Below are 240,553 nucleotides of genomic sequence, written 5' to 3' on the forward strand. Positions count from 1 at the left end.
TCCACATTAGATAAAGGTAAAGGACCCCGGGATGGTTAAGTTCAGTCGAATTTGGAAAATGCTAGTTGAATATGGGGTGCAACGCTCATCTCTGCTTTCAGGCCGAGGGAGCCGGCGTTTGTCCACGAACAGTTTTCTGGGTCATGTGGCCAGCATGACTGAACCAGTTCTGGTGCAATGAAACACCGTGACGGAGGTCAGAGTGCATGGAAACACAGTTTACAGTCCTGCTGCAGCGGTACCTATTTATCAACTTGCACTAGTGTGCTTTTGAACTGCTAGGTTGGCAGGAGCTGGGACAGAGCAATGGGAGCTCACCACCATTGTGTGGATTTGAACTGCCGACCTTATGATTAGCAAGCTCGAGAGGCTTGGTCGTTTAGATCACAGCGCCACCCACATCCCCATACCTACATTTTTTTAAAAAAAACCCCACATTAAAAACATATCTCCAAATAGTTATTGATCTATAAATAGTATCTTGAGAGACAAATACGTTTTTAAAACATTTGCATTGATTTAATGCCCACCCCCCATGTATCTTACAATGACTTCCAGAGTTTCAAAGGCTTTGGCAAATGCATACAGATGAGAAATTCCTACACCTCTTGATGGGCAGCATGTCAGGATACACTGGTATACTGGTATGGCATTGTACATCGAAAGACACAAGATGGGGTTCAAAGGTCAAAGGTCCCTTCTTGAGAGGTCTAGAGGGCATCCCTTCCAATAACTGCTAATGCCTGCTGTAAGTCTGTTGCCATTCAATCCCAACATGAGAGTAGCAATAGAGGAATCCCCAAACAGAGAGTGTCGCCCATGGCCAGCCTGTGAATAGAAGAAACGAGAGATTAGGCAGATGCAGAGTACTAGAATCCAGTGAATGAGCCAGAGATGCAAAGCTCACCAGCTCAGCAACTTTTCAGTATTCGGCAGCTCTGGAAAAGGGTGAATGCCATGCAAGGAATCATTTTAGGAAAGGAATTGAAAAGAAAACTGTCAGTGTTGCAATGCTGTTGTGCACAAATCTTCGGTGCTCTCCCAGCTGAAATGCTATGTACTTAGTGTTCTAGTCACCACACCTCAAAAAAGAGATACTGCCGAGCTGGAAAAGGTTCACAAAATGGCAACCCAAATGATAAAGGGAATGGAGGAGCAACAGGTACAACATTTGAGGCTTTTCTTTATGATATATGGTTCATTTACACATCTATACAACCTGAGCTTATGATGGAGGGATTCACAGCATTCACACTGCAAGAGGTTCTGGCTTCTCCACAGCAGCCTTGGACTTAAGTAGACCCCAAACATTGCTCTCAAATGCTGCTCTCTGACTCTCACTCCAGCCTGTGGCTTATTATGTCCATTTTATAACTCCTGCAACCCTAAAACACTTTAAAACCAATTCACATTTGAGGAAAGAAGGGAGGGAACACACTCATTTGCAAATAAGGTTTTCCCTTGATCTTTTGTTGTCCTAATCGCTCCTTATCCCCAGGCTATGGCCTCGTGTAGAAGGCTAGTCTGGATTTAATTTGCTTTTGACAACATTGGAGGCTTTTCAGTTTAGAGAAAAGGCAAGTAAGAGAAGTGTTTAGAACTATACAAGATGTGGAGAAGGTGGAAAGAGGTAAGTTCCACCCCCCCACACACCTCATGACACTAGAACACTAGATGTACAATGAAGCTGAACGCTGAAAGATTCAGGGCAGACGAAGAAGAGTTTGGATTTGATATCCCGCATTATCACTACCTGAAGGAGTCTCAAAGCGGCTAACATTCTCCTTTCCCTTCCTCCCCCACAACAAACACTCTGTGAGGTGAGTGGGGCTGAGAGACTTCAGAGAAGTGTGACTGGCCCAAGGTCACCCAGCAGCTGCATGCGGAGGAGCAGAGACGCGAACCCGGTTCACCAGATTACGAGTCTACCGCTCTTAACCACTACACCACACAAACAAGAAACAACTTTTTCACATAGCCTGGAAACTTGCTCCCACAAGTGGCAGTGATGCCACCAACTTGGACAGATTTATGGAGGAGAAGGCTATCGAGCTGGATATGTTCCACCTCCACTGTTAGAGATGATATGTCTCTGAATGCCATTCACTGTGAATGCGCTACTGTGTCCAGGTTCTGCCTTGGGGCTTCCCTTTGGCATCTGGTTGGCCACTGTGAGAACAGGATGCTGGACCATTGGCCGGATCTAGGAGGGCTCCTCTGATGAATAAGGATGCCTGGAGCAGATCTGATGCTACCTGGCATCATCTCAGCGGATGCTCAAGTTAGCCCTCCAGGCCTATTCATGTAACTGAACTGATATGAGCTCAGTCCAGCAGGCCCTCCTGCCTCATACCTTTGATTCATTTCAAGCTCTCTCTTTTATCTTTTTCTGAATGGAGAACTAAAAAGAAAAAGGAAGGTTAAGCACAGATGACTTTCTTTTCGGTCTTGGCAGAATGCTCCAGGCTTTGGAAGGAAGTGAAGCAAAATAAGGCGTCCTTTCATTTAAACCATCTCTGGAGAGTGGGCATCAGGGTGAGTAGGAAAGAGAGGAAGTCGGAACGAACACAGCTCTCCAGAAATGCTAAGGGGAAATTTCATTCCACTTAGGCTTGATATCAAATGCATCATTACAGGTTTTTGTTGCAGAGATGTGCAAGGACTCTGTGATTTAGGTAAGGCCAAAGCACCCTTGAAATGACTGCTGTAAATGAATGGTTTGTGTGTTCTTATTATTTGATTATAGAGAAGGGTACAGGATGACATGCAGGTCATCACAGAGAAGCTGAATTCTTCGGTGACATCATTGGAGTCTGCTTGTCACATTCTCTCCTCCTCACATTCTCAGCTCTTCTTGAAGCACTTGCCTCTACCTGGATTTCTACAAACATTTCAATTTGCAAAAATAGAACAAGTGTTCAGAAGTTAGGGAAAAGTGTAGAAAAGTAGACTTTTCATTTTTCCTTTTAAAAGTGATGTTAGTTGCCTTGTGTGCTTTGTAAGTGAGCTAGAAAGACAAGTCATCAAATATTGTAAAAAATCAGATGATATTAATGTCCTTGAACAAACAAGAGTTGCTAGCTTAACACTGTGAGTTAAATGAGTGATTGTGGATGTTGACGAAAGATGAGAAACGTTTCTTAACTTGAATATCTGTGCATAGACTTCTGAATGGGCAACAGCGCTTTTTTCAGCCGGAACTTGCTTCCGCAGCGATGCTGGTAGTGGAGCAATCGGGTGGAGAAGCGTTTCCCCCCCTAAAAAGTGTTGCTTGTTTGCCTCCCCCCCAAAAAAAGCCAGGAGTTCCTGCATCTTTCTAGAAAAAAAGCACTATTGGGCAATATACATGCACTGGTGTAGGTCTCAAAAATATGTGCTTTGCTGGACACGTAGGTGAGAAAGAAGAGTTTGGGATGAATAAAGGTTGAACAAATGAGAACCCTTTGAACTTCTAGCTGCAGTTAGCTGAGACTGGAGGCAAAGCCTTGGGGCATGTATGTGCTCTAGTAGCTGTGGGTAAGGAGTGCCTGTTTCCTTCCATTATGCTCTGCTGGTATATTGCAGAAAACAGCACAACTTTCCCCTTCCAAAGGAAACTAACCCTGGGAATGCTGCTCATGGGAATTCCTAATGTTCAGGGAAGCAGGGAATGTAAAACGAGAGGAAAGAAAGCATTTCTGATCACTGCTGCTCAAAGCAAAACCAACAAGATTTTGTACAGCTCCAATTTCCTTTGGAAATCATAAAACTGGAATCCAGGTTCTGCTTTAGAGTTGCAACACCTGCATTACAAGCAGCAAGGAACTGCATGTGGGCCAGTTGCGTGGAGCTGCATGCAGGCAAGTCAGGAGCTGGAGTCAGGAGATGGTCAGCAATAAAAACAGTTAACTCTTCATTCATAGAAACCCAAACAGCTCAGGTGACCACAGAAACTCTTCCCAGCAGGTCTTGCCCCAATGAGCCAGTTGCGAGGACTCAAGGTCCCTGCCTTCCCACAGCTGCCTGTCTCCTCCTCTCCAGAGTTTTCCCCAAACAGCCAGAGACTGTATCTGCATGCAACTAATCTCCCCTCTGTGTGTTCTGGGAGCTCGGGGGGGATGGGAGCTGGTCGCAGCAGCAGGGGGAGACTCTCTGGGTTCTTCTTCTACATATAATTTTTATTAAATTTTCTGTTTTACAATTTAGAATACTCATTTAAACATCCGTAAAATATCAGTGACTTCCCTTCTTCTCTTTCCATGCATCATTTTGCATATCACAAATCCCTGCATATTTTACATAAACTAAACCATTCAGTATTCCATTATTGCATCCATCAAAACTTATTTACACTGTTGAATTTATCTTAATGCTGCCAACGTTTTCAAGAGTACAAAATCCGCCCCCACCATATATTCAATAAACATTTCCCAAACTTCTCTAAACATACAGTGGACACTCGGGTTGCGAACGTGATCTGTGCGGTGCATGGGTTGCGATTTGGCGCTTCTGCGCATGAGCAAAGCGCAATTTAGCACTTTTGCACATGCGCGACCCCCGAAACCCGGAAGTAACCCGTTCCAGTACTTCCGGGTTTCAGTGGGTCTGTAACCCGAAAAAACACAACCTGAAGCATCTTTAACCCAAGGTATGACTGTATGTTCTTCTTGTTCTCTTATTCTATAAGTTAAGTCCGCAAGTTGCACATATCCCATCAGCTTAAGTTGCCATTCTTCTTTTGTTGGGACCTCACTCATTTTCCATAGAGACTCTCTGGATTCTTCAGCAGCCTGCTTCATCTCTGTCTCCTGCCCGCCCCCCTACTCTCCTGCCTCTGAGTCTAGACTGCTCTCTGTCACAGCCTCTTCCTGCTCACTAAACCCTGCTGCCTCTTCATCTTCCAACACCTCCTCCCCCTAGTCTTCTACCTCTCACCATGCATCGTCATCCCGGGGGGGGGGGGTTCCCCAGCTGGGGCCTCTCCCCCCTCCTCTGCATCCAGCCAGTCCATGCCACCACCCCAGAAAACAGTAGGAACATTCTGAGGTTCTTCTTTTCCTTCTAAGGTAAAGGTAAAGGGACCCCTGACCATTAGGTCCCGTCGTGACCGACTCTGGGGTTGCGGTGCCGTTTACCTTCCCGCCGGAGTGGTACCTATTTATCTACTTGCACTTTGACGTGCTTTTGAACTGCTAGGTGGGCAGGAACAGGGACCGAGCAACGGGAGCTCACCCCGTCGCGGGGATTCGAACTGCCAACCTTCTGATCGGCAAGTCCTAGCCTCTGTGGTTTAACCCACAGCGCCACCTGCGCCCCTTCTTTTCCTTCTAGGGGGAAAGAATCTCAAGGAACTTTCTCGGGGAAATGTCTTGAGAAACTTTGGCTCAGCTCAAGGAAGAAGCACTAGCATTGCTGCAAGGGAGAGCCTCAGCTTTCATTAGGATACAGCGGGCAATGGGGAAAAGGACCCGACAGCATTCTAATGAGGGCTCTGAATTTCTCTGCACTGCAGCATCTGTAGAGCAAAACTGAGCAATTGCATGCAACTTCAATTGTTCTGAATAGAACTTTTCCTGCGTTAGAGACTTCTGGGCTATTCAATAAAAGCTGGGAGAAAAATCAAGCTGTGCTCCTTTGGCCCAATAGTAGCAGCACTTGGTAGGATTGTTTTGCAACGTTGTCCCCACCCCCACCCCCCACACAAACAAAAGGCAGAGTGTCCAAATGGTTGGTGCAGCTTGATTCCATTGCAAGCCCCAAAGGAACAAATAGATGTTGGCTCTCTCAGCACCTTCCAGTTATTTATTGCATTGCAATGCTGGAAGATAGGACTCTGCTTTAGGTGAAGGTCAGGCCATTTCTTCATCTAACCCGGCATTGTCTACTCTGACTGGAAGCAGCTCTCTGGGCCAGTAAAAAAAAAAAAAAAGGTTGCAGGTGCTGGGAACACATGGCTCCTTCCAATTTAATTGCTGGATTAAATACCTATAGTGGTATTCAGGACACGGGTGATGCTGTGGTCTAAACCACTGAGCCTCTTGGGCTTGCCGATCAGAAGGTCGGCGGTTCAAATCCCCGCGACGGGGTGAGCTCCCATTGCTCAGTCTCAGCTCCTGCCAACCTAGAAGTTCGAAAGCACACCAAAAAAAGTGCAAGTAGATAAATAGGTACTGCTCCAGCGGGAAGGTAAACGCTGTTTCTGTGTGCTCTGGTTCCTTTACCTTTTTTTTTTTAAAGTGTTATACAACACTAATCCTACTCAGACTAGACCCATTAAAATTAAAGGACACGACTAAGTTATGACCCATTTGAATGGGTCTGTTCTGAGTAGGTCTTATTCCACCCCTACATTTTGAGTTTTATTAATTGGTTGGGGGCCAAATTTATTTACTGGGACCTTAAAAGTCAGGAGACATTTGTTTACATTTTGAAACTATTTTGGTTCTGGTTTGTTACAGCAATAAGACCTGGAAAAACAGGAGAGCCATAGTATGCAGGGGTGCTATTGAAGTCGTATTTGTTTAGAATTCTTCTTTATCTACTGATGTATCCACTGAGTGCTGTGTCCTGCTTATGAATAGATAATGGTTGTCTTTGACCAGGAACAATAAGGGTGGTGTTTTTTTTTGGGGGGGGGGGTACATTAGGAATCACCTTTTCCCCCAACCTGATCCTGCTCTTGGGAGGGGGGAAATCCACCCAGAAAAGTGAGTTTTGGTCAGGATATGCAAAACCTAGCTCAAAATCCTAAACTCTCTGGGTGTGGGTGGGTGTGCATGCATACATGCACATGTGTGTGATGCTACCTTTGTGTGTATGAACAAGAATTTATTCCCTACTCAAAGCAGCATAATTAAATTTAATTTTATAAATGGGTTCAATTTATATTTCACCTTTCCTCCAAGGAGCTCAAGGCCATAGGTGTGGTTCTGCCCACCTCATTTAACCCCCACAGCAACCCTCTAATGCAGGCTAGGTTGAGAGGCCCAAGATCACCTAGTGAACTTCGTGGCTGAGTAGGTATTTGAACCCTGGTCTCCCAGACCCATCACCCTGACCACAACACACTGACTCTCACATATATATATCTGCATGGTGCATAGAAGATGCCTCTTTGCCAAACACCTTCTCCCCAGCATCTATTTATGCTGCCAAGGACTAAAGATGGCATTTGGCTCCCAAGTCCCTTTTCTAATTTGAATCCTCTGCACAATGCAGGCGGCAACTGTGCATCAAACCATACATGTGATCAAAGGGGCGGCTGCCGTTGCCAGAGCTAAAAGTAGCTCAGTAATTGAAAACAACCATTTCCTGCAGTGAATCGATGTTGCAAAACTTGGAGTGGGATATTCTGCCCCCCCCATCCCTCCCCCACCCCCATTCTTTGTGGCAGGCAATAGATCTTCAGCAGTGTATAAAGCAGCAAGCACTTTTTTAAAAAAGCACAAAACCAGGCTGCATGAAATCCAGCACTCAGCTTGCCCCCAAATCGTTTTTGGGCTTTTTTTGTGCTTTGTCAGATGGCTATGCTGCCAGGAGGAGATTTCTTGAAAGAACAATGCCTTGCTGTCATTATTTTCTTTTTCCAGCTCGAGAGGTACGTGCAAATTAATGCAGGGAGGACTGCGGTGCAAGTGAAACGCAGAGTGCAGGGCTCAGAGGTTTCCATTAAATTTTCCACAGCTTTTTGAGAAAGCTCAGCTTTAAACAGCTGCTTCGGTAATTGATTTACGCAGGGAGAGAAGAGCCCAAATCCTAACCAATCTGTGATCAATAATGGTTTTTTCTGCAGGCTGAAAAGGACGCTGGGGGCTGGGGAGTTAACAGTAGGTGGCATGTAGCTGACTTTGACGCCTTATTTTCTCTTTTCTATTTGTACTTGCTGTAATAGTCAATTGAAAACGTAGATCTAACTCTGACCTCCTCTGTCAGCAACACTGATTACCAGCCAGGAGCCTGTTTGTTTTTCAGTTGCCAAAAAAAATGGGGGCGGTGGGGGGCAGAATCAGTAATTTTCATCTGCTCCACTTGCTTCTGACATTTTAAATCTTAATTTGAGTTTAAACATCATCTAAAGCTAGGGCCAGGGTAGATAAGATTTGCAAGACTGCACAGTCAAGAGCCCGCATTGTGTACACCACAGGAAGGCACCGATAAAATTTGAATGTTGCAGATAGAAATAAAAAATTTTGGGGGGGGGGATACAGCCCTGCAGCAATGAGTCAAAAAAAGAAGTACAAACAAAACCAGCCCTTGACCGGTGTAGTTCCAGAATCACGAAGGCTATGGAAACAAGGCAAACTCAAATGCTAAAGAGGAATGTGCCAGCCATGTTTCTGAGAAAATGAACTTTCAAGTCCTCGTTTTATCTTACTTCCTGACAAATGAATTCACAGCAGAAGCGTATTAGCTTCTAGGGCAGTGAATGAAGTGGAAGAAGAGAAAGCTTTTACAGTAAGTACCCAGGAACAAAGCAAGATCGTCGTGGCCCCATCTGCATGACACGTACAGTGGGAGAGCATCTCTTTCGCATACCTAAGTTCCCAGGCTCAATCTTCCTCAACATCTATGTGGCATTTGCCCTCCTAGGTGGGTCATAAGGAAAGGTTTAAATGCATGTGAAGTGATTGGCCAGTGGGAACCCAAGGGGAGGAGTTAGAGTTGGAGTTGTGTGGAAGTCGGTCGAGTGTTAGAGAAGGGAGAGTGAGGATACGTCTGTGTTACAGAAAGGTAGCCGTGTTGGTCTGCCATACTCAAAACAAACAAACAAACAAATTTCTTTCCAGTAGCACCTTGAAGACCAACTAAGTTAGTTCTTGGTATGAGCTTTCGTGTGCATGCACACTTCTTCAGATACGTCTGTGGGTTGGGATAGTTTGATGTGAGGGAGATAGAGAATCTGTTGAGAGGAGTCAGATAGACAGTTGGGATAATCAGCTAGAGGAAATACGAAGGTATAGGCCGGTAAGAACCTAAGATTAAGAAACTGACAAGAAAAAATATCTGAAACCATAAACTTGTTAAGGCTTATAAAATAAACTTGTTTATTTGGTTTAATGTTAACAACTGTCTGGACTCTGTGTGTACCCAAGAGAAACAGGTTGGTGGCAGCGGGAAAGCAATCACAGTGGTGGCACAGGGATCAATAGACCGTCAAATGTCTGGGGACCCTGTGTGATCGCCACAATCTACAACTAGGGGTGGGAGAGACTCCTGCCTGAAGCTCTGGAGAGCCACAACCAATCATTGCAGATGATACTGAACTAAATGGACCAATGGTCTGACGTGGCCTAAGGCAGCTTGCAGGGTGTTCCGAAGACAAGCTCTTCCACACAGCAATGAGAGTTTCAGGAGCCTTGTTCTCTTCTGTATCTGGCCACCCTGATAAATAATCAGTGACAATGTTGTGCTGCTCTACCCCACACTTAGCAGTAATAGTTGGCATGTTTGTTTGGCAGCATGTTCACACTTCTGTCTTGGTGGCATCTATGCTGGCTCTGTCACATGCACAGAATGAAAGATGTCAGGATCCTCAAATAATGTCCTCTGTGGGGAGCTGTCCTCAGGCACCAGGCCTCTGGGCAGACCAAGTCTGAGCCACAAAGATGTCTGTAAACATGACATGAAGGCTGGCAACATCAACTCTGCCATGAGTGCCTGGAGACACCCGACGGTCAGGTCATGTACCCGCAGCAGTGATCAGAGGAGGAACAACTGCTGGGAGAAGTGCAGAGAGAAGAAACACCATCGTGTATCTCAGCAGTGAATCCAGACGGCTTCATCTGCCCCAGCTGCAATAAAACATGTCTCTTTCACATGTGGTTTCTACAGCCACAGCAGGCACTATAACTTGCCAATGGTTTGACTTTACCCCCTCTGGCACGCTCTTCCATTGTCTCCCAAGACAGGCAGATGCCAACAGAAGACTACCTAACACTATACAGTGGTACCTCGGGTTAAGTACTTAATTTGTTCTGGAGGTCCGTTCTTAACCTGAAACTGTTCTTAACCTGAAGCACCACTTTAGCTAATGGGGCCTCCTCCTGCTGCTGCTGCTGCACTGCCGGAGCACGATTTCTGTTCTCATCCCGAAGCAAAGTTCTTAACCTGAGGTACTATTTCTGGGTTAGTGGAGTCTGTAATCTGAAGCGTATGTAACCTGAGGTACCACTGTACATTATTTTGTGTCACACAATCTTTGCAGGAAACGAGGCCAGTGCAAATTGCATTAACCCTCTTCAATGTTGCATTGTTTTGGTGCAGGGCATGCAAGGAATCTTATAAACAAACAATAGCTTTATGAGGGGGACTAATTAGGAGCTGCTACTCCATTTTAAGAACCAGTCTGGATAGCTCTCCAGGAATGCCAGCAGCATGGATCACTGCCCATGGGCAAGGGCTATGTAACAAGGCTTAGGAGCACATCCTACTTAGGAGCGGACCCCATTCTGAGCTTCTTCAGGTGTCCAGGAAATTAACCCGGTCACTCTGGGGTTTCCAGAGTGGATGTGGATTATTTCACCCAGCGCTACATTCAAATGGTCTCTCGTCCAATGCATGTTTGCATGTTAGATATATAAGCAGATAGACCAACTGTGCAACAACCAGAACGTGTAGATATTCTCATTGATTTAGACTGCAAACCTGCAACAGTTTCCTGTCAAATTAATAATTCCATTTACCATCTGCTTCAGTTTTTTTTGTGGGGGTGGGGGTGGCACACACATTATCACTGAGGTAGACTACCTGCTATAAAAATTCAGCACAAAACCCATTTGCATTTTTAAAAGACCCTGAGAACACCTTTTAATCCATTTGGGGTGGGGATAACAGTCCATCCAATTATTTCTTGCAGTGTTTATACTCAAGTGTGGACCAGTGTCGTCCAAGGCACACCATCAATCATTCCTCATAAATTATAATGGCCTTAAATGTAAAATGCTTTGCACCGTTTACCGTGTAAATACAAAATCAATGTAATTTTCCCTGATAATGACAGGATCTCTCTCTTTCTGCAATCAGCATTGTTCATTTGACTGAAGTCCTGATAATTTAATGTACTGTCATGCATGAAACTGGATTGTCACAACAGATTTAGAGAGAATGCCGAGTTTTAGCATTTCATTATGGCGAGTCTGAGCTCCCAGAGTATCTTTCGTGTCTGAAAGGAGATCCTGAGAACAAGCAGGCCTCAAGAATTTTGATCATAACACATTCTGGCAACCAGTAAATATTAAATAAAAACTGCAACTCGCCAATTTTATGACTAGAATGTCAAATTTCTGGGAATGCTTCGTGAAACCAGTTCACATAGATGTTGATGCGGCAGGACTATACTGTGATAAAAGAACAGAAACCGACTCGAACGTATTAGAAGCCTTCCTGTACTAACAGGTGATCTGAGAGGAAGTTCTTTTACTGCACCCAAGTTATAGAAATGCTTGTCTGCTCCCAATGAAAGTGTTTCCGTTATTAATTGCATGCATTTTTGCAACGTAGCAATAAAAGCTGTCAAGCTACTGTTCTGTTCCTCTGCTTCCTGCTTCCCTGAGCACAGCATAAAATTCCAAGCAAGCTTTTACATGATCAACTCCTTTGCATGGACAGGGCTGGCTCAAGGTATTTTGCTGCCTGAAGTAAAACAAGATGGTGCTCCCCTCCCCCCAGTTCCACACCCAGAAGCCAATTGGACGGGCAGTTGAATTTTGCTTTGACACTAACAACAGGACAGTGTCATCCACTGCACCACAGAGGAGCAGGCTAACGCAGGCGCATGACAGGCCATGAGGCACACCGCGCACTATCTTCCATCAGAGAACAACAGCCACCTCATGCCACCTGCCACCTGAGGCAATTGCTCCCCTTTTGTCTGATGGTAGGGTTGGGCCTGTGCATGGAGGAAGGACTGGAGACAAAGGCCACATCCACACCATACAAATAAAGCACTATGATAACACTTTAACAGTTGTGGTTCCCCCCAAGGAATCCTGGGAGCTGCAGTTTATTATACCGAAGATTGTTGGGAAACCTCTATTTCCCTCCCAGAGATACCACTCCCACAGTTCTGTGGAAAGAGGGATTGATGATTAAACTCTGTATTTGCAGCCAGCGTCTTTGAAGATAGTATCCCAGGTACCAACTGATCCTTGGCATGAATACCTGAGACCTAAGGACACACACGGCTAATGCAAAGCAATGACTGCAAAAGCAAACATGGACTACAGCTTGCTCCAAGAACTAAATTTGGAGAAACCTCCTGCATTTCTTAGCTCTTCTCTTCTTGCTTGCTGCCCTGGCATACAAATTGAAATCACCAACATCATCTCCCAACATGTTGTTTATACACTGGGATAAATTCAATAGGTTTTGGTTATGTTGCAAACATATCCAATATGGGGCTGTGCCAGCATAGGAATATACACAGAGAGGCGCCATGGTGGGAATCAGGGAGGCAGCCCTTTGTGTGTGTCATTCTAGAAGCCTTTTAGCCATCCGCAGAATCAGCGACATCAATGCTATTGTATGCTCTTGATAGACCCTTTCTAGTAAGCACAGGTGGTGCTGTGGTATAAACCACTGAGCCTCTTAGGCTTGCCGATCGGAAGGTCAGTAGTTCGAATCCCCGTGATGGGCAGCATTGCTCTGTCCTAGCTCCTGCCAACCTAGCAGTTTGAAAGCACACCAGTGCAAGTAGATAAATAGGTACCACTGTGGCAGGAAGGTGAATGGCATTGTTCTGTGTGCTCTGGTTTCCATCATGGTGTCCCGTGGCACCAGAAGCAGTTTAGTCCTGCTGGCCACATGACCCGGAAAGCTGTCTGTGGACAAACATCAGCTCCCTCGGCCTGAAAGTGAGATGAGTGCCACAACCTCATAGTCACCTTTGAGTGTACTTAACCATCTAGGGGTCCTTTACCTCCCCCCTTTTTTTAGTAAGCAGCTCTAATGAGACTGTAGCTAACAAGCAGGTTGGGCTTACACAAGGGATGGGGCACCAGATGTCACTGGACTTCAACTCCCATCAGCCCCAGCCAGCATGGCCAATGCTGGCAGATGATGGGAATCGTAGTCCAACAACATCAGGAAGGTCACAAGTTCCCCATCCCTGACTTACCCTGTTGGATTTGCACTGGGTGAGACTGTAGCGACAACGGAGCCAAACAACACATGTGTTGTCTCAGCTTTGTGTATCTACTAGGCTGGTGTGCAGACACCATAGCAGCTGGTGAATGTACAAACATTTCCAAAGGCACGGTAATTTGTTTTCAAAAGACCATGTTTCATAATGCAAAGCGTACAGATGCCCTGTGTATCTAGAATACCTGAAGTGCTCAGCGCTGGGAGGGGGGCAGGCGGAATACGCACAAGCACCACATGGAAGACCAGAGAAAATATCTGCTTTGCTTTTCCCCTGTCATATTAATGGTGCTGATTCAAGAGGGTTTTTAATACGTGCGAAACCAAAAAGAAATATCTTATAATTACTTTAATTAGTTTCCTTTCCAAACTACCTATAAAAATGATAAATGAAGTTGATGAAGCTGATTTGCATATATCTGCCTCTTGGTGGCTTCTCTTTCCACTTCCCTTTTTAAATCCATGGCATGAAACAGACAGATTGTGCTCCATAAAACTCTCATCTTTCTATGTCACTGACAGGGATATTATGTTTATGGCAAACTGGCAAGATTAATTAGGGATGGGCTATTTTCATTTTGGCATCTATTGCTCTTGTACACATGCTAATAACTTAATGGGTGGTACGGTAGGAATACTACTTTATTTTTTTACCACGATGGTGAGGTCCCTTGGAAAGTCCCTTTGCAAATAAAGCGGCGGCGTCATTTATATACAGTACAACATCTAGACTGACTTTTATTAAGTTGGTGGCGTTGGAAGTTAAATCAGGCCTAAAGTTATGAGAAAGGCTGGAACGGTTTCTGTCATGTTCATGGGCTTAGGTCTACCGTGTGACAGACATGTGTTTGGTAAAAGTATCCTTAGAAATATTTGTTAGGGTAACAAGCACATATTCCAAAATTAGGGCAACTGCAATTTCTAACTATTTTATTAGAAGCAGTAATGGAAGCAATTGAAATTATTATTGGGCTAAAGCAACCCTTGACCTCATGGTAAGCAATGAAGAGGAAGGGGGCAAGACTCGTTTGCTCAGGTCTGCTTCCTTCCCACCCCACCTTTCAAGCTTGTTAACTAAGATCCTGAACATGGAATGGAGCAATATTCATTTTTTTAAAAAAAGGTTGTTTGACAACTAGGAATGGCCACATATGCAGATTTCTGTTTTTCTTGGCTTCTTAGTTTTTTCAATCTTGACTTCACTTCTCCAATATCTTCAATATCAGTTTGGCATTTCCCCTGCAATGAAAATTCACTAGCATTTTGGGGCAATTTCCCCTCCCAGCCCCCCAGTATAGACATTTTTTGGATGCCATTTTGCCCAATACTTTTGCAAAGCAATTCCCCACTATTGCACTAATATACACATTTGTTGGATAAATGGACTAATATATGCATTTTCCCACACTTTACCCTGGTATGTGCATTTTTGCACACACCACTTGACAGGGGAGCTGCACTGCAAAATTCAGAGAAGTGCAACACGGATTAAAGTTTTTTTTTTTTAAAAAAAAATATTTATTGAAGTTTCCAAAAAATTTAAAGAAAAACAAAACACACACACAAAAAGAAAAAAACCAAAAACAAACATATACCTTTCAATAACATTTTTCCTTGACTTCCCCACATCTCCCCTTCTTGTATTCCAATTCAATTTTTAATTCAACAAGTTCCTATCCCCAAATTTTACCTTATTATATTTAAGTCCTTTTTGTTTAACCAATTTTAACATAAATCTCAATCTTGATACATCAAATCTTATTCTTAATACCTTTTTCTAAAGTCGACCCCACTTCCATTTCACGATTTCCCCATTTTAATCTAGAATAGCAAAACAGATTATTTACAAGAAAGAAAAAAATATATATATTTGTACCGCCTTTGGATACCCAAAACCCCACTCCCCACTTTTCCCGGTTTCAATCTCCAACCAATGTCCATCAATCCATCTGGTATCAGCCTGGTGATCTCACATCCGAGGCCCTTAAGTCTCTCTCCTTTCCTCTCTGCCGGTTTTTGTGATAGTCCTTTATGTTAAACGCCAAATCTCGGAGAAGCTCTGTCCCCATAAAGTCCATACTTCTTCCTGCCAGGCCTCCATATTTAAAATTGTAATCCAAATCTTGTTTTTTACTTCTTTTAAGTCCAAATGTCCCAGAAACTCCTGCTTCCACTTTGATTAGATTTGTCTTTTCCTTTAAATCCATCTTTACAGGCCTTTGGCCTGCCAGGTCTCCATAGTTATGATTGTAATCCAAATCTTGTTTTTTACTTCTTTCTTTAATCCTCTGCTGCATTATAGCTCCTCCTTCCTTTCCCTCTAAATTGTCATGTGTAGCTTCTTCAAATTTCTCAAATTCCTTTTCTTGTTCAGCTGCAAGAGTTTTTAGTTCAAGGGCACAGTCTTTTTGTTCTGGTACAAAGACCTGAGTCAAGTCCCTTCCAATTTCCGCGGGTTTGTTTGCTTTTTCATTCAATATTGTAACATTTTTAGCCAAAACAATGCTTTGTTCATGAAGTTTTCCCAGGCTACGAAAGATCTTCTCAAGTGCCGTCTGTATTTTTCCACTTACAGCCATTCTGTAATGTCCCAGAGCCCCCTCTAGGGGAGTACTGGTTACTTAGTATTCCTTCCAGTTGTAAATCCAAAAGTCCTTTATTTTCCTTGATTTTCGACAATTTGTTACCTAAATGTAACAGATATGACCAGCCGAGGCAATAGAAACAAAGTTCTTTCTCTTTTTTTCCCCCTCTCAGCTTTGACAGCTAGTTTGACAGCTGTCAAAGTCTTTTAAATCTCTCCAACAGGCTCCCTCGCGGATCGCTCCCGGGTCCTGGGGGAGGGGTAACAATCCACTTTCAAAATTAACTCTTATCCTCCAGCACATTCACTTAAACTGCCAAAACGTGAAATTAGTTACTTTTGACTTCTCACGAAGAAGATGTTCTTTTCAACCTTAGTTATCTAGTCCTTGCTTTAAAATGTTTACAAGAGGGGGAGACGGACTTCCTCTTTGCGCCTTCCCCGCTCGTGCCAGATCAAAAAAAAAGGAATTTTTAATATCCAATTTCCGTAATACTCACGGGTTGTTACTTTTAGTCCAAATTTCAAAGGAAGGAGTCAGCGCTCTCCAACCATGGCATGCGGCTTCGCTTCGCGGAGACGGGTAGACAGCTCTCAGCTCCGCGCCGCTCACCCCCGGTATGTTCCGGAGCCTTTAAAAAGGCTCCTTTGCAGCGGGGGGGGGACGCAAATGGAGCCCGCCGAGCCTTCAGTTCACAGGCTTCCCCGCCTGTGATTTTTTTCGGGTCCCCGCTTCGCCGTAGCGGTAAAACCCTGGCTCCACGAAGCAGATTTCCTCCGGAGATCGGAGGAAATCCGCCATTACAGTTGCTGGCGCTGACCGGATTAAAGTTTTTAAATGTTTCAGTTTGCTGCTTGTTGTTTTAGAAAGTGCGTATTTGGTAGATCTGCCTTTAAATCCAGACGGAATAAAATGTCTTCCCTGACAACAGTGCCTGAATGATCCTGAATGCCTCCTCCTTGGTTGTTGGGCTGCCCCCATCCCACTTTGAAAACTGAGCTGGGTGCTGCAAATAATTTGAAAAGACTGGATTGTTCCCATATCTTGTGGCTATGCAACTCAGGAAGGAGACCACCGTTTCCTCAGTAGGATGCGTACTTGTCTGTAGCCAAGCATATAATATCTGCTCCCCCTTATTGCTCCCTAATGAAATGCTTCATCTGGAAAAGATAGCCGGGAAGGAAGCGAGATCCGAGGTGCTCGGCACACACAGCCAGAGGCGCAGAGAGGCTTCCGCAAGCAGCTTTCCTCACAGCCAGCTGCTCAGTGCATCGTGATCCCTGCCAAGGCATCACTCTGGTTCATCAATTGACAGCACCTGCTCCCCTCTCAGCTTATTGGATCAGAAACGTCGGAGAACCTGGCTGAGCAATGGCACCAGTGACTCAGCGTTGCCTCCCACAACCTCAGCCCACAGCAGCCGAGTGCGGGAGCCTGATTCCTCCCTTCTCTTTTTGCAACCAGAGAAGCAGACGCATAAAAGTCAGGCTGCACAGTGGCTCTCGCCGTCACATCCTCAAACTGTACACTGGAGCTGCCATCAGATAGTCTTGTATTTGGGTGAAACCACCCAGGGAAACCAGGGCTGGAGTTTCCAACATGGATTCAGCAGAGGGTGAAGTTTAGAGCAGCCTTTGGCAACATGGTGCCAGCCAGGTGCTTTTAAAAAAAATACAAATCCCAAAAACCTCAACCAGGTGTTTTGGAGTACAGTGGTACCTCAGGTTACAGACGCTTCAGGTTACAGACTCTGCTAACCCAGAAATAGTACCTCGGGTTAAGAACTTTGCTTCAGGATGAGAACAGAAATCGTGTGGCGGCGCAGCAGGAGCAGGAAGCCCCATTAGCTAAAGTGGTACCTCAGGTTAAGAACGGTTCAAGGTTAAGAACGGACCTCCAGAATGAATTAAGTTCTTAACCCGAGGCACCACTGTACTACTCCATGGGTAGGCAAACTAAGGCCTGGGGGCTGGATACGGCCCAAGCCTTCTAAATCCGGCCTGCGGATGGTCCGTGTTTTTACATGAGTAGAACGTGTCCTTTTATTTAAAATGCATCTCTGGGTTATTTGTGGGGCATAGGAATTCGTTCATCCCCCCAAAAAAATAGTCTGGCCCCCCACAAGGTCTGAGGGACAGTGGACCGGCCCCCTGCTGAAAAAGTTTGCTGACCCCAGTACTACTCTCCTTAATGCCCCCCAACCCTAATATCTGGAGGGCACCAAGGTCAAGAAGGCTACTTTACCAAAGCAGGTGGGTACCATTTTTTACAAGCCAAAAACAAGAGGGAAAATATGACAAAGTAGTTTGTCAGATTACCGTGTGCCAGAAGTGAGAAAAGATTCACCCACCAAAATTACCTCTCATCCACAACTATGGAGAGGACATGAGTCAGATCCTCAACTGTATCTCATCACTCCAGTTCAGTGCCTTCTCAGTAGTATCAAATGACCTCTTGTGCCAATATGATGGTTTCTTTTATATAATGTGTAGCCCAGACACTGCAGAACAGAGGGGAAGAAGTCTCTGGTTCCAACTCTCAGCCAAGGGGCTGCTGGTGGGTGGGTGGGTGTGTCCGTGTTCTCAGCAGCAGGGAGAATCTGTCCAGATTGTGATGACTCTGGCATCAGACTCTAAAGGATGAGGTGAGGACTCAGAGTCAGAAAGGGAGCTGCATACAAGGCCAGCCCTGAAGTGTGTCTGCAAGAAAAGCCTGTGGTGCCAATGCCCCTCTGGCAAGAGGATATCACACTGCCATCCGCAGGACTCCTTTGCAGAAGCTCTGGTTCAATCAGAGTCTCCCCCACTGTTTTTTGGGGGGGAAACTGTTGGAGCCCCTTTAACTGAAACAACATCTGTCAGTGAAGGGGGAGCATGCAAGTCGAGAAAACTATTCTCTCTCTCTCTCTAATACAAAAGAATCAATACAATTTATGCACTGCTTGATTGTAAAAAAACAAACAAACTCAAAGCAATTTACAAAAAAGACGAAACCATAAAATCGAGAAAAATTCACGACCCTAATTTAAAACATACAAATGTTAAAATATTAAAACCTATTAACATTACTTCAACTTTCTCAGCATCTGGGTAGGCTTCTATAAACAGGAATGTTTTTAGCAGGTGCCAAAAAGAGTGAAGGGACCTGCTTGATCTCAACAGGCAGGAAGTTCCAAAGTTGCTGCCACACTAAACAAGCAAGTTCTTAAAAATGCGGAACAGGCATTATATAGTACCTGTACTTGTAAACATCTGCTCCTATACAGGGCTCAGCCTAAGGAAGACTGTTGCTGAAGTAACATTACAGCCTTGGTCTCTTACAACAACAGCAAGACCAGCGCTTGCTGGCTACACATAAGCAGTCTTTACACATGCATAGTGCTTCTAAATATGGTTTCTAAATAAAGATGCATATGATAGCAGAAAGAGTATACAAAAATAAATTATACTATAGAAAGTAACTTTGCAAAAATGTGTATATTAAGGAAAATTGCATACGAAGATTTGTATATTTGGAGAAATGCTGCTGAATGTTCATGAGGACTTGTTTTTTTAAAAAAATTGCAAGCTGGCCTGGAAGTCTGGAGAACTGAAGAGCAGAAAAAGAGAAAACAAGAGAAACTTAACTTGTCAGATTCATCCATCCCTAAAACTGAGAGCTGAACAGAAATACCATGGAGCTTACTAAGTTTCCAATAAAAATCTTCCTTCTTTTGCCTTTCACTGTAACTAGTTTCTCAAATTCTACTGCCTCTCTAAGGATATTATGGCTCCCCTTCTGTGTTTACAAAAATAAAAAATCAAAAAATCTTTGGAGGCCAGTTGCAAGATGTATAACGAACCAACTCTCAGTATCAGGGGAAATTTTTGCATGAATGAATCTGATTTTACTTTAATTACTGCTGTGAATAAAGAAACCTCTCTCTATTTAGCAAATGTTATGCACTTGTAATTGTCATGTAAGTGGAAAATCAATGTTCTCTTACTCTCCTTCCCCCCCTCCATCTGTAAACATAGCCATGTATTCTAAAAATCAGTAGAAACAGTCACAACAGGGAAATGGTTCCCTTAATTTATAAAAGTTGAAAACCACTGCTGTAGGATAAGACACTCTCTCACTTTTTGTGCACTTGGATGAACAAGCACCAAGCAGAGATGCTCAGCGACTGTAATGTGCTTAAACACAGCCACAAATTCTCAAGGCCTAGAGCCTGTCCATGGAGAAGGGGGCCGTGGGACTATACTGCTGGTCCTGCCCTGGTGTACTCAATGAAACTTGTGCAGATGTCTCTGTAGAGAGACTGTGCCCTGGATTCTCAAAATATTAGGACCTGGGCCTATCTAATGAAGACGAATGTCAAAAGGACGGACAAAATAAAGTACTTCTTCACACAGCGCATAGTTCAGGGGTCAGCAAACTTATTCAGCAGGGGGCCGGTCCACTGTCCCTCAGACTTTGTGGGGGGCTGGACTATATTTTGAAGGGGGGAAATGAACGAATTCCTTTGCCCGACAAAGAACCCAGAGACGCATTTTAAATAAAAAGACACATTCTACTCGTGTAAAAACACGCTGATTCCTGGACCGTCCATGGGCCGGATTTAGAAGGCGATTGGGCCGGATCCGGCCCCCAGGCCTCAGTTTGCCTACCCATGGCATAGTTCAACTATGGAGTTTCCTCCCACAACAGGTAGTGAGAACTTTAAAAGAGGATTACACCAGTTCTTGGAAAAGAAGGCTATCAACAGATACTAGACACAATCAGGGACACAATGCGGGAGCCAGGCCCTCTCAAAATTATGCAGCGTCCGTGCCAGGGATTGAGCCAGAGTCAATACATGCAAAGACAATCTTCTCCCACTGAAGTGTGGCTCTTCCCCAGTATACTTCTGAAGTTGATGTCACACTCAGATCCCACTTGTGGACTTCATGCAGGCGTCTGTTTGGCCACTTTGAGAACAGGTTGTTGGGGCAGAAGGCCCTTTGGTCTGAGCTAAGCACTCTTAAGTTGGAGGATGGGTGCCGACTAATGGATTGAAGTTGAATCCTGACAAGACAGAAGTACTGTTTTGGGGGGACAGGGGGCGGGCTGGTGTGGAGGACTCCCTGGTCCTGAATAGGGTAACTGTGCCCCTGAAGGACCAGGTGCGCAGCCTGGGAGTCATTTTGGACTCACAGCTGTCCATGGAGGTGCAGGTCAATTCTGTATCCAGGGCAGCTGTCTACCAACTCCACCTGGTACGCAGGCTGAGACCCTACCTGCCCGTGGACTGTCTCGCCAGAGTGGTGCATGCTCTGGTTATCTCCTGCTTGGACTACTGCAAGGTGCTCTACGTGGGGCTACCTTTGAAGGTGACTTGGCAACTACAACTAATCCAGAATGCGGCAGCTAGACTGGTGACTGGGGGCAGCCGCCGAGACCATATAACACCAGTCTTGAAAGACCTACATTGGCTCCCAGTACGTTTCCGAGCACAATTCAAAGTGCTGGTGTTGACCTTTAAAGCCCTAAACGGCCTCGGCCCAGTATACCTGAAGGAGTGTCTCCACCCCCATCGTTTTGCCCAGACGCTGAGGTCCAGCGCCGAGGGCCTTCTGGCGGTTCCCTCATTGCGAGAAGCAAAGCTACAGGGAACCAGGCAGAGGGCCTTCTCGGTAGTGGCGCCCGCCCTGTGGAACGCCCTCCCATCAGATGTCAAAGAGAAGAACAACTACCTGACATTCAGAAGACATCTTAAGGCAGCCCTGTTCAGGGAAGTTTTTAATGTGTCATATTTTAGTGTATTTTTGGTTTCTATGGAAGCCGCCCAGAGTGGCTGGGGAAACCCAGCAAGATGGACGGAGTACAAATAATAAATTATTATTATTATTATTATTATTATTCCTTTGCTCACTTCTCATGAAGAAGAGGACGATCGGTTTGGCAAAGTGGTGAGTTGTGAACAGGCCACGACAAATCCAGCGGCTCTTGTTCTTCCAGATGGCAGCAGAGGCCGGAGTGTGCCTCCCCTTGCTTCTGTGAACCAAGGGCAGCTGTTCATTGTAGCACAGTCCTCTTCCTGGTGGCGAGACAGAACTCCTTGTAGTTACTCCTCCTCTAGCTAATGGATGGGAACAGGTTGGTCCTCCTCCTGCTGTGATGTTCTTCAAGGGTGGGAGTTGTGAACCTCACAGCAACCCTTGGCTGCCTGGCCAGTGGCAGAGGGCAGAGTGTGCCTGCCTTCAGCTCTGCAGTCCCAGAGCAACTGCAGTTGGAGCTGAGAACTTGACATTTACACCAAAACATCCATATACACTCTTGGGCAGAGCTGTTGTTATGCTTCTGTGGGTTTGTTTCACCTTTCCTTGGAGTGTTAGAAAAACTACCCAACCCCGGCTGGTCATGATGGGTATTAAGAACAACAGCCATATACTGTGAGCAACGATGGCTATGCAATGTCTAATCCAAATGGCTAGAAAGCTATTGTCAGGACACAGCCTGTGTTCATCCATCCCTGCTGGTGCTTGAGAGATGGAGGAGCAGAAGGGTGGCAGGTGAGAGGCCACTATGAATAGACAGCTCTTGGCTAAACAGAGATGGCCAGGATACATGCACACTATCTAAAGCATTTAGAGCTTTGCAGAGGAAAGCCAGCAAGTTGGATTTAATATATGGGAGACTACAGGATATTTGCGCTGTGTAGGCGCTGGAAATAAAAGTACAATTACAAGGTGCTGTGACAGCTGCAAAACAGTGTTGGAGGCAGCCTCAAACTGTTATGCAAACACTGCTGTGTGTTTAGCATCATATTTGCCCCACAGAGAGAGAGGAGCCTGAAATAAACAGCATTTGCTGCAGTACTTCTCCCCAGATCATTTCTTGTGATTTATTATATATGCTTATCTTTCTAATTCTAGCATTTTAAAAAACACACCATCATCATCACCACCAGTGTGCACTTGACCTTTTCCTTCAAAGAGCTGCATTACCAGAAGTCGCCTGCGTAATAAATGAAAGTGTCTGTCTGATAAGAAAGTCTGTAGAGGCCAGCCCTCACATTTCCATAAAATGCATTTTATACAGTTGAATTACGCCATCCTCTTAATTTTTTTCTCCTTTGTTTTAAGAGCGGCAGTGTTATTTTTAACTCGCCCTTTCTCCAAACATCTTAGCATGTCTGCAACGCATAAGTAACTTTTTAAGACTAGCCTACTCTATGCTGAGGGGACGCGGGTGGCGCTGTGGGTTAAACCACAGAGCCTAGGACTTGCCAATCAGAAGGTCGGCAGTTCAAATCCCTGCGACGGGGTGAGCTCCCATTGCTCAGTCCCTGCTCCTGCCAACCTAGCAGTTAAAAGCACGTCAAAGTGCAAGTAGATAATAGGAACCGCTCCAACAGGAAGGTAAACGGCGTTTCCGTGCGCTGCTCTGGTTCGCCAGAAGTGGCTTAGTCATGCTGGCCACATGACCCAGAAGCTGTACGCCGGCTCCCTCAGCCAATAAAGCCAGATGAGCGCCACAACCCCAGAGTCGGCCACGACTGGACCTAATGGTCAGGGGTCCCTTTACCTTTTACTCTATGCTGGGGGCAGTTAGGCTTGGCCTCCAAGGCAGAGAGCAGAAGAGTATGCTAGCCCTCCTTTCTGTCCTCCTTTGGAAGAGATCCTGGAGGTCAATATGAGCAGGGGTTGAGACCCCGGAACTTTATTTTGTATAATGAAAACATGCAAAGTAAGAGTTGAAGTCTCCCACATGTGAAATTAGGTGGAAAGGGCATTAGGTTTCCTCAACCTGCTTTCTCATTTCACCTCCACAATGAGAGTCAGGGTCCCACTTCCCTCTCCACAGCTGTTGGATCCAGTGTGGTGTAGTGGTTAAGAGCGGTGGTACCAGTAGGGGTGTCAGATTGACTCTGCTGCTGCATTTGCACTGCACCAAACTCACGGCCTCATTGCCCCTCACCTTTCAGGTAAGGAGCAGTAGCACGTCTACCAGGAGTTTGGGTAAGTTCCTCTGCCCCACCAACTACTTGCTAAAGGAGGAGACAAATGCTGCCTACTTGCCAAGCACCTTTTTATATCCACTTAATGAGCGGGCAAATAATAAATACATGAAATCTAACAAACAACTTGGCCGAAGTAAACATTATGGAACCATAAAGTCAGCCCCAACTACATTGCTAGTTTTTTTGTCTGATCATTTTGGAGGGTGGGGCTGACCCTCTGCCTCCCATTCTAATGGGAGGGGCTTCAGTCCCCCTTCCCCCCTCATTTCCAGGGACCTGTGCTGATCTGTGCTGCTCCCTTTTACAAGGGAGAATTACCAATTCAGCTCATCTTTAGCCTTTTTTCCTCTTTCCACGCATTTGGGCTTAATGTGTCCAAACTGTGATCAGTTTCCTATCCCATTCGAGATGATATTTCAATGCTAATTTTAATTTTGAAAGTAACTGCATACTTCAAACGAAGGTGATTTAGAAAACAGAAAGCCTTTTTAGCAGAGGCTCTGAGCATTTTCCAAGGCCATCGTTCCAGCACCTGGCCACCCAACACTAATCTTATTTAAAACCAGGGAAGAGAGAATGAGAAATATTACCATTTTGTTCCCCAGCACATCACATTTCTTGAAGCTTTTGTAATTAGCCGTGATTTATTTAAATTTGGCCTTGCTTGCATTTACTAAACTGTGATGTTCCCTACCATTCTCCAGTCTAATAGGGATGTCTGGCCTTGAATTAATGAGGGACAGCAGGAATTTCATACAGAAGCCAGCAGGCAAAACTCATGTGTGTATTTGCAGGATTAAGTGGTAAAAATGGTTCCACTTCCCTCTCTTCAATTTGTGTAATTAAAGTGGGGGGAGGGACACCTTATCTGACAATTGCTCCCACTAAAAAGGTCCCCATACCCTGAATTAAGTGTGTTCTGCACTGCCAGCAGAATCCACCCTCACAAACAGCACAGGAGTATATAAAGGAGAGCAACATGTTTTGCTGTATTATTAGAAACTAGCTTCTGGGCATACACCTCCTGTGTCTAGAGAGGACACTTCTCAAGAGGTTGCCAGTAAATGAGAATATTCAAACTGGCAAGCAGTGTCGCGTATTCCACACGGCGCTTTCAGCGAAACACTAAGAGTTCCAGGTTTTTCCAGTGCAGTCTTTTTTAATGTGAGCTATATACAGGCACTTACAAAAGAAACAGTCCATACAGAGTACTTACAAACGAATACTCTCCACCGCAGCACCACCACACTACAGCACAACCACCACACCCACTGTTAAACAGGCTTTCCTTTTAAAACAGGTGATAGCCAATCACACTAATCACACTCCTGCTGAGTCACTCTGACCCAGCAGAGTATTGCATCATCCTGTTGAAGCCTGCAGACTTATCCAGTATCCTGCGAATCCCCAACAAGCAGAGGGAACAGCAGCAAGCACTCGCTCAGTTCTCGTTTTGTAATGTGGCAGACCCACCTGCCCAACAAATATGGCAGCAAAGGCTACAGGATATACAAGCTACAGAAGAGATCAAAGGGGAAGAAAAGGGGAAGCAGGACTTAGTCTTAAAAAAGCAACAGGTAGCCATAAATAATACAGTACTTTCAGATTTGCAAAATTGAGTGGTAAATAAGCTGGCAAAAGCTACTAGTCCTTGCTGTGGGCTGTCCTAGAATGGATGGTGTGATGGCCTGGGATTCGGACTCAGATGCTGAACCTGAGGGATCCCAGCCTGCACAGGAGTCCCCGCCTCCAGAACCAGCTGAGCCGGGGTTGGGGCATGGGCCTGAAGGGTCCTCACCTGTGCTGGATCCTCAGGTGCAGGCACCAGCTGAGTCTGCTCTGGCTCCTGAGGTGATGGAGGACCCATTGCCTGCAGGTGCTCCACTCAGCCCCGTCAGAGGAAGCTGAGGTTGCCTCTGGGTCTGGTAACCCTCCAGCCTCTCCTGAGCTGCAGAGGCTCAGGCCAGAGAGGCGGAGCGAACTAAGTTCTCGCAGGAGGAGTGCTGGCCTCTAGGCCAAGAGAGGCGAGTCACCTGAGGATCGGGGCTGCCCTATGCCTCGGGGCAGATAAAAGCCGGCCAGCTCCAGTCCCAAGTTGTGGGAGCAACATTGTTGGTTGCTAGTTCCTGCCTGAGCTTCTGACCTGCCCTGGCTCCCTGCTTGCTTGCCTGTTCCTGACTTCACCCAACACCCTGCCCTGCACTTCAGCTACTATGGACTGCCTCCACGTTGCACCTTTGACCACAGACTGGACTTGGACCTTGCCTTTCGGGTAACCCACAGGACCAGCACAGATGGAGACCTCTGTCCCTTCCTCCAGAAGCCCACTCCAGCCACCTCATCATGGTTCCTGCACTGCAAAGGGTTGGACTTCAAGACCCTTGGGGTCCCTCTATAATTCTATGGTTTGTTTGTGGGGAGGTTTGATGAGGTCCAATCAAGTGTTATCCCACACTTCCCAATGCAAGCTCCCGGTCACTTTCCTTATCTCAGAAATGCCAACCTTTTGGGGAAGTGGGGAACCCCCCAACCAACTATAACAGCATAACCTGAATTTGCTGTTATGTGACTGAATCCCATCTGAAAACAGAGGTGCAGAAAGCACCCTGCATTCCCACGCTGGATGCTGCAGAAGAGGACATTTTCTTCTTTTGGCTTGCTGTTGATGCTGGACAGAGTGCTCCACTCCTCCTCTGCTAGTCCACTCACCTAGCAGCCTATTGCTCTCTGTTGCCTACGGCTACCAGCTGTGTGCTTAAATACAGCACTGTGCCAATTCACAACAGCCAGCGCTGCATGAATATTTATGTATGCAAAATAAACCAATGAATAAAGCAATAAGCCACCAGAGCTCAAGTATACCCAGATGTGCAGTGCCTGGCTACGTTTACTTAGTCGTGAGTCAAAGCACTGACACACATGTTCCTGAAGTGGTGTGGCATAATGTTCTGGTCTTCAGCTGGTGGGATTTCCAATGGCATAATAAACATCAAAGCCTCCGTTCCTCCCTACGGATTTTAATTTACAAAGGACGTTAAAATCGGCACCAAAAAAACCCCCTTCATCTTACAGTGACTCATCAAGAAGAGGCAAGCTTTTAATCTCCTCTGGACAGCATGGGAAGAATAAGCAACAAGCTCTCGCGCGTCCCATGAATGGACACAAAATGTCATCTGCCACAGGTTGCAATAAGACAGTTGAATCCCTGAACTAAATCCCTGTCCGGGGCAGTGGAAATCCATCCAGGCCTAGGATCTTAATCTGGCCATGCAAAATCCAAAGCAAAAACAGAGACGATGAAAAATATTTCAGCTTTCAACCTTCTCAGGTGCCCCCTCCCACCCCATTTCAGTTCCAACCTCTGTCTAGGGGGCAAGAGAAGGTAGCTGTGCATCAGTTTTAGGCTTGGGAGGACAGAAATCTAGAGAAAGAGGATGGTGGAAATTTGGGTTCCAGAGATAATGACATCCTCAGGCGCCAACATTTCCTTTCATGATCGCCATCACTTTTGAAATCAAGTGTTCTCAAACTCCACCCTCCATGGTTGAAAACTGCTGAGGGTCTTGGCAAACCACTCAGTGATTTTTCAGCCCATCGTAGCAAATGTAATGTGCTGTGCTAGGTGCTGCATTATCTTTAATTGCATTTTTACAGAAAAGCTGTGGTCCACCAGCTTGGGGAGCACTGGTGGTCTGTGAATCACATGTTTGGGAACCCCTGCTCTAATCTCTCGTGGTCCCTTGCACACTGCCAAAACAGATCATGAAAGTGGGCACAGATCTGTGTAAAATTCGCATATGCTAATTGATATGAAAATGCAAATATAACACATACACTTAAACAGAGTCATTGGTCTATCTGGCTCAGTGTTGTCTACACTGACTGGCAGTGGGTCTCCAAGGTGTCAGGCAGGGTTCTCTACCTGGAGTTGCCAGGTATTGAACCTGGGACCTTCTGCATGCAAAGCAGATGCTCTGCCCCTGAGCTATGGACCTTTCCCATAAATATACATGAGGAGATTATCCCAGGAAGCTGAAGTATTATTCAAAGAGGGTTTTCCCTTTGTGTTATTCATAAGTGCCAAGCGTTCCACATATCTAGCATATCTCTAAAGTCAAGATTACAAAATAATATAATCGCTTTTTAATTGGACTATATAATTTAAATAGAAACCCAATCCACCTCACCACCTGCTAATCAAGGTACTAACTGCTGAGGAGCAACTTCTTTTTGTATAATTTTTTATTAAATTTTCTGTTTTACTCATCTAGAATACTCATTTAAACATCCTTAAAATATCAATGACTTCCCTTCTTCTCTTCCCATGCTTCATTTTGCATATCATAAATGCCTGCATATTTTACAAAAAAATTAAACCATTCAGTATTCCATTATTACATCCATCAAAACTTATTTACACTGTTGAATTAATGCTGCCAACGTTTTCATGGGTACACAATTTCCGCCCATATATTCAACAAACGTTTTCCAATCTTCTCTAAATGTATGTTCTCCTTGTTCTCTTATTCTATATATTAAGTCTGCAAGCTGATGGGCAACTTCGAAAGCCCTGCTCTCTCTCCTTTCTTAGGGTTGAAAACCTTGCTTCCACAGGACAGGCCTTGAAATAGAGAAATAGATTACTGTCCACTGTCAAGCAAGATGCATGGCCACCCAACCCTAATCTGAACCCTGTGTAGCTGTGAGTCTTATGTGTCTTCCCCAATATCCTCTCGTTACTAGAGTATCCATTGGGACTGGTAGGCAGAGGGACTAATAGTAGCTGAAGCCAGAGCCAGTGGCAGGAAGAGCCTTCTCATGACTGGTTATAGGTCAAAAGGCAGGCAGCTTGAAGCTGGTCAGCAGTGCCCCCAAATAGACCAGCTCAATGAAGTAGGAAAGAAGTGGACACATTTCAGTCTTGAGGGATCTACTCTGTTTATTACCAGAACCCAAGAGACAGATAGAAAACAGTGGCATGGATACAAACTGGCATCTAAGGAACTGGGAGGTAGCTCTGCCCAGGGATTTTTCAGTATCAGAATTGAACTCTTGGTGCTTTTATAGAAAAATCTACTCCTGATTTCCCCCCAGTCTTTCTTAATTTAGAAAAAAATGGTTTTTTTTAAATGCTGCTTCTAAACAATTATGGGTTTGCTTATCTACTGCAAATCGCCCAGAGATCTACCAGTAGATCTTGATCTTTTTTTCTTTTTTTTGCATAACCCTGGTTTAGAAAACTGCAAGGCAAAGATCATCAACATAGCCAAGAGGAAATTACTTTTGAGGTTGTTTTGAATTTGCTAGCTGTCTTCACTTTTTCCAGAAGAAAAAGAGCCAAAGCTAACATTGATTTTCTGCTTCTCAGTAAACCCCCAAACAGACAGTTGTTCAAAAGAACTGACAGAGATGTTGCTGGTGATCTTCAAGGAAGCTCCCTAGATACGGTGCCCTGGGAGACCTCAACGTCACGTTGACAAGAACTCAGAAATTGGGCCTGATATTTGGGCAGACAGTGGAGAAATCTGTTTGTTACCTATCTCCAGCTAAATATGACCAGAGCATGGATTGTTCCACGCTGAGCTGGTATCTACAATGCAAGCTGCACAAAAAAGAAAAAAAGAAAGAAAGCAAGGAAGTTGAAATACTGAGGAGGGGAAAAACAGTGTGAAGCTCCTCTTTCCTGTCTTGCTTCCCATTTTAATGAAAGCCTATATTAAAACCAAACTCCCTGTTCATAGGTCTGATTATGTTATTTTAGAATCCAATGCTTTGTAAAGGTTGATTATGGAAATTGTTTTCATGTAAATAACTTCTCTTGTAGTGACATGAAACAAGCCTTTTTCAGTGGTGGCCCCCTGTTTATGGAATGCTGTCCCCAGTACTAGCTGTTTTTAGGCACCAGAAAAAAACATTATTTTTCACCCAGGCCTTTGGATCTTAATTTTAGCAGAGTAGGGTAGAGTTGTATCCCGCCTTCTCTCTCTCATTTGTGTATTTTAGGATGCTTTTTATACTTGTTTTCAATGTTAATTTTTTGTAAGTTGCTTCGAGTTTCATTTTTTGTACAGAAGCGGCTAATATGTATGAAATTATTATTATTATTATTTCAACAAATAGCTTCCTATGAGGCACCTCTATTCTCAAATTAGACACTGAAACAAGCATTACCCAAACAACTTTCCTAAGTGTATCTCATGTGGCTTTTTAAACTCAGGTGTACAGGGGCACTCCTCAGGAAAATACGTAAAATGCCCTTGCGTGAATGCACATTTCCCCATGCACATAAGGCCAACATCTATTTCCCCCTCGAGCTGGTCACTCATAATGGCCCAAACTGATTCTGTCAGAAGAAAGACTAACAGATAACTTTTGTTACCATCCTGTCAGGGGTCCCTTTACCTTTTTAAGTACTAATCGTGAATTCATTCACCGTGTGGACGCTTATGAAACCAAAATGGCAACATCCTTTCACAAGGTGAGTGTATCAGTATGCTTGGTGGAACTTCAATATTTGTCGGAGGGGGGTGAGGGATAGAGAATGAGGTGGGGTGGAATGGAGTATCCTGTAGGGATGGCTGTCTAGATTCCCTGAACAGGAACATTCACAATACCTGCTCAGACTAACGGAATAGGACAATTATAATAGTACATACTGTAGATATGATTTCTAAACAAGTATGTGGAAAGGCTGGAACAGGTCAACCTTGAAACAGGCTTGTAAAATTAACCCAAACCCAAAACATATGCATCAAACTTGTTGAAGAGCCAACCTTCACGAAGTGGAGGTGAATGTAAATCATTCATTGACTACAAATGCATTAGTCAAAACTATTTCCCATATCTCTTCCCAGAATCCTGACCGCACCAACGCCTGTGTATTTCCATTTCTTATTCCTTTAGCTTTGCCTTATCATTCAGACAACAAACTTGATGATAAAGCTGAAGACCCTGTATTTTCATTTGGCCTATCAGCAAGGAAAAGAAGGATGAGAATTAAAAACCTTTCCGACAGAGTCAACAGACGCGACTCCACAGCTTCATTTTTATGGAAATTTAGAGAAGCAGAGATGTTATGTCCAAAGCAATAAAACTTCATCCTAAAGTGTGTGGTTTTTTTCTTGCTAAGGCAGGATGCAGGGCCTGAGCTGAGGTGGGGAAAGGCATGATCACATCTTACTCTACCGGAAGCCCACCTCCTCAGTAAATATATTTTCTCAACTATGCCAGAAATTGCCTCTCACTCTTCCTGCATCTAAATAAACTCCAGGCTTCATTTGAATGCATTATTGTCTTGTGAGAATAAAGCAATAATTATTGAGCGCCTGTATAATTTCTATTCTTTTCTGAATGAAACAGAAAGTCAAGGAAACAGTGGTTTGCAATTAAGGAGCTATTTTGGTGTAACAAAATATATCTCCTGGAAGAGGAAAGACCACTTAGGAATAACTGTATGCTACTGCACACATTCTTCTGGCGCTGTGGTCTAAACCACTGCCGATCGGAAGGTCGGTGGTTCGAATCCTCGCGATGGGGTGAGCTCCCGTTACTCTGTCCCAACTCCTGCCAACCTAGCAGTTTGAAAGCACGTCAAAGTGCAAGTAGATAAATAGGTACCACTCCAGCGGGAAGGTAAACGGTGTTTCCGTGCGCTGCTCTGGTTCATCAGAAGCGGCTTAGTCATGCTGGCCACATGACCCGGAAGCTGTCTGCGGACAAACGCCGGCTCCCTTGGCCAATTAAGCGAGATGAGAGCTGAAACCCCAGAGTCGGTCATGACTGGACCTAATGGTCAGGTCCTTACCTTTACCTTTAAGCTACTGAAGGTAATGGGGCCCTTTCACCAGAAGCGGCTTAGTCATGCTGGCCACATGACCCGGGAAAACTGTCTGCAGACAAACGCCAGCTCCCTCGGCCAGTAAAACGAGATGAGCGCCGCAACCCCAGAGTCGTATGCAACTGGACTTAACTGTCAGGGGTCCTTTTTACTGCACATATTCTTCGCCCGCAGTAAGTTCCCATCTGTAATCTACAGTTAAAGCAGTATCATTCCACATTAAACAGTCATGGTTTCCTTCAAAGAATCCCGAGAACTGTTATTTAAGGGTGCTGACATTAGGAGACCCCCATTCCCCTCAAGGAGCTACTTCAATATTGTTATTATTGTCTTGTTGTTCGCTGCCCTGGTCTCCTTCGGAATCAAGGGTGGGATAACAACCCAGCAACTCATCATTATCTTCCTCCTCACCATCTGGCCCTTTGCCCCACACAGAATATGTCTTAGGCTACCCCTGACATTTCCCTTTTGTTATCACAGCGCAAGATTTGGGCAGGCTACCGCTGAGTGTATTTCTTTTCTAAACATTCATTATCTTTGTTGATTGCTTCTGAATCCCTTCATTTTTTTTGACACTCAGTATAGCAATCATCAAGAACGATGCAATGTTGGAAAGATAATGCGTGTTTCTGAATACAGTGCTTTTAAAGCAAATAAAACTGGCACATGGCTAATCACTCCTCTTCTTTGAACATTGGGTGCTAACTATGTTTTGCATAGGAGATACCTGTCGGCTGCGATAAAACATTGCCAATCACATTGGCCTGGAATTAAACCCAAACTGTAGCTCCTTATATCCACTGTGTTTTCTGGTCTTGTGTTTCCTTTCCGCACACAGAAGTTGGTTTCAACAGGGATCACCAGTAGGCATATTTTGAATTTTGAAAGTGTTGGGGAACCAGTAAAAAAAAAAAAAAGACAGCGCACTAATAGCAAAAGCAACCTCAACACGGTTTATGCAGCTATGGAGTTTTCCATTAAAAAATTCCAAACCTTGCCCAACACAAACAAGAAAGAGCTCATATGAATTGCGCATTCATTTCATGACATTAAAGAAGCAAACCTCTTTCCACATTTCCCTCTCCGGCACAATTAGTTTCCAGTCTCTGATATGCCATATTACAATGCATGTCAGGCGAGACACGCCAGGATGTTCAGACCTGTCGTCTCCCAAGTGGTCTCTGGTGCTGCAGGGGGCAGCTGCCACTACAGTGGAGTCAAGCGGTTGTCTTCTCTGTGATGTTTGAAGGCTCCCACTCCCTCCCTCCTTCTTCTCTCATTTGTTCTCATTTACTAAGCTCACAGATCCAAGGACAGCCACTTACATACTTTCTCCAGCTTTGCTATCTTAGTATTAAGTATAGAGTAAGATAACGTGTTTGCATATCACTAAAGTGTATTTGAAAAACAAGTCATTGTGATTTAGTTTACCATACACATGCCTCAACAAGCTTTTTGGCTGATAAAAGTTGTTGTTGTTGTTTAGTCATTTAGTTGTGTCAGACTCTTTGTGACCCCCATCGACCAGAGCACGCCAGGCACTCCTGTCTTCCACTGCCTCCCGCAGTTTGGTCAAACTCATGTTGGTAGCTTCGAGAACACTGTCCAACCATCTCGTCCTCTGTCATCCTCTTCTCCTTGTGCCCTTCATCTTTCCCAACATCAGAGTCTTTTCCAGGGAGTCTTCTCTTCTCATGAGGTGGCCAAAGTATTGGAGTCTCAGCTTCAGGATCTGTCCTTCCAGTGAGCACTCAGGGCTGATTTCCTTAAGAATGGAGAGGTTTGATCTTCTTGCAGTCCATGGGACTCTCAAGTGTCTCCTCCAGCACCATAATTCAAAAGCATCAATTATGATAAAAGTTAGATTGAGCTAAAGTTGTAGATTTTGTCAGCCTAGTTCTATTAATGGGAGCTATCCCACAACCCAATGGCAATTTGTGCTTTTGGCTGGCATCTGTCTGTCGCGGGAGACAATGGAAATGGCTTGACCTTTTTTCTTTTTTTTTGTAATTGGGTGAGGAAAGCCAATCTGTGTTGATTTCAGCCAGACCAACGTGGTTGAAGTCAGCAGAGGCTGACTGCAAAACATGGCTGCTATATAATGCATTGCAAAGAGAAAATGCATCAGCCCCCAAAAAGGGCATATATTTGCATAAAATTTGCATATGCTAGTTTACACGCATACACACACAGAGAGAAATACTTAAGATAGTTTAGACAGAAATGTACTCAATATAGTAGGAAAAACTGTGACCCATGGCTGTTCCAATGGATGGGCAGTTTCCAAAACCCTGGTTCTTTATCCTTCAGCTGGAAGTGGTTTAAACAGCTGATCACACAGAGGACTATTTCAAAAGGAAGACTGCCATCTGCAGATGGACATATTGATGAAGCTACAGGCTGAACACAATGTATAAAACTGCCTTTACTACCCTCCAGAAGTGACGCAAACTTCTTTTCTTGTTAAAGGAGACCAGTGCTGTATTTTCTTGGGTAAGTTCATTTCCGAGACGGTTAACATTTTACAAAATTGTTTTAAACAATGCAGTCACCTCACTTTTAACCTTTAAGGATGTCTTGGATTAAAAGCCTAAATAAACAAGCAGATTGAGCGGCCATAACACCGCTTAAGAATCTGTCCCATTGATCGTGCCTCGAATTACACTTGCTTTATTCTTGCGTGATTTGAAGAAACCTCTCTCGTAGTGTTAAGGAAAATCCTATTTGTGAATAATCTCTCTCACTAGAGACATTGTTTGGAAATCATTCATCCCCTTGTGTGGATTAGCTTGGTAATGCTACCCAAGGTCAGTTTGCCTGCGCTGGCTATCTCAGCCAGCCATGTAGCTTGCCTGCTGCTGCCCAGGAGACTTTAATTTGTACGGTCTGATTTATAAATTCCCTTCCCCCACCCCACCATTTTAATTCTTGCTTCATGCAGGTGAGGGGTATTTATTTTAGCTCAGCACACTGTGTGCAATCAGATCTGTTTTGAACTTTGCGCTCTTCATGGCATCCCAGCTGAGTTTCTCTCTGCCATTGCAGAGAGAATTACTCTTTCAAATTAAGGAACTTAAAAGGGAATAGATTCGCTTCCAGAGGCAATTAATCCTCACGTGAGGGGGCAGCTGCCATGAACAACCCAGGACCCTGTTTTTCTGGCTGCTGACAGCTAGGCCTGAACATAGTGGCTTGCATTCATATTTCAAGAGCTTCCTGCTTAGATTCCCCCCTGCCCCTCCCAAAACAAGGAGTGTTCTTTGACCAGTTGCATCCTGGTAATTTTCAAAAGCCAAAGCCAAATGGTGCCCTCAAGCAGTCTTCTTTTTAAAAGAAAAGAAAACCATAACTTTAATAACAGACAAATCGTTTCCGCTTTATCTGTCCCCTGAGGCAGCTGCCACATTCTGCCTAACGGCAGGGCCAACCCAAGACAGAGTCACTTTCACTATGACAAGCCTTAGAGTGATCTACTCAATCTTCATGGCTGATTGAGAGTTGAAACTGAATTAGCCTGTGCTTTTTAAAAAATAGGTACCAGTGGGGGCGGGGGGACCATGGAGGCTGGACAAACCAGTTCTATTGCTGGGGCAGACACTGCAGACTAGGTCTTATAGATATTAGTAAAATTTTGAAAGCCTGTGTCTCTACTGTAACCAATAAAGGTCATGGCCACTTTAAACTCCATTTCCAGTTGAAGTGTCACTCTTACTCTCTAGTTGGCCACTGCCCCACATTGCAGGTACTGGGAGAAGGGAATGACTAAAGACTGCTACTCCCCCAAAAAGTGTAGCATTAAGATTAGTAGTGAAACTTTTACGTCTGGAAAGAATCCAACTGGAAAGAGTTGCTATGTCCCTTCATCAACCTTATTCTCCACAATAATAATGCTTTCCGTATAAATACTAGAATGGGAGCCATTTTCATCTTCAGAAGAAACAGAAACAGAAACCAATATTATTATTTTTTTGGGGGGGGAGCCATTTTTAACATTTAGAATGTCTTTCAAAATGATTTTTTAAAAATGCTTGATTTCTGCACACCCGGTGGGTTAACATACCCGCATTCTTCTACTCCCCACGAGAGCACAGTTTCCTACCGGAAGGATAATCACTGTTATTTACTGCAGCTGGGAAAGGGCGATAAGTAACAAAAGTAAATATATGTAGAATTTCCATCAAAGTCTAGCTTCCAGAATAATGATGCTTACAGTTAAGGGATGTGTGTTTTTCTTTTTTAAAAAAACAACACCAAAGAGATGTAATTTACAATAAGACAAAAACACTTTTTCCAAATGATTTTTTGTGCAAATATGTAGAAGGCAGACTTTGTAAAGAAATTGCTACATTTTAAACAAGTTTCAGCCTTAGTCTAATAAAATATTTAAGGCGATGGGGATTAGGCTGGAGTGTAGGGGAAGACATCAGGAGTCAGTTTAATATTATTCTGCTGCCTTCGTCAGCACAATGGTGCCCTTGAGGTCTTTCCTTGGTGCTCACAAAGCCTCTGTGCCCCCCACCCCCATTGCTCCCTTGGTCATCAGGTGGGGAGAGCAATTATCTTTCTCTCCACTTAAAAGCACATTATGTGTAGACTACCCTTCATCCGTAGATCTCAGGGCAGTTCGCAGCATAAAAATACAAGATAAAACCACAAAATACATAACAGAAACAAGAACAAACCAGTAACCCCATTCCTCACCCCCATGGAGCAGAAGGAGGAAGATAGAAGAGTGACACTCTTTCCCGCTTTATCTTTCAGCTCTACGGTGCTTTCCAGGGTTCAGATTAAGGGCTTTTCCAGGCTTCCACTTGTCCCACTATTCCCCGCCCCTGGGGAAACCCAACCTTTGCCACTGAACCACAGCAAAAGTGTGTTGGATTTTCCACGGATTGATGTTTGTTCTGATTCAGTGCCAAAGAGCGAGTTTTCCCAGGGAAAGCCATGGGACAAACAGAAAACCACTCAGACCAGCGCTTTCTAGACATGGGACAAGTGGAAGTGTAGACAAGCCCTAATTCTGCTGGGTCCAACTTTTATCCAGATACATTGCGAAAGGGAATTGTGTGCACATGTGCTTTCCTTCTGTCTCTTGGGGGAAGAGAAGTGAGCAAAGGGTTGGAGCCCAGGGCACCTGCTCAAAAATCCAAATTCTAGCAGGAGCAACTCATATAAAATATAATTGTTGTTCACATGCACGTCCAGAATATGTGGGATTACAAATATCAAGAGCATCCTTTTAAACAGTACAAGCATAATTGGGCTGCACATAGTATTGCTTCTCTTTGCCTGAACATCATCGCACCTACTCATCCAGGAATCAAAGCCCATGGCAAGAGGCTACCATGTCTGGATCCCAACTGCATGGGGGAATTGCACACAGAGATGAATGGGAAGAGAATAAAATGTCCTGTATGCTGGATACGCCTTATCCCAAGTGTCTGTGTTTGACAGTAAGACACTGTGGATGGCCACAGCATAAAAATGTTTTAAATAAATAAAGCTTGTTTGGTGGTGACTGGGGTAGCTGGAAATTGCCCCCCTCCAGGTGGAAGATTAACCTTTCAACACTTTTTGTAGTTCAGGAGCTGGTGAATGGAGTGGAGGCCTTGCCACGCATATTTTTTCTCCAGTCTGACCCAATAGCTGGGTTGCATGTATGTACAGGGAAATCTCATAACTTTAAGGCATGGCTGTGGAAATCTCTCAATGTTGGTTTCTCTTAGTTAAATGCAGTTCCCCACATTTCCACATCAGTTTGCAACGGTGATGATGTTGGGGATGATTTTAAGAAGTCCAAATGAAAATTCACCAGCAGATTTTGGTGTGAGTTTCTCCACATATATTTGTATGGAGTCTTCCATACAAAAAGGCTGAAATTGTTCCACTTAGCACCTGAGGAACATCACAGTCTGGAGCCTGTACTAGACCACCCAAAGAAGATCGCGGTTCACCAGATTATGAGTCCACCGCTCTTAACCACTACACCAAAGAGCTGGTTAGTGAAAAGCCAGCTGTGTAAAATAGGACAACACCCAAAGCACAATCCCAATGGTGAACTCTTTCGGATCAGCACTCTGTTTTTAATTTGTGTAAAATAAAAGCACCAACCAATAAATTATTGGAAGTAGGGAGCTAAGTAACATGTGTGTGCAGGGAAAGAAGTGTTTATTGCCTTGCGCTGTTATTTACTTTTTCAATCCGTAATTTGTCTTTTGGCTCAAGCAGGTCCTTAAGGCAGCTGACAATCATTTATCAGAAAACAAACCACAACAGCCCATATAACAAAATAGGGAAAGAACATTAATATCTCAGCAGAACAGAGCAACAGGCCTGGCATCTCAATTATTAAATTTCCTGAGGCACGTCAGCTCACTACCCCAAGCTAACTATTGCTCATTTAATGTTTCTTGAGTCCATACTCAATATTTTATATACAGTTACTTCTCTACAAACATGCTTCTCTCTTATGTTATGTTTCACCTTGCAATATCAAGCAGAATGCTGCAGGCCAGGATGCCAAAGTCCTCTACAAAAAGTAAAGAGGCACACTGAATACTATGAGCTCACGTAAAATAAAGAATGAAGAAAATTTAGAGATCATACGGTAGTTTTGGGGTACCCAGAAACTACAAGCATTTGCAATCACTCTGACCTAAGGTGGCAACTTATGCGCATTACCAAAAATGTGGGCCAAAGAGGGCACAGATTTGCATAGCAGTTGCGTATACCAATTTATGTGTTGTATCCAGCTCTGTTGTCCTGCTCCCACAGGGGACCTCTGCTTGTACAACTGAACTTCCCCCTCCTCTTCCCCACAGGTCTGGAGGACTCTCTGGAGCAAATATGGGGGGCACATGGAGGAGGTGAGGAAAGAGGGGTCCTGTTTCACATGTGGACATCCAGTTGCATAGAACTGGAATACAACCCTACATGTACAGATGTAAGTTCAGAAATAATTACTGCAATTATTAGAAATGCAGTTGTTGCCCCACAAGGGGACAACTGGGACAAGGGGACTTGTGGGCCTGCTCCACCTGCTACCCACATGCCGCTACTGATGGGAAACTTCAAGGACCTTGTTTTCCCATTAGATGGCTCTTTTATCTTTAAACTGTTCTTGGACCCTCCTAACAGAGGATGATCATCTGACAGCCCTTCAAACAGAGGACAGTCCTCTGCAAAGAAGAGAACAGGGCCACCCTAATCTGATCGCAGGTCCAGGGCCTGTGAGAGTAGATTAAGTTGTACACTTACAAGTCCAAGTAGCTTTCTTTGGTTTAAAATTGCAATGTTCCAGTTCATTATTAAATACAATGCCTGCCCAAAGTCATTTGATTCAACAGAACCCTGAGCAGTCAAGACAATCGGGTAATCTGGGAGAAAATCATGCTTTCGTCTCTTGCCTCTAAAAATAGTGTGTACATCTTCTTCTTTTTAAAATGCTGTTTTACCTTCCCTATGACAATGACTGGTTTTTCAGCTCTATGCAAACAGACAGAACAAATACCAGGTTATATTTGGCTACGTGCCAGGTGGCTGAAACAAGAACAGACCTTCATACTATGAGCCTGTTCACCCAGTTCTTCATTCACACATGTAAAGGATCCTGACAGCTGAAGGACAAGACCCTTTCAGACTACTGTAATGTGTGAACTCAGCAATTCTGGATATAGGACCCAACCATTCCTGTGACCAAGCCAGCTTTTGCTATAATGAGAATTATTATTGCCGAGTTTACAAGCTACATTTGCCCTGCATTTTGCTCACAGTGAAATTTCTGAGCCAAGAGGGTTGTGGTTGGTACACGTCAGAAGACATTGGAGGGGACTCAAGGAAGTTTTGATGTAGCTGAAACACTTCTCAAGGAGAGTGATGGTGATGGTTCCATAAACCCTTATCTGGGATGCCCAAATAACATTGATTCTTTCAACTGGGCTATGTACCTACAGAGGTTGGCGCAGAGAGAGTGGTGTTGCTCTCTTGGTTTCACAATGCCATGAATCGCTGCTGGTCACTGAGAGGGGGAGGACAAGGCATAGGGAGCTCAACACGCTGTATGAACAGTGCCGCCCTGCCTGTACCACCCTGCTCAGGCTATCTATGTCATTTGCCTCCCGATGACACTGGATGTCCAGGTGAAGACTGCTATTGATACGGTGTTGGTTCGTATTTGATCTGCTTTGTACATAATCTGTAACAATGCAGCCAGCACCTAATTCATAAAGATGGGCCTGATTACGTAGAAAACAAAACATAAAATGTCTGTTTTGCTGTACTTCAAACTTAAGCTACTGTTGCAAATGGCAAGGCAGATCATCTGAAGACAAAATAAAGAAGTTCCCATCCAAGAGAAAAGTCACCTTCCTTCTGCCAGGTTCAAAGATGCAATTTTACATATTTCAACCACGATCAGAAAGGATCTTACACTTTTCACAAAAACACCAAATTCACATCATTTGTGGACTAAAACACAATGACAATTTTCAGATATTGAGGCACGTGGTTTCTACTTGCAATAACATTTCTACTTGAGCATGATATAACACAAAGTTACGTATCTCTCTAAAAACATGATATGGTCCCAAAGCTATCCTAGTGTGTTCAATCATGCAACTGTATTGTTTAATGTGTTTTATATAATATACACGTGCAAATGCACAAATGGGAGAACTGCGAAAAGTTCAGATCTGGACCTGCACTATAAGAGGCCAGCCGAGGAGTAGCAAATGGATGCTCACACATTTTAACTCAGAATTACAGCATAGTGTGCTGCAATCCCAATGCTCCCTGCTCTCTATTTATAGAGCTGCTTGGCCTTTAATGTTAGGGTTGCCACACGTTGGGAATTTCCTGGACATAGACGGTATTCAGCCCTCGTAAACAGCGTCCAGGCAGAAATTGCTTAAATGTCTGGGACGTATGAAAGCCCATGTATGGCAACCCTATATAATGTGGAAGACAAACAGCAAAGAACAGTGTCCACAGCACTATGGTGCTGCTCTGTGTTTCTGGGATAGGTAAGTACAGAGCTTTTCCTGATGCTAGTGGTGATTCCTTGCTAGTTGAAGCAATGGGTAATTAGGTGGCTGTGAATGAGGGAAGGAACCGCACAATAAAGAATTGTCGGTGGTAGACTGCCTTCTCACAAACTATTATTTGCAAAGTTCTTCTTCCTCTCACATAAATGGAACAGAGGAAAGAGAGAGTCATAGAAAGATTAATTTTAACACTCTGTAATTTAATGTCTCTTACTTCTCAACAAGGAAGATGTAGTACCATTGCCCTGAGCAGTTTTGAAATTGAGTTTTTCACTTTTCAGTACTATGGGTCTGACCAGCAAATTGCTTAAAAGTCATATTTCATATCCTATTTACTGCACAATGGGGGCAGCATAACTTGTACAGAAAAACAATTATTGCTGAGGCACCTAAAAAGTCTGTATGATGCATACAGATGCAGTGAGTGCCTTCGATGAGGAGAGGAAACATTTCGGGCATGCTAGACATTCTCTGCATCTGGTGACATAGTCCCCTGCCTATGAAAGTTCATGCTACAATAAAAGTGCAACAAAGGTGCAAAATGTTGTGTGAAATGAAAATACATGAGAGCTGGTCCAACTGTGATGCCTACTGGTGTAACGGCACCTTTGAGAACTCCTGGCACCGACAGAATCTCTGAGCCACCCCATACACACTCACTGCCCCCTTCATTACAAGGCAGCAAGGCTGGGTACCTTTTTCTCCCTCGAAAAACACAGCGAGCTGAAAGAGGAAGCAGGAAGTGCGACACTCTCTCCCACTTCCTCTTTCATCTCTATATGCTTTTACATAGGAACACTGGAAGCTGCCTTATACTGAGCCAGACCATTGGGTCCATCTAATTCAGTATTACTGGCATTGACTGGCAGTGGCGCCGAACCCTACTTGGAGATGTCACAGGTTGAACATAGGACTTTCTGCATGCAGAGTAGAACTTAGTTGGATGCAACCCAATATTTTTTTTTAATGCTGCTGCTTAGTTTATCCAACTTTGGTTTTAATGCTTGTTGTCTGCTTTTAGGGATTTTATATTATTATTTTTTGTACTGGTCCATTGTGCTAAAGGACACGCCAAGTACCAGCAGGAAATGCTTCTAAAAAGTGCCTGAAATAAAAATAAATAACAAAGGTTCAGGCTGAAAGCCAACAAGCCCTGGGGAAATGCTACAATGACTACTGCTGAGATGATGTCAAGGACAAGGAGGACTAGCGGAACAAAAAGCATATAGTGCAAGACACAGGGAATGGAGTCTGAGAAAGCTGCTCATGTATTTTGCAATGCTGAATCAAATTCCAGGAATGCATGTCTAATAATAATAATAATAATAATAATAATAATAATAATAATAGTAATAATAATTTTAAAAATCAGGTTGCTATAGCTTGCCTTCTATGAAGATCCTGTTCCAGTAGATTCGGCCAACATGATTCCCTCCGAGAAAGATAAGGTTGGAGAAAATCAACCACATGGTAGACACAGATGCCAGAGCTGCATGGAGTCGCCGACAGCCTCTTGGGGACAAAAAATGGTTCTGAAAAGAAGGTAAGTTGCATTTAATATACAAGTTAGGAAGGGATAATTGCTGGGCATGTGGAGAAGTAAAAGCAGATTACAGCCACATTTTCTGGAACTGTCCCCAAATACAGGGGTGTGTTTTTCCTTGGAAATAATATCAGAATTGTTAGGAACACAAATCCCTATGGAACCTAAGACATTTCTGCTTGGATACATAAAAGGTGTTTTCATAGACAGTGATCAAGAGATGGCAATCAATTTGATTACTTTAGCTCCTCTCACTACTTTAAAGAGATTGAAAAGATCTGGACCATGGTGAAAATGGTCAAACTAACCTACTACCGGAGAATACAAGCAAATAAATTCACGGAGAAATGGGTATTTTTCTTGATATATTGGAATAGCAAGTATAATAACGTAGACATTATGTTGCTTTCAGTTTATTGTTAAGTTTTCAGGTGAAAATTTTGTTACTGCGTTGTAACCTTTTTGTTTATTGCAAACCATAAAAATATCAATAAAGTGGTTCTGAAAAGCAAATTTTAAACAGGCAGCTAACAATAAAATCTTAATACTGGAAGGTTAGAAATAAATCATGGTGGTGTTAGGGTGACCGCTATAGGTATAGTGAAGTCATGAGAGTGGGCAGAAGCCCTTGCTCTCCTGTAAATATTAATATTTTTAAAAAAGAGATGGGGAACCTGTGACTCTCCAGCTGTTGCCAGACTACAAATCCCATTACCCTGCTCCTGGCCATGCTGGCAGAGGGTGGTGGGAGTGGGAGTTCAACAAATCTGGAGTGTGGCAAGTTCCCTATCCTTGGTTTACAGCAATAGGGCATCATTCTAGGAAGAATTATCTGCTGCATTGAAAGTAATGCTGGAAAGCACCTTGGCTTAGTGCACCACATTTAAAGGTTACAGATAGGTAGCCGTGTTGGTCTGCCATAGTCAAAACAAAAAATTTTTTTTCTTCCAGTAGCACCTTAAAGACCAACTAAGTTAACTTAGTTGGTCTTTAAGGTGCTACTGGAAGAAAAAAAAAAGTTGTTTTCACATTTAAAGGAAGTGTCCTGGGATTTATATAGGTTTTAAAAAACACACACCCCAACAGAGTCAATAGTTGTCTTCCAGAAAGTTTCATAGCACATACAATTAGAAGCAGCTATATTTCCAGACAACTCACTGGTTTTGCAAACTGTATGGTTATTGTGCGAACCAATTAACAGGGAACTCCAAACCCAAGATCTGCTGAGATGAGAAGGTTTGGATTCAGCAGATCTTGGGCTTTCCCAACTGAGATGTGTACTCAGCCAGGGCTATGGCAGCCTAAGTCGCTCACCCCACTTTAGCTGGGACTCAGCTGACAGAACTTGACTTACACCACAGTTAGTCCCTAAAAGGGGTTGTTCCAGCAGCTGGACAATGAGAGACTTTCATGTATTCCAACCCCGCTCTCAGCTCAGTCATGCAACTGTGCAACCCAGCAGAACATAGCTCATGAAAAGGGTGGCGTAAGTCAAATTCATCCAAGTTCCTTGTGAACAGTTTGGAACGGGGGAACTTACAATGGCGTTAACTTTCACCATTGTAACAGTAATGCACGTGTGTAGTTATCATATAACTATGATAATTATGCATGGTGATAGTGTTACAAGATGTGGAGAAAATGGAAAGGGAGAAGTTTCTCTTTCATAATAGCAGAATTTGGGGTCATCCAGTGAAGCTGAATGCTGAAACATTTAAAGCTTTCAGTGGCTGCTAGCCATGTTGGCGACATTCTTTTTTCCACTGCCAAAGGCTATATGCCTCTGAACACCAGTTGCGGGGAATCACTCAAGTCCTGCTAGCAGGCTTTTGACAGGCATCTGCACTGCAGGGGGTTGGACCTTGGGTCCCTTCCAACTCTACAATGCTATGATCTGGTTGGCCACTGTGAGCCCAGAATCCTGGACAAGATGGATCTTTGGCCTGACCCAGCAGGCCTCGTCTTATGTTCTTGCTTTTTTCATGAGCAGGGAGTCTGGATTGTGCTTTACAGCTTGAATGTTCAATATGCATTTCAAAAACAGCAACACAGAAGTCATTATAGGCTAAGAGACGTGAGTAGGAAAAATTAAATTCACATAGCAAATTAAGCACAGGGAAGTTAACTCAAAATATAAATACCTTTCCTGTCTCCACAATTTAGCTTTATGATTATTCTTCTACCATAATTGCTTTTATTGAAGGATCCAATTAATATTACTATATACACTCTCAGGTAAGCAAGTATAGGTTTGCAGCCATTTAAAATGTGCAAGCAACAGTATTCCTACTTCTATTTGTTTCAAAGATAGCAATCCATAATTTATTACATTTTTTACATACCCTTGGCCATGTTTGTGAAGCTTTCAATGTTATGCATGTATAAAACATTCAGAGCTTTCTTATTACAAGGTTGACACCAACCACAGAGTACATTAATATTAGAGTGAACAGTCTGGAAACACATTTAGCCCTTTGTTGCACTTGCAGTATTTTTATTTGAAATTTTTAAAACTAGCCTTGCAGTGAACTGGGTTAAACTAGCCATAGTTTACTGCTAAATTACATGTTTCAAAAAAGTGAGAAATGCCATTCATTTGATCAGTTTAATTGCTGCTTTGAGTCCTCTTCTCATGTTATCCATTTGAAGGGTTCTCTGTGTGTAGGAGGAGGAATGGGGGCTGACTCTGACCCCAAAGTTGCACAGACCCCAGGTACACCATCCATAAGTTGATGTCTGCATAAGAGAATCCCACATTCACAGAGGAAAACATTGTGATGGGTAACTGAAGCCGTGCTCAAGTGTTACTTTGTGACAGAAATTAATAATAGTGTAGGCAGTGCTATTTTTCTAGAAAAAGAGGTGCCAGAACTCACCATGAACACCTCCCTCGTTCTCTTAGAATGGCAATGGCACCCACCTGAGAGGTGCTAGAATGGAGTTCCAGTGTGTTCCGGCCAAAAAAAGCCCTGAGTTTAAGTCCACCCTTTTACAAAACCAGCTAATTCAGTTCAAGTTCATCCAAATAAACTTTTTCTTTATAAAAAGTTCATCCACAGCCATTTTCTTTCAGCTTTTGGTATGTTGCAAGCCGCTGGGCTGACGTATAGAGTCCGAACCAAATCAGAGTTCATACACAAGTAAAAAGATGCCTGACAGAGAAAATGTCAACAGGTGAAGCTTTCCTTGTAATTGTATTTTTATACAGGAAAAAAAGTTTACCCTTGTTTACTTTGTGCCAGCCACACAGCTGTAAAAGGCACAAGGCACCATTTGCAGTGTTACTGTTATCCTCACTGAAAACAGGTCCTGTTTGAAGAGAGTAAATCTCTTCAGCAGAAAAAGATACAGAAAATGCCTAACATTCATTCCCTGAATCCTGAGTTGTACTCTGGTTCCTACCTACACTCAAGCAAACACAGTAAAAACAACCTTCAGACCTTCTCCAATCAAGCTTGGAGGCTGAGTGACCAAGGCTGGGAACTCTGGAGGTTGGGTCAGCATGTGCTATTTACATGAATTATTTGTTAGTAATATCACACCTTGGGGTGTCATGAGAGTTCAAGCAGGGGTGTTTGAATAGGTGAGAAATCCTGCTCAGCCAAACATCAGTTCAAATCTTGCCAAGCAGAATCAGGGCTTTGTTTCTACTCAAGCCACCTTCCGTTGCCTGAAGGACTCCAAACTTGTCTTGTGGCAAGTCAGTGGGGCAACATGCACTCCAATCCTAATGTATTGTTATAGAAAGTTCATAAAAATACAGTGGATACCAACTTAATTCGTCCCGGGGGTCCGTACTTACCACGAAAAGTCCGTATCCAGAGGCACCGCTTCTGCACACATGCATGGCGCGATAGAGCACTTCTGCGCATGTGCAAAGCGTGCAGAGTGCTTCTGTGCATGTGCATGTGGCAAAACCCAGAAGTATAAACTTCTGGGTTTGCCACGTTCGTAATTCAAAATTTCGTTACCCAAAGGTAATATAATCCTGTAACTGGGATATCAAATGACTTACTTCAAGCACAGTAGAGTAACTATCATGTGTGTGTATAACTTTTAAATATAGATTTGAAAAGCACATTTTTATTATTTCATGGACATTATCATCTTATGTATCAATTTTCTGACTGGCTATGAGAAACAGCACTCATAACAAATATGCATTATATTTTTACAAAGTGACTTATCCTTGTTAGCTCATCTTTACCTATATATATCTATATCTACATCTATACATCACCAGTCAAATACAGCTTCAAAACTGAAGGCAGGAATGACTGATATCTGTACACAGACATTTATTCCGTCAATCCAAAACATTTTCAACATATTTTCTTAATATTTACAGTTGCCAAAGCTCCCGACCTATGAACAATCCATAAACATTCCAAACACGATAGGAAAGAAGCTAAATGTGGTTATTAAATATTCTACCGACAGATGTATAGATACTGATAGGATCAAACAGTGGTTCTGTATGTGGAGACAAATCATTTGTCCATATTCAAACATAAACCAAGATCATCAATCTAGGCCTATCTTCAATGGTTTTCCAGGGTATCATTAATTCATATATGACACGGGTAACTTTGGGATATGCCCAAAGTACTTAAAATGCTACAAGTCGATGTAAGCATAAAAGTTTGGCAGTCTGGAATGTGATGAAAACGGAAGAGTTAAGCTGCCATATGAATGGAAGGCGTGGGTTTAAAAATACCATTATAATTTGCTTTTCTTTGCTTGAAATATGGTGTAAATTGATCGTCTGCCACTCCTGGTACTCAATCTAGAGTGTGTGAGTCAGCACTGTCCAGGCGAGAAGTGTTGGTGAATATTTTGCAGTAGACTCACATCACAAAAACAAACAAGATAATAACAGAAAGCAACATATAATTTCAGCAGTGGCTCTGACTCTGTGGAAGGAAGATATTGCACGCAATTCCCCGCAGGGCCAAAAATCCTATCCCTTGCAAGAGGGGCACCAGGGAGCCATCCTGGAAGGTGCTCTAGGAATTCAAACTCATTTTGCAGATTTCTGTGACAATATAAGCCACAGAAGAAATATCTTACTGCAGAAGTTGTAAATGTGTGTACATGTTATTTTCATGCCGTGATAAAAATGCCATCAGTCAACAGCATTAATCCTAGGGTGAATGTGATCTGCTCATTCAGCAAACAAATAAATCACCCAGTGGAATGTCCTCCAACCTTGAAGGCTCTATGGATTATGATCATTGTCTGCTAGTGGTTCATCTGCAAATGTCCTAATCACCAGCTGCGACTACATGAAGCAGTTTGCCACTGTTGAGAAGTAGTCACTGAAAACTAACCGGGCATGGTTTCATCACACTGCAATGCTGGCCTCCTGAAGGTGATGCCATCAGTTCATGCAAGGACACACAGCAGCAGTCTTTGGTTGGAGATACAAGAGGGATGGACCCATTCATTTACAAGGTTACTGCTGGCTATTAACCAGAAATGGGGATACAGACCAGCTCATGCAAAGCCAGTGTCACCATGCTGCTGCAATTGCCTACTTATCGAGTGATGTCCTCACAAGGCACAAAACTATGGACTTCTGTGGAAGATACGGCATGGGACCGTATCTGCATTGCATGATATGCCCCTTGGTCACCACTTGCCAGATTTTCTTCTTGGCAACCAACTGCAACAAGAGCATTAGAACACAAGAAGAGTGCTGTTGCATCGGGACAAAAGCCCAACTAATCCAGCCTTTTCTACTTGCATTGGTCAGCCAGATGCCCATAGGACAGCCTTTCTCAACCTGTGGGTCCCCAGATGTTGTTGAACTACAACTCCCATCACACCTAGCTAGCAAGGCCAGGGCTCAGGGATGATGGGAGTTGTAGTCCAACAACATCTGGGGACCCACAGGTTGAGAACCACTGCCGTAGGAAGTCCCACAGGCAGTGCCCTCCCCACTTGCCATTAGCAGCAGTTTCCTTAGAAGAGGACAGCAACTCATAGCCAAAGCTGACTGTGGAATTACCCATATAAAATCATCCCACCAATGAGGAACAGGCATGCAGCTCCACCTATGGAATCATGAAAAAGCTGTCCATCCATTAACCCTTTCCATGACCAGATCAGGTAAGGCTTCCTGTGTTCACTGAGTCTCCATTGAGGGACAGAATTTGAAGGCATAAAAATCAAAAGCAGCAATTTAGAAAGTATTAAATCATATGTTTTAGTCAAAAACAACTTAATTGCATAAAAAGTGCATCATCTGTTGATTTCCCCCATCAAAAAAATGGTAAATATCTTAACATCTTTAATAGGACTAATTTTTTAAATGGGTATCCAACATTTTAATGTTACCCCCCATTGAAATAATATCTTTATTGTGCCTTGTGTCATCTAATTTTTATGGACGTTCACATATGACTTCCGCTGGCATCTTTAGCTTCTTATCATGACCTAACTTTCAAATATCCTTCACATGTCAAGCAGAAAAAGAAAATATGGGAGTGCCTGGGCATTTATTCTGCTGGAGCTGGCACAGAGGAAGCAGTAATTTACTGGTGAAAGGAGAAGGGTGGACAATCAAGAGAGAAGGCAAAACTATTTGTGCTTCAAGTGCCTATAAATCAATCTGTTCATTTGATCAGACAGTTGAAATCCTTGCACATTCTTGTCTGCTGGATGATATTTCCTAATGCAGTAAGAACACTACAAAGTACAGACAGCTGCGGAGCATCTTGATAATCCAGTACCACTTAATAAATACTATTAAAGCGTGTTGCGTTGAATTTTCATGAGCTCTGATTGCTGCTGTGAAAGTTGCCCTTTTGGAAAGCATGAATATTTGTGAGAGGGGATGGGTGCGTGGGGTGTAGGGTCAACGTCCATCCATAAATATAAACAAATATGCCAAATAGACTTATCACCTCTTTGCTTGACTCATCTGCCTGACACAGCAATTACAGGCAATGATTTTTGATCAACAAACCTGTGATGAGAAAGCTGTGATGAAACGTGGCCCTAGGACTGAAACACAAGCAAGATCTGCATTTGTGTGTTTGTTAGGGCTGTTGTATAGTCACGTGTAGACGATAAAAGTGTGAGTGTTAATCTACTGCAGTCTCAGGCATTCATTAAACAATAGTGGCAGCCTCAAATTTTACTTTTCAACCATCACATCACTAACCGAACAGATACAGTAATTAATATATTCCTTAGGGTCAGGGATAGGTGATTTTTTTTTTTTTAGCCTGAGGCTGTGCTGCCCCACAGGTAATAATAATAATTAACAACAATAATAATAAATTGTTATTTATACCCCGCCCTTCCCGGTTCAGAAACCCGGGCTCAGGGCAGCTAACAACAAATTTAAAACACTTAATACAACATAAAAGCAGCATAGAATACAGTATAAAAGCATGAATAACAATAAAATTCGAAGTTCAAAAATCAATTTGGGGGAAATCCATCCAATAAACATTAGATAAATTTAGCTGGCTAAATTAGTCCTACTTGGGCCAGCGAGGAGGCCAGGGGAAAATTAGCTGTGGGGTCCCAGAGATGGTAATCTTTATAAAAGGGGGGAGGGGGGAAGAGAAGGGAAATAAAAGATCAGGCTAAATTCAAATTAAAGGCCAGGCAGAACAGCTGTCTTACAGGCCCGGCGGAAGGCGGTTAAATCCTGTAGGGCCCTAGTCTCATGGGACAGAGCATTCCACCAGATTGGAACCATCACTGAAAAGACCCTGGCCCTGGTGGAGGATAGTCTGACTTCCTTAGGGCCTGAGACCTCTAAACTATGGTTATAACCATGCCAGTGGTGGGTGGAACCAAAATGAGCAGTGCCCACACTACACACATGCACGTAAGTGGGGAGTCCATTGCAATGCAAACAGTTTCACGCCCAACAGTTGTTGAGCTTGCTCACACCATTTTAGAGCCCTTGGAATCCGTTTCCCCCCTGGACTTTTGACTCAGTGACAAGGACTTTCCACCACTCTCCCACCATTTCAGGTTAGAATAAGATTATTTATTTATTTTCCCGGCATCACACATATATACGGTCATAAGTGAGTCAATCGCGCCTAAGAGGTGGTGGTGGGGATGCCTGTCTAAAGAGAAAGCCTGGATTTATTTGTATGTTTACAAGGTAAGCTCTCCGTAGCTTTCCCCCAGAACTTATTTTCACTGATTCAGAAATGGGCTAAATAGTTAAGAGGAGAATGACTAACCTTGTTCTCCAAAGACTAAATCATAAAGCTGGCTTTTTGGTTGTTGTTGTGGTGGTTTTTTAAAAAAACTTGAGATGGATTTTTCAGTCACCCCTTAAGATGAGTCATCTGCACGTAGTTTCATTTGATGCTTGCTTTTTGCATCACTCAGTGCAGGAAAGTTACTGCTGTAAAAGTGGTATGTGTCCTGGTTCTTTTTATTTCTGGTCTGCTGGGGATTGCTCTTCCGGCACGAAGATTTATTTAATTATATTTTTACTCATTTAAAATAAATTACAGATTGATTTTCAAACCCATTGCTACCCAGAGTGCTTTATAAAAAGAATAACACACACACACACACACACACACACACACACACACACACACGAAAATATAAAGCACAGCACAGTTTTAAAACAAAGTTAAATGCAGACATTTCAAAACAGTGCAAAATGTTACTAAAGCCAGCATGAACGAACATGATTATAAAATCATAGAATCTTAAGAGTAGGAAGGGAACCAAGGGTCATCTAGTCCAACCCCCAGCAACGCAGGAATCTTAGCTAAAGCATCCGTGACAGATGACCATTTTTCCCCCCATAGGAAAAAACAACCCACAGCCACAACCAGATTAGCGATCGTAAAAAATTGTAAAGGTAAAGGGACCCCTGACCATTAGGTCCAGTCGTGACTGACTCTGGGGTTGCGGCGCTCATCTCGCTTTATTGGCCTAGGGAGCCGGCTTACAGCTTCCGGGTCATGTGGCCAGCATGACTAAGCCGCTTCTGGTGAATCAGAGCAGCGCACGGAAATGCCGTTTACCTTCCCGCTGGAGCGGTACCTATTTATCTACTTGCACTTTGACGTGCTTTCGAACTGCTAGGTTGGCAGGAGCAGGGACCGAGCAACGGGATTCGAACCGGCAACCTTCTGATTGGCTAGTCCTAGGCTCTGTGGTTTAACCCACAGCGCCACCTGCATCCCACTATGGTTGTTAAGAGCTGTTTAAATGCTGTCAAGGGGTGGAGCCTGCTGAACTTCACACAGAATTGAGTTCCAGTCTCCATGACTGAAAGAGCATGTGCAATGTACCTGGGTATCTTCTTAACTCTAGATCATGGCTAGGCAAACTAAGGCCCGAGGGCCGGATCCGGCCCCATCGCCTTCTAAATCTGGCCCGCGGACAGTCCAGGAATCAGCGGGTTTTTACATGAGTAGAACGTGTGCTTTTATTAAAATGCATCTCCTGGTTATTTGTGGGGCATAGGAATTCGTTCTTTCCCCCCAAAAATATAGTCCAGCCCCCCACAAGGTCTGAGGGACAGTGCACTGGCCCCCTGCTGAAAAAGTTTGCTGACCCCTGGTCTAGATGCTTGCATGGAGAATCTAATGTACAGTGGTACCTCGGGTTACATACGCTTCAGGTTACAGACTCCGCTAACCCAGAAATATTACCACGGGTTAAGAACTTTGCTTCAGGATAAGAACAGTAATCGTGCTCTGGCGGCGCGGCAGCAGCAGGAGGCCACATTAGCTAAAGTGGTGCTTCAGGTTAAGAGCAGTTTCAGGTTAAGAACAGACCTCCAGAATGAATTAAGTACTTAACCCGAGGTACTACTGTATATGGAAGTCTCCAAATGGGCTTACTCAGAAGAAAAAAAGTATATGTATTGATACAGACCTTCTAACCAGCAGTGTACACACAAGGGCTGCTGATGTGGTCATGTACCCCTGTGTAAGCAGGGACTGCCCATTTGTTTCATTGTCCAGTTACACTCTGCATGCACCATTATGTTCTCTGAGTGATAAGCCTACTGGATTACACCAAAGTCACATCCAGTCCAGTATTCTATTTCCACAATGGCCAACCAGATAGCTTTGAGAAGCCCACCACCAGGACATAACTGAAATGGCTCTCCCCTACTCATGATCCTCAGTAAGGAACTGGCATGTTCTCTCTGATCCAGGAGGTTAATAATATACAGATATCACGATTAGACAAATCACAGGCACAACTAGAGTGGGCCCTAAAAATATATCTCAAAGCAAAGACCACTTGATCATGTGAAGTTTCTAAGTCGTTTTCAAGGGCAACCCCATGTAGGGTGCACTGCAATAGTCCAATCTGGAAGTTACCAAACATGAAATATCAACGTTTCTGCCCAAAATGGGCTGACAAACCAGTTTTGGCCACCAAGGCCACCTCAGACTCCAGTAACAATGTTAAATCCAGGAGCACTCCCGAGCTATAGACTTGCTCCTTCCAGCATGAGTACAACCCCATCCAAAACAGGCTGTCTCTCTACCTCCCAGACTCGAGAACTCGGTACACGTAACACCTCTGTCTTTTCAGGATTGAGCTTTGATTTATTGGCCCACATGCAAGCCATCACTGCCTTAAAACACCTCAGCCACCTCTCCCAATTCAGATGGAACAGAGAGATAAAGCTGGGTGTTGTCTGCATATTAACAACACCTTGCTCCAAATCCTCTGATGACAGATTCCAGAGGCATCATATAGATGTCAAATAATATGGGGGACAAGATGGAACCCTATGGGACGCCACAGGACAACTTCCATGGTGCTGAACAGTGCTGCCGCCCCCTTCACTACTTGCTGGAAATGGTCCTGAAGGTAGGATTAATAATAATAATAATAATAATAATAATAATAATTATTATTATTATTATTATTTATTTATACCCCGCCCATCTGGCTGGGTTTCCCCGGCCACTCTGGGCGGCTTCCAACACAATATTAAAATACAGTAAACATTGCATTAAAAGCTTCCCTAAACAGGGCTGCCTTCAGATGTTGTCTAAAAGTCTGGTAGTTGTTGTTATCTTTGATATCTGGTGGGAGGGCGTTCCACAGGGCGGGTGCCACTACCGAGATTGAAACCACTGAAGTAGAGAGCCTCCAACCCCCACCTTTTATTTCACGAATTTGTTTCATCCATTTTTCAAAGGTGTTCAAGTTGGCTTTAAAATGGTCTGTGATGACATCAATGTTCAATAATATCTGACTCATAATGCAAATGAGTTTTTGACGCAAGCTCTCTCGTTCCTCTGCAAATGGTTTCTTGCGTATCATTTAAATGGAGCACTTTGAACTTGTGTGCCTATTTTGCGCCTGTACTTTCTGCATTCAGACTAAGTGCTCAAGAAAGGAAGCTGCTGTGCTGGCAGTTGGTTGACACACATTTCGTTGCTTGAATGGACATGAACTTTTCAAAAGGGAATGCAATTTACGGAAGAAAATCCAGGTGCATACCAAGAGAAGAGCATTCGTTATGCAAATGTGACTTTTACAAATGCAAACCATCCTTGTGTGTTGGGGTAGATTGTGTGTGGTAGGGTAGCTTTCGCATCAGCTTCCGGTATGCTGTTCAGTGGGGAAGGTTGGATATTATGCCTTGATGCCTCTCACTTCTACCTGAGACCCAATACCAGGAAGATTCTTGGTTGCCTCATAGTTGAATTGCCTTGCTGGTGCTTTTCTGGAAAGCAGGCAGGCGGACAGATTATATCCTTCCCTAAAATGCCCCAGAACCAGCACAAAACACAACTCTAGGAGGGGTCATGATGCTTATTTGACCTCCCAGCAGCAGAGGAGTCTCAAAGCGGCTAACAATCTCCTTTCCCTTCATCCCCCACAACAAACACTCTGTGAGGTGAGTGGGGCTGAGAGACTTCAGAGAAGTGTGACTAGCCCAAGGTCACCCAGCAGCTGCATGTGGAGGAGCGGAGATGCGAACCCGGTTCACCAGATTATGAGTCCACCGCTCTTAACCACTACACCATGCTGGCTCCAGGAGAAAGAGTGGAAGGGGGCAAGGTGGTGGGGAGGTTAGAACTATGTTCAATACACTGGTGGGAACATGGCTGTACAAATGCACTGGAAAGTGTGCAATAACAAGTTGCTTTGATGCAACTTCACCTAATCTCCCCGCAAACAAATCAAAACGAATGCTCATTAAATAGCTGATGTCATCTAATCTTCTCGCAAACAAATGAGGATGAATATTCAATAAGCAGGCCGCCTAGAAGCACCCAGTGAGAGAAGATGGGATTTGCACAAAAGGATTTGATACTCACACAGCAAGAATATATATTGAATTGCACTTGTGGGGGTGAAGCTTCACTGATGAGGTGGAGCTGTTGAGCATGTGTACACTTCTGTCTCACTAGCAGGGCTTCTAGCACAGATCTCTTTCAACATGCTTGCCTTTTAGGTTCCTCCCTTGAACTTCCCAAGCTATGAGATACAGGTAGACAGGAGACCCAAAGAACTTCCTTTGCACTAAATCAGGGGTAGCCAACATAGTGCCCTTCAGATGTTGTTGTACTACAAAATCCAATATCCGTTACAATTGGCCATGCTAGCTGGGAGTGATGGGAATTGAAGTCTAGCAACTTCAGATATATGAACAAACAGCTGCACTAAATTTCTGATGCCATAAATTATTTAGCAGCAATCTATGATTTTTAAGGGACACAGGTGGCGCTGTGGGTTAAACCACAGAGCCTAGGACTTGCCAATCAGAAGGTCGGTGGTTCGAATCCCCACAACGGGGTGAGCTCCCGTTGCTCGGTCCCTGCTCCTACCAAACTAGCAGTTCGAAAGAACGTTAAAGTGTAAGTAGATAAATAGGTACCGCTCCAGCGGAAAGGTAAATGGCATTTCCGTGCACTGCTCTGGTTCGACAGAAGTGGCTTAGTCATGCTGGCCACATGACCCGGAAGCTGTACGCCAGCTCCCTCGGCCAATAAAACGAGATGAGCGCCACAACCCCAGAGTCAGTCACAACTGGACCTAATGGTCAGGGGTCCCTTTACCTTTACCTTTATGATTTTTAAGCAAAGTAAAATCCCCTATTAGATGACCTTCAGGACTTTTAATTACCTTTTGTTGTCACTGTATTTCACAGCACACCCACTTTCTGTATTATGTAGCTCTAGAAAGTTGCCAATCCCAAAACTCGAGTCCAGCAGGTGGCCGTGTTCTGATAGCACTGAACCACCTGAAGTCTCTAGTAGAGGGAGTCTAGTCCTAAACACAGTTCTGAGCATTACAACATGAAAACCAATGAACTTACAATTAAGTCAAGGACAGCTGGAAGAGAAACCAGCCTCTTCACTCCATTTTCGGCTGCTACTCCAAGCCAATTAATTATCGCCCAGGACCAAAGGTAGCTATAGCCGCCGTGCCAATAGCTTACAAAAACGAACGTGATTGCTGTGGAGAACAGCATCTTCAAGATGCTGCAGCGGGATCCTCCCATCGGGATGTAAATGTACCTGCCAGGGAAATTATAAGCAGAAGTAATTAAGACTTCATTGAAATCACAGCAATACAACTACTGCAATATAAATTTGTTTTCACCAGCAGCTCTAAAGTGCTGCCTTGACTAATTACCTGACATTTTCTTTCTGAAACCTCTATAGTTTCTTAAAGACAGTGGATGAGTTCGTGTGTTGTTTTTTTTAAATAATAATTCATGCTTTTTGGCAAGATGAGGCATCTCCCTCCCCCTGCCCCCACCTGGAAGATGCCAAAACTGAATACACAGGCTATGCCACATTCCCAGTGAGGTTAAACTTAAATAATAATAATAATAATAATAATAATAATAATAATAATAATAATTTATTACTTATACCCCGCCCATCTGGCTGGGCTTCCCCAGCGACTCTGGGTGGCTTCCAACAGAGTATTGAAAACACGATTAAAAAATAGACAGTGAGGTGGAACAGGATATTAACCAGAACCAAGCAGTCATCTACACAGCAAATGAATAATTCCATATTTACTTGCATGGTTTCTTAAACCTTTCCGCAATAGGTTTCGTGAAACACTATTGTTGGATGAAATGCTTTGTTTGAAAAGTTTTGGTAAAATCTTGTTTGGTAATTTTAAGTAAATTTTAGTAATGTCTTTGCCTTCATTCACATTGTTTCTTTTTTACTTTCTGTTTTATTTGCAATAAGTATCTATACAGAAGTATTACACAAAGTTCAGAGCTGCTGTTGAGAATGGAAGCATGCAGTTCTTCCTCTCACTCCCACAATTTACCTGACATCATTGCATCGTATTTGACTATGTCAAACTCAGAGTAGGCACACTGAAATCAACTGACTTAAGTGCATGGATTTCACTGGGTCTCCTCTGAGTTTGATACTGGCTCTTCTCCACATTGGCAGGGATGCTGGTGGAATGGGGAGGATCAGGCCATGTAATGGTACCCGGAGCGAGGGTAAGTTGTAATGCATGTCACACAGAGTGGGGAACCCAACCCAAGACTTCCATATTTGTAATATGGTCCCAACTTAGGTTTTCCTTTTGAGGTAGGAAATGCAATCAGTCATTTGATCCATAATGTTTACATTTATAATTATTATTACAGCTCCACTGGTTCTGAGGGGAAATGAAGTCCCCTTCCCAAGCGATATTTCAAAGAAATAGAAACAAATTGTACAGGATTAAGGAGATATAGATCTAACTGAAGAATGCAATTAGAAGTAGCAACATTTAATTCTCAAATGCTTACGGCATTTCAGAATCACTATTCATCTCTCTGTATGATGGTCAACACCAGCCTTTGAGGTCTTTCTGTTCCATAAATCAGGCTTCAATCCTCAGCATACATCTTCTTAGTGAATAAACCTCATTGTATGAGGTGGCATCTACTTCTGAGTAAACCGGCACAGGGATGCATTGTTAATTAGTGCCATTTCCCCCAGGGAATATTTGATTATTAGATCCTGGTCTCAAACACACAACAAAACTAGGGAATTGGGGAATGGGAAGTGTAGTAAGAGCACTCTACTCTTCGTGTAGTGGCTCTGCAAGTGTTATCGTAGCTGGAGGTTATGCAAGCAGCCCAGAAGTGCTTTCTAAGTGCTATCCGTCCTTGCAATTTAGACATCCCAATTGAGAGACTGCCAGGCTTTCTTCAGTAGTTCTGCACTGGCAGAAAACTCCTTCTGGGGAAACAAACCAGGACTCCTTTGAAGAACTGGACATGATCTATCCTGTGTGGTTTAGATTCTCTCATGTTGTTCTTGCATACCTTCAGTATGGAATACATACAAGCCCTCATGTAAAAATCAGTTCTAATGATAGCTAAAACATGGGACATAAAAATTTACAATAGACAGTTCAACAGGGTGCATCTTGGGTTCTTTTAAAAGGATAGGTCTCCCTTCCTCAACCTGCAGTTCCTATTGGGCCCAGCAAACACAGTCAATGGCCAAGGATTATGGTAGTTGTGGTCTAAAACATCTGGATTGCGCCAGGTTAAGGAAGGAAGCTCTGTCTGGCCATATATCTGTCAGAATCAGGGTTTGGAAATCAGAAAAAGCAGCGCACTGTGTGTTTCCGCATCAGTAATATGCTGTTGTGTTTGTTAAGCTCATCTGAAGTTTTTTTAACAGCCCTAGCCAGCAAGGTGAACATCGCAGGACACAAGCTGGTCCCTGAAAGGATAATTCAAGAATGTTTTCCAGGAAAGCATCCTCTAACTATAGCAGATTCACCTGCTTCTCATCAGGAAACTCCTCCATTTGTGCAAATGATCTCAATTGGCACCAATGTGACCATCACTAGGAACAGCCTTAGAAATGACAACTTTAATTTAAAAGCGTCCTTTCAATTACAGTTCAGTTTACACGGTGTCAATTGGCTCTCCTTAGGTGACTGCTCAGGCAGCTGTACAGGAGGGAAAGAGATTCAATTATCTGACTTTTACAATCTAGTGCCAGCAGCTGGTTAATTGAGCATTAATTCCTTTTTGCTTATGAAAAGTCTTGGATGTGAATCCTTGAGGGGGGTGGGTATAGTTTTAGTGTAGACAGTGGAACCATTAAGAGCTAGATGGTAACACATTGCACAAGCGGTGGTGTCCAGCTGTGACTTAAAACTGATGAAAGATTGGACTCAAGCTATACTACCAGGTTAAGTTCAAGGTGCTGGTTTTGGTGTATACAGACCTATACAGCTGGAGACCTGGAGACCTGAAATGTCCCTGGGGAAACTGGATACCTGATGGATACCTCATCAATCCCTGCACTCTGCAGGTGAGGGCCTCTAGCAGACAGCATCTTTTCAGGAGGTCTATTCCACCCAATGTAGGAACTGGGCTTTTAAAGTTGTGACATCCACACTTCGGAATTCACTCAGCTTGAATATTAGCCAGGCACTCTCTCCAGCACCCGCTGAAGATCTTCCTTTTCCAACAAGCCTTGTATATAAAGGTCTTTCCCAGTCTGCATTGGACTTGTTTCTAAATGTTTCATATGTTTTATTGTTTGTGTGTTTGAGGTCCTGAACTTCTTTGGGGAAGAAGGGCAGGATATAAATTTAATAAATAATAATGATAGTGGCAGTTAGTCCCCAATGAAATCATAGGAGACTTAATTCACAGCTGATTTGTCCCACCAGCTTCACGGGAAACTGTGTAATTATAGTCCTGGTCTATCCTTCCAATCACATTTATGTAGATGATGAAGTATTTGAGTAGTATATTGCCTTGAGTAATAAAATCTGGAGAACTCAACCGTTTGCCATAAATGTGTGACATTTTGTTTGGTTCTAACAAAGGTATTGCCCAGTCATGGATTGTGATGTCTTTTCTCTAAGTTATAGAATTTTTACCTACCTAATGAAAAAAGCCTGACAATTTAAAGTACAATAAAAAATTGTCTAGTAAGCTTTCATGTGCATGCACACCTCTTCAGATACGTTGTGTATCTGAAGAAATGGGCATGCACATGAAAGCGTATACCAGAACAAACTTAGTTGGTCTATAACATGGGTCAGCAAACTTCTTCAGCAGGGGGCCAGTCCACTGTCCCTCAGACCTTGTGGAGGGCCAGACTATTTTTTTGGGGGGGGGTGAATGAATGAATTCCTATGCCCCACAAATAACCCAGAGATGCATTTTAAATAAAAGCACACATTCTACTCATGTAAAAACACACTGATCCGTGGGCTGGATTTAGAAGGTGATTGGGCCAGATCGGGCCCCCAGACCTTAGTTTGCCTACCCCTGGTCTACAAGGTGCTACTAGACAATTTATTTTCATTTTCATTTCGACTGCATCAGACCAACACGGCTACCTACCTGAATTTAAAGTATTTCTTACTGAAAAGTAGCCCACCTTGTATTGGTGGTGATTGTGCAAAGCACTCCTCCTACAACTGCACAGCATCCTTTTTCAAGTAACTGGGCAGCTTCTTAAAGTCAGCTTATCTCTTGCAGGCAAGCTGTTCCATTTAAGCAGCACATCATAATTTTAACTCACAAGATGCCCATTAGTGAATTGGACAGATTATGTAAATACTACCCTTCAAATCCCTATTGCATCACAAACATAATTACTGAAATATTTAAGAATGACATTTCTTGAAGACGTAAAACTTTCAAACCCAATTACCACTTCCTTAGTTTCTTACAACTGTTAGCTGCAGCATAGTGAGACAGCCTTTTGCAAGCATTTGTTTGCGCTTGCAAACTTTGCTGCTTAATAGCTTCAGTATTAGACTTCCCAAATCCATCATGCTTTCAATGAATCTGCTTACAAGCTGCCCCTGGATGAATAAGCACTCTGAATTCCTGCAAGATCTGCATTTCTGTGGCATTTTCACCTTATTTGCATCAAGCCATCTGGTTTTGGGTTGCTGTTTTTTTTACAATATTTTAACACTTTCACACCAAATCTTATTTCTTATTAATTAAACTTGTATGTGCCAGAGAACTGCAATGTGCAATATGAAAACATCATACATATGAAGGTGCAGTGGGCCCATGCTCCAGCTACATGCAAGATGAGAGAGAAAGGTGGGTGTATGAGCAAAATGCTGCAAGAATCGGGGTGGGGATGTAGAAGCAAATTAACATGCCTACGCCCATCTCAAATGTTACATTGCATGTGCATTGTGACTGTATGAGTAGTCTCTCTGTTCAATCGTGCACATAGGATTTTCAGTTTGGAGACTGCAAGGATACTACGAAGTCAATGATGCAGGGCGACCGCAAGGAACACTTTCACACACAAAAATTGAGGGCTTTTAATTACAAGGAGAACCAGGGCTACAAAAATATGACTATGCAAATTTGTTTCCCCCCAGAGAGGTCTTGATCAGGGTCAAGAAAACAGAATTAAAAGTGGAATTCCACCTGAGCTTTGCATGCACTTTATGGAAATCAGAGAAGGTATTTATGACTCTTAATATGATTATCTACTTAAAGTCATCCAACAGTGATTTAAAGGACACACTGTCCATTATGGAACTGTAAAAATCTATGACAGCCCTCTCTACCATCCATGATTGCTTTTCCTTGGTTGACATTTGTGTCTTTGAGACATGCTACATGGATGTATTTCAAACGAAGGTAGGAATGGCTGAAATGGCTTTTGGAGAACAAGAAGCTACAAAATGGCTATACCCAAGTTTCAGAGAAGGACAACTAATTTTTTGAGGCAGAGGAACAACTGCTCCTAAGTGCATTACAATCTATCCAGTATTTAAATTCTTAAACACCTTCCTTACTAATTTAACAAGCTTGCCTAAGTGCTTGCTAGATTTTAATATTTTAATGGGCAAGAAGATGGAGAGACTAAAGCCATGAACCGTAGAAACTTTGCTAATGACCAAATGGAAGAAGACCAGAAGTTGGAAGAAGACGAGGGAAAATAACTAATGAGCATCTCCCCCCCCCCCCAGGAGTCACATTCTACTTTGCACTTCATTTGAAATAATACACCAAAAATCTCAGGGGTCATCATAATAATATACGGGGCTTCAATTTCTTTCACTCTTCTGTGGCCAAAGTAGGAATGGACAAATTTGTCCTTCTATTTCTTTCTCTATCTAAATGTTTTCAATCCCTCATTTTTTAATCAGTTTGCAATGTTTTTTTAAAAAATCAAATCTTCACGATTAATAATAATTATACTTCATTGTGAAGTAATTAATACTGATCTACAGCTGATTACTACACTGCAAACAACGGCAAAACAGTGTATTACAAGAATAAAGACAACCCCCCTACAACTAATTGGTTGAGGAAATCTTGTCTGATTATCTTAATGATAAAACATACAGATGAGATAAAAACAATACATGATAATCAGGAGAACAAAGTTGTTGAGAGGTGGGCTTTGTTTTTACATTTTTGAAATGGCAATCTAAATGGTGATATTTATCCTTTTAATCTATTCACCCCGCATTTTAAAGTTTTTTTGTGGGCTGGGCTTATGTTTTTTTAATCTGCTCCCCTTTTTCTCTTCACATGTCATTTTTATTTTATTTTCTTCTTTCCCTCACTACTTGTTTTCTTTCTTCCTGACAAGCAAGCTTGTTTGATGTGTAACGATCTTGGCTACAAAGTGTAATGATACAATATTAATAAAATTATTATTTTTTAAAGAAGAATATAAAAATTCAATGATATATTCAACTAAAGGCAATGGCATAGAAAACTTAAATTTATTAAATAATAACATCCTTTCTAAAACCATGACAACCATATTTCTCTAGAAAACATAGGGGGAGATACCTGTAAATCTGAAACCAAGCTATATGAAATATAATCCCACCATACTGAATAAAAATTATCAGGATCTTCCTGTCCCTTAGAAATCTCTAACTTATGTGTTATTCTTTTCTGAAATAACTGAATTCCAGACAAGAATTCCATCATGCAGGCTCCATGATGCCCACACTGGTGCCCTTAGGCAGGTGCCCCAGACTCTGAGTTATGCGGCAAAATGTGCAAGTATTTTCTAGGCAATTTCTGTGAAATGAGAGTGAGTGCCGTGTGGCCATCTTGTATATTTTTCCTGGTACTTAGGAATGCTCCCTGTTGCCATTAGATGCAGTGTGTGGATGTGGGTGTGTATATAAAATCATTATTGTGTGATCCCCACAACCGGGAACAGCAGGCCATAAATGACCTCCTATGGTAAGTGTGAAATTGCTGTCTCTCTGATTTTGAGTAATACCACACTCCCCATGGCAGCCATCTTGTGTTCTACATAGCAGCTATTTTGCCACTGGAACCCCCAGCACTCTTGAAAATTTGCAATGTGTCCACAAGTCCAAAAAAGTTGGCGACCCCCGCTCTTAATACTCTTGTGCATGCGTGGTGCTGTTTTGGCTCTGTAGGCAATGGGTCTCACGGCCTGAACATCAGAAAGATAACATCAGAAATCCTTGTCTAACATTCTGAAGCGGCAGAAAAGGCCCTGCCCAACATTTTACAGTCTAAACACAGAAGTATTCTGTTTAGACTGCAAAATGGTGGGCAGGGCCTTTTCTGCCCCTTCAGAATGTTAGACAAGGATTTGAAAACACTTTCTTCAGTGCTTTCTCAGAGTTTCTTCTGACACCAGTTAGACACATTTAATCAACGAAGCGCAATTTAATTAAGGGTGTGGAGGGAAAGAAAGCCCAATAATGTGGCACTGATTACAAAAATAGATATCTTCAAAGTAATACACTTCAAAGATGATTGCTGTGTGTGTGTGTGTGTGTGTGAGTGAGAGAGAGAGAGAGAGAGAGGGGGGGGGGAGGGAGGGAGGGAGAGAGAGAGAGAGAGAGAGAGAGAGAAGAAACTGGAACTAAGTAATGCATGCTTCCTAATGAGCAGCTGCTCTTCCATGCAATAAAATGGGTTAGAATCCACCCCCCAGTGTTGGGATCCACTCTGGAATCCATCAGGTGATGTGCAAACGTTCCCCACGTTTCAAATGCACAGATGGTTTTGCATTAAGTTGGATGTTCATTTTTATGACCTGTGTTTGATGCTTTTAAAAACCCAACTACTGTGAAGATGGTACTGGCCTCAAGCCAAGTTCTTCTAAGTCTAAGCACATAGCTCCATTGTTTCAAAGTCCTTTTAAAAAATAAAAAAAGGAAGAAGCTTTAAAAAAATTGTGGCTTATAGTAGATTTGTGCTGCAGGAAGGGGTGATAAAGTTGACACCTTTTTGCTCAATGTCCTTTGTATGAATTCAGAGCCACGTCTACTTTTTTCCGTGACAAAAATAAGGTTGTTTTCGGCTGCTTTCTTTTCCTGTGTGCTCTACAGAGAAATCACAGCTGCTTAAATGAAATGGATTTTTTTCCCCCTTCAGCCCATCAAGTGAATTGGTTTAAACCTGTGTAAACCCTTGCAAGATGCTTTGCAAAGATGTAAGGAATAATTTGAAGGCAATAAGACAGCAAAGTGTTTTATCTCTTGTGATCAAGCATAAGGGGAAATCTCACATTATTGTATCCGGGCTGTGCCTGTTAGTTCATCCTTCTTTCCTTCTTTTGACCTCAATATCTGACATCCATATTAATCCACTAAGAAATCTGCTATCATGAGACAGGATTACTTAATTGTAACTAAACTTAATGCTTTTTTAAGCTGACTCCCTATGTGTACATGCATTTGTGTCTATACTGGTTCTCACATAAGGCATGCATTTGCAAAAATCACTTGGGAAATGAAAACTTTTATATGTAATTTTCAAGGCACAACTCTGTGTTCCTTCACCTTCAAAGAAAACTGTTTGGGACCAGGCGACTGAAAGGGTCACCTTCATCCTCAAAAGCCTGTCTGCCCACTGTGCCTCATCGAAGGCCATGCTCTGTGTCCTGCCTGTGATCAGAGGTTCAGCTAGCTGGGATGTATGACAGAGCCTTTTTCGTTATGGCACCCATGCTTAGAAGCTCACCTGGGCCTCTCTTTATTGGCTCACCAGCATCTAGTAATTTCTGTTCCAGCAAGCTTTTGGGTTGCCCTGAGCTTATATATGTACCTTGCTGTTGTAGAACTGGCATCCTATTCCCAGATCACTGACACATGGCTTAGACAACTACCAGTGCACCAGAGTCCATAGATACCTGCCTTGGGGACCACAAGGTCCTCTCCCTAATGCTGCTGAAATGATACTTGAAAGAAGCATTATACTGTAGCCAATGGAATAAGTTGCAGTGTGTGTGTTGTGTCGACAGCAGTTTGCAACTGTGCCTGAGGCTCCAAAAAGGTTGGTCATCCCAGGCTTGGTTCAATCCCCAGCTTTTCCAGGTAAGGCCATGAAGGACCAGCCACGAAGTGCAAGTAGATAAATAGGTAAACGGAAAGGTAAACGGTGTTTCCATGCGCTGCTCTGGTTCGCCAGAAGCGGCTTAGTCATGCTGGCCACATGACCTGGAAGCTGTATACCGGCTCCCTCGGCCAGTAAAGCGAGATGAGCACCACAACCCCAGAGTCATCCGCGACTGGACCTAATGGTCAGGGGTCCCTTTACCTTTTACCATCAGCCCTAACCACTGGCTATGCTTTCTGTGACTGATGTGAGTTGGAGTTGCAGTTAACCATCACTGCTGAAGAAAGAAGGAACTATCTGGGTCAGCGATCTGACTCAGTGCAAGGAAGTTTCATATCTTCATTTGCACCCTGGCAGAGTACAGCAGGGTTTTGCCAGATGGTTCAGTGCCTCCTTCATTTTGGTCTTCAGGGGGATGTGAGCAAACCCTCTGGGGTGGACTGAGATTTGTCTGCAAGGTATTTGAGTATTTAAAAAGATTGTTTGCACCTGCAGTGATCTTGGCCATACTAGTTCTGCACTTCAGTTTAGGAATGTATTTGGACCTCAACTTTCATTCACTTTTCTTTGTTCCAAAGCTCTGTCACCATTATCGTCAGTGATACTAGCTGCAAAAGTGGAGAGGGAAACATTTGGAGCCACCATGTTGAAGTATACCTGAAGGAGAGTCTCCACCCCCATCGTTCTGCCTGGACACTGAGGTCCAGTGCCGAGGCCCTCTGGCGTTTCCCTCACTGTGAGAAGTGAGGTTACAGGAAACCAGGCAGAGGGCCTTCTCGGTAGTGGCACCCGCCCTGTGGAACACCCTCCTATCAGAGGTCAAGGAAATAAACAACTATCTGACTTTTAGAAGACATCTGAAGGCAGCCCTGTTTAGGGAAGTTTTTAATGTTTGAAGTTTCATTCTGTTTTTAGTGTTCTGTTGGGAGCCGCCCAGAGTGGCTGTGGAATAAATAAAATAGTAATAGTAATAATAATAATAATAATAATAATAATAATAATAATAATAATGACCGGCATCATGCAATCAGACCATGTGGTAAATCCAATAACATTGTTGAGCAATGTGGGAACCCATAAAACATGGCATGGAAAAAAGCAGCCCTGGTGTAATTTCTGAACACAGCTTCTGTGCTTCCCCTGTATGAAATCCATCCTGCAACTACAGAACACAGAAACTAGACAAACTTTTGTTAAGTGTTTGCATAGTCCCGTCCCCCCCCCCACCTACTTTCCTTCAAAAAAGCTTTTTGCTGCAAAAAGCAGGAAAAGAAATTATTGGTGAGAAATAAAATGCAGCGATAGAACATTTAATTAAGATAGTGCCTTTTTTTCTGCCTCAGCAAAGTTATAAAGAAGCTATTGAATAATTCAACATGCAGGGATCCTATTGCGCCTACCCAAGTCACTGGAATGTGTCCAACAAACTGAAGTCAATGGCCCAGAGACCAGACCGACAGACGAAATGGAGCGTCCTTAAAGATGGGCAATGTTGAGAAGCAGAGGGAAACACCATAACGCTAGGCTTAAGTATTACCTCCGTTTACATTTACCAACAGAGTTTTAAAGTTTACAGAAACCTCAACCATTTCCAGATAAAGTCAATGAATGAAATCTACATAGGGATCGTAGAGCAGGGATTCTAGGCCAGCCTTTTCGAGAGCAGACACACACACTGGGATCATTCCTTGAGTGTACTCTGACTGAACTGGAGATGCCAGGGCTTGGATCTGGGACCCTCCACACACTAAGCATGTTGTCCACCACTGAATTATGCCCCATATGGACCCTCCAAATAACTTTAAGCCATAAAAGGAAGATGTCTGCTGGAATCTGCTCAGGGTTTCTAATGTTTGAACCACAAGCTTTTTCCACCAGGTCTGGGAGGGCAGGGCCCTGACTGACTCCAGCTACAAAAGCTGAAGCTGCAGAGGAGATTCTTGGGCTGAAGTGCTGTTTGGGTTGTTGTTGTTGTTGTTGTTGTGAAAGTGTTATTGATTTTTGCATCTTTATTTTAGCACTTATAATGATTGGTGTGGAAGTTGTCCAAATTGGCTGTGTATATTTTGATGTTTTGTTTACTCCTTATGACGACTTTTGGGACAAACATGGTTCAAACTATGGAAAGGTGGCATACAAATAAAATTATCTATGTATGCAAACCTCGGAGTCTTGGGCTGGGCTTAAGCAGCTGAGCAGCCACGGAGCATGTAGGCAAAAGCTTCAAATTTTTGTTTGCGAATCAAAAGAGACAGGAACATGCATCATGAGCAGGCTGTTATTTATATGGCAAGTATCAGGAGCTTCATGTTTGCACAAGGAATCCAAACAGAGTGTTAAGTGTAGGGGTAATGTCTGAGATTGATTTTAATGAAGAGTGATTTGTAAGTTACCCGAATAAATAAACCACTGGAACTTAACAAAGATATTTCTGATTCAGTCACCCTATTTGTACTGTACAGGAAACTCAGGGTTTAAGGTTCTGAACGAAGCTGCTAGTTATGTTATATGCTGCTGTGCTGTTTTTCCATAGTTTAAAATGAGATTTAATTGTTGATTAAATCAATTGTTGAGTTATTTGGTTTAAAAATTCATGTTTATATATATATATATATATATATATATATATATATATATATATATATATATATAAAGACAGACAGAAAAACTCTTTTATAAACACTGAGATGAGTCTCCAACCAGACTGAAAAATGTTCTCCTGTGGACCTATATCCTCTTAATCTTCATTTCTAGGGGCTCAGGCTAATGGATACAGGGAAAGGAAATGCAGGCCATTTCAAGGAGTAAAAAGGAATCATGACATCCTAAAGGGCAAAACAAAAAAAACCTTATATTGAAAACACAAGGGAGATGATCTTTTAAGGTGGAAGAGTAAAAGCTTTGAAGATTTACAAGTAATACCGCAGATAGACTGGAAGGTTAGATGGTAAAATAGAAAACAGGAAAGGGGGGAGTGGCATTTTAACTTCGAAAATTGTTCAACGCTGGGGCAGATATCAACAGAAACATTTATACTGGTATTGATGTTTCGAGCGAGTAATTCCACACATTTTTACCCCACCTGCAAATATGACAAAGCATGTTTTCTATGCCTTGTCCAATGAAAATGTCGAGCAAAACTGGGTTATAGGTACCACCTCCTTTACGTGGGCAGTTCCCAAATACATTTCCATCCAACTTTACAAGGTAACCATCTTGTAATCTTCATTTCTTTTGTTAACTGATGAAAATATTGCACATGACTCAAGTCAAGGCATTTGCCTTTAGTTGCCAAAAGAATTTCTTCAAAAGCAAAGTGAGCAGATTGGGTTAGGGCATTTCTCAGACAAGCCAGGGGGTCTGCTTGGGAAAGCAGAAGGCAGCTTTGAAAAACCACTGTCTTTCTCTCCCTGCAACCACCAGAAAACTTCTCCAGAGGATTAGGGCCCCACTTCTGATTGGTGTGCACCATGTTGAATGAGCTGCAATTTGGAGCATTGCCCCAAACCAGACAGAGGGACCCTCCATGCAACAGTGCTTGGCTGGTGCACCCATTGAGTATTTGCTCCCATGCACTACAGTGGTACTTAATTCGTTCCAGAAGTCCGTACTTAACCTGAAACTGTTCTTAACCTGAAGCACCACTTTAGCTAATGGGGCCTCCTGCTGCTGCCACACCACTGGAGCACAATTTCTGTTCTCATCCTGAAGCAAAGTTCTTAACCTGAAGCAATACTTCTAGGTTGGCGGAGTCTGTAACCTGAAGTGTATGTAACCTGAAGCGTATGTAACCTGAGGTACCACTGTACTGTCCTGTGTAACATAAATCATGCTGGTTGAAAGGGCCTTCTAACCCTCTGGAGAAGCCATATTGAAGATTAAAAAGGTAAAGGTAAAGGGACCCCTGACCATTAGGTCCAGTCGTGGCTGACTCTGGGGTTGCGGCGCTCATCTCGCTTTATTGGCCGAGGGAGCCGGCATACAGCTTCTGGGTCATGTGGCCAGCATGACTAAGCTGCTTCTGGCGAACCAGAGCAGTGCACGGAAACGCCGTTTACCTTCCTGCCGGAGTGGTAGCTATTTATTTACTTGCACTTTGACGTAATTTCGAACTGCTAGGTTGGCAGGAGCAGGGACCGAGCAACGGGAGCTTACCCCATCGCAGGGATCTGAACTGCTGACCTTCTGATTGGCAAGTCCTAGGCTCTGTGGTTCAACCCACAGCGCCACCCGCGTCCCATATTGAAGGTTATAGGTGACTAAAACAGAAAGAGAAGAGAAAGGCTGGTTGTGCAAGTGGCTTTTGCTTGTACCGCCACTAAATTCAGCCCATAGTGTCAATATGAGCAGCAATCTCCCCACATTCTCACAATACACAGCCTAAACTTTAAGCGAGGCAGTGGTGGACTTTCAAATTTCAGTGGCGCCCTGTGCAGCAACAAAATTTAGTGTACATCATTGTTGTGGCCCCCCCCTCAGCTCAGCACCCAGTACTGGTGAACTGGTAGGGCTCTCCTAAATCCGCCACTGGACCAGGTTTTACTTCAGAGACAGTTCACTGGAACTAGCTATCAGGTGGTGGCGTTTTTGACCCAGAATAGTTGCTCCCTGGGAAACAGCTAAGAAGAAGAAGAAGAAGAAGAAGAAGAGTTTGGATTTGATATCCCGCCTTTCACTCCCTTTAAGGAGTCTCAAAGCGGCTAACATTCTCCTTTCCCTTCCTCCCCCACAACAAACACTCTGTGAGGTGAGTGGGGCTGAGAGACTTCAGAGAAGTGTGACTGGCCCAAGGTCACCCAGCAGCTGCATGTGGAGGAGTGGAGATGCGAACCCGGTTCCCCAGATTACGAAACTACCGCTCTTAACCACTACACCACACTGGCTCTCCCAAAGAGGAATAAGCTGGGTGTGCTATGTAGCTTTAAGTACCCCTTTGGTAATATATGACAGACTGATATACCTAGCCAGTGTGACTGTGGGCCAAGCACAGCACATCTTGCAGTGACAACCATGTACCGTAAATATCCCTTTTATTAGCTAAGAAGATTAGGGGTTGTATCTGACTAAGTCAAACTCAGAGCAGATAAATAGACATGAGTAACTTAAGTGCACTGATTTCAATGGATCTATTTTGAGTATTTCTGACACATACTATACTATGCTTGAGCTTAGACACAAATGTAAGATAGGACAGGGCACCCAATAAGGAACTTACAGGAGTCATCTACAAGCAACCACAATAAATAGCCATTAAATGTTGAAAGAGCCACCATCAACTAGGAGGGAAGCATTTAGAGGTTTTTAACCTCTATTTGCCTGACAGGCCTCTGATGTAGGAACGGCAATAAGATTCCATTTGTGGAATAAGCATTTCAGCTGAAAAGGCTCTTCCCTGTCAGAAACAGGTCAAAAGAGTGAAGGAAAGATCTTTATATCTAATCATATAAAGTGCTATTTTTCTAGAAAAAAGAGGTGCCGGAACTCACTATGAATGCCTCCTTTGTTCTCTTATACCTTGCTTGTCAAACATAATCCGTTCTGGAAGACCGTTCGACTTTTGAAACGAGGCACAAAGAGTGGTTGGCAAAGTCAATGGAGAAAAAAGAAAAAAACTCCTTGGAAGCCATTCGACACCTGAAAAGCGTCTGAAAACAGATGCAATTACTCCCATGTTTTCGGTGTTCGAAAACCGAAATATTCGGCTTCTGAGACGCTCGAAAACCAAGGTTCCACTGTAATGGCAATGGTGCCCACCTGAGAGGTGCCGGAACTGAGTGCCGGTGAGTTCTGTCTGTAGAAAAGCCCTGATCATAGAATTGTAGAGTCAGAAGGGACACTGAGGGTCTTTTAGTCCAACCCTTTGCAATGCAGAAATCCTGCCCACACCCATCCTTGGGTGGGCTCAAATCACCAACCTTCTGATTAACAGCTAAATGCACTGACCCATGGTGCCACTGGTTATAACAGCTACCCTTTGTGCACAAGTTAACAAAAATTACAGAATATGCAAGGATTATCACTAGTACAATAGGATTTTCCCTCCTCCACTCCCAAATCTGCTTTGGAAGACTGGAGGAAGCCCTAGAATATATTTAGGAGGCACAGGGAGAAGGGGGGGGGGAATGCCATCACACTAGCAGTGTTTTATGCTGTTTTAATCTTATTGGTTAATTTTTTTGGTTTGGATTGTGAATAGATTTATCCTGGGGCCTTTTGGTGAAGAGTGGATTGTTGTTGTTGATGATGTTATTTTACAAACAATTGTGAGAGTCTATAGTTTGCAGTGTTTAGCAAAATGAGAACATATACGCAATGAAATTAAAATGGTCAGAAGGAGGCGGCGCAAAACCGTGATGGCGGACCTCTTCGAGCTCTGAAGAGGGGCACCGCAGAAAAGGGTTGCTCGCGACGGCGCAGCGGCAACCCATCAAGACAAACCACGGGCAGAGTGAGTCCGTGGCCGTGGGACCCGGCGGGCACCTGGAGCGACCCCGAAATCACAAAAGGAACCCCGTAAGGGGCTCCGGAGTGAAGGAGGGGGAGCGGTGCTGTGGGTTCATCGCTCTTTCTGCGGAGGCGAAGCCGCGCGGCTGTCACGGATGAGCGCTGACCTTTCTTCCAAGAAACATCGGGCTGAAACATCAAACCCGTGAGTAAGGACCTAAGACTTTACAAATTAAATCGGAAAATTTGGCTAAAAACGGGAGACGAGAAAGAGGAAGTCCGTCTTCCGACACTGCTTTCAAGATCAAAGCACACGGTCTAAAGAGCGGAAAGCGCTGTGAACAGGGAAGCTTTGAAGCTTTAAATCGGGACTTTCGTGCACATTTGAATTTCACTTTTAAAGAATAAATACAGCATAAAATTGACCTGGAGCGGACACCCCATGGGCAAGGGAAGACTCTAACCCCAAATTCCCGGGTGGCCGGGTAAAGTTCTTTAAACTGCGGAACTGTTGCAAGCTTCCAGATACTTTTGTAACTTTTGAGCTCATCTAGCTGAAGTGGATACAATTGCAGGCACCTTGCTGGAACTTTGTTATATGTTGAAAAGGGCTCTGCAGGACTTTTTTCTTTTTAGCGTGCTGGAACTAATTTGCTTTTAAGGTTGTTTTTAAAGTTGGAACAAAGAGACTTTAATTGTGGAAAGTTACCTTCTTCTTACTAAAACTTTGGTGGCACTCCCCCTAGAGGACATTGGGAATACAGAGGCCTGGGAAAGTTTTTTTTGTTTACCTTCTCTCAATAGACTGTTTTTAATTCTGGACTTGCCTTTCCCATGGGATTACAACACTTGACCTTGAACGTTGACTGATGAGTGGCACAGGAAAGACAAGAGCAGCCAAAGCTAAGGAAGCTAAGGAGAAAGAGAAAGCAAAAAAGCAAGCACAGCTTTTGCAAACAACTTTAACTCAGGGACGTAGATTATCAGTTCCAGCTGTGCTTGCGACACAAAAAGTAGAAACCGAAAAGCCTGAAAAATCTGAAGAGGAAGATATGGCAGCAGGAGGAGCTGAGGCAGTACTGAAACAAGTTTTGGAACAACTGTCAGCAATAAATCAAAAAATTGATAACCAATCAACAAAAATTGACCAAGCAACATCCTCGATTCAGAAATTGACAGATCAGGTTTCCCAACATACTCAAGCAATTGAAAAATTGCAAGGAGCAACAGAAGAGAATCGTAAACTGGCAGGGGAAGCCGTTCAAATTGCAACATCAGCTAAAAAAGAAGTCGAGGAAGTTAAAGCGGAAGTCAAGCCTCTTCATAAACAGATAGGGGACCAACAAACCTATCTCTCGTTGGTGGAATTGAAAAATCGCGAGACCAACCTTAGACTAAGGGCAGTCCCAGAAATTGAACAAGAAGATTTGAAAGGACTTTTGACAACAGAGTTTACAAAGTTCTGGGACTTAAAAGAAGAAATTGATTTTAAAATTGTATCGGCTTTTCGGTTGGGAAGATTAGTAAGAAAAGATAGATCCAGAGACTGCTTAATAGCTTTGAGATCAAGGGAGGAGAGAGACAAAATACTAGGCCTACACTTCAAAAACTCAATTGTGATACAAGAGAAAAGGGTGGAAATTTATCGAGATATTCCTAAACAGTTATTGGACTTGAGAGCCACCTACTCAGATTTGGCTAAGTTACTGAGACTCAACACAATTCCTTATAGGTGGGAGTTCCCACAAGGGCTATCATTCACTTACAAACAGAAGAAGGTTAAAATAAGATCACCAGAGGACTTACAAAAGTTCCAGCACGACCACGGAGAAGACCTCCAAAAAGAAGCAGCAGCTAATTGGCCTATACCCAACCCAGGTGGAGCAATACCTGCACCTTCGGAACCAGAGGAGAAAGAAGATACACCGCTCTAGGTGTAGCAGAATAGTTCAGGATGTCTCTGCGGCTACTCAGTTGGAATATAAATGGCGGAAATTCCCCGGAGAAAAGAAGGAGGTTATTTCACATATTGAAGAAAGAACAATTGGACATTATTTGCCTACAAGAAACCCATGTGACCAGGCTCCACAGGAAGGTTTTGGTAAATAAAAGATTAGGCCAAGAATTTATTTCGTCTGACAAAGTAAAGAAAAGAGGAGTGGTGATCTATGCTAAGGAGAGCCTGATACCTAAATTTCTATTTAAGGATGAACAAGGAAGAATTTTGGCAATTGAAATTCAAACCCAAGGAGAAAAAATATTGATATTAGGAATTTATGCCCCAAATGACGGGAAATCAGAATTTTTCAAGAAGCTGCATGAGACGTTGCTGGACTATCTGGACTATGCTAACATCATAATGATGGGAGATATGAATGGAGTGGTGTCTACACATATGGATAAGTCTTACAACCAAAACTTAACATCTGATGGCAGACTGCCCAAAACTTTTTTTGAACTGACTGACAATCTGGATTTGATCGACATATGGAGGACAAAGAACCCCCTAGGTAAAGAAGGAACTTTTTTCTCTGAGGCCCACCTGTCTTGGTCAAGGATCGACCAAATCTGGACCTCCAGGGGGCTGGCACCCAAGACTAAAAAGGTGGAAATCTGCCCAAAAACATGCTCCGACCACAACGCCTTGAAAATAGAACTTAGATTAACTCAACCCGGTTCCTTCAGATGGAGAATGAATGACACACTACTAAGAGATCAAGAGATTGTGAAAAAGGCCCAAAAAACATTAAAGGACTATTTTGAGATAAATCTGAATACTACAGTTGAAAAAAGAACGATCTGGGACGCAAGTAAAGCTGTTATGAGAGGGTTTCTGATACAACAGAATTCAATCAAGAAAAAACTCTGGAATGGAAAGAAGGACAAAATATTGGAGAAAATACACCAAGGAGAAAAAAAACTGAGAACCAAACCAAAGTCCAAGGAGGTGCTGAGAGAAATTAAATTCCACCAAGCAGAATACTCAAAATTGATCAATCAGGAGATTGAATGGAAAATAAAACAGATGAAGCAAAGATCTTTTGAATCAGCAAATAAATGTGGAAAGCTGCTAGCTTGGCAGCTGAAAAAAAGACAAAAGCTAAACACGATAACAAATCTAGAGATTGATGGAAGGACCGTACAGAAACCAGAAGAAATTAGGAGGTGCTTCCACAGATACTTCAAAGAACTGTATGCACAGGGGCCCCAGAAAGAATCAGAGATAGATCAATTTTTAAAGATAAATGGACTATCAAAAATAACTCAAGATAAAAGATCAATCTTGAACTCTATAATAACCACACAGGAAATTGAAGGTGCCATTCAGAATATGCAACTAGGCAAATCTCCAGGCCCGGATGGACTTACCTCCAAATATTACAAGGTTCTGAAGGACTATTTGATACAACCTTTGTTGGAGGTATGTAACCAGATTATGGATGGGAAGAGGGCACCAGAAACGTGGAAAGAAGCCTTCATCACAATGATACCTAAGTCAGAATCTGAAAAGACTCAGCTTAAAAACTACCGTCCCATCTCACTCCTAAATGTGGATTACAAAATATTTGCAGACATTTTGGCAAATAGACTTAAAAAAGTCTTAAATGAAGTAATTCATAAAGACCAAGCTGGCTTTCTCCCTGGTAGACATTTATATGAGAACACTAGAAACATCATTGACATTTTAGAACTCTTGCAGACTAACAGGAACACAAGGGCGGTGTTAATCTTTATTGATGCGGAGAAAGCATTTGACAATATATCTTGGATGTTTATGAAGAAGAACTTGGAGGGGATGGGAGTGGGACGGGGGTTTGAGAATGGATTACATGCAATTTATTCAGAACAAAAAGCTAAATTAATAGTGAACAATGTGGTGACGGAGGAATTTAAAATTGAAAAAGGGACACGACAAGGGTGCCCTCTATCCCCTCTGTTATTTATTTCAGTCCTGGAGGTGCTATTGAACATGATCAGAGAGGACCGGTTGGTACAAGGGATAGAGGTCGGAGTGAAACAATATAAACTGAAAGCTTTTGCAGATGACCTAGTTTTGACACTGCAGGAGCCAGAATCCAGTACAAAAAGAGTTCTCGAACTTATATCTGAATTTGGTCGGGTGGCGGGATTTAGGTTGAATAAACAAAAAACTAAGGTTCTGACCAAAAATTTAACAATTACAGAAACAGAGGGGTTTCAGAGAGAAACAGAACTGAATGTGGTTAAAAAAGTGAAATACCTTGGGATCTATTTGTCCTCCAAGAATTTGAATTTATTTAAGGATAATTATGAGAAATGTTGGTTGGAAGTTAAAAAGGATTTAGAAATTTGGTCAAGATTGAAACTTTCCTTGTTGGGAAGAATTGCAGCTATAAAAATGAATGTGTTGCCGAAAATGTTATTTTTGTTTCAAACCTTACAGATCGTGGACAGAGTGGATTGCTTTGGAAAATGGCAGAAGGATATATCTAGATTTATCTGGCAGGGCAAAAAGCCCCGAATAAAGTTTAAAATATTAACAGATTCGAAAGAAAGAGGGGGGTTTGCCCTGCCGGACTTGAGGTTGTATTATGAAGCTGCAGCCTTCTGCTGGCTGAAAGATTGGTTTTTGTTGGAAAACACCGATGTCCTAGATCTGGAAGGTTTTAATAATGCTTTTGGATGGCACGCATACCTATGGTACGACAAGGTTAAAGCACATAAATTGTTTAAAAGCCACATTGTCAGAAAAGCAATTTTTGCAGTCTGGATGAAATATAAAGACTTACTAGAGAGTAAAACTCCGAGGTGGCTATCACCAGTGGAGGCCAAGGCCCGAAAAAGACCCAATATGGAGGCCTATTGGCCGAAATATTGGGAATTGACTGAAAAAATTGGAGACAATTGGAAGTTGCAGAGCCAGGACAAACTAAAAAATAAGGTGCGAGATTGGCTACATTATGCTCAAATTCAAGAGGTTTTCAAAATGGACAAAAAAGTTGGTTTCCAGGTGGAAAAGTCGAAACTAGAGACAGAATTGTTAGAACCAAAGACAAAGCTGTTATCTAGAATGTATAACTTGCTGCTTATGTGGAATTTACAGGATGAGACAGTTAAATCTGCTATGATTAAATGGGCACAGGAAGTTGGACACAACATTATGTTTGAAGACTGGGAAAGGTTATGGAACACCGGAATGAAATTCACGGCCAGTACGGCCTTGAAGGAAAACATTATGAAAATGATATACCGGTGGTACATGACCCCAGTCAAGTTAGCTAAGATACATCACCTGTCTGACAATAAATGTTGGAAGTGTAAGGAAGCAGAGGGGACTTTCTTTCACCTCTGGTGGACATGCCCAAAGGTTAAGGCTTTCTGGGAAATGATTTACAATGAGTTGAAAAAGGTATTTAGGTATACCTTTCCCAAGAAACCAGAGGCCTTCCTGTTGGGCATGGTAGACCAGAAAGTGTTAAAGAAGGACAGAACTTTGTTTATGTATGCTAGTACAGCAGCAAGAATACTCATCGCAAAGAACTGGAAGACACAAGATTTACCCACGCTGGAGGAATGGCAGATGCAGTTGATGGACTACATGGAGATAGCTGAACTGACCGGCAGAATCCGAGATTTGGATGTAGAAACAATTGAGGTGGACTGGAAAAAGTTTAAAGACTACTTGCAAAAGTATTACAAACTGTATGAATCTTAAGACGGTGCATGATTTGGAAATGATACGCTTTAGCAATTATGATTAAGTAAATAGTAAACTAAGTGATAAAAGAGAAAAGGAGATAATATGAAATTGAACATGTTACGTTTATTTTAAAGGTATAAAAATTGTGACATAATACATTGAATATAGATACATAACATGTAAAAGTTACAATAAGGTATGACATAAGGTAACAAATTGCTGACATTGTTAATATAAAGAACGCAGAATCGGAAGGGGTGGGGAAGTCCAATTTGGGATTTTTGTTAAAAAAAAAAAAAAAAAAGGTTTCTTGTAAACTCCTTGTTAGTAATGTATAAAATTTGGAAAGAAACGTAATAAAAAATATTATAAAAAAAAAAAAAGAAACCTGGAGCAAAGTAGGGGGTCAAGGTCCTCTTAATTGCACACTACAGTGGTACCTCAGGTTAAGAACTTAATTCATTCTGTAGGTCCGTTCTTAACCTGAAACTGTTCTTAACCTGAAGCAGCACTTTAGCTAATGGGGCCTCCCGCTGCCACTGCGCTGCCACTGCACAATTTCTCTTCTCATCCTGAAGCAAAATTCTTAACCCAAGGTATTATTTCTGGGTTAGCGGAGTCTTTAACCTGAAGTGTCTGTAACCCGAGGTACCACTGTACTTGTTTCACTACATTCTAGAAAGTGATGAAACTGCAGCTCTGGAGACCTTTGACTGCAGATCAAATAACAGACTTGCCTTTTGTCAAATGACTTGTTTTAAAAAGTAACTTATTAGCATTCTCTCTAGGATCCACCTCTGGTCACCAAAGTCATATCCACGTTTTATTTAAACTTGAAGCATGTACATTACGATAAACAAATTACCTACTAAATAAGAAAATCTCTTCTACTACATTTTCTGTTATTGATTTAAAGCTAACCACATAATATAGTAGATGAGTGAGCTTGAAGTTAAGTTGACAAGACAGTAATGTGATGATGGAAACAAATGTCCGCACACATTTGAGAGACTCTCTGTCTCCATCCCTTGCTGAAGTGGTGCTTTTAGTAAGAAGCAAGATGAACGACTGCCGTCGAGGAGGATTTACTGCTTAAGATCTGACCATCTGGATGGAATGCAGACTACTCACATCCAGGATTTGCTCCAGTGTAAGAACACCTTAGACTGTTTGTAAAATAATACCTATTAATTATATTGATGTCAGATCCAGCTCCTGTGCTATTGAGAGAAAGGCATCAAAACAAAGAGAGAGACTTCGAGTGCTGAGAAAGTAAGAGAAGCCTGCTGGGTCGGGCCAACAAAGCATTTAGTCCAGTATCCTTTCAGTAACCAGCCAGGTGCCTGTGGGAAACCTGCAAGCAGGACCTGAGGGCAACAGCATTCTGCCCACCTGTGATTCCCAGTAACTGCCCCAGTGACTAGTAGCTCCTGGTAGCCTTGTATTCCATGAATTTGTCTTTGCATCATATAATTTTAGAGTTGAAAAGGACCACAAGTGTCCAACCCCCTGCAACGCAGGAATCTCTTTGCCCAATGTGGGGCTCGAACCCACAACCCTGAGGTTAAGAGTCATGCTTTTACTGACTGAGCTATCCTATCTATTCCTCTTTTAAAGTCACCCACCTCTGCCTCCTATAGGGGTGAGCTCCATAGTTCAACTATGTCCACAAGTTCCAGTGTTATTTGAGGGGAGGGACTTTCTGTTAGAATTCCTGCTCCATGATTGCAGTCATGGGATTGTTGTCTTTCACATGACGGTATATGTTTTGACTCCACAGAGTGGGAAGTGACAAAGACAGGATGTTTGTGTTACTGTGTTCTGTGAAGTGGGACTATTGTCCTTTGTCCTTTTTCCCTTTGCTGTCTGATGCTAGAGAGGGAGCATGTTGCAGTACTCCATGTGTGTTTATATGTAAATAAAGTAGATTAGCCAAAATGCTGAGTTGCTGAGGTCTGTCATGCAATATGCACAAACTCTGCGGATCCCTAAGTGTGTTAATATCTGTTGGCATCAATCGCTGTGATGTTCGGGCAGAAGAAAGCTTTTGAAGCTCCCGAATGAACGGCCAGGAGGGAGGGAGGGAACATGCCAGTCGGGCATGTGTCTCTACCAGGGTCCTACTCGAGTGTAGGCTGAACTCCTGACACTTTTGCCCATCCATTTCCTCTATGCTATGCATAGTTATGAACTTCTAACATGTCACCTCGTCCTAACCTTTTCTATAAACTAAGAAGTGTCATTTGCAGTAACTTTTCTTGACTGGGGTGGTGTGTGTGTGTGTGTGCGCGTGCGCGCTCTAGCCCCTTTATTATTTTGGTTGCACTTTTCTGAAACTTTTCCAATGCTACAATATCCTTTTTGAGGTGAGGCAACCTGGATTACACACTAAAATAATGTGATAGAAGATGTAGATAAATATATATGATTGTCTAATCAATTTCACTATGTAAACTCATTTGGCTTTAAATTAAGCATAGCAGAACCTTTTCCTTGAATGTATCTTTATTGGCATCTGGATGGATTTGTGAATTTGGGATATGTCTCTGCTCATTTCTCATGTGAATGACACCTTTGCCTTTTCCATACAAAAAAAGAAAGCTGTAACTTCCAGTTGTGCATGGCTGGTGCTGCTGCACACTGTAAAGGGGACACAAAAGTCCTGTGATCCTGAGACTTTCACCCCACTCCAGTTTACTCTGACCTCAATAGCAGCATTTTGATGCATTAGATAAGACTGCACTCCTACCTAGGAATAAACCTTGTTGAACACAGTGGCTTACATTTAACCAAGAACTGAGAACTTTTAGAAAATACCATTCTGTTCTGGAAGCCAACAGAGCAAGGTGTCAAGGCAGGTTAGGAGTTTCAGGACCATGGAGAGCTCCAAGTGAGCAACTTGCTCCAACAAAGGCTAGAGATTTACTGTGACCTTTTGGGTCTCCTGTCCACCTCTCCTGGGCTCCAACTCCTTTGTGAGAACCGAGGTCCTTAAAAGGCCACTCCTCTTGCCTGCTGATGAGCACTCCTCTTGAAGGGAAGCTGCCTACAAGGGTTCAAACTCCATGGGTTTGGTGCTGTGGAATCTTGTCCCAGGAGCTCCTGCCCACCAGCCTTGGATTTAGCGGTGCCCTGGTCACTAGCATCAGGCTCAAAGTTGGATACTTGGTCAGACTCCTTAGTCAATGCTAATGCAGCCTTTGACTTTGTGTCCTGATCGCTGCTGAACTCTGGGGTCATGACAACTTCGCCTTATTTTTCTTACGCTAATGATGAACAAGTGCAACCGAGGAATGAACCTTATCCTATGTATCTTTAACAATTTGCCGTATTAATTCCTTCTGGAATTACCTTCATGAATATGCCCTTAAGGCTCTGCACAAAAAACTCATCTTGCTAACTGATTGTGTAAAAAAGAAGAAGAAGATAGCCTTGGCTCAATATTGGATATGTAAGTGTAATTGGACAGGAGCTTAGTTGTGGCTTTTGTTCTGCTGAATAGGTGAAAGCTCAGCCTATGCAAGTGCAAACTCTGCTCTTTTCAAAACCTCATTGCATTCTCTCACCCCACACTCTGTCTCCTAGATCTGCAGTGTTTTTGCCAGAGAAATGACAGCTATTACTGTTTCTCAAATGCGAATCTAAAAGGGGGGGGACCCCTTAGATTTAGATGCTGATTTCAAGGACCTCCAAACTGTCCAGCAAGCACTAGTGCATGTGAGTAACCCAGAACCTGCCAGATGCATGCACCCCTCAAAGGCCTGTAGTGAGGCCCACAAGAGTGCCCAAGCCACCCCACCCCACTCTCCAGTTCCTGTCTACCAAATTTTGCTTCCTTCTCCTCCAGGCTCCCCCCCCCATCCTGCCCATGAAAATAATGCTTCCACCAGTAAGCCAAACAGTTGTTTTACATCAAGGTGGAGAAGGCTTTTCAGCATGAGCGACATTGTCCCTTCTGGAGCACGCAAGCCAGTGGGCAGAAGTGAATAGAGTAATCAATAAAAATAAAAATACTTCTGTACTATAGACTAGTTTCTTCACTCTCATACACCCCTCTCTATCTTCCACCTAGGCTACCATTGTCAGGATTCAAGGGCAAAGATTCCCAAAGAGGGTACAAAGTCAGACTGTGAGGGATGTGGCTTGTGAAGATTGTGGGCTGGGGAAGATTGGTGGGATTTGATTTTCTAGGTGGTTAGTAGTTTTACTGACATGTTACATGTTTTGAATGGCTCTTACATATGTGTTACTGTTTTAACTGTTGGTGCACTGTGGGTCAGTAATTTCTTATTGTGTTTTTTGTAAATAATAATAATAATAATAATAATAATAATAATAATAATTGTAAGCTATGCTGCCCTTAAAGGATTTTATTGAAAGGTGTGGTTAAAATTAATTTAAATGACTGTTGCACAGCTGGTACAATCTGCTTTTAGAGCAGGTTGTGATTTCACTGCCACTCCCTTTTGCTACCTTGGCATCTTGAGACATTTGGATTGTAGAGCAAAAAGTATTTGATGATTCAAAGCAGTGACAAATCCTGGCTAATAAATTATGCCCAAACTCGGCAAACACCCACTTTCCTGTCACCTTTCATGTTTTTCAAAGTCCAAAATAGAACGTATAATAAATGTAAAATATAAAAGGGCAAGAAATATGAGCAAAATGATAGGAAAATGACACGCAGGTGAGTTCTTTGTTTTCAACAGGTATCACCTTCTGCAAAACTGACACAACATCAAAACAGCAGAGACAGCAACTGGAAAGAACGGGAACACAGAGGGAGACAGACAGACAGACAGATTAGTTGCACAAATTAGCTATGCCATTTGACAGATAAGCCCAACTGGATCCAGCAGTTGATGGTAATTAAGGCTCCAGAGTTTAGAAGTGAAAAGTTTGTTGATGGCTCTGCGTGCAACAGAACAAATGTGTTATGTCAATTAAGGCACGCAAATGAAGGCAAGGGAGAGCTAATTGACAGAGGTCTATGCAATTACTGGCGATATGAGCCATTATTACAAGATTAGTATTGTAAAGAATGGTAATGGTAAGACCTTCTCGGTGGCTGCTCCTAAAGTTTGGAACTTCCTCCCCAGAGGAATCTGACTGGCTCCCTCCTTGTTGTCGTTTTGCCAGCAGGTGAAGACTTTTTTTGCTCCCACATAGGATTTTGGGGACTGCTTTGAATGAAAGGGCTGGTGCCATGCTATTCTTATTGTGATTATTTCTATGGTTTTAATAGATTTTATATATGTACATAGTTGTTAGCTCTGACAACGTTTAATGATTTTTAATTATAGTTCTTTTTCTATGTTTTTAGCAGTTCTCATGTTTACATGTAAGCCGCCTTGAGTCTCAACAGGGAAAAAGGGAAATAAAACGATGATGATGATGGTTAGAAATTTAAAGAAGGCAGATTTATAGTTAAATGCCAGATGAGTGAATGTCTAATAGCAAGCACGGCTCAGGAGTGGAACAAAACTGCTAAAAGAGGATATGGAATTTCCACCCTTGGAGGTTTTCTTCAAGCAAAATCTGTATGGGGATCTGTTAGAAACACTTTGAGGTATATATATCTTGCCTCGGGGCATCAGCTTTATAATTCCATTCCACTTCTCAGATTCTGTAAATATGATGATCCCGAAGACTAAAAGCAAATATTGCTTCCCTGGCTGGCTTTGGAAAGCCAAAGCACTGTAAACCCAGGCTTGAGAGCCTTTCTACAGCTGACAAGAGTGAGAATGCAAGCAGAGGTGCTTGAAACATGTAAAAATTAGACAGATGATTCCCCCCCCCAACTGCTTTATCTTTTGGGGAGGAAAAGCTACAGCTGTGAAATTTTGGTATGTCAGCCTGATGTTAAAGTACAGGAACAGTGTCAATTAAGGAGCTGGCAACACGAGTTACAAGCAGTGACCTTCTGGATCACAGAACACTGACAGCTTATCTCATCTCTAAGAATTACATGGAGACAATATCCTCCTTGATATTAACTTGGCAAGGGTTATAGTTCTACACTAGTCTCTGGTGGACTGTAGATTGTAAAGTCCACTTTGATCTATTTAAGAGAGGGGAGGAAAGAAGTTCAAGAAGGCACCATGGCAATTAATCTGTATATTGATTTATTAATTGGGACTTGATTATTGGTGACACAACACATTCTGCCTCTCATTTTGTTCTTAGGCTGATGCATTGTTTTAGAGGGCATGTGGGTGGTGCTGTGGTCTGAACAACTGAGCCTCTTGGGCTTGCCGATCGGAAGGTTGATGGTTCAAATCCGCCCAATGGAGTGAGCTGCTGTTGCTCTGTCCCAGCTTCTGCCAACGTAGCAGTTCAAAAGCACACCAGTGCAAGTAGATAAATAGGTACCACTGTATATAAATTCAAACAACAACAACAACTGGCGTTTCTGTGTGCTCTGGCTTCCGTCATGGTGTCCCGTTGCACCAGAAGCAGTTTAGTCATGCTGGCCACATGACCTGGAAAGCTGTCTGTGGAAAAATGCTGGCTCCCTTGGCCTGAAAAGCGAGATGAGCACCACACCCCAGTGTTGCCTTTGACTGGACTTAACCGTCCAGGGGTCCTTTCCTTTATCCTGAGAGTACCTGCTTCTCTTGGCTACAATTATCACAGTGTGCTCTGCATTCAAACCATCCCTATTACCCCCAGAACATGCCTTGCTGCAAAGCAAACCTAGTGGGAATCCATTACCTCCAAAGATCAGGGAAGGTCTGGAGTTGAACATTGGTGTGATAGCCTGGGAATTGGATTCAGAGGCTGAACCTGAGGAATCCCAGCCTGCACAGGAGTCCCCGCCTCCAGGGCCGGCTGGGGCTTGAACCTGAAGGGCCCTCACCTGTGCCGGATCCTCAGGAGCAGACACCAGCTGAATCCGCTCTGGCTCCAGAGGTGATCGAGGACCCATTGCCTGCAGGTGCTACTCTCCCAGCCCTGTCAGGGGAAGGTGAGGTTGCCTCTGGGTCCAGTAACCCTCCAGCCTCTCCTGAGCTGCAGAGGCTCAGGGCAGAGAGACGGAGGGAACTAAGTTCTCTCAGGAGGAGTGCTCGCCTTAAGGCCAGGAGAGGTGAGTCACCTGTGGGCCGGGACCGCCCTAGGCCTCAGAGGAGATAAAGGCCGGTCAGCCCAGTTCCAGGTTGCAGGAGAAACATTGTTGGTTACCTGTTTCCTGCCGGCACCCTGACCTGCTCTCCTGAGTTCCTGGCCACGCCCGACTCCTCGCTTTGGACCTCGCTTCACCCCTGACGGCCAGCCTCCTTACCCTTGACCTAGGACTGGACTTAGACCACGCCGCACGGTAACCCCCCCCCCCCGGGACCAGCACAATTGCCAACACACCGGGGAATAAAATACTTTATTTTGGCAGGTGCTTATAAATAGAAGTATTTGATGGCTGAAGCTGCTGCCGGGGTCAATTATTGCTGTTTGAGAGGGTGAGTGCAAATGCTACCAGAGTAAAGAGTTTTGAAACATTAGAATTCAAACTTTGCTTTGGGGCCATCATAGTACAAAACAAAAATGGGCCTTATCCCAGAGATGGGTAGGTTTTTAGGGCAACCACTGGCAATGTGGTACCTGGCATTAACGGAGAAAGTGGGGAGGAAGTTAAGAGAAAGTGCACCAATCCCAAGAAGAAAAAAAGATGCAACTCTCTCTCTCCATATACAGCTGCCCACAGATAAATACAGCTATTTCACAGAATCATAGCGTTGGAAGGGACCACATGGATCACATTATATTATAGGTCAAAGCTTTAATTGAGTTTCTTCTCTGGGAATTTAGCCTACAAAATCTACAGGTTAACATCAAAGGAATAATCTTATGCTTCATTTGGGAGAGCTTAGGGTGAGAGCCAACATCAGTTACACACAGAGCAGACCCACTGAAATCAATGTGTATTACTGACATTGGGTATCACCCAGAATCTTTTCTTTATACAGGGAGAGTATTAGGAAAGTTCTCCAAAAAACATCCCCCACAGGAATGAAGTGGTACAATGTGCCTCCCTCTGGGCTTCAGATAACCTAAGAAATTATTTGGACATTTGGATAGAGTGTTCCATGTGCTTCCTTTTTATTTCCCTCTTGCTTTCTTAATATTGGCCGTTGACCATAACAATAAAGATGTGACTTGATGCTAAGAAATTGTAAAATTGCAACATCTTAATAAGAAGCTGGTTTTCCACGAACAAAAGTTGCTCCAATAATAAAATATAGCCCCTAACTCAAGTTCATTTTATTTTTTTTGGTCCCCCTTCCTTTATCCTGCCTTGGCCTTCTCATCGACAGCAAGAGAACTGAGGAACTGATGAGATCTGCCCTTTTGAGCACTCTGTTCGTCAGGAGGTCTTTGCAATCACTCAGAGAGGAGCCCTACACTCAAACATATTGTATGTCCTGGAGGCCAACGATAAGAAAATATAATGGAGAGGTTTGCAATAAAAGAGCACAAGCTGAATAGCAATATCGAAGGCCTTTATTTCAAAGTAGCTGCTGCCTGACTCCTGGGTGCACATGCTTTCTGCTCTAAAATGGGTTGGCCTTGAAAATTACCTGGACTGAGCTGTAGAAACGGATCTTTGGCCTAGCCACATGGTCAGCTAACTCTATTAAGGAGCAAGAAGGCTGCCCGAGGCAACGTGTGGGGGGATAGTGGCAGGTGCCAGGAGTGACGACTGCCTCATTTGCGGGGGGTGAAGAGATACCTAAAAATTGATAGGGAAACTCTTCCTCTCAAGGAAGATAGAGGACCTACTTCTTGACAACCCAACTAGATTCTGCAGCTCTCCTGTGCCACATTTCATCCTGTTCTCAGGACCACGCGGGGGAACTGAAGTGGGGTGGAATGTGAGGCAAGAATCAGGTGCCCCACCTTGTGTGAGCTTTCCGCTAGCTCAAATCCACCCCTGAATACAATTCATGAATCAAGGAATTGACTAAAACTACAATTCTGAACACACTTTCAAGGGAATAAGGTCCACTGAACACAACGGGAATTGCTTCCACGTGAAGAAATGTGTAGAGGATTGTGTTGCAAAACTCTTATGTGTTGTAAAACTAATAATGACTAACTGAAAAAAAGGATTCTTAAATTGAATCTCAGCCCTATTCATCATTCCTCTCCATGAATCCTCGCACTTTTGAAACTGTTATAATATACACAGCATTTTACAGAGGTTATTTGCTTTGTTCTCAGAAAACCATGTGAAGTTGTTCGCAATCATACACATTCTACGGATGAGAAACTGAGGCTGTAACTCTCAGTGTAAGTCACCCACCAAGCCCATGTCAGGAGACTGCTGTGAACCCCAAATACCAAGTCAAACCCAAAAGTTTTATTTACTGGATCCCACTGGGTTTCAAAAAGTTATCCGAGTATTATCAGGCAACACCCAGAGTCCACTACGGGCAAAACATTTACTTTACCAGTAAGAATCTTACACAATCCAACCACAGCTAATTACAGATGGGCAAAGATATGTCAATAATATCCATGCCTTATGTTAAAATGAAATATACACTGAAAATGATCTTTCAGTCATAAAAAATTGCTATAGCAAACAGAAGACAGCTATAAAAATGTTTCCTTGTTATGTTCTGATGCTACCAAAGGGACCAAAATCTGCTTGACTAGGACTAAAAAATTAACAGTAGCTTTGTCAACAGAAAGTTTTCAGCAGAACTGCTGACACCTCACTCCTTTTGTTACAGGGGGAATTCAAGGTCAAGGAAGTAGGGGAGAAAATCTGGCGAATGTCCACAAGTAAGATTGGCATGGAACTGCAAGACACAGAAGACACTTGGGAGATGTTCCTGTCCTAGGCTTCATTTGAACTATTGACCTCAAGATGAAAAGCCATGCATCCTCTTACCAGCAGCTGCATCCCATTATTAATTTGTGGGGAATGCCAAGGCACACTTCTCTATAATGGGATTTCATTAATTTCCACAGAGGTCATCATCTTTAGGTTATTACCAACCAAGCTAATAAGAATGTTTGACAGCTAAAAGAGAGAGAGAGCATGCACTTTATTTATGTTCTCATTACACTATAATAGCTCAGAGCATTGCTAACTGCATAAAGCTCACAAGGTGAGAAATGGAAGCCCAGGGGGGGCCACTAGGGGCGCATTGGAAGATGGCCGACAATACCATCTCTCCGACCCACACGGGGTAATTAAGAGGCTGTTATGGGAGTAGGCAGCCTCCCTTGTTGCCCCAAGGAAATGGGGAACACTGCCCTTGCCTGCTGTGCCCATAAATCACCCCCTAATTCGAAAGAAGGGGGTGAGGGCCCTAGGCAGAATGCCCCCGTGTGGATCTCGGTTCTCCAGGACGCTGTCTCTGATCATGCACTAGCTGCAGCAATTTGGAATAATTAATTACAAAAGAAGCAAATGCACATATTTCAAGTGAAGAAGGGGAGTGAAGTCTGCTAATTTAAGTGACCTCTGCGAAAGAAGACGACGGGTTGGAGAAACAGGAATATTTTACGATGAAGATACACCAAAGGCTGGGTATGTTTGACAATGGGACTGAATGGGGGGGGGAACCTTTTTTACTTTCCTTCTATGTGATTTACAAGAAACCCCCCCCTCATTAGAATCGTCGGTTGAACTGACCCAAGCAGGATGATTAAGGTCTGTGTGGAGATAAACTTTAACCAAAAGTATGCTTTATGGAGATCGAGAAGCAATAAGAGCTTTTGGAATGGCGCAATTAATTCGGAGCCGCCATCTTGCCAAAGGATTTATAGCCGGGAGGACAGAACGGACTTGTTTTCAGACTGCATTCCTGGTGAATCTCCTCAGAGGTTTTGAGAAAGGAGGCAGATTGGTGAAGATTAATGACGCTAAGACTGTTTTGATGTATGGAAGTGATGTTATATGGAAAACGTCGGGATATGGCTACTGGATAAAAAAAATAATATCCACGCAGGATTACAAACTGTTCTAACCAGCTTGCGGAGACTATCAGAGGTCACAAAGAGAAAGGAAAAATATATGAAAATAACAACAAGAGATGTGAAAAAACAATAAGAAAGGACTGGATAGTACTGTGAACATCATAAGGTTAGATTTGTGGACATTAAAACAGCAGTAAGAAGTAAGAAGTTGATTGGATCCCCTTCGGAATTTGAAATATGGGTACCCCCAACAAAAATTTAAAATTAGGCTGTGTAATTTGGAATTTATGTAATTTGGTTTGATTTGATGTGATTGGTTGGTTAATTAAAAATTATTCTTAAAAAAAAGAGAGAAATGGAAGCCCATGTCATGATATCAGTCTGATAAACCATGACTTATCTGTCGGAGAACAAGTTATGCGGCTATGGACTCCCTTCCCACTTTTCTACTCGCATGTCCTACTTTGATCTTCATTGTGGTTTCTTGCGTCGCAGTTTCCTGTGATGCTCAAAGCAAGAAACTGTGGTTTAATCAGTTACATGGCTGCCATAGGAATTTCATCCAGGTGATCAGATCTGAGTAAGCAGGTGATCAGAAAACGTTTGGTGCTCTTGGCCCCTCTCTAGTAGCCCATTGTGTTTCTACATCCTGTCAGAGGGAAGTGGAAGCTCCTCCTCCCTGCCTGGTGTAAGAACCAAGCAGGCTTCCAGCAGAGGCATAACAAGCTTTATCTCTCCTCCAGTAACCTACTGCAGGTTCATACCCAACCCCAGGGGATGAAGCTTCTTCCCACACTGCAGCATAGAAACTAAGGATGTGTTCACACTCCTGCTTACTGTGCAATCACTGCATTTCCAGTGCTGGGTTTTTGATCCGTGTTCACATAGTGTTATCCAAAATGCACGTGTACCCTATACTTCATTATAAGATATGAGATAAGAGAGCCAGCGTTGTGTAGTGGTTAAGAGCGGTGGACTTGTAATCCGGTGAACCGGGTTCGCGTCTCCGCTCCTCCACATGCAGCTGCTGGGTGACCTTGGGCTAGTCACATTTCTCTGAAGTCTCTCAGCCTCACTCAGCTCACAGAGAGTTTGTTGTGGGGGAGGAAGGGAAAGGAGATTGTTGGTCACTTTGAGACTCCTTAAGGGGAGTCAAAGGTGGGATATCAAGTCCAAACTCCTCCTCCGCCTCCTCCTCCTCCTCCTCCTCCTCCTCCTCTTCTTCTTCTGTTTTATGCCGGTTGGAGTCCTTAAGCGATTCCTAAATCGTCTCTCGCCAAGGTGTGAATACCTTTGCATAGAGTAATGAGATTCCCCACCCTGCTGATGATCCCCTGTCCATCCATCAGCAGAAACCTTGAAATGGGGGAAGAGAAGGGTTGAGCTGGCCCAGGATTATGAACTGGTCCCACTGCCTGCACATACATTCATTCATTCATTCATTCATTCATTCATTTAAATATACACTGCTTGGTTGTTGTTTTTTAAAAAAAACCCCTCAAAGCAGTTTACAAAGTGAATTAAGCAACAAAATTGTCTGTAAAAACAACTTTAAAAAAAAAATTAAAACCAGCAATGAACTAAAACAGATAAAGCACACATCAAATTTCTACATATCTGGGTGGGTTTGCCTAACCAAAAAGATTTCTAGCAGGCATCAAAAAGGGTACAGTCCAAAGTGTAGTTGCTACAACACTAAAATACTGGTTTCTTACAAATGTGAAATGGGTATTATGAGGCACCTGTAATAGGGCCAGTGTCAACACACACCCAGCCAAGGAGGACAAACAGACAAAATCCTTTATTGACAAAAGCAAGCACTTACAGCAGCTTCTAAGTTGCACAGAATACACACACAGAGAGAGACTTCTAGCAACTACGTAGCATGTTCTGCAGGCACAGATGTCAACATTTTAAATAAAAAACTGGGAAGACACAAGGATGTGTATGTTCAAAAGCGTGAAACATTTTAAGACAACAATCTGGCCCTAGAACGCCCATTGTTCCACCTATTCTTTCCATTCCTCATTTACAAGCCAATAGCTTATACTTGCTGCCAAATCCCACGGAAGCCAAAGCCAAACTGAAGTGAGGGCCAAAGCTAACCAGGGGCAAAAGCCAAGCAATAGCTCTCTGGGCCTGTCAAATTAAACACTTTCTAAACTAAAAATGATTGCAAGGACATCAGAATTACCTTGCTGGATCAGACCAAGGCCCACCCAGTCCAAAAAGAGTGATCAGATGATGAATAAGTAAACCAAACCAGGGGGGATTTTTCAGCTGAATTATGGAACCTCATAGGTGGGCACCATTGTCATTATAAAAGAACAAGGGAGGTGTTCATGGTGAGTTTTGGCACCTCTTTTTCTAGAAAAAAAAGCACTGAACCAAACTGAATTTCTCTCCCATTCCCAGCTTAGTCAAAACAGAGGCTGTGGTGAAAAAACCAGGGGATTATCACCATGCTTTGACATCATTTTGAAAATCTTTATTTTTAAACAATGTTTAATATTTCAAGGTCAGTTTTTAGTGCTCCAAGTTCAGAGCACTGGAAGCATCTCCCACCTCCTCAAAGATGTCCATAACATACAAAATTAATCTGCTTCTTCTATGAGACAAACATGCATTCTTTCTTTCCCTTCCTTTTCTTGAACCGATAAAATAATATTGTCATTTCGAGAAAGAAAACTCTGAAGCGCTTTAGAATTACAACCGAACCTGGAAATACAAAACATTGCTTCAGGAAAGTGTCATCTCTGCAACCACACAAGGAACGGCCTAACCCACCCAACGTCCTCAAAAACCTGCTTCCTAAAAATAACCTTTTTGTGTGGAGCATTTTCTCAACATTCTCATCCCTGTCCCCAACATGCATATTTTAACTTTGACATTTCAGTGCCATCTGCCACTTAAAAAGTCCAATCTGCTAAACTGTCAACATTTCCCCAAATCCCATGTAGATCAGCCAAGTCACTTGATTATCCAGCCATGAATAGGGGCTCTAATTTCTCCTCTGCCTCAGACCCCATGTAATAGCTTACACCTGTCTGATATGGGTGTGAAAGTCAGCTAATGGGAATGGCAGTCGTTTACACCCACATTGTTCACACGCTAATGATTGCAAATGGCAAAAGCCACACACAAAAAAAGCTGGCGCGTCGGACACATGAGGATTGGCACATGAGGATTGGCACATTCCACTCTTTTACAAGTCCGCATCCAGTCAAGAATGTGCAATGGAACTCAGCAAACCCATTCACACTTTCCACCAAGGGCAAGGGAAACAGGTGACCTTCCAGATGTGGTTGGAATTATGATTTCCATCAGCCCCAGTCAGCATGGACCAAATGCTGGGGGTGATGGAGCTGTAGTCCCAAACATCTGGTGGGCCACAGGTTCCCCACTTCTGCTTTACACAATGAGAACATTTGCTTACATACACTCTGGAAGAACAAATACCATAAAGTGTGAAGCAGAAAGTGGCATTTGGCCACAGCTCCCCACCATACGTCAGCTTATGGGTTTGCAACCAGGGCTTCTCAGTCTGCATCTACAGAGCTTTGTTCCTGCACCACAGTTCACAGAACAGATCTGTCACAAGCATATGAATCAGCCCCACCTATGACTTCCCCCTCAACAGCCCTTCAAATTGAGATTTCCCCCCCTAATTGGTATCTTCATTGGGCATAAATGAATTTTATGTATGTGCTGTATGGTGGTGATGTTTTAAACAGGTTTCTTTTTTCATTATTTTTTTAAAAATGTTTTTATATATGAAATTTTAAAACTGTTTTTATATATACCGGTAGTTTTCAGATAAAGTAACCCCTCAGTTTATGTGCATTTGATTTGCACAATTTCAACCATACACAGCTGAAGAACAGTAGACTGAAATTGGGTAAGTCAAGTCTAGCTTGGGATGCTCTCGCAAGATATTGTGGGGCAATTCGTGTTCCTGTGAGATCTCGCTGAGAGCCAGTGTGGTGTAGTGGTTAAGAGCGGTAGACTCGTAATCTGGGGAACCGGGTTCGTGTCTCCGTTCCTCCACATGCAGCTGCTGGGTGACCTTGGGCCAGTCACACTTCTTTGAAGTCTCTCAGCCTCACTCACCTCACAGAGTGTTTGTTGTGGGGGAGGAAGGGAAAGGAGAATGTTAGCCGCTTTGAGACTCCTTCGGGTAGTGATAAAGCGGGATATCAAATCCAAACTCCTCTTCTTCTTCTCACTTGAGCATCTCTAGACTTCTGGAGTCTGTGCTCTCTTTTCACACCAGGTAACCCCAAGCAGACTTGATGCAAAAAGAGCTTTCAAGATCTTGGTCTTGCTTCGAGGGCAAGGCCCACTCAGCCCAACAGCTCTGGAAGAGTTGGTGATGCTCTCTCTCCACCCAACCCTCTCACCTGCTAGCCATAGGCTGGTTCAAGGGTTTGGGTGTATGAGATTTTTGTGTATATGCAGAACCCTTGGAACCAAACCCCCATGCAAGATTTCTGTATAATAAATTACTTTGGAGTCCCTCATGGGAAGCGATTAATAAACGAAACAACAATACAAACAGAGTTAAAACACCAAGAGGAAACTGCTCCTGATGAATTGGAAAGAAAACCTGAGGAAGGTATAACTTTGAACTTATTTTAGGCCAATCTAACATACTTATACCGCAAAGCAATGTTAGCACTTGACACTTAATTTATCACAGGGCACCACACATTTATAAATGCACACTGACAAACGTTATCTTAAGCATTGTCGCCAATTCTGAAGGTGAACAGCACTCTGAATTAAACGACTCTTGCATTTCTGCGTACTAGGACAAGCTAATTAAACCCTCGGTGTTCGGAGCAGACACCTGGAAATTAAGATCAGAACCACAGACAACCTTCATGCTCAAGAACACAGAGTTGGTAACAGCAAAGGGCTGGCGCACATGCTGGCTTTCCACAATTCACTGTTTTTAGGTGCATTCGTGGGCAGGTAGGACTAAGGGAGGCCTGTAATGGCCACTTCTATTATCAAAAGGGCCCAGGGCAGGTATTTAACAAATTGTTCCACGTCTAGCTTAAAGTAATTCCAGCTCATCTTATTTCATTTCATTGGGGGGTGGGGCACGTAATACAGGTAGCAATAGCCTAGGATAGCCTTGAACATACAAGCCATAGAAAAATGGTTGTTAGAAGCTTTCCCCCAGGTGGAAAGCCAAAGGGTGGCATGTAACTAACCCATTCTGTCAGCAAAAGGATTTCCACATGCACAATGGAACTTCCTCCCTCTCTTCTCCTCCCACCAAACCTGCTCCTTCTAGGTGAGTACAACCTCACTCAGAACAGGCCGTCTCCTCTCCTCCTGGAATTAAGAACTTTGAACATATAACATCTCTGCCTTGTCTTATCATGATTCTGCTTCAGGTTTTTTTTTGGGGGGTGGGTGCTTCTTGAGGAGGTTGTTGCTGCTGGTGGTGTTTTTGTATCTTTAGTTTAGATCTTGTTATTTTTATGAAAATTGTTCCATTTGGTTGTGGGGTTTTTTTTAAAAGAAAGTGTTTTATTTATTGTTTAGGATTCCTTTTGTTATGTTGCAGTTAGGTGCTTTTCCATGTTGTAAGCCACATCGAAGCATGATTTGAACATTAGAAAGGCAGCAAACAAGAAAATTATTTATGTATGTAGGTATGTATGTACTGCCACACACCCAGGTCATCTCTGCCTCCAAGGACCAGTCTACCATTTCAGCCTCCTCTCCTGATTCAGATGGAACAGAGAAATAGAGCTTGGCGTTCATCTGTATATTGATGGCACCTCACTCCAAATCTCTTGATGAGAGCTCTTAGCTGTGTTGTTCAACAGCACGAGGAAGAAGATAAAACCCTGCAGGACACCACAGGACAATTCCCATGGCACTCAACTGTACCACATAACTACTTTCTGGAAACAATTCTGGAGGTAGGAGCAAGAACCACTTAAGTACAATGCCTACAACCTCCCTGGGCTGCCTTCAGAAGAATACCATGGTCAATAGTATCAGAAGCCACCAAGAGCAAAAGGGGAATGAGCAGGACTATATTCTTTCTATCTTCCGCAACAAGTATCATCAACTAGGGTGACCCAGGTGGTTTCAATGCCATGTTTGGACATGAAGTCATACTGAAGATCCAGATTGTTCTTGTTTAGTCATTTAGTTGTGTCCGACTCTTCGTGACCCCATGGACCAGAGCATGCCAGGCACTCCTGTCTTCCATTGCCTCCCCCAGTTTGGTCAAACTCATGCTGGTAGCTTCGAGAACACTGTCCAACCATCTTGTCCTCTGCCGTCCCCTTCTCCTTGTGCCCTCAATCTTTCCCAATATCAGGGTCTTTTCCAGGGAGTCTTCTCTTCTCATGAGGTGGCCAAAGTATTGGAGCCTCAGCTTCAGGATAGGTATAATTAGGTAATCAGGTAAATTATGATTATTTGACACAGGCAGTATTAACTGAAGGACTTGAAAAATATGTGTCTCTGATACTTGAAAAGTATGTGTCCAGTAAAACAGAAGTGCACTGTAATGAGCAAGAAGTGATGGTTAAAACATGCACTGTCCTGTTGTGTGTTTCTCCAAATGATTTAACTTGGTCAGCCTTCTTATTTGCAATCAAATAAGTAATGTTAATGAGATTGCTTGTTGAGTCAGCACTTCATTTAATTATACATATTAGATCTCGTTGTGTTAGACCTTCCAAAGGAAGTAGGATTAATTTCTATTGATGTGTCTCCTTTTTAGAGCCTTGATAATATTATTGGCACGTCATAGCAGCTAGAGGAAATTAAGCCTTTCCGGCTTTACATTCTAAGGTCCAGTACCTTCCATAGATTTTCATCCTAATCATATATATCTTGGGTAGGTAGCCTGTTTTCTTTTGAGGGCTGTGTGCATTGGGGGAAATTTGCTGTGAGGGCTGAAACCAGCAGTGGGCGGGGCCTGTTCTAAAGGTGGGCCAAACCACACCTTTTTCCCTTTCCAGAGACTGCTGTCTTGTGGTACCAGAATGAGAAAGCTGGATACCACCCAGCGATTACACATGTAGCACATTAATGGCAAGTTTAACACATAATTTTAAAAGCCGGAAATCCCATACATTTTGCACAAAAAAATGTATTTCTTCATCTGCATTTCTTTCTGATGTGAAACTCATTTTTCATGTGCTTTGAAATTCAAATAATGTATTATTTTCTATAAAACATTTTTAAAAAAACAAACAAAACCCTAACACTATAAAGCATTAAGTGCATTGTCTTGTGTAAAAATGCAATTTGTGACTCATATATACATCTGTAGAGGATTCTTAAATGAGATTATTCTTATTTTGAAACTGAAAAATAATTTGCCTTTAAGATGCAATCTCTCCCATTTTTGAAAGAAAGTATAATGAAGTTGCCTCCAATTTTAGTAATTTTTTAAGCCTTTCTAAATCATTCTCAAAGCGCTGTGATTTTTAACGCATTCATTTTCTTCATGAGATTTCTGGAGTGTCTTTATTCCTTAATAATGGGGATGTGAAAATCAGGCCAGTTGATTGGCGTAAGGTCACACCTGGAGTTCTCAGGTGCCAAGGAACAACCTGAATAACACAACAATTATGACTGGTTTGGATCAGGACAATCATTAACTATTGTTAAGGAAGCATCTCCATTGTCCGCATAGAAGTGCACAGCTGACACAGGAAAAGAGCTGCCTCTTATGTTTACCCGCCCCCCAAAAACCCCATCATCTACAATTTTTATCAAACCATATGATTTTGGGGGAACTGTCTTGATTATTGCCACACATTTTCCTGCCTTGAGCCTTTAAACAAATGAATGGGGACAGGAAATAGAGCTGTAGAGAAGGTGTTGCATCCTTGCATTCATTTTTTTTAAAAAATGATTGCAGTCTTGTGTGTATCATCTCTCTCTCTCTCTCCTTCCTTCCTACATAAAACATTTATTTATAATTGAGTTTCAGTTCATTCCATCTGCGCCTTTTTGGGCTATTGCTGCAAAACAAAAAGGTACCAATTAAATATTTATACACAGGCACCTGGCATTTTGGAACTGTGCACTTGTGGGAAGCCATGCCAACTTTTGGAGTGGGCTCACACTTTTTGCAGCTGGAGCTAACGGCAGGCAGCTAGTGGGCAGGCAGCCTCCTTGCCCTGTTGGGAATGAATAATGTTGGTTGTCGTTCAATGCTGTTAATGGAGGGGGACGTTATTTTCATAGGGGTTTAATAGTTAGGGGGAACGGTAGATTGAGGACACTTTCCCTCTCCTACATCAAAGAGGTGGGACAGCTCAATCTTTTCCAGCAAGCTATTTCTGTGTTTTCACTGACAAGTGACCTAAATGATCAAATTTGCCATTGAAATGCACATTATTTAGATGCTGCTTAAGTATTTGGCATTGTGACATGCACATGGTGAATGCTGAAGCTCTCCTAAAATGCTAAAAATAAAAGTATTGTATATTTATTTGAAACAGAAAAGAGCAATGGAAAAATAGGCCACTGCAATCCCAACGAGAAGTCATATAAAATGGGTGTAGGAGACAATTAACACAACCAATTAATATTAATGTTGAAAGAGCAAAACATTTTTCATTAGGAGGAGACATAATTAATTTACATGGTTCTAGTTACAGGTAGGTAGCCGTGTTGGTCTGCCGTAGTCGAAACAAAATAAAAAAGTTCCTTCCAGTAGCACCTTAGAGACCAACTAAGTTTGTCATTGGCATGAGCTTTCGTGTGCATGCATGTGTGTGTATCTGAAGAAGTGTGCGTGCACATGAATGCTCATACCAATAACAAACTTAGTTGGTCTCTAATGTGCTACTGGAAGGGACTTTTTAATTTACAGTGGTACCTCGGGTTACAAACACTTCAGGTTACAGACGCTTCAGGTTACAGACTCCGCTAACCCAAAAATAGTACCTCGGGTGTCAGGGAACTGCCATCAGGGCCAGAGGGAGAGAGCGGGCTCCAGAGGGATTCCAGAGAGTGACCCGGGATGGGGAGAGGCAGCCCATCTTCTGGGGAAGAGAATCAGCGTAGCACCAGTGGAGAAGGGGGGCAGATGGGGGAATTGGCGAGGCGGTCCCATGACTCCTTGCCGGGGACCAGCGGGGAGAGTAAGGGTCCTCCGCTGCCCACACCCTTCTTGCGCAGAAGGCTTCCGCGCAGGGAGAGTAGGAGGAGACTAGGCGTCAAAGAGCTTCTTTGCTGGAAGAAGTTCAAGAAACGCCCACTGACGGATTCTGCCAGCGATTGAGACAGCCACGGGTGAGTGGCTGTCCTGACATTAAAGGTTCACTCAGGCAACCCAGCCAGGTGTTTGCACCGGCTTACGCACGAGCAACCCCTAGAACCAATACATCGGGTTAAGAACTTTGCTTCAGGATGAGAACAGAAATCGTGCTCCGGCGGCACGGCGGCAGCGGGAGACCCCATTAGCTAAAGTGGTGCCTCAGGTTAAGAACAGTTTCAGGTTAAGAACAGATCTCCACAACGAATTAAGTTCTTAACCCGAGGTACCACTGTACATGTTTATTTGTACAAGAAGGCATCATGCTAACTTTTTCATATGTCCAGGAGGGACTGAAACAAGTTAATAATTCCTATGAAAACTCTTAGACTTGCCTGACTGATCTTCATAAATGTGGGATGGGAGTACAATCTAAAATATCAGATACAGAAAGGTAGCCGTGTTGGTCTGCCATAGTCAAAACAAAAAAATTTTTTTCCTTCTAGTAGCACCTTAAAGACCAACTAAGTTAGTTCTTGGTATGAGCTTTCGTGTGCATGCACACTTCTTCAGATACACTGAAACAGAAGTTGCCAGATCCCTCTATATAGTGAGAAGGTGGGGAGGGGTATTACTCAGAAGGGTGGTGGGAATGGGTGATTGGCAGATAGCTGTGATGAGCCTGTTGACGACTCTTAACGACTGCAATAGGTCTTACAGGAAAAAGCAAGGGGTGAGAAGGTGAAAAATGGCTTTGTCATGTATAATGAGATCAGAATCCAATGTCTTTGTTCAGACCAGGTCTCTCCATGGTTTTAAGTTTGGTAATGAGTTGCAATTCAGCAGCTTCTCTTTCCAGTCTATTTCTGAAATTCCTTTGTAGTAAAACAGCTACTTTGAGATCTTGTATAGAATGTCCTGGGAGATTGAAGTGTTCTCCTACTGGTTTCTCTGTCTTGTGATTCTTGATGTCCGCAATGAAAGGTCTTTCTCCCAGAGCTTGAGAAAGAGAACTATCATTGTCCAGGAGAGGTTGTAGATCTCTGATGATGCGTTGTACTGTTTTAACATTTAAAACAGTACAACATTTAAAACAGTACAAATGTTAAATGTTTTAACATTTAAATGTTAAAACGTTGTACTGTTTTAACATTTTTTGGATACTACTATAAAAATACAGGATGGGCGCATAGACACCACCTTATACCGTAAACCAACTGACCGACAAACATATCTACATGCCTCTAGCTACCATCCCAAACATACCAAACAGTCCATTGTATATAGCCAGGCACTACGTTACAGCCGTATCTGTTCCAATTCTACAGACAGAGACTCTCACCTAAGAGATCTACAGCAAACCTTTTTAGAACTAAAATACCCAGCAGATGAAGTTAGACAACAGATCAACAGAGCCAGACAGATACCCAGAGAGAACTTGCTGCAAGACAGACCCAAAAAAGAAAATAACAGAACACCTCTAGTCATCACATACAGCTCCCAAGTTAAAACAGTACAACGCATCATCAGAGATCTACAACCTCTCCTGGACAATGATAGTTCTCTTTCTCAAGCTCTGGGAGGAAGACCTTTCATTGCCTACAGACAGCCACCCAATCTTAAACAACTCCTAACCCACAATAATACTACAACCAGACGTAACACGGACACTGGCACCAGAGCCTGCAATAAACCCAGATGCCAACTTTGCTGCCACATACACCCGGACAACACCATTACTGGCCCCAACAACATCACACATACTGTGATGGGATGGTGAGCTGCTTGTGCGTAAAATCCTAGTCCCTCAGAGTTTGGCTAAGTCCACAAACCTCTGTCTCTGACGGAGCTCCTTAAGCATGGCTCCATCAGTCGCTCGTTGAATCGGACAGTGGGCGTTTGCGGAACTTCTTCCAGCATAAAAGCTCCTTAACGGAAACGCGTCTTCTGGACTCTCGGCGTGACAGTTTCCGGCGAGGAGTGGGTGTCCCTACAGGAGGTCCTGAAACCTCCCCACTGTTCTCGCTTGAAGTGTCTCTGAGCCCTCCCTCCGACTCACTTTCCCTTGGAACTCCACTTCTCCCCCTGCTGGTCCCCTCCTCAGCTGAATGGTCTCTCTCACCCTCCGTGAGCCCTTTCACCTCCTGCGTCTCAGATGGCAGTTCCCTGACATCCACCTCCCCTCCAGGGCCCCCTTCACCCCCTTCCCTCCCCTCCTCTGCGGGAGGCGAGGGAGCAAAACCCCTGAAGGAACCTCCCTCATCTTCCGAAGTTTCGAACACTTCCCTCCACCTCTTGCTGTTTCCGGTTTCCAAGTACTCCTCCTCATCGGAGTCTGTTCCTCCTTCCAACTCCGATTCCCTGAAACCTTCCAGTTCCTCCTCATCGTCGGTGGTGCCAAAGTACTCCCTCCGGAACCTCGCTACTGGCTGAGGTTTCCTGGGGAACCTTTGGTGGAACGTTTCGATCAAGATCTCGTCACGGACCTCCTCTGCCGTCACCCAGGTGTTTTCCGACTCCGGTTCCCCTTCCCACGCGACCAAATACTCCACCTGATTACCCTTCCACCTGGAGTCGATGATTTCCGCCACATGGTTGCTGCTTTCCCTTTCTTCTATGGCTGGCCCCCGTGTGGATACCCCTTCACCTTCCCCCCTATATGGTGACAGTAATGACCTGTGGAATACTGGGTGCAGTTTCATGTGGTTCGGTAACCGGAGTCTGAAAGCCACTGGGTTGACCTGTTGGATGACCTCAAATGGTCCCAATCTTTTGGGTCTCAATTTCTTGCAACCCCCCTTGAACGGCAACCCTTGGGTTGATAGCCAGACCTGACTCCCCACCCTAATGGTTTCACCTTCCCTTCTGCTCTTGTCTGCCTGCCTCTTATATTCTTCTTTGGCCCTTTCTAAGTTGAGTTGGAGTTGACGATGGATCGCTTCCATTTCTTCTACAAAATGTTCAGCGGCCGGGACACTCCATCTCTCCCCTCCTCCCCCTGGAAACGCCCTGGGGTGGCACCCATAATTAGCCAAAAAGGGGCTCATCCCGGTGGACACATTCTCTGCATTATTGTAAGCAAATTCCGCTAGCGCCAACTTTTCGACCCAATCGTTCTCTCTGTCATTGACATAACACCTCAGGTATTGTTGGAGGATACCGTTTGCCCTCTCCGCCTGCCCATTGGTCTCAGGGTGCCTGGCAGTCGAAAAGTTGACCTCTACGTGCAACAAGCTCATAAGTTTCCTCCAGAATCTGGACGTGAACTGTTTCCCTCTGTCGGAGACCACCCTCAAGGGGGCGCCATGCAGCCTAAAAATATGTTCTACAAACAATTTCGCTGTCTCTTCCGCCGTGACTGCATGTGAGCAAGCTACAAAGTGACCCATCTTAGTTAACAGGTCTACTACGACTAGTATGGCGGTTTTCCCCTGGGATTTAGGCAGATCAGTCATAAAATCTATCGATACCGCCTCCCACGGTCGTTCTGGTGTGGGTAACGGTTCTAATAACCCCGCTGGTGCCCGCCTTTCTCCTTTGGCTCTCTGGCATTGGTCACACCTTCTCACATACTCCCGTACATCCTCCCTCACCTTGGGCCACCAAAACTCCCTGGTCACCAACCACATGGTCTTGTGTTGCCCAAAATGCCCCGCTGTGGGATTGTCGTGCAGCTGTTTGAGTACTCTCCCCCTCAATTCCCCTTCGGGTATATATAGTGCCCCTTTGTAATACAATGCCCCGTTTCTTTCTTCAAAACCTCCGGGGTCTTCTCCCTCTCTCCTTAAACCTCTGAGCTTATCCTGGGCGTATTCATCATTTACCGTTCCCTCTACCAGTTCTCTTTGCCCCACCCAGGCCGCCCCACACACCCAGTGGTCCTCTGGGATAATATGTCTCTCTTCAGGCGCTCCCTCCCCCTCCAAATATTCAGGTTTGCGAGAGAGAGCGTCCGCTCTGATGTTTTCTGGACCTGGCACATAGCAGATTTCAAAATGGAATTTGGAGAACTCCTGGGCCCATCTCACTTGTCGTTGGTTGAGCACTCGTGCCGTTCTCCAATACTCCAAATTCTTGTGGTCCGTACACACTTGCACCTTATGCTGTGCGCCAATTAGTAAGTGTCTCCATCTCCGGAACGCTTCGTGAATGGCGAGTAGTTCTCGGTCATATACGGTGTAGTTCCTCTCGGATTTGTTCAGCTTACGCGAAAAGAAGGCACACGGTCTCCATTCCGACTTATTGCTCCCTGGCTGAAGCAGCACCGCCCCCACCGCCCGGTCTGAGGCATCAGTTTCCACTCTCATGGGTTTTTGTAAATCCACATGCAGGAGCTGTTCTTCCGAAGCGAATGCCCTTTTCAATTCCTCAAATGCTTGCTCCGCCTCCGCCGTCCAAACGAATTTCTTCTTGCTGCTTAGACAGTCCGTGATGGGAGCCGTTAAGTGGGCAAAGTTCTTGATGAATTTACGGTAAAAGTTCCCAAACCCTAAGAACCTTTGCACATCCTTTTTCGTTTTCGGTGTCTTCCATTCCAGCACCGCCTGGACCTTGCCTGGATCCATGGCTAATCCCTTGTCTGATAAGCGGTACCCCAGGAATTCCACCTCCTTGGTGTGAAACTGACACTTCTCCAATTTCACCCACAGCTGGTTTGCTTGCAGCTGGCTCAGCACTTCCCTGACATCCTTTACATGCTGCTCCTCATTCTCTGAATATATCAGCACGTCATCGAGGAAGGCCACGCAATTCTTGTAGAGCAAAGGTCCCAGGACATGGTTCATGAGCGATTGAAAACAGGCGGAGCCTGATTGCAATCCGAATGGCATAACGAGATATTCAAAAGCCCCCAAAGGGGTGAACATGGTGGTTTTCCATTCATCCCCTTTCTTTATTCGTATCAGGTTGTATGCCCCTCTCAGGTCCAGTTTCTTGAATATCTTTCCCTTCCTCACCCTGGTCAAAATGTCATCAATCCTGGGCATGGGGAAAGTCACTGGTTCTGACACGGCATTTAGCCGCCGGTAGTCCACTACAAGCCTGGGTTTATCCGTGTTTTTTTTGTCCACAAAAAACACTGGGCTCCCCCCCCCCACCGCTCTGGACTCTCTGATGAAGCCCCTCTTCAGGTTTTTATCAATAAACTCCCTTAACTCCTGCATTTCCCTGTCTGACATGGCGTACAGCTTGCCCACGGGAAGCTGGGCCCCAGGGACCAGGTTAATTTGGCAGTCAAAGTCTCTATGCGGTGGTAGTTTATCTGCTTCCCTTTCGCTGAAGACCTTGCTCAGGTCAGCGTATTGTTTGGGCACCTTCCCTTTGTCTGCCACTTCCGTCCCTGCTAGAAAGGCTTTTGCCCCTTCTGGCACCTTTCCCTCTCTGCAGTGTTCCAGGCAATGTGCTGACCCAAAGGAGACCACTCTCTGATGCCAGCCCACGAGCGGGTCATGCAACGCTAGCCAGCTCATTCCCAAAATGACGGGAGCCCCTCCCAGGGTGGCCACATTGAACGCTATCCTTTCGGTGTGCCTGGCCACCCTCATAACCATTGGGACGGTCTGTAGGCTAACTTCTCCTCCCAACAGCTCCCTCCCATCGATCGTGGTCACCTGCAGGGGGTTGCTTAAAGGGAGTGTCTGTATCTGGTGTTCAGCTGCAAACTCCTTACTCATAAAATTACAGGAGCTGCCTGAGTCCAACAGCGCCTGTGTCTTTAGTGGGTATCCGTTTGCCAGCTCTAGCAACACCTCTATTACTAGGGCTGGTCTTGGAGGTTCCGGAGTGGGCACTTTTACTGCTCCTTGGCCTGGCTGCAGTGCCCTGACGGTGGCAGCCAGGCGTTGGCTTTTACTGACTCCTGGACTCCCTCCTCCTTCCCCCCAACAGCTCCCGCCATCCCTTGCCATTCCTTTCTTTGCGGGCAGACTCTGGCAAAGTGACCTGGCTGCTGGCAGAGATAACATTTCTTGGCGCTCTTTCCCTCCTTCTTCCTCCCTTCACTGGGATTTGAAACTGCGCGCGCGCGCTGTTCCAACTTCCATCGGCTCTCCTGGCGGGAAACTTGGCTCTGGAATCTCTGGAATGCGGAAATCCCTCCAACGCTCTCCTTTCCCTTCCCGCTTCTCCAAGGCTCTTGCCTCCTGGCGCGCTCCAATGGTCAGCGCTGATTTGGTCAGCTGGTCCATAGACTCCGCCCTGGGCGCCCGGGAAAGTTCGTCTTTCACCGCCGAAGAAAGCCCTTCTTCAAAGAGCATTTGAATGGGTTCCGCCGATAGGTCCCATCCCAATTTATGTATCAACATTGTAAACTCAGTCCAGTACTCACGAACCGATCGGCTCCCCTGTTTGCAAGCCATCAATTGTCTGCGCACCAGTCCCTGTTCAATCTCGCTGGAAAACATCAAATCCATGGCGCGAAAAAACTTCCTCGTGTCCTTCAGCATTTCACTATTCCCTGCCATCAGGGGTCTAACCCAGTCTCTCGCCCCCCCTTCGAGATGGCCAATCACAAACGCCACTCGCGATGCCTCATCGGGAAAGTCGTTAAACTGCAGCTCGAGAGCATACTGCATCTCTGTCCTAAAGGCTTGATAGTTCCTGGGGTCCCCCCCAAACTTCTGCACCAATCCTGGCATCTTTCTTGCTAGTGGGGCGCCTTTTGTCTTTTCTGCATCCTGCGCCCTCCTTTCCTCTAGCCTCGCCGTTTGCAGCGCTAGCTGGAGCTCCAACACCCTGTACCTTTCTTCCAGGCTTGGACCCTCTCCAGCTCCTCCTGCTCCCCCGGCTCCGGCTGGGTCGCTCATGATGCCTCTCTGCACAAGCTGCTTTCAGGGACTGTCCGATTGCTGTGATGGGATGGTGAGCTGCTTGTGCGTAAAATCCTAGTCCCTCAGAGTTTGGCTAAGTCCACAAACCTCTGTCTCTGACGGAGCTCCTTAAGCATAGCTCCATCAGTCGCTCGTTGAATCGGACAGTGGGCGTTTGCGGAACTTCTTCCAGCATAAAAGCTCCTTAACGGAAACGCGTCTTCTGGACTCTCGGCGTGACAGTTTCCGGCGAGGAGTGGGTGTCCCTACAGGAGTTCCTGAAACCTCCCCACTGTTCTCGCTTGAAGTGTCTCTGAGCCCTCCCTCCGACTCACTTTCCCTTGGAACTCCACTTCTCCCCCTGCTGGTCCCCTCCTCAGCTGAATGGTCTCTCTCACCCTCCGTGAGCCCTTTCACCTCCTGCGTCTCAGATGGCAGTTCCCTGACACATACCATCTCGGGACTATTTAATTGCTCATCGTCTAACATTGTATATGCCATCAAATGCCAACAGTGTCCTTCAGCTCTCTATATTGGACAAACAGGCCAAACCTTACGCCAAAGAATAAACGGACATAAATCGGACATCAAGAATCACAAGACAGAGAAACCAGTAGGAGAACACTTCAATCTCCCAGGACATTCTATACAAGATCTCAAAGTAGCTGTTTTACTACAAAGGAATTTCAGAAATAGACTGGAAAGAGAAGCTGCTGAATTGCAACTCATTACCAAACTTAAAACCATGGAGAGACCTGGTCTGAACAAAGACATTGGATTCTGATCTCATTATACATGACAAAGCCATTTTTCACCTTCTCACCCCTTGCTTTTTCCTGTAAGACCTATTGCAGTCGTTAAGAGTCGTCAACAGGCTCATCACAGCTATCTGCCAATCACCCATTCCCACCACCCTTCTGAGTAATACCCCTCCCCACCTTCTCACTATATAGAGGGATCTGGCAACTTCTGTTTCAGTGTATCTGAAGAAGTGTGCATGCACACGAAAGCTCATACCAAGAACTAACTTAGTTGGTCTTTAAGGTGCTACTGGAAGGAAAAAAAATTTTGTTTAAAATATCAGAGTTCTCTGAACAGTATGGGCTTAAAAAGTGCATGTATTTAGAGTAGAACTAAGGAATGGAAAAAAGTTCATGTTGCATTCCCTTAAGGGGAATCTTAGAAGCTACAGAATGAAAACTGTCAGGATATCTCTGCATTAATTCACAACAGAGTGCTTTTCATTTTAAATCAATTCATGGTAGCTTCTCGTCTAAGGGATCAATAATATTTGATCAGATCCAGACCTGCTTGGTATCTGCTTTAGATATTCCTACATCCATTTGCTGCCCTCTCAAATACAACTGCCCATCAGACCGAGACCCTTTCTTCCAACACTGAGATACTGTTGTGCACTATATCAGATGGTAGCAGGCTAGTTTAGGGGGTGCAGGACAGGCTACATGGAACTCACAACACTGTCTCCCTGTCCACTGTTTCTTTGCCACTTTCTGCTCCCACCCCAGCATGACCCATCTGAAGAAGCCCCCACACTCTGCCTAATGGCATGGCCAGCCCTGCCTAGATTAGATCCCTATTGAATACTCTAAACCAGTATTTCCCAAACTTGGGTCTCCAGCTGTTTTTGGACTACAATTTCCACCATCCCTGACCACTGGTCTTGATAGCTAGGGATGATGGGAGTTGTAGTCCAAAAACAACTGGAGACCCAAGTTTGAAAAACACTACTCTGAATTAAAAGACTGAGTTGTATGCAGCTAACTCATTCCATCAGTGGAAGGATTTTCACTTGCACAACAGAAGTTCCCCCGCTCTCCTCTCTCTGTGCGTGTCCCATGCCCTCCCACGGATTGGCTCATGGGCAGGAGGCTCCCCAGATAATAAGATGGACCACTGGGCTGACATTCGTTGTGGCATAAAGCAATTTCCTGTGTTCCTATACCGAGGGAGAAACAACAGAGCTAAGGCACAAAAACTCCTACTCCATTTCTACAAGTCTCTAAAAACACAAGAGCAGAATCTTGATTTACTTTTAGATGTTTATTTGAAAACTAGGGTTTGGATTATCAGAAAACCAAATTTAGCCTCAGGTTCACACTGCATAGGCCGGGAACTAACACACTGACTGTCCACCCGCTTGAAATACGGCTGCTATGGAACCATAAGAAAAGGCAAAGTGACCCAGATAGTAGATGTACATGTAAATAATGTCAGGAGTAACTATATTTGGACATGACAGCATGCTTTTAAATAACATACTTGGAACGCAATGTGCCAAAACGTTGCACTAGAAGTAAAGGAAGGTGACACAAATGGGTTTTTTTTAATAAGGGCACTCGTCTTCCACAATTAGTTGTTCTAGTCATTTAAATGATAAAAGCTAAAAGGGACAATGTCTCCTATGCATGTTATATAACCCATGACACCCAGAGATATACAGTACTTAAATTAAGGAATTAATAGAATGGGGAAAGAGGAAGCCCCACATAAATAGTAGAGATTTTGAGTTGCTTATGTATTCTTTTTTATTCTTTCCATGCTTATTACATACAAAAAAAGGGAACAATACTGAAAAGGGGGTGCAACTTAAGAGGGGAGGGAAAAGGAAAGAAAATGAAGTTTACACGATCTGTTATTAAGATAAAAATTATGACAAAAATTTGTGATTACAATTTCATGTTACAATAAAAGTAAAAAATCTCATTATATTTTATACCCGACTTCCCATTTATTCCTTAATTCTTTTTACATAAATTTACTGCCATTATTTATTCATTCAACCAGCCACCTGAATTCTTTCCTGATGTTGTCTATTAACTACTTAATAAAAGGTAAAGGTACCCCTGCCCGTACGGGCCAGTCTTGACAGACTCTGGGGTTGTGCGCACATCTCACTCAAGAGGCCGGGGGCCAGCGCTGTCCTCAGACACTTCCGGGTCACGTGGCCAGCGTGACAAGCTGCATCTGGCGAGCCAGCGCAGCACACAGAAACGCCATTTACCTTCCCGCCAGTAAGCGGTCCCTATTTATCTACTTGCACCTGGGGGTGCTTTCGAACTGCTAGGTTGGCAGGCGCTGGGACCGAACGACGGGAGCGCACCCCGCCGCGGGGATTCGAACCGCCGACCTTTCGATCGGCAAGTCCTAGGAGCTGAGGCTTTAACCCACAGCGCCACCCGCATCCCTTATTAACTACTTAATAGTTAATTGTTAATAGTAAAAAGTGCCCTAAGATACTTTGGACTGTAACCATGATCCAGGCAAGGCAGTACAGGAGTTGTAGTCAGGAGCATCTGTAGCAGAGGTTCCCAAACTGTGGTCCACAAGCTTCATTCAGGTTATCCAAGGCATGTCCACATTAAATATTCTCATTGGTTTTAATTGTATTTTTATTGCTTCTTTTCTTTCTTATATTGTATTTTATTTTATTGTATTGAGAACTGAATTCTATGGAAAGCAAACCTAAACATAACAAAATACTATTAAAATTAATACAGCCTCCAGCACAATGCAATATAATTGCTACAATAGGCAGAAAAATCATTACGTGACCCACCAAGACCATCCACAATTCTCAAGCAGTCAATGGTTGGGGGAGGGGGGTTGTAGAGTGTACCAGTTGGTGAAGGCTGAGAGAGACCATGTCACATTTCTGTAACAGCAGCATTTTTGGAACAACAGAACTTCTGGAACAATTTGGCTAATGGCCTGTGGTAAACTAATGAAATAAAACTTGTTTAAGGTCATAGGAATTTAACCATATTAACTACCATGAAGCCATTTTGTTGCTATTTTCTACTTCTCCCATCCAGGAGCTCATTCACATTGGAGTTTAATGTGGATTAGAAGCTGCCCATGTCTCTTTTTTATTACTTTTCCCCCCCAGCATCCATCCGGTGGGGGGAGGGGAATGTATGAATTCCTGTGACTCACGTGTGTGAGGTAAAGGACAAAAGAACTGGCTTGGTGCCTGGATTCACAATGTGCGGCTTTGCACACTCCCCAGCAAGAGAGAGCCCCCAATAGCAGAGTTGAAACTCACAAAAGTAGAAGAGAAGAAGAAGAGTTTGGACTTGATATCCCGCTTTATCACTACCCGAAGGAGTCTCAAAGCGGCTAACATTCTCCTTTCCCTTCCTCCCCCACAACAAACACTCCTTGAGGTGAGTGGGGCTGAGAGACTTCAGAGAAGTCTGACTGGCCCAAGGTCACCCAGCAGCTGCATGTGGAGGAGCGGAGACACGAACCCGGTTCACCAGATTACGAGTCTACCACTCATAACCACTATACCACACTGGTACTTTGAGGTTGTTGTTGTTGTTTTACAATCAAGCCATGCATAAATTTTATGAGTGAAAGCAGTCTTGCTGAACTTGATGCATTTTTGTATTTTATTTTTTATTCCACGCTGGATGTGATTATGGCCACTTTATGGTACTTTCTGGATGAGACCTGAGTTGACCTTTGCATAGAGCGCTCCAGCTACATGGAGTATACTTGAATATTTGTTTTATTTGCCCACATGCAGATCCTCCCCCAGCACGCTAAAGGCTGCTTGAGAAAAATGACTTGGAAAGAGTCATTTCAACTTGCTACCCTATCAAGTTTTGATTTGCTTATCCAGTGGAACTGATTGGCAGTAGGTACAGGACAAACAAAACGACACAATCCATCTCAGAAGGCAATAATTAGCTTATGAAACCCATCACCCCAAGATGTTGCAATGGGCACTGGCACAGATGGATTTTTTAAAACAGATTAGACAGGTGTGCCAATGGCTATTAGTTACCATCAAGAAGATTGGAAACATATGTTCGGAGGAACTACTGCTCTAATTATCAGATACTGGGGGATAAGCAACACAAAATTCATCCTTCATGCCACATTTGTGAATATCCCAAGTCCATATGGCTGGTCCCACTGAAGACAAAGTGCTGAACTAGTTGGACCTGATCCAGCAGAACAAGTCTTCAATTCTTATATTTGGCAGAACAGAAAAGTTGATGGGCTACAACTCTCATGATCCCCCAAGGCTTGGCTGTACTGGGGAATCCAACTAGAACTTGAGTGTCTCTCCATAGAAACAAACATGGCAGGTCAGACTCAACTAACTGGTCCTGCTAGCGGATGTCCGCTCAAGGACTTTCACTAGTAGAACAGGCATTTACCCCTCTCCTTGCCCTTGCTCCTCTAAATTGGTTGGTGGGAGGTCAGGAGAAACACCTCCCCATCCCACACAAAAACCTACCATGTGGTGACAGAGGAGGGAAGATCATTCCAACAGGCAAACAAAATGCTTGCACACCTGAAGCAATCTCCTTAGTCCTATGCTGAATCCCTCCCATTAGGCTGTATTCAAGTACAGTGGTACCTCTAGTTGCGAACACCTCTGGATATGTATCCTTCGGGTTACGCACGCGGCAAATCCGGAAGTAACAGAAAGGTTTCCGCCCTGTGCATGCGCAGAAGCAGCGCCTCTGGATGCGAATGTTTCAGGGTAAGAACGGACCCCTGGAATGAATTAAATTCATTTCCAGAGGTAAGTCCAACTCGAAGTAGACCCACTGGAATGACTGCACCTAAATGAGTCGTGGTGATTAACTTCAAGGGGGTCTACTCTGAACAGGGCCAGCATTAAATACAGTGGTACCTTAGTTGCTGAACTTAATCTGCTCCGGGAGTCTGTTTGACTCCCGGAACCGTTCGAAAACCAAGGCGTGGCTTCTGATTGGCTGCAGAAGCTTCCTGCACTCAATCGGAAGCTGCAGAAGCTGTGTCGGACGTTCGGCTTCCAAAAAACGTTCGCAAACCAGAACACTTATTTCCGGGTTTGTGGCTTTCGGGAGCTGATTTGTTTGAGAACCAAGGTACCACTGTACTACCCAATGGGCTGTATCCAACTTAGTTCCACTCAGAGCCAACCCCTTGAAAGCTAGCCATGCACATTTATTTTAATGGGTCTACTTTGAGTAAGTGGATAGAACTCCATTTTTTCCTTCATGCCACCAAAGAATCCCCCCACCCCACTTGACTGGCCCATGTTCTCTTCAAGAAGAGCCCCATTCTTTTATTTATCAGTGCTGTCTTCCACAGCCCTTTTGCTCTTCACCCTTTGATACCTCAGGCAAAAATGATATTGTGAAGATATTGTGGTTGAAGGGCCAACCTATGATTGTGTAGGACCTCAAACCTAAGCATCCCTGTTATAACATTCTAGCCTAGCTAATATTTATTATGAAAAGTTATATAATCATCAAGCTATAGAACAATTTTTGATATTCAGTAGGTTTTCAGTCTATTACCGACATAGCTGTCATGCAGACAAATACTGATTATGACATAATCACCAAATGGTGACAAATAACGTTTAGCAATATACCACGTAAAAATAGTTATGGGAGGGTATTCATGATGTTGTAAATGAAGTATATAAATACTTCAAGAATTTAAAGTTCATTCTTGCATTATAATAAACTACATTAAAAAGAAATAGCTTTGGAGGAAAGATAAGTATAATTGAAATATCTATGTTTTACATGCAATATATTTATATTACTGCTGTATCTTTAACATTTATACTATCTTATTTTTCTGTTAATATTTATATGGGTATTCCATAATTATAAACCAGTCTTTGTACACCCATTTACCATGCAATCCCTCACACCCAAGAGACTCACTAAAACACAGTAAGAATTGAGGCAACAATTTTACCACATCATATATTTCTCTTCATTTTCAAAAAGACTACTATGACTCAGCACCCGCAGCAAACAGAGAAGGGCAGATGCCTGGCCTACTGAATTGCTACAGCACAGAAAACTGGACCAGCTGAGCTTCTGCCTGCCACATGCTACAAATTATCTTGTCTGAATTCACAAAGGGGAGGGGGATTCTGTTCCTATCACGGTCCTGTAATCTCATGCAAGCTCACATAATCAAGTGAAGACTCTTACTTGTACAGAGTGGAGTGAAAGTACAGGTTCATTTAAGATGCTCAGTTGATATCTACATCTGGTAAGTTTTCTCACCATCCAGTTCCAGAGAACTTAGAAGAAACTGTTATGGTGCAAATCAAAGCCAACTCTGATTTATGTCAGAGTACTAGGAAATGGGGCGGCAGGAGGGGGGGAAATAAGGCTTTGAGTTAGGGAGGTTTCCCTGTTGTCTCCAGGGCAACTGAGAGTGTTGTTTGACACCACCAAGCACCAGGCCCAGTGTTATGTACTGAGTTGAATAGGATCCAAACTGCAGCAGTCTGATTGGTCCTAGAACAATAGGATCCAAAAGGCAGCAGTCTGATTGATCCTAGAACAATAGGATTCAGAATGCCGCAGTCTGATTCGTCCTAGAACAATAGGATCCGAAAGGCAGCAGTCTGATTGGTCCTAGAACAATAGGATTCAGAATGCAGCAGTCTGATTGGTCCTAGAACAATGCAGCAGTATGATTGGTTGGCAGGAACCACCCAATCATGCTCCAGATAGAAGTGAATCCACAACCTGATTGGCTTACAGTAGAATTCCGGAATTAGCCAATCATGTGCAGCCCATTGTGTAAATAATGTATATAAAGCAGATACTTTGAGGGGACTTTCATTCATTCCTCCTCACCACTATGAGCTGAATAAAGAGCATGAAATCACTTTGCGACTCTGAGTATATTTCACCCAGGATTAAGTAGGTCCCTAAAATATTAATGCAAGGTTTCCCTCTAGTGGCAGCAATACTTGTAATAGCAAGTCAAAGTTACCTCACACATACTGCATGAAGATAATATGGCAGCCTGCCAAATTTACCAAGCTCTTGTACACAACTTTCAAAATTCACTATTGCTGCCCAAAGCAGAGACATCTATTGATTGTGATGCACAGTAATATCTGCCCAGGACCTCCATCTTTCGGTTTAGGAAGAGGGTTGGAGTAGTTAGTTACTTCACAGATTCTGAAAGGATGATAGACTCTTGACCTCAGTTGACCATATGTGTTTGGTGACTGAAAAGCTTAACTGTACCCCATTAACCTTTCAGAAACTTTCAATGCTGTTGATAGCAGCAGTTAAGAGAAGACATGGAGGCTGACAGACACCTGCACTGGACATTTGAAGCACTGTGATAACACTTTAACAGACCCCTTATTCCCCTCACAGAGCTTGTCAAACCACTCTGGAAGTTTTGCTCTGTGAGGGGGTCTCCTGACAACTCTTTGTACCCTTAACAAGCTACATCTCCCAGGATTCTTTGAAGGAAGCCATGACTGTTAAAGTGGTACTATGGCATTTTAAACATACAGTGTGGATGCATTCATAGAAGATATGTTTGCCCTCTACGGGCCACAAATCTGGTAGTCCCAGGTTTCTAGTCTCCTGTGGTTTTCTGAGCACATTCCATAAACCAGTTTTGTTCTGCAGAACTGAAATCTTTATGTGAAGACCTCAGCTTAACACTGGAAGGAAGCTATAGCAGAAAGTTCTTCCTCTAAAGAGTCAGAAACAAGCAATGTATTGCCAAAGGGGGATGATTCTGCAGTCAAACGTGATCCGACCTTTGAGTAAATACCTTCACATTTGGATAGTGCAGCTGGTCAGAGTTTTGTGCCAACAATGCCATTTACCTTATTGACCCCTGGGAGGAGCACAGAGAGAAGAAATGCAGCAACACAACTGGATGCCTTCATCTGCCCCAGCTACAACAAAATATGTCTCTCCCGCATCGGTCTCTACAGCCACAGCAGGCGCTGCAAACGTCCAACAGTTTGAACTCACCAGAGGGGCGGGGTATAAATAATAAATTATTATAATATTTTTATTATTCACCCCCAAAGGCGCACTCCATTGTCTCCCGAGACAGATAACCAAAACAGAAAACCAATAACCAAAGGTCATAAATAAAACATGGAAGTGGGGATTGATGGTTAGATAAGAAAACCTCAATGCAGCTGTTAATTAAGAGCTGATAAGGGGGTGGGGAATACCAATTTTATCATCATCATATTCTCAATATCCCTTATTTCAAAGTAAATTTACCTAAACCGCTATCAGTGCAAAGGTCCAAATATACAATACAAGCCTCATTTGCCAGAACTAGCGAGATGCATGTAACTCTTGTTTTTCCCCCTCTTCCTGCACAATTTTCTTTCTGCTCATGTCCACGTCCAACCCTCACCAACAGATGATTGCACAAGTCTGACAAGCTGCTTTTTAAAGCCTGCTGAAAATGTACAAGTCCACGCTTATGAAATAATTGTGAAACCAATTGGCTGGCTTGACAGCATAGTAATGAGCTCTACGTCAATTGAATCCTAATCACCTGGAAGCATAAGCTGTCTTCCCGTCTGCCAAAGTCCAAATGAGAGACAAAGAGCATGAAACTAAAATGAGAGAGACAAAAGGCACTTTACAGACAACCAATTGAAAATAACTTATTTGGGAACCGATATCACTTTTAGACAGCACACAGCAAACTACATGCAAAACAGGAGCCAGAAAGCAGCAAAAGAAAAAACTCTACACTTCACTAGCATAAAATACAGGGAACTTTTATTGACACAGATTGCATGCTAATAAATATCAAATTCTGCAACCCATGTTTGCTATAATATATAACATAAATCAGACACATTTCTATATTATTTAGTTTGGGGTTTTGTTTTGTTTTGTTACACTCAATGCAACATTTTGGTTGGGTTGTTTTTCAAAATATTTTAAAAATGAGAGTTCGGGAGAAATGTATGGACCATATGTATGTAAAGATGCTGACAGCAACCAGAGGCCACATGTGAAGATTTTAAAGGGAGTTTTCTCCCGTCTTTAAAAGGGATTAGAAATTCCTATAAGAAAACAAAAACCAAGGCATTCAGGAATCTGAATAAACGACCAAATTACAAAAGAAATGTTTTCAAGACCAGATACACACAGAACATAATTTCATCACAACCACAGGGCATCTTTAGAAAATTCACACATATAGAGTAACAGCCATGTTTTTCAGATTTCAAGTCTTCTGTGGAAACTCCTCTTCTTCACTTGAATAGCTTGCATGATGTAATGATGTGCCATATTATAGTAATTTATTTAATATTTCACAAATATGGCACAATAAAAAAGCAGCCATCTGGTTTGCAGTTGTCCCTTGGTACTTGCCTGCAATGCTTTTGAATTATGGTGCTGGAGGAGACTCTTGAGAGTCCCATGGACTGCAAGAAGATCAAACCTATCCATTCTGAAGGAAATCAGCCCTGAGTGCTCACTGGAAGGACAGATCCTGAAGCTGAGGCTCCAAGACTTTGGCCACCTCATGAGAAGAGAAGACTCCCTGGAAAAGACCCTGATGTTGGGAAAGATGGAGGGCACAAGGAGAAGGGGACAACAGAGGACGAGATGGTTGGACAGTGTTCTTGAAGCTACTAGCATGAGTTTGACCAAACTGTGGGAGGTAGTGGAAGACAGGAGTGCCTGGCATGCTCTGGTCCATGGGGTCACGAAGAGTCGGACACGACTAAACGACTAAACAACAACACTTGCCTGCAAATGGCTAGGTAATTCCCCCCCCCCTTGGAACATTCCTACATTCAAACTAGAAATTCATTCATGCAGATTGGACACCCTGCACTGCTCTAGTATGAGAATCAATGAGACATTAGGGGTGACAGGGAATAGTGCGGGTTAAAGTGTCTCAAATATCTAGACTATGGAAGTACTGGAAGTATCCTTCTCATTTCGCCAGTTAGGACCAGCAGATGCGACTAAAGAACAATTTTGCTAGCAGGGTTTGGCTCACCTACACTAACAGCTTTGCCTCAGGTGGTGCAACAGGAAGTGTCGTGGATTTGCAAGCCTTTCCCTAACCATGTAGCCCACCACTCCAGGAGCATCAATGATACATTGCCATGCAGTCTATGGTGGCACCAGATTGCCCACGCCCTGCTTTGCGGAAGTTCTTCCTTAGAACAAAGTGTCCAGTGATAAGAGAAATAAAGATTCATGTAGGTAGCCATGTTGGTCGGACGCAGTCAAAATAAAAAAATAAAGTAAATTCCAGTAGCACCTTAGAGACCAACTAAGTTTGTTCTGGCAAGTGGGAGCTGGACCATAAAGAAGGCTGATCGCCGAAGAATTGATGCTTTTGAATTATGGTGCTGGAGGAGACTCTGGAGAGTCCCATGGACTGCAAGAAGATCAAACCTATCCATTCTGAAGGAAACCAGCCCTGAGTGCTCACTGGAAGGACAGGCTCCAATACTTTGGCCACCTCATGAGAAGAGAAGACTCCCTGGAAAAGACCCTGATGTTGGGAAAGATGGAGGGCACAAGGAGAAGGGGACGACAGAGGATGAGATGGTTGGACAGTGTTCTCGAAGCTACCAGCATGAGTTTGACCAAACTGCAGGAGGCAGTGGAAGACTGAAGTGCCTGGTGTGCTCTGGTCCATGGGGTCACGAAGAGTCAGACATGACTAAATGACTAAACAACAACAACAAAAGTTTGTTCTGGGTATAAGCTTCCGTGTGCATGCACACTTCTTCAGATATAGAAGTGTATCTGAAGAAGTGTGCATGCACACAAAAGCTTATAACCAGAACAAACTTAGTTGGTCTCTAAGGTGCTACTGGGCAATTTTTTAATTTATATGAGAAATAAAGATCCACATGGAGTTAGTTGGAAGTCAACTTTTTCTTTCTTTCTTTCTATTTTTTTCTATTATTATTTTTTTAGGAGAATATAATGTTTATATTTTTGATTGAATTTACATTACTATGTTGGTATTTTTGTATTTTTGCTTTTGTATTTTTTTAGTTTCGGTAATGTTTGTTTGTTTTATTTGGTGTTTGTTTGTATGATGCATAAGTATAAATAAAATATTTTTTAAAAAGAAGAACAAAGTGTCCTGGGTAAAGCCTCAGAGATCATATGGCCCACTGCTGCATTGCCATAGCAAACACTACTTAAAGTTTAGCATTAAACTTCAAACACTATTTGCTCCCACTGTGGCGAAACCACAGCAGCCCAGGCATTCTTCAGGGCTGCCTCATCCACAATGCCTCACTCTAGAAGGACATTCCATAGGGGCATTTATAAGAACAATGCTTTGGATGGGAGGCCCTGGAGAGCCTTGACATACCCAAGCAGCTGTCAAAACAAAGAAAAGGATGGAGGTCAGCGTGCAGGGTAGTGATGTGGCTCTGTCTCTGTGGCAGAATGTCTTATGGCAGATCTGTTTGCTGGGATGCAAGTTCCCATAAACTCCTGCAGGCCATCAGAGTTCCCCTGATTTCCATTTCAGCTCCAGTGTTGAACTGCAAAAATTCCAATAGATGCACATGGCCCTTTGGATTTCAGCCACTATTATTACAAAATTACCAGGAATGCTTCAAGCTGCATACATTCTCTTATTAATAACAGGGGGCGATTGGATCTCTTAAAGCACCTTTAATTCACAAGCCAAGGAGATGACACAAGCATGACTATATCTACAGCTTTCTTAATCTTGACTTTGCCACTCCATCAGTTTTCAAAAGTTAAAATGTTGCATTTACATAAATATGTGCTTATGTTGATGCAAGAACGTTTATTTTCGCAACATGCTCATCAGCTAATTCACTATATAGCAAACAGATTGCAGTTGGTTTTTCTAAAATTGTGGCTTAGATTTCATTCTCTTGAGGCTATAAAGGGAAACTATAACAGAAGGAGTTTTTATGGTGTCCTTTTGTTGTTTCCTAGATAACAAAAAAATCATTTCTATTTAAACTCAACATTCCTGCAGTATGTGGAAATTTCACTTTAGGATATTTGTAATAATGTGATACTTATAGAGCAGGAAGGACCAAATATCTTCCAGTCCAATTTTCTATAATCAGAATGATCTCAGATGATGCATTCTAACACAGTAGAACTATTCCGCTTATCTATGATCATTCACAGATATAGGAAGAGTAAAACATAATTGCACTGCTAGTAATTCAAATATTTCTCAGTATCATTTATATTTTTATTTCACTTCCACCCCACTCTTTATTTTTCAGATAACTCAGAGCAACTCCTAGTGGGTCTCTCATCCGGGTTCTGATCAAGTTTACATTGACTTTGCTTTCACATTCACTTTGCTTCAAGAATGCCACAACAGAACTTTCACTGAGCAAATCTCCGCTACTGTTATTGAACACAGACACAGTGCCAAATCATAGTTTAGTACCACATAAACCAGCCATCAACGAGTCTTGGGTCACACACTCAGTCTTCCCAATATACACAGAGGTCCCCTTCTTTTCCTGGATCTAAAGTAAACTGAATGCTTTGTGTTTGCCCTTCAGACCAGGACTGGAAACAAGAATCAAGCTGTGGCTGTCAATCAAGTTTGCTTTATGTCTGAAATTGGCAAAGGTAAAGGAGGGGTGTGATCCCATCCAGGACAGGTTGACTGCCCAATTCCTGGACTCCAGAACCACTCACCTGCAGCCCAAACACTACTTCCTCCTCCTGTCTTGATTTCCTCTTTTAATCAAACCACAGTTTGCCATTACTTCTGAACCATGGTTTGAGCAAGTCCTCCAAACCAGGGTTTCAAACCAAGAAGTAACTATGCATGGGAAGAGAAGAAGAAAGGAGAGCAAAGAGAGATGAAGCCTGTGACTCATTTCCAATTGTCTCAAATCAGCCAATTCAATTCAGAGTCTATAGAGAAGCCTTCTACATATTGAAGGAAGAGAGAAATCATGTACACGTTCTCCTTAAAATCAAGCAGAAATAAATATACTGTACACTATACTCACTGACTATGCTGCACAATGCCACTTTTCTGATGCAATGGGGGTAGACAGTGTTGAGTAACCAGCAGTTTCCTCCCCCTTACCTTTGCCAATTTCAGGCACAAAGCACTTAGCAAACCAACAGATGGTTCATTATCCAAATTCTGTTAGTCTTTGGGCAGCACTGGAAGAGGCTGGACCCTGTGGGAGTGCCAATCCCAAACACAAAGAATGACAACAAAGGATAACTAGACTGGAACACACTTCCCTTTGTATCTTCTGGCCTTAGTGCGGTTGCGGGGAGGAGAAGGAGAAAATGCACCTAAAACTCTACACAGACTCTTTTTTGCAGGACAAATTCTGCTTTTACACACAGGTGCTGCATTCGAATGGAACAAACAGAGGATGGTGCTGCATTGAAACAGTTTTCCATAATTTTTTCTTTTCTTTTGATTTTGAAAGAGATAACAAGAAGAAAATAGACATGAAAGCTCACTCTTTTCTATGCCATGATCCTTAAACTAAAAGTAAACTAGTAACAAGTAGGAACTGGGTCCAGAGAATGGCCTGGGATCACCAGATACTATATCAGAAGCTAAGTGGATGTGGACCTCATAAGGAACTGGAATGGTTACAGCACGATCAAACAATCCACTAAAATATTACTAAATACCATCTCAAAAGCGGTATGTGCTGTCAGTCCTGATCAGTGGGACTTATGAATCGCATGTGAGAGCATGGTAGTATTAACTGCAAAATGTCTTCAAGTTGGCTCGTCTGAAACAAACCATAATTAACACTAACCCGTTTGTACGTCTGGAAAATAACAAACTGAAGTTGAGCAAAAAGAGGAAATGACTCCTCCTGAACTCTTTCTCCCAGCCATAAGGCAGGAATACAGGGAAGGAAAATGTGAGCACTGAAGGCTCCCTGTGGTGTATCCCTGGTTATTCACATAGCACTTAACTATGGTTCACTGTGATACGAAAACATGGCTGCAGGTTTGTGGAAGAGCATGTGTATTGTATCCACCACCATCGTTTTGCCCAGACACTGAGGTCTAGCTCTGAGGGCCTTCTGGTGGTTCCCTCACTGAGAGTAGTGAAGCTACAGGGAACCAGGCAGAGGGCCTTCTCGGAAGTGGCACCTACCCTATGGAACACCCTTCAGATGTCAAGGAAATAAACTACTATCTGGCTTTTAGAAGACATCTGAAGGCAACCCTGTTTAGGGAAGTTTTTAATGTTTGATGTTTTATGGCTTTATTATTAATAATAATATTCGGTTGGGAGCTGCCCAGAGTGCCTGGGGAAACCCAGCCAGATGGGTGGGATATAAATAATGTAGTAGTAGTAGTAGCAGTAGTAGTAGAAGGCTTCAGGTTTAATCCCAGGCATCTCCAAGTAGAGCAGGGAAAGATTCCTCGTTTGACATTCTGAAGGGCTGCTGCCAGTCAGTTTAGAAAAATCCTGAGCTAGATGGACCAATAGTTTGATTCAGTACAAGGCAGTTTCCTATGTTCCTATTGCCATTGTGTTTAGAGTTAGAAGTCATAAGCAGGTTTGCCTGAGTAAGAAAGAGCATGTCATCCACTTCAAACCAAAGAGAAAGCTACCCACTGGTACTTCTTCTGTTGTCTGTGAAAGGTCTCAGTAAATAGCCCACCAAAAGCATTATATTTATTGTTATTTTAATTTCATATCAATCTCTTGATAGATGATAGATTGATTTTCAGTGCATGAGGCTATTTTCTCTTGCTGCTTAGTTTCCACTGCCTTGGTGTCTCCTACACACACCATTAAATATGGCCACATTTTACTGGATACCAGGATCAGACACCCACCACACCTCCCTTTCTGAACAGATAAAAATACTACCTGTCACCCCAAACACATAACATCCCCTGGCACTAGTTGTTTTTTTCTTCCTCAGCCATAGCACACTGAAACCTCCGAGGAGGGAGACTTTTGCATCACAGGAGCAAATAATCTCACATATTCAAGAACTCATTTCTAGTGGATTTATAAAAAAAAGACGCAGAAGCTTATGAATTTCCAAAAAAGCACAGCAGTCACACTGACATCATAAACTGGCTTTGCAAAACCTGGAAAGAATGAAGTAGCTTCTCTTTTCTGATGAAAATATTCCCACAAATCCCATTATCATGCATGTCTAATCTTAATAAAGCACAGAGAAGCAAGACTGCAAATCACCTATCTATTTTTCCATTAGCAGAAAGCAAAAATATATACCCTCTTCACCTCAGTCAAGTGAGGATCCTAAATAGTTGCAGAACAAAAAATAGCAGAGTAACAGCCTGTGATATCTTTCTGCCAGGTACCTGCCACAGGTACACACACACACACATACACACACATTTTTGTTAACTTTTTTTTCAGCTGGATGGGATTCTTTTTCTTTTGGGTATCTGCATTCATCCATATTGTTTTCAAAATGTATCTTTTGTTGTTTTCTGTATTTTTGGTTGTAGGGTGAGAAAGGCAATTCATTAAATGACTGAATGAATGAATGAATAAACTTACTGTATTATAATAATAAAAATTATTTCCATTATTCCAAAATTTGATAAACTATGGTGAGTCTTTGGTCATGGTTGTAGGATTTTTCTGCCTACTTTTTGAAAAACTAACAAGATATTTCACTGTTGGTTTTCCAAATTTTATTTAAACATTCTGCCTCTGAAAGGAAATCATTCTCTCTGCCAAGATCTTCAAATAAATAAACAAACCTTACTGTGAGAATCATTAGGAGACCTTTCAATTTAATTTGCTCTCTGGTAGTCAAAGTTTTAGGTTATAATCAGGTCCTGTTTTCAAACAGCACTGAGAAATCACCTGCATGTTTCTTGATGTGATGTCCTAATTTGTTAAGGGAGGAAACTGACAAACACACACACACACACACACACACACACACACACATTGTTGGATCACCTTAGAATGCTTAACTATTAACAATAAACCATCAGAGGTGGTATGATGAAGCCATACCACCAATGGCAGCTGGTTGTTTAAAGTCACATAATCTAAGGTGATCCAACAGTGTATAACTGTTGTCAGTGGGCGGACTTCCTCAGAAGGTTTGCCAACACAGAGTTTGGAAAATTATCTTGAAATGACTTTGATATACAACAGAATCCAGAGGCAAATAATAAATATTGACTTACCTGACAAGAAATGTGTGCAGTCCAACATCAAAACTTCTGTAAAAAAAGAAGAAAGAAATATTTTAATATGCAAGTGTACTATATTAGAAAGCGGAATCAAAAGCTTGTTAGGGAATAAGCAAGGGGGGGGGGCTAATAAATGCAGAAGACCACAGAAGCAATATTTTCAGAGGAGAGGTGGGTGGGCACTTTCTGAGAAGAGTCCTACGAGTTCCACTTCCATCAACAAGAGGCATTGCAGGTCTAATCAAGCACACAATACTGTATCCACTTCTGTACACTTCTGTGCAGAAAGAAGGATGGAGTCAAATCAGGGGAAAGTGCAAAAAAGAACAATGGCAATGATTGCAATAAAGCAAATATTACAAGAGGAAGCTGAAAAAACCCTATTTTTGTACCCTACAGATGTGAAAGGCCCTACAATAGGATCCTGCCAGTGGGAGGGGTTTTTATCTCCCCTATATGCTGTGGGTCAAGTTTGACAGACGATCGGGGCAATCACCTGACGTCACAGTGACAACAGGTGACCTGTTTTGACGTACACAGCTTGAAATCCAACTGAGCTCTGGGCCTTCTACCAGGAAGAAGAAGAAGAGTTTGGATTTGATATCCCACTTTATCACTACCCGAAGGAGTCTCAAAGCGGCTAACAATCTCCTTTCCCTTCCTCCCTCACAACTCCCCCTCTGTGAGGTGAGTGAGGCTGAGAGACTTCAGAGAAGTGTGACTGGCCCAAGGTCACTCAGCAGCTGCATGTGGAGAAGCAGGGAATAGAAGCCTCAGCATTGCTGCCTCCTCTCCATATCTCAAACACTGGGCTGCATCTTTTCGCCTTCAAAGAGGCCATCCTCTGGGTGAAACCCTTTGGATTAGGGAGCAGGGCCTTCCAGCAGTAATTTAAAACTATCCATCAGGGATTCTTTACCTGTGATTCCTGCACTGAAGGGGTGGCCCTTGGGGTATGGTTACCAGATGTCCCCGTTTCCCGGGGACAGTCCCCGGATTTACAAATCTGTCCCCGGAATGTCCCCGGATTTCATTTAATGTCCCTGGAATTATATTTTAAGTGTTGTAGATTTATTAGTAGGGTATGAATGTTGCGTGATTGGTTCAATGGCACAAGATACATCATATGGGGACTTCCGGCAAGGCAAAATGGCGGGCTCCTGAAGCCAGCCAGAGCTAACTGCACTACCAGGCTGGCTCTGGACTGCTGAGACTGCCGCTGCCGAGGGGGAACTGGGGATGCCCGGCACGTCAACTGGGGGAACCGCTGACACACACACACACCCATGACCCAAATTGAGCCAGTAGCGGGAGCGCCTGGCTACCTGGCAGACTGCCCAGTGGCACTCCAGGGCCAGTAAAAACCCTGGAGCCAACGCAGGGAGAAAGAGGAAAGGAGAGAGAGAAGGAAGAGAGAGAAAGAGGAAGGAGAAAAAAGAGGAGAGCCCCAACCTTGCCACGCTGCTGAGGAAGAGAGGTAGGAGAGCACCGGGAGGGCAAGGACACGTGGCCGAGCCCAGGCCCGACCCAAGCCTACTCCATGGTAGATAGCGCGCCAAGAGATCAGGCTGGGGCCCAGAGGAAGGCCGCATGATAGAGGAGACCCAGAAGAAAAGATATTACTTCTTAATTTTTTTTATTAAAAAATGCTTTTTTAAAATAATTTTTTTTCTCTTTTCAAAAAAAAAAGTGTCCCCGGATTCTTTGAAAAAAATCTGGTAACCTTACCTTGGGGGTCCCTTTATGATTCTATGATTTTATGATCTAGTGCCCTGTTTTGGACTACAGGTCCCATCAGCCTGAGCCAACACAGCTGCAGTCCAAAAGATCTGGAGGGCACCAGATTGGCGAAGCCTGCCCGAGAGGATACTTCACTCTTCTTGAGGGCTGTTGGCAGTTATTTCAAAAGCCTGCTGTTTCTCCTTAGCGTGCCACTTCCGCATTGGTATTCAGCACACAGTCGTACACAAATCCCCACATACAAAAATAAACCCAAAACCTGGGGGAGACTCAAAGGCCCTCATGCAAAATGTCCACGCTCTACTGGTAGCAATAACCCATTTGATTAAAAAAATAAAAAATAAATATTGCCAAACAGCAAATAAAAAAATACAGCCCTCTCCACCCTACTCTGAAATAGCAATAACATACACATCTGAAAGTCAAAGCATGTGCAAAACTGTGATTAGTTTGCATTTATGAGATGGCCGTAGGAAATGATGAGTCAGCTCCAACTGTGTCGCAGATGCCCTCAAGCCATTTCCCAACAGTTGCATTTCATCCATGCAATTCCTTATCATCACAGCCCCTTTGAAAGTAGGCTTGGCAGCATAATTGCGGTATTGTGCAGCTCGTTAAGTGTAAGATATAAACTATATTATGTTTATGATAGGCCAAGTTGTTAACTGGGAAACAAAACTGGCTTAGCCTCCACCAGGTCAAATGTGCCCTTCTTCAAATTTTGCGATGCAGTTCTCCACTCAGAAAATGTATACAAAAATGCATTAATTAGGAGGGAAGTCTGTATAAAAATGAACATGAAAAAGCATGCAAGAATGCATTATACCAGGGTAAGTTGCTTGCAGAAATGTGTATGTTAAAACTGCATATTAAAAAAATGTGTTTCTTAGGATAAATTCACCCTTAAATAACAACTTTTCATAAGGACGGAAATTTTAAAAATCCACATTGCTGCAGAAATGTGGCGATCTGAATTTAAGATTAGAAATTGAGAAACAGAGAGAAATAAGATGGCTAGATCTAGGTAGCACACAAAACATCACCATGTTGCAGAAGATGCCACTGTCACACACAAAAACCAAACACACTAGTCTTTCAGCTAGGCATATTCCTAAAATTGAAGAGTTGTGCACCACCACATAAGCCAAGTGAGGTGACCTGAAATTTATGCCCTGTCTTTCCTTCAAGCAGTTCAAGGTAGTATATATGGTCCTGCCCTTTTTATCCTCAGAACAATTCTGTGAGATATGTTAGTCTGAGAGATACAGTGACTGGGCTAAAGCCCAGTGAGCTTCACAGTTGACTGGGGATTTTAATGTAAGTCCTTCAAATCCCATTCCAACACTTTAACCAGTAAAACACACTGGCACTATTTGTAAAAGAAGAAAAAATCTGCCCTGAATGGAATAAAGATTGAGAAACCTCATTCAGCCAAACACTTCCCATTACGAGACTTGCAAGGTCTCCATAATGCCACTTTAATGGGTAAGTAATCAAGTGTTACAGACTAGCCATGAAATTCTGGCATAAGTGAAGTCTGCGGGATCCTTGCCCATTCATTCCAACGGGGCCAGAAACTCACGCCGTGGTTTTATTTGTTTTGGAAGGAAGGCGCAGTCCGTCCTAATACCACTCAAGTAGTACTAATGCAGATGGAATTCAACTGCTGGAACTTCAAAGAGGCCAACAGTACTCAGTCAATCAATCAGTGAGCAGTGTTGGCCAACAATATTTTTAAAAAGTTAAGCATAATCCCAGATACCGTACAAGAAAAGCGGTAAGAAACAAAACACAAAAGTGGTAACAAAAAACAACAATGCACCAGTTATCCACACACATGCACCTCAGGTAAATAAGAAGAGCTCAAAGCCATTAGCACAGCAGGCAACAGCGCAAGCTATTAGCCACCAGCAGAAGCTGACATTAAAATGCCATATTTTTAGGAGCAGCCAGAAAGCAACTCCTTCTTCTATCAGTAGGGCATCCCAGGAAACTGATGCCGCAACTCTGCAACTCCCCGTTTGGCATGGCCACCAGTTGAACTTCAGTTGGCAGGGGAACGTGGAGTAAAAGGGTACAGAATGGATGAGGAACATCAGGTATGGGGGTCAGATTCGGTTCTCCAGGCCTCACTACCTGATCCTCGAAACTCTGCCCAGGTCACACCCCTTTTTCCAGGTTGTGCCCACTAAGTGGTCCTGCTTCACCCCCTGTGTGCTTTTGAGTGGCTGAAGTGTGTCCCTGAACTCTAATAAATGCCTGCGGGGAAACCAGTAAGCAGGATTCGCACACAAGAGCCTTCTCTCCTGCTGTGGTTTCCAGAAACTGGTATTCAGAAGCCTTGCTGCCTCAAAGCCATCATGGCTAGTAGCTCTCAACAGCCTTCTCCTTCATGAATTTGTCTAATCCTCTTGTACAACCATCCAAGTTGGTGACCATCACTGCCTCCTGCGGGAGCAAGTGCCATAGTTATGCACTACATAAAAAAGTACAGTGGTACCTCAGAAGTCGAACAGAATCTGTTCCAGATGGCCGTCCGACTTCCAAAATGTTCGGAAACCAAAGCTCCTGCAGCCAATCGGAAGCCACGGACATTGCGGCAGATGTTCAGATTCCAAAGAACATTCACAAACAGGAACACTCACTTCCGGGTTTGCGGCATTCGGGAGCCAAAACATTCGACTCTCAAGGCATTCAGGATCCAAGATACAACTGTACTTTCTTTTATCGGTCCCGAATCTCCCAACTTTCAGCTGCACTGGACGTTCCCAAATTCTAGTGTTATGAGAGACACGATAAAAGCTTTTCTCTAACCATTTTTGACATGCCATGCATAATTTTATAAACTCTTATCATGTCACTTTTACTCGCATTTTCAGTGGATTTCCAAGGAAGTTTGCCTTAGTTCACAGTCAGACCTTTGGTTCATGTACTTCAGTGCTGAATATATTGACTAACAGTTGTTCTGTGGGGATTTCAGGCACAGAAAATACACAGCCCTACCTAGAGAAGCCAAAGGCTCAACATGGAACATTCTGCAGGCAAAGCAGATATGCTACCACTGAGCTACAGCCCTTCCATCTATTTATCTACTTGCACTGGTATGCTTTCAAACTGCTAGGTTGGCAGAAGCTGGGGGTTCCTTTACCTTACCTTTAGCTACTTTCCATCACTAGATCCCATACCATAATCAGGTAGTCACTCAGTCCACTTACTGTTGATGAGCAAAGGCCCACCTTTCCCCTTCTTCTGACACTTTTATCATTGAACTGAACTTAGAAAATATTGAATCACAGAATGGCGGAGCGAGAAGGGACCCAGACTTAGGGACTTCCCCTGCATTTGAAGAAAGGCTCCAGCAGATTGAGTGGACAAGACCAGAAGTGGGTCTAACGGTCAAGGAGGAGGTTTCTGCATGTGCTGTAGAGGGAAGTGAGGAGCAGAGGGGGCTTGTCAACCTGGGAAGAAGGAAAACTCCGATCCAAAACATCAGCTGCCTTGCGGGATATTGTTGCGACAAGAAAAGACTAAGGAGTAAGCCTGTGATGGCATGGGACTTGGGCTCGGAACCGAAGGAGTCTCAGTCCGCACCGGATCCTTTGCCTCAGGCGGCATCTGAACCAAGTCTGGGGCCTGATTCTGAAGAGCCCCAGTCTGCACAGGTTCCCCTGCAACAAGCACCACCTGGGCCGAGTCAGGGGCCTGAGCCTGCCCTGGCTCCAGATGCGGGGATTACCTCATTGCCCTTTGCTGGGCAATCACGTACAGCTGCTCCACTACCAGTTGTGTCAGGAGAGGCTGAGGCGGCCTCTGGGTCTAGTAACCCACCGACATCTCCCAAGCTGCAGAGACTCAGGTCTGAGAGAAGGAGAGACCTGAGTACTCGCAGGAGGAGTGCTTGCCTTTGGGCGAGACAGGGAGGTGAGTCACCGGGGGATCAGGACCGGCCATTACCCTGTCAGAGATAAAAGGCTGCCAGACCCTGCCCCTGGTTGCGGTAGCAACGTTGCTGCTTGCTGGAACCTGCCTGACACCTTGTGCCCGACCTAGCCCAGTTTCCTGCCTTGGCCCTGTTGGACTGACTCCTCGTGGAATCCTTGGAATTGGGACTGGATCTGGACCGTGTGGCTCGGGTTAACCCCCAGACCCAGCACAAAGCCCTACACAAATCCGGAGTGGAGTCCCTAAGGCGGCTGGGTGTTGCAACTCCTGCAACCAAGTTGGTGTCAAACGTATTGCCCTGTTTTCCTTTGGACCACACCAGTGAGGCCAAGAAGGAGAGTCTTGTCATCTGGGCAACGGAGAGGTCACTTCGGCTGCTAATGCTGTGGTTTGACTTCATCCCTGGAGGTGCACCCTATTGTCTCTCGAAACAGAGGGATGCTAACAACAACAGAACTTGGACTAGACAGCCCTTTAAACAGAGGACACGTGACTATTGTACATATAAGGAGTTTGGGAGACTGGATTTGGACCACAAGGATAGGCACATGAGATGCAGATGCACCATCAGAACTAGGCAGCAAAGCCAAAACATGTGAGAGAATCTGCTTAGCGAGGACTGATAGATGTTTTATGTAGGGTTGCAAGAATATGCATGCCATTTCCGAGGCTGTTTAAACTGATAGTTCATTCAGTTCCCCCAAGTAGGGACCATCTAGGCTTTTAAGTTTGGATTTCAAAAGCAGCCACTTACTCACTGATGGACTGAGCCCCTGAAACTAGAATATCTCAGCACCACGGGTGTCTCTTTCAAACCCAGGCCTGCTTGACAAAAGGAACCTTCAGGGACCATCCATTCTTTGAAGAGGAACGGGATGTGGAACAGCTAGGTTTGGAAGAGCTTTGCAACATTAAAACTGGCTTTAATGAAAAGCCTGCTCCTATGGGGAGGAGTCAGCAGGATTCTAATGCCCTCAATTAGTTTGAAATATTTACTTGATTCAGCTGCTTGGATTCCTTCCTTTAATTTAAAGACAGTGCGAGGGGTGGGGGGGTGGAATATTCCCATCACACAGAAAATCAAAAGACGGGGAAACGTCACAGTGGTGCCTTTCTGAAACCGGCACACAGAGGAAGGGAGAAGGAAGTGTCAGCTTGTCTTTGCCCTTCCTTTCCTTTCAAGCTTCAGCTGCTGAATAACTCCCAGGGGGGTAAAGAAATGGCTGTTTGGTTAGCTATCAGGGAACGAAGAGGGCTGCAGATGGGATGCAAGTCAGAATTAGGTGTGCTGCGCAAAGCAAATTGTGCCAGGCACTGCAACCCTCACATTAGCAGAACGTTAGAAGGGTTAAGGTGCTTATTTTCCTCCTTTTGCAAAGCATTCTTAAAATAGGTCTACAGCAATACAGCCCCAATGCTGATGCAGCAAAACAAAATCCTCTGCTACTTTCCACAGGATTAGCAATTACTCCTTTACTATGGGGTGGTGGGATCATTTGCCATGGTATGGGGACGCTGAGGCCTGTCTGCACTCAGCTAGACAGCTGCACATATTACGTTTTAAGTGCGATTGAAGCACATTATACAAACGTGTCACTAGGTGGTGATGGTGAGCTTATGGCAAATTCAATATATTTTTTCAAAACTTTTCTTTTTTTTTAAAAAAAGCGTTTTTTTAAATATGTGTCTACATTCCACTTCTATCTGGTTTTTGGAAATACACCTTCAATGTTGCTACCTAAATCATGGTTCAGTCAGTTGTGCATAAGACTTAATCTTAGGGTCGTGGGTTTGTGACCCTCATTGGGCAAAAGATTCCTGCATTGCAGAGGGTTGGACTAGATAGCCGTTGTGGTCCCTTCCAACTCTACAATTTTATGATATTACGCAGTGCTTTTTTTCTAGAAAAATAGGTGCCAGTACTCACCATGAAGTTCTCACAGTAAGTGCCACACTTTTTAACAACAACAAAAAAGAGGTGCTGTTGGTACTGTGTACCCTACAGTGCCCCTTGGGGGGGGGGAACCACTGATTCTTTGAATGTCCCTGCTTTGTACCACCAGAGTGAAGCAGCAGCTGGAACAGGTAAATTTTTTGCCATCTCTTCTTGCTTTGTATTTCCTGCTGCTATATCTGCAAGAGAGAAGAGTTCTCAGACCATCTGACTTACAGCACAGCTGGCCTTGATGCTGGACTTCTTGGAGGAGAGGGTGAAGAGACGGAAAGAGTTAAATTGTTTTGTTAAGTTATCTTGAAGAGAAACTGCTAAAGTTAAAGGTAAAGGACCCCTGACAGTTAAGTCCAGTCGCAAGCGACTCTGGGGTTGCGGCGCTCATCTCGGTTTACTGGCAGAGGGAGCCAACGTTTGTCCGCTGACAGTTTTTCCAGGTCATGTGGCCAGCATGACTAAGCCGCTTCTGGCGAAACCAGAGCAGTGCACGGAAACACTGTTTACCTTCCCGCCGGGGTGGTACCTATTTATCTACTTGCACTTTGACGTGCTTTTGAACTGCTAGGTTGGCAGGAGCTGGGACTGAACAATGGGAGCTCACCCCGTCGCGGGGATTCGAACCGCCGACCTTCTGATCAACAAGCCCAAGGCTCAGTGGTTTACACCACAGTGCCACCCGTGTCCCAGAAACTGCTAGGTGGGAAGAAAACAACACCATGTTTGATATGACTGAAAGGGAGCAAGCAAGCTATGTTACTGATAAGAGAACATTGGGAGACATTGGGAGAAGGAGAAGGCAACAAGTCACGCTGTAGGGTCTGCAGATTAACCACTTTGTGCATAGCTGATGCCTGAAAATAAGGTAGCAACACAGGGGATTGACTGTGCATGTGAAAAAGTGTAAACTGCTAATTGGTTAGTGGCTGAAATGAGGCTTTACGGCTATGTAACAAAGGGGTGAGTTTGATAAAGTTTACACTGCTGTAAATGCTTGCATTGCCTTTGTATCCTTTGTGGTGACTTCCGCATTGGGGTTGCCACTTTGCACATGCAAAATAAATGTTTACTGATATATTGCCATGTTGTTACTGACCTCCAGCAAGGGAACCACTACAGAGGAAGCTACAAACAAAAACTGGGTTGATGTGGCTGACGTTTTTGGGTTAAGGATTTCTGAGCTGAGGGGTGTGTGTTGGTGCTCAAGTTCTTATTTTTCTCCACTGGCTAGAGGGTGGGGGTATAGGTTTTTGTTGTTGTTACTGTGCTGCCAATATTGTTATTGCTGTTGGCAGGGTGCAGTTTTACACACACACACACACACACACACACACACACACACGAGTATGCTAGGTTAACATTTCTACTACTTTCCTTTTCTATTCTATTCTATAATGCATGTATGTATGTATGTATGTATGTATGTATATGTTCCTCAGTGTAAGTCACATGAAGACCTACGACTAATAAGATAGATGATAGATAGATAGATGATAGATAGATAGATAAATGTATGTTTTTGCCTAGCTTGAGTGTACCACTGAAATCTGAAATTGCCTGTCAAGATGTGTTTGACGGAGAGAGAGGGAGGAGAAACTAGACTACTGTACAGACTTTTGCCACTGGTTCTGTCCACCACTGACACGTGGCCCTTGGAAGATTGCCCAGAGGGGAATATGGCTCTCAGGCCATTGCACTAGATATACTCTACCTGCTTCAGTTCAAACCCAAGCACCACCACAACTACCACCTTCCATCAGTTCCCCTTTTGTTTGTATTCAGAATCAGTGACAAAGGTCCCCACATACCTGCTAGAATTTCAATCCCAACATGCTCTCCACTCCCGTGAAGAGGATCCCTGTCCAAACTGACTGCAGTCGAGTAGCGAAATGTGAAGCTACTCAGAGCCAAAACAGCAATGCAAACGCTTCAAATTTATTAAACACTTCTGCCTCTAGCCGGATAATCTCTTAATCGCCATGAGCCTGGAGGGAGCTGTCTTTAGGGATTTCGAAAACTTCAACAATGCCAGTTTTCGCGCTATATAGGATTAACAACTTTGATGTTCTAATACACTTGTGAGTACTTCAGAACAGAATAAAAAATTATATTCTCCAAGTAAAAGGTTGTGTGTATTTTGGGGTGAGAGGAACAAGACTCATTAGGTCAGCTCAGGCTCAGACTACAAGGAACTCCATATTAGTGATTTGTTCATGGTGTTTCTGGAAATCCGCCCAAGCAGACTAAAAGCCAGAACAGAGGAAGGGTGGGTGGAGAGAGGAGGCTTATTTATTTCCCTCTGTCCCCCCCACCTCTGAGTTGCTTTCTCTCCCATGGGGAAAACCACAGAAAAAAATATAAGGATCTCATATATCATTTCTCCCATAAGTGGAAAAGGATGCTTGAGGAAAGAGAGTTTGACTCAGAAAACGCCCAGAGGCAAAAGTGTTAAATAGCACTTCTCCTGCTGTGCTTCTTTTCCCCTGATTTACAGCTAAAGATGGGTGAATTTGTCAATTTTGTTTTCTATCAGTTTCTCTTTCCCCCCCCTAGAAACTCCCTTCAGGTCTTTGCAACAGACACACACAGGTAACAGAAGCAGGTGGGTTGTCCAATGTACAGTACAGGAGCTGGTGGAGCTGGTGTGTGTGTGCGTGCATGGATGCATGGATACATGGATGTATAGATGCATGCCTGGCCTTCATGCATGTTTAGCATCCCACCCCCAATCAGGCTGAATGCCCAAACAGGACTATTGTCCTCTGTTTGTGGCCTTCCAGTTTGAATCCCAGGCAGTGCAATCCCTTGCCACCTCCAAAGCTTTCTGATATTGAAGTAAGTTCCATTTCAAACTGAAGTAAGTTCCACTGAGCAATGTTTGACCTGCACCTGCAATAGCCCAGACTACGCTCTCATTGTGAAATCTCCGTTTCTGCCTTCCATCACTGACGACCAAATTCCTATAAAAGGCAGCGGACAAATAAAATATCTCTCTACCCTGTGGGTAGCCGTGATCCATTATTTTAACTGTAAGGGCATGAAGGAGTCATAATTCAAGAGAAGCAGAGGGCAAGCTGGGTAGGTTTTCTTAGATAATTGAAATTGACCCATAATTCACCGGTAGCCATGGGAGATGTTGCTCCTCGCGTAACTCTTCATAACACCGTTCGGCATGAACTGATTTTCAAACACACACAGACACACACAAAATCCCATCTGTGAAAAGATCACATTTAATTTTTTTGGACAGGCGTTGCTTGCTATGCATAACGGGACAAAACAGCAATAAAAAAATATGTCTGCTGAATGAAAAATAAGGACAGAAGAGGCTGCTGGATCAGGACAATGGCCAATCTAGTCCAGAATCCTGTTCTCATAGTGGCTAACCAGATGTGTGTGAGAATCCCACAAGCACCTGAGAACAAACGTACTCTCCCTTCCTGTGGCTTTTAGCCTCCAACTATGGAGGCAGAACATACCCATCATGGGTGGTAGCCACTAATAGCCTTTGAACAATCCCTTTTAAACCCACCCTTTGGTGGTCCAACAGTCAATCTCTCTTCCCAAGTAACTCTGGGACTTGCAACTCTGTGAGGGGACGAGAGGTCTTCTCAACACACTTAAACTACAGTTCCTGAGATTCTCTGTGGGGAGCCATGACTGATTAAAGTGGTATGACACTGCTTTAAACGTATTGTTCCTTCCTGTGATTATTTTTTTCTGGGCACTCCTGTGGTTTAGGGTTAACATTTGAACTAGCTACCTCAACATTTATGCTAGAACATACATAATTTCAAGATGCTTGTTCAGACATTTCATCCCCTTCACACCAACATGGCAACACCTGAAAGTTTCTTCAAAACCAAAGAATTCCCCACAGAATGCAACTGTGGTGTACATATGGAGGTGGTTGCAAAATTCAACCAGTTCAAAGATTGAAGATTGGCAAGTGATGGAGTCATCAGGAGGAAGGTTGTCAAAAAATTCCTTTCAGTTGGAATAATTAAACAAGAGCAATTGAGGAGTCTCAAAACAGCAAATTTAATTCAAATGGGTCCATTGTTAGCCACTCTAATGATTCTCTTTCTTCCAGAATTCATTACTTTCTTTCTTTCCTTAAAACCACAGAAGGCAAACACAGAAGCGCTTCGGTAAAGAGTTTTTACCCTTTATTAGTCTTTCCTACAATATCTCATCAAAATCAATGGAGACAACACTGCATTGTTTGAGGTTATTGCTATTTAAACACTAAGAACCAGAGAACGTTGTTTCTCTTTTACAAGGAGGGGTGCATAGAGTCTCATGGAAGGAGACTGACTAATGCCCCTTAAGACATAATAACTATAACCTGTTTATTGGAGAAGCACAGGCAGTTTGCTTTCTAATAAGGGGATTTACTGAAATAGAAGTCATAATTCCCAAATTTCCATAGCTAGAATTGTACTAAGCACAGTTAAAAACAATTTTCAAGATGAATACCTTAAGGCCAAATTAGACTTTATATGCAAGGTGTGTGTGAGAGAGAGACACTTTCAATTATTTTTGTTTTTAAAAATAATAATAATCTGGTTTGAGAGATTGCAAGCAAGAGCAGAAATGTTACTTTCATCACACATTTTTCTCAATCAAAACACACACAAACAAACACACACACAGAGACAGAGACTTTTATTCCTGCTATGAAATATTTTCACCCATGGAGGGTGAAAACAGCCTGAAAGAGTTGGGTTTGATCAGCAGCCGAAACGAAATCCTTTGCAGAAATAACAGCTCCTATCACCACACACACATAACACAGATTCATATACAAATTTAATAACTAATTAAGAATAAGAACCTAGGCAGCATTTCTGATCTACAGAGATTGTAATCCCATCCCTCTCAGGTAAACCTTGCTTCAAAAGCTGCCAAGGACCATTAGATTTCTAATAAAAACCCAACTGGAGGTGCAAAACCAGATAAAGGCCTATGGAAATCAGCAAAATTTTGAGGCATCTCTAAAAGTTACTTTTTTTCTGAAGCAAACCCATTACCTTCCAAAAAGCACAGTGAAAATGATCATCCTCAACACTTTTGCTGCAGGGTCACCTAATCAAATATTACTTATCCTTCCCTGCATGAATTTTCCACACAAAGTGTCTTTTTCAGGGGGGGACAATAATGAAAAATGAATCGTATTTCATAAAGATGTGGGGAGAAAATAATTATCCGATCAGTGGAGCTAAGCGGTTTAGATCCAATTCTAATCATTAAGATGAACATCCCAAAGGCAGCCTTCTCTTCACCTCTGTGGCAGGAGAAAAGTAATTATTAGACGGAAGGGCGTTTTTCAAAAGATTAGAAAGAGAAGCAGTTAGGAATGGAAACGCAATGCTGCTTATCAATTTGCAAGTTCTCTTGTAGGTGCAATGTGTCATGTGGCACACAGGTGGAAGGCCACACAGCCCATACATGCCAGGCAGCCATTTTGTGAAAATTCAATCTGCAATAAACCTTTGCAATAAAAAGCAAAACTAACCTCCACATTCCGGAAAAACTGTACATGGTGCTCACACAGCGTGGCAAGTCGGGAGACTTCAGCCCATCCATTTGGATAAGAAGTGCAGGAACACCGAAAAGGACGAGGTATTTCACATAAAAGAAGAGGACCTGAGCCAACGCCAGCCCACCTGAGAAGAATGCAAGGTGGGAATATTCAAGTCATTTTTTTAATACTCATCGTCCTTCCCTCTCCCCATAAATAAGGTCATATCGTCCAAATATACATCATTAAGGTGGTCAGTGTCTATTATCTCTTTCTGCCTCAATCAGTTGCGGATGTGCGTACTGCTGGGGTCGGCCTAGTTGACACTCTGAGTCCCTTCCAACTCTACAATTCTATGATTCTGATGCATGGAACATGTACACCATGTGCCTATTAAACAGGTCAAAGCAAAAGTTTTCCTTTGGCACTCCTTTCTTGTGACTTGAAGCCATTGGTTCAAGTCGTACCCTCCAGAGCAGGAGAAAACAAGCTTGCTCCATCTTCCATGTGGCAGCCTTGTAGATATTTGAAGATGGCTGCCATATCTCCTCAGATTCTCCTAATAATTATTATATTATATTATATTATATTATATTATATTATATTATATTATATTATATTATATTATATATTATTTATACCCCAGCCACCCCAACAAAATATTAAAATACAGTAATCCATCAAACATTAAAAACTTCCCTAAACAGAGTTGCCTTCAGATGTCTTCTAAAACTCTGGTAGTTGTTGTTCTCTTTGACATCTGGTGGGAGGGCGCTCCACAGGGCGGGTGCCACTACCAAGAAGGCCCTCTGCCTGGTTCCCTGTAACTTGGCTTCTCGCAGTGAGGGAACCGCCAGAAGGCCCTTGGTGCTGGACCTCAGTGTCCGGGCAGAACGATGGGGGTGGAGACGCTCCTTCAGATATACTGGACTGAGGCCGTTTAGGGCTTTAAAGGTCAGCACCAACACTTTGATTTGTGCTCAGAAATGTACTAGGAGCCAATGTAGGTCTTTAAAGACCGGTGTTATGTGATGTTATGTGTTATGTTCCCAGTCACCAGTCTAGCTGCTGCATTCTGGATTAGTTGTAGTTTCCGGGTCACCTTTGATCATCTTGTGTGCAGTTTTATGCAATGAAGTTGTCCCATTCAAGCAAGGAAGTCTGCTTGCATAACAGAACTTCCCTTCCCTCTCCTCCACCCTATGCTTCCCAAATAGATACCTTCCAGATCAAATGGGACAGGCATGAGGAGAGAGGAAAGGGGCCGGGGAGTTCCATTGTACAAGCAGAAGTTCTTGTGCAAATAGGACAAACTTCGTTGGATACAATGCAATGTTTTCAGAACTCTGTCTTAAGGATTCCATCATTTTCTGGATGGATGTTCCGGCCCTCCGTGATTCCGCAGCTAAACCACTCCCTGATCTCTTGAAGAACTGTTTTAGGAAAAGCTAAGTGCAGAACAGAACAAACTGTTTCAGTGATTCTGATCACAAGCCCATCCTGGGTGGAATCTACACACATACAAAAAACGTTGTGAAAATGCTTTTTTTAAAAAAAAACGATGGAAAAAAATATTGAATTTGCCATAGCTCACCACCTCCATCTAGTGTCACATTTGTATAATGCACTTTACAACACACTTAAAACGTTTTATTTGCAGCTGTACAGCTGAGTCCCCAGTGGCCACAGTGCTTAACATAGACCTTAAGATGATTTTGTCAAGAGTCAGCTGGAAAGAAAAATTTCTTCATTAGCATAACTGGCAGTCATCTCTGGACCTGCAGTAAGCCACCCAGGACAGGATCCCTGACACATTCCCACATAGAAAGATTGATTGCAATCACAGTGGAGTCTGCTTAACGTAAATCAATGTTCCCTTTTCAAGTCGTGTTCTTCAAGGAGTAAAACATGCACCTGAAATCTCAGGTGCATCTCATATACACATAGAGCATCAATATGTTAAAACCTCTTCCTTCATTCATTCTAGTTTACGAACCACAGCAGGTGTAAGAAAACATCCGAAATGTCACACTTCCTTCCAGAATATCAGCTGGGACCTCCAGGTTTGGATTGGTATAATAAGCAAATATTGATTTTCAGCTCAGCGGAAATCAAGACCTATTGATCTGGGAGATAAATATTTACCCTCAAAGGGCTATAAATCTTCATGTGCCCTAAATATAAAGTCAATAGCTGGTGTGTTCAGTGTTATTACAGACATTGCTCTACTTGTCCGCCCAGAATTCTCTTGGTTTTTTATAGCGTGTGTTCCAAAAAATGTGCTTTAAGCTGCCCACACCCCACCACCCTAGAAAAAAAGAACCAAGGTAACAGCCTGCCAACTGGCTTTCATAGAATCATAGAATCATAGAATCATAGAGTTGGAAGAGACCACAAGGGCCATCGAGTCCAACCCCCTGCCAAGCAGGAAACACCATCAGAGCACTCCTGACATATGGTTGTCAAGCCTCTGCTTAAAGACCTCCAAAGAAGGAGACTCCACCACACTCCTTGGCAGCAAATTCCACTGTCGAACAGCTCTTACTGTCAGGAAGTTCTTCCTAATGTTTAGGTGGAATCTTCTTTCTTGTAGCTTGGATCCATTGCTCCGTGTCCGCTTCTCTGGAGCAGCAGAAAACAACCTTTCTCCCTCCTCTATGTGACATCCTTTTATATATTTGAACATGGCTATCATATCACCCCTTAACCTCCTCTTCTCCAGGCTAAACATGCCCAGCTCCCTTAGCCGTTCCTCATAAGGCATCGTTTCCAGGCCTTTGACCATTTTGGTTGCCCTCCTCTGGACACGTTCCAGTTTGTCAATGTCCTTCTTGAACTGTGGTGCCCAGAACTGGACACAGTACTCCAGGTGAGGTCTGACCAGAGCAGAATACAGTGGCACTATTACTTCCCTTGATCTAGATGCTATACTCCTATTGATGCAGCCCAGAATTGCATTGGCTTTTTTAGCTGCCGCGTCACACTGTTGGCTCATGTCAAGTTTGTGGTCAACCAAGACTCCTAGATCCTTTTCACATGTAGTGCTCTCAAGCCAGGTGTCACCCATCTTGTATTTGTGCCTCTCATTTTTTTTGCCCAAGTGCAATACTTTACATTTCTCCCTGTTAAAATTCATCTTGTTTGTTTTGGCCCAGTTCTCTAATCTGTCAAGGTCGTTTTGAAGTGTGATCCTGTCCTCTGGGGTGTTAGCCACCCCTCCCAGTTTGGTGTCATCTGCAAATTTGATCAGGATGCCCTTGAGTCCATCATCCAAGTCGTTGATAAAGATGTTGAATAAGACCGGGCCCAAGACAGAACCCTGTGGCACCCCACTAGTCACTCTTCTCCAGGATGAAGAGGAACCATTGATGAGCACCCTTTGGGTTCGGTCAGTCAGCCAGTTACAAATCCACTGAGTGGTAGCATAGTCAAGACCGCATTTTACCAGCTTCTTTACAAGAATATCATGGGGCACCTTGTCAAATGCCTTGCTGAAATCAAGGTAGGCTACATCCACTGCATTCCCTTCATCTACCAGGCTTGTAATTCTGTCAAAAAACGAGATCAGGTTAGTCTGACATGACTTATTTTTCAGAAATCCATGCTGACTATTGGTGATCACAGCATTCCTTTCTAGGTGCTCACAGACTGTTTGCTTAATGATCTGCTCCAGAATCTTCCCTGGTATTGATGTCAGACTGACTGGGCGGTAATTATTTGGGTCCTCTCTTTTCCCCTTTTTGAAAATAGGGACAACATTTTGTGGAAATTTCTGAGCTCCTAAGGACAATCTTCCCAACATTCAGTTCTGAACATTTGCTTTTCTGTGAATTCCTACAGTTCCCAGAGCAGTTTAAAAACCAATTGCCCTTCCCAGGGAACTCTGGGGACTGTACCTCTGTGAGGGAAATGGAGGGGGGCTCTTCTGGCAAACTACAGCTCCCAGGATCCCTTGTGACTGTTTAAAGGGGTATCATAGTATTTTCAATGTATTGGATAATGTGGTGGGTTTGGGACAGAGAGGGAGAAACACACTTTGCACATTTCAAAGGCACTAAATAAATATTATTGTTGGTTTTGAAAAGTATCACGCAGTTAGAAATATTTTCGCATGCAATCCTGAGCATACACACTCACTGACCTTGGTGAGCTTTACTTGAGGAACGGTGGTAGCCTAGTGGTACCTGCTTAGCATGGAAATGATTCCAAATTCTCCAGTAGGGGGTGGAAATGTCCCCAGTCTGAGACACTGGAGAGTCACTGCCAGCCAGCATTGACAGTACTAAATTTGATGTGCCAACGGTCTGACCTCGCATACGCCAGCTTCCCACATCCCTACGTTCTTCACAAATGAGGCTTCTGCATGCACGTTGGCACCCATGAAGGCCACCAAAAAGAAGCGGGAAAATTGTGACTCTTAACTCTGCCCGCTTTGCCTCACACAAAATATTGCTGTAGTGGTTGCTGGGCAACACCACTCACTACAGGAACTGCAGGCTTGCTTTTTCAGCAATGGTGGTGGCTAAGCCAAATAGTCGAGTCACCAACCCATCACCACCACCGCTGTCTCCCGAGGCAAAGGCCAGAAGGAACACGCACAGTTGGATGCTCCTTTCCAAAGATGCAGAGTGCACCCAAGTAGCAATAGCCAATGCTTCTCCCTCACCCAACTGTTGTGCTCTGGGATAGGAAAGGGCAGCATGGCTAAGGGTCTTGGGGTGTTTTTTCCACTCTGCTATCAAAGAACCCCCTGGCCTTTCTCCCAAATCTGGAGCTGTGGAGCACCAAACAACTGCTTACCCTTTCCTCCACACATCTCACTCGCTGGAGGGTGATGCTGTCAGTTTGCATTTCTTAGTGCGCAAAGTATTGATCTGATGTGTAGAGATCTTTCCTATTCTAATTAATTCAAGAGGGTTCTGGAAGCTTCTCTGTGTGAAAGCAGAAGGTTCATGATATTTGGGTTACTCCTTCAGAGAAACTGAGTACAGCTGGTTTAAACTGGTTCTGTTCTCTCTTCTGTGGAGGTCATGCTGACTATAAAAGTAGGGCCAGAAGGAGCCTGGGTTTCACTTTCTCTATCTCTTTTCCTTCTGGTGTGGTGTTCCGTACATAGTATGCTTAGTGTTAAGGTTTAGACTTATGATATGTTTAAGTTAAGTCTGCTGTAACTGGACTTCGTATGGACAGGGCCAATCCTGAATGTATTGGATTTGTGACCATTACACTAATTTGCCTTCAGTAGCAGTAAAGCTCTGCTGGATGAAATACAATTGCCTCTGGTCTAATTTTGGGGAATCCTGCAACGTGTTTAAGTTTTTACTCTGCTAACCATACGTTGGAATCTACTCTGGATCAATCTTGAGTAGAATTCCATGACAGGTTCCACACCAGCTGTGGCAAGCACACTTGTTCAAGCCTGTTCTCCCCTTCAGATGCAGATCCTGGGTGGTAGTCAACCGAGAAGAGACCTATTGAAATGAATGGACCTCTCTTACTCATGTTCCTTAAACTCAGTGGGCCTACTCTGATTAAAACTTAGTTGAATACCGCCCACACAGTGCAGCACAGAATGTCTGCATGCAGTTTCCTGATCTCAGCGGGATTTGCAGTCAGTGCCAGTCAACTGACAGGTGCCGAGTGCAAGTTCCTTTCAGTAGAGATCTTCCATTCAACCTGGCTTGAGGTCCGACCAAAGAAAGAAAGGGAAGAATTGGGAGCGTTTTCAGAGTGCACTCCTGATTATTTCCTTTGAAGTTGGATCAGCTGGTGTTAATGATGTCAGGTGATTGACTGGTCTAAGTGGCCTGAGTATTTTGCCCACCAGTCAGATCCTGTCATCGTCGTCATCGTCCCCGCCCCACCTCCCTGGCCGTAGCATATTCTAAAGGGTTAGATATATGTGAAAGACTCCAAATATATTTTGTAATCCATGAACTGGGGCTGTCACTGTACTTGGCTAGAAGATTCTACTATGACAAGCCTGTCCTGTTCATTTCTCAAAAGCATGCGCACACTGATAAAAATGAAAGTTATTGTGCTAACTGTTTCCCATCGTTCACTTTCTGGGTACGGAAAGGTCACTAAAAAAATTCAAACCACAATTCTAGTTTATCCAGGGCTGGTCCTGGACTTAGGCAAAGTGAGCTCATGACCTTGGGCAGGAAATCTGTGGCATGAAATAGTTAATCGTTAATTATTTACCAAATGATCCTATTTTTTTACTTTGAGGTCATCCCTTTGGATTTTCTGCCTCAAGCACCAAACTGCCTTGGGCAAGTTCTGCATTTAGCATCAAGGCCAATAACCAAACTACCTTGGAAAACATACATCTCCTTATGTGTAGGTATGCATAGATAGCTATTTTGAAGGTTTCCATGTTAATGTTTTCTCTCCAGAGAGTTCTCCTGCAATACATGCAGCAGCAGCAGCCACCATAACAAGCACTGTTAAAAACAAGAGCGTTGGCCCTTAAATAATTTACTTACAATTCCAACCATCCTTATTTAGCAAGTGGCTGTTGGCACACCTGCTTGAGTCATCTTTGTGTTAGTACCAGAGATGCTCCTCTCAAAAGAGAATATTCTATGCGCTGCTTCAATCGATCGGCAGAAGCAAGTAAAAGATTATGAGCCAGGGCTTAACAAGCTGCTTCGTTTCCAATATAACGGGGTGTCTGGAAACCATATCCTTTTTGATGTAGCTAGGCTAGCCCTGCAAAACTGCCAGCTGAAAACAGCTGCTTCTGCCCCTAAAACAGTACAGATATGTCCAGGAAAAGATACGGGGCAGATGTTTACTGTGAACAAAACTTTGCCGTATTTCCCTTCCCTGGACAAATCCAATCCCTCTCACCGCAAGGTATCTTTTTATTTGTTCATTTGAAAGAGCGTTTCCCCCCTTTTTGCAGGAAAGCCAAGATGGCTAATGTCACTTTTGAAAGATGCAATTGAACAATTATGAAAAGAAATGAAAGCCTAAAGAGCAAAATAATCACGAAGCACCGCACTTTAATACAGTCAAACGAGTAAACTTGCAGAGAAGCTCCACTGTGTTCAGCGAAGCTTATCCCAGGTGCAGAGGATGGAGACCTAAATAGAGTAGTGTTTCCAGTTCCTTCCAGAGGTTGGTAACTGTCAAGCTCAGGCAGGTTTCCTGGGGAAGGAATTTCACTGACTGATTTCACACAATTGATAGATGGTATCTGAAAGCAGGGCCTCCTCAGGGGAGCTAAATGGATGGGAAGCGTTTGTATAGTGAAAGACGCATCCTCAGATATCCTTTCAACTTTAAACAGCCTTGATAAGCGTTATCTAGATACCCCTGGTAAGAAAAGCGACCTGACATTAGAAAGAGGCTTACTGAGATGAAAACTGCTGTTGAGAGTTCTCCTCTTGCAACTGGGAAAGAAAGAAAGGGAGCTCCACGGCCAAGTGCATGAGGTAGAATTGGGCCTGCTTCAAGCAACCAGTCATGAGGCACTCTGGGCTCCAGCAGGAAGGGAACTAACCAGCCTAGCTCAGGCTGTTAAAATGCTGTAGCTGGATTAGGATTCAAATCCCCACACAGCCCTTAAGCTCACTGGGTAACCTTGATCTAGTCTCAGCCTCACCTGTCTCACAGGGCTGTTTGCGGGAGTTGTATGGCGAACAGGGTGTACATCACCTTGAGCTCCTTGGATAAGTAGGATAGAAATGCAATAAATAAGTAAATAAATAAATAAGATAAGTGAGCTCCCATTGTGTTCACAAGCAACCTGCAGAAAAATGCATTCACTAGTCAAAGTGTGCACATATGAGTGGAAATTGTTACGAAAAAGGAGCAATGCAAAAGCCAGCCCCAGGTGGCTGGAATGGTAAACAGGAAACTGATGTTATTGGAATGTACCGTGGGAACAAGAGACAGTGTACTGAGCACCGGATGTTAGCTCAGAGTGACACATGACCCTGTACTGGAAGTACATGGGTGGGGTTTATTCTCTCTCTGCAGTTGGGAATCAGAGGGTACAGACGTGTTTTCTCTGTACTGCTGAAAGACAGGAATAAAGACATGTAAATATATTTCTGTCTGTCTCTTCCCCCCCCCCTGGGAATGGAGGAGGGGGAGGAGTGGTGTGTTCTTTTCACGTCTGAAAAGGATCGCCGAAGAGACCTCCCTTGATCTTGCCGGGAGTCGCAGACAGGAGGTCATAAGGATTCAAGCCGGGCACCTGGAGGGTGGCCAAATTCCTCTGGACTAAGCTGGTTCTGCTGGCTTGAAAGTCCGACATCTGGTAGCATGAGGTTACATCTGGTAGCAATTGCCGATGGATAAAAGATCCATGAGAATCTGCATGAGAGGTGAGAGGTCGATGAATCGTTGCCATCCTCTGCACCTAAGGAGATAAAGAAAGCGTCTGCCTGCAGCCAGAGAGCTGAACAGACAGCTGGACACCGAAAGGCAACGGAGCTAAAAAGGTAGGCTGCATTTTGGGCAAAAGAGAGTGAACACAGAAAGGATTATTCTCTGTTCACGAAAGAGCTGCATTTTAAGAAAAACAAGCTCTGAGGGCAAGCTTGCATACCAGGAATTCCTGTGGTGAGATAAGGATTCCCGTCTTGAGCAGGTTGCTAGGCAACGGCCGCACAGTACTTGTAAAGTTACTGAATGGCTCAAAAAGAGCCTGGGAAGTCGAATTGTTTTGATATCTGCGCAGCTGTGCAAAGGTTTTGAAAATAAGCCCAAAGGTTTGCCTGCCAGTGAAAGCAGTAAACAAGCCGAGAGACTTTTGGAGTTTACTGGCTTGAGAGAGAAAGTACAGACTTGAGTTCAGCATGGATTCCAAGAAGGCGGGAGGGTTGCCCTATCCCCCTCCCCTGACTAATGACAATTATTCATCTTGGTCTATAAAGATGAAGGCCCTGCTGCAGAATCAGAGGGTCTTTGACGTGATTGAGAACCCCATCCCAGCAGCACCAACCCGAGGTTGGGAGTCACAGAATCTGAAAGCCAGAACGGCTATAATTCTGTGTGTGTCAGATGACCAATTGGTGCATATTCAGGGTTTGGAATATGCACGGGAAATTTGGGAAATGCTGCGTAGAACACATCAGAGGGATGCTGGTTCTTCAGCGTTGCTGTATTTTGAGAAGCTGACCAATCTGAGGCTTGCGCCTGATGGAGATGTTCAAGCGCACCTGACGGAGATGAAATATCTGCGCCAGCAGATGGTGGAACGCAATTTCCGTCTGCAGGAGGAAGTGTTTTGCTTCATGATGATCAACAGCCTAAATCGGACTTACAAAACGGTTGCCAGTCAGCTTGGTTCCCTCCCGGCTCAAGATTTGACCGCGGAAAGGGTGTCTGCCGTCGTGTTGAATGAACATGACAGACTTGCTGCACTGGAAGAAAAGGACAGGGGGAGGGAGGAACGGAGTTCTAATTCCCCCGCAGATGAAGCTACTGGAGAGAAAGCTCTAGCTTTGAACGCTGTCCGATGTTACAATTGTGGACAGGCTGGGCATCTTCAGCGAAACTGCAAGAAGCCACGTCAGCCAAAAGGAGCGAAGGGCCGCTCAGCAAAGCCTGAGGCGTCAGGCAGAGGTCATACCAAGACTTTGGTGAAGCCTGGAAAGGCTTTGATGGCGAAAGGAACCACGCCAGATGTTGGGAACTCGTTTGTAATTGACACTGGATGTACTTTTCATATGTCCCCACACAGAGAACTCTTTTCAACGTTTAAGAAGCAAAGCTTCACTGTGACACAGGCCAACGGTCAGGAGCTGGAAGCGACCGGAAAAGGAACTGTCTATCTTAAGAGTCTGAACTTGACAATAAACAATGTTTACTTGGTTCCTGAATTGAAGTTTAATCTGCTGAGTGTTTCGCAGATTGCAAAGAAAGGACTGAGATTGTCCTACGATGCTGAGAGCTGCAAGATCTACAAAGATGGAGAGTTATATCTTTCGGCCAGAGAGAAAGATGGACTATATTTGTTGACTTTTGCACAAAGTGATTACATGGAATGTAATTCATCTGTGTCTAACCAAGTTTCTCTTGCAGGTGTGAGCAAGAAGGTGACCGGGGTCAACAGAGCATTTCAGCGGGTGTATGCTGATGTGATTGGTCCTCTAGAGCCATCTAGAGGCAATGCAAGATATAATAATAATAATAATAATAATAATAATAATAATAATAATAATATCTTTATGTTAGGATATTTCCGTTCCACCTTAAAAGGGAGCAGGATGTTTGTATAACAGCCTGCGTAAGTTCCTGTCTCACAGGATGTTTATGTTGTAAGTTCCTTTCGTTTCTGCTGTTTTGCCTGAGCAGTCGGAGCAGACGGTCATGCTTTTCTTTGTTCTGACCAACGCCTAATAAACTGTAAATATGCATGTTCTGCTCTCATGCTGTGCAACTTCTGTTGTGTGAATTCTGCTGATAGAGTGTGCACAAGTCCAAGAATGTGGCTATCTTTTCTTGAGGCTTCGTGTCGCTATAATTGCTAGATACTGCGTGACTAAGGGAGGTCGATGGATCGTCCGGCACCGAGCTTGGGGCTCAGATGGACTTTATCTCCCTGGCAGTATCCCAACAACAGGTTTCGGGCCCAGATTCACGGCACTTGCAGAAGAGTAAGACAGCGACAGACTGCTGAAAGGTATGTTGGAAAAGCGAAAGCAGAGGCTTTTCTGTTTGCCGCGGAAGAAGTCTTTGATGTCCGGCAAAACTAATTGGCCTGGGAGCCGAGCCAGAGGCATCGTGATTTATGAGCTGCCGAGATAAGAAGTCTTTGGACGCATAAAGGCTCACGGCTAAAGTAAAAAGCTGGAATGGAGTTTTTCCAAGCTTCAGAAGCTGCTGAGTGCCCAAAATTAAATCGGGACAATTATCAGACCTGGGCAAAATGGTGTGAGAGTTTGCTGCGTCAGTTTGGAGTCTGGCATACTGTATTTGAGGCCACTCCAGTTCCTCGGACAGAGAAATGGCAGGGCCAGGATTCGAAGGCCATGGATATTATTGTCTTATCCGTCTCTCTGGAGGAAATAAAGACGCTTGCTGGAAATCTCACGGCACGTGACATGTGGGATGCTTTGAAAAAGGCCCACCAGCCAATAATCCCAGCCCAGTGTTTGAATGCATCGGAGGTCCTGGCTGTTTCCCAGAATGCTAGTGAATGCAGGGATGCTAAGGGCACCGGTTGCAAGCTGCAGGGGGAGAAGACTGCCACGTCATCCCAGGCAGCATTCCAGCCTCCAGGGGGAGCCAAGGAGTCGGCGGCTGAGAGCTCTGTTTCTCGTGAGAACCAAGGTCAGAGCCTTTGCAGAGGCCGGAAGACCAGATGTAAACAGAGCAAGATGCTTGCAGGTGGCCAGGAGCGGGGGGGCAAGTTGCAAAAGCCCACGCCAGTGGAAAACAAGGCTATGTTTGCTGGCACAGCTCCACCAAAGGCTAAAGGCACGTCTGATGGCCAGGAGCAGGGGGGCAAGTTGCAAAAGCCCACGCCAGTGGAAAACAAGGCTATGGTTGCTGGCACAGCTCCACCAAAGGCTAAAGGCACGTCTGATGGCCAGGAGCAGGGGGGCAAGTTGCAAAAGCCCTCGCCAGTGGAAAACAAGGCTATGTTTGCTGGCACAGCTTCACCAAAGGCTAAAGGCAAGCTGCAAAAGCCCACGCCGGTGGGAAACAAGGCCAAGGCCAGGTTTGTTATTGACTCTGGGGCCACGAGCCATCTCACCAAAGACCGCCATCTGTTTATCTCCTTCACACCTCAAGATGGAGAGGTCCAGCTGGCTGATGGAAGGACTTTGCAAGCTACAGGAGTTGGAACTGTGAAACTTGCAAGTCTGAATACTACCATCAAAGATGTACTTTTTGTTCCAGGAGCTGCGGGCAATTTGATTAGTGTACCACAGCTGACTGGGCGTGGTTTTGAGGTTTCCTTCAAGAGGACTGTCTGTGTCATCAGAAAAGGCAAAGAGGACATTTTGCATGCAAAGTTGATGGATGGTTTGTTCTGTCTAACTTATGATGACAATGCTGTTATATCTAATGCTGATTCTTGTTGTGTTGCACAAACTAACAAGGTTCTTCATGCAGGATGCATTCACGATGCACATCGCAGATTTTGTCACCTCTCTTGGCAAGCGCTAGCCAAGATGCCTGAGTTGGTTGAAGGTTTGGACATCAAACCTTGCAAATTTCACATGAAATGTGTATCTTGTGCAGAGAACAAGGTGAAGGTTGCTCCAAAAGGCAAGGAGTCTAGCAGGCAGGCTTCCAAACCCTACCAGCTAGTTCATGCAGACCTGGTAGGTCCTCTAGCGCCCTCTTTGGGTAGAGCAAGGTACTTCATGGTTCTAATTGATTCTTTTTCCAGGTACATTCATGTGTTTATGCTCGAGCAGAAATCGCAAGCATTTCCTAGGTTCAAGGCATTCTGTGCTTGGTTGGAGAATGCTCATGGTAAACGTATTGGTTGTCTGTTTACTGATCGGGGCGGGGAGTTCACTTCTCAGCAGTTTGAAGCTTTCCTGACTGAGAAGGGAATCCAGCATGATTTGTCAACGCCTAGATCGCCATGGATGAATGGGCTTGCGGAGAGAGCAAATCAAACGTTGCTGCAAGGGATAAAAACCTTGTTGCATGATGCCAACCTCCCTGAGAAGTTTTGGGGGGAGGCTCTCTCGAATTTTGTTTACACTTTTAATCGCAGACTGTCATCACCTATTGGATGCACTCCCTATGAGAAAATGTTTGGTAAGCAACCTAATGTCAAACACATGAGAATCTTTGGTTCTGACATGTGGGTACACACCCCACAAAGCAACAAGCTTGGGAAGCGTGGGGCACATGGTTTGTTCATGGGGTACGAAAAAGGTGCATACAGGGTATGGATGACTAACTCTAAATCCATAAAGTTCACAAGGAGTGTTGAGTACAATCCTAAGTGGGGGAAAAATGTGGGAATTTTCCAGAGTTACCCAGAGGAGGATGAAGGTGATGTGAAGAAAGCAGATCATGCTGAGAAAGCTGAGGAAACTGAGGATGATGATGATGATGATGATGATGATGATGATGATCAGAGTTCGAATTCCAGTTCAGTGGGCGGCGCTGCTGCTGCTGTCAGTGACAGTGATGACACAGCAGACTACAAGAGCGCAAAGGCCTCAGTCAGACCATCTGATGAGTCTGACAATGAACTGGAAGAACCACTGTTCACCATTGGTCACTATTCTCCTAAGAAGGAGGAGATGAGTCCAGAAGACTTGCGTCTGGTTCGCAGGTCTGAAAGGGCGACCAAAGGCAAACCTCCAAAGAGATTTGCTGATGAGTTTGCTAAGATGGCAACTGCTGTTCTTAGTAGCTCAGAGAAGGTGTGGGAACCTTCAAGCTTCGAAGAGGTCCAGGAGTTAACCTCTAAAGATGCTGAGCCTTGGCTTAATGCCATGAAGGCTGAAGTTGATTCCTTAAACAGGAACCAGACTTGGGAACTGGTACCGGTAGTCCCAGGAATGAGACTGGTTGGCAGCAAATGGGTCTTCAAGGCCAAGACAGACCAGAATGGCAAGGTTGTCAGACACAAAGCCAGATTGGTTGCCAGAGGTTTTTCACAGGTACCAGGGCAGGATTACCACGAGACCTACTCACCCACGGTCAAATATGAGAGCATTCGGCTGATGCTCAAGATCGCTGCGGAGGAGAAACTGCATGTTTCCCATCATGACATTAATACAGCTTTTTTGTACGGGATTTTGGACGAGCAGCTGTACATGCTTCCACCTGATGGGATGCAGATACAGAAGGGAATGGTCTGTAAACTGCGGAAATCCTTATATGGTCTCAAGCAGAGTGCCAGGTGTTGGAACACAAAACTCACTGAAACGTTGCTTTCTCTAGGTTTTCACCAGGGCAAAGCTGATCCGTGTGTGTTTGTCAAGGAGGAGGGGCAAAACAAACTGTATTGTTTATGTTTTGTTGATGATCTTCTGATGTTTTGGAAGAATCAGGCTTTTTACCAAAGCACCCTAGCTCAGCTGAAGGAGCACTTTGACATGAAGGATCTTGGTGAGGTATCCAACTATCTTTCTCTGCAGGTGGAGAGGGACCAAGCAGGTAATTTTCTGATACACCAAACACAGAAAATTACTGATGTATTAACCAGGTTGAATTTGGTTGATGCAAACCCAGCAGACACACCGATGGTGACAGGTTACCAGGTAGATAGTACTGCTGAAGCGTTTTCTGACACAACGCTGTACAGATGCATTCTAGGCAAGTTAAATTTCATTGCTAGATATTCAAGACCTGACATTGCTGTAAGCACTAACCTGCTTAGCAGACATGCAAACAATCCTACTGTTCAGGATTGGAAAGCTCTGAAGCGCATAGCCCGGTATTTGAAAGGGACTATGCACTACAGGCTGAGGTTCACCAGTCAGAAGACTGGAGGTCTTGAAATCTTTGCAGATGCAAGTTTTGGAAGTGACACCACGGATGGTACAAGCACTTCTGGAGTATGCTACATGTACAACCACTGCCTGTTTGACTGGTTGTGCAAAAAGCAGACAACAGTTAGCCTAAGTTCCTGTGAAGCAGAGCTCAATGCTCTGTCATTTTCACTCATGGATTGTGAATGGTTGATGCAACTGTTTAAGGACATTGGGGTTTCTGTGAAATGTCCTATACAAGTGTATCAAGACAATAGATCTTGTTTGGCTTTGCTGAACTCGGAGAGTTGCAAGCAAAGAACCAAGTACTTGCAGATTAAGCTACATCGTGCAAGAGAGTGTATTCAGAAAGGACTCATTCAGGTGTCCTACATGCCAGGAAATGAAATTCCTGCTGATCTGTTGTCTAAGGTTGTTAACAGAGAACAACTGAAGGTTTACGCACAAAGGTTGCAATTGGGTTGAACCACAGGTACTACAGGTTACACGGAAAGGGGGAGGATGTTAGGATATTTCCGTTCCACCTTAAAAGGGAGCAGGATGTTTGTATAACAGCCTGCGTAAGTTCCTGTCTCACAGGATGTTTATGTTGTAAGTTCCTTTCGTTTCTGCTGTTTTGCCTGAGCAGTCGGAGCAGACGGTCATGCTTTTCTTTGTTCTGACCAACGCCTAATAAACTGTAAATATGCATGTTCTGCTCTCATGCTGTGCAACTTCTGTTGTGTGAATTCTGCTGATAGAGTGTGCACAAGTCCAAGAATGTGGCTATCTTTTCTTGAGGCTTCGTGTCGCTATAATTGCTAGATACTGCGTGACTAAGGGAGGTCGATGGATCGTCCGGCACCGAGCTTGGGGCTCAGATGGACTTTATCTCCCTGGCAGTATCCCAACACTTTATTGTCATTGCCCCCTCTCAGGGACAACGAAATTACTCGACTGCTCCATAAAAACACTAATTAAAACAATACAGTATAGTACAGCAAGGAAGATTAGATGACTTTCAAAGTCCAGGCTTCCCATTCAGGGCTGAGATCGCTCTGGAGAAGAAGCTGTTCTTAAGACGGCTCGTTCTTGTCTTCATCGTCCTGTATCTCCGTCCCGACGGCAGGAGCTCGAAGAGACAGTGACCAGGATGCGATGGATCTTTTACTATGTCCAGTGCCTTCCTATGGCACCTTGTGGCATAAATCTGCTCTAAGGTGGAGAGTGGGCAGCCAACAATGCTCTCTGCTGCCTTAACAACTCTGCACAACCCCATTATCTTGTGTGTGTGGATCATTTCTCTAACTATGTGTGGGTTTATGTGTTGAGAAAGCCACAGGAAGCCTTAGAAAGGTTTCAGGAGTTTTGTGACAAGGTTAAGAGTATGCATGATGCTAACATTGATTGTCTATTCACAGATGAGAAGCAGATTTTTCTTTTACAGGATTTCCAGAGGTTCCTGCAGAAGAAGGGGATAAGACACAAGATTGCTGTTTCAGCGGAAGCGTGGAACAGGGGTGTCTGTGTACGGGTGAACAGAGAATTGCAAAAGGGGATGGAAGCGCAATTGCTTAGTTCACATCTGCCACATGAGTACTGGGCCGAGTCTCTAATGTCGTTCTGTTATACGAAGATGAGAAAGGTTTCAAAAGAGTTGGGAAGTTCTCCTTTAGAGAAACTGTTCCACAGAAAACCTTCTGTTGCCCATTTCAAGGTTTTTGGGTCTCATGTGAGAACAGAAGCTCCAGGTGGAGTAAAGAATGCCAGAGGCATTTTTGTGGGGTATGAAAAGGGTCTCTACAGAGTAATTTTGTCTGAATCTGGTCAGGTGATTCTCACAAAATTTCTAGAGAGTGCTCCTGAACAGGAGAGACTGATAGTACACACATTTCCCACTGAGGACGATTCAGATGATGATGATTTTACTGATTACAGTGGTGCTGAGAGTGATGACACTGATAGCTCGGAGAGCTCAGTTGTCACAGTCATTGAGAGGAAGTCTCACACAATGGATAGGCCTTCACAGGTGAAGGATGAACCACTGTTTACCATTGGAACTGGTTCTCCAAAGAGTCCTGAGACTGGACCAGTGAGCAGAGAGGATCAGCACCTCATACGTAGGTCTGAGAGAGTTACAAAGGGTCAACCACCCAAGAGGTACTCAAAAGAGTTTGCTAACTTAGCTGTTGCATGTGTTGCTGTTGTAAACAACCAAGGACAGGTTGGAGCTGTGTCTAAGTCAGAGACAAAGACACAACAGAGAGTTGCTAGCCAAGGTAATGCAGGAGCACTCATTCCTTGGAAACCAGACAACCAGAGAGGTACACTGGGGAAACCAGTGGCGGGGAGTTCCAAGGGTGGAACTGAAACAACAGGGGAGTGTTATGTGTATAACAACTGTTTGTTTTCTTCTCTGGATCATGCTTTGCTTGCTGCAACACACATTGATTCTTTTGGGGGAGGATGTTACGAAAAAGGAGCAATGCAAAAGCCAGCCCCAGGTGGCTGGAATGGTAAACAGGAAACTGATGTTATTGGAATGTACCGTGGGAACAAGAGACAGTGTACTGAGCACCGGATGTTAGCTCAGAGTGACACATGACCCTGTACTGGAAGTACATGGGTGGGGTTTATTCTCTCTCTGCAGTTGGGAATCAGAGGGTACAGACGTGTTTTCTCTGTACTGCTGAAAGACAGGAATAAAGACATGTAAATATATTTCTGTCTGTCTCTTCCCCCCCCCCCTGGGAATGGAGGAGGGGGAGGAGTGGTGTGTTCTTTTCACGTCTGAAAAGGATCGCCGAAGAGACCTCCCTTGATCTTGCCGGGAGTCGCAGACAGGAGGTCATAAGGATTCAAGCCGGGCACCTGGAGGGTGGCCAAATTCCTCTGGACTAAGCTGGTTCTGCTGGCTTGAAAGTCCGACAGAAATATCATACAAAAATACACTGTATTAAGGGAATTTGCTTGCAGGAATGTGTGAGGAAAATTTTGCACTAAAACGATGACAGATTTTCATGAGGAAGAATGAATTTGCATGATTATTTGTTTATTAATAAAATCTATACACACACACACTCCTCACAAAAGACCACAGGGTAGCAATGTAAAAAGTGTCAAGCTGAACTTAAGCCTGAAAAAATGAGTAACTGAGAAAAACTGGAATCGACTGATTCACCCCCTCCCTAGTTTATAGTGCTGTAAGCCTCTTTGTCATGTATCTTCTTTTGAAAAGTGGGTATAGACTTGAGATTTTATGACTGAGTTTTCCTTATCACTATGGGTTGCTCTTCCAAATCCAACCTTGAAAGAAAAAAGGAAGGAGTAATTTTTGCTGTGTGTCTTTCAAAGCTAATTTTCTCCTTTCAAAAAACACATACTGGAAGCTCCTTCAAATTTCCCTCAAATGCAGGAGGAGAGAGGGAAACACATTTTGATAAACAATGAAAAGCAAAGTTGTTTAAAAGTAAGTAAATTATCTTTAAATCATGGGTCAGTGTTTGGGGTGGGCTCCAATGTTTCCTTTTGCGATTACCTCACAAAAGAAGATGGAAGGCACCAAGCCCTATTCGCGGTAGAAGAATCTAGAAATTGCATGGAAAAATATATCAAGCCCAACACGCTTCAGGCTAGAGCCCTTTTTCAAGGGGGAAACTAAATGCAAGTACATAAAAAAAACCAACCCCAGTTTACAGTGCCTAATTGTCTGAAAGTCAGGGAAAGTTTTCTGCCCACAGCATCCCAGGAGGATGTTGCCAGATCCAACTATTAAAGGCAGAATGGGTTATGAGGTTTTTGAATCCCTGAACATATATCCTACATAATAAACCACCAATCTGAATCGGCTTCAAAGAGTGAGGAAAGTCTTGAAAAAAGTATCATCAAGATATGCAATTTTCTTTCCTACTGCCTCTGCAGTGCTAGTACTCCTTCGCATCATGACAAATGCACCCTCAGCAACCTTCCACTTATTTAGAGGATACAGACTAGACAAAAGATGAGAAACATAGCTTGTAGCAGCATTCTTTATATGGATCTTCAGGCTTGAAATCTGTTGCATCAGAAACAGAATGCAACATAGCTAAAGACAGTTTATTGATGCCTCCCCTTGATCTATCCTCTGGGCTTCAGCTGCTTAGTATTGATATTATTACATCTTTGTAATAATGGGCATTCCGGATATCCTTTGAACGCTTCGTGGAAATTTAATCTGGTTGTAGTGGAATTTGGCATAGAAAAAACAACAACACTTTTTGTAGTTATTTCAGGAAAACAACTTTGTTCACAAACCCATTCCTGAATTGAGTCCAAGGATGAGAGTTGTCTGCCAGTAATGAGCAGCTTAAACCAAGAGCACAGAAAACACTGCAGTTTTTTCTCTCCAGTCAAGATAATCTCAAAAGGCTTGAGAAAAACAAGCACCAAGCCGTGGACTATTCAACAGTTAGTTGTTACAGACTTTAAAATGCTCTGCATGGATAGCTACTTTTCACCTGCTGGAGGGCTTTCTTAATATATATATATATATATATATATATATATATATATATATATATATATTCCTATTAATACTTTTTATGAAATCCTCACTTGTCCCTTGTTTGGGGAGGAACATCTCATTAAGCACCCTAAATTATATTTTGTATTGTCTGTTTTCAAATGCAAGATGCCAAATATTTCGCTTCCTCCTCCTTATCTTGTAGAATAATAATACCACACCAAAAAGCCCCAAACAGCAGCGAAACAGATTCCTTTGTTGACTTTCCATTAGTATGTAGATGAATGCACAGACACTAATATGTTCAAAAACTAAACACTGGAAGCTTTAAACCTGAACTCACCCAATTCTCACTTTATCTTCTGGATTATTAGACAACAAATGAAAAGACACCAGCTACAGATAGTATTCTTAGACACAGTCAGAATCAAGCTCCACTTTTAATTTGACAATAATAAATTAAACAGCAATAAAATTTAGCAATTATAGAGCACATGACAGTGTGCAAAGCAGTTCACATACATCAGCTCAATTATTCCTTAACACAATGCTGTGTGCCCGCCCCTGTATTATTAAACACTATGCTGAAAAGGCTGAGGACCACACAAGATGGAATGTAAAATGAGTCTTTTAATGTTATGTGAAGGTATTTTAAAATGCAAATAGCATCAACTGGGCATGTTCATCAATATCAGGATTGCAGCAGGCAGAGTGGCCTATCCTGAATAATCACAATGGCTTCCAGGAGTCCTGTAAATTGAAGGGATTTAACGCATTGCTTCTGTGGTCCTGAGGAAACTTCCACCTCTGAAGGTGCTCCCTGCATTAAAAGGAGACCCATCAGCGGTGCAAATGAAAATAACAGATCAGAGGAAGTACCTTCCTCAAGACCACAGCACAGAAAGAAAGGGTTAAGTTTCCCCTTCCCTCCAGTTCCAATCCCAATAGTAATCACACACCCTTGATTGATGCCATTTGCATTTTTAAAATATTAGGATGACCCTCGGGATCACTTCCAATTCTAAGATTCTATGAAACTGATGAACACACAGGCTTCACATGAAAAATAGATACTGCTCTCACCACAAAGAAACCCTCTAGATTCCACGTGGTTGCTTTCAATTTATTATCTTTTGAAGAAGAAAAAAGGACCCCTGAACAATTAAGTCCAGTCAAAGGCAACTATGGGGTTGTGGCGCTCAGACAGCTTTCCAGGTCATGTGGCCAGCATGACTAAACTACATCTGGCGCAATGGGACACCGTGACGAGTGCACAGAAACGCTGTTTACCTTCCCGTCACAGCACTGCTGTGCTTTCAAACTGCTAGGTTGGCAGGAGCTGGGGCACAGCAATGGGGGCTCACCCCGTGATGTGGATTTGAACAGCCGACTTTCCAATCAGCAAGACCAAGAGGCTCAGTGGTTTAGACCACAGTGCCACCAACTCCCATCTCGTAAAAGACCTAGTTTTAACATATGCAGTTTCAGTCCTCCAAAAATAACAGATTAAGCAGAGGTCTGAACCATTTCAAAAGTATACAACCCTCCTTAATCCTCAATTGCCTCACAGATTGGGGTTTTTTTATATTTATTTTTGTGTTTTCTTACTAATGATGTTATCTATCTCCACTGCCTTCAGGTTTACATTGCTAATTGGCCATTGCTTCTTTTCATACTAGATGAGGCTGAGTAGTCTCCCGCTTCATCCTGCCTAAAGAAGGTTCCATACATTTCAAACCTTCCCAGAATCCAGGGGCACCAACTATAGGGGGCAGAAGGGGCTTCAGCCTCCTCAATATTTATGGGCAGGGGGCCAAGCCCCCACAATATTGAGGGGGCCACCATTCCCCACCACCAACAGGTGGGGCAGGAGGCATGGAGGACGATTTTCACCCTCTGCACCCCCCACTGCCGATGGGCGAGTGCTGGCCTGCCGGGTGAGGAGGGACAGGTCACATGACGCCAGGCCCCCTCAATGTGGGGGGCAAGTTGGCACCCCTGCCAGAATCTCAGTAAGAATCACATTTAGCGTTAGGGACCCCCTGAGCTAGAACCAGGGATCACTGACTCTGTGTACAGGTGCAAGTCCTCATGATCAACTGAACGTCGGCATGGACAAAATATGGGTCACCTGACATCTTTGTGACATCAGGTTATTGACAAGTGGGTGGCTCTGCCCAAATGTCAAACTTTGCCCATGGGGATGAGATGATGAGGAAGGAAAGGATCCAGCCCAGCAGCTAGAACCAGTTTCTCACACCTGGTCTATATAAAGAGCTTTGTGTAAGTTGGGTATGACCAACAACAGCATTCCTTGTTCTGTTCTGTTATTTGCAGTTTGAGGCTCAGGGAAAGCCTGGGCAGAAAGGTAAGCATTCACAGTTGTGCATTTCTACCACATTTAATTAACATTAGACTTGTTTTAGAATGCCCTACTTTCCCTTACCCTTTCTTTCTTTCTTTCTTTCTTTCTTTCTTTCTTTCTAAGCGCCAGAAACAAACAAAAAAGCAAGCTCAAGCTTACATTATCAAATGATCACCTGACTGATCACCTGATTCACCATCAATTTCAAAAATCCACCATATGACCATGCATCTCATTTCCAATCACCTGGTCAAGATTAACTTGCGGTTATTGAGATCTGAGACCGATTGCATTAAACGAACTTGGCGGCAATCGATTTCACAACGCTGCTTGTTCCACGTCATATCAATTTCTTCTTTATTGTATTGAGCCCAGATGTGTGGAACTCACAAGAGAACGGGTTCCCTATATTTGGTCTCTTAATTTACCAGTAAAAGGATAAGGCTGAGGAATATGTTCCATCAGTTATTAATTTTCTGTCATTTAAACATGAAATGTGCCAGCAACTAGACCTTATTTCGCTTACTGAATGGTATCCTTATTTGAACATTAATCATCAGTTCGGAATTTCCATGAACTACTAATAAAGCTGTAGAGAAAAACATGTCTCTTTGTGTGGGCGACATTCTAGGACTTGTTATTCCTGCCTGAGGTGCAAGATGAACTGGAGCTTCCTCGGCTTATGTATGTCACAGTGTTGGTAGAGTTGCCAGCAAAACCCTCCAAACCAGCAAATTCTCTCCTTTCGGGTATTTTCAAAAGGATTAAAACTGCCCAAATAGCGTAAAGAGCTATTTCAAAAAACACAGCGTCCCCATGCCATTTGTGACTGTTTCGCCTGCCAGCACCCAAGACCATGGGTCAGGCTGGCCAAAATGGATATAACACACTGGCAGGGGGAGAGCAGGTTTGGGCCAAAGTTATTATCAAATGGCTGTAAGCCACAGTTCCATGCTGCTCCAATCTGCACATGGCGCAATAAAAGGCCAGCTTTTCCCCAGGACTGAAGATAATAAGGTAGCCCCGCGCACCAAGAAAGCTCCATGGGCCTACAACAGCCTCAAATCATTCATTTATTATTATTTAAGTCATCGTTTCCCACCCAAATATCTTGAAGCAGAATGAAATTCAACACTAAAATGTTAATATGACATATATATGTGTGTGTGAGGGCAGCCAATAGATCTCAAGCCATTGGTGAATTATGGACAGATTGAGCGAATGAGACCAACAGTGGGTCTAATGGTGAAGAGGGCAGGTTCTGCATGTGCTGTAGAAGGAAGTGAGGGGCAGATGGGGCTTGTCAACCAGGGAAGGTAGCCCATCTAGGAGAAGGGAAACTCTGATCCTAAGACGGTTGGATGGTGCCTTCTATGCCTCCTTCCAGCAGGTCTTGCAGCCAAGCTGGTGCCAAACATATTGCTCTGCTAATAATAATAATAATAATAATAATAATAATAATAATAATAATAATAATTTATTTATACCCCGCCCATCTGGCTGGGCTTCCCCAGCCACTCTGGGCGGCTTCCAAAAAATATTAAAATACTGTAATACATCCAACATTAAAAGCTTCCCTAAACAGGGCTGCCTTCAGATGTCTTCTAGAAGTCTGGTAGTTGTTGTTCTCTTTGACATCTGGTAGGATGGTGTTCCCTTTGGACCACATCTGCAAGGCTGAGAGGGAGGCTTTATCATCTGGGTGGGAAGCCCAAGACCTCCCTACACACTGACCAGGCTTGGGCCCTGGGAGGTCACTTCAGTGCTGCAGCAGTTTGGCATCACCCTTGGAGGCACAACCCCATGTTTCTTGAGACAGATGGATGCCGTCAACAACTGTGTGTGTGCGTGTGTGTGTGTGTCTACATGTATGTATGATATGTATTAAAATATACATAAAACCTAAATAAATTCAGCAACAACCAATGAACATTGTCACAATATCTAAAATGGGCTAATAACCAAGCTAGGGAAAGCCTGAGCAAACAGGTTTTGTTTTTAACAGCCTTTGGAAGCACCCGTACATTAAAAACAAAACAAGAGTCCTGCTGGATCAGGCCAAAGGACATTTGCTGAACCTTTGCTGCTTACAGGCTGCCTGTAGGCATCTGGTTGGCCAGCAGCAACCTTAAACAGATGCACTTCTCTTAGGAGGAACAATACACTGCAGATCTCACTGGTTTACTGCATAAAACCAATAGACAGGCACTAACCTAAGGTCCAGTAGGTCACTGCTTCCAGATGAGAAGGACTGCTGCAGATGGCATGTATATACATAAAGTGAATCATCGACTCTGCCAGCCACCACCAAAGCAAAATACGAACGGAGCCCCTGATGAAAACCCAGAGGCTGAACTTCAAACTGCAGGTTTCTTGTTTATTCATCTGTATTAGAAACAATAACGACAACGATGATGATGATGATGATAATGAATGGTGATGATAACAATACTGTATAGAAAAGATGGGACACTTAGGCTGCAATCCTATATACACACTTACCCGGGAGTGAGTCCTACTGAACTCAGTGGGACTTACAGTGGTACCTCAGGTTAAGAACTTAATTCGTTCTGGAGGTCCATTCTTAACCTGAAACTGTTCTTAACCTGAGGTACCACTTTAGCTAATGGGGCCTCCCACTGCCGCCGCGCGATTTCTGTTCTCATCCTGAAGCAAAGTTCTTAACCTGAGGTACTATTTCTGGGTTAGTGGAGTGTGTAACCTGAAGCGTCTGTAACCTGAGGTACCACTGTACTTCTGAGCAGACATGCAAAGGATTGCCCTGTTAATTATGACAAGCAGTCTCATTTTAAAATATTTTTAAATATTTTAAATAGTAAAGTACTGAATGTATTCGGTTAGCCAGTGCTCATGGAGTCTTGTACAGTAGTCTGTTTGGCTGACAAATTTTATTACAGTGGTACCTCGGTTCTCGAATTTAATCCATTCCAGGAGTCCATTCGACTCCCAAAATGGTTTGAAAACCAAGGTGTGGCTTCTGATGGAGTGCAGGAGCTTCCTGCACTCTATCGGAAGCCACGGAAACCGCATTGGACGTTCGGCTTCCGAAAAACATTCACAAACCGGAACACTCACTTCCAGATTTGCAGCATTCGGGAGCCGATTTGTTCGGGAGCCAAGCTGTTTGACTACCAAGGTACCACTGTATATGTATTTGAAGTGTAATATTAAGGCCATTATTGAAGTGTGGAGTAATTGAAACCTGAGATGTGTGGATAGCACTTCTGTAAATAAATGGGCACAAAGACCAGACTTTCCCAACCTGGTGCCCTTTTGATGCTTTGAACTACAACTTCCATCAGCCCCTGCTGTAGTATAAAGTACCTGGAGAACACCAGGTTGGGTGTAGACCAAACGTGGGGAACCTAGATGTTTCAAACTACAACTCCCAGCAGCCCCACCAAGCATGGCCAATGATTGGAAGTGTAGTTCAGCAACAACTGGAAGGTTAAAGGTTCCCCACACCTGATATAAATCATGGTGTGTGATGGGGGACTCACACATGGCGTTTTGCTGTTTATGACACACTGTGGGCTCTACTTCTTGTAACCAATTTCCAAACAGAAGAAGCAGGAATCCATCACATTTGAAGTGCTTCTGACATGCTCCTGATCCTAAAACATAAATACTTCAAAGTAAACCAATTTCAACTAAATTTTCTTATGGACAGAAGCCATCCTTACCAGCCCTTTCTTGTGTGAAGTCTTCTGCAGGAATGCAGTTTTTAAAGTCTCTTTTCCAGTGCTTTTTTCTAGAAAACGAGGTGCCAGAACTCACTACGAATGCATCCTTTGTTCTCTTATAATGGCAATGGTGCCCAACGGAGAGACGCTGGAACTGATTTCCTGTAAGTTCCGACTGAAAAGAAGCCCTGCCCTTTCCTGATCTTGCACACCAGGTTTCCTCAGAGAATCCAATCATATATCGAAGGAGGACCAACCAAGATATTTGTCTAACATTATCAAATCCCCACTTTAAACTCTCAATGTTTTTTTTGTAAGTGCCTCATTGACTCACACTAACTCTGGATCACGTACGTCAACCAACGCACTTGTTCTGTTAGCGAAAGGATTTCTGTTTCCACACCTTGTGCCCTGCTCCACAGAGTTGGGGGAAGCCCTGGATCAGCTTCAGGGGGGATATGGGGAGAGGAGAAGTTCTCTGGCATGGCACAAAGTCATCGCACTGATTGAATGAGTGTGCTCTCTTTACATTGTCAGATTTTCTAGCATTTTGTTCATTAAGTCTATCAGGATTCCCACGCTTCAAACTTTATGACGATCTTTGTTGGGTAGTTATGAGTCTGGTTGCGTGGATATGACTTTATTAAAAAAAAAAAACCTGACCAAATTTTTATTCCTTAGTAAATTACTAACACATAACAAAAGCTTAAAAAATTTAGGCTTTCATCCCCCTTCACTTTTATCCATCTCGCTAATGTCTGCTCACATTATGCAGAGCTGACTCATTTCTCTGAGCATCATGCTTAATCATTCTGCAAAGTTCCCTTCAACCCTTAATGGCCGGTAGAATTCATCCCCCCACCCCCAAAAGGCATGTGGGATTAGAATAGTCTCAACATCTAGTCTTTATCACCTGTTGGGATAATTGTTTCTGAAAAAGCATTTTGTTCCCTGACCTCTCAGGAAAGAGATTCTGAATGAATAAAGGCAATTAACCGAAGAGAAATGTGCTTATTTCCCTTTACACCCAGGATTTCAAGCAGGAATAATTAAAATGTTGTTTTGAAATATTAAATTTGGAAAAAGTTGCCTTTATAGGAAGATATTCAGGCAACCCAATAAAGCAGGAAAATGATTCATTCAGAAGTATACTCATGTGTTAACTCATTTTTTGTTCAATGTGTGAATACCACTTTCTATATTATTATTATTATTATTATTATTATTATTATTATTATTATTATTATTTAGCACGCCCTCAGTTAACACTGGCCAGCTTACACAAAATATTTTTAAAACACAGTAATAATTAACACCCCCCCCAAAAAAAAAACCCACCTTCCTTGCATAGAGGCAGCATAAAATAATTTTCAGCCCAGATGTAGGACATAGTTAGAACACCTGGATTAACGAAAAAATGCATTTGAAAGGCCTTAATTTGTTTTAACTGATTTTAACAGTGTATTTTTAAATCTACGCTGGGACCTCATGGTGAGGAGCAGGTACGTAATCTAATTACAATGACTAATAACAGAAAAGGAACAGAAAGGGAGCTTCTTTGGGGAGGCTATTTCCCACGACACAATGAACTATGTATTTTTGCACTCAAGACAATTTTGTCCTCCACAACAAACTCATTTGATGAGCCCTGATGTGAAGATAGCCAGACCCTACTTAGAGAGCATACACTTAATGGGGGTGGCCCACTTTCAAACTACGGTAGGCCAGAAGGTCAAAAACAAGAACCTCAGGCTGGACACCTTTCTCTTTCTTGCCCCCCATCCCTGACTTCTGGATGTTATATTCTCTTTTCAGAACTTTGTTGCTGAGAATGGCTTCTCAGGGGTTTGACAGACTGCAAAATGCTTCTCATAGGGATGCTTTCTCCTCAACTATGAGACCTAACCTTTAATGCAGCGTGCTCTCTCGCTCTCTCTTCACAGATTCATGGAAGGTACATACTCTTTTAAGGAAGCATTACATGCAGAACAGAAATATAAAACATAAATGGAGTTGCCAGAATAGTTCAGAAGCACCTAACTGATATACATCTACACAGTGGATTTAGCCCAGGCATAGGCAAGCTCGACCCTCCAGATGTTTTGGGACTACAACTCCCATCATCCCTTACCACTGGTCCTGTTAGCTAAGGGTGATGGGAATTGTAGTCCCAAAACATCTGGAGGGCCGAGCTTGCCTATGAATGATTCAGCCTAAATCTCAAATCATCTGAAATTCCGCTATTCATCTCAAAGTTTCCAAGATCTTTCAGGTTTCCTGGTTTTCTTTCTTTCCTTTGGGAAAAAAATCCAAAATGTCCCTCATCCAAAGATATCAGGAGTGGGAACAATAATGAAAAGCCATAAAAGCAAAATGTAGCCCACCATAAAAGTATAAAAACCGAAAGACAAGGTAAAATCAAACCAATGCAGCTCTTTTAAAATGCCTGAGCAAACAAGGAAGTCTTGCAGCACAATCCAAGCCCAGCATCTGTTGTTTGGATTCAACAGATTTTGGGCTCCCTCAGCTGAGCCAGGGATCAGCCATAGCTACTACAGCAGTGATGGCCAGACTTGGCCCTCCAGCTGTTTGGGGACTACAACTCCCAACATCCCTAACTAACAGGACCAGTGGTCAGGGATGATGGGAATTGTAGTCTCAAAACAGCTGGAGGGCCAAGTTTGGCCATCACTGCTCTACAGCATCAAATGTTGCTACACTGGCATAACTCTTTCACCTCAGCTCAACTGGCACAATTTACGCCAGCTTCCTACAGTTAGGACTGTTCTGTTAACCCGGCACTGAAAAGTTAGTAATGTTGACACCCACTGAGCTTCTCTAGAAAGGGCAATTGTAAGTTGTGGCACCACCACAGAAAAGTTCCTCTCCTATATGCAAGCATTAACACACTCCAGAAAGTGACAACACCTGTAGAAGGCCCTCAGAGTGATTCTGAATACACGGGGGAAATGCTATAAATAAGTCAGAAATTAAATTGTTATAACAAAACGTTTAAAAAGCTATGTATAAATCGCTTAGAATTTTTTTTGTTTGCTCACTGGCACCATCTAGTGTTGCATGTTTATAATGAATTCAAAACAGTTTTTGAGTAATGTAGCTGAGTTAACATTGTTAATTCACAGATAAAATGATATAGGAAGAGGCATTCTTCCCAGTGTTTAGGTCCCAAGCCATTTAAGGCTTGAAAGGTAAGCATCTTCACAGTGAATTGGGCTGTGCAGTGAATATGATGCCACCTTCTTGCATCTCCCTTTTGCAGGAAATTCTGGACTATGATTATGAGATGACATGGATATTTAGAACCTAACAAAATAGATTATTTCCTGATAAAGCACATCAGTTCAGGCAGTTAATTTTTGTGGTCCTTCTCTACCACAACAGCTGTAAATCCTTATCACCTTTCATGCAATAATCCATAAACAACCTTGGAAGTTAATGCAATTTTCTGGAAGCTTCCCATACCACTAACACAGCCCCCTAAAGTTGCAAAATAAATTCTACAACATCGCACATGCTTAATATTCAGCACATAATTTTGCTTAATTAAAAAGAAACTAAGATAATGCTGTTCAGCTAAAGAAAATGAAATCACATTTGCTCATCTTTCAGCTTTCAGCTTTGGGTAAGGCCTCTTAAATCTTTACTTAATTATGGATTATTAGACTATTGTGAAGAAACCCAAAAGAAAGAATTTGACTTTGTATTATTTATGATGGATAATTGATAGTTTTCATTGTTCATTTATATTACAAATCTTTAAATCATGTTATATGTATATTTGTACATGAAACGTGGTGGTGGTGGTGGGGTGTGTGTGTGTATTGCTTTTCTCCCAAGTTAGATTCAGGGCAGCTTCTAACATTTAAAATGAACATTATAAAATACAAAATAATAAAAAGAAACGAGTTAAAAACAGCAACTAAATTACACAGAATTATAGAATCACAGAACCGTAGAGTTGAAAGTGACCCTTGTCCAACCCCCTGCAATGAAGGAGTCTCAACGAGATCATACATGACAGATGTGTTAGAATTCCTGCTCCATGATTGCAGTCATGGGATTCTTGTCTTTCACATGACGGTATATGTTTTGACTCCACAGAGTGGGAAGTGACAGAGACAGGATGTTTGTGTTACTGTGTTCCGTGAAGTGGGACTATTGTCCTTTGTTCTTTTCCTCTTTGCTGTCTGATGCTAGAGAGAGAGGGAGCCATGTTGCAGTGCTCCGTGTGTGTTTATATGTAAAGACAGTAGATTAGCCAAAATGTTCAGTTGCTGAAGTCTGTAACGCAAGGTGCACAAACTCTGCGGATCCCTGAGTGTGCCCGTGTCGGTTGGAATCAGTCGCTGTGATGTTCGGGCTGAAGAAAGCTTATGAAGCTCCCGAACGATCGACCAGGAGGGAGGGAACATGCCAGTTGGGCATGTGTCTCTGCCAGGGTCCTACTCGAGTGTAGGCTGAATTCCTGACAAGATGACCATCCAACCTCTGGTCAAAAACCTCCAAGGAAGGAGAGTCCACTACCTCTTGTGTCTGTTCCACTGTTAAACAGCTCTGAAGGTCAGAAAGTACTTCCTGGTGTTCCGTCAGAATCTCCTTTCTTCTAACTTGAAGCCATTGATATGGGCCCTACACTCCAGAACAGAAGAAAACAAGCTAGCTCCATCTTCCCTGTGATAATCCTTTAGATAGTTGAAGATTGCTTTCATATCTCCTCTCAGTCTCTAGGTTAAACATATCCAACTCCATTAATCCCTCCTACCAGATGTCAAAGAGAACAACAACTACCAGACTTTTAGAAGACATCTGAAGGCAGCCCTGTTTAGGGAAGCTTTTAATGTTTGATGGATTACTGTACAGTGGTACCTCAGGTTAAGAACTTAATTCATTCCGGAGGTCCGTTCTTAACCCGAAACTGTTCTTAACCTGAGACACCACTTTACCTAATGGGGCCTGCCGCTGCACCACCGCCGCACGATTTCTGTTCTTATCCTGAAGCAAAGTTCTTAACCCAAGGTACTATTTCTGGGTTAGCAGAGTCTGTAACCTGAAGCGTCTGTAAACCGAGGTACCACTATATTTCAATATTTTGTTGGAAGCCACCCAGAGTGGCTGGGGAAGCCCAGCAGGATGGGCAGGGTATAAATAATAAATTATTATTATTATTCATTGTTCCACATAAGATTTTCCAGAACCAGCAATTAAAATACAGTTTGTCCAGTGATCAGCGTCAACAACTTTTCTAAGATTTGGGTTCAACAAAACAGGGGTCTTCTTATACAAGGGGGCATCTTATACACGGAAAAATGTGGTAAATTTCCCACATTCGCCATTGACAATCAGGCAGGAAGGCTTATGCACCAAGGGCACAGAGTCCACAAAGGAGCCTTTCTGGAAGACCAAGTCAGCCTCCAGCACAGCCACGTCATTCACCTGGCAAAACTCAGCAGCAGCCTCCTCAAGACTGTCGGTGATCTATGATTCTGATTATTTAGTAAGAAACTGTAAACACAGCACATATTAGACTATAATGTTCAACATGTCACTTGTATAATATGTTTGTTTGCCTGCATGTTTGTTATATAAAAATTAAGCATTTACCTTCATTCATGCCAGGACACCTAGAATGCCCAAATATCTTTTAGCTGGTGTGTGTGTGTGTGTGTGTGTGTGTGTGTGTGTGTGTGTGGTGGTGGTGGTGGTTTATACTTCTGAAGTAAATTAAGTATCTGTGGGGAAATAGGGGGGAAAATCCTCAGTTGTTAAGGGTAAGGGAACGAGGAAACACCTCATTCAGCTAACTTCCCATTTCTTTATTTTATTCTTTCCCCCTTTCTTTCCTTGCGCTCTTCATCGCTGGGAAATGATTACACAGATGATTGGCTTATTCTCCATAAAGAATGGAAGATTACTTAATAACTCTTATTACATCTTTCAGGGAGCTTGCCGGATGCTTTCACTATTCTGACTCATCTTTAATGACATCTCACTAGCAGCGAATACTTTGAAGAAACTACCATTCTTCAGAGTGCTTGGTGGGGGAGACTGGAAATTTCTGGGCTGCTGCCAATTCAGTGGTGATGCATGCCAATCAGACTTCTATAGGCATGTTGACACATCTGCTTCCTGTTTGAGCACCAAATCATAAAATAAAATATTCATTTAGGCACATCAGCAGAGATCTATCGAGGCCGTAGAGTGTTTCCTTTTAGTGGGAACCGGGTATCGACATTCCTTCAGCAGCTTTGAAAATCTTTAGTTTGGAGGTAATTTTCCTTTCGTTTTATGGAACTGGTAGAAAGGTGCTTACAGCAGCTGATGTTACTGCTATAGACTTGCCGATACAGCAGCTGCAAATTCAAGATGAAATGGAATCTCACTAATGCAAGCACACAGGTCTCCACCTTCTCTTGTTTATTTCCTGAGCTGCCGGTTCCTTATTCTATATTGCAGAGATGGAAACCTCAGGCCTGGGGGAACCAAATGAAGGTCTCGCTCTCGCTCTCTGGCCCTCAGGCCTCTTCCTAGGCTACACACCCTTTAGAGACACATCCCTCAGCAGCCCTTGTCTTTCACCCTCTTGGAGTGCTTTTGCCTGGCTGGAATACTACTACTACTAATAATAATTTATTATTTGTACCCCGCCCATCTGGCTGGGTTTCCCCAGCCACTCTGGGCGGCTTCCAACAAAGATTAAAAATACATCAAAATGTTGCACATTAAAAACTTCCCTGAAGCAGCCTTCAGATCTTTTCTAAATGTCAGGTAGTTGTTTATATCTTTGACATCTGATGGGAGGGTGTTTCACAGGGCGGGCACCACTACCAAGAAGGCCCTCTGCCTGGTTCCCTGTAGCTTTGCTTCTCGCAGTGAGGGAACCGCCAGAAGGCCCTCAGAGCTGGACCTCAGTGTCCAGGCTGAGCAATGTGGGTGGAGAAACTCCTTCAGGTATACTGGGCCGAGGCCGTTTAGGGCTTTAAAGGTCAACACCAACACTTTGAATTGTGCTTGGAAATGTACCAATTTGGTCTTTCAAGACCGGTGTTATGTGGTCTCGGCTGCCACTCCCAGTCACCAGTCTAGCTGAACTCTGTGTCACTGAACTCTGATAATGCTTCCTGTTGGCTTGGACGGAGCATAGAGAGATTGAAGACTCTAGCCTACCATAGAATGGTAACACTGGCATTCATTGCTCCCCACAACGGACCCGAATGGCAAGTGAGCCACAGAATGTTGCCCAGAAGGGATTATGGCCTGTTGACTCATGTGGTCTACTAAGACAAGAGATTGCTTTTAATTGCTTAATAGATAGAAATGTAATTGTCTCCAAATTTAATCCTCAATATCTCCAGGCAGGGCTGAGGAAAGCTTTGTCTGAAACCCTCAAGAGCTGCACAAACAGCCTATTAGCAACACCTGTTAGCACCTAATAACAACAAATATTATCAGTGAAGCACATAAATTTTAATGCCCCTTCCCCCAAAATTCAAGATTTGTCTACACCTGTTGCAGAAAAAAGACTGCCAGGCTGTGTCCCACTCTCCCCAGCTTCCATCCTGTAGAGAGCACTGTCATGTAAAATTATGTAAATACGCCAATGCTTAAAACATTTATCCACTTAAAATCTCATCAGCGAGAATTTTTGAAGTAAGGAAACATGCATTTTTAAGGAGATAATGAGAACAGGAGTTCAGCACGATCTGAAAAGAGCTTTCTGGCTTTGCTTCCCAAAAGGCTAAAAAATCCTTATGATTAAATGACAATCTCTTTCAAGGCATGCTAGAAAATCTTATCGCCTCCTATTTGGAACACACGCAACCAGCTCCCACGACCCCTCCAACACGTCCCCAAAATTCAAAGCTATATTCCATCGAAATTGGCCTAGATCTGATGGCCAAGAAAAGAGGTAAGCTTTCCTGGATCTGATGGACCATTCTAAAAATCAGCATGATGAATTCTCACAGTTGAACTAACTTAGTAATTTGCGACCTGCACACTTAGGGAGGAATTCAACGTTGCACCGTGCAAAAATTTCAGTTTGCCAGACAGAACAATCCCCACCCCCTGCATGCTGTTCTGGGGGTTCTCTCAACCCCCCAAGCCAATTTCAGGGGGTGCACAGGGGGAAGAGGGAAAGTCCCATTGTATAAGCAGAAGCCCTTGCACAGAGCTTCCCCTGACCAGACACATTGGGTGAATCCTGCCCTTAGGGGTTGGGGACCTGACATTTTGCCTGTAGACTTTTCCTAATTATAGAGCTGGACGGGATCTTGTAGGTCACCCAATCCACCCGCTGCTCAGTGCAGGGAATCAAGAGCTACAGCAGGGATGGGGAACCCTTTTGGCCGGGCAGGACAGATCGTTATCTCCCCTCCCCCCCCCATCTCACAGGCCAACTCTGACAAGTGGGTGGGGCCCATCAATCATCCCGTGCCATGAGGGCTCCATCCTGCTCTCTGCAGGGGTCTGCTTCGTGACAGAGAATGTGCTGGTGAGCAAAATAAATAAATAAATAAATGTGAATTGAATACAGTTGTACTTCGGGTTAAGAACTTAATTCACTCTGGAGGTCCATTCTTAACCTGAAACTGTTCTTAACCTGAGGTACCACTTTAGCTAATGGGGCCTCCCACTGCTGCTGCGCCGCCAGCGTGCAATTTCTGTTCTCATCCTGAGGTAAAGTTCTTAACCCAAGGTACTATTTCTAGGTTAGCGGAGTCTGTAACCTGAAGCATCTGTAACCTGAGGTACCACTGTATAAGGAATGCCATGTGAATCAGAGAAAAATATGTAATATCAAGCAGCAATGGGAGGAAGTAGGGAAGCATTTAATATGAAGAGCAGGAAGTCAACTTTTTTTAGAAAATTGTATTAAATTTGATGTAGTTTGACACTGATTTGTTAAAAATTTTGAAAACTAATAAATATTTATTGGGGGGGTGCTGGAGAAGCAGCACCCAGCAGGAACAAACTCTTCACTCATCAGCTGAGGAGCAGAGGGTTCAATCCTGCTCTCTGCAGGGGTCACCCACAGTTGATTGGCAGGTGCGAGGGATTTTGAGGAAATGGCCCCCTGGGCCAAACCTCCACTCCGTGGGTCATCCACATCCAGCCCCCTGCTCCATGCGTGTAAGGTCTACAACCATCCGTTTTACACGCAGAAGGTCCTAGGTTCAACGCTGGCGTCTCCAGGTAGGGTTGGTAAAGATTCCCTGTCTGAAATCCTGGAGAGCTGCTGTCCATCATTTCGAACAATAATGAGCTAGATGGACCAACAGCCTGACTCGGCATAAGGCAGCTTCCTATGTTCCTAACCCAGGACAAGAGCATCTCCAACAGATTGCTGTCCAACCTGTTCTTGAGAACTTGCAGTGAGGGGGAAGCCACCAACCCGCTAGATAGCTGGTTCCTTTGTCAAACTGCTCTTACGGTTAAAATATTTCTCCTAATACTCAACTGAAATTTCTACTGTAGCTCTGAAGCCCATTAGATGTAGTCCTGCAGCAGTAAACAAGTCTTTGTCCTCTTTCCATGTGGCATCCCTTCCACACCACTCGCCATCTTTGCTGCCACCTCTCAAAATTTGATAAGGATTCCCCAAACCCTTCACCTAAGTCCCAGAACAGAGTCTATTGAGTGCCACACTAAAACAAACACCCTCGCTCTAGCTGCTGAGGAACCACCGATGATCACTCTGTTGAGTATTTCTTCCCAACCGGCTGTTAATCAACACTTAAGCAGTTTGTTAACCAGATTATCCTGGGGAGCTTTGTCAATGCTTTGCTGAAATCAAGATGAATTGCATCCACCGTATTCCCACAACCCATTAAGCTAGTAAAGGGGGGGGAGAGAGATGAGTCTGGATTTATTCTTGTGGCTGCCTTCAGCTCCTTTTGCACCTTGATATTGCAAAGACAATTTTGAATCATAGGATTCTTTGATCCAGCCAGCAGGCCCTGCCAGTGGCTACACTGGTCTGAGGCCATGCCAAAGCTCCTACTTGCATGGACCCAGTGTCAGTGTGTTTAGCATGCCACAAAAGCAACGCAACTCCCAAGAGGCTGGGCATCACGTGTGGTAAGATCAATGCGGTGTCAGAAAACCATGTGGCCAGAGGCCTTCTGGTAAGTCCTGACTGGCATAGGCATGAGAGAAAGCTATGGCAACAAAGCAGGTACATATGTTGTTATGAAGTAGGGTTTTGCCAAAATTGGGTCCCCAGCTATTGCTGGACTACAACTCCCCGTCAACATGCAGAGGGCCGGGAGGCCAGCTGGCTAGCCCCAGCTGGGCCGCCTCCTTCCAGTCGTCCCGCTGTGAAGACCACTGGCCTCTGCTCCGACGTAAATCAGCGACCCGGGCTTCAATGCCAGGGCACACTATCAGCAGATCGAACTGTGCACACAGAATAGGCGTGAGGCTTGTGAAAGCATACTACTATAGATTTATTAATCATAAATCAGGACAAAGAAACATGTCGTCTCATTCTCTCTCTCTCTTTGTCTTCTCAGAGATAACAGGAAAAACAAAAACTATACACACAACGGAAGTTCCCAGCAAGCTGTGCTGGAATGTGAACAGACATGTGACACACAACAGTTCCACACGTCAGCTCCTTAAGGTGGAATGGAAATCTCAACACTCCCATCATCCCTAGCTAGCAGGACCAGTGGTCAGGGATGATGGGAATTGTAGTCCAAAAAGAGTTGGAGACCCAAGTCTGGGAAACCCTGTTATAAAGGGACTTAAGAACCAGCAGCTATGAGCAGTACAGAAATCGCTATTCTGCCAGGATCAAATAATAATTATTATTATTATCATCATCACCATTATATCAATCCCCTTCTAAACCACTGTCTCAAGCCCATTTGCATATAAGATACCAAAAAGTGCTGTCACCTGTTTATAAAATCCATCAAAGGTAATAATGGGTCCGTTGTGAAAGACAGGATAATAGAACACATACGCCAGCATCCAAAGGAATGGGTGATGAGTCATTTCGGCAGACCTGTACCAGCAGCACTCTAGACCAAAGCTTGTGTAAGAGAGGCAGCGGACAGTCAGGGTGAAAAGAAGCAAGTAGTATTCACTTTCACTGGCATACCAGCCTCTCTGTAGAATAAAAGCAGATCAAAACTTATGTGAAATATCACCCACACATATAAGGAGATAAAGAACATTGTGGATTCAATGCCAAACAACCACAAACTAATCATTTTTACAATACTCGGTGTTTATATAACTTTGGCTCTAGTGCTCAGTGTATCAGGTACCACTATCTAAAATGCTACTTTGCTACTTTATTGAATATACCAAACACTGGTGTCATCTGGGTGCCCACCCGTTGCCTTACTGCTTTCTGGTGCCCTGGTGGCAACTAGACCAGGGCCTTCGTCTCCGCCACAGAGCCTCTGTTGGGGCCTTTCTGTGGTTGCAACGGGCCTCGCTGGGCTTCCCCATGGCCACAGCAGGCCCTGTTGGACCGCCTTCTGCCACGTGATATCACACCCGGGCACCCACAAAGTTGGGCAGAACCCAGCGTGTATGATACCAAAAACTACATGGTATATAGCAAAATCCATATGAATCACCAGAGTAGATACTGCCTCAGGCAGATTTGAGCTATCATTAAATGTTGGCAATGTCTTGAGATGGCCTGCTCTTGGAGAGACTGGCAGCTTCCGGAGTGCTGCTATGCCTCCCCATCTGAACAGAGCAGAGCACAAGCTAATATACCGTATTTTTCACTCCGTAAGACACACTTTTTGCCTCCTAAAAAGTAAGGGGAAATGTGTGTGCGTCTTAAGGAGAGAATGCAGGGGGGAGGCAGGCAGGAAAAGCTCCGTGCAGCTCTTGCAGGCTTTTCCCCAGGAGGGAGAAGGGACTGACGTGGCCAGTCAGTCCCTCCTCCCTCCTCGTAGAAAAGCCCACAGGAGCCATGCACTCCTTAAAGGGTGTGCGGCTCCTGTGGGCTTTTGTGGGAGGTGGGGGAATTGCCATAGTCGAGCACAGCCTCTCCCTGCCGGACAGGCTGCGCGTGGCTATGGCAGAAGCCAAGACAGCCAGCGGGATGGATCCCACTCGCTGTCTTGGCTTCTTTGATCTTTGGGGCTGGGGGGGGAGAAATAATTTCCCCCCCTTTATTTCCCCCTCTAAAAACTAGGTGCGCCTTATGGTCTGGTGCGCCTTATGGAGCGAAAAACACGGTACTATATGTATAAAGTTATATAGGAGCCGTTGCATGCTCTGTAACAGCAGCAAAAATCATTCTCTATTCAGGGAGAGAAATCAATATTGAGATAAGGCCTGAGGAGGATGAAAATTAAGGCAGAAATAATAAACCCAGCGGCACAAGACCCACATGCACAAAGGTCTATAACATTATTCAGACACTGTCTGTATCTTGCTATGGGCTGTATACCTCTGGGGAAAGAATCCACAAAAAAGCAAAAGGAGAGCTGCATTATCGTGCACCTTTGACCTAAAACTCCTGTCTGCCTGTTTTAAAAAAAGAAAAACCCAAAAACCCTCCAGTCTGCTGAGCAATTAAGAACAACTCTGCCCGGGACTGTAAAGGGAAGATCTGAGATCTGATGCTGTTGGAGATAAGAGCTTTAACAAGGGAAGTGAAAATTTCAATGGCACAGAAAGGGCTCATTTGGGCAAATTGCATAACCACTTCCATCTGTGTGGGGGTTCCGTTCCCAGCCCCCGCATGTGTCCACAGAGCATGCATAAACCTGCTCTGCCCCGTTATTCCCCTGCTATACCCCATTCTGCCTCCCATTCTGCCCCCGTTCTTCCCCCTCCTGGCTCCAAAAGGACCTGCGCATCAGCGGTCACACGTCAATTGGATGCACGCAAAACCGTCGCTGCCTGTAGTTTCACGGGTACAGCTTCCAGAAGGGTTTGTACCAGAAATCGAGCATAACATTTTATAAGAACATAAAGTGAAAGTTTGGACTTCCTCCTCAAGGCAGACTTTCTCAGGCAAAGAACACAACATAAAGAATTGATTTCATTATGACCAACTTGACCTACTATTAGACCTGGCCAAGATTTGCTCACAGACTACTGGTTACCCACCCCTGTGATAAAGGGTACCAGACGAATGGTATCTGCACAGAAGAGAAGAGAACAAGTCGAAGAGCATGGAAATGCTCTTTGGATGACCCCAGAGGTTGATAACGCACATTGGTGTTGGCCCCGGGCAAGGTAATACAAAACAACTCTTGGTGTCTATAGAGAGACAGATTTCATATTATGGTGGAAAAGCTGGAGGCACAGGTCATTGAAAGCAGTGTTAACAGCATAAATTAGTCCCAGTGGGTTGCATGGGAAACACTCCACCAGTACAGTACTAACGTTAAAATAGCAAAAAGCACTGCTTCATTATGAGAAACCCTCATTTCCTCGCCCATTTTCAAACGTGGGATAGGTAGGTAACAGAAACAAAGGCATGAGCCAGCAGCTGTAAGCTTAAAGTCAGAGGGGATTTCATTGGTACAATGAAAGTTCTGAGTCAGAGAAAACCAAAAAACTTATCTAGAAAAAGTATCAGGTTGGCAATGGGAGTCACGACAGATTGACATTTCCTTAATTGTTTCCCGTTGAAACTTAAGAAAAATGATCCCAATAAGACTAGAAAGCAGTTTTTGACTCTGCGTCCACCAACCACAGACCATCGCTGACGACATTGAAAGGAGCAGGAGAATGCAGAGACCTCATAAAAAGAGAGTGGTACTAGGTTTGTGGGGCCGATTACTGGATGAGAGAACACTCAGGCACTTATTATCTCCATTATCCTGCTGATTCGAAAGGTCAGCACGACCACAGAATATGGAACCTTGCAGAAATATAAAAAGGAGACATGGATCTGCAACTGAATACTTCTACAAGTCTTGTCTTCATTTTATGAAATCATGAATCATACTATGAAAGGCCCAGCTTGACAAAGAAAATGATGATTAGGGTATTTAAAAGAAAAGACTACTAACAGAGCTAATATGTGAACCATAAAAAAACAAAACCAAGGTTTGGAAGCCAACGAACCATGCCTTCAAACTGTGGTTTGTTGTCAGTAAGTAAATCAGAGTTAAGCCATTAGGCAGAATTCAGGCAGTAGAGTTTGCTTGTCCAGGGTGGAGTCCATCCCTAGCATGAATTACTGTTCTAGACATAAGCGTCACCCTCTCCACACTGCTATAAAACCCCTCAAAGAAGTCCTGCTCTTTTTGGAGATAGCAGCAGCTTCATCATAAATTTATTGTTCAGTTTGTTGTGCTGCTGGTTGTTTGGGACACTGGTTTTTGTTTTATTGGATGCTGTTTTCAGTCATTTTTGAAATCCCCAAGAGATTTTATGGACAGCATTATAGAAAGCTGAATAAATAACAGCAACAATGCTGATAACACTTCTTCCTAAAATTCACCTGATGCAGAGAAACAGGAGGACTGCACAAAACAGCAGCAGAGGCAAAGCCAGAACAGTACATCATGCAGAGAGACAGTGGCTAACCCCTCCACCGAGGATAGGTACTTTGCGCTAGTTCGCCCTAGCACATGTTGGAAATTCCTGAAGCGAGAGGGGTAACTATTCTTTAAACCTTAAGCTTTCTTATAAAAGAAGATTCCTCAAAATGCACATTTTCAGAACCAAATTGAAAAGTGGCAATTTCAACAATAAAGCACTCAGTATGGATGAATTTAGGGACGCGGGTGGCGCTGTGGGTAAAAGCCTCAGCGCCTAGGGCTTGCCGATCGAAAGGTCGGCGGTTCGAATCCCCGTGGCGGGGTGCGCTCCCGTTGCTCGGTCCCAGCGCCTGCCAACCTAGCAGTTCGAAAGCACCCCCAGGTGCAAGTAGATAAATAGGGACCGCTTACTGGCGGGAAGGTAAACGGCGTTCCGTGTGCTGCGCTGGCTCGCCAGATGCAGCTTTGTCACGCTGGCCACGTGACCCGGAAGTGTCTGCGGACAGCGCTGGCCCCTGGCCTCTTAAGTGAGATGGGCGCACAACCCCAGAGTCTGTCAAGACTGGCCCGTATGGGCAGGGGTACCTTTACCTTTTTATGGATGAATTTAAACAAATAAATCACAGTATTATTTTTATTTTATTTTTTTAAAAAGTTACCTTTATTTCTTCCAGGGCAGACACGCGCAAAGTTGACAACAGAAGCAATGAGCTCAGCCACATCAGAAAGGGGTTCTTAAATTGAGCCACTCCGTACGAGAAAGTTACATGTAGAAAAATCACTGCCAAACCATTGGTACCAAGCAGAAACCAACAGGCTGCCATGCCATACACCATCAGAAACCAAGGTTTGTACTAAAAAGACAGGGAAGACAATAATGAACAAAAACAATCGCTTTTGGTTCAATGCATGACTCAAGACTCAGCTCCAGATTCAACTCAGTTTTGCATCAGTTTGTACAAAGAATGGGATAGGAGTACAATTTGATCCCCTACTAAATTTGCCCATTTGCCCTCTGACAAAGAAATGACCAGTCCATAAGTTTAATGGTAGGTTTATTGTAGCTGTGAGAGACAGAATAACAACAGGAAAAACCCCAGAAACCCAGAAGACCAAAGTCAGAGATTGATGTGCATTATAATGAGTGAAATAAGTGTTTGATCCCCATCAACCAGCCAGATGTCAGGTTACCTGGTATCTTCACTGTATGTAACAAGCTGAGATTAGAAGCACCTGCTGTAAGGGAGAGGTCTTACCTGTAATCCCAGCTCGTTAACAGTACCTGTACAAAAGACACCTGTCAACAGAAGCAATCAATCCAGCAGATTCCAAAGTAGCCACCATGACCAAGACCAAGACCAAAGAGCTGTCCAAGGATGTCAGGGACAAGATTGTAGACCTACACAAGGCTGGACTGGGCAAATTTAGCAGGGGATCAAATACCTTTTTTCCCTCACTGTAGATTTGGAACCAACCCATTAGTCACACTTAGGTTGCGGCGCTTGGAAAAATGTCAGCGCCTGCCTTTATTACAAAAACACAGTGTCGACCTGTAGCACATAACAGAGACATCTGTGGAAAGTGTGTGAGATTTAATTTCAAGCTACTGTACAACCACTCCCCCTCAAATATTTAAAATAGGAAGAATCCTTGAAGGAATAATTGAAAATAAAAGTGGCACCCTTCTAATGAATTCCATGCTGAGCAGTGTTGCAGGCTCTCTGTTCCATAAGATTATTAAAACTAGAGGAGAGAGAAGGGAAGAACCCACTGAACTGTGGCACTGAAAGAGGCGAGCAAAGGGAAAACCGTGCATTTCTACAAGGACTGGGGAAGAAATGGGTTCATGTGGCCCAAGGGGGAACTAATTTCCCCACCTACATAAATAAGAGAGCTTTTCTTCTTCTTTTCTCTGCCTTTGCAAATGTGGTTGTTTCTGAAAGACTAAGGGCTTCTTCTTCTTTTTTGGTTAATCTTTCAAACATGCATCCAATAAAGATATATTTATGCCTCTTCTCTGCTTAGATTTTGAAGCCCTTACAAAAATTGGCGGTTGCAGAGGATGGTTTTCTTTGCAGTTGGAATTGCTACAGTGGTTCTTTCTTAGCTTCAAAGAGTGGCTAAGAAACCAGCAGACACCTAGACAGGCCTCTTGAAGACTTCCAAAGAACAGCTGAAAAACACTGAATATTATCTGAAATGCTGTTCCCCTCTGCTGGGTCACACAATGTCCCTCAACTCTACTTAGAGCAGCACTGGAACATTATGTGCAGTTAGTCTTTCGACTAACTGAGTTGTAATTTTTGATTTTTGATTAAAAAAAAAACCATTTCACATTTCAGAATGTGTGGTTGATGTAGCACTTGCTATCCATCCCCCGCCATGCTTTGTTCTAGACCAGGCATAGGCAGACTCGGCCCTCCAGATGTTTTGGGACAACAATTCCCATCATCCCTGACCACTGGTCCTGTTAGCTAGGGGTGATGGGAGTTGTAGTCCCAAAACATCTGGAGGGCCGAGTTTGCCTATGCCTGTTCTAGACCCATGAGAAATGGGAGAGGCCTGTGCAGAAGTGAGACAGCTGGGTACACTTACTCCAGGCCTCCGAGGGCTAAATTGGTGGGGGCAACCCGCTAGGAACCGGCAGCATTTTAGTTTGAGTTTATAACTTTATTCTCCCACCTCCAACATCAGACAAACTCTACCCAGGACTGGAAAGGGCACCACATATTTAAAGGGTACTACAGCTGTGCCCCTTGATCCAGCCTCCGATGTTGAGTGAAGCTCTGTACTCCTAGAGGTCACAGGAGATCCCATTGGGCAGGCATATATCCCACCTTTTAGGGTTGCTACCAGGATTGAATGGCACTTTGTGCTACCTGTGGGAAGGGAGGCCACAGAGGCAACAAAACACGTCTACGCTACTAGTACTGTAAAACTAGAGCTTTCTTATTCTTCTTAGAGATAATGGTCAATTTATTTGTTGATCCAAAGCAATTTCCAAATTAGAGCAGGTCAGCTCAAAGTCGCCTACCTTCTCCATGTAAAGGCTGGACAGTTGTGACACTGTGAGGTGACCGAAAAGAAGCCACAGGATAGATCCTTTACCCCATTCCATCCAAAAATTCCATTCAAAATCCATGGGATCCTAGGCATAAATTGAATCCATCATAAAACGGGTTTAAAGCATGAGGAGGAGACCGGAAGTACATGGTCACTGCTTGCATTTCGATTTAGGTCACAAACCAGGAGAAACCATGGCTGAAGACATTCTGCACAGGTATCCAACTTAACACACGAGGGCTTTTTCTATCACTGTCCATTGAGTTGTAACTCTTTACAGTGGTACCTCGGGTTACATACGCTTCAGGTTACATATACTTCAGGTTACAGACTCCGCTAACCCAGAAATAGTACCTCAGGTTAAGAACTTTGCTTCAGGATGAGAACAGAAATCGGGCTCTGGCGGCGCGGCGGCAGCAGGAGGCCCCATTAGCTAAAGTGGTCTTCAGGTTAAGTACAGTTTCAGGTTAAGAACAGACCTCCGGAACGAATTAAGTACTTAACCCGAGGTACCACTGTATTTTTAAATTGTAAACCACCTTTGAGTACATTGGAAGAAAGACAGTATATAAAATTAAGTACTATACTTCCTCTCTGCTCTCTCCCTCTCTCCCTCTCTCTCTTCTTCCCCTGGCAATGTATCCATCACAATCTGTATGGCCACATTCACTTTCTGAAGATATTCCCAGGACGCCTGCCAAGAACAATGCCATCCTTTGCACAATGTTGATCAAAAGGAATTTCCAAATTAGAACAGAAAGCAGACGGCAATCACTGTCTGGGTGTCTGTATGAATTCATGCTGTTAAAAGCGTGGCACAGTTTTCAAGTAGGTGCTGAAGGAATTTTTCCTCCCCTTTGCTTTAGCTTGAAGCCTATGAAACGACCACAAAATCTTTAGCGCCAACAAACATTTCGCTGTCTGCGGTCCTCGTGAGAGGACAATAGAAAAGGTGTGTGCGGCTAAATTAATACGTTATGCACCATATCCTTCTCTTACAAATATATATGCACACACAATAGGCATACTTAACACACACCGTTATATATAGGGGCATACACATACGAACACATCCGTATAAATTAACCCAGTAATATGCTAAGGGATTTGGGTGTCACAGTAGCAATGATGCCTTCAGGAGTGGCTGGCTAAGCTGCCCGTCATGAGGGTGGGAAGACTAGGTAGTCACAAAGGTCACAGGCAGTGCTTTTTTTCTATTAAAAAAAATTGTTTAGGGGTACTCTCACTTTCCTACTCATATTGAAATACTGCTCCTCAATGAGGCCAAACTCAGATTCACAAAATGTTTAGGGGTATGCGTACCCCTATGCGTACCCCTGCAAAGGTAAAGGTAAAGAGCCAGTGTGGTGTAGTGGTTAAGAGCAGTGGACTCGTAATCTGGTGAACCGGGTTCGCTTCCCTGCTCCTCCACATGCAGCTGCTGGGTGACCTTGGGCTAGTTACACTTCTTTGAAGTCTCTCAGCCCCACTCACCTCACAGAGTGTTTGTTGTGGGGGAGGAAGGGAAAGGAGAATGTTAGCCGCTTTGAGACTCCTTAAAGGGAGTGAAAGGCGGGATATCAAATCCAAACTCCTCTTCCTCTTCTTCTTCTTCTTCTTCTTCTTCTTCTTCTTCTTCTTCAGGGACCCCGGACCATTAGGTCCAGTCACAGACGACTTGGGGGTTGCGGCGCTCATCTCACTTTATTGGTCGACGGTGTACAGCTTCCAGGTCATGTGGCCAGCACGACTAAGCCACTTCTGGCGAACCAGAGCAGCGCACAGAAACGCCGTTTACCTTCCCACCGGAGCAGTACCTATTTATTTACTTGCACTTTGCACTTTTGAACTGCTAGGTTGGCAGGAGCAGGGACCGAGCAACGGGAGCTCACCCCATCGCGGGGATTCGAACCGCCAACCTTCTGATTGGCAAGCCCTAGGCTCTGTGGTTTAACCCACAGCACCACCTGCGTCCCACTGCATACCTCCCCCCAAAAAAAACCACTGGTCGTAGGCTTAGCTGCTATGCTGCTAAGGTTCATTGCTTGCAATTTGCTGAGCTACTCTAATCCTTAAGAATCTCTATCGCCAACTGCTGAGCTCCTTAGAAGCTAGGCGGGGCAGGCACTGTTGCCAAAGCATGAGGAACAGACCAAGTCTAGGAAAAGAGCAAGCGGGGGCCGGGTCAGCACCAAACCATGGGGAAAAAGGAGGCCTAGGAAGAGAGACTGGGGGGGGGGGTCGGATGGGGTGGAGAGAGAGAATGGTCAAAAAAAAAAAAATGCTGGGAGGAATAGAAGGCCGATCTGAAAGGGGAAGGAATACTGGGTGGTCACGGAGGCAATCCAGTTGGTGGGGAGATTGGTGGGGCTCACCTGACCTCCTCCTGCTGCCTGTGTCACTTTTTCTTCCTGGGAGTAAGAGGGGGAGGCGAGGCAGCGCCAAAGTCAGTGCAGTGGAAGCACCGGATTAGTTCTGCTGCTATGTTTGGCCCACTAGCCTTACCCCTCCCTCTGTACTTCCCAGTAAGCCGCAGGGATGAGGAACGAAGCTCCCATATTGATTTAAAGGAAGCAGTATGGGGAGGGACCGTGGCTCAGTGGTAGAGAAGAAATACACAGAGGTCCCAGATTCAATCCCTGGCATCTCCAAGCAGAGCTTCCTGTCTGAAACCCTGGTGATATGCTGCCAGTTAGAGTAGGCAATACTGACCTAGATGGGCCATAACATAAAGGCTACTTCCATGTTTTCAAACCTTTGGCCTAAGTGAAATGCCACCAGTTCCTGCGATTACTGTATTTTTCGCTCTCTAAGATGCACCTGACCATAAGACGCACCTAGTTTTAGAGGAGGAGAACAAGGAAAAAAAATGTTCTCTCCCTCTCTGCTCAGCGCCTCTCCAGCACCAAAGAGGCGCTGCACAGCTCTCCCTCTTTGCGCAGTGCCCCTTCAGTGAAGCGGCAGGAGAAGTGGAGCCCCTGAATGGGTTCTGAACAGAGAGGGAAAGCTGCGCAGCGGCTCTCCAGTGAAGCGAAGCCAGGAGAGCAAGAGGGATGCTCTCCTGGCTTCAGCGAAAGCAATGCAAAGCCTCCAGAGCACAGCGGGAGGAGTGCTCCTGCTGCGCTCAGGAGGCTTCGGGCGGCTATCCCTGAAGCCAGGAGAGCAAGAGGGATCGATCCCTCTTGCTCTCCTGGCTTCAGCAAAAGCTGCACAGCCTGCATTCACTCCATAAGATGCACACACATTTCCCCTTACTTTTTAGGAAGGGGAAAGTATGTCTTATAGAGCAAAAAATACGGTATTTATGAACAGACACGGCATATAAGAGGCAAGTAAAAGAAGCCAACTAGTTAAAGCATTCCCTCTCAGAGTATCTGAGCATACTGTCACAGCTCTTTACATTTCCAGGTGCAACAGACCCAAGATAGATGGATACCTCGTTAGAATAGGCTTACAAAATACGTAATCAAGCCAGTCCCATCCCTTATTGCTATTCCTGCAGAAGCTGAGAAGGAATACAGTCAACAGCAGCAATATATTGCAGCAGCCTTCTGCAACCTGGTGCCCTTCAGATGTTTTGGACTACAACTCCCATCGGCTCCAGCTAGCAAGGCCAATGGTCAGGGATTCTGGTAGTTGTAGTCCAACAAAATCTGGAGGGCACCAAGTTGGCAAAGCCTGCATTAAGGCTGGAGATGGGGCAGACCCTTTGTGAAACACTGTTTTGTTTGAGGAGGAATTTCCAGATTTGCTTCAAATTTCACCAGAGGTAGAAATCTAGAGATAACTAAACCCCATCCCCATGGATTTTCATTATAGAATACAGACAACGCAGCAATCCAATCTTATGCATGTTTACTCAGAAGAACGCTTCACTGAATTCAATGGCAAGTCTGCGTAAAACTGCAGACTAATTCTCTTTTGTCTCCTCTTAAAATTCTGCAGATGTTTCAGCTCTAGAAAAAAACTACCCAAATTTGTTTCATGTTTTTGCTTTAGGCTGAACATAGGTGGCATAACTAGTTAAGGCGAATTGTCAACAATATCTTCATCGTCATGCCAAAAGCTTTGGGTAGGCTGGCCTAAATAATAAGTTTTATTGTAATAGCAGACATCAAAAACAGGAAAACAAAGATGCCTGACTAGTATTAATAATGATTGTATATACTGAATAATGCTGCGTGGTTTTTTAACTGTTGAGTTTTTAGTGTTTGTTCCACTAAATATGAAAAAAGGGAGAGGAAATCTTGTTGTTGCTTTTCCTAATAGTTTTATTTAGCTCATATGATGATAGTAGTAACAGGTGCTTGCGACATTGACTCCTGAAAGACGAGTGTGCAAGCAAATCTGAATTTGTTTGCACACTAAAGTCCACACAGCTGCACAGATCAGATCTGCAAAGTTTAATGCAGCACTTAGTTCAATTTCTCCGCCAAGCAACACAGGCCATATTAATTGGCAAGCCTAACCATGCCAACCTGACAAGCCATATGGCACAGGATAGCATTGGGGCTCCATCATAATTTGTGCCAAACTGTTCCTTCTTCATCCAGAGCGCAATTTAACACACCAGTCATCAAAGCCAATTACAGTTCACTGAAAGGCAATTCAAACTGCTTATTCCCATGCTTATTCAAATTAAAAGTAATATCTCAGCAATATTCATTGACCTTACCTTTCTAAATCCTCCAAACAGTGAATCAGTTTCCAGCTCAAATTCTCTATCAAGTTCCTCTTCATACTCTGTCAGGAATAACAGATCATTAAATAAGAAGTTATTATGAGGAAGTAACAGAAGTTGGTTGTTTCTTATAAACAGTTCAACATGTACATCAGTTTCTGTTACACAACAACTGCAACCTAACCCAAATTATTAAACATGAAATCCCACTAAGCCTAGTAGGGCTTATTTCCAAGTAAGCATGTATCCTTTCCTAGCAAAAAAAAACCCCAAACAAAGCCATGGCTGACTTAGGAGGACAAAAATCCATCAAGCTGTTTTGAAATAGAATGAAAGAAATGGACTGGGTTTCATCAGGGCTTAAATGCCTGAAGGTGAGAAGTTAAGAGCAGGTCTTTCAGGACCCTGGACAGAGTCTAGGAAACATAGGACTTATTTCAATGAATGCATCTTCCCAACTGAGTCAAGTGCTCCTTGAAACTGTCTACTCAGGCTTCACCCCTTTGCTGAGAATTGTGGAGCCTTAAAGGAGTAGCCTTTAAGCACGTTCTAGCACGTTCCAGGCATTCATGCAAGGCACCTGTGCTCAAAGGATGGAGCCTTTGATCCAGTCTCAGGGGGTCTCAGGATCAGTGGGAGTGTTCAGGCCCAATGGCCCGCTCCGCAAACAGCCACCCTGGCACCTCAGCCTCTGTGTCATCGATGGGTTCCAGGAGCACGGCAACATGCTTAGGCTGAAAATGGAGTAATTACAGATTGCGTTTCTGTGTCAGAGGGGGCCAGCTGTCAGATTCAGTCATCACCAGCAACTCCACCTTAGTCACCCACAGCCCTACCAAATTTTAAAGCAAGGTGTGGTGTAGAAAAGCCTTGTGTTGACTTTCCTAGAGGTGAGGATGGGCACAACATTTCATATCCCTGCCACAACCTGACGACTTCCACTTGCTGAAATACTTAGTGCTATTTAAAAGAGTCAAGGAGTCAAAATGCTAACAGGCCAATGATGCCAAGCCTTCATTCTATAGACATTTCCCCTTACTAAATAGTGAAAAGGTGCAAAATGAAACCAAGATCTTTCACCACAAGTGGTCACTCACTGTGTGACCATTAGACTCAGAAAGGAGTAACAATCAGTTTGATCAGGGCTTAAAATTCACTGCACATCTTTTAAAAATAAATAAATGCTATTTTAGTTCTACTGCATAGCATCACAGAAAACACATGTTTAAAAGCATTGAAGTAAGTGGTTCCTTTCTAACGATGCATATCTATTTTGGTTTATTGCATTATCACTTAAATTTACACATAAAAGCCTGAATAATTAGATTTTTGTAATATTCAGCAGCATTCATATTCCATCCTTCTACTGTAAAACCAATGTTCAGGGTAGCCCACAGTATACTTTGTTGTTGTTGTTGTTATTGTTGTTGTTGTTTAGTCGTTTAGTCATGTCCGACTCTTCGTGACCCCATGGACCAGAGCACGCCAGGCACTTCTGTCTTCCACTGCCTCCCACAGTTTAGTCAAACACAGATTACTTGTTGTTGTTTAGTCGTTTAGTCATGTCCGACTCTTCGTGACCCCATGGACCAGAGCACGCCAGGCACTCCTGTCTTCCACTGCCTCCCGCAGTTTGGTCAGACTCATGTTTGTAGCTTCGAGAACACTGTCCAACCATCTCGTCCTCTGTCGTCCGCTTCTCCTTGTGCCCTCAATCTATATACTAGCAATAGCCAAAAAAGCATGTGAGTGCTGTGCTAGACAGTCACTGTCTTTAATTTCACAGATTGTGTAACAGTGACCTTCTGAATTGATCAGATAGCTTATTCACAGACAAAGTGACAAATATAGGCAAAAGGAGCATCAATAATAAATACGAGTGGTAGGTAGCAGTGAAGCAATAGTTGAGAGTTCAGTCTGTAAGGTTATCAAAAGCAGAATTCCCTTCCAACTTGTCCACCCACGGGCTTTCCAATTAATTTTCTCTCTCCCTTGCATACCCAGCAACTTCTGTTACAGCTCCACATCCATTTCCTGGGCTTCCTTCACAGCTTGCTGGTGTTTCAAATAAATGCAAATTTAACCTGAATTTAATCAGTCAATTAATTAATCTGTTAAAAGCCAGATCTGCTAACAATTAACAACAGCCTTAAGACGTGTGTGTGTGTGTGTATACGTTGGTATTGCCCTTGCACAGCTATTGGCCACTCAGAGCAAAATTTTAAACATGAATAATCCACTGAATATCAAATGCATTCTTGCCCACAATTTATCCCCAACAAAAGCCTGTCAAGTCCTATTTTGGAGTCACACGGAAGAGAGACTGCCTCAGAGGTTCAAACAGTTAACTTTGCTTAGCTGAAGGGGGAAGAAAAAAGCTCTTCGAGTGAGGAGCCAAACGCTTGATTTATTACCTTTGCTTTTCTGAGGGGGATTCTTAATTTCTACCTGAAGAAATTCATCTCTCAACAGAATGAGTTTTTGCTCTCACTTTGTGACACCCAAGATAAATCTCAAGGGAAAGCGTCATCTTCTCTGAGGGATTTTTGCTGCTTCTTTTCCCTTTTTTTCCTGGTCAACCTGCAGACCCTCTTAATCCGGCACCACTGACCTTGCAGAGAGCAACCCAAAAAATGTAGACTAAGAAGTATTTTATTCAATAGAGGCAGAACTTTAATGAGTTACTTTGGAGATTATTTAATGGCATGGCACGTGAGGCTTTATCCCTGGCTGCCTCCAAAGCATGATTAAAAGGTGCTTCTGCTAGACACAGATAGGGCAGCGCAGGCAGAAATCAAAGGTTTAAAAGAAGAGTGAGGAACCTTTGGCGCTTCAGATATTACTCAACTACAACTCCCATCAGCCCTAGCGCTAATGTGAACATGCCCATAATTCACTTTCAAAGCATCACTTCTCCAACATTATGCTATCAACTGCTAGGGTCAGAACAGCCTGCAGATTAGTGGCAGAAATGAGTGTGCACAAATGCTTACTGACAAAGATGGTGCCATGATTGAACTGTACAACAGACATAGATAACTGTATCGACTATTTGTGGGCAGAAGGCGGGGGGGAGCGGGGGGAACAAACTCACAATCAGAGTTATTTGGAGTTCCCAGGTCCATCCTCAGCCTATGGGACAGTTAGGGCAGGCAAAAGAAAGAAACATCAGGGAAATATCAGGCGGATTAGCCATTCTTCTCCCAACTCCTTCTGGGTTTCAAAGCGAGTATTAATAACAACAACAGCAGCAACATGTGTTTACCACCCTTATACCCACAGGTCTCAGGGTGGCTCACAAGAGAAAATCACAATATAAGAATGTAAAATACACAATAAAAACAAAAACAAGAAGAACCCAACTATCCCCCACCCGCCTCAGAATCTCCTGTTCTCAGGATAACCAGCAAATGTCTGCTCACACTGTCCTTCATGAACGGTGTGTGCTTTATCCCATCTTATTTTACATCCCCTGCATGACATTTTCTTCCTGCTTTACTCTGGCAGATTCTACTGCATGCTCATCCACTTAAATATGGCTATTTGCTGATTCTAAACCTGCCTATTAAGTACAGTTATCAAGTCTGCTGCTCAAGAATGCCCTAGAGCAGACACACTCTTCAACCCTCTACCTGGTCTAACCTTCCTGCAAATGCCCAATCAGCATCCTCCAATCTCTGGGACCAAAGTGACAAAATGCTGCCACAGCACTGGAGGACTTGGATCAGCCAAGGGAGGATGTGGCAGTGCCCGAACAAGAGCCTGAGGGTGCAGTCTTGCCACCTAGAGCCAGGTGCCACCTTTGCAGATGGGAGCAGCAGACTGACGTGGCCAGAGAGAGCACACATTTGCAATCCCATCATTCCTGCAAGGTGAGCAAGTGTCATGAGTGAACATGCCACACCTTGTCTTTAAAAGCTCGGCAGGTGCGGCAAGGAAGCCTGTTGGGACATCTTCCTTACTTCTATCCAGTTGCAATCTTAACCTGCTCATGAACCATGACTTGTGAGCCTTGTGTCTGCTGCTGAGTCTGTACCATTACATACTTTACTTCCAAGTAAGAATCTCTCTCCGCATGTGTCGGGCAGAAACCTGGACACAATGAATGTTTTTTATATAAGCATGTACCTTAAGCAAACCTTGCTTTATTTTTATAGTCATTTTCGGTATATAATGACAGAATGCAGCACAGGGAAAAAATGAGTGCAGAAGTTGAAGAATCTATGTCTGCTTGCCCTAATCACAACATGCAAGATAGGGATTGCATTTCCAACATTTGCAAAGACTGTTTTGCTATCTCCCCCTAGTGGGGAAAAAATAAGCATGGCAATTTACTTCGAGTCAAAGTAAAAATGTTTCGCCACAAACAAAGGTTGCGTATTCTTTATATACATACATTAAGATATCCAAGGCACATCTGAATTAAGCCATCAAATTGCCAGATTCAGAAAGCTCAACAAGGAAGCGGAACACTTAATATATTGAGCATATACATGAATGATTCACACGCGGAATGCTCATATCTCATGTGCATGTGTGCGAGGGGAGAGGTCTCCTGCACCACACAAAGAGGATATCTGGACAAGAGAAATGCCCACTGAAACCCACTGAAACTGATAGGAACGTAGGTACAGTATATGCGTTTATGGAAAAGCAGCCGCTATGCACTGCTAGGCTCATTGGAAATAAAAGGAGAATTATGTTGTTAGTGACTTCTTCCCAATAATGGGAACTGCCTCTAAAAAGAGATCAGTCACCCAACAGAGCTCTTCCTTGGCATCCATCTGCCTCAAGAGACAATGGAGTGCGCCTCCGGGGGTGAAGTCAAACTACTGCATTAGCAGCACCCCAGGATGCAAGTCTAGGCAGTGTGGCTGGGCTGCCCAGACAAGACCACCACCCTCCATCAGCCTCACTGATGTGGTCCAAAGGAAAGCAGAGTGATATGTTTGGCACCAGCTTGGCTGCAGGAGTTGCCAGAAGGAGGCGCCATCCAACTATCTTAGGGACTCTACTCCCAATTTGTGTAGGGTTTTACTCCTTAGACTTTTCTTCTCCCGAAGATGTCCCACAAGGAAGTGGAGGTTTAGGATCAGAGTTTTCCTTCTCCTTCCCAAATTGACAAGCCCAGTCTGCCCCTCACTTCCCTCCACAGCACATGCAGAAACTGCATTCTTGACCATTGGACCCACTATGGGTCTCGTCCGCTCAATCCACCAGAGCCTGTCTTCTGATGCAGGGGAAGTCCCTAAGTTACTAAGGGCTTGAAGCCCATCGGCTACCCTCACCTGGTTTAGCCGGTCAGGTGAAGCCATTTCCCAGGGTGTGGCCACTATTGCATGATGACAGCTTCTAGGAGCAACCCACAAGTCAGAACGGACAACACACAAAAAGGCCTGTGGCACACTTGAGAACCATGGACGCAGCAGCAAGACATGTTCAACAGGAACAGAAACACCACAAGACAAACACCTGTGTCTTCCCCCTAAGTACATACTGATGGGTAGGAACTCCACACCCAACTGATAAATTGAGACTGCAAAGCATCCTTTCTTCTGTTCTTAAGCAACATATCCCATTGAGAGGAAGAACCTCCAATAAAAAGTGCTATCAAAGCATTCTCCGACAACTGTGACTTTCAACAGGTATGCATTTTAATGCTATGAGAGAATCAGGAAAAACTGATGTACTTATGCCAGAAGCACGAGGAGGAGAAAGGACTTGTTGGCTGCATTAATTTCAAAGGCGATATCCAATTGCAGCAGTCCACAGCCATTCTGCAAGCGGGGGACCTTGTTCTTAACATAATGCAATAGCCAAATTCAAAAGCTGTGTTGCCCTTGGGAAAGGTGCCGAGCAGCACTGAGCGCAACTGCTGTTATTGCACTCAGCAACACTCTTGTTCTGCAGCTGCCCGCGCAACAGCTATTGTTATGCCTGTGCAACGTCAGCTCTCAAAATTATTGTGCTGAATTATGTTCAATCTCACCCCAAAGCACCAAGTCTGCTTTGAAGACTATTCTTAAAATATATTTATAGAAACCTAACATTCAACAGATATTAGCAAGGTGGGTTCTATGCTAAAGGTGTAAACATTAACATAGATAAAGCACATAGACTGTGCAACTGAGGCACACAGAGTACACAAGACCAACCTTTTCACCGTGTGTGCAATTTACCAGTAGAATTCACTGGCACACAATGAGTATAACTATGGATAACTGTGCTGAAGCAAGGGCTGCAAAATTAATGGGAAACCAGACATCAAACTTGAAATTGACAAAAACAGAAATGATCAACAAGGGCTGGGGCAGTCTACTGGTGTCACATGCTGTTAAATACTCTTGCTGAAGTAGCAGGAACAGACAACTTCCTCTGAAAACGGAAATGGCCACACACCCATCAGAAACGCATCACTCTGAGTTCCTAATAATCCAATCGCTTTACAGCTAGGAGACCCCCAACCTCAGATGCACAAGCTGATACCAATGTGGCCCCTAAGGAATGGCCTTCATCTTTTACTTCTTCCTTGGATGGCTCCCTCCTTCCTCAAGACCTTCACTTTCCATTAAAGGAGTTGTCATCCTGAGAGTGGGGTGCATACCCAAATCCCTCAATACACAGAACTCTCTTAAACTCTTAGCTTCTGCAGGTAAGCTACCTTGGCCAGAAGATGCTCAACATGCCTGTCTGCTTAACTATTTACCTGAGCCCTTGTGAAAATACAGTGGTACCTTGGTTCTCAAACTTAATCCATTCCGAAACCATTCAAAAACCAAGGCGTGGCTTCTGATTGGCTGCAGGAGGTTCCTGCAGTCAAGTGGAAGCCACGTCTGACATTCGGCTTCCGAAAAACGTTTGCAAACTTACTTCTGGGTTTAGGGCATTCGGAGCAGAAATGTACAAGTATGACGGCGTTCGAAAACCAAGGTATGACTGTACAAATCAACCAAGTGGTAAAGTATGTGATAGACAATAAAAAAAGGACTTAACCAGACCAGAAACTATACGCAGTGGCATATTATGATCCAAGTAAACAGTTTCGTACAAAATGTTAGTGCCACTTCTCAAGAGTTAAGCAAATGAATTTAAGTCACAAACATCCAGAGCTCTCCATCACGCAAGAAAAATACTCTTGTTAGGAAAATGAAAACAAATTTCCATTGTTACCCATTTGAAAACACATTAGTAGGCTAACCTTCAGATTTACGTCGTCTTTCCTTTTACAAAGTAAATGTCAACTGACTGCTTCTAGTGGTCCCTGACTAGCTGAAGTACAAACCTTGAATTACACTTTCATTAAAAGGAGATGCACAGCTTGTGTACCTTCCACCTGGCTCCGCTGCCGCTCTCGGCTCACACAAAGGAAGGGTACCCGCAAGCTCTGGGCAAAAAGCCTTTGTAGGGGGCCCTGCTGGGAGCTGTTACAAAGTACTCCATTAAGACATACTATTTAAGTCAATACATTGTGAACTACAAAAGCAAAAAATAATAATAATAAGTACCTAACGAGAATGAGCCTGAAATAGAGCCTTACCTCGAGAGGCTTGGAAGACTTCATAAAAGGAATAAAAATGAAAGCCGAAGGAAATGAACAGGTAAAGAGACAGCTCCCATACCGGCAGCAGTCCGAATTGTAACGGCATTTTTCAGGGTTCCCGAAACCTAGGAGGACAACATCCTGGTAGATAGGGCCTGCAAAACAAGAAGATAATTTTATGAATTTTTAAAAGTAGATCCAGAGGAGTCTCCAGGATAGGGTGGGACAACAGTTCTATGTGGAAGATAATATTCATCTGAACTGTCAATCATGAGCAATGGCGACTGCATTATTATAGAAAAGTCCAGTTCAGGACCAAATGCACATAGAACATGACTTGCCAGTGTGGCACTCACAGCTGTGCATGTTGCCCTCAGAGGCCTTTCCAGGCACCCCCAGTCCCATCCACCTACCCCTCCCGCTGCTGAAAGAAGCCTTCTTCAGCCTAGTTGAAGCATGGAGAATGATTTCGAGGGGAGCATGGTGTTACCAGCACACGATGGCCCTTCCCCTAAAGGAGAGAAGCCTGTTAGCATCTCTGCTGCTGTTTCCACCAGGGAAGATGGGGTTAGTGGGTTCTTTGCTTGTGTCTCAGGGCTTGCAAAGGAGCAAGGTCAGCATGGCAGGCAGGCAGGCAGGCACTTCAGCCATTGTTCACCATGAATAGAATCCTGCACTGAAAATTATTTCCAGGTCAGTGTTCTGTAGAACGAAATAATGAACGGACAAGCAGAAAAATGTATCATTCTCAGTGCTGTTTTTCTAGGGGAAAGGTGCCAGAACTCACCGTGAACACCTCCCTCTTGCAATACCAGCACGTTCTGGCTAAAAAAGGGCCCTGATTCATTCCCATTTTATACCATCCCCACCCCCCTGGCAGGACACAAAGCTGAATGGATATGTTCCCATAAGGCTGTAGCTCAGTGGGAGAGCACCTGCCTTGAATGCAAAAGGTCCCAGGTTCAATCCCCAGTATCTCCAGGTAAGGCTGGAGGGAAAGTCCCTTGCCTAAAACCCTGGAAAGCCACTGCCAGTCAGTATAGACCAGGAATGGCCAGGGATGATAGGAGTTGCAGTGCAGCAACATCTGGAGTAGACACTACTGAGCTAGATGAACCACCTATGTTATCCCTATGAGTAGTTTCTCTTCCAGGCACGGACCACCTCCAGGCCCAGCTAACTTCACCAAAGTTGCTACATGATACACCTTGAAACTATGCCATTGGAGTCAGGCCAACCATGACAAATTCCATCTGCTATTCTTAAAATCCATGGCTGCTTGGTTTACTACAGCTCTTGCGGGAGCAAGGAGGGGGCAGGTGATGTTCTTTCACCACACTGCTGCCCTGTGGCATTTTTGGGAAATGATGCAATGGGAAGGGAAAAGGCCATGGGGAGAGACTTTTTGTTGCTGTCCCAGCCTCCCCGTTTTCCTACAGGATTAGTTCACCTCCTCAGATATTCCCCAGAATGTTTCTGACCCATACAGATTGTTAGTTGTGGGACTGAGAAGTTAAACTGGACACCGACCGAAAATACTAATTTTATTTTATTTTTATATGTCATCCCGGAAAGGTTTGCCAACTTTTCTGTTCAAACCATTCTGGAACCTCAAGTTGAGTAGCTCTGAGCATGTGCAGAGTGTCCTCCATCTATGGAAGGTATCTTCAACCATTACGGAACCAGGACCCACTTTTAACCTAAACATGCATGTGGGGAACCATCTGTTAATCTTTTGCCTTCTATTTGCCAGGTGACATTGCATCTTGGAGCAGCCTGCAATCCACTAGCGGGAGCTGACCCAACAGATAAAAAAAGCTACAAAAAGCTTTCTAAAAAGTGTACGTAACATCTTCAAACAGAAGGAAGTGCTCCTCCTAAAAACAAAACAAAACATGGTGTTTTCGAAACCACACTGTAGAGGAATAGCTAAAAACACCAACCGCATGAATTCCTTTGGGATTGTTATCATTTTCTGACAACTAGGAATGAGAGTGAAATTCTGGCCAGTTGATAAACCTAATCTCAGATCCGTAAGACTGGAAGCCACTCAGCAGGCACTCAGGAGCCTTATCAAACTTTTGCAAAGTACTGTACTACAGGAAAGTCCACTGTTTTTGGTTGCACAACAACCATACAGCGCAAACTTAAGCCTCACTTGAGTTCAACGCTACTTATTCCCAGGTGAGTATGTAATATAATTGCGGCCCATAGCTGTCAACTTTTCCCTTTTCTTACGAGGGAAACGTTGACAGCTATGTTGCGACCCCACACGTTTATTTTAGTCGGGACTTTTGAGGCTCGCGCGCGCCTGCTCGGACCTCTAGGCGCTGAACTGTGCTTACAGGACTCCTCTGCCCATGCCCAGAGGCAACATGTCCTTGCGCATCTTTGCGCGCGCAACCCTCCTGCGACCGTCAAGCGGAGCTCCGGGGCATGACGCTTTCAGAGTCCCCTCCCGCTCCCAGGGTCCTCAGACAAAGTTTTCCGCGACAGGAATTTCCTTCCCGCTTGGAACGAGCATGCATTGGTCCTTCCTGCGCCCGGAGCGAGACGCTCCTCGACTTGCTCGGCTCCTCGGCGCCTCCCTCCCGCCCAGCTCCCGGCGCAGGAGGCGGACCTCCACTCCCCGCCTTGACGGTTGGTAGCAACGAGTGGCTCGCGGAGCTGCGCGGAACAAATCATAAGCACCGACCTGCGGCGGAGCGCGGCTCCATGCGCGGCCCGGGCGTCCCTCCCCGTTTCCGGCTCCGGCCCCGGCGAGGCGCGCACTCGCTCCGCCCCTTCTGCGGAGAGCGGCGGGGCGCGCGCGGTCTGGGCCCGGCGCGGGTGGCTTGCAACATTCAGGACCAGCTGGCGAGACCGTGGGGCTGTTTACTCGAGTGTAAGCCTGGCGGAGCGCAATAGGGTTGTTTGGTTTCCTTCCTTCCCTGCGCACAGATCAACTTTGGAATGGCGAAGCAAGCTGACCTTTTTGCGAGCGTTTCTTTAGCAGGCTGGTGTTTTTTTTAATGAAACGGGGAAGAAGCTAAAAGCTGGCCGCAGCAAATTTATATTTTAAAAAAGAATCCTCCGAGATGCCCCTACAAGGCCTACAAGGCCAACATTCCGGCGTTTTCCAGTGCCACCGTGGCACGAAAATAGGGATCTACAGCTTGCACAGTTTTTGCATGGGAGGCTCCTAAAATGAGTGTCAAAACACACTTCTCATCTAGCCCGGTGGACTGGATCTTACAAATATGGATCTGAATCTGATTTGATGGTGGTTTGGGTGGTGCCCTATGTAAACATGCACTTTCCGTAAGATCTCGTTTTATTTGCTGGAACCAGCTTTTGCCCATGTCCCTAAAAGCTTGTTTTCTCTCTCTTCCATCCTTCCACTAAAAAATCCCACATGCAGACGTCGCTCATCATCTAGCCCAATATTTTTTTCGGTATATAAATGTCTTAAATAAAATCAATACATCAATTCTGAGAGAGGGGTGGTTTTGGTTTAAGAAGGACCACATTAAAATGTGAGGTGCATCTGTCCCCATCATTATTAACTTTCATGAGCAATTTTAAAACGTTCCTGTTTACCCAGTTATTTGATGACTGAAGAGCACTGTACCTGACAACCGTAAGATCACTGGATGAGAAAATGGTTTTGAAATGTTTTAACTCTTGGGAAAGCTTTTTTAAAAAATAAAATAATAATCATTTTGTTGTGGAAATGTTTGCTACCCTGGGTTCTTTCGGGAGGCAGGATGGGATATTAATTAAATAAATATAAAAAAGTAAAGGGACCCCTGACCATTAGGTCCAGTCATGACCGACTTTGGAGTTGCGGCGCTCATCTCGCTTTATTGGCCGAGGGAGCCGGCGTACAGCTTCCGGGTCATGTGGCCAGCATGACTAAGCCACTTCTGTCGAACCAGAGCAGCGCACGGAAACGCCATTTACCTTCCCGCCGGAGCGGTACCTATTTATCTACTTGCACTTTGACGTGCTTTCGAACTGCTAGGTTGGCAGGAGCAGGGACCGAGCAACAGGAGCTCACCCCATCACGGGGATTCGAACCACCGACCTTCTGATCGGCAAGTCCTAGGCTCTGTGGTTTAACCCACAGCACCACCCGTGTCCCTCTTAAATAAATATAACATGCAATAAAAACAAAATTCTTCCCCATTCCTAGTGACCCAGCAGCTCAGGGTGTCTGAATCGGGGGGGGGGGGGGAGATGCAAGAGTTTCTTCCCTTCTTCTCTAACCCCACTGTGGGGACACCAGAACCTTAGCTGGGACAAACAAGCATACACTAACAAACATGAGGTACCAATAGTTACCCTGGTATTTGTTTTAGTAAAATAGTACAACTCCTACAGCAGGGGTCAGCAAACTTCTTCAGCAGGGGGCTGGTCCACTGTCCCTCAGACCTTGTGGGGGGGCAGACTATATTGGGGGGCAAGATGAACGAATTCCTATGACCACAAATAACCCAGAGATGCATTTTAAATAAAAGGGCACATTGTACTCATGTAAAAACACACTGATTCCCAGACCATCTGCGGGCCGGATTGAGAAGGCGATTGGGCTGGATCCGGCCCCCGGGCATTAGTTTGCCTACCCATGTGCTACAGAGTCAGAACAGCCACCAAATGATATACAGTGGTACCTCGGGTTAAGTACTTGATTCGTTCCGGAGGTCTGTTCTTAACCTGAAACTGTTCTTAACCTGAAGCACCACTTTAGCTAATGGGGCCTCCTGCTGCCGCCGCACCACTGGAGCACAATTTCTGTTCTTAACCTGAAGCACTATTTCTGGGTTAGCGGAGTCTGTAACCTGAAGCGTATGTAACCTGAAGTGTATGTAACTCAAGGTACCACTGTATACAGTACAGTGGTACCTTGGGTTACATATGCTTCAGGTTACATACGCTTCAGGTTACAGACTCCGCTAACCCAGAAATATTACCTTGGGTTAAGAACTTTGCTTCAGGATGAGAACAGAAATTGTGCTCCGGCGGCGTGGCAGCAGCAGGAGGCCCCATTAAGTAAAGTGGTGCTTCAGGTTAAGAACAGTTTCAGGTTAAGAACAGACCTCCAGAACGAATTAAGTTCTTAACCTGAGGTACGTATGTAACCCGAGGTACCACTGTACTGTATACAGTGGTACCTTGAGTTACATATGCTTCAGGTTACATACGCTTCAGGTTACAGACTCCGCTAACCCAGAAATAGTGCTTCAGGATAAGAACAGAAATCGTGCTCCGGTGGTACGGCGGCAGCAGGAGGCCCCATTAGCTAAAGTGGTGCTTCAGGTTAAGAACAGTTTCAGGTTAAGAACGGACCTCTGGAACGAATTAAGTTCTTAACCCGGGGTACCACTGTAACTTCTATTGTGCTGCATTTTCCTTTACTTAGAAGAGGACTGCAGTTATTGAACAAGGAGCCCACTGGATGGCAGCAGACTACAACAAGTGTTATGTGCAGAAGTCCTGTTCTTTCCCAGATTAAGCAGCGCTGCTGTAATAACAGGGACACGCCGTCAGCTGATATGTTTGGGAAGGAATCGCTGGGAGGGAAAACCATGCATATTTATTATACTGATGTCAGCCACCATTCTGCTATAGGTAAAAAGGCACTGTCAAGTTAAGTAGGTCAGTACATTGATCAACCCTGACAGTGATCGCATCTGGAAGAGCTTACTGTCTTGGTCTCTCAAGGTGGAATACGTCTTCCGTCTCTGCTCAGCCTGGGTTCGCCCCCCCCCCCACCTCTGGAAGAAAGAGAAAACAAGTGACAAGTTTCCTGGAGCCTTCGTTTATTAGGCTACCTCTAAGTCAGTTTGCATACATCATGCCATGTCTGACACACACACACACACACACACACACACACACACATTTTTCCATGCATCCAAGCTGCAGCATTTTCAATTTGGGCAAATGCAGTGCTTCTCCCACAGGGATGCTTTGAGGATTTGTTCTTTGCAAATTGTGATTATGAACTGACCTGACCCGAATCTCCCAGGCTAAGGTGTGAACCGGAATACCATTGTCCTTCAGATTTCACACTTGGGATGTGGTTCCTGACTCAAAAAAACAACAACACAAAAGGTACAAATATGTTCACAAGCACGCATATTTTAGGACAAGTATGTTCAGCAATGCAAATTGAGAAAATACTTTCTCGAGAATACATATTTAAATCTGAATTCTAATACAAGCAATTTTTTATTATTAAAAAATGCAGATTAATGGAGAAACAAGATGGAACAGATTTCTGACTGGACAGACGTGAAACTGACTGGACCAGAAATAAACAGAGTCACTGCTTTTTTCAGGAGGTACTCGGATACGCAGTAACTGCACCTCTTTTTGGTTGTTGTTAAAAAGTACGGCACTTACTGTAACAACTCCATGCTGAGTGCCAATTTTTCTAGGGAAAAAAAGCCCTGAACAGAGCCATCCATCTCCTATACCCGGAGACTGCATGTATTGCCGTTAGAGGCTTGTAGTCCAAGATATGTCTGACTATTTCAAATCAATATGCAACAGGAGCCTTTTATTATGTCCAAAATTATTGATTATGTACAGGCTTTTCTGTACTTACTATCTCTTTTAGCTACTTTTGATTCATTTGGCTTCCTCCTCCCTCCCTAGGTCTTCGCCTTTTCCGCCTGCTATCTGTAGGTCAGGGCCGAGGCTTTTCCTGGACTACAACTTTAAGAACTGTATGAAATGCAGGAATTCAACACAAGAAGTTTTTCTGGGCACAGAAACACAGCAATAGGGAACGCCTCAAGGGATGGTTTTTCTGCCTCTTGTTAATGCTTCAAAGGTGTAGAGCCCTGCAAGTGCGGTGGGTGGGAATCCGACAAATCCAAAACATACCTGCACATAGGCGAATATTGCAGAGAAACTAGAAAAACTAGTTCTGTCTATATCTGTAAGCGAATTATGTTGTGTATTTTTAGTAACTTATAGGGTAAGAGCATTGTTGTTACTCGTGAGAAACTAGGCTAGGGGGAATGAAATGGGGAAGGGCGTTGCTCTCCCCCCCCCCCAGTTTAAACTCTGCTCAGAATCTTGAAAATCGCTAAAGAACAAGTTAAAGGTGGGAGAAAAGAACATTAAAAAAGGTGTGGTATTTGCCGAAAGAGCCAAGTGAGCGATTTCAACAGCCAAGTTAAATATGATGCAGTCAAGGCTGACATGCACTTCCTTTCAGTGCTCCCAAGTGTAGGGCTGTGAATTCCGAGAGGAAAATACGCAACCTTATCCCACTCTGCGCCTCCCAGCCAACTGTTCCTTGTTTGCCTTGGCCGAGTCTGGGGCTAGCCTTTCACTCACTGGTCTGGTTTCGAGGACAATTGCCTCTCTGCAACGGATATCATTCTCCAGCTCTCAGCTTGGTTGCCTGTGAATGGAGCATTTATTTTCATTGACTCACAGGACTGAACGGATGCCGAGAATATATTTGAGGACTTCTACAAACGAGTGGAAAAGCACACAGCCTTTACCGGGCACAGAACCCACTGGCCTGCGTTCTCTTTCAAGCCAGCAGTGTTCCTCCTCTTTTACAGCTAATGCAGAGCTCGGGGATGGGTGGGTAATGTAAGCTGGGTAAGGGTCTTATTACGTGCAGGGCTCCCGAGGATTTAGAAAATGAGCTGAAGACAAAAGTGAAACATCTGGTTAATATCATTGTGTAGCTGAGCAGCTGATTTGGGGAGGCTTGCTAGAAACCGTGGCTGTTTCATCTTACACATGCCATGTAATCAGGCTGCACAAAGGACTCTGAAAATATATGGATCTGAACATCTGGGGCTGTTTTCCTTGTGCTGCTCCCTTCCCTAGCAAAAACCCATTTTGTCTTTCATTAAAGGGGAGCTGGCTGTTCACGAGACATAGGAACCTACCTTTTACCAGGCTAGACTATAATTGCCCATCCAGTCCAGTATGGTCAGGGGTCAGCAAACTTACCGCGCCTCGGGCCGGTGTCTCCAGCGCCAATCACGCAGTGGGCCGGAGGGCGGGGGAGCGCATGCCCATACGTGTGTGCACACGCTATTTCCAGCGCACTTCCGGGTCGGAGGAGCACCGAAAATAGCTTGTGTGCATGTGCACAGGCCTCTTCCAACCCGGATGTGCACTGGAAATAACGCTTGCGCATGCGCAAATAACGCTTGCGCATGCGCAAATAATGCTTGCGCATGCGCAAATAATGCTTGCGCATGCGCAAATAATGCTTGTGCATGCGCACAAGCTATTTCCAGTGCTCCTCCGACCTGGGAATGGGCAGCCAAGCAGTGCAGTACCGGTACGAGTGGGCGGCGGCAGCAGGTGGCGGGGGTCACCACGGGCCGGATAAATGAGTCCCTCGGGCCTTATACAGCCCGCGGGCCTTAGTTTGGGGACCGCTGGTCTATCCTGACTGGCAGTGGCTCGCTCTCCTGGGTCTCAGGCAGTCCTGGGATAGCTCAGTCAGTAGAGCAAGAGACTCTTAATCTCAGGGTTGTGGGTTCAAGCCCCACATTGAGCGAAAGAGTCCTGCATTGCAGGGGGTTGGAGTAGATGACCCCTGTGGTCCCTTCCAACTCTACAATTCTATGACTTTCCCATCTCCTGCTACCCAGTCCTATTGTTTAACTGGAGATGTCCAGTCTGAATCCAGGGCCTTCTGCAAAGCATGTCCTCTGCTTCTGAGCTATGGTCCTTTCTTCTTTAGTTGCAGCAAAAAGTAAAGATGTGTCATAAATTAAATAGCTCCAATAGACAGACAGACAGACAGACAGACACACACACACACACACACACACACACACACGTATTCTCTCTGTCTCTGAATATTCCACCCTATTGTGGTTTCTAATGAAGTGCAATGTGCACAGGGTAGATGGAGGGTGGAGGGAGGATGTTTGGTGATGTCAGGAGCTGCTGGAATGTGTGTGTGTGTGTGTGTGTGTGTGTGTGTGTGTGTTGCAGTCTTCTTGGGACTTCACCCACCCAGGCTCTCCTAATCTTTCTAGGGAGGGAGGAGAGAGGTATCAAAGACTTCCTTTGCCAGCTACGCCTTGCTTGAGCAACATGGTCTCCTTGAGCTCTTGCATGTTTTGAGTTTCTGGTGTTCCTCCTTGGGCCTGACTCCTGGCCTGTTCTTCTCTGGTCCTGCCCCCCTTTGGTCCTGATTGTTCATTGGTTCTTTTTCAGAGTTCAGAGCTCATCTACACCCAGTGCTGAGTGGTCTGCTAGGGTTCCTGGGACACAGCCCTCCCAAGGAGAAGGCCATGCAATTCTTTAAAAAAAAAATATCTCGGAGTGGGACACTTTCTGTCCCCACACATTTTATACTTCTACTTGAACTCAGAGAAGTTCTGCAAACATTTCTGTTCTCTGATGGATCAGGTCTCTGCAACACTTAAAAGGAAAAGGTACCCCTGACCGTTAGGTCCAGTCACGGACGACTCTGGGGTTGCGGTGCTCATCTCGCTCTATAGGCCAAGGGAGTTGGCATTTGTCCGCAGACAGTTTTTCCGGGTCATGTGGCCAGCATGACTAAGCCACTTCTGGCAAACCAGAGCAGCGCACGGAAACATCATTTACCTTCCTGCCAGAGTGGTACCTATTTATCTACTTGCACTTTGACGTGCTTTCGAACTGCTAGGTTGGCAGGAGCAGGGACCGAGCAACAGGAACTCACCCTGTCACAGGGATTCGAACCGCCGACCTTCTGATCAGCAAGGCCTAGGCTCTGTGGTTTAGACCACAGCGCCACCCGCGTCACTTAGCTCATCCTAATCCAGGCATAGGCAAACTCGGCCCTCCAGATGTTTGGGGACTACAACTCCCATCATCCCTGACCACTGGTCCTGTTAGCTAGGGATAGTCCCAAAACATCTGGAAGGCCGAGTTTGCCTATGCCTGTCTTAATCCAAACTCACTGAGGGTTTGAGAGCCATTGGTTACCCTCACCTGGTTTAGCTGCCCAGTTGAAGCTACTTCCCGGGGCCCAGCCCCTGTCATATGCTGACAGTCTCTAGGAGCCACAGGTGAGTGCTAAGTGCAGGGTAGGGACCAAAGATGGACAACCTACCCCAGAAGAAACACAGTGTGGCCCCCACCAGAGGTCCGACCCCTTCTCTAACACCCCACACACCCAATGGGAGTTGCAGCTTAACAACATCTGGAGGGGGGCACAGATTCCCCACTCTTATAGGATCCAGTTTTTTGTTTAAAGGTCCTGAAGGACCTCAGTGTCCACACAGCAGGGACCAGTCACTCGATAAGTAACTCCAATATTTGCCAAAAGAACAAATTCAAAACTAGATTTGGACCAAGTTCTAGTATATATATAAAAAAAACACGTATAGACAGAAAGGACAGCATGTTGCACACATGCTTCCAGAGAAGCTTGTACGTGATTTGGAGGAAACCTCTCATTGCTATGTGGAGCAGCGAAACAGAAGGGTGGGAGGGAATGCACAGCACATCAAAGCTGTCCTGATGGGAATGATTCCAGACAAAACAAAAAGGCTGCCATTTTACACACACGCAGAGGTCTCCACTCTGTGGGACGGGGATAGATGCATGATGAGTGGGCACTTTCGGTTCCTTAGCGCATTGCTTAGAAACTGGATGGTCTAATAGCTAGATCAAGGATTTTGAGTTGGGTTATATATCCTGCCCGAACCACAAGTCTTACAGGGCGAGTCTCAGCCTCTCAACTTGACAAAACACCGCATTCAGCTGGCCGGCTACCTTAGGGGAGTGAAGCAAAATGAATGCCTCCTTCATTTAGCACACAGTGAGTGCCAGACTCAAGAACAGGGAAACGGAGAATTTAAAAAAGTTGCACTGCTCTATTCATATGAGAGGCGGCATATTAGAATCATAGAACCATAGAACTGCAGAGCTGGAAGAGACCCCAAGGGTCATTGAGTCCAACCCCCTGGGATGCAAGAATCTCAAGCAGATCATACATGACAGATGGCTATCCAACCTCTGCTCAAAAACCTCCAAGGAAGGAGAGTCCACCACTTCCCAAGGGAGTCCATTCCACTGTCAAACAACTTTGACTGGTTTTTTATTTTTAAGAAGTCCTCATGGAAATTCACCATCATTTTAGGGCAAATTTCTCCACTTCGTGGAGTACAATTTTTCATTGTTGCAAAGCAATTTCCCCCAACACAATACATTTTTGCATATTTCCTCTCCCACTAATAAATGCATTTATATGCACAAATTGCCCTAGTATATGCATTTGCTTGGTTGGAGAACTCAGAGGAGTGTGTATTTTGAAGGAGGGTTGCGTTCTGGTTTGCACGTTATTTCGGAATGTGCAAATTAGGCACACGTCTAACTGCAAACTTGAATCACATTTCTCTGCAGCCCATAACAGCGTATACAGGACTGTGAAGGTGCAAGGTTGCTTCTGACTACTTTTCCCTCTAGAAAGATGTAACGGAGAATAAAACACTGGAAATGAAACATGATAATCAGTATGAAAGTGTGTGTGTGTGATCCAGGTGTTCCTCCCTGTACAAAGCCAACTGCATGAGAGGCCAGACTGGAAGAATAATCCCTGACCTCATCCTCTCTGTTGTGTCACCACCTCTGACTTTGTGTCTTTGAATAGAACAGAGATGCCCAACCCCCCCCCCCAATGCAGCAAGAGCGCAGAGAGCTAGTGTTTATTTTAAATCAGATTATCGATTTGTCATGGGATATGCTTTTTATCTTAGGGTCTTTGAATTTCTAAGCACTTGCATATAGTGACAAAATAAAAGTCAACAATGCTCCAGTGCGATCAATCAATGGTCCCTGGAAGAGTGTCCCTGGGGACACAGGCAGCAGCATCAGATCTCCTTCTCTAAGGATAGAGAGGGAAGACTGACCTTGGAGAGGAAGGTCTGGTGCCAGATTCCCTTTCTCCATGACCACAGAGGCTTCCACTTCCCTTGCCTTACCCGCAACAGAACAGCCCAGATGGGTAGACCAGGGACCATGTCACCAGCCTAAAACACAGCTAGGTTAGAGACTTCTCCTGCATGTGAAGAAAGGCTCTGGCAGATTGAGCAGATGAGACTGATAGTGGGTCCAACAGTCAAGAAAGCAGTTACAGTGGTACCTCTGGTTGAGAACTTAATTCGTTCTGGAGGTCCGTTCTTAACCTGAAACTGTTTTTAACCTGAGGTACCACTTTAGCTAATGGGGCCTCCCACTGCCACCGCACAATTTCTGTTCTCATCCTGAAGTAAAGTTCTTAACTCAAGGTACTACTTCCGGGTTAGCGGAGTCTGTGACCTGAAGCGTTTGTAACCCGAGATACCACTGTACTGCATGTGTTATAGAGGGAAGTGAGGGGCAGTTGGGGCTCATCTTCCTGGGAAGGTAGCCCATCTAGGAAAAGGAAATCTTTGGTCCTAAACTCCCACTGCCTTGTGGGATATCTTTGGGAGTAGAAAAGGCTAGGGAGTCAAACCCTACACAAATTGGGAGTAGAGTCCCTAAGACAGTTGGATGGCGCCTCCTTCCAGCAACTCCTGCAGCCAAGCTGGTGCCAAACGTATGGCTCTGCTTTCCTTTGGACCACATCAGTTAGGCCGAGAGAGGGGTCTTGTTGTCTGGGCAGCCCAGTATCTCCATACACACTTCCCAGGCTTGCGCCCCAGGCAGTGGCGTAGCGTGGGGGGTGCCAGGGGTGCCGGCCGCACCGGGCGCAACATCTGGGGGGGCGCGAGTCCAGAGGGCCCAGCCGCGTCGTGCCCTCGGCCCGCCCCTATTGTCAGAGGCTCAGCGCGGAAGTGTTAGCAAAGTTTCAGAGGGGGGAGCGAGTGGGGGGGACGCGGGGAGGGGGTCCCCGCTTCTCCGGCCGCCTTGCTCGCTGGCCTGCCTGGGGGCTCCCTCGGCTCCAGTGCTGAGCTGGCGGCCCCGATCCCGGGAGCGGCTAGGCCTGCGCCAGGGCCCTGACCCGACAGCTTCTCCGGCTCCCCAAGCCGAGGACAGCTTCGGCTGTGAAGCTGCGCCTTCTGGGCTGGCCCCTTCTCGGCTTATCACGCTGGGCCTCGCCTCTCCAGCTCCCGGTATGTGTGCTCCGCGGTGGTCCCCGCTCCTTCCAGACCCTTCCACCGCCCCCTGCCAAACTGGCTGTAGATACAAGAAGGGCAGCTGGGGTGGGCGATAGAGGACCCTGCCTCCCCCTGCGGGGCTCATCTCTGGCAATTGTCTTAAACTGCCGCAAGTGTCTCTGCTCAAGGAGCCCCCTGAGTTTTGGCATTGTCTCTCTGCGCCCCCCCGCCTCTCTCCAGGAGCTTTATGGAGCCGCCTGGATCGGGTCTGCTTTGGAGGAGGGGAGCCTTCCTTGACCGGCATGTGGGGCGCCCTTTGCGGCCTTTCCCTCTGGAGAGATAGTCACGCTCCCTCTAGCGCAGTTCCTAATCGCCAGTCGCCCTTCTGTGGCGAGGATTCCTCCGAGCCGGGTTCTTCCGGGGCCCTCCGGCTGCTTCTCTTTCGGGCGGCGGCGACCCTCCAGCTAAATACCCCTCGGGGGTTTGTGGCAGCCTCACTTATTGTTCTCGGGACTCTGGTTTTACCTCGCCACGCAATTACGCACAATTGCAGCGCCTTCACCAGCAGTGGCGTAGCGTGGGGGTGCAGGGGGGCCCGGCCGCACCTGGCGCAACATCTGGGGGTTAGGGGGCGCAAATCCACGGGTTAGGGGGCGCAAATCCACAGGTTAGGGGGCACAAATTTCTTGCCTTGCCCCGGGTGCTGACAACCCACGCTACGCCACTGGCCCCAGGGAGATCACTTCGGTGCTGCTAATACAGAGGTTTGACTTCACTGACCTGGAGGTGCACCCCATTGTCTCTCGAGACAGATGGATGCCAACATCAACTCTCATCATCCCTGACCACTGGAAATGCTGGCTGAGGCTAATGGGAGTTGGAGTTCTACATCATCTGGAACAGAACACAGGTTCCGTTCTCCTGCTACAGTGTTTTGGAATCATGGCACACGTTATGCTAAACCATGGCTTGCAGTGAGCCTGAACAAAACCTCAGGTTTGTGTTCTCCCTCCTCTCCGCCCACAGGGCCAGGAGACCCGCCCTATTTTTTGGTTGTAGATTGTTTTAACCTTGTATTTTTATATCGCTGCAACCTGCCCCCGGGACATTGCTGTGAAGGTCAGGTCAGATATCCGACAATATTAACAATACTCCTCACACCTTGTTCCCACTGAGTTACTGTGCTTTAACACACAGCGTTCCTAATGCGATGCATGCCTTCTTCTTGAATCTTAATATCTATGCAAGTAAAGAAATTCTTGGGAGTATTATTTTGCATAACAATAGCATTTTATTACCCTTCCCATCTAAAATAATGCAGGGTAATAAGTACTGGGAATTTGAGGCATTATCCCTTGAAAATAAGTGCTTCAGGCATTTGATCTTTAGACATGATTACATAATACGATGCAGAATGAGTGTTCGGAACAACTATTAATATTAATCTTAGCGCCTACACAGTGTTTTTCTCACATCTTCAAAGTGCTTTCCTTCCATTAGCTATAAGCCTTACAATACTTTGGGGACAGTCCCTGGTAAATAAGTAAATATTATTGCCATTATATTGATGAGACAACAGAGCCAGTAAGGCTGCACGATGTGCCCAAAGCCAGCAAACAGAGACACCACTAACTTGAAGCGAGGTTGGTAGGGTGGGGTGGGTTAGGGGGAGAAATTGGGCTCAAAACAATATTAAGGAAAGAGCCATAAAGAGACTTGGTAGCAAGTGGGGATGCTCCACATTGTGTACCATACAATATGCTGGAAATGTTTTGCATCTCAGGAACCCATGAGAACAGAGTAGGTGCATCACAAAAAAATGCACATGTGCTTTAGCTAATTGATATGTGTATATGCAAATTTGGAAGTAGTGGTTGTTCTATAAATAGAAATACACTACACTTCACTGCCATAGGGAAGACTGTGTCCAGGTTACCTGTTGACCTGCTCAGTCTACTGTCGAGAAGCTAACTGCACGCCCTCCAACATGCTCCAGAATAAAACCAGGATGCGTGTCTTTGGGGGCCATGCTTCTGTGTGAGTTCACATGACTCACACAAGAGAACGGCCCCCGCAAATGTGCATCTTTCAGGGCCATGATCTTGTGGGAGCCAGGTGACTCGCGAGAGAGCATGCCCTCCGCAAAACAGGAGGTCCCATTTAAATCGGGACAGTTGAGGGCATATGTAACTGTTGATGGGCAACTCCTTCCACTGGTTCTTTAGCCTTAAACTGGACTCAGACCACACAGTCCTTCAAATAAGGGAATATCCTTTGCTATAAAGTGACAGATGGCCACCCAGCAATGGATGTGCCCCTGAAGTCAACAGATACTGTTTTTGACCATTCCTACATGGGGGAGGGGGGAACTCTCTGCAAAGAGAAAACTTAGCACATCTGGAAGAGATGTTCAAGGGGAGCACTGCATTGCTGGCTTTCTGTTTGCATGGCGTTTGAAACCTAGGAGACTTCCCTCACCCACAGTCTGAAGTGGTGCAGTCCGCGTTAGGACTTTGGTGTGTTACCATCTCATTCCATTGCATTTGGATGCCAAGTCCCACAAGACTGTGCCCCAGTTCCATTCCCTTCAAGGTTTTGTTTTGTTTTTTTCTCCCTCCCATCCAGGTCAATAGATGTCATTTACATTGGGGGTGGGGCAGGGGAGAGTAATCAAAGGGCTGCAGTCAAAGGCATCTCTGAGGAAAAACCAAAAGCTGACCTGCAGCCCCCAACCTGGTATTGACGCTGCAGGGGCTTTGCAATTCAAAACCCCAAAGTTTTCTTGCGAGCTTATTTTTAAAAATGTGAGCCAAGAGCCAGGGAAACCAGAGAAATCATAACTCAGGAGTTGCTATGTGGATGCAGATTTAGGTCAGTTAAGTGGCTTCATGCAGAGAAGCCTCAGGTCTCACATGAAAGCAAGGGTGTGTGTGTGTGTAAAATTGTCATTTTTCAAAGGCTCATAGAAACATGACAGCCCATGCATATGTTGCATATAGAGGGGCGATCGCTTGCTTATTTATTTTATTTCCAGGATTGCTAGACTGTGTCCTCCACTGCCAGAAGGAAGACAGTGGAGAGCCTTGAAGTTGCCCCTTCACAGGGAACACCTGGGCAGCAGACTGAGCAGGCTTGGCCTTGGCCTTCCCTGCTATGGTGAGACATTTGAGGTATCCTTTTAAAGTATAGCCATTATAAATTTATATAAATATACACTATATATGTAAATGTTATGCAAATGTATCTCCTGTTTTTGTCTCTTGGAAACGCACTTCCTCATTTTTGGCGATTTGTAAGTGACCACCTCCTCAGCATTAGTTACCCAACTCTCCTTCTGGCACAACCAGGCTCCGTTGACAAAAATAAGGCCAATCAACAGAAAATAAAGAAACAATTCACAATTTTTTGGGTGGGAGTTGCGGGGAGGGATGGAAAGAGAGAGCTGGAGGGAGAGAGAAAGGGAGAGGAGAAAAACTTACCATAACTTGAAAGTGGGTAATTTTAAGTGGCGGGGTTTTTTTCCTCCCCAAAGAAAGCAAGTGAAATAGACACAAAAATGAAACATTACTGTAAAAATTGCCTTAAAAGGGGGTACTTATGCACATTTGGAAGAGAAACTAGTAACATAGTGCACATTAACAATTTGGGGCTTAAAGAGATTCAGCACCACTTCAGGAAAATTCTCAAATTTTATGAGGAATTTCACAAGTGGAAAATACATTATAGTCGGTGAAAATACTTTACTAGAATAGCTTTGCAAAAGATCTGAGCTATTCAAGGCATTTATTTTCTGCCACATCTTAAAAGAGCAGCCAACCTTTCCAACTGGAGCATACAGATATTCCTATACAAGACAAAAAAACTGCAAGGGATTTCCTGGGCAACCTTATATCAACAAGGCCCGTTCATGTGAACCTCTCAGGAATTGGACAACTTAGCAAATCTGGTCATCTTTTTCGTTGATTTATTTAAAATGTTTATATCCTGCCTTTCCCAAAGAGTTTGAGGCAGCTAAAAAAGCAGAACAAAAAATAAAAATAAAACAAACATATCCCCCTCAATATTTTTTTTACAAATTATAATTAAAAAGAAAGAAGCAGGGGATCACCAGGTAAAACAAGAAGAACAGCTGAAACTAGATAAGCAGGTTTAAATGAAGCCACTAAAAGCCCAAAGCGCACATTAGCAACGGAAGATGATCAAGGAAGGGGTAAGGCAGGCCTCCTTGGGCAGGGAATTGCAAGCCTGGGCCTAGCCACCAAAAAGGCCCTCTCGCTTGTCCCAATCAGCCATAACTTTGGGATGCCGATCATAGCCCTACTGTGATCCACAACCCACATAAAGCAAGAAATTCTCACTAGAATCGGTTTAGTGCCTGAAAACCAATGGCAGTAATAGCCGAAACTCACAGGTCTGTTTTAAAACAGTGGTGTACTTGGATTAAAGAAGGTGATGATTACTACTGCAATTATCATTAGTTGCCTCTAATGTTTTGAAACGGCCAGTGAAGTCTGCCCCACTGGTGAAGGAAGAGGAGTGCGGGGGGAGCGCACCGCCCCTGGCAGCACGATCCTGGTGGGGTGCCATCATGCATGAAGCTCCGCCACTGGTCTGCCCTGGATCCAATGGTTCCCAGTTGCTTAAAAAACAACAACCCCTTTTGGGTGAAGGTGATCAAATTTATTTTATTTATTTGGGAGTTGAGAGAGGGTGTAACTGCTTGCACTCTTGGCATATCTGGTCACTCTGTTAGGTGATATGTGGACCGCAACATTGCTGTTAAACCTAAACCATAATATACTTCTGCAGGCATAGGCAAACTGGGCCCTCCAGATGTTTTGGGACTACAGCTCCCATCATCCCTAGCTAACAGGACCAGTGGTCAGGGATGATGGGAATTGTAGTCTCAAAACAGCTGGAGGGCCCAGTTTGCCTATGCCTGTACTAATGGCTTGGCTCTCAGAGCAGGGAGCCCTCTGAGGCCCTTCTTCATGTGCCTCCTACACAAGAGGTCTGGAAGGTGACAACATGAGAACGGGTCTTTTTTGCTGTGGCTCCCTGTTTGAGGAATGCTGTCCCCAGGGAGGTTTGCTTGGCACCTTCATCTTTAGCTACCAGGTGAAAACATCCCTCTTCAACCAGGTCTTTGGCTGATTAAACAATCCTAAGTCCTTTTCAATGTGTTTGTGGGAGGAGGCTATTTTATTATGTACTTTGTGGTTGTATTCTGTATTTGTATGCCGTGAACCACCCTGAGATCCTCAGTTGAAGGGCAGTATGCAAATTGAATAAATAATAATACCTACAGGGAAGATTCCAGATAGTCGCAATGGATGGTTGTTTGGGGTCTCCTGGGAGCTGTCCTGCCTAGTGCCACAGGACAATATATTGTTCCCAGTACTATTCAGCATGTATATAAGGCCCCTGGGTTCGGTCATTCGAAGCTCATTGTCTCCTTACCCATGTCTGCATGCTGCTCAGCCGTCCCAATTTAAGCAGGACATCCTAGAATTAAAGAAGCCATCCCAACTTCTGATCGGATCCCGGAATGTCCCATTTTTTGGTCCAATGCTATGGTGTGAGTCAGCGGGGTCGCTCCAGAGCAGCAGACAAAAATACGTTGGGGTTTTTTTTATCTCACATTCTCACACAAGTCAGTGGGCTCCTATGAGAGCTAAGGTCCCCCCCAAAAAATGAGTGTTCCGATTTGGATCAGCTGGATGTTGGAGGGTATGTTTCTGTCTGTCTGTCTGCATATCACCTGTGGATATCACCTTGCTCCATGCAACTGAGCAAGTGAGCTCTAGTCCATTAAAGTTTATGCCACAAAGGATGTACATGTGCACATATGCTGCATTAGATATCACTTCTTTGTCATGGCTGAATCCATGGGAAACCTGAGGCAACTCCCCGTTGAAGAAGCAGCAAAACCTCCAAACCAGAACTTAGGCAATGGCAATCTTGCCTGGTGTGTTTGCAGAGAAATTTTGGCCACTTGTTCCCATCCCAGCAACATGTTTTATATTCCACAGAAGCAGATTCTTTAGGTGTGCATGGCAAAATAATAATAATAATGCAACATCTGTTGGCAAGAAGGGAAATGAGTATTTATTTATCCAAGACATCCAACATGAACATGTCCGGGCTCATTAAAGTGTGAGAATTAGGCAGATTTTGTTAGTTCCTTTTCTTTGAACTGGCATAGCCCATCATTATTAGGCATTTAGAATATATAAAAGAGCAGATTAAATTACTTGTAAAATGTGATTGCATGAATAAAACTATTGTGACAGACCTCCCGAGGAATGGGTGTTTCTCCACCCCCACTCTTTATTTGTGTAGGTCTGTAAAGGATTTTTGGCAGAATAATAAAATGCCGATTGAGGGGTTTATTCATCATCAAGCATCTGACAGGGAAGCTAGGTGCAAATCAAATGGCTAAATGAAAAAAGGGAAGAACCACCCCCCTCTGGCTCTGTCTCGGAGGCCTGTCAGCACTCTGCCTTTACTGCCTACTTCTCTTGAAGTCATGTGAATGTAATATATCTGACCTGCAAAATCTGCACAATGCGAAAGCGCCGAGCCCAAATCAATGCAAGCCTTTCAGGTATTTATAGCTGTCTTTCCATTTAACCCCCACATCCCCCCACCCCAAATAAACTGAAAGGTAGTTTCCAAAGGATGAAAACACAGCGGAATGTAAGAGAGGAAAACAATAAACCATTATTGCAAAAACAGGGTGGGGAGAAGGAAGCTGCATAAAACCAAGGTGAAGCAACAATGAAACTCTGCTACTGCATAACTCTTTGGCGGTAGCAATAAAAAATATTACCATCCCTGTCCAATTAAAAAGCTCAGGTAAAAAGAATCGTTTTTGACCTGGTGGCCGGAGGATGTGGTTAAGGAGACGGATGAATCTATCAGTTTTGGGTTCTCTCTCTTTCTCATTTTGCTGTTCTTAAGTTCAGTTGTCTACATTTCCACATCAGTTTGTGACTTCTTTAAAAGTCACATGAAAATTCCGTATCATCTTAGTGCAATTTTCTCCTGATATATATATGTTTGTATGCAATTTCCCCTAATATAATATTTTTTGCTAAGTAATTTCCTTTAATATAATATATATATTGGTTCTGGAGAGGAACAATCCTGAAGTTGTTGGGAACTGTCACCAGGACATTTGCAGGCTGCCACTTGCCTTTATTACTCATTTAACTGGTTGTCCTATTTTTGATGTTGCATTGGAGGGGGGAAACTCTCAGTGATGCATCCCAGTGTTGCCTCTGCTTTCTCCTAGACAATGGTGGCCTGGGTGCGGGGAGGACAATGGCATTCCTGCACGCTACAAAGAGGATGAGGAGGGGGTGCAAGTGACTTGGGGGGCATCAGCGGCAAGGTGGCTGATTGCCCAGACTATGCTGAGGACCCCTGAATATGTTGTTTGCAGAGGACGCAGCCTTGACAGCACACTCCGAGGACGCTCTACAGAGACTAATCAACCGTTTTGCCCAAGCCTGTGGGGAATTTGGCCTTTACCATCAGCCTGACGAAGACCAATGTCACCAGCACTCCATGCATCAGCATTGGTCTACCTGGGTTCCACCATAACCAGCAACCTCTCCATTGACGCTGAGCTGGACAAGTGTTGGCAAGGCATCAGCATTGGTCTACCTGGGTTCCACCATAACCAGCAACCTCTCCATTGACGCTGAGCTGGACAAGTGTTGGCAAGGCGGCTACGGCAATGGCCCGTCTCTCCAAAAGTGTATGGGAGAATGTGATCCTAACTCCCAAGACCAAGATGGAGGTCTACCAGGCTTGTGTGTTGAGCATGCTGGTTTGTGGAAGTGGTTCATGAGCAACGTCAGAAGGATCTGAGGCACTGCGTCAGAAGGATTTGGGGTGTCACATGACAGGACAGAATTCCAAACAAAGATGTGATCTCTCAACCCCCACATTCCCAGCATAAGCGACCTGTATACTGGTTTGGTCATGTCCACAGAATGAAAGATGGCAGGATCCCCAAGGATATGCTCTATGGGGAGGTGGCTTCAGGGGCCAGGACCATTGGCAGACCAGTTCTGTGCAACAAAGATACCTGCAAACGTCATGCGAAGGCTGACAACATCAGCCCTGCTCTGTGGGAATCCCTTGCAGACAACCGCAGTGCCTGGAGAGAGGCAGTCAAGTCATGTATCCATAGCAGTGACCAGAGGAGAAATGAGGCCACAGGGCAGAGCAGAGACAGAAGAAACCCCATGACACATCTGCAGCAGCGCTGTGAGTTAACCCACAGAGCCTAGGACTTGCCGATCAGAAGGTCTGGGTTTGAATCCCTGCAACGGGGTGAGCTCCTGTTGCCCCATCCCTGCTCCTGCCAACCTAGCAGTTCGAAAGCACGTCAAAGTGCAAGTAGATAAATAGGTACCGCTCTGGCGGGAAGGTAAACGGCATTTCCATGTGCTGCTCTGGTTCGCTAGAAGCAGCTTAGTCATGCTGGCCACATGACCTGGAAGCTGTACGCCGGCTCCCTCGGCCAATAAAGCTAGATGAACGCCGCAACCCCAGAGTCAGTCACGACTGGACCTAATGGTCAGGGGTCCCTTTACCTTTAACCTTCATCTGCCCCAGTGCAACAAAACATGTGTCTCCCATATCACTCTCTACAGCAGGTGCTACAATCTCCAACAGTTTGATCTCACCCCCCCCCCACAAAGGCATGCTCCTCCATTGTCTCTCAAGACAGACAGATGCCAGCCACAGGTTTGTTCAAAACAAGTCATGAGGGCCTGAAAGCGGCAAATTCCGGAATCCTCCTCGTGGTGATGTTGGATGAGGAGTGGGGAACCAGAAGTATGGGGCTCATGGCAACTCATCCTCGTAGTTCTGAATAGTGACTTCAACATGACATCAGAACTAGGCCAGAAAGAGCAGAGAGCAATTCTAATGGTCGGTCTGTTAATTCAAGGGTCAGTCATAAACATTTGAAAAGCACCTCTTCTCATTTCACCCCTCTATATTTATGACTGCCCAGATTTATTCCCCCCCCCCCCGCGCCTGTTAATATGGAGATTTCTGGTGAGAACACTTTTCTGTGAAACTCTCCAGAGAGAGTTCCCTTTGGAAATAAGGCTTTTTGCTCTTTTCCTTGAGCTGCTGAAAAGTTATTCATAGCACAAAGATTGTTCCCCCTCCCCACCCCTGTTGCCTGCATAATGGCTTTTGTCTCCAAGATGGGAAGAGAGGGCAGCGTTTTATTTGATTGCTCAAATGAATAGCCAAACAGACATGGAAACATTTAAACTTTTGTGTGTGTGCTTTGTGCCTGAATATTCAACGTAATGGAATAACATAAAATTATTAGTAGTAAGTGAGCAGGCTGCTATATTAGCATGCCCTTATATTCTCTCCTGGCTAAAACTCTGAAAACATTATACATTCTATCTACCAAATAAAACATCTTCCAGTCTTTAACTTTTCACTACAAATGTTCAAAGGGGGAGGGGTGGAGGAGGAGGAGGGAGATGTAAAACAGATGCATGGTGCTGGCACACTTTTCAAGACATCTTGACTTGAACAGATCCCGTGCATTAATAATGTGCAGTTGTGATAGGTAACATGGTTTTAATTCCTGGAAAAAAACCCATAAAATTCCACAACTTCCTTTCATGGTACCCATTTCTTTCGAAATGTTAAATTGGTATTAGAGTAGCCCGCAACAGGGATAACGATTTGGCAAGCACAGGAACAACAGAGCTGCCTTATGCCAAATTTATTTAATAAATAAAAATAATATGTGTTTGTCAGAGGAGGGTTATTGGCTTGTTTATCTTTTGCTTTTGTTGGGTATTTTGTGTTCTCATTTTGTATTTTTATGTGATGAACCACCCTGTGATTTTCAGACGAAAGGCGGTATTCAAATTTAATAAATACGTAATATTTTTTTAAAGTCATACCACTAAGCTTTCTTACTCAGTATTATCTATATTGACTAGCAGTGACTCAGTTTTAAATCCCTTCTCCTTTAGTGTATCTTAGCTCAAGAAAATATTGTTTTGTCACTGAATAGGAAATAATTATGCATTATTTGATCATGTTTTCCTTGGGATTTTTGTTGTACTGTTTTTTTAAACCTTCATACAGTTTGACCAGTAGTGATGTATGGAAGTGAGAGCTGGACCATAAAGAAGGCTGATCGCCGAATAATTGATGCTTTTAAATTATGGTGCTGGAGGAGACTCTTGAGAGTCCCATGGACTGCAAGAAGATCAAACCTCTCCATTCTGAAGGAAATCAGCCCCGAGTGCTCACTGGGAGGACAGATCCTGAAGCTGAGGCTCCAATACTTTGGCCACCTCATGAGAAGAGAAGACTCCCTGGAAAAGACCCTGATGTTGGGAAAGATGGAGGGCACAAGGAGAAGGGGACGACAGAGGACGAAATGGTTGGACAGTTTTCTCGAAGCTACCAGCATGAGTTTGACCAAACTGCGGGAGGCAGTGGAAGACAGGAGTGCCTGGCGTGCTCTGGTCCAGGGGGTCACGAAGAGCCGGACACGACTAAACGACTAAACAACAACACAGTTTGACCAATATATACTATGGATATTTATCAACGGTGGCCTGTCTAGCAGCCTCAACCATAGTATTTCCTTTGCGCAACTCCAAAATCTCTTCTCAGTTGCCTGTCACTTAGGTAAGCAAAGTTGGCAGGTATTAAGTTTTTTTTCTGTGGTGGCCCCATAACTCTAGCACTCATTAGCACCTGACTTCCAAAGGCTACTACACTCCAGTCCTTTTGAAAGGCCTTGAACAGCTCCCTCTTTCAGGTCACCTTTGCATGGCCAATACCAATGAAGGCCGAGAGGTGCTTCGTTTAATTGTTGTGGTGTGGCATTCTGTCTTGTATCTTGGGCTGGGTGTGTGTTTTCATTACTACTGGCTTAGTAATTTAAGGGATATTGTAGGGTTATATTGTGTTTTCATAGCTTGTATTACAAATATTGAATTTGGGTGAGTTCTACTGCAAATATTTGAAAATGAAAATAAAAAATAAAGGTTGCTCTTTTTCGTCTCAAAGTCACATTTATCTTTAGCACCTTGAAGTACTCTCCACAAAGATCAGGTTGTTCTTTCCGAGTTCATTTCCTAATTTCTAGATACTGTTATACTGATAACCAATTCTTCATATTCTCAATGTCCATATCCACTTCTTTATCCCATATTTGAACATTGCCATAAATAGTATGTTTTGTCACCAATGATTTTTTATTTGTTCTTTCTCATTGATCACAAAATCCTGTTTGTTTATCAATAAGTTGAAGCTCTCCTTGGACCACAAAACTTGCACGCCTACAAGAATTGAGATAGACTGAGATAAATCGCTTTCGTTGCAGTCAGATCTATAGCATATCTTTACCATTTGATCAAAACTGAAAGCCATTGTTCCCAATATTTAGCATATGTCAATAATGCTTTCACCAAAAAGGATTGCAATATTGGCTGAAATCCCACTAAGTCAGAGTTGGAAGGGACCACAAGAGTCACCTAGTCTATCCCCTGCAATGCAGAAATCATTTTGCCCAATGTGGACAAACAAAAGTTTATTGCTCTACTGACTGAGCTATAGGCCCATTGAAATCAACAGGTTTATATTCATTGTTATGGGCTTCTTATTAAGTTCTTTATTTCAGTGGGCTTTCTCAGAGTATGACTAATGTTGTATATCACCCATTGTTCCAAGACATCATATTTTATCTATTTTTTTTAAAAAAAGATTTGAAGATGGCAAACTGATTTCATTAATATTAATATGCCTAAATCTGTAATATGATATTCTAAACAGTTCCGTTGGCCCAACTGGAATTGTTTAATATATAATCAGAAAGATTATTTATCTCTGATCTAATGATTCAGTATTTTGTTCTCAGTTTAACAGACGAGGTTCTTTTAAAAATAAAAAAAATCTAGACTATAGTATAGCCACTAAATAAATCTGGGTAATTGATCTCTAGAGGGAGTTTATTAAAAGCCTAAGCCACAATGCTTTCCAGAGCATAGTTGTAGTAATCATGAACTTAAACAAATGTTCAGTGTGCTATCTGTATTTCATCACTTGATACTTTCTGACAACTGGCTTGATAATGGCTTTAATCCAGGAGGAGCAAAATACATCCTGGTGGATTACTAAAATAGCTGCAAAGAATTCGCTGCACTGTTTTACGTAGTTATAGCTCTTTGCCAAAAGAAGACAGAGAGATTTTACCTGTCACGGAGCATAAACAGAATACTGGGAGTTTTTCAACTACTACAGAATGAGCACATATTTTTCGAAAGCTTCTCCCTCACACAAGGCATGCCTACATTCCTTACTCCACCAGCAAACTACACCAGTGTTTATGTCTGAATTCAACAGGTTTTAATAAATATGCAATCCAGTTAAGTCCTTGGGTTTATTCAGACTTAGCTTCGTTTTCATTCTGCAGTGCTTTGTTTGCCTGCAATAATAATAATAAAATTTTATTTATATCCCGCCCTCCCCAGCCGAAGCTGGACTCAGAGCGGCCAACAACAAAAAAAGTTACACAGGATCTGCTCACATATTAAGTCGCCCTGTGCCTGATTATATTGGGCTTGTTTTCAGTGTGCCGTTAGAGGAAGGAATATGACAGTCTCATGAAGGAAGTTATCATGTGAAGGAAAACATTCAAATGGATGAGGATGATCTGCTATGGCGATGGCTTTGGATTCACACACATAAATACCCCTTTTCGGAGATCACTTCTCTTCTTTTCTGACAAGGACAGGGGACATGACCTGTTGGAGCAGTCTTTCCACACCATTTGGTAAAGCATGAGCTATATGGATAGCTATATTTTTTTATAATCTGCTTTATATTTGTTATGGTTATTTTCATATTCATTGTCATTTTGCTACGGACTTGTGATTTGTTTTTGTGAATCGCCTTGGTATCTCTTCTGAAAATGAAAGGTGGCATACACATTATTTTATAATTAATAATAATATAAATAAAGACAAGAACATTTAGGTAACAGAATGCAGAGTAATAAGATTATACAAACAAGACCAACAAAATAGTTATTTCTGATACCGTGGTTATTTTTGTCCTTCAGCCTATCTATCACCAGGCCAACTCACTCGCATGAGAGACTAGGTACACAATTGAGGCTTAAAACACAGTGATTTTGTTCTCCCCTCCCCCACCCTTGTATTTTAAGTCACATTTGTACATCACTGTACCCACCAGAGATGGTGCAGGGAAGTCTTCGCCTGATGTGCATTAGCTGTTTGGTTTCCCTATGCCTGAGCACTGTCATCTGAAGACCTGAGGGAGCGTCCTCACCCCCATTGTTCTGCCCGGACACTGAGGTCCAGCGCCGAGGGCCTTCTGGCGGTTCCCTCACTGCGAGAAGCCAGGTTACAAGGAACCAGGCAGTGGGCCTTCTCGATAGTGGTGACCAGATGTCAAAGAGAACAACAACTACCAGACTTTTAGAAGACATCTGAAGGCAGCCCTGTTTAGGGAAGCTTTTCATGTTTAACAGACCACTGTATTTTAATACTTTGTTGGAAGCTGCCCAGAGTGGCTGGGGAAACCCAGCCAGATGGGTGGGGTATAAATAATAAAATTATTATTATTATCATTATTATTATTATTATTATTATTATTATTATTATTATTATTATCTGCACGGGTGCCAACTTACATAAAATATGGGGGGGGCAGGTAAACCCAGCCCTGCATAATTGGTCACATGTACCTCAGGTTAAGTACTTAATTCGTTCCGGAGGTCTGTTCTTAACCTGAAGCTGTTCTTAACCTGAAGCACCACTTTAGCTAATGGGGCCTCCTGCTGCCACTGCACCGCCAAAGCACAATTTCTGTTCTCATCCTGAAGCAAAGTTCTTAACCTGAAGCACTAATTCTGGGTTAGCGGAGTCTGTAACCTGAAGCGTATGTAACCTGAAGCGTATGTAACCCGAGATACCACTGTATTGTAGTTCTGTACTGCCCAGCCATGGCAGAGCTCAGTGGCAGGAGAGGCCGGCCGGCCAGCAAAGTCTCAGAGGCGTACTTGCCTGGAGGCAGAATCCTTATGCAAGGTTCAGTCCAGTCCTAAGGTCAAGAGTATCTCCGTTCATGTAGTCAATCATGTAGACAATCTAGAGGTCAAGAAAGCCAAGAGTCCAGGGTCATGAGAAGCAAGAAGCAGTTGTTTCCAGCAACTGACTGAGGCCGGAATCCCTGGTTACGAAAGCTGAAGCCAGCTGGGTCACATCAGGAGCAAGAAGGCTGACCAGCAGCAGCTGGAGTCACTCTGCCTTCTGCTGCTTCAGGTTGCTGCTCAGCAAGTGAAGCCAATTTCCTGACCCATGAGAACATGATGCAGGGCGCGCACACCATTTGAATGGCAATGCCCAACAAACTGGGGGGAGGCAGCCCCTTCAAATATTTTATTTGGGGGGCCAAAGCCCCCTTGGCCCCTAGGAGTTAGCTCCTATGACTTGTGCAATGGCTTTCTTGAATGCACACAGCTCAGCTTAACTGCAAAGTGAACGTCTTAGGGTTTTTTAATTAGATGGCAGCTGGTTTCAGGGGAAATGCATCCAACAGTAGTATTTCTCAGAAAATTACAGGATACGTATAGGTAAAGGTAAAGGAATCCCTGACCATTAGGTCTAGTCGCGGACGTCTCTGGGGTTGCGGCACTCATCTCACTTTATTGGCCAAGGGAGTCAGCGTACAGCTTCTGGGTCATGTGGCCACCATGACTAAGCCACTTCTGGTGAACCAGAGCAATGCACAGAAACGCCGTTTACCTTCCCACCAGAGTGGTACCTATTTATCTACTTGCACTGCGTGCTTTCGAACTGCTAGGTTGGCAGCAGCAGGGTCTGAGCAACGGGAGCTCACCCCGTCGCGGGGATTTGAACCGCCAACCTTCTGATCAGCAAGCCCTAGGCTCTGTGGTTTAACCCACAGTGCCACCCGCGTACCACAGGATATGTATAGATAGTGGCTAATGTTATGTGTACACAGCTTCAAACACCAGTGGTGGGAGTGCACTGGAACAAGAGTAAATGGTAGCGTGTACACAGCCTACTTCTCTTCTACTCTATGCATCCTGAGCTGATTTTATATGGAACAGCAAACAGCAGGTGCAAGAAATGGTGTCCTCTGTTGACGGATAATATGGGAAGTTGATTGTACCCAATAAACGTTTGACTAACTTTTTGTTATTCCTTTAATAATTTGTCTTCACCTTGAAAAATTACTTTCCAAAACAGAAAGGACAGTTTTGAGATTATCAGGGTTTTCTGCCCTACTATAGGTGTTTAACTTAGCAAAGCAAAACTATTGTGCTGTTGCCATTTGTGAATGATACCTTTGAATCGTTCACGCATATGGTTTTACAGGTCCTAGTCTAAAAACATGTATGCCACAGTACATTCTTCAACATGCAAACAATTTTCCTGTATGGTATTAGCTGAAAGTGTGTCAGCTGCATTAACTCTTCCTAGTATCTAGGCTGTAAGCAAGACCAAGTTTGTAGATTTATCATAACTTTTCCCAAACTGATTCATAATTATTTTTAAACAAAGCTGGACTATTAGTTGTCCTAATCCCAAGCACCTTGTTGTTTGATTCATCCAGGTGAAATTCACATAAAAGCCTTAATGGATTGTTTTTAAGAGACTCTCGGCCACAGAGGTTGCAATGAAGAGGCCTCCATTGAAAAAGCTCTCACACCAACATTTACTCTTCTGTGGAAGGGGACTCTTGATCTCCACTTGATCTTTACTGATTGCAGAACTCATGTAGAAAACTCATGTATCTTCTTCTTCTTTGTCAATCACTCGTAGCCGAGTAAGATTGTCTTCCATGAATATGGTCTTAACAGTTAGTCCATAAGTGACTGTGAAGGCCAATTCTGGATCCATGCATCCTTCCACTGTGGAGACATAGGTTTCCGGATTGGAGTTGATCACGGTGAAGATTTGCCAAACATGCCTTCCTCTTTGCTCGTTTCTCCCTTTCGTCCTGAGTTCCTACTACTTCAAAGTCCATGGTGCCTTTGGTAGAGGCTATTCTCCAATTGGAGTGCTCACAGGCCAGTCATTCCCAGTTGTCAGTGTTTATGCTACATTTTTAAAGACTTGCCTTGAGAGCATTTTTAAACCCTTTTTGTCGCCCACCAGCATTACGCTTTCGATTCTTAAGTTGGGAATAGAGTCGTTGCTTTGGAAGACAATAATCAGGCATCCTAACAACACAACCAGTCCAACGAAGTTGATGTTGAAGAATCATCACTTCGACACTGATGATCTTTGCTTCTTCCAATACACTGACATTAGTTTGCCTGTCTTCTCAAGTGATATGTAAACATTTTTCAGTGACACTCTGACCACGCTGGGCTCCATAGTCCCAAATCTGCACATAACCTGCCTTTTAATGCAGATAGTGCAGTTGACACATAGGAAAACCTGTAGCCATTTGTCTCTTTACATATACATTTATTTGTTCCTGTGTTTCAGACCAGGCTTGTTTATCTATTCACTACATTTCTTTCACAGGTCTCCTCCAAGGAGCTCAAGGCAGCTTATATGGATCTTCCCCCATTTTATCCTCACAATACCTTTATGAGATGGTCAAGACTGAAAGCTGTGTGATTGGCTGGTCCAAGGTCATCCTTGGGGATGGCTGAGTGGGGATTTGAATCTTGGTCACCCCAATCCTACTCCAACCCCCGAACTGTTTCACTACTCTGGCTTTCTTAGAAACTCAAGAAATAAGTAGGCCAAAGTTGAGGCAAGATTTGGAAGAAATTCTGTTCCTTTTTGCATTTCGCTGAAGAAATCTTAGAACTGCATTAGGAGCTTTGTACATTTGGGGATCATAGAATATGACCCTTTGCTGTCTGCATACATATTTGATTATTTGTTCGGCAGAAAGCGGGCTTTAAAATTTAATATCTTCCTAAGAGTTTTCTTTCTGGAGACAGGTTGATCACTTTAAATTTTAAATATCCTCTCTCTTACCAGTGGATCCTCAAAAGCCTGTCCAAATAGAAATTACTTGTGCTGCCTTAGAAACGTGTTCAGAGAAGCTGGTGTTCTAGTGGATTTCCAGAAGGCAAGTCCATGTCTTTGCTGCATTTTTAAGGTGGAACTTTTGCTCATCTTTCAGATTGCAACGGAATTTTTTTTTAAGAAGCTGAAACAAAGGTTTATTGAACACATGACAACAAAGGACTTGCTTTCCAACCCTGAGAGGACACTGCCATCTCCACAAGTGGCCTTTGACAGCTGAGGTATGTGTTTTCAGGACACACCCTATTCCTATGACAACAATTTGTTTTAAATGTTTTAAATAATGAATTTTAAATTGCTGTAACCCTCCCTGGGACCTCCTGGTAAAGGGCATGTAGTAATATATAAAATATAAAATATAAAAGTACAACAGCATTTAATACCATTTCCAAAGAATGACATTGAGACAAAATGCAACTATGTTTTATGAATAAAACAGAGCAGTGTGCAAAATAAAACAAAATTTAAATTAAGAACCAGAATCTAGGAAAACCTGGGTAAACGTGAATTTTTATGAGGTCATTACAGCCTCTGCCTCACAAATTACCCAAGGGAGGGTGTTCCAGGCAGTGGGTGATATTACCAAGAATAACCACTTCCACATTATCACCAGCTGACAAGCTGCTGACCACCTGAGACTCTGTTGACAGTGATGGCTTTAGGAGAAGCCCCAAACTATGTACTTGTTCCTTCAGAGAGTGCCCTCCCTCCAGAGCTAGCACACAACTAAATTCCTGGACCTAGGAACTGATCTTTCTTGGAGGCCTCCATCTTGTCAACATGAAGACAAAGCCTTCTTCCAGCCCATGACTGCACCCAGGCATCACTTTTCGATGTGCATGGCCTCTCCTCATTTGGCCGTTATAGGTTGCTGGGTAGCATCAGCATCCTGGTGACATGTGTACCAAATCTCCAGTGGCTTCATTTTTGTATTAAATTACACTGGGGACAAAATCATGCCCTGTGAAACCCACAATTCAACTGCAAGGGGCCTAGGAATTGTCACCCAGTACTACTTTCTGGAGCTGACTTTGTAAATTGGGTTGAAACAGGTGTAAATACTGGCCACAATCCACAACTCATGGGAATGGTGTAGAGGATAACATGGTCAATAGTATTAAAGCTGCTGAGAGAGCCAGGAGAAGCAACAGAGTTGCGCTCTTCTTGTTCCTCTCCAAACGAAGGTCATCCATCTGTCCTGATCTGTCCCCAAACCCAAGCTAGATTTCTGTATGCTCGGGGGGGATTTTCCAGTAGCCCCTGCTGGGAATTCTGTTAAGGCCCTAGTCTTTTATGGAATGGTGAGGCACAGTGGGACAACACCACAATTGCCCCTAAGTGCCTTCTAAGTGGAGATTCCATATAGCTCTGCACAATGAAACAGGTCAAGAGAGAGCCGGAACGCAAGGGGCACAAGTGTTCTTCTTCTTTCTTCTTTGGCGATCACTCGTGGCCGAGTAAAATTGTCTTCCATGAAAACACGGTCTTAACAGTGAGTCCGTAAGTGACTGTGGAGGCCAGTTCTGGATCCACACGTCCTTCCACAGTGTGGAGATAGGTTTCCGGGTGAGAGTTGGTCACAGTGAGGGTTTGCCAAACACGCCTTCCTCTTTGCACATTTCTCCCTTCTGTCCTGAGTTCGAGCATCTTCAAAGTCCATGACACCTTTAGTAAAGGCTGTTCTCCAGTTGGAGCGCTTGCAAGCCAGTGGACAAGCAAACACACATGAGAGCACATAATCACGATGTGTTTGGAGACAACAGATGACAAGTAGCTGATTATGTCACACGTGGAAAACTGGCGAAAGAAAGCTACCCTGCCTAGCAAAGGACTGCATTCAACTAAATTGTTGCACTAGTGGAAGCTAGTTGAAGAATTCCATTTATCACAATGGAAATTTTCCTCCCTCACCTCTCCTTGCACAGTCCACAACTCTGGAGACCAAGAGTGTGTGCAGAGGGGGGAGAAGGCTCTGTCACAAAAGGAAAATCCTTGCACTGACTGAACCTTATCCTTAGCGCTACATTGAAAGCAACTTATGTACTTTGGCTCACAAAGTTCACTCCACCTTCCTCTGATGTCTGGCAGAGAAGTGTGCGCAAGGCCCGAATGATTAGCGCATGAAAAGCATTACTGAAAATGCGAGGGAGCCTGCCGAACGCTCCTCGCTACACACTGTGTTTACAGAATGAGGCTTAAATGTAAAACAGGCAGCTTGCTATTCAAAGCAACACAAATGTAATCTAAGATCAGATAGTGTTGTTAGATAAATGTCTGAAAGGGCCGAGCCCGGTAAAGAATAAGCTCTTGACATCGTTCTTAATGAACTGTGACATCTAAAATAAAAACTGCCTATTTACTATTCCAGCACTTGCCAGAATAAGCTATCGCAGTGCAACATCGTGTTATGCACGAGGAGGCAGGGAGAGCAGGGTACATATGTGCATCGCAATGTAAAACCAAGAGACGGGAAAGGAAAACAAGCACTGCTAGGCTTGAGGATGTGGTTCTTAATAAGGCAGCGCATTGCTCTCCCATCTGCTGTGCTCTTCTGCAGCTCACAGTCATTTCAAGGCGGCTGTGCAGATCAGCCCCTCGACATCGGCTTCTACTGGCACAAGAAAAACATTGCTAGTACTACTGAAATGTTCATTTAGCACTAAAGGAAAATGACTAAATTGGTGGTACATATGATGTCAAGCCCGAATGGATCCTCACACAACCTTTAGAAGGAAGGAGTGGCAGGTGTAGGTGTAGGTGTGGAGCTCACAATCTGTATCTGTACTGTGTTTTGGTTCTCATCTCATTTTGGAAAGTGCCAGTATTATAAATCCATCTCTAAATGTGAATTTCCAACTAACCCTACTTGAAGCTGGCCTAATAAAGGTACTGCCCTAATGTGACAGTGGGTGATGCTGTGGTCTAAACCACTGAGCCTCTTGGGCTTGCTGATCAGAAAGTTGGCGGTTCGAATCCCTGTGACGGGGTGAGCTCCCATTGCTCTGTCCCAGCTCCTGCCAACCTAGCAATTCGAAAGCACACCAGTGCAAGTAGATAAATAGGTACCATCACGGCGGGAAGGTAAACGGCGTTTTCGTGCGCTCTGGTTACTGCCATGCTGTTCCGTTGCACCAGAAGTGATTTAGTCATTCTGGCCACATGACCCAGACACCTGTCTGTGGACAAACACCAGCTCCCTCAGCCTGAAAAGCAAGATGAGCGCCGCACCCCATAGTTGCCTTAACTGTCCAGGGGTCCTTTACCTTTACTGCCCTAATATGGGTTTTGGAATCTGTCTCAAGGGACAACCTTTGCTGCCACAGATGCATGATGTCTGCAGCCAGTGCAGGAAATGCACACAGGGGATTGGTATTGGGTTGAACTAGACCACAACTTTATTGATTACAGGTAAGAATAGGTTTGGCTGATGCACTGGGCATGCATGCAGCACCAGGCAGCTTGCATGCTCCCCAATAGCAACCAAGTGGAGTCAACCGTGTGCTGCGGAGTCACCCCCAACACTGATCAGGTGCTGTGATCCTGCACAGGCCACCATTTGGAGAGGTGTTTTGGCCCATCGGTCCCTGTGTGGACTCCCACACAGAGTCACCTCTCCTGGGCTAAAGATCCAGTCCAATCCCTTATCCACCAATGTTGCCATTAGGTAGGCGGAAACCTGCAAGCTGGCCAATTAGCTTGCAGGAGAAAATTAATCCCTGGCCCCAAATATGGTGACCGAGTACACCATAGCAAGGTCCTTACATCAACTTGCCCACTTCCCCAATGAGAGGGCCCCAAACAGACTGGGTGGGTGGGTGAAAAGTCCCATAACAGTCAGCAAATGGATGGCCTGCACATGACCACCCTCTTAAGCATAGCAGGAGCAGGCAGCACCCACCCCCCTTGCCCCTGCCCTGAGTGGCCTTGCAGGCAAGGCCCACCCCAGAGAGGAGGTCTGGCACAGCCAAAGGAGGTTGCTTCCAAGTGACCATCCTTTTGGCCATCTGTGCAGGCAGATAGCAGCCCTCTGGAACCAGCCATTTTTGGGTAGGAGAACCGCATTGCAAAATTCGGAGAACTGTCCCATTTGATGTATAGCTGTCTTTCAGTTTCTTTCTTTTTCAGGAAGTGCAAAAATTCAGAAATTCTGTGTGAAGGGCAATGGTGGGGAGAGAGAGGAAGGGAAAGGTTTCTTCAAGCTCCTTTGTGTAGCATCTTGTGTGCTATTTTGATTCCTAACAGCATAAGAACTGCTTTGCTAGCTCAGACTAAAGTTTCAAACTACCCCAACCTTCTGTTCTTTCAACACTAACCAACCAGACGCCCCCTGGGAGATTGCACTCTTAGAAGCAGAGTGTGGGAGGCTGGCACAAACAGGACCGGACCATTATTTAATAGCATTAAGGTAAATTTATTGGCAATCAGAAGGGAAAAAATTCACTGACTCTGCCTGCCTTGCTGACTGGAAAAGGCTCAGGTTTAACATTCAGGCATGCAAATCTCTGCATACTTCTGCAACTGATTCCTAGGACCAGATTGCCCAATGCCCTTTATAAAAGCGCTCTCTCTCTCTCTCTCTCTCTCTCTCTCTCTCTCTCTCTCTCTCTGTGTGTGTGTGTGTGTGTACCACTCCACAAGTGCAATATGATACACTCGCTATGCCTCAACTTAAACAGAATGCGATACTCATTGTTAATATTATACAGCTCGATGGTTCCTCTACTTTCACGCCACCTTTTCAAGCCATTTGAAACCCAGCTTCTGTTTTACTAGACTTTTTGCAAAGTATTTGCACTTGGGGAAATTTCTGTTTTGCTAAATGGTATGTAATTCCAGCATGTTTGCACCAAGATAAATTAACTCAAAATCCCCAAATCCCTGGTATTTTCACACCAAGTTGCAGGAGGGGAACCACCCCAGCAGGCATTTCTGAAGGTTTTGTTGTGTCTGTTGCTTGCATAACTGGCAGTGGCAGGTGAGGAGGGTCTGTGGAGAACAATAAAAAAGTAATTTGTAAAAACTTGAATTCTACTGCTGCCAGTTATAACAACATATCTGAGTGCATTCCAGCCCTCTAAAGAATTTCCCCCACTTCTGCAAAAACAAAACCCCTGCAAATTTATGAAAGTAAGCATATTAAGCCCTTACAAAATATATTCACATGGTAGGAAAGTGGTAATCATAGAGAAAATTAAAATACTTAGTAGACTACCTCTTACCACTCATCTAGATAACAGTAAGAACACAATTCTTTCTTACTTGGACCACACAAATTACTTTAAAGTCATTGGAAATTCTGGCTCTGGCCAAAAACATTTACTTCATGCCAGGAAAAATATAATAAAACAGCAGACAGGGAATCACTGAGCAGGAAAAAATAAAGATCTGGCAAATGCTCAGGGAAACAATGTTTTTAACTGCCAGCGAAAGCAAACTACTGAGGATGCTTGACAGATGCCTGGGGAGGGAGACTGTTCCATTACACAGGTGCCACCACTGAGAATGTTTCTCATAGTTGCCTGGTGGACTAAAACAGACCATAACTCCATCCAAAGATCTTAGTGAACAGGCAGCTTCATATTGAAGAAGATGCTCTCTTTCAGGTAAGCAGGTCCCAAGTTGTTTAGCGCCTTATCAGTCAAAAATAAAATCTTAAAGTGGGCTCCAAAGAAATCAAGAATCAGCACAGCTCCTGCGGGAGAAGTGTCACATTCATGCAGCAACCTAGCTATCAGGCATAGTGATAGTTTACTATATAAACTTTAGAGGTATTCCTTAATTTGGCACCCCAGTCACCCTATTATTGAAAGCTGGCAATTTGTGGATGTGCCCTAATGTCACATGGGGCCAAGGAAAACCATGGACTGACTCAGAACAGTAAAATTCTCTTTTGTGCTTGTTGTGCTTGTTTTGGTGCTGACCTTAAAGCCTTAAACAGCCACAGTCCAGTATACCTGAAGGAGTGTCTCCAGCCGCATCGTTCTGCCCAGACACCGAGGTCCAGCGCTGAGGGTCTTCTGCTAGTTCCCTCACTGTGAGAAGTGAGGTTACAGGTTACAGAGAACCAGGCAGAGGGCCTTCTCAGTAGTGGTGCCTGCCCTGTGGAACGCCCTCCCATCAGATGTCAAGGAAATAAACAACTATCTGCCATTTAGAAGACATCTGAAGGCAGCCCTGTTTAGGGAAGTTTTTAATATTTGATGTTTTATTGTGTTTTTAATATTCTGCTGGGAGCTGCCCCGAGTGGCTGGGGAAACCCACCCAGATGGGCGGGGTATAAATAATAATAAGTTGTTGTTGCTGCTGCTGCTGCTGTTATAAACTTTTGTAGGCCCAAAACCTGACAGCCCACAGTTAACAAATGCGTGCAAATTATGGACCTCCAGGATGTCTCCTCCAGAGGCCAAAATTAATCTACAATAAGCATGATATTGTTACTGAGTTACTGCTATTAATTGTTGTTTTCCCTCAGAATAATTTTATGGGTGAACACATTAACCCTGTGTCTTTCATGGCCCCTAATTTGTTGCTTGTGGCTCTCTTTTGTCACTCTCCTTTGCACCCCTTTTTCTGCCGTGCATTATTTGAGAGGAGTGAAACAGTTAACCAGGGCCATGCTAATCTAAAGAACTGGCATCTGAGTTAGCATGCATTAAAATTAATGGGACAATTCACACCTCAGAGGCAGTGCCTCAGGGTCTCTGCCAATTCAGGCAGCCACTTCCTTCCACATCACTTCATTTGGATAATATTGTGGTAGTTTCCTTTCCTGCAACCCCAACAGCTAGTACAGTGGAAAACTATGCCTGCAATAGCACCTGCTAGGTGTTACCTCCATCCCAGGCCTCCACTGGCAAGGGCCGATGACCAATTGCAGAAGGAACTGGGCAGCACCATCAAAAATCATGTGACGTCATATTATCTGTGAGCAGTGAGACATGTCCTGAACAAGGGAAGTAATAGCACAGCTCTGCTCTGCCTTGGTCAGACCACACCTGGAATACTGTGTCCAATTCTGGGTGCCACAAATTAAGAGGGATGTTGACAAGCTGGAACTTGTGCGGAGGAGGGCAACCAAGGTGATCGAGGGACTGGAAACCTAGCCTTATGAGGAACGGTTGAGGGAGCTAGGTATGTTTAGCTTGGAAAAGAGGAGACTGAGAGGAGATATGATAGCCATCTTCAAATATCTGTCAAAGGGCTGTCACATGGAGGAGGGAGCAGGCTTGTTTTATCCTGCCCTGGAGGGTCGGACTCAAACCAATGGCTTCAAGTTGCAAGAAAGGAGATTCCATCAGGAACAACGTTCTGACAGTAAAAGCTGTTTGACAGTAGAACGGTCTCCCTTGGGAGGTTGGGAGGTTTTTAAGCAGAGGTTGGATGGTCATCTGTCATAGATGCTTTAGCTGAGATTCCTGCATTTCAGGGGGTTGGGCTAGATGACTCTTGGGGTCCCTTCCAACTCTACAATTCTATGATTGTTCTCCTCACAGAAGCCCACTATTACACAAACACACACACACACTTCTGTTCATAAGATTAAATTACGGCTCCCATCATCACCAGTCCAAAACATCTGGAGGGCACCAGGTTGGGGAAGACTGGCTTAAGCAAAGGCCCATAGTAAATAACTGATTCCTGTTCCTTAAAATACCACTTCAGTTTTAGAAATGGGGCAGGAGAGACAAAAAATGTGTGGTACAATATACTTTTTACCTGTATTATTGTATTGGTTTTGTTGTATCTATAACTGTTACCAAGCTTGGGAATAGAAGTGTGATTTCTTCTTCTTCTAAACCTTCTTTACTAATGTAAAATTAAATGTTCCTGAACTGTATGGCAACATCACAGACCATGAACATTCCATGAACAGAACAGAGCCTCTTCTGTTTGTTGTTTCTTTTTGCTCACAAGTCACTTTTGGAAATCAAAACATTGACAGCAAAAGTACAGCCCTATGCCCGTTTACCTGGAAGCAAGTCCCGTATAGTTCAATGGGGCTTGCACTTAGGAAAACATGCCTAGGACTGCAGACTAAGTTTACTAGTCCTTTGTTCCATTTGTACGGTTCGTACCGCCCTTTTAGCATCTTGGATTTCACATTAATAGATTTAACATGCTGCTTAACAGAGCAGTCAGTGAAGCAAGCAACATAGTTTCTGTTCTTTTCATCTGCCTCAGTAATTAAAATGTGTCTTTTAAAATACAAAGGAGGAAGGGAAAAAGCAATTTCTGCAAACATATTGAGGTGTGTTGTGCTTAGCACATTTATTCTTTTGTAGCATTTGATCTTACAGTGTTACAGCAAAAAAGGAGAAAAAAGAAAAAAAGGTAACTGAAGTCTAGCCTGGGATTTCCCAAGCCGAAAGAGCCAAAATGGAATCCTGAGCATTCTGTAAATTGCTGAGGATATTAAACGCTAAGTATAAGGTTACCGGAAAACAATAGCAGCCATTTTGAGCTGCGCTTTCCCACAGCTTAAAGTTCTGTTAGAGGTCCAGATAATTTTGGCTTCAGACACTAACTCAGGGGCTGGAAAGTTGGATATCACGGATAAAGAAGCAATTAGGCAAGCAGTAGAGAACACATTAACCTTCTTGCTTACTACAAGTGTGAGTCCTAACGGGGGGTTGAACTGGCCTCCGTTAAAGGTGTTTTTAATATCACTTCCATTCTTCTGGGAAAGTTCCCTGCTGTTGTGTCCCATACCTTCATATATAGTGGCATTTTCCCAAAATGTTTGCCATGGGGAGGGTCGGAGAAGGAGAAGGACCCTACACAGAAAGCATGAGGCAGTGATCCTCACTGAGAGAGAGTGTGGAGAGAGAGAGAGAGAGAGAGAGAGAGAGAGAGAGAGAGAGTGGCCAGAGTTTCTGTTCTGTTATTATAGCATGCCATCCTGAATCATCTGACAAAAGACTGAAGACGCTTCTGAGACTGGTAGGCCAGTTGCTTCTTGATTTGAACAGAGGATCTCCCAGACCCTGAGAGATATATTTAAATGTGTGCATTTAAATATTTAATTGGAGGCAAGACCATGTGCAGAGTTTTTAAACCCTAGATAACTGTCTAAAATGCAACAGATGTTCATCTGTAGCAAGTTCAGTACCTGAATACGTATGCATTGTCCAGGCAAACAAGCTTGCAATCCCCCTTCAGACGTTGCAAAGTTGGAGATGGAGGAGGCAGGGGTTGGTGGGTACGATCTTCTATAACACCTGAAGAGAGACTTGAGGATGGTTCAGATTTTAATGTGCCCATTGTGCAATGGGGTAAATCCTTGCACAGAGGGGATGGTTACTGAGCACTACGTTGGATACAGGCCTGAGCGTATCAAGAAGAATGCATGCTAAAATGCTGGTGTGGAAATGTGGCTAACTGAATTTAAGATTGGGAAAATGAGAAACCGAAAGAAATAGAGACTGATATCATGTCCCTCCAACATTTCTCCAATAGGGACGTCCTATTCCGTCATCACCATTTTATTATTTATGCCCCGCCCATCTGACTGCATTACTCTGGGCGGTTTCCAACATATATAAAAGCATAATAACACATCCAGCATTTTAAAAAACTTCCCTCTACAGGGGTGCCTTCAGGTGTCTTCTAAAGGTTGCATAGTTACTTATCTCCTTGGTTCAGGGGCTGCATAACTCCATACCCTCCAACATTTTTCTGAGGAGAATAGGGACATCCTAAGGAAAAGTGGGACATTCAGGGATCAAATGAAACCGGGATAGTTTCTGTAAATCCGGGACTGTCCCTGGAAAATAGGGGTTCTTGGAGGGTCTGTGGTATGTGTGCCTATCCTCCCTCTAGCTCTTAGCCCCCTTTCCTTTCAAAAACAATTCTAAGCATAGACAGAATTGTGAAAGTTACGAGAAAAATCAAATGTAAATGAGTTCGGTTTACAAACACCCTTCCTATCTCCACCGTTCTGTCCCACTCCCTATCTCTAAGAGTGGTTCTTTTCCTGTCACGGAACAGTTATTTCAGTTTAGCAAACCCCTTAATAGGCCTTTAATCTACAAGTCAGCACTAAATGTGGGCAAAAGCTTATGTTGTGGAGGCTACTTTAAATCACTCCACGCTGCAGCTGTCCAAACACGCTCGCGTGCAGCAGCTCACCACATGGATCGGGCAATTTCCTCCCTACCACCACAATTGGTGCCCTCCATAATAAAATAAAAAAGTGGCTTGGAGAGAATTTCATCTAGACTTCATCCACATGGTCAATCTCTGGGTGTGCACACACGCACACACATACAACCTGCTCACCATGTGGTCACAGTCCCCACATACAGCAATTTAATTTGGTTTCTATGTGGTGGATTTAAAGTGTGCCCCAGCCCTGAGGCTGCATTTACCCAGACAACAGCAAACAGCATCGGGACCTTTGCTGGAGTTGATTCCAGAAGTCTCATTCTACTTCCATGCTGCTCATCCCAGCTGGTGCCATAGGATGCTATCTGCTGAGGCCTATTTCTGAGGTCCATCATCAGAGCTCCTGTCCCTCCTTGCTGCTGCTGCTGCTCTTCCTCATCGTCATCACTCACCCTCACTCTTCCTCCAAGAGCTCATCAACTGCTGATCTCAAAGCATATTTAAACCTCTTTTAAAAATATTTGCACAGAGTGATGCAACCACCTCAGGAGGTAGTAGGGGTGAGAGAATATTGGCAACAGAGAATATTGCCTTCAGAGGGTAGGCTACAGAACACGTAGTCAGCCTTCATGAGGTAGTTTTCCTTACAAATAGCTGGTGGTAACTTCTAATTAGACTTCTAATGGATTTTTAAAAGGAGAGACTATTACCAACAATTTGTTAAATAGCAGAAAACTGGATTTGTCCTTAAGACCTTTGGTTGTAGATTTCTACTACTTTATGCACTTTTAAATTATGGTGATCATGATAATAATATAAATTTTATTGTTGTTATTCATAGTAGTAGTATATAAAAATGGCTGCAGAAAAGATCTTTATTTCTTTCCTAACTATTCTCCTAACGCTGTTCTACTGAAAATCATACGGCTCTGGCTTACTTTGCCTTCGCTGTCATTATACACTGCTAATATTTCATGTTTCAAACATAGCTTATCTATTTTCCACAGCTAAAATATTATGGGCAGCCAGTTAGGGGCAGCCTCAACAGTGTTGTTTGCACTAAATCCACTCATAATCATTTCCCCATATTGTGAGGTGCTTGAAATTTCTGGCGCTCCCCACTCAGAAGTTAGTGAATACTGACAGCTATTATCAACACATTTTAAAAGAGAATAATATTCTGTCTCCAGGCCCTCTTTCCTTCTTCCTTTCTTTCTTTCTTTTGCACTGTCAAGCATTCTGCACTAGACAGCCAAAGATGAAGAAAGCCAAGTAGGGGGAAAGAAGGAACACTTCCAAGTATAACATTAAAAGGTCTTGCCTTAAGACCATGGATTTCCTTTTTGGTACTTTCAAAGAATGTCTCTTTAGTTCTCTTTGGCTGTGTGACCAGCAGTTGTGGGGTGTGTCTGTGGTTTTTCTCCTCTTCACAGTGACTCTATTGTTCAGAAACTGGAGCCAATTTATGGAAAGAAATGGAATGTTTATGTAACTTACTGTGCTTTAGACACGAAATGAAAAAAAGACTGATGGAGGAAGGCCAGTAAAAACAGGATTTTTCTTCCTTTCTGGACACAGATGTTGGAAAAACACAGCTCCATCTTCATATTAAATCAAACAGCATTTCCATTTTTAGAAACTGCTTTTTTAATTAAGTAGGTCAGTGAAACAAAACCATCCACTATTTAATCAGCGTTCCAACTTGTTTGTTTGTTGGTCTTTATAAAAAAATAATGTGCCAGTGGTTGAGTGCTACTCTGTTGTCAGACTTACAACTCTGGAGACTGGGGAAATGGGCACATTGTGATTGGGCGGCGCTGGGCTTCATCTGGATGTACATTGCCAGGCCCCAAATACACAGTTGGCAGACCTCTGCTAGGCTGCAGATGTCAAGCATCCCATTAACCAAAATGTAGTTTCCTGGAAGAAGCTGTTTTCAGATTAACTGGGCCATGTGGAAGACTCTTAAAATTAAAGTCACAAGGAGAAATTCCTCACATAATCACACCTTTTGGTTCATGCGCAAGGGAACAAAGGAACACAACGGCTGTTGAAGCAAATGGAATGTAGGAAGCTGCCGTATACCAAGTGAGACCAATGTACCATACTGGTTCTCAGTTTGGAGAAAAGCTATTGATGGCTACTCACCATGATGGCTAAGCTGTGCCTCCACAGTTGGGGGCAGTAATGCTTCTGAATGGCAGCTGCTGGAAACCAGAGGAGGCAAGAATGCTATTGCACCTGGGTCCTGCTTGCCAGCTTCCCACTGGCATCTGGTTGTCTGCTGTGAGAACAGGATGATGGGTTCAATGGTCCATTCAGATGGGCACTTTCCTAAGAAAGAACGTCTAGGATTGCAGCCTAAATAATAGGCACTATAGGTTATATGCATGGCAAGTAAGAATATGAGAGACTAGCACTGAATGAATCAGACTGTTTCCATTCAGGCATCTCTGGGGTACAATGGGTTAGTGTGTCTGGTGTTAACCAGAAAGCTGGTGGTTTGAGTCCACATAGGGCAGGATTCCATTTCTACAGTTCTCTGATTCTAAGCCGATGTCAGTTTGGCAGGTGTTTGTTCAAAAGTCTCTTCCAACTAATTCCCACACTAATCTTTAAAAATTCAAATTTAAGTACGTATTTTGGATCTCAAAATACCAACATTGAATACATATCTTTCCCCCCCCCCCTCAGTTTTTCTTAGAATTCCATCACAAAATCCAGAGAAGTGAAATATCCGACAAACGATTACACTCCCATCTATTTGTGGAAAGTTCTCCCCAGGAAGCTTCGGCTGGTACCTTCGTTATACACCTTTAAGTGTCAAGCAAAAACCTTTGTCTTCAACCAGGCCTTGGGCTGATTAACATCCAATGCCCTTTTAAATGTGTTGTGGGAAGGTGGATTATTGTTTTATTGTTATGATTTTTATTATGTATTTTGTGCTTTTTATATTGTGTTTTTATGTTATGAACCGCCCTGAGACCTGCAGATGGAGGGCAGTATACAAATTTAATAAATCAATAAGTGTTTGGGTCCTTCAACCCACCTTTAACCCAGCTTGCAAGAAAGGGGCCACCTTTTAATTGCAATTCCTATTTAACAGATATGAAACCAAAGCTGAGAAAAAGCAACTTGTTGGATCCTTTCAGTGGGGCCGTGCTGGATCGGAGATCTTAACCGAAGCCTGCTAGGTCAAAGTCCAGCCTTGGAAGAAAATCTGGTTCCAGGGCAAATACTTCAGCTTGGTAACAGAATCTGGCTTAATAAAGCATTGATTTGCCACATGGGCCATCAGTCAGACATCTGCTGGGCTTTTGAAAAGCCTCCCTCTTTGTTTTGAGTGTGCGCAGCCCTCACTTCTACAGCCCTCTATTCCGCAGAGACGCTCTTTGCAGAGGGAGAGCAGCGCAGCGCTATGTGGGGCTTGGGTTTCTTGGCCTTTGCAAGCAAAACCTGAAAGCAATTAAAGCCCAGTGCCATGCCAAATCAGTTATGCAGTCAGTGCTGGATTTTCCCATGGAATTATTACACAAGGATCAGGCTGCATTCGAGGCAAACGAGAACACACAAGGCATAGCACTGCTCCAGAAGAGGCTGGGGCAGCTTGCGGGCAGATTTCATGAGATTTATTTTAAACTAAAAATGCTTTCATACTAATCAAATATGAGCAGCACATAGCTGGCACTGAGGCAATGGTTTGTTCGGTAAAGAATCTATCACAGGCCGCAAAGCACCATTTCTTAAAATGTGAGGTTGTGGGACTCAAGCTTGCTTGGAAATGGCTACCCTGAAATCCTCCTGTAATTTCAGATGTGCAGGGACTGGCCATTATTATTCAGGTCTAAGGGAAAGGCACTCTGCACATATGAACATTGGCACTCTGTCATACCCGCCAACATTTCTCCAAAGAAAATATGAGTGACCTATTCAATTATTATTATTATTATTATTATTATTATTATTATTATTATTATACCCCACCCATCTGACTGGGTTGCCCCAGCCGCTCTGGGCACCTTCCAACATATATAAAAACATAATAAAACATTAAACATTAAAAATAAACTTCCCTATATCTCAGGTACCTCGGGTTAAGAACTTAATTCGTTCTGGAGGTCCGTTCTAAACCTGAAACTGTTCTTAACCTGAAGCACCACTTTAGCTAATGGGGCCTCCTGCTGCCGCCACCGCGCAATTTCTGTTCTCATCCTGAAGCAAAGTTCTTAACCCAAGGTACTATTTTTGGGTTAGCGGAGTTTGTAACCTGAAGCGTCTGTAACCTGAAGCGTATGTAACCCGAGATACCACTGTACAGAGCTGCCTTCAGATGTCTTCTAAAGGTTGTATAGTTACTTATCTCTGTGGCAGCTGGGGGTGTGTGTGCCACACAACAAATATAATTAAAATGAATGTGCCACCCCAAACCAATAAAGCAGCAGCAGCAACACATATAAACAGGAATCCTGTAGCATTTGTAAAACAGGCATAGATTCAACTGGTAAAGCTTTTCCCAGAATGGAGCTAACGTGATATGGAAAGTTTCAGCTGCTAAATTTCTACTTGTCTTAAAGACACAGAAGCCCTGCCGCTGGGGGTGGGCTGAGAGACTGAGGTATCCTCCAAAAATTTAGGAAATGACATATGAAAGCAATTAAAAGCAAACTCTTTGGGATTAATTATGGGAATACAGTGGTACCTCAGGTTAAGAACTTAATTCGTTCTGGAGGTCTGTTCTTAAGCTGAAACTGTTCTTAACCTGAGGTACCACTTCAGGTAATGGGGCCTCCCGCTGCTGCCGTGTGATTCTGTTCTCATCCTGAAGCAAAGTTCTTAATCCAAGGTACTATTTCTAGGTTAGTGGAGTCTGTAACGTGAAGCGTCTGTAACCCGAGGTACTACTGTAACTCTGCTCTCCTATAGCCATCCATTCAGAAGTCCCTTTAAGTATCATAGGAAGTTACTCCCAGGTGAGCGGGGATCGGCAAGAAGGTGCTTTGCTCCCCCATTTTCCAAGAGAGCTGCTGGAGCTTCTAAGCTCTACTGGAGTTAAAACAGCAGCCTTGCCAACTCTGCAACTCCAGGAGGACTCAGGCTCTTTCATAAATCCCGAAGCCTGTAAATCTGAAAGGGCCCACACCCTACACATTCCTATGCCACAGACTAACAGCCTCTCTAATTACGAGGTGTGGCGTTTCTGGACAAGAGACAACTAATCCTCCAGACATGTGTGTTATTTTACATTTACCCTACATTTCTTGCTCTGCTTTGGATCTGAAGTTGCCAAAAAAAAAAAAAAAAACCTAAACAAAAGCACACACCAAATACAAAGCCCAACAACAATATTTAGCTTGTAGTGAGGCCTGGTGGGGTTGTTATGGGTCATTAACAGTAAAGTTAAGTTGTCACTGAGAAAAGCAACACTCGAAGTGCAGAGTTCAAATCCTGCTTCGATTGCTGCACCTACATTTGTTAAATTTCACTTATTTTTTTACAAATGGGTCGCTTGCAGCCTGGATCACATTAACTGGTCGTTTCACATACCCCCCCCCCCATTAACACATTATCTTCTTCAATAAAATTTGCCATGTGGAATCAGTCTTGTCAGTGCTATTACTAATTTGAGAGACTTGACTCACCAAAGGCTGGTTGAATTTAGTATCCAAGTTGCAGCCCAGTTTTAATTGCCAAAGACCAGTGTATATGTTTAACAGAATACAGTAATAAAGATTTTTTTCCCCCTCCTGGTCAAAACCATTTCAGATTGCAGTGTAACAGGATCTCTGAAAAAGTCATTTTCATACAGTTTTAAAACAGTTGTGATGTGAATTTTTCTAATGGCAGAATATGGCCTGGGTCTCTTTCAGAGAAGAATGTAAAAATTCTGGCATATTTCATTCATTCATCAAACTTCCACGTATAAAAGCATCTCTTAAGATCAAGAAGAGAGAAACTGGGAGGTGCTCCAAGGTGGGTGCAAATCAAGAATAAGACAGCGCAGATTTACTTCAGAGGCGCTCACAGTGGTTTCGGCATTGTTCAGAAACACCCAGCCTTTTGTTTTTTGTTGTTGAATGTTCAGATCCTCTCATGAGACAAAGATTTAACAAATGTTTTGGCCACAGGAGAAATTATCTCATTCCCTCAGAGCAAGGATTTCACAGGTGATGATTAACTGCGAGATCACAGAGATTAAAGTTAGAAAAGAGCTATTAGGTCAGGTCGTCCCTCCCTGAGGGCAGGTGCGGAAGTGTTCGTTAGAGTAGATTTCTCCACTTTCTTGTCCAGTCTCGTTTAAATGGCTCAAACAAAACAGCTTTCACAAATTCCATCAAACTGCCACTCTTCTGCAGTCTTGAGGTGTGTGGGGTTTTGTTTTGAAAATCCATGAGTTGACTCAGGTTATTGTTGCTGAATAGTGGCTAGCCTTGATGCTTGGAATTCTTCACTCGGGCCACCTGTCAGACGCAGCTCCTGCCTGAGTTAGGGGGGATTATGTGGAGAGGCCCAACATGAAGGAAAGCATGGATAGGTGAGAGACAGAACACTTCAAGTATTGACAATGGCTGGGTAGGGTCAAGCACAAGAGAGCAATTGTTTGCAAGGCTATATACAGGTGAAACTCGGAAAATTAGAATATCATGGAAAAGTTCGTTTATTACAGTAATTCAACTTAAAAGGTGAAACTAATATATGAGATAGACTCATGACATGCAAAGCGAGATATGTCAAGCCTTTATTTGTTATAACTGTGATGATCATGGCGTACAGCTGGTGCAAACCCCAAATTAACAATCTCAGAAAATTAGAATATTAAATGAAATCAGCAAAACAAGGATTGCAAATAGAGCAATATTGGACCTCTGAGAAGTAGAAGCATGCATATGTACTCAGTACTTGGTTTGGGCCCCTTTTTCATCAATTACTGCCTCAATGCAGCGTGACATGGATGCTATTAGCCTGTGGCACTGCTGAGGTGTCATGGAAGACCAGGATGCTTCAATAGCAGCCTTCAGCTCTTCTGCATTGCTTGGTCTCATGTCTCTCACCTGTCTCTTGGCAATGCCCCATAGATTCTCTATGGGGGTTCAGGTCAGGCGAGTTTGTTGGCCAATCAAGCACAGTAATCCCATGGGCATTGAACCAGGTTTTGGTACTTTTGGCAGTGTGGGCAGATGCCAAAGTCTTGCTGGAAAATGAAGTCAGCATCCCCATAAAGCTCGTCTGCGGAAGGAAGCATGAAGTGCTCCAAAATCTCCTGGTAGACGGCTGTGTTGACCCTGGACTTAATGAAGCACAGTGGACCAACACCAGCTGATGACATGGCTCCCCAAATCTCTTTTCTGATGAGAGCAGCTTTTGCATCTCTTTTGGAAACCAAGGACCCAGAGTCTGGAGGAAGAATGGGGAGGCACACAATGCCAGATGCTTGAAGTCCAGTGTGAAGTTTCCACAGTCTGTGTTGATTTGGGGAGCCATGTCATCATAATAATCAGCCTTCACAAATGCGCGTTGTGCACATCTTCTATTATTTCTGTGTATGTAGCTGGAAGATTACAGATGAACCAACTTGGCGCAGCTGCCCTTGGGTACAAACTCACGTCCTGAGAATATATAGTTTCCCCCATTTTAATTTTGATTGGATATAACTGGGGACCTGCAACAAAAGCTTGCAGTGTGGAGTGCTCCTGTTCAGGCTTCGTACCCTTTCCCAGGATACTCCATTCCATTGCTCCCACCTCCCCAACAACAGTCAGCCAGCATTCTGTGGCTACTAAGCTCAGGCGTCAGTGGGCTGTTTAAGGGTTACACCCCGCTTAGCTTTCTTTTTTTAAAAAAAAAGTGTTCTGCAAACCTTGGGATTCCCCTAAGCTTGCTATTAGCTACCTCTCATGTGTTTTGGCTACACAAGGATCACCTATCAGTCAGAGAATGTGTGTGTAAGTGTGTCCTCAGGATTTTTTTACTCTGCTTTTCTAACATGTAAACAAAGGGGCACCCAAAAACATCTGGGGGGGGATGAAATACATCAAATTACACCAATGAGAAAGTAAAATCAGATCAATAACCAAAATTGCATTTTACTGTCTTCAGCACAGAAACTGACTAACAGAATCGGAGCTTCGAAGATGACTGAATATGTGGGTGGCTTTCTCGGGAACGACTGACGATGAGGATGCAGCTCATTGGTCCGCTTTTATCCAATGAGCTAACAGATATGGTGGGCAAGGGATTCCACCATCAGCACATGGGACTTCTGCTGGAATTAATAAAAGACATTACTTTTCTACTCAGGAAATGGAGCTAAGATTGTTCTCCACCTACATGTGCATTATGAAAATGATGTGCCACGTATTCCGTTTTTTAAAAATATATAGATATAAATGAATGGTGGGTGTTTATGTATAGGGACAACCTGATTGCTTAGGCTCCACCTCAGTTGCTGACATCCCCTGATATGGCTCTGATATGGTGCCATATTTGACATGGTGGCTCTGATATGGTGGCTCCCCATTGGCTTGGCTTTGGTTGTTTGTCCTTCAACAGAGACTTCAGTGTGTCCTTCTGTGTGGCAGGCCCTGCCCTGTGAGACTCCCTAGGAGTAGAGGTTCATCAAGAAGGATCCCTCCCTTATGCCAGGCATCTTTTGAAAACTATATTGTTTAGGCAGGCCTTTGCAATGTGAATTTTCTCTTTTTAACCGATCAGTATTCATTGATGTTTTTAACAACGTGTTAATGGATCTTCTGTTGATGCAGCACTCTGCCGTGCTATAATTTTATGAAAGTGTGGATTATAAATTCAGGAATAAATTAATAAGGTATGTATATATGTGTGTGTGTGTTTTGCAAAGGGGAGGTTGTGCTTCTTGCGCTACGAACTCAAGCATGCCTGCATGTTGCCCTTCCGCGGGGACCATTTTGGCTAGGCGTCTTTCAGCTTGACAAGAATAACTAATATGAGGGGGTGACAAGGCTGAGGCAGCCTCCTTCCCCCGCCCCCGCCCCCCCGCTGCCACACGCGCATCCTAGGGGGGCTGACAGAACTTGTCGCCTAATCTGGGATTTACTTTTTTCCTGCCCTGTCAGGGACTCTTGATCTGGGGCAGGAGAGAAAAGTCTCCGACGAGGGTTTAACTTTTAAATCCCTCATTCTGAAAGCATGAAGCATCTGTGTGCAGCAAACATATCTGACAGGCGTTGGACCCAGGGGAGGATCAGCTTCGCGAAGCTGTGCCATTGATCGCTCTGCTTCTCTCACTTCATTTCCTGCAGCGTCTCTAAATCCTGGTAGATGTAATTTCCCTTAGCAGCTGTCTTGACAGAGAATAACCTAGATTCCCATTACCTAGCAATTCCCATAGGCAAGTCTGATAGGTAGCCTCATGCACTGCCAGGCCTTCGACGGTACCTGGGCTTGGCTCCATGCCCAACTTTGGCTGATAGGGGTGGGTAAATCCGTCAGTCTGGGTTTCTCATTTCTCCACTCTTAGGTTCGGTTCTCCACATTTCCACGTGCTGGTTTGTGAGTTTTTACGGGGGCGAAATCCTCATGAAAATTAGGAGACCGTTTTGGTGCGAATTTCTCCTACTGTGCTCACCTTGTACACAGTTCTACCAAATATAAACATTTTTGCAAGAAATTTGACCCTGTATATGGTGCATTTTCATATGCTATGTGCACTAATATATGCATGTATCCTGCACACTTTGCTATATGCATTTGGAGAAAGCAGTATAGGCAAGATTTGGAGAAGTGCAACATTCAAATGCTGACTATTGTTTTGTACAAATTGGGCGAACTGAATCAAATGTGAACTGAATCAAATTTCTTTCCTATACCTAATAGCCAAGTACCAAAGCAGAGGCCTGCATCACCCTAGCCACCAACCGGGCTTTGTTTCATGATGCTCTGTGTTTGCTGTTGCTGAGGTTTTCTTCCTGGCAGTGCTTTTGTGCATCAAAAAGCTTCATGACTGGCAAAAGCATAGCAAGTGCAGCTTTTTCTCTCTTTTCCTATCACTGCCTCTCTGTGTTGAGAAAAGGCACTCATGGTGTCAGCTCAGGATTTTGTGGACACACACACACTGACCTGAGAACATAAAGGTGTTCCTCCATCAGAACTTCTGGACCATATGTTAACCCATAGGTAGGCAAACTAAGGCCCGGGGGCCAGATCCGGCCCAATTGTCTTCTCAATCCAGCCCGGATTGTGTTTTTACATGAGTAGAATGTGTGCTTTTATTTAAAATGCATCTCTGGGTTATTTGTGGGGCATAGGAATTCATTCATTTTTTCCCCAAAGTATAGTCTGCCTCCCCCCCAACGTCTGAGGACGGTGGACCAGACCCCTGCTGAAAAAGTTTGCTGATCCCTGTGTTAACAAGGGAGGCCCTGCTCATAGTGCCAACAGTAGGTGAAGATGGTGGCCTGGTGGCATGAGGCAGGGACATCTCAGGGGCAACTTACAATCTTATAACTTTATGAAGCCTAAAATTAGGAACTCCCTCCAACAACCATCCAGCAGGTATCTCAATAGGACCACAGGATAATCCGTAAGGAGTTCAGAAATGGCTACACATTTCTGCAAGTATTTCAACTTCCCTTGATTGTGGTGGAAAGCATAGCCATAACGCTGGTGAAAATGGTGACTCAGATTGTCACACTCCTGCTAAAACTTACACATATATGAAACTTAACGTAGATTTGAGGTCTCCTTTCCAGGAAGTTTTCTGAACATCTGAAAGTAATATTTGCCTGTGGGTAGGGGAGCTTGCTCAAGATGAGCTTACAATCATGCAAATAGATTATCCGGATTCACTCTTTGAGCTTGGCTGAATTTAAACCAGGTTCAACCTTCAAAACTGCTCTGAATGTCTGGCCTGAGCCTCAAAATGTGTAAATAGACACACACACACACACACACACACACACACCAGGCAGGAGTTCCAAATCTGAGTGTGTAACTCTTAGGTTTCAGTGCCAGCACCGATACTTCCTTTTAGAACAGTAAAGAAGTATTGAAATTTGACCTATGGAGAAAGTATCTGTTCAGATGCATATGTCACTCATGTGTGTGTGTGTAACAATGGTCTGCAGATATGTGCAGAAGAATCTCTCACTGCCAGACTGTGGCAATCTGGCAAAGCTATAATTTTTATTCCACGAATGTCCAAAAGCGCACTTTAACTTTGCCCAGTTCTAAATGGAACTCAACTGTGTGTAAAAACGCACACATCAGATTCAAGATATTTTGAAAGCTTGCAAGTGCATAGAACAATGCTGTTATACAGTTCTTTGTTATGCTAATAATCGCTTGCCAGCTGCTTCAAGCTGCCCTGCAATCATAGCCAAGAGCCAGCCAGCCCATTAAAAAGGAGCGAAGCGGGTTGGGAGGAGGGGAAGAGGGCAGCCTTCTTCACCTTCTCTGAAAGATTCTGCTACTTCTAAAATTGCAGGTCCTCCGACTGGATTCAAACAAGTAATTTCCCACATGTGCAGTGATTTTTGCAATCCGAAAGTGGCATGGATCCAGTGGAACCAGATTGATTAAAGGGGACCAAAGCATGATGGACTGTGCAGCTGCTGCTACTAGGAGGGAGAGAGGCCATCCCTGAAAGTGAAAGCAGTAGCAAATTTGCATCTGTTTGCATTTACATCCATTGCTTTGCTCAAAATTCCTTCTGGCCCCACCTACCACTGTCACGTGCCCCAGCTGTCTGTGCAGAAGGGCTTATGTGGTCCTTAGTCTGAGAAAGACCCAGTGTGGTGTAATGGTTAGAGTGTTGGACTCAGACTGGGAGAGCAGGGTTCGAATCCCTGCTCAGTCATGAAGCTCACTGGGTGACCTTGGAGCAGTCACCGTCTCTCAGCCTAACCTACCCTACAGGGTTGCTGTGGGGTTGAAATGG

The 240,553-nt window shown here is 44.0% G+C and overlaps 1 protein-coding gene across 6 annotated transcripts; it reads right to left on the reverse strand.

The window, feature by feature from the left end:
- Positions 1–495: 495 nt before the first annotated feature.
- On the reverse strand, positions 496–191,162 carry HHAT (hedgehog acyltransferase). Of its 6 annotated transcripts, none has more exons than XM_053383271.1 (12): positions 191,074–191,162; positions 188,376–188,533; positions 180,833–180,900; positions 176,129–176,242; positions 173,754–173,948; positions 169,523–169,735; positions 157,112–157,283; positions 133,616–133,766; positions 120,462–120,497; positions 55,401–55,602; positions 41,951–42,095; positions 496–828 (listed from the first exon to the last, which is right to left on the reverse strand). In XM_053383271.1, the coding sequence occupies exons 2-12, from the start codon at positions 188,482–188,484 to the stop codon at positions 737–739; spliced, it is 1,497 nt and encodes a 498-aa protein (XP_053239246.1). In that variant the 5' UTR covers positions 188,485–188,533; positions 191,074–191,162; the 3' UTR covers positions 496–736. The 6 variants fall into 6 exon arrangements, with proteins under 6 accessions (XP_053239246.1, XP_053239247.1, XP_053239248.1 ...); XM_053383272.1 differs by lacking the exon at positions 191,074–191,162 and adding an exon at positions 190,359–190,449; XM_053383273.1 differs by lacking the exon at positions 176,129–176,242.
- Positions 191,163–240,553: the final 49,391 nt, after the last annotated feature.

The sequence above is a fragment of the Podarcis raffonei genome, chromosome 3, assembly GCF_027172205.1.
Source record: "Podarcis raffonei isolate rPodRaf1 chromosome 3, rPodRaf1.pri, whole genome shotgun sequence".
Classification (NCBI taxonomy): domain Eukaryota; kingdom Metazoa; phylum Chordata; class Lepidosauria; order Squamata; family Lacertidae; genus Podarcis; species Podarcis raffonei.

Coding starts and splice junctions, on each gene's coding strand:
- HHAT (XM_053383271.1), bottom strand. CDS start 188,484: ATGCCGTTACAATTCGGACTGCTGCCGGTATGGGAGCTGTCTCTTTAC. Junction 180,901..188,375: donor AGTCTTCCAAGCCTCTCGAG/GTAAGGCTCTAT, acceptor TATTCCTGACAG/AGTATGAAGAGGAACTTGAT. Junction 133,767..157,111: donor AGTGACCTACTGGACCTTAG/GTTAGTGCCTGT, acceptor CATTCTTCTCAG/GTGGGCTGGCGTTGGCTCAG.